Raw genomic sequence first — 288358 nt, forward strand, 5'->3', positions numbered from 1 at the left:
AAGACTGTCATTTGAAAGTGGACTTATATTAGTTAAAAAAGTATATTGCAAATTCTAATGCAACAACAAAAAATTTTTGGAAGTATAATCAATGTCAAGAGAAGATATGGGGTGCCTGGGTGGCTCAGTCGGTTAGGCGTACTACTTTGGCTCAGGTCGTGATCTCATGGTTTGTGAGTTCGAGCCCCATGTCAGGCTCTGTGCTGACAGCTCACAGCCTGGAGCCTACCTCTGATTCTGTGTCTCTCTCTGTCTCTGCCCCTCTCCTGCTCATGCTCTGTCTCTCTCTGTCTCTCAATAATAAATAAATAAATGTCAAAAAAAAAAAGAGAAGGGGCGCCTGGGTGGCGCAGTCGGTTGAGCGTCCGACTTCAGCCAGGTCACGATCTCGCGGTCCGTGAGTTCGAGCCCCGCGTCAGGCTCTGGGCTGATGGCTTGGAGCCTGTTTCCGATTCTATGTCTCCCTCTCTCTCTGCCCCTCCCCCATTCATGCTCTGTCTCTCTCTGTCCCCCAAAAAATAAATAAACATTGAAAATTTAAAAAAAAAAAAAAAAAAAAAAGAGAAGATAGAAAATGGAAAAATATAAAATAGTTAAAACCAGGGAAGGAAGAGGATGAGGAGAAGATTTTTAAAAAAAGAAGGAAGAGGGGCACCTGGGTGGCTTGGTCAGTTAAATGTCCAACTTTGGCTCAGGTCATGATCTTGTGGTTTGTGAGTTTGTGAGTTCAAGCCCCACATTGGGCTCTGTGCTGACAGTTAAGAGCCTGGAGCCTGCTTCGGATTCTGTGTCTCCATTTCTTTCTCTGTCCCTCCCCCATTCATACTCTGTCTCTTTCTCCCTCTCTCTCTCAAAAATAAATAAACATTTAAAAAAATAAAAAAAGAAAGAAAGAAAACTTGTAATGAATTGGAAATGCTTACAAACGTGGTACATATTAATCCAACTATATTAATAATAACAATAAATGTGAGTGGCCTAAATGTGCAATTTAAAGACAGAGACTTCAGAGGAAAAAGAAACAAGACCCAACTACCTGTTATTCCCCAAAAGCTGCTTTAATATAAAGTCACAGACAGATTAAAAGTTAAGGAATGTAGAAAGATAAAGACGCTCCATGCTAACACTAATCAAAAGAAAATGGGCGTAGCTGTATTAATTTCACCCAAAGCCAACTTCAGAACAAGGAAAATCAATCAGGGACAATAAGAAGAATTATACAATGATGAAAGGGTCAATTCTGCAAGAAGATGTGACAATATTTAAACTGTATGTATCTAAAAGTAGAATGTCAAAATACACAATACAAAAAATGATAGAACTGCAAGGAGACATAGACAAATCCACCCTTATAGTTGGAGATTTCAACACTCCCTTATCAGTAATTCCAACAGTGAAAAAAATCAATAAATATATATTGTTGAATTGAACAGCACCATTAATCAACTCAGTCTGTAAATTGACATTTATAGAATAATACATCCAATGATGGCAGAATACACATTCTTTTCGAGCTCACATGGAATACTCAACAAGATAGACCACATTCTAGGCCACAAAACACAGCTTCACAAATTTAATACAATAGTAATCGTTCAAATTGTATTCTTAGATCACAGTGAAATTAAACTAGAAATTGATAACAGAAAAACAAATATATAGTGGAGATCAAATAGTACTGTCCTAAATAACATGGGGATCAAAGAAGTCTCAAGAGAAATTTTTAAATATTTTGAGTTAAATTACAATGAAGATACAACTTAAATCTGTGGGATGCAGCAAAAGTGATGCTTACAGGGAAATCTATAGTATTGAATGCACATATTAGAGAAGAAAAATACCTAAAATAGAAAATCTGAACTTCTACCTTAGGAAAATACAGAAAGGAAAACAGTAAAGCTATGGCAAGCAAATTAAGTCAAAAGTGAGCAGAAGAAAAGAAAAATCAAGGCACAAATCAATGAAATCAAAAGCAAGGAAATCAATAGACAGAATCAATGAAACCAAAAAGCTGGTTCTTTGAAAAGATCAATTAAATGTGTAAACCTCTAGCCAGACTAACCAAGAAAAAAATATTTAGCAAAGGGAAAATGATTCTAAACAGCTACTTGGAAATGGACGACAATGAAGAGCAATAAAATGGTAAGTAGGTGGGTGGGTACTTGTAAAAGTATACTTACCATACAAAATAATAATAGTAACGTGTTGTGGAATTCAAAATGCATGCAGAATTAACCTGTGTGACAATATTCGGACCAATGGTGAGAGATCGGTAAATAGAATTCAAGTGTCCCAGAATCCAGCATTATCAGGGAAATGATAAAGTTAGTCATTTTTTTGGATGCATTAAGTTGCCTATCTACTCTCTAAGATATCTCTAAAAGAATAGTAAAAGAATGCATAGCCAGTTAAGGATGGAAAAATAAAATGATTTAAAATGTTTTATTAATTTAAAGAAAGACCAGAAAGGATAGAGAAGGGAACATAAGGAGATCAGTCACATGTAAAGCAGATTGCAGGGTGGTAGGTATTGCTCCATATATACGAATTATTAAATTTAAATGAAGCAAAGATTTCGTTTAAGGACGGTATCAGACTCCACTTTTAAAAATAACATAGTAATTAGAAGAGATACATCATAAATGCTGTGACACAGAACATTTGAGAATAAAGGAATGAGAAGCATTAGCAGTTACTTGGAGACCTTTGATAATGATAAAAAGACAATCCAGCAGATAGACATAAAAATCCTAAGTTTATGTGTGCACAATTATGTAGCAAAACAAAACCTGACAAAACTAAATGGTGACCCAAACATATTTCAATGAACTTTCTTTAATAGCTACTAGAACAATGTAATGCAGATTTTAATGCACCTTCTTTAACAGTTAATAGAACAACATAAGGAGTCATCCCTCATAATGACTTCTATCCAAAAGACAAAATTTGAAACTCTAATAAGAAAATTTTTCACAAATGAAGAGTAATTATTTGTGGTTTTCTGGTGTCTGGACCCTCTGTAATCACAGACCATATCCTCCTCCTCCCTTGGAACGTACAGGGTTTTATAACCTGAGGTCTGACCTTTCATACTCATTATCACACAGGAAAACTGATACCTCCCAGAGGAAATGTCCTCACAAAGTGAAACAAGATATTTGAAGAGAACAACTTTTGCAATGCAAAAGAATGCACTGCATGAAAGTCTTTCAGAAACAAAAGCATTGCAATGAACAAAGCAAAAATTTTAAACAAATCTAATAAACTAAGGTGTATTAAAAGATAAGGTATTTTAAATGTGAAATATAATAAGCATACATTTAAAAAGCAAACAGGAAAAACTGTCTGAAAACAAGATGGTTGATATAAAGGGCAAAATGACTATACAGGTTGAAGTTATATAAGTGAGAGAGAAATTAGTAATCAGAAAGCTCACTTGAATATCCAGAAGGAAGAAGTAAAAGATAAAGAAAAAGAAAATATTTATACACGCTTATGGATATGGAAAATAGAATAAAAGGATTTTAAAATATATGGAAAATGAAACCCAAGAAAGAGAGCATAATAGAAACTGAAAGGAGGCATTTTTTTTTATAATGGAGACAGATTCCTGGAATTGAAAAATAAATGAAACAATTCATACTGCAAGCATTCACAGATAATTTAAAGAAGAAAATAGGGGCGCCTGGGTGGCTCAGTCGGTTAAGTGTCTGACTTTGGTTCAGGTCATGATCTCATGGTTTGTGAGTTTAAGCCCCGTGACGGGCTCTGTGCTGACAGCTCAGAGCCTGAAGCCTGCTTTGGATTCTGTGTCTCCTTCTCTCTCTGCCCCTCCCCTGTTCATGTTCTCTCTCTCAAAAATAAATAAACATTTACAAATTAAAATAAAATAAATAAAGGAAGAAAATAATGGCGGGGGGGGGGGGTGGGGTGGGAAACCCTGGGAATTAAAGAATATATCAAAGACAAGAAACTTCTGAAAGTTTTAAAAAGAGGGAGCATACCCAGGGAAAAGATCAGATCAACAACACATTTTTCAATGTCAGTGGAAGCAAGAAGAAGATGGAAGAGTATTTTGAAGGTATCAAAAGAAAGAAATTTGAACACAGGTTCTTAGACTCAACCAAATGAATTCAAATATGAAGACCTGGTAAAAAATATTCACATGAATTCAAAACTTTGGCTTTTCCCAAAGAAGACTTGCATTTAAAATAGCTTTGGTGTGTAGCAGCATTATCAACAATAGCAAAATTATAGAAAAAGCCCAAGTGTTTATAGACTAAATGGATAAAGAAAGATTATATATATATATACATATATATATATATAAAATCTTCATATATATATGAATATATATGAATATATATGATATATATTTATCATATTTGTATATGATAAATCTTCAATTTATATATATATATATAAATATAATCTTCATACACTCAATGGAACATTATTCAGCCATCAAAAATGAAATCTTGCCATTTGCAATGATGTAGATGAAGCTAGAGTATACTAAGCAAAATAAGTCACAGAAGGACAAATGCCATATGAATTCACTCATATGTGGGATTTGAATGAAACAGATGGACACAGGGGAGAAAAATAAAGAGAGATGCAAACCATAAAACAGACTCAATAGAGAACTGAGGATTGATGAAGAGGACTGGGTGGGGGATGGGCTAATGGGTGATGGGCATTAAGGAAGGTACTTGTGATGAGTATGAGCTGTTATATGAAAGTGTTGAATCATCAAATTCTACTCCTGAAACCAATATTACTCTCTATGGTAACTAACTGAAATTTGAATTAAAATTGAAGAAAAATAAAACAGGAATGGGATAAAAACATAAATAAAAGGGTTTTGGATAATATTTTTGGTAGCATTTTAAATCATATTCTTATCCTTCAATAAATCTATGAGATATTACAAGAAATATGAAAAGAAATTAAATATGTCAGTCAGTAAAATTTGTTTTCTTTAAAAACACAAGTGAGCATCAGAGAAAAGAAAATGTATACATATTAACCCAAAATTAGATGACATCAAACTCAAAAGGAAGGAGGGAAGGCATGGCAGAGGGATGAGAAAGTATGGTAAATAGACCATCTTGTCAGAAATGAGAGACACAGATAACAGTTGAAGACAATACATAAAATAAATTTAAAGTAGACATAGAAAGCATAGAATAAGGTAATAAACCAAAATATTAGAGTTAGATAAAGTATCTTAAGAAATAAACTAATTGTCTGTTAAAGACATTTTCAAATTGGAGTAAGAAGATAACAAAATCAAGGTATGTGGTGTGTATAAGAGAAATATCTAAAGAATAAAGACATCCAAAAGTAAAAACTTTTTAAAAAGGGAAAACATTCCATTGAGTAGCAATCAAAAGAAATCTGATTTAGGTAAACCTACTATTAGAAAATTGTACTTAAAACCTAGTAAGATATACACACAGGGTATATACTACTTTGTTAGGTACCACTATCTCTCCAGCTTTTTGCCTAAAGGCATTTCTGCTATGTGATACTGGGAAGGGGAGCTAAACCCATGGCAGGCAGTATTACTGAGTGGAGGAGAGAGAGATCAAACTCCTAGGAGAAATTGGAACAAAGTCATTGGAACAAAGAGGAGGGAACCATGCAGGCAAAGGGCTCCAGAGGTCAAGTCTGTCCAAAGAATAACCAAGAAGGTGTAAGCTGGGGGGTGCCTGGGTGACTCAGTCAGTTAAGCATCTGACTCTTGATTTCTGCTCAGGTCATGATCTCATGGTGAGATTGGGATTCTCTCTCTCTCTCTCTCTCTCTCCCTCTCTCTCTGCCCCTTCCCCACTTTGTGTCTCTGTGTCTCTGTCTCTCTGTCTCTTAAAATAAATTCGCCTAAAAAAAAAAAAAAAAGTAAGCTGGATATTTCACAGAGCTCACCCAGAGCTAGACACATGTATATTCTAGTCAGTCAGAAAACAGAATCTGTGAACACCCAAGGCATTCGGTAGAGACCCTGAAGGGGTGTGTGTTAGTAGATGGCTAAATCTTAGAGAGAAGGCACTATCAATGTGCCATAAAAATCTTTAAAACACGTTTCCAATGAAAAAATAGAAAATCTAAATAGCCCCATGTCTCTTTAAAAAACTGAATTTATAGGGCACCTGGGTGGCTCAGCCGGTTGAGCGTCTGACTTCGGCTCACGTCATGATCTGGAAGTTTGTGAGTTCGAGCCCTGCATCGGGCTCTGTGCTGACAGCTCAGAGCCTGGAGCCTGCTTCCAATTCTGTGTCTCCCTCTCTCTCTGCCCCTCCCCGCTCGTACTCTGTCTCTCTCTCTCTCAAAAGTGAATAAACATTAAAAAAAAAAACCTGAATTTATAAGTAAAAAGCTTTTCACAAGAAGACTGCCTCAAATGGCTTCAATAGTAAATTCTGTGAAACAGTTCATAAGGGATAATACCATTCCTATACAAAATCTTTCAGACCATAGAGGAAAGGGGAATATGTGCCTTAATGAGAAAGCATTGCCCTGATATCGAGACCAGAAAACTGTATTACAAAAAAAGAAAAAGAAAAAAGAACATTATAGGCAAACGTCCCTGTTGAAATTAAAAGGACACTTTGTCAAAACAATATTTTATGTTGTCCTTTTGTTAAACATTCAGATTTGATCTTCTCAGGACAAGGCACCAAAGTTAAGTTTCTGAGTGGGTGAAGAGCACATGAGAAAGAAGAATCAATATGGTTTTAGGAAATGGTCTTTATGCAAGTTCATGATTAGGAAACTGATACTATTAAAATTCTTGTTACCCCTATGTACTAATTTTGTCATCAAACTGAATTGTTAGTAATATTGTACGAGTATCTGCCCTGTTGCCTGAACACGGCTTAAAGATTCTTCAGAAAAAAGATCTAGTCTCCTAGGACTCTGTTCTGCTCTGCCTGTTACTTGGTTTACACTTGTGTTTTATTTACCTTTCATTTCAACTAGAATTTTACTCCCCAACATAATAAGCACAGAGATAATTTCATTAAAAAATCTCCAATATAATGTTATCTTGAAATATTTATAATAGCTGTTATTGTTAGTTCATTTAGGCATGAGGATCCTGTACCCACCCAACTGGCTAGATGATGATCTTATCGTGTTGTTAGAATATTGGAGCATCTGCCTCCAATAAAAGTTTCATGCAAAGTACTTATCACAATTCCTTAAGGAGAGCGAGGTAGGACTTTACCAAGTCAAAAAGAATAGTTGCTTAGTATTTTTATACTTGCCCACTAATAAATATTTAATTGTGGCAGAATTTGTCTGAGAATTGCTTTTATTGCAGCATACAACATAGTAGAAGATTTGTGGGGAAGGTCTCTAAAGCTCTCACCTACCTGGGATTATTGAAGAAGGTCATGATTCTAGATGGACACCCTGGCTTGGGTCAGATCAGAGGACAACATCGCTTTTAAATCGGTAATAAAAAATCTGATTTCTTCTTATTCCCTTGCTTTCTTCCCCCTTCTATTCCTTCACTTCTCTTCCCATAAGACAGATTTCCAATGTATGTGTCTAGATATTCCAATGTATTTCATCTCCATTAAATAGGTTCTTAATGCTTTTTCCAGTTCTAAACAACCTCCTAAAAATTACAGCAGTGTGATCATTCGTAGCTGGAGCACCTCTTACGGCAATGCTACAGTGGCCTAAAAAATGTACTGATATTTTAAAATAACATAATTTAAATTTTAAAATATTTAAGCACTAGCAAAATCAATTTTTAAATGTTGATGAATTGCATTGACTTTTCCGCACCTGCTGCACAGCGATTCTGCTTCTTCAAGTAGAAATCAAGAACATTTTTCTACGTAAAAACACATACTACATCTACTTCATCTTTGAAACTGCAACCATAGCTGCCAGCAGAAGTTCCTTGAGGGTTTTAAAAACATCAATCCGTTTCATAGCTAGGGAGAAAGCACTTTTTCTTCGAGAACAATCTTAGCTAAAAGAAGAATAGGCTTTGTCATTTTCAAAGGCATACAGTGGGTTAACTTCAAGAAATTGCGAGAAACAACTTTTTTGCTCACAACGTACTTTGTGTGAGAGAGAAAAAAAGTAGAGTAGGCAAATTGACTAAATACTTTATATCCGAGTTACATCTTAAGACTGCAGACAGTGAGTGAGCTGCGATGAGGAACACAGGGCAGGCTGGGCCTGGAGACACTGTCATTTCAATCCTGCCGAAAAGGCTTGATATAACAGCACTGAAGACAAAGTGCTTCTTTGTATGTGTAGGTCTGATTCTGCTTTTTGTTTGTTTGTGTATTTGTTGGTTTTGGTTTTTAGATTCTACAGTTATAGAATGAATAAATCATGAGAATAAAAGGTACAGTATAGGGATTATGGTCAATGGTATTGTAATAGAGTTGTATGGCGACAGATGGTGCTACATTTGTGGAGAGCCCAGCACAAACGTTGTTGAATCACTATGTTGAACCCCTGAAACTAAGGTAACGATCTGTGTCTACTGTACTCAGGAAAAAAAAAAAAAAAAGAAACAAAGGAAAAAAAAAAACCAGCCAGATCACTTTATGATTCCTACTTCTCTCTGAGATGGTAGGGTTTCAGCCTCAGATTTGAATCCTGAAAGAAAAGGAAATCTAAAATTTCAGGTGAAAGCATTGCCCTTTACTTAGTTTACAACTTGTGTTTTATTTACCTTTCACTTGAATTAGAGTGTTTTTACTCACAGATAAAATAAGTACACAAAGATAATTTCATACAAATCTCCAATATAATTTTATCTTCTCATATTTAATGCAGTATTATTAGTTCATTTAGGCAGGATGTGGTAGTGAATTCACTGTATCTTCTTGGCATTTTAAAAGAAAACAGGGTTTTTTTAAAAGGATAATTATTTGACATATCCATTAAAGCTTGGTGCAGAGTAACTATGTTTTTACCAGTATTTTAAACAGGATAATTTCCTTCTCTACGTCATTGTCACAATATTTTGATCAATATACAGAAGAATCAAGGGTATACTTTTAGTCAATGAAGATAAACGTAGAAAGGTACTATTGAATAAAACTTGTTCATTTTTCATTGGTTCATACATATGAAAGACAAATACCCTGTTGTATAACAATTGAGCCATTGCTCATGGAAAAGTTTATAAATCTGTGTCAAAAATGTATTCATCGATGTGGCTAAAATGTGAACTAATAATTTGGTATTTAACATTTAATTTCACCTGAAGAATTGTTTTAAATAAATCACAGAGATTTCCCTCAGAAAAATCTATCAAACTTAGAAGCAAAGAAGAATGTTTTATTTCTTTTGTAATTTAATTAGCTTTTATGTCTGAAAATGGAAAAAAAAATAGCATCAATTGTGAAGATGGATTAATGTTAATGAAATCATTTGAAACCCTCATTTTTACATTTATTATGTAAATATAAGTTTATGACTGATAAGAACTGAGGGTTCTTTGAAAGAACAACTTGAGACTTTCAGTTCTTTATTACAGATGTTTGCTCATATTATTTGTCTTCTGTTATTGGTTCTGACTGGCTCTAGTCTTTGAAATTACACATTTTATTTGGAATTTATTTGTCAGAATTCTCTTTAAAATTCAAATGTGCTATTATTGCTATCATTTATTTAAATAGCTTACTTTTACCATCAACAAAGAAAATATGAACTGAGTTGGAAATAAAATAGCCTGATGATGAGTGGGGAGCCAGTGGGGAAGGGCAGGAGGGACACGGAGCCTTGTAAAGAAGGAAAACACTAGTTGGCATTTATATGGAATGATTCTGGGCACTTCATTTTTAGCCCTCACAGATATGTTGGCAGGTAATTACTGTTTTCCAGCTTTTACAAATAAAGGAGCTGGGGATCAAGAAGATGAGGTAACTTGCCCCAGATCAATTAATAAAAGCAGAGCTATGGCATGCAAAGCCAGGATTGGCTGACTCCAAAGCCTGCAAGATGACTAAATACAGTGTTTTGATCCTTTTGAGAACTCCTTCAGAGTTCTGTAAAGGTGAGCAAGGACCATCTCCAAGAGAAACTGAAGTGGACAAAATTTCGGTTTCATGTTTCAAGGCTCTTTAATGCTTCATTTCCTATAACATGCCCCAAAAGCAAACAAAGACACTCTCGCGTTCACTCCAAGAGCCATTGGTAATGCCTTTCCAGTCCCTCCTGTTTCTCCCTGCCCTGTCTTTCACTATTCACTTATTTAATTGTTTGTTCATTTATGCATGCATTCATTCATTAAATATTGTTTACTATGTGTGAGGCACTGTTTTGGCACGGAGGCTACGAACATGAATAAAAGGGACCCCATCCTCGCCTTTGCAGAATTACCGTCTAATGGGATCTGAGAACAACCTTAGGGAAATATTCTAATTACACAAATAGCAAATATTTAAATTACAATCATTTCAACCTACCTGTCTCCATCATCAGCCCCAGTCAGTGTTGTTCCTCAGAAACCAATCTGAAAACTCAAGTAAAATGTAAATCTGTGCATTTTATCCTGTCACGTTCTCATAAGAGTCCAACTACCAACCGAAAGGTGCCAAGGGAAGGACTGGGGGGGCACATATGAAGGGGAGCCTCTAGAGTAGGACAAGAAAGGCAGTACTAATCAAAAAAGTAAAAGGAGATGGAAAATGCATAGATGATGGGTCAGGGCTAAAAAAAAAAAAAAAAAAAAAAAAGGCAGAAATAGAGATAGTCCAGAGAAAGTGATTAAGGAGAGTCCTGATTGGTAGAATGAGCTGTGTACCATCTCTGCAAGGTTCTGAGCACCTTGAGGGAAGGGCTGGGTCTTACTTACTATTTACTTGTGTATCATCATCATGTCACCTAGCATTCTGTCTGTCTTGTACACAGTATACATACTCTAATGAATGAAAGAAGAAAGGAGGGGAGAAACCCAACATATTAGCTTAATATTACTTATTAATATTAAATGTGAGTGATAATTGATAGGCAAGTTGTTAAGTACATAAAACCCCATGCCTTCTGACTCCCACAGTAATGGTGACTTGAGGAATCTGCTTTTGCCTTTTAGCTCTTTGGCCTATTTTCTGTGATAATCACAAAATCCATGAATTAGCCAGTGCTAAAGATTTTTTAGCTGTGGGTTTAGCAGAGGAACATGAATGCCTATAATGTGCAAATTTCCTAACCACCATGACTGACAAAGTAGTCTCTTAGCTCTTTACTCTGATCCCTCAAACTTTCCAAATGACTAGCTGGATATTGTACATTTAAATCAGGCTCACCCAGGGGACCTGGGTGGCTCAGTTAATCAACTGACTTCAGCTCAGGTCACGACCTTGCTGTTCCTAAGTTCGAGCCCTGCATTGGGCTCTGTGCTGATAGCTTGGAGCCTGGAGCCTGCTTCAGATTCTGTGTCTCCTCTCTCTCTCTCTAACCCTCCCCTGCTCATGCTCTGTCTCTCTCTCAAAAAAAAAAAAAAAAATTAAGAAAAATTAAGAAAAAATAATAAAATAACTAAATCAGGCTGACCCTCTCAGAGGCACACTAGCCCTGTTGGGAGTGATGCCTTCGGTATGCTCATCTTTCCAACAGTCTACTTCTCTGTGCCAACCTGGCTTCTGACCTTTTGATTTGGTCTCTTGAATCTAGCCTCATGCTCAGGAGAGAATTCATTTCTCATCCTTGCACCTCAATACTCTCCAAGTCATAGCTTGAGCTCACCTTTCAGCTCATCCTACACTTGGATACTTTAGGTAACCATAACATGTAATGCTAATGGAATTGCATTTCAACCAGTGTTACCTGACATCTTGGTCAGACCTACTCCTCAGGAAGAAGAATTAAACCGTGACATGCCTAAGCCTCTCTGAATTTCCTGCCTATATGGGTGAACAACTTGAATCTTGAATTTAGCTTGATACCATTGTTGGATCCTCTCACTAGGAGCAGGCTCATCCTTGCCTGTGTATTCATATGCTCACTTTATTTTTTTTTCATCTTGCCTCCTTTATCTCCTCAGGTGTGGCTGAACTGTAAGATCAGCAGAGGAACAGGTGTCCAGTGTTTTTTAGCCAGAATTTTTTTTTTTTTTATCACCATGGAGTCCTTCTGCTTCTTAAACTCTATGCCTTAATATCCTGTGAAAATATCTGGAAAAACAATTGACCCTCAAATTGGGTAGACTGTAGTTGGCCATTAGGATTTCCTATACCAAAGAATTTCAGACTTCCCTCATCTTTCTAGAATTATTCAGGAAAACTTTATATCATCCAGAACAACACCATCATTAGAATATTTCTTAGATCTTGACAATTCAACCTGATCCTCCCAAGAAAAATCTAGCAAAAGAGACAGAGTAGGTTCTACCATTTTAAAAGGATATGAATATAAGGCTTTAGCCCTAGAAAAGTACCTTACTACTAGAGGGAATAATAGAAGCCCTATGCTGTCTCTTCTCTCAGCTGGTATCCTATAATTCTCAGATTTAAAAAAAGATATAGAAGAAATACCAAAAAAAAAATCTCTTTCATGCCTCTCAGTATTAGTGAGTCGAATGTTGGCCTGAATATCTCTATGCATCTTTGTTATCGCTTTTCTCTTTCCAGAGGTACAGGAAATAGGAAAGAATTGATCCAGTTCAACTGTTACTTATTTCATTGAGGCCAATACAGATTTATCAAGGTGCAAAAATGTTTTCTGGTTACAATTGGCACCCAAATTAAAATATCTGAATACTTACCAAGAGGACTTTATCAATTAAGACATTTGCTTAAAAGAAAAAAAACAATTATCTAAGTCTACCCATAGGAATATTCTATTTCAAATTCCAGAATATCATTGTACCAAGAGCACAAATTACCATTTTTTCGATATATTTACAAATATATATGTTTCTTTATTGCCTAAGGGAAATGTTATGTCTCCTTTTCTATTGAATAAATGCATATTTAGTTGTGTTTGTAGAAGAATAGAAGAACATTTGGGCAGAAAAAAAGGAAGGCACTCAAGGGCAAGTGTGACTTTCTGACCTGAGATTTATGGTCTCTCCTTGATGTGGAGACAGTTCTGCACGTAAATCTTTGTGCACTAAGAAGTGAATCTATTCCCTAAGCTCTGTGTTAGGTGGGGGAAAAGAGAGCTCAGGAAGAACAGATGTGGCCATTCGCTCAGTTACCCAATGAAAACGAGTAATTGCCATGGCAACTGGAGAATATCATGTGAGACACAAACGGACCTCTAAGACTCGAAGTGCTTTATGGTATAGAGATTGCATATGCATACTTGATTGTCATGTAGATTTCCTTCCTATGTGAGCCTACTACAGTGTTAAGATAATTCTTTTTTTTTCTTTCTCCTTCTAATACCCTCTAGTTTTATTTTGATCGAAAATGAACAAATTGGAAAGGATGTATAGTCCTTGATGTAAGAACAATAAAATATAGCATTAAAAGATGTAAATAAATGGTGAACCGGCATAAAAAGATGAAAGGACTCTTTCTTACAAACTGCTCAGGAGATAAAAACCTCAGATTATGTTTGAGAGTATTTCAACTACTCTTCAAAACAGCTGCACACTGACCCAAAGCTGTATTCTTAGTCTTATTTGTTTAATTCCTATACTAACCACAGGTTCTTTCGACTGGAAAAGTAACAACAAAACTGAATGGATAAATTGAGTCCTGAATGGATGTGTATCTGTCATGTGGATACTCTAAAGGAAAAAGTAAGTAGTTAAAACAGGACAATTACATTGCAATTACTCCGTGGTTAACATTCTCCATGTTATGAACAACATCCAAAACTTAACTTTTGCATGTGGAAAACTGAATTAATTCAGTTTTTGCAAGAGAATTTCTCTAAATGTGAAAACAGTTTTCTAGGGGCTGAATTAGGGAAAACTTCTTCAAGTTAGAGTCATTTCTGTTCCTTGCCCCCTGCTGAGTGGAGTCACCAGGAAGAGCAGTGTGTGTGGAGGAATGTGCGTACTTGTCCTTCCTTTTAACTCACTTTTTAAAGGGCCTAATATTAATCATGTTCTTTTCTTCCCTCATTACAAAGAAGGTTGGTGTTATCTAAAATCAGAGTCCTAACTGTCCAGTGTTACTCATTACCAGAAAGAAAGGAAGCCCACTAGTTAGAAATACCATACACTTGGATTCTAAAAAGTGAAATACATCCATTGGCTTTTGGAGCTGCTTTGGTTGTGATTTAATGGAAACTGACCTGAACTGGGAATAAACAGACATTGATTTTGCCCATATACCTCCATGGATACTGGCTCTATGGCTACAACGTTCTCTGGACTTTAGTTCTATCATGTGCAAAGGGAGTAAGATGATCTCTAAAGGGTCCTTTCAGTGCTAAAATGTCGCAAGTTTGTGAATATAATTTTTAAAGTTCTGTATCTTTTAACAATTCAAAGCTCACTGATGTCATTATTCACAGAAGCATAATAACTATATTCCCAATAAGGTCATTCTTTCAAATACATTTTCCCTAAAAGTTAAAGTACTTCTTTTCAACCTGAATATTAAGCTGGAATTTTAAGTCAAGAACTGAAGCAGGAATCATTGATAATTATACTTTCATGATCAATCAGAAGAGACATTATAGTCTATATTTTTAATAATTAAAAATAAGTCATGTATATTACTCAGCCCATAAAAAAGAAAGAAATCTTGCCATTTGCAATGATGTGGTTGGATCTATAGAGTATAATGCAAAGTGAGATAAGTCATTCAGAGAAAAACAAATGCCATATGATTTATGTAGAATTTATGAAATGAAACAAATGAACAAAGAAAAAAGAAGGCAAGCTGAAAAAAAACAGACTCTTAATTATAGAGAACAAATTGATGGTTACCAGGGGGTAGTTGGGTGGAGGCATGGGTGGCATAGATAATGGGTAAGAGTATACTCACCATGATGAGCACTGAGTAATGTATAGAGTTGCTGAATCACTATATTGTACACCAGAAACTAATATAACACTGTATATTAACTATACTGGAGTTAAATTTTTTTTAAAAGTCATGTATGTAAAATCCTATAATCAAATTTGAAAGATAAGCAGCACACTAGCAAAGATATTATACCTAGGATATATAGAGACTTCCTATAGATAGATTTTAAAAAGATTAAAAATGCAATGAAACAAAGTATTTGAGTAGGGAATGCAGAAAGCAAAAAGTCTGAGTATCAGAAAAAGTGCAAATAATATCATAATGAAATCTCTCACTCGGTTTTGACCCATGGTAAATGTCTGACACCATTATGTGTTGGCAAATAAGTAAGGAAACTGTAACTATTCATGTAGAAATGTACATTGGCACGTCATTCAACACACCTTGTTCAGCTTGGTATTGTGTCTCTATTACCATGTAGGAAGTATTTTTCCATTAGGGTAGGTATCTTGAAAATTGTTGGGTCATAGGGTAATACATATACAGGATTGTTCACTGTAAAATTGTTTATAAGAGCAAAACCTGGCTGCCAATGAGTAAATAAGTAAAAAAAAAAATAGGAGAAGATTAGCAAAATGGAATAGTATATAGCAGTAAATTAAATAAGGTAGTTTGGGGCACCTGGATGGTATGTCGGTTAAGCAACTATCTGACTCTTGATTTTGGCTCAGGCCATGATCTCACGGTTCACGAGTTCCAGCCCTGTGCTGGTTTATGATGTCTGTGCTGACAGCACCAAGCCTGCTTGGGATTTCCTCTCTGCTCCTCCCCTGTTCACTCTCTCTCCCAAAAATAAATAAATAGACTTAATTTAAATAAGGTAGTTCTATACATTGGCAAGAATAAAGTTTTTATTTTGTTTTATTTAAAAATTTTTTTGAGACAGAGAGAGAAAGACAGAGTACGAGCAGGGGAAAGGCAGAAAGAGAGGGAGATACAGAATTCAAAGCCGTCTCCAGGCTCTGAGCTGTTGGCACAGAGTCCAACGCTGGCCTCGAATCCACGAACAGCGAGATCGTGACCTGAGCCACAGTTGGATGCTTAACTGACTGAGCCACCCAGGCGCCCCAAGAATAAAGTTTTTAGAAGCCAGTTGCAGAAGGACTGAATAATATGCTATCTATATAAAACGTTAAAATACCTACAAGTTATATTTTATTTATGGATGCACATAAATATGTGAAAATATAAAATAAGAACTGATAGAACTTAGGTCAAATTCATAACAATGAAGAAAGGAAGGAATGGAAGTGGTGAACAATGGAAACGTTTTTGTTCTTATTTTTTTATCTTGTTTTGTTTTTTGACAATGGAAATTTTAACTGTACCTATAATTTCTGTTTTGTTCAGGTTTGTGAAGCAGATAACATGGGATGCTAATGCTTATTAATTTTAGTATGTGCACAGTTGCTTTTCTCCTTTTTAATTTTTTCAATAATAATTTTAGATTTATTTGATTTATAATTATACTTAAGTACTTATATTCTTCAAAGTATACATGTGCAGAAACCTAAAAATCTATTTAATTGGGTCGGTCATAGATCTATAACTAAATCCTTATATATTTGAAACTATTATCTTCTCATCCCCACAGGTGAGAGTCAAAACCAAAATGAACACATTGCCTCTTTACTTAATGTAGAATAGAATGACTTTATTCAACAAAATTGATGAGAAGGAAGCATAATCTGGAGACACAAAATCTACAGGGTGCCAAGAAAGTGTCTTGGAATTCTCAACTCCACCGACAGGAGAGGGGAGCTGTAGGATAATCCTCCACATATTTGCATATTAGAAGAGCACCTGAAAACTGAAGGACCAAAGAACTGGTGGTCTGATAAATGAATATTTCATATTAAACAGTATTTCAACCTTAAAGCACTGTTAGATTAGGACACTGACATGCTTCACCTAACTAGAAGACTCAAATTAAGGACCTTTAAAATAAGCATTCCATATGTTGCATGCAAATGAGATGGCAGGTTTTACTGATAGAGGGTGATATACATCAGCCCAGTACTTCATCATAGTAACTCAGCGGAAGGGAAAGTAGACCTAGGTTCTAGGAACTTCAGGCAGAACGCAAAACAATCTCCAGGGATATGTGCCATTTATGTGGCCGAAGAAAATGTAGAGCAAAATATTGTGATTTTATGTAGGATATTCAGATATTAAAATAACAAATTAAAAATGTCATAATTCAGATACTAAAACACTGCAAATTACAGTGTTTCCTGGATTCCAGGCCCTTCAAATAATCTGAATAACGTCTTTTAAGGAAGCAAGGAAAACATTATCTGTGCTTTGTAAAGAATGGTAAACGAAATGATGAGAAGTGAGTAGAAATCCATTAGAGGATAGTATTAAACCTTTCTGTTTTTGAGAACTTACCCTCAAAAAGTTACAATCCATCGAGCAAGCAAGGGGAAAAAACTCCAGGAGGCTAGTTCCCAACAGGGCAAAGTTTTTTCCTTTCCCGTTTGTCTGAAACCAGAACCAATCATCTCATCATTTTTAAAGTCAGTATTTCTCTGAATGGGATTAGTCTAGTTATGAAAAGTGGACTTCTCTGTCAAAGAGCTTGTTTTCAAATATGGATCTCAAAGAGTAAATATAAGGTTTCCATGACTGGAGCCAGCCAGTGCATGACAAAGAGACCAGGATAAAACCTGGAGAGCCCAAAGTAGAGTCAGAAAAAGAGAGAAGGAGTAAATAAAAATTAAGTTGGGATTGAAAAAAAGAGAGAGGTAGTTTGGGAAAGAATCCAAGCAGAGAAGAAAGAAGCAAATATATCTGAAAAAAGAGGAGAAAAATGCCTCCTAAGCCAGGATTTTGTTGACTTTTTAAGTAGTTAAAAAAAACTGGCTTCTCTTAAATGGGTGCAGCTAACAATGTCAGGAAGGAGCCAGATCTTCAGGTAAACACACATGTGGTAAAGCACTTTCTTCTAAAATAATTTCCAAATACCTGGGAGCCAGCAAGTTAAACCACATTCTGAAGATTAGGAAAGAGAGGATTTCACATACATTTTAGTACTTAAATTTAGTCTAACGAGCCCCCTCACATAAAAGTGTTAGACTAGAAATTCAGGCAGAAATTTCTGGAAGGATTCCCCTCACCCTTTATTAGCTACAAAATAAAACCCTCTCTAAAACTCCCTTGCTGCGTTTTATTCGAATCTACTTGTGCTGTGTTTAAAGTGGGATGAAATCTACTTAAACTGGTTCAGAAGTCTTAGAGGATTCAGGTAACTTTCTCTCAATAAAATGAGTTTATCCTGAAGTACTCATAGAAGTTAAAAGCTAACAGGTAGATAGCATTTGAAGATTTTCTTTAATATAGGAGAAAAAAGAATCAGGGGGAAAAATCTGTCCAGATACGGAAAGAACATCAAGAAAATTTTTGTCTATAGTGTTTTCTCAAATTTGACTCAATAAACCAATGGTGGAAGAAAACCCATGGGATGGGGGGTGGAGACCTTCCACATTAAAGATCATTATTCTAAGACAGTGACATTCAAGCTTAAGCCTGCATCAGCATCACCTGGACAGTTTATTGAAACATAGATTTCTGGTTGTACCTCTAAAATTTCTAATTCAGCAAATATCAGATGGGGCTGAGACTCTGTTCCCATGTGCTGATGTTTCTGCTCTGAGGTTTCCACTTTGAAAATCATTGATATATGGGAAGCACATAGTTAAACAATGACAATTTTATAATGGAAATTCTGAGTTTCACCTAGCTATTTTAACAGAATTCATCTTGTCTGCTTTCAGCCTTCACTTTTTGATGATAGAAAATCAGGAGGTCACCCAGACAGAGAAGGATAATTTCTCCTCACTGAAGGACATTTCCCAATATTTAGACATAAAGCACTCAGAGGTCAAGGGGATATTCTCAGGATGATATGTTCATCAGATCCTCCAGGAAGATCTTCAGAAAACCATTTGGAATTGCCATGGATTATCATCACATAGGACCATCCAGGTATAGCAAGGTCAGTTTTGGGGAGAATGTGTGAGTTTAAGGAGGATAGTTCTGGTTAATACAGTTAGACTTATCATTTAGAAGCAACGTGCCAGCTTCCTCCAATGTTGGTGTTAGTAGAACATGTTGAACATATCAAACCAGAGAAAAATCTAAATTAATCACTATTCTAACCACCACAAATAATTTATTGATCTGTATGAAGAGAAAGGACAAGAAACAGGAGATCTCAAAAATGGATGTCCAGTGGGTAAGCACTTAGACATTTATTACATCAAAGCTATACTTCAAATGCCTCCTCTTAAGACATGTATTATTGCTACTTGTGTTTGAGTCCTTCTCCCAGCTAGATTGTAGATCCCGGGAGGACAGAGCATGCCCAACTTGTCTACTATTTTGCCATGACCATAACTAAGCTATGAGTTTTTGAGAGGAAAGTCCTATTTGTGCAGTACAAGGAAGATCTCTTGTACTCAAACTCTGTTACACTGGAGCTCTGTGGGCTGTCATATTTTCTGTGGCACAGGCAAACTAAATTCCTCTTTTTTTTTAATGCTTATTTATTTTGGAGAGAGAGAGAGCACAAGCAGGGGAGGGACAGAGAGAAAGGGGGACAGAGGATCTGAAGCAGGCTCTGTACTGACAGCAGAGAGCCCTATGTGGGGCTCGAACTAATGAACCATGAGATCATGACCTAACCTGAAGTAGGACATTTAACTGACTGAGCCACCCAGGTGCCTCCAGGAGGACTAAATTCTTAGCTTCCTGATTACTTCAGAGCTCTACTTCTGAAAGTCTTCTGGTGAAATGGGAGTAGGAAGTAATCATCTTTGTATTTTTATATTTGTCTGGTCTTACATTGGTTGTGGATCAGGTGGAAATATCAAGTGACCCAAGCAAGATACAAAAGCTAATCTAAATCCAAAAGGATATGCTCCACTACTTCTCCAAATATTACCTTCAGACTCTTTGAAATTGATGGCAATTTCCAACCAGTGATGTGCTGGGGCTGGATCGCACTAACCCACAAGAGCCAATAGTTCACATCTTTTTCCAACTCTGCCTTCAGTGACAACCATGCCAGAAATTAGAAATCAGACATGGTGGGAAGATTTACAGAACAGAGCTGTCAAACCCCACAAATCAGGACTTCTGATTTTCTGGAGAGCCAATGGTTAAACACACTGCTTCCAATACAGCACAATAGTACAGCATGTGTGTGTGACAAGTCGACAAGTTTTGGGACTGAGTGTATCACTGTGTCTTTCTTATTTTAAAAATAGATTGTAGTATTTGGTGAAAGTATATATGCACTTCAATTAAAGTACTGCTGAAGCTTACTCAGGCAGACTACTTGAAGAAATATCAGGAAATCTTTCCTGTGAAGCATTTGTCGATTCCACAAAGGGATAGTGGACGGTCTATATTAAATAGGCAATGTCAGCTGTTTGTTTTATGCCTGTAGCAATAATTTATCCCCAGACCATTTAATGAATAAACTTTATTTGACATAAAAGCACTCTATTTTATAGGAAAAGTTCATCAATACCAGCAATATAATCTCATGCCCTCTAATCTCTTAGATCCTTTGTTTTCTTATTTAAAACAGAAAAGAAAATTACTTCTTCGTCTCAACTTTGTTGTAAGAATCAGAAAAGGTAATGTACATGAAAGTGCTATGTAAACTTTAAATTAATATGCAAATATAGTGTGTGAAAGGCATTTCTTAGAAGTAGGACAGATAGCCAAGCAATTTCTCTTATCTCTAACTCACATTTTGAAAATAACACATGTATTCCTATTGGTAAAATAAATTAAAAATGCAACCTTTTCTACTTCAGGATATTATTTGGATACATCTATTAAGGTTACATGGCGACATCATATACTATTAATATATGATTTAAAGGAATTACTAAAATCATCCTAGATCAAAATAGCAATAGACAAATTTGTCAACTTAATATTCAGGGAGATAAGACAAAGAAGTGATTAATGTCAGCAGTATACATTTTCACTTGAAGGATTTCAAAATACTTTGTAGACAATAAAAGCACTCACACCTTACAGTATTTATTGTGTTTATTCTCTTCCAATTTGCCTCATTTAATGAAAAAAGTCACTTAACTTCCTAGTGCACTTCATTAAATTAACTCCAAAATGTCTTGTTAGAGGTAATTTAGCTAAGAAAGGGCTCAATATTGTTTTCATTAACATCCATTTAGTCAAAGAGACTGTGGTGGATTTACCCAGAGACTAGTCCAGAATGTGTAGAAGAACTTCAAAGACAGAGCAGTGAATTGATTAGGGGATGAGGCAAAGGAGTTTACTTTTAAAACCCGAATCACCTGGCCAATTAACATCAAATCAGGCTGCGCTTATGACTTTTGCAATCAAATGATTCTCAGTTCAATTTTCCAAAAGACAGTTTTGCCTAAGATACAGTCCTTAGCATAGCTACACCCAACTGTAAGTCCAATCATGGAAGTGCATGTTTTCTTTAAAACTACCACATGGATGATTCCATATAAAAGACGCAATTAATGCAAGGAAGTTTCAGAAACGAATGAATAATTACTCCAACACTTCTAGTTTAATACAGTCACCATGAAGCCAATCACAGTTCTTCATGTAGGGATACTAGCCTTTTGGCTGTGCTGTAAATTGTAAATTTTTCTCCAGTCTATCACTTGTCTTTAGACTTGCCTTACTGTTTTTTGTCATGCCAAGGTTTTCTTTAATATGGTGAAGTTTACTAATTTTTCAATATGTCATCTGTTTTTTGAGTCCTATTTAGGATGCCCTTTCTATACCCACGTTATTGGGGAACTTAAGCATATTTCCTTCACTACTCATACGTACGTATGTTTTGTATTTAGGTTCCGGATCCATTTGGAGGTTTTTTCTGATATATGGTCTGTGACATGTATCTTCATCTTTTTCAAAATGGCTAGCCAGTTATCTCAGCACCATTTATTAAAAATCCTATCTTTGCCCAGTGATTTGTGATCCCATCTTTATTATGTACTTATTTTCATATGTACTCCGGTCTGTTTCTGAAATTTCTATTATCCACTAGTCTATTTATGGGCCAATACTCTACTGCTTTCATTATAGAAGCTATCTCATATGTTGTAATGTCTTGCGAGGCAAGTTCCTTAGAGTTGATCTCTTTCATTGTTTTTCTAGCTATTCTTCCATGATTGTTTTTCCACATGAAATTTAGTATCAAGTTTTCTAGCTGTATAAAACTAGTTTATTGGTACTTTATTGAACTGTATAAAATTTACAAATTACTTTTGGGAGAACTGACATCTTTATGATGTTGACTGGCTCTGTTTTGATTCCCTTGTACAAACCTATATTTGTGATGTTAGAAATATTTCAAGCCCCTCTTCATATGGGTTTCACTCATTTCCTATTAAATTTATTTTTAAGTATTTAATTTTCTTCAATGACTGAAAATGGGGTTTCCACTAACATTTTATCTTCTGGCTGGTTATTTATATATATGGAGATTATTGACTTTTGTATACTATGTGTGCATCCTGCTACCTTACTCTTTTTTTTTATTGTTTGACAATATGATTATTGATTCAGGTTTTCTAGGTAGACTGTCGTGTCTTTTGCTACTAGAGAATTTTTTACTTCTTTCCTAGCTCATAGTTCTCTGTTTGATTTCTTCTAACTGCCTTGAGCAACACCTCCCGTACAGAGATGAGCAATAGAGAGGAGAGTGGGAATATTTCCCTTTTCCTGATTATGAATATGGATACCATGAGAGGGGGATAGCCAACTTTGCATTCTTGAAATAAATGCCGCTTTATTGTCATTACATAATGGATTTATCTTCATTAATTTTTTATTCATTGGTTTGTAACTTTCTTTTTTGTGCTATTTTTATTTGGTTCAATTATCAATTTTAAACTAGCTTCAAAAAATTCGAGGGCATTTTTTGTTTATTTGTTTACTCCACTTAATACATTATATGCAGCATTTCAAATATCTGTTCTTTAGATATTTGGCAGATTTCTCCTGGGGAGCTAACTGGACCTGGTGCTTTATTGTAGAGTAGTTCCTTATTAACTTTTTAAAAATTTCTACAGAAATTAATGTTTTTAAAGATTCTGTCTCTAGTGGGACCAATTTTGATGTTATTTTCCTATATTTATTAATTTAAACTAGGTTTTCAAATTCATTTGCATAGAGGTTTTCCAAGTAGCCTCTTCCATTATTTTTTAAAATAGTTCTTCTGTTTCAGTGTCTTTATCTTTATGTCACTTCTTATTTTGTAAGTCAATGTTTTCTTCACCTATTAAGTTAGCTTCAAGTTTGAATATTGTGTCGTTTTTCAAAGAACAAAGTTTATTTACCTACTAGAGCTTTCACTTTTCCTGCTTTCCCTCATTAATCTCTTCTTCTAAAACCACTTTACTGAATTATGATTGACATGCAAAAGGCTGTACATATTTAAAGCATACAACTTTATGAGTTTGGAGGTTCATATACTCCATGAAACCATCACAAACAATGCCATAAACATATCTATCACCTAAAAAAGTTTCTTCCTGGGGCGCCTGGGTGGCGCAGTCGGTTAAGCGTCCGAGTTCAGCCAGGTCACGATCTCGCGGTCCGGGAGTTCGAGCCCCGCGTCAGGCTCTGGGCTGATGGCTCGGAGCCTGGGGCCTGTTTCCGATTCTGTGTCTCCCTCTCTCTCTGCCCCTCCCCTGTTCATGCTCTGTCTCTCTCTGTCCCAAAAATAAATAAACGTTGAAAAAAAAAAAGTTTCTTCCTGCCATCTTTATTATTATTGTTATCATTATTTTTGTTGTAAGAACACTTAACATAAGATTTGTCTTCTTGGAAAATTTTTAGGTATTCAATATAATATCATTAACTCTGGGTACTATCCTGTACAGTAGATCTCTAGGACTTTTCATCTTGCATAACTGACACTTTATACCCTTTGACTAATATTTCCCTACTTCCCATCCACCTAGCCCCTTGCAAACGCCATGCATGGTTGTATTGCATGACAGTATTGTTTATGACACTTCTCTGTGAAAATCGATGATACCTTTTTTGCAAACTATGATTAATTTTTGCAAAATTTATGTTTAATATGTTTTAAGACAGAAAAACTGAGGAGCGGTCATCGACTGGAAAAGAGTAATGAGATGCAGCTACTAAATGCAATGTGGGATCCTTACTTGGATACTGGAACAGAAATTATATGATTTATTTTCGAAGTTAAGGATTTTATAATGCATGCCATTCTGTGTCTTTGATATAGAAAATACATACTTTAGCTTTAGCCTTTATTTGCAATGCTGCAATTGTATCATATATATATTTCTTATTTTTTAATGTGTTATTTACTTTTGAGAGAGACAGAGAGATAGAGTGTGAGTGGCGGAGGGGCAGAGAGAGAGGGAGACACAGAATCAGTGGCAGGCTCCAGGCTCTGAGGTGTCAGCACAGAGCCTGACACGGGGCTTGAACTCACAAGCCGAAGTCAGATGCTTAACCGACTGAGCCACCTAGGATCCCCTCATATTTTACATCAACTCTATATCTAGCTGTTCAAACTCATCCTATTTTATATTCATCATTTTTCTAATGTTTTTTTCAAGTCTTTATAGTGTGATACTAGACACAATAAGTTCTTTCAGGTTGAAGATAGATAAATAAATAGTCTTGAATATTAAAAAAGAAGACATGGAAACACAGTGTAAACATCATTACTTCATATCATGATAATTACTTTTATTTTCTTTTGTTTATCAGACATCCTCTCAGATCTGATCTAAAACAAGTTTTAATCTCTATTATCATGGTGTCAAATTTGATGTTTAGGTCTTCTGCACACTGACTTATATTTTGTTCTTGTATTAAAAGTGGTATATTAAAAATCTTTTATTATTAGCATTTATGTCTATTTCTCTTTCCATCTTTTGCTTTTTAAAGGTGAATACTGTGTTATTTGGAGCATAAATATTCATAAAAGCTATATTGATGTTGTAAAATGTGGGTTTTAGACTTAAAATGTGTCTTTTATTCTCATGGCTTAATGCTTTTTTATTTGAATTCTACTTTATTTTATATCAGAACTGCAAGCTCTGTTTTTATTTTGTTTTATTATTTTACTCCTGTCCCCACCTTTGTTTTAGTTTTAGATCTACAACTATCTACATGAAATGCTCGCCATTCTTAGAAAATTTCATATAAGGTGTGAGCTTCGAGGCTGATTTTCCTGCCTATGAATATTCAATTGGTCCAGCACCATTTGCTGAAAACACTATTCTTCTTCCATTGAGTTACATTTAAAGCTTTGTCAAAAACGACTTAGCTGTATTTATTTGGGTTATTTCCTAACCCTCTATTCTGTTCCATCTATGGATCTATCCCTCTGTCAATAGCACCCAGACTTATTAGTTTAGCTGTAAAATTTATGAAATAGAGTAAACTAATTCTTCATACTTTATTCCTTTTTTTAAAAACAAAATTTAGTATGTTAGTTAGTTAGACATAAATGCTAGTAATAAAAGATTTTTAACATACCACTTTTAATAAAAGAACAAAATATATGTAATTCCTTTGCCTTTCCATACAAATTTTAGAATAATCTTATATATGTCTACAAAAAGACATGTTTTTCCTGCCCTTCTGGGGATATTGGAACATTTTTTAGAGTTCCATTTTTATTTATGCATAGTGTTTTTAGTGTCTTTGTATAGCCTTTTTTTAGTGGTTACTCTGGGTATCACATTACTGTATTTATCCATATTTTTGCCTACTGTGTTTTTTCTTCCTTCCTAATATTCAAAGATTCCATCTTTTATCATTTCCTTTCTGTTTAGAGAACATCCTTTAGCCATTCATTTTTGTTAGGTCTGTTGGCAACAAATTCTCTTAGTTTTTGTTTATCTGAGAATGTCTTATGTATTTTTGCCAGGTAGAGGATTCTGGAGGATTCTTTTCTTTCAGCACGTTAAAAATGTGTTATTTCCCTCCAGGCTTCATGGTTCTTGATGAGAAATTTGTTGTTCATTCAAAGCAGTGTTCCCTTGTAAGTAATGCATTAGTGCTCTGGCTGCTTTCAAGATTTTATTCTTTTTGTCTTTAATTTTCAGAAGTTAGGCTATGATGTGCATAATTAGCATGGATTACTTTGGGTTTGGGGTTCACACAGCTTGAATCTGTAGATTTTTTTCTTTTGCCAAGTATGGGAAGTTTTCAGCCATTATTTCCTTGAGTTTTGTTTTGTTTTGTTTTCAGCTCTACCCTACTTCTTCTCTCCTAGAATACCAAATACTAAATGTTAGATCTTTTGTTAAAGTCCCACATATCCTTAGTCTCTGTTCATCTCATTTTAGTCTATTTATTCTCTGTTATTTAGATTGTGTAATTTCTAATGTTTTATTCTCAAGTTCACTGTTTCTTCTGTCCTCCCCATTCTGCTGTTTACCTCGTCCCTTTATTTTTTTAATTACAGTTACATATTTTTGGTCTAACATTTCCATTTTGTTCTTATTTATATTTCCTATTTCTTGCTGAGACTATTTTTTTCATATGTTCAAAGTGTGCTTATAATTGTTCATTGAAGCATTTTTATGATGACTGATTTAAATTCCTTGCTAAATAATCCTGACATCTGTTTCATCTCTGCATTGGTATCTATTAATTACATTTACTTATTCAAGTTGAGATGTCTTCAGTCTTGGTATGAGTGATTTTTTTTAATGTTTATTTATTTTTGACAGAGAGAGAAAGACAGAGCATGAGCGGGGGAGGGGCAGAGAGAGAGGGAGACACAGAATCCGAAGCAGGCGCCAGGCTCTGAGCTGTCAGCACAGAGCCCGAAGCAGGGCTTGAGCTCACAGACCGCGAGATCATGACCGGAGCCGAAGTCAGACGCTCAACCGACTGAGCCACCCAGGTGCCCCAGTATGAGTGATTTTTGATGGATACCTGAACATTTTGGGTATTGTAAGACACAAAACTTATTTGAATGTAATTTTTTTATTAATTTTTTAATGTTTATTTTTATTTTTTTAGAGAGAGACTGACAGACCGTGAACGGGGTAAGAGCAGAGAGAGAGGAAGACACAGAATCTCAAGCAGACTCCAGACTCAGCTGTCAGCACAGAGCCGGAGGCGGGGTTCCAACCCACGAACCGTTAAGATCATGACCGGAGCAGAAGTTGGATGCTTAACCAACTGAGCCACCCAGGCACCCCAAAAAGTATTTGAATCTTGTGTTTTATCAGGTCTCCTCTGACACTGCTCCCATTGGGGAAAGAAAGACTCAGCCTCTTTACTGCCACATGATCCTGGAAGGTCTAGATTCTTCACTCAGCCTGCTGGTGGAGGGGAGGAGTTCCTTGTTACTGTTGGACAGGGTAAGAGTACAGGCTCTCCATATAGCCTCTGCAATGAGGGTGTGGCTATTAACTCTGAGCCCTGGTGAAAGTCCTGACTGTCTCCCTTAGGCCTCTTCTGACACCACCCAAACAGGGAAGGAAAAGAGTAACTTGTTATGGCCAGTTAGGGGAGAAGGTCTGGGCTCCCTCTATGGTTTTTACTAATATTGCAGAAGTAGGGAAACTCTTTAATACTTGGAATGGATGAAAGTCCCGGATTCCCACTCAGCTTTCTGACACAACCTTGTCTTGAGACAGGGGAGATAAGAGACAAGGGGGTTTGTGGCACTTCATTATAATTAGGTGAGAGTAAGTATAGACTCCCTATGTGGCCTTTGCTAGCATGGATAGTGATGCAGCCAATAGCTTTTTTCTTGGGGTATGTGAATGGAATAGCACAATAATTCTCTTAAAGTAGTCTGTCTTACCAGACTGTCCCTTTTCTGGCCTAGCTTGACCTTCTCTTGACCTTGATGGTTTTGTTGTTTGTTTGTTTTGTTGTTGTTTGTTTGTTTGTTTCCCTGTTGCCTTTGGTGTTTCTGGGTAGTTTACTTCTCCAATACTCTGTTTGGAATAGATGAGGCAAAAACAAAACTGAAGGAATTCATTGCTTTGGGATTTGGGTGCCAAAGTTTCTTACCAATCTTTCTCCTTCTCTCTACCTTTTAGAGTCTTCTTATGTTGGTTTTTATGTAATGCCCACGGTTTTTAGCTGTAGTTTGCAAGAGGAATGGGGAAAAATATACCTTATCTATTGTATCTTGCCTGAATCTGCAGTCCCCATAACTACCCTCTTTATTTTATAGATCAGTTCAGTGTAAGCCTACATAGTTTTAAAAATATGAACATTTGAAATTAGATATACTCACTCTTTTATTTATTGAATATTGAGATCTTAAAAGTAACACTAAGGATAGCTACCAGCTATTAAGCACTTATTATCTGCCAAACACTGTGTTAAGAATTTTAAAATATTTTATTTAATCTTCAGAAGAAACCTGTGAGGTAGGGATTAAAGAAATGGAAACTCACAATGGCTATACAAATTCCTTTGTTCACACAGTTGTATATGGTGGGATTTTCTTCCAAACCTAGGTCAGAATCTGAAGTTCTTTTTATTCAGTAGTCCCTGCAGGAAATCATAATGCAATAGATAAAGATAAGCACATAAAGTAACTTGACAATTACACTGAATGTGAAGTTTAGCTGAGTTTCACCATACTACTTTTCAAAGGCTTCACAAATATTTTAAATAAATAAATAGATAAAGATAAGCACATAAAGTAACTTGACAATTACACTGAATGTGAAGTTTAGCTGAGTTTCACCATACTACTTTTCAAAGGCTTCACAAATATCTTATGGGATATTATAGCATTTTTCTTCTACATTGTTATCCGTCTCTTTCTTGGCTCTTTCTAGGAAGTGCTACAGGTGCAATCTCCTTAAAATTTGGAGCCAATCCTGACTGAGGGAAAAAGTACATAGCATAGCATTTATTATAACACCCAATGTGTTATAATTGGAATAGTCAAACTCATATGTGGGATCTAATAGCCCACCATGGCTACTATGTTCTGTCAGTCCTTCCCACTCCTTTCCCATCCAACTTCTCCACTGTGAGCTAAAGATCTATCAGGTATGCCGGGGCAAGCCCTTCAGGCATACTTGGCTTCTGTTTTCTGCATGCTCTATCTGATTGCTATCATCTTGATTTTTAATCTGTGAGCTGCATGGTACAATACTCTGTTACAGCATAAATGACAGTTTGTTTGAAGTATTATCATGCTCTTTCTTGCCAACCTTCTTTCCAAAGGGCTAGATCTGGTGGGTTACTCCTGGCAGATCTCCTTGAAAGATGCCTTCTTGAACCCTGATCCAAGGTAAGACTTCATGAAATAGATGTTCTTCAAGACTTATTGTACTTCCTGATACTAAAGATTGCCTGAATCACATCCAAGTTTGAAATATCCTTTATAGCTGTGGTCTTTACAAAAGGATGTGCATGTCCCAGGGAACCTGTAAGATCATGGTATGGAGGAGCTGGAAACAATTAGGTTGTCCTTATTTATAACTTTTTTTCTGATCAAAGAAAGACAATGGAAAAAATATACACGTACCTATTTTTAATGCATAGGGTGATGCTGGTGTATGTATGAAAAGAATGAAGGAAAAGAAGAAAAATAGTGATATGACATGAAGGGCCTGATAGGGGCCCTCTAAATCATTTATTTAGTTTTAAGTTATTTAGTGTACTGTGAAGTAATGGACTGAAAGCATACACGATCTTAAATAGTAAAATCTTTATAACACCTTATAAAGTTATCAGGGCTGACCATGATACCATACAGGAAGATTATCCAAGAGATAATCCATAGAGAAGTACTTAAAAGAATCACTGAGCTTAAAGATGAGCTATGTATTTCCTTTTTTAATAAAAATATGTTTCAATACCATACTGTCTTGATGATTACAGCTTTGTAGTAGAGGCTACACTCTGGGATTGTGATGCCTCCCGCTTTGGTTTTCTTCTTCAATATTGCTTTGGCTATTTGGGGTCTTTCGTGGTTCCATACAAATTTTAGGATTGTTTGTTCTAGCTTTGAGAAGAATACTGGTGCAATTTTGATTGGGATTGCATCGAATGTGCAGATTGTTTTGGGTAATATTGACATTTTAACAATATTTATGGTATTGGCACAAAAACAGACACATAGCCTAATGGAATAGAATAGAGAACCCAGAATTGGACCCACAAATGTATGGCCAACTAATCTTTGACAAAGCAGGAAAGAGTATCCAATGGAAAAAAGACAGTCTCTTTAACAAATGGTGCTGGGAGAACTGGACAGCAACATGCAAAAGAATGAAACTAGACCACTTTCTTACACCATACACAAAAATAACTTTGAAATGGATGAAAGACCTAAATGTGAGACAGGAAACCATCAAAATCCTAGAGGAGAAAGCAGGCAACAACCTCTTTGACCTCAGCCGCAGCAATTTCTTGCTCGACACATCTCCAAAGGCAAGGGAATTAAAAGAAAAAAGAACTATTGGGACCTCATCAAGATAAAAACCTTCTCCACTGCAAAGGAAACAATCAACAAAACTAAAAGGCAACTGATGAAATGGGAAAAGATATTCGCAAATGACATAGTTGATAAAGGGCTAGTATCCAAAATCTATAAAGATCTTACGAAACTCAACACCCAAAAAACAAATAATCCAGTGAAGAAATGGGCAGAAGACATGAACAGACCCTTTTCCAAAGAAGACATCCAGATGGCCAACAGACACATGAAATGATGCTCAACGTCACTTGTCATCAGGGAAATACAAATCAAAGCCACGCTGAGATACCACCTCACACCGGTCAGAGTGGCTAAAACAAACAAATCAGGAGACTAGATGCTGGCGAGGATGTGGAGAAACAGGAACCCTCTTGCACTGTTGGTGGGAATGCAAACTGGTGCAGCCACTCTGGAAAATAGTGTGTTGGTTCCTCAAAAAATTAAAAATAGAACTACCATATGACCCAACAATAGCACTGCTAGGAATTTATCCACGGGTTACGGGAGTGCTGATGCATAGGGGCACATATACCGCAATGTTTATAGCAGTGCTTTCAACAATAGCCAAATTATGGAAAGAGCCTAAATGTCCATCAATGATGAATGGATAAAGAAGATGTGGTTTATATATACAATGGAATACTACTTGGCAAAGAGAAAGAATGAAATCCTGCCATTTGCAGCAATGTGGATGGAACTGGAGGGTATTATGCTAAGTGAAATAAGTCAGTCAGAGAAAGACAGATACCATTTGTTTTCACTCATATGTGGGTCTTGAGAAACTTAACAGAAGACCATGGGGGAAGGGAAGGGGGAAAAAGTTACAAACAGAGAGGGAGGGAGGCAAACCATAAGGGACTCTTAAATACAGAGAACAAACTGAGGGTTGATGGGGAGTGGGGGAGAGAGAAAAGTGGGTGATGGGCATTGAGGAGGGCACTTGTTGGGATGAGCACTGGGTGTTGTATGGAAGCCAAATTGACAGTAAATTATATTTTGTAAAAAAAGCAAAGGCTCTGAGAGTATAAACAAGTCGTTGATGGTCAAGGTGACTTTATTATGGACTCTTCTTGGCTTGAAGCAGCCATCGACAAAGAAAACAGGGAGGTGTTTAAGATCACTCAACTGCCCTTAGTGTCTCTCCTCCCCGCAGTTCTAAGGAGGGAGTGCATCAGGCACAACATACATTTAGGACCTTGGCTTGTAGTAAATTTTCTAACTCCTTGTGAAAAAAAAATATGTTCCAATTTTGTAGATTTTTTATATGATAATACCCGGCTGTCAAAAGTATGCTATCTACAGGGGAGCCAGGGTGGCTCAGTTGGTTGGGTGTCCGGCTTCAGCTCAGGTCATGATCTCATAGTTAGTGAGTTCAAGCCCCACCACGTTGGTCTCTGTGCTGACAGCTCAGAGTCTGGAGGCTGCTTCAGATTCTGTGTCTCCCTCTCTCTCTCTCTCTCTCTCTGCCTCTCCCCTACATGTGTGCGCTCTCTCTCAAAAATAAATAAGTAAACTTAAAATAAAATTTTTAAAGTATACTATCTACAGAGATTAAAACATAAAAAATATACGTACTTAGTTATATTGCTCTAAGGTACTATCTTAACAATAATTGATAAAATAGCTACTTTTCAAAAGAATCTCATAGAATAAAAGAGAATGTTGAAAATAGATGTTTGAAAATATTATCATTAAGTGAATTTTTTGCTGGAATAATATTAAATACTTCAATTCTAAAGAAAAGATGTTCTTATCTGGTCAAATTAAAAACAAAGCAAAGCTTGGAAACAGAATTTTCTAACCTGTTAATCTTCCAAGTGAAAAATTGTAGGAATTTATTTTTAACCACTTTGCTAAAATGATTAAAATCCAACACCTTCCAATTAGTTTGCTAAGGCAACTAATTGGCATTGAAGAAAATGGAAATATGTTAGGTGAACTTCAGCAAAAACCTTTTCATTATTGGTAAATGTAGTTGAAAGATGTGTATCATAATTTAGTAAATGCAGCCAATGAAATCTTTCTTCCATTAGTTTTATGCATTTTTGTGAAGTACTTTTTTCAGTTCTATAGCCATTGAAAATAGGGCTTGAAGTAAACCTAATTTAGAACTAATCTAGCCTTATTTCTAATTCAATTAGTTAATTAAGAAGTTAGCTTAGATTTAAACTGTTTTGTTAAAAATAATATAATATTCTTAATTATTGTGCTCTCACTGCAAACTAATATTGATTATTTGATATTCGATGACAGCAAAAATATTTGGTATCATTAAATTGAAAATAAAATAATAAGTTGCTGTTTTGTTCAGGTATTTGTGGTTTAAATTTTTTACTTAATCCTTATTTTTTATTTATTTAATCTTTAGAAATTTCTTTTAATTTTGTAATTTATGTATGTTTAGTAATACATAGATTTGCTATTATATAAATATTGCATATAGTGGTATAGTGGCACATATAGTGGATTTCGATTTTTTTTTAACTCTTTGGGTCGTATGCTTAGCAAAATGTATTGCAAAACTCCTGCATTTGACCCTGTAAGTGCCCACTGGGTCTTGCCTAAAGCTAATTGTACCCGAAGACTCCACACCAATGTGTACAGGAGACAAGTTTCCTCATCACAAACTCACAAATTCATGCTAAAGCTATTTACACATAAAGAGACAAACACATACACATAGAGCAGGTGCAAAAATAACAATATGTTAATTTTAATTATTGAATCTAAGTGGATTATGTACGTGTATTCATTCAGCTTTTAGCTTTGTTTAAACACTTTTAAGGTAAAAAAGGTGAAGATTAAAGCTCTTTATGCATACATCTAGCATGAAAAAATTAATTTTTAATAGTAATTTATTTCCTAAATATCACTTATATTCCATTAGTAATTACTGGACCCCTGCTATATGAAAACGTGTATTTGAAAGGAAATTTCTCTACTATTTACCTAAATTTCCCACTTTAATCTATATTTCTCTGTATATATAGACAATCCTGTTTCAACTACATCTAGAGTGGATTCTACACTAAGAAATGTCATAAAAAGTATTTTTTCCCCTATAAAACAGTTCTAATACATTAGCAATTCTAACAGAGGATGTATTCTTGGCAGAATACATTCTACAGCTGCTATTTATATTCATTCCATTTTAATATTTTCTTTATCAATTTGTAAACAGGAGGCCAGATAAAAAAGATGAAAAACTCAAGAGGCTTGAAGTTGCCTGAAAAAGGTGCTGAATACCTTTTGCCATGGGAACCATGCAGAAGACAAAAATGTACACACATTTCCAGAACAGCCTTCCAAACCTTCAGTTGCATTAAAGTTGAATTTTATAGGTTTTCTCACTTCTGCATATGTATAAACTGAGAATAGAAACTATTCCCTATAAGGAGGCTTCTATACATATATCAAAGGATTGTGATGACATTATAATAACCAATAGCGTGGAGCTGGGGCAGATTGTGATGATTCTGGAATCTCAAGACATTTACTTTCTGTTATAAAATATTAATGAAACAGCTGACAAGCCAACAAAATTCTAAAGGAGCACATCTCACAGGAGAGAAATTTGTTGACATTGACTTGGGCTCCGAAGTGGGTTTTATGAACTCACCGTTATGGATGTACCTATTGCCTTTGTGTTAATTGTGTATTCAAGGAAGAGACGCTGCACTTTCAGAGATAGACATCATCATAACCTCTTTTATTATTCAATTGTATTTCAAAGCTATGGGGCAGGACAGAGCTTGGGCTGATGCTATTTTTATTTGCTTTTAAATAGAAGTGACTTATCTTGCAAAAATGAATGTGAATAGGGTTTTTGTTGTTTTGTTTAGGCATTTGTGGTTTAATTTTTTTTTTTTTTTATTGCTGCAAGAATTCCAAGGTATGGTGTTTCTTTTATTAGGAGGAAAAAAGATACCTGATGATGATCAGAAACATTTTCATCCGTTGGTGGGGTGTGGTAGTGTAAGTTACTATAGCCATAAAGTTTAGGGCAAGAGGCTGACTCCTCACTGCTGGGAGCTGAGAAGCACTGGGATAATAATGCACCCCAGCAGCAGAATATATGTATTTTTTCCTTCAGTTTTTCATGGCACCCTTCCCCCTAGCTCCAGGAGCCAGGATGATGTGCTGCAGTATGAAAAGCAGCCTGCGATTCTGCTGCTTACTGGGAAAGAACAACTGACTTCCAGAGTATTCAACATTTATTTGGCTGCTAATTCAGCACATACTTACCTATCCCCTGGGTATCTTTGTTTTGTTTTGATTTATACCCAGCAAGGCAATAAAAACCCACCATCTTCACAATATATATTTGGTGGTACTGGGTTTACCTGAGTAAACTACTTACAATATTTTCTCTTTATAAGCAAGAATGTACATCTGCGCATCAGCAGGCAGAGTTAGAAGACTAGAAAACTCCCAGAATACAGAGGCACATATATTCAAAACACTGTTTGTATGAATCCAAATTGCTTTATCTAAGACTTCAATATTGACCTCATGGCACCATCTTTTAAACAACCAAGTTAACTACAAACAAATAATTGTGTCTCAAATGATCTTTGATAAAGTTGCAAAGATATGTCAATGGAAAAGGAATAGTCTTTTTCAGCAAATTATACTGGAACAATTGGACATCCACATGCAAGAAAAGAAAAAAAAAAGCACCTAGACATAGACCTTACACCTTTCATGATAATTAACTCGAACTGGGTCATGCATCTAAATGTAAAATGTAATACTGTAAAACTTCAGCAAAAAAAAAAAAAAAAAAAAAAGAGAAAATGTATGTGACCTTAGGTTTGGTGGTGAATTTTTAGCTGCAACACATGCAAAAAAAAAAACAATCTATGAAAGAAAAAAATTGGTAGATTAGACTTAATTAAAAATTTAAAACTTCTGCCCCAAGAAAGACTCTATTAAGAGAATGAAGAAACAAGCTACAGACTGGGAGAACCTAGCTGCGAAATAATATCCGATCAAGAACTTCTATTTAAAATATACAAAGAACTCTTGGGGCACCTGGGTGGCTCAGTTGGTTAAGTGTCCGACTTCAACTCAGGTCATGATCTCACAGTTCGTGTGTTCGAGCTCCACGTCGGACTCTGTGCTGACAGCTCAGAGTCTGGACCCTGCTTCGGATTCTGTGTCTCCCTCTCTCTCTGCCCCTCCCCTACTCATGCTCTGTCTCTCTCTCTCTCTCTCTCTCTCTCTCAAAAATAAATAAACATTAAAAAAATTAAAATAAAAAAATATATACAAAGAACTCTTAAAACTCAGCAGTAAAAAAAATGGACAAAAATTGGCCAAAAGATATGTATGAACAATTCACCAAATGAGGCATACAAATGGCAAATAAGCATATGAAAAGATGCTCAATATTGTGTGTCCTTAGAGGAATGCAAATTTAATCAACAATGAGATATGACTACACCCCTATTAGAATGCCTAAAACCCGGAAAAACAACTGGTGAGGATTTAGAGCAACAAGGAACTTTCATTCCTTGAAGGAGGGAATGTAAAATCTTACAGCCATTCTGGCACACAGTTTTTGGCAGTTTCTTACAAAGTGAAATAATAGTTTCACTGTATGATCTATCGATTGCACTCCTGGTATTTACCCAAATGTGTTGATAACTTATGTCCACACAAAACCCAAGTGTTTACAGTAGCATTATTCATAATTACCCCAAACTAGAAGCAGCCAAGATGCCCTTTGAATGATGATTGGATAAACTGTCCTACATCTATATAATGGAATATTATTCAGAATATACAAAAAGGAATGAGTCATCAAGCCAATTAAAGATATGGATGAAGTATAAATGCATATTGTTATGTGAAAGAAGTCAGTATAAATAGGCTATATACTGTACAATTCCCATTACATGACATTTTAAAAAGGCAAAACTATGGAGACAGTAAACTGATCAGTGTTTGCCAGGGATTCAGGGGATGAGCCAGTGGTTTGAATACATGAAGCACAGAGAATTCTTTTAAGAATATAACAGTATGATCCCATAATGGTGGATACATGACATTATAGAATAACAAAGTAGAATGCAGAATACGACAAAGGAATCTAGCTTTATTACAAATGTATGAAACAATGTCATTAAAGGGATAGAGGGCAACATTATTATGTTTTTGTTGAAGGTTTTTTCTCCCCATGGCAGTGCTTGGTAATAGTTCTAATATAGTTTTGCATGTATACTGGAATTGAACAATTAAATAAATAAATGGCAGATGGTGGGAGCAAGGTTTCTCACTGTCGTAGTGGAAGGTTATAAATAGCCAAAGAGAGGAGGCTAGAATGATCCATGCGGTAATTAATTTCTTGAAGACTAATTACATGAATTCATGTTTAGCTTAACATACATACAGATGGTTACATTCAGATATAGAGATACATGTATGTACCCAGGTTAGTATTCACACATATATTTCCTTACTCTGTCAGTTGAGAAGGGCTAGAAAAAACACCTCAGGTGTTTTTCACACCTGGCACTCAAATCTTGGTTTCTAATACCATTCTCTCATACAAGAATGAGGATTTCTTAGAGAAGTGGCTGATTCTATGACCGGGACAGGAAAGATAAAAGATGAGACTAAAACATCCTATAGTGCTAGAAAGTAGAGATGTGATTTAAAAAAAAATACAATAATGGGGTATATCAAAAAGATATAGAGGTCATTTGAAAGATCTCCCAATGGCCAATTTGGAACATTTTGAATACAAAAATAAATAAATTTCCTTTGGTTTATAAACTTTAATGATATCCATAATGATCAAATAAATAAAATGTGGAGGATATACAATTTGTTATGCAGAAATATCCAATAATGTACCTATCTCTCCTTAAGTGTGGGTTGCACATACTAACAACCTTTCAAAAAGTATAGTATGGAAAAGAGGGGAAAAAGAACCTTCACAGTGCAAAAATCCGACAAATTCCATCTCAGATGATCAAGGCCAACAACAGTGATAAATCACGTTGATAGCATGTACTCTTGTAACAATGTGAGGAAAATGTTGGTTAACCTCTGTGATCTTCCTCACAAAAATCCCATAACTCCAATCTAAGCATGAGAAAGATATTGGACAAATTCCAGGAGAGGAGCATCCTACAAAATACCTGAAAATATATCTGTCCAGAAGTCCTCAAAAGTCTGAAGCTTATCAAAAACAAGGAAAGTCTGAGAAACTGTCACAGCCCAAAGGAGCCAAGGAAAACTTGATGGCTATATGTAAGGTCAAATCTTTGATGAGTTCTTAGAACAGAAGAAGGATGTGAGGAGAAAACTATGGAAATATCAAAGAAGTATGGACTTTCATTAATAACAATATATCAATATTAATTCATCACTTGTGACAAATGAAAATGGGTGTGGGGCATGGGGAGACTGTTTATCATTGGTTTTTCTATAAATCTAAAACTATTCTAAAATGCTAAGTTTATTAAAAAGTCATTGTCTCAAAGATCCTAAGAAAGTTAAGTACGTGTTGGGTATTTTTTTTTAATTTTATGTAGTTTTATTTAATTTTTTTCCTTGAATATATTTTTATTGTGGACGATTATTAGTCACAATAATTATTAAATAACTAAGGAAAGTATTGTGCTTCCCAGTTTTCAAAGCTCTTTCCCATATTACCTTATCTGGTCCTTTATCATAAGTAACAAATTATTAGTCTCATTTTATAGCCAATGAATTTGAGGCTCAGAAACAGGAAGAGAGTTGCCTATGGTCACACAGCTAGGAGGGGCAGAGCTGACAATTTTCCACGCCGATGCAGCAAAGTCCATGCATATTAAAGGACTTTTACATGTGCGCACATTTATATAATGCAACCTTATTAAGAATTATACTTTCTTCAGCAATTAACCTAATTTTACTTATTAGTATCTATTTATATCTTGTTGCTATGCTGGAAAATAAAACTACTGTATTTTCCTTACATTATGGAATACACTTTCATTAAGTTGCACATATGTTATTTTAAATAAACATACCTACTCACACAAAATGAAGAAAACAGGGAAGCACATGCTTCTTTTACTAATGTATATGGATAAGTTATCTAAATAATTTAACTGACTCAGTATCTTTTTTTGTGGCATATATACTGCAGCAGAATCCTAGATATCCTAAAAATATGTAGCCTTATTTTCACTATTAAACAGAAGAGGAAAATATTTTATAGTAGAAAAAATGCACACTGACATGTTGAGGTGCACTTAACTGGAGAAAATTTTGACTCATTGCATAAAGTTTTCATCTCAGCTCTGTCACTCGCAAGTTGTATGAACTCTTGCAAGATTTACTTAATCTCTCCGCAATCTCACTCTCTCATTTTAAAAGGGTATAATAATGTTGTATAACTCATAACATTCTTGCAAATTACAAGACAAGACCTTATAATAGCCCCTATGGCATAAGTGCTCAATAAATGGTGACTATTGTTACAATTGGAACAACCCTAAGAACCATCCATTTCCACATATGTATAGTCTTTAACATGGACAAATATTTGACTATATTTATCCATAAAAATAAATCAATAAAAGTCCTCTTAATGTAGCTTTGTAGATGTGATGGTCCGAAAATTCCTTATTGGTCATTAAGGCATCGAAAAGGAAAGACCAAGTCTATCTCCTTTCTTCTCTTCCCTTTTCACAACTTTCTCTCTCACTTTTCCCTTTTCTTTTTCTTGTTCTTTTCAAATGTGAGAATGACAGCATTTACAAAAAAAAAAAAAAAAAAAAAAAAAAAAAGGCAAGGGAAAATGGTGAGGTCTTATTAAAGTGTCCTGGCTTGATGGTTGGATTTAATTTTGCAACCCTAGATCCACCTGATGGTATATGATCCCACTAATGTGATGTTCGGAGACACACTACTTAATCAAAACAAGTGAGTAGAACAAATGCTGTCTTTGTTGTGCTTAGCAGTTCGTGTATTAGTTCATTGAGATATTGCTTAACAGCTGATATGTACTGAACCCTGGGCTAATCATAATGCTACGATGCTGGCAATAAAGACATCACCCCTTTCTTTAGAAAACGTGCAGTTAGTGGGGAGGGTGGTGAGGGTTAAATACTCAGTAGAAAAACCATTTGAAGATACAATGGCTGACACATTCCTAAATTTGGTGAAAACTGTGAATTCAGATGCAAGAAGCTCAATGAACCTCACACAAGAAACACAAAGCAAACTACCCAAAAACTTTATACTAAAGTTGCTCAAGATCAAAGATGAGGGCTACTGCAGATTTCTCATCAAAAGTGACACAAGGGAGAAAACAGAGGAGAGCTTTGATAGGGGCTGCATACCAGCAGCTTCCTTCCACCTCTTTTTTTGTCAGAAACTGACAAACTGATTCTCACATTTAGGTGAAATTTGAGGAATTTTGAATAGGTTAAACAACTTCAAAAGGGGAATAAAACTGAAGATTTTATACAACCTGATTTCAAAATTTATAATGCTATCATAATCAAAATGTGATATTGGTATAAAAATATATATATTAAATACGATATGTATATAGAGAGAATATCTAGATCTAGATCTCTCTCAACAGAGAGATAAAGAATACATATATATGTAACATAATAGCCCAGAAGAATATCTACATAATTATGGTCAATTGATTTTCAACCAATGTGCCAATACACTTCAATGGAGGAAAGGATATTCTTTTCAACAAACTGAAAACAAACCAATGAACTGATAACTTTACCTCATACCATACACAAAATCTACACTAAAACTCATAATCATATACAAACATTTACATGCTGAAATTAGAAAACTAGAAGAAAACATAAGAACAATATTTGTGATCTTAGGTTAGGCAAAGATTTCTCCCCCCCCAAATGTTTATTTATTTAGAGACAGAGAGAGGGAGAGCATAATGGGGGGAGGCAGAGTGAGGGTGAAAGAGAGCATCCCAAGCAGGTTCTGTGCTGTCAACATAGAGCCTGATGCGAGGCTCGATCTTATGAACTGTAAGATTATAACTTGAGCCGAAATCAAAGGTCAGATGCTTAACTGATGAGCCACCCAGGTGCCCAAGTTAGGCAAAGATTTCTTAGATATGATACCATATAGCTACTACATAAAAGAAAAAAAAAATGATTAATTGGATTTTATCAAAGTCAAAATATTTTGCTCTTCAAAAGATACCATTAAGAAATTAAGAAAAGTCATAGACTGGGAGAAAATACCATAAATCACATAATTGATAAATGACTCATATAAAGAATATATAAGAACTCTTTTAAAAAAATTTTAATGTTTATTTATTTTTGAGAGAGAGAGAGAGAGCACGCAAATGGAAGAGGGACAGAGAGAGAGAGGGAGACACAGACTCTGAAGCAGGCTCCAGGCTCTGAGCTGTCAGCACGGAGCCCAACACGGGGCTTAAACTCACAAACAGTGAGATCATGACCTGAGCCAAAGTTGGATGCTTAATTGACTGAGCCACCCAGGCACCCCGAATATACGAAGAACTCTTAAAACTCATAATAACATAAGTGACACAATAAAAATGGGAAAAATATTTGGATATTCATTTCCTCAAAGAATGAATGCCATTTTGGACACTGGTTTGACAGTTTCTTAAAAATGTAAACATATATTTAAACTAAGATATAGCAGTTTAAAAGTTTATATACTTATGAGAAGATACAGTAGCTCTACTTGTAGGTATTTATAAAGAAAAAATGAAAATATAGGTCCACATAAAGATTTCCATACAAAATATTCATAGGAGTAGTATTTACAATAGTCAAAACTGGAAACATTCCAGAAGTCCTTTAACTGGTGAAGGGACAAACAAAAATGTATGTCCATGCAGTGGAATACCAGGTGGAAATAAAAAGAAACAAAGTACTGACACATGCAACAAAATGGACACATGTAAAATAGATTATGCTAAGTGAGAGAAGCCAGACCATTAAAGACTACACATTGTGTGATTACATGCCCTGGAGGTAAGAGCAGGGTTTGACTTCATCTGGGCATGAGGGTACTTTGAGGGGGTGATCAAAAGTTTCTAAAAATAGATTAAGTTTATGGTTGCACAGCCATATAAATTTACAAAGTAAAAGCACCCGTCTTTATAATTACATTGGGTAACTTTGTGGTGTGTAAATTAGACCTCAATAAAATTGATAAAACTTTAATAAAATGGATTCAGAGAAACAGTAGGGTGAATTAATAGCTTTGCATGTACTACAGAAAGCAAGAAAAAATAAAATGCATTAAATCAGAAAAGCAGTAGAACTTCTGTTATTTGTAAACAACATAATTATGGACATAGAAATTTTCCTTGAATCTATGATAACGCCAATAAGTGAATTTAGCAAGATGACACTATGAGATCAACATTCAAAAACCAGTTTTATTTCTATATATCATCAGTAAATAGCTCCCAAATAGAATTCAAATACAATTTCTGAAAGTATAAGAAAATATCAAAACTTGGGTATAAAAATGGAAGAATATCTTCTTGAAGCTGGGGTCAGCAAAGATTTCTTGGACAATATTCAGAAGCCCTAATCATAAAAGAAACAAATCAGGAATTGGACCTCATTAAATGCCAGACACCATTACAAAAATGAATAGACAAGCTACAGGCAGGGGGAAATATTAACAGGCTATTAACAGGCCAAACTCATCTATGGTGATTGAAGTCTGAAAGTGGTTATTTCTCTGAGGTGTGAGGAATGACTGAAAATAGCGTAAGGAAACATTCTGGAAGTGATGGAAATGTTCTGCATTTGCTGTGAATGATAGTTACTGAGGTGTATACAATTATCAGAAGTCATTAAAACACTAGAGAGCTGTGCATTTTATTATATGTTAATTATACCTCAAGTAAAAAAAAAAAGAACAGAAATAAAAAGACTTTAAAAATTTTTTTTTACAAGAGCAAAACACTCCTTACCTGTTTAAAGAATGCAGTAATAAGCCCACAAATAGAAAGGGAGAAGGAATTAGTTTTATGAGATGGAAATTAAATGTTTATGGGTTAGGCAGAGGAGTTGTGATCTAGACATTTCGGATCTTTACTACAGAGTTAATCACCTCTTGGTCTAAAAAGGAGGAAAGTCTCCAGAGAAAAGAATTTTCTGCTAAAAAATGCGCATTGATCAAAGTTCTTACCAGCAACTCAATCCAGATATTGTTCAAATGCATGATTCATTATTTTGACATCTAAATGTCATAACTATCTTTGATCCTTTTCCTTGGGGATACCTTGCCTAAATGTGATAGAGAAAGTCAGGGGGAGTGGGTGAACAAGAATCTCTTTTTCTGGATCTCTCTATTCTCACATAAAAGGCAAATACGTTTAGCTCCACCCCCCACCCCAAGCGTCACTGGGGCAATGAAAATCCTGGACAGATTTCAGACACTGCAGGGTCATTGTTCCCTCTTCTGAAATACCATTCCGCTGCCTTTCCTCACTGCTAGGTGAGACTCTGAGTGGAGGTGGCAATTTCTGTGCAACTCCCACCCCCACCCCCCAACTTCTTTTCTCTCATCACATAAACCAGTAGACAATTGGATGGCATTTTCTTGGCTACAATGGGCTCCTAAGAGATCTTCCAGTTATTCCCGCTATTTGGCCAATCAATCATGTCACCCCATGGTTACTGGAAGTGTGTTGGCTAAGATGATCAGCCATGTCCCCTGCAATAAAACTCAACGGGAAAGCAATAAGAATTCTTCAGTTACAAAAGGAACTCTATTTCCCCACTTCACTCCATCCTTGTAAAAGTTGCAGAATGGCCTTGTATCTTCCTTTGAGTTTTCAGTGCTAGGCACAAATGAAGAGGAAGTTTGGCTGCTAGATTAATACCTATGGTGTATACTTTATATACCTTACGGTACAACCTACCATAGCAGGTAGGTGAAAAATTACTGGAAGAAATTACTTGTTAGTGATTCCTCCAAAATTCTGTTTCGGGTGTCTCAACCACAAAAGTCACCCTTTGGTAAGTCACCCATTGTTCAAATGCATGATTCATTATTTTGTTATCTAAATGTCATAACTATCTTTGATCCTTTTCCCTGGGGATACCTTGCCTAAATGTGAATTTGAATCATTTGAATCAGCTGGTAAGAACTTTGATCAATGCGCATTATTTAGCAGAAAATTCTTTTCTCTGGAGACTCTCCTCCTTTTTAGACCAAGAGGTGATTAACTCTGTAGTAAAGATCCAAAATGTCTAGATCACAAGTGGAAACTGAGGCAAGCAGAATATCAGTAATATGGCCATTTTTTCCTGTGAATTAGAGTCTGAGACAACAGTTGTAATCAGAATTCTAGTCTTCTCCTTTGTGAACTAAAAACATTCTTTGCACACAAAGATGAATTTAGCAGCATGTAATTTTCCTTCTTATCCACTGAATGTGGGATTGAATTAGAGTTTACCTAGAGAAATCTAATTTGTAGTTTTGAAAATAAGCAAAAAGCTGTTAGACCGTAATGTTGATATTCTGATCACGTTACATATGCATAAGAAGATAGTATCGAGCAAAGCTTTATTTACATTTCCTAAGTGTTTTTTCATTTTGTATAAACTAATGAGTGGTGCTGTTGGGGAATATGTGTATCCCTCTTTGTGTAATGGATTAAGCGTGAGTCCTGTTAAACAGTAGGCCATAAATCAGACTGTGTTCTCTATGCCTAATTAAGGGTTTAAAGGGGGAAAAGGTAAATTCTTGAATGAAGGGTTCTACTCAGAAGCAGTGTGTGATTTCACAAAGGAAGTAGATAAAGCAGAAAAAAAAGAGCAATTTAAGTGAAAAAGAAGAAAACTATGAAAATATGTGAGCCACTTTATTCTACTTCTCCTCAGATTTAAGAATGCCTAAATCTCCACATAAAACATGAAAATGTTTATTTTTTAATCACTGCGATGAAATGTAACAATAATACAGATTGACCAGAGAATTTAAAATGAGTGTCAAAATAGTGCTAATCAACTAAAAAAAAAAATTACATGCGTTGAGAATGCAAACAAAATCAGCTACAGAAAAGTTTTGAAGAAAATTCACAAGTGGTTTTTTTCTTTTTCGCTACATGTATATAATTATAGTGCACTAAAATCTCAGCATATTGAACTATTGTAGATTTCGAGTAAAGAAACAAAATAATCACAGTTAATCCACTTATTTCCTAGTGGCAGAATTGCCATGAGTTTTGATAAAATTAGTCTCAGATAATAGTGTTAAAACACTTCTGTATGTTCCTGGAGTGCAGCTAATGTTTATATTCATAGTATAAACTGACTTTGAATATATTGAGAGCCTTGAAAAGTGCATTACATCGCATATGCAGGATTAGAAAAGGAGAAACAAGGTCATAATTCATTAGCCTTTAGGAGCTCCACTCAGTAATATCTGACTATACATAATTAATAATGCTGATATTTGGCTTTATTTCACCTCGCTTTGTATTACTCCTGATCTGCTCAGTGAAATATAGGAGAGGGACAGAAAAAGAAAACATTTTGCTATGATGAGGAAAAGAAATAGATTTTGATTGACTGGACTTGTATTTACAATAAAAGGGATCAATTTACTAAATTCCCAATCACTTATTTTTTTTTATTCAGTAAATATTTATTGTGGACCAGATGATGACAAGTAATTTGTTTCGTGCTAGAAATTCAATGAATTGGGTAGCAGACAAAGTAGACAAGGTGTCCACCTTCATGGAATTTCCAGACAAGTGAGATCCTAATTGATCATTAACAATAGATGTTTAGGAAAAATACGTTTATTAAATGTTCTTATTTGAAGAATTCAGAGATTCTCAGCTTATACATAATAAATATATTTCAGAAACAAAACTCAGGTTACATGGTTATCAAGAGCACTGAAGAACCCTTCCATCCCCCTGGCAACCCTTGCCTCTGTTCTCTCCTCTCAACTTTTGTTATTACTTTCCCACCCCACCTTCTGTTCCATATTGTGCTGCTGGCTGGCATGTGGGGAGGGGAAGGGTGGAAGAGACTTCCATTAATTCTAGACTTCCACATGCAATGGGTGTGTGGGTTGGCAATGAAAGCAAACCCTGCCTCTTATTCCTGACTGCAACACGCCTCAACTCCCTCATATTTGGTCAACACTTTGATGAAGATTCATGGTAAAACCTTGTATTTCCTGAGACCAGTCCTGATACTTCCATCCCCAAATTCTTAGGTCTCTCTTCTCTTAGTATTGGAGTCTCATATGACCGTTAACCCTTATCCAGCACAGCATCACCTGTATTTTGTCTTATATAAATTGATATTTATTACTGTTTGGGTTTGGTTGGTATTGAGTCTTTATCAATTGTTACACATCTCGTAATATAAAAATAACGTTCCTGGAGATGAAAAGGTCTGGGATTGGTGAAGGTAGACATGCACAACGGGAGTGTGAATTGTTGAATTTTGAACCTAAAAGCAGGAATGGGAATAAAGAAAGCTGGGTAATGCAGAGAAGGAGCTGTTACATGCCAAATGAACTTTGGAGCTATCCTTATTCTGTCTAATTGGATGGAGAGCTCCGAAAAGGAAGAATCTATAGGGCAGTTCTCACTGGAACCTCTGTTCTTTGTGTCATTCTCCTCATTTTAAGGAAGGGTTCTTAAAATACAAGTGATCTTATATGAAATTGAAATGAATGCCAGCACCACTTGGTATATTTCATCTACCCATTTGAGCATTTTTCTAGTTCTAAATTGTTCTGACTTTTACTGCACTTTATTTGGAAAAGCTTCTCCCCTGGCCTACAAATGTGAATGTTCAAATACTTCCCATCTTTCAAATCCCATTCTAAAGGACATCTCTTTCTGAAAGCCTTCTTTAATGTCCACAGCGGAGAGTTATTTTTCTTAATTTTCACATAATTTTACTTGTACGTTTGTGACATTCACTATTTTCTACCTTCTAAAAAGATACTCATATAATTTACTAAACTGTAAAAGAACTGTAATGGATTCATATGCTCCTTCCTTCCACTACATTTATTGAGAGATTGTCATAAGGAAAAGTATGGCCTGATGTGCAAATGTAAATGCAGAAGAAAGGAATATAACAACAGCAACAACTTCTAGACAATGGTGGCCCACCTCTGTTCTGGTGCTCTGTGAAATAAATTATTTTGGCATAGAACACAAGTCTTTAAGTGGACATACCTACCACAGACTATTTATACTCAAATATCCAAAAGTAGAGATAGAATCTAAGAGTCTTCAGAATATTGATTATTTATATTTAGCTCATGTCAAAGAACAGGTACACGAATAACAGCATTTAGTTTTAGTTTTTTTTTTTTTTAACGTATAATCAATTTACATCGCTTAAGGGGGATGATATATGTTCTCTTCTGTGATAACCAGAATTGTTTATTAAAGAATAATAAGTTACCGCAAAGCAAGTGAAGAAGTATTTTCCTTCAGCTGGCTGCAAAACTTTTTATTAACCACTATTTCACTGAAAATAACAAATTATATGCTATGGTCTGATTGCTTAAAATAGGTATTTCTGAATAGAAGAAAAAACATTAGCATGAGAGTACTTTGAAATGTATCAATTACTTTAGTTATAAAGAGAATTGTTGAAAATAAAAGCAGATGTGAACGTGATTCAAATTTAATATATTTGAAATGTAAACTAAAAATATAATACACCTGGATAGGGTTATGCAAATTGCATGGGTAAATTTTTCCCCTAGGGATAACTTCAGTGTGTTCTCTAAATCCTTTTAAAAAAAGAAAGTAGGAAACTGGAGGTAATTTTGAGATGTTTCCTTCAAAGGATGCATAGCTTTTTCCTATTATAATGAATTAATAAAGTAAATATTTTAAAAGAATTAAAATAATCAGCTCTTTATGGTTGTGAACGGCCTCTGCTTAATTTTTAGTAATTGAACATTTCTATTACTTCAGTCATTTGACACTATTCTCAAAGGAATCACCTTACTAGTATCGTTCTCATTCTTGGGCATATGTTTTTTCAGTAGAGGTAGATGTTCATTTCTAGTTAGGGGTATTTATTTTTAAGTATTGCAGTTTAGAGTAATAGAAACAGCATGGGAGTAGGGTCAAAAGATTTGGGTTCGGGTCTTAAAACTGATTTAGCAAGAGATCTCACGTGCAACGTAATGTTTTTGAGTTTCACTTCCTCCGTGCAGTAGACATAAAGATCTATGTTTGAGCGCCTTGTTTTGAAAGGGTCAAATGAGATAATGTATATGAAAAAACTTCAAGTACTATTTACATACCATTATTATCACATTTAGGAAATAACCTTACATAAATAATCCAGTATGAGTGCCCTCTTTGTTTTTTAGATACTTAAGATAAATACACGCAAAATTAATGTGTAGGTCATAGGACCCCTTCTTTTCTTTGCTTAACAGTAATTTTCTTGACCTAAACAATTTACCAGTGGTCTAAGAAGTTGGAAAGGTTATAATAAACTTTCAAGTCTTAACATAACATTTTGTAGTTCGCTAACAAGGTTAACAACCCAACTCTTCATGCATCCCAAACCCGGCAATTATAAATAATTTAAAAAACACGCAAGCGTTAGCTGTGCCGTTGTTTACATATGCCTCACGTTTTACGCTATGGGCTGATGACCGTACGATATTTAAACATAATTAGCGCTTAGGCAGAGCAAGGCACCGCTCCACGGCCACATCTCTCTGGTCTTGCATTGTTTAAGACCATGTAGATGGTTAATGTTGAGTCAAGTTGCACATTCGATATGAGTTCTGTTAAGAGGCTGGTTTTGTACCCTTGCAGCAAGGCTCTGGGAATCCACCCAGCCAAGCAGAAAAGGGTTAAAAGAGTCCAGCAGAGGGAAGTAGTGCGGAGTGAGTATGTGAGAATGTGTGTGTGTGTGTGTGTGTGTGTGTGTGCGCGTGTGAGTGAGTGTGAGCGCACAGGACAGAAGCCTCGAGTTGCGGAACGGACTTGTACACAAGTTCCAAAGGCTACCGTGTCTCCGGTTCTCCGCCCTCGCGGGCCCCGGGGCCACGGCCTGCACCCAACGGGCAGCGCCCCGTGGACTTGGGGGGCTGGGCTGGAGGGAGAGGGGTCTCGCGAGGGTTTCAGGGCGTGGCTGGAGTGGGGGGCGCGCGGCGAGTGTGCGCGGGTGTGCGCGCGCGAGAGGGCGAGTGTGAGCGCGGCGAGTGTGAGCGCGGCGAGTGTGCGGCCGCGTCGCCATTCCCCGTGACGTCAGAGTGTATTGTTGTGAGCGGGGCCGAGCCGAGCATCCCCGGAGCTGTCACCGCGGCGGCCGCGGCGGCGGCGCAGCGCGAGCCCCGCACGAGCGAGCCCGGCCGGCGCCGCCCCCGCCCCTGTCCCCGGCCCCGCCGCCGCCGCCCCAGCCCCCGCCCCCGGCCCGCCCGCCCGCCGCGCGCCGCCGCCGCCGCCGCCGCCGCCCGCGCGCCCCCACCCACCCCACCCCACCCCCTCGCTCCATCCCTCCCACCCGCCGCCGCCGCCGCCGCCGCCGCCCGCGCGCCTCCCCCCGCGGAGCGAGTGCGGGTCACCGGGTCACTGGGTCATTGTCTCCGCGCCCGAACCCCGAGCACCCCGTGGAATCCCCCACGTCATCATCAGAACCATCAATGAGATGCAAACATGAAAGACAAGAGGAAGAAGAAGGACCGCACCTGGGCCGAGGCTGCCCGCCTGGTACGTACCGCCCCCCGCCCGCCGCCCGCGCGTCCCGCCGGCCCCGCCGCTCGCCCCGCGCCGGCCCGCGGCGGCGGAGACGGCCACTTCCAGCCCGAGCCGCCGCCCGCTCGCCGGGCTCCTGCTCTTTGTTATTCTGCGGGAGTGGGCTCGCCCAGGGGCCCCTGTGTGTGTGTGTGTGTGTGTGTGTGTGTGTGTGTGTGCGTGCGCGCGCGGAGGGGCGCAGCGATTATCTCGGGGAGCCCCGCGCCAGCGGCGCCCGGGACCGCCCGGGACACTTCTCCCGGTACTTCGCTCTCGGGGCTCGGCTGTGCCTTCGCCGCGGGTGAATTTCCGAGCGCTCGGCCCGCTCGACTTCCCTCTCTGCCGCTCCGGAGACCTTTGTGTGGCAATTACCACTCCCTCCCGGCCCCTCCACCTCCCGGAATTTCATCAATAACTCTCTGTGCACGGTCTGTGTGTGTGTTCGGCGTTTGTGAGTTCATACATTTTACACGTGCATGCACGGTGTGTGTCCGACACGGACTTGTGGGGCGTGTGCATGTGGGCTAGGTCGTGCGTGTCCGTGTGCCGCGTCGTGTGCATTATGTATGCACACTGATACGTGCATGTTTTGTGTGGATCAAGTTCGTTTGTGTTTTGTAGGTATTGTGTTCTGCTCGATGTTTGTGTGTACATTCTGTGCACGTGTGTGCAATTTGTGAGTGTGTGTGTCGGGGCGAGTGTGTGTGTGTTTGGTGAAGTTGGGTCAGTGTCATTTGTAGTGGGAGGTTATTAAGAGTGTGCAGCTAGGTGTGTTTTAATGCTGGCTTCCTGGGCGGTGTTACTTGGCTGCTTTTCTTTAACCTTTCGGAGCTTACGTTTTAATCATCGAAAGAATGTCTCTATAGAAATGCTGGTTGGCAGAGGGGCGTCGGCGTCTTTGGTTTGATGCATGTGTATGTGTGGGTTTCTTTCTTTCTTTTTTCTTTCTCTCTCTTCTTTTTCTTCTTTTAAAGGACAGCTGTAAACGGATTTTTAAAAAGGATATTTCTGTACTGTGTGCCTCACGGGAATGCAAAGCATTACATTTGAAGCTCAGCCTTTCAGGGTTTCGGCTGCATAAATTAAATATTTACTTAGCAACTTACTATCTTTTATAAATTGGCTGAAAGAAGGCAGACTGCATGCAATATGGGGGGGGGGGCGGTAGGGGGGGGCGAGACCAAAGAACATGTTATTGGGTTGACTTTGTAAAGATTGTTTTACTATGACTGTGGGTTGTTTTTTGTTTTGTTTTGTTTTGTTTTGTTTTTAAAGCTTTTGAGTAACTACATCATGCTCAAGGAGAACATTTGTCAAAAGTAATTATCTGAGTTTTGTTGAAGGGCCTTACTGGTTTGTCTCTGGATTGGAGCAAGGGGTTTTAAATAATTGACCCTATTACCCTAGGAAGAAGTGACAAAAGTCCTTTTTAATTGCAGTCTAGTTATTGGAAGCTGGAGTGGCTAGGCCCCTTTACCTCATCTCTTAATTTGTAGTAGTGTATGTTATGATTTCTCCCCTTATCTGTGATTGTGTTAATTACTGAATCACTCACTGTCTGTGGATGAATGGGCAGGTGATAGTCATTGTCTAATGAACTGCATCTGGGAAAGGAAACTTATCTGTGAGGAATATGTGAAAAGTAAGCAGTACGTGTTAAGTAGATGCCAGATTGATGTTATCACTGAATTTTTGCTAGAGCATAGTACATTACTTATTGTTTGCTCAGCCATTAATTCAGAATTGTGTGGGGGTGTGCAGGGCTTCTGAAAATGCATTATTCAGTTTCCTTGGAGTGGCAATCAAGTATTATTATAGAGCTTCAGTGTATGTGTTTTAAACAAGCGAAAGAGTTGACTTATAAATATTTTAAAATAATGATTCATGAATTACCTATATCTGCTTGCAGAGAATTATTTAATAAATAACATTATTCTGATGGAATTTAAAGCTAACCATTTGTATTCAACAGTATTTGTTACTGTTCCTGAAAGGACTGTGCTTTATTTGATCTAATCATAATAGATCTGTATTGATAAATCTTGAGATGGATTTTTGAGTCGCATCTTTTTGTTAAAAGTTGCCTTTTCCTCTTGCAAAGTTCATTGATGGGAAAAGACACACTAGGAGTCATCAACACAAAAGAATTAATGATAGACCAGATGTCTCTATTTTAACCAGACATATTGAACTAGTAGTTATGGTAATTTTTCAATTTGGTTCAAGTTATTTTTCCCCTGGTAGTTGCACAAATGTGTATGTATTCAAAATGTGACAGTTGAAATAAAATACTGAATGAAATAGCAAGTAATTGTACTGGAAATATCTTTCTCAGGAATTTGTGATTTGTAAGTGTGGCTTTATGATCATTCTTAGCTTACTTCGTGAGTAAAAGAGAAAAGGATCCATTTGGGCAATTGTGACTTTTCAGTATTTTCTTTATGATTACATGAATACATACAGACTTAAACTCTTACCAACTTGCATGAAAACCATTTTTACTCTTATAATTTTAATTTACACTCATTTAAAAAGTAATGCCTTTTGGGAGGGCATTTCTGTGATATAAAAATACTATCGTTACATATTTTACACTGCCTCTGCTGCTTTTGCTGTGGTTGTTGTTATTAAGGACTTTTAGCCTTTTCTCGAGACATCAAGTATTAAACCAGGTGTCTGATTTTAAAAGTAGAGACTAAGGATGAACAGAAAATATGCATGTGGTTCTTGCAATATAGGAACTGAAAGGAGAGAGTATCCAAATTAATATTAAGAATAACCTTCCAATCATACAGTATATAATATATATCTCCTACTGGAGAGTGTGCGTGAGAGAGAGATTATCTTGAAAGAGAGGGTTTCGGGAGAGGAAATGCAAAATACATTTTTTGAACTGTGACCAAAAGCTTATGTTTAAATGTAGTTTTGCATTCATTTTTAAGAAAAAAAAATATGGAAGAAGAATGGTTCTCTGTAGAGTAAGAACTTCGAGTCGACAACAGAAATTTTGTTTTCTTTCTTTGTGAGAAAAGTGTATGGTTCGTAAATCTGCAAACTCTGAGTGGCAACTCCAGGGATTTTGCTTTAGATAGAGATGCAGCTATCAAGCCCTACCAGTTTTCTTGCAGAAGTATGTAGTGTGTGTATGTGGTGAGCTTGCTTAGCTCAGGAAAGAAGGAATGGTAGTATAATTTTTCTGTATTTTCAGGAATGTCGTGATTATTAACAGGGTGCCATTTTAAAGCAGTAATACCACATCTTTTTTTTTTCTTTCTCTTTTTCTTTTCTTTCTTCTTTTCATTTTTTTTTCCTGCCCTGCATCAATTGCAGAAATTTCAGCCTTCAGCCTCCCCACTCCCCCTCAGCCTTCTGCAGTTGTGGTGGTTACTTTGCGCATTGCCATTTAATATGGAGGCTGCTCCCAAACCAGATGCATTTTCATTCGTTTTATCTGCTCTTCTAAGGTTATAGAGTCTCAGAGGATCCCACAATCACATGGAAGTATCTTCTGTCTTAATATTTGTAGACCACAATAAGAATAAAAATCAAAACCATAACTCATGTCGAGCTGGGGCTTTGACTTTAATCCTTTTGACTTTTATCTCAAGTCTTCACTCTGTTACTATAAATACAGTTTAAACCATTGTGAAAGGATCTTCATGCTTCTTTGTAAAAAATGGGGATTGACAAGACTTTGTTTTACTGCACTAAGGGGTTTCTTTGTTACTGGCTTAACACAGAACATACTGTTATTTATATATTTATTCTAGGTTAATTCTTTTTTTTTTTTTTTTGACATGCGAAAATGTTGCTTTGAGAAGTGCTTTTTGATAGTTTCATCACTTTGTTCTATAGGGAATGCTGCTGGTAAGATAATGATTCAATGTATTAATTTGTTCCCTGGGTTTCTTCTGTTTGTTTCATTCCTTACAATCTTTGTTTAGTCTCACTGGCACCTGAAAATAAATCTTAACAATCTTCAATAGCTTTGTGCTTGGTAACATGGCTGATTTATTTGCTTGTAGTTTAGGTACATTCCCAAAGATAATGACTATTAGTAGGGCTTTTTTTTTTTTTTTTTTTTTTTTTTTTTTTGTAGTTCAAGGTGACCTTTGGGGAAAAAAATTTAATGGCAAATTTGCCTCATTCTTAGGAGAAAACAGATACATATCTCTTTATGCCATAGCAGAGTTACTGAAGGTTTTAAGTAAATTGAAATTTTGTAAATCATATTCTATTAAAAATTAAGTGGGGGTTATTAATTAAAGGAAATCTGTGTGAATCTTTAGCACAGACATTCTTTTGCATAATGCATTATATGCTAAATAAACTCTTAGGGTTTCTGTGAAATAAAGCCAAATGGCATTGGTAGCTGTTAAAATAGAAAACAATTCATAATTGTTAACTTAACTGGTTGCCTTGTCTTTTGTCTTTGTGTTTTAGAAATAAATATAATTATTCAGGAATGATGAACATGGGATGGAGGAGAGAGCATTGGTACTGGTTTTGGCATTTTCTCACTGTGCTGCTGGTGCTTAGATTTCAGGTTTTGATCAGGCCTTCACAGTTGAGAACGTTTTGACTTGTGATCTGAGGTAAGCCCCAAAGGTGCATATGAGCATAATCGTGACGGTGATTATTGGCTTATGAGCCTGGCTAACGTGTTTGGCAAATGGAGTTTTATTTTCATTCGCTTACATTTCCATTGGTTTGATTCAGCTGTTTTCTATCATCCGTACATGTAACATCATCTCTTTATGTTTGCATCTCATCATCTCTTCTTTCAGATGTGGAACCTAAATTTTCGTTTTGCAATTTGAAAGATGGAAAAGAGTTTAGCAGTCTCTCTGCCTGTTTTGAGTTTCCAGTTGGGAAAAACGTGTTTGAAATAAATGAGAAATGTGAACTTAGGCCTAGTGTTTAGGTTGTTGGTTTTTTATTTCATGCTGACATGAAAGGGAATTTTAAGAATTGATTGTTTCTTAAGTTTTTCTCTTCTTCAAGAAATTCTTTGGTAGCAGATGATTCCTCGGATGTCAGAAATGGACTCTTGGCATGCTCTCACTTTTAGACTTGTAGAGTCATACCTGTAAAGGAATTTCACCACCGAAAAGCAAACTTACAAAGTAATGAAGTTTAATGTTTAATTATGTAATAGTGTCAACTTTCACTGAAATGCACTGGGAATGTGCGGTATGGTCCCTAACCTTTTTGAGGGTTTCTCCATAGACAGCTCGAATGCTAGGGAGGATACGAAGATACACATCTTCAAGGAGTGTTGAGTTCAGTAGAGGAGACGAGGAACACTGGAGGAAGACTGAGCAGACACCATCTGTAGGTGTCACATGAATGATCAAGCAGGTGCTAGTTTACAGATTCACAGAAGGGAGAAGCCGTGTGGTATGAGGGGACTGCAGAAGGCTTAGCGGATTAGGTGAAATTGGGCTTGTCCTTGAAATATGAGTAAGATTGAACAGGTCATGAGAGGAGCACATTCTAAGAAGAGAGCCCCACAGGCCAGAGGACGGGTTCAGGAGGCAACGCGCAGACAAGTCTAGAAATATCTGAAGACTTGAGAGGGTAGGCACTCAATAAAGTTGAAAATTACATTGTGGCCAGATTGGGGGGAGGGGATTTGCAAGTGATTTTAGGACAGTTGGACCGTGTAAGTTGTTGCATGGGGCTGGTGAGATAGGTGCTAGTAGAAGTAGGATTTTTTTTTTCAAAAACACAAAATAGAATGACTCTCTTATACAGAGAGGGGACACCAGTGGTCTGGGGATGTCTCTGAATGCTTCCGTTACTTGATAATAGAGTCTGAAAACAAAATTGATGTTAGAAATATTTTATTTCAAATAACACAACTTTATTCTGTCCATTGCCTTTGCCAAATGATGCAAAGTAAACATCAGTGAGTAATATGCATTCCGTTTGTAGAAAACATACAGAGGGCACTGTCTCTTGAGATCAGTAGGTAGCTAGGGTTATTTCAGTAACTCAGTCTCCAAATGTGTGGTTTAATGATATGCCCAATATCATCACCCTGTCTATAAGGAGCAAGGCTGGCACAGGATTAAAAAAAAAAAATACTGTGTCGTGTCTCTCTGATTTGTAGAAACTAACACAGGCACTTTAAATGATGTGAATTTAACTGATTTGTTGCATGGAGACATAGGGAGGATCCAAGCCTACATCAGACTTATTATTTCCTGCTTTTCAGATTGCCTGCTTTTCATTTCTCTCTCTCTCTCTTTCCTTTTCATTAAGTACCTGCACGAAATTATTATTATCATTAATTTATAGTTTAAAATCCTCCCGGCACCCCTCCTGCAAAGGTTGTCCATAGCAGATCCTGGCTCCTTTCTGATAGGGCAAGGAGGAGGGGCATCTGTATAGAACCACTTTCAGCTATTTGCCAGCACTGAGTGCCTTGATTGTTCTGCTTTTGTCCCTGCACAGTTGGTAGCTGTGGAAATCTAGCCCGGATTGAAACTTTCCCTGAAGAGCCCTTGGGGAACAAATAGAAACATTATATGATTAGCCACATTGTTTTCATTATTAAACAAATCTACATAAAAGGGTAGCAATTAACAGCTTTATCAGCCTGAACTTAGACACCTACCTCTCTTCTCCCCTCAGTATTCCCACTTGAAGGGGTAACAATTAACTGTTGCTGGTTTTAATGTCAGCAACTGACAACATTAAATTGGGAATAGGCACTTCTCCTGGTTGATTGACATATAGCCCTCTGACACATTCTTATGTGGTTTAAGGCAAATGCATGCCCTGGGGTTAGAGCCAAAGGGCTTGTCAGAACATTGGCTTTAATAGCTAAAATGTATAACTTAAATGACATCCAAGACCTTAGTCTTTGGTGGAACTTTTAGAACCTCAGGAATCTTGCAAGGCAGTGCAATCTATACTTAGTGGACACAGAACTTGCAAAAAATTTTTCTAGGTATATAGATGTATAATTTATTTTATAATAGTTATTTATCATGGGTTTATTTTGCATGTCTTTAGCATAAGTTAGTCCATGAAAAACTATGTAATGCTGTTTAAAAGAATTCCAAAATTGCTATTTGACAAGGGTTCTATTCTTCAGTTATGTGGTTGTTGATTTCTGAATATATTATTTATGACCTAAGGGAGGGAAAATAGGATGGACCCTCTTCACCTTATTCAGAAGACATGACATTTCAAAGATTTTGTTAACTATAAGGCATTAGAACCTATTTTACAGTTTCAAAGAGTTAGAAATTGAGGTAGGATCTTTGGGCTTATTTTCCAGATCAGTCATAGAGAATGCATGATATAGTGAAGCCATTGGTTATTCTTAATTTCTTTTTAATGTCAAAGGTAAATGACTGCATATATAATTTGTACACATATGAAGACCTTTTTTAAAAAACAAAATTAATGCTTATTTATTTTAGAGAGAGAGAGCATGAGCATGAGTGGGGGACGGGCAGAGAGAGAGGGAGACACAGAATCTGAAGTAGGCTCCAGGCTTAGAGCTGTCAGCACAGAGCCCCACATGGATCTCAAACTCACAAACCATGAGATCATGACCTGAGCCAAAGTTGGATGCTTAACTGACTGAGTTAACCAGGCACTCCTGTCAAGACCTTGTTGACAAGGCTGAATAACTGAGTTGTTGTCTGGACCATCAGGACTCTGTATGATGCCCTTTCAGTGCTCTGAAACTCAGTTTCAGTGAGGGAAGGGATCCTCACACATTCAACAAGCAATTCTCAGACACTATCAGGGTATCCGAGTATTCAACTCAGTTCTAGCATTATCTATCCAGAGACACCATCAGATTCAACAGGTTAAGGGTTCAGTCCTGTAAGTGTTGTCCCCTACCCCCTTCAGAAGTCAAGAGCAAGTCCTGGTGGCTGTTACTTGTGCTTCTGACTGACCTACCGACTATAGACTGGAAGTTCCAATGACTCCATGGACGTCAGAGGCCAGTTGCAAGTCTAGGTTGCTACCTGTACTTATAACCAGCTGTAAATCAGAGCTTCCCATGACCTGTTTCTCAGGTTAGATTAATTTGCTAGAACAGTTCACAGAACTCAGAGAAACATTTTAATTACTAGATCACTGGTTTATTATAAAGGATATAAGTCAGGAACAGCCAGATGAAAGAAATGCATAGGCTAAGATATGGGGAAAGAGCTTGGGGCTTCCATGCCTCTCCAGGTGAGGCACTCTCCATCTCCACGTGCTCACCAACCCAGAAGCTCTCCGAACTCTGCCCCTTTGGGTTTTCCTGGAGGTTTCAGTACATAGTCACGATTGGTTAAGTCATTGGTCATTGGCACTTGATTCGACTTCCAGCCCCTGTTCCCTTCCCCAAGGTCAGGGGGTGGGACTGAAAGTTCCAACCTTCTAATCATACGGTTGGCTCTATTGCCAACCAGACCCCATCCTTAGGTGCTTTCCAGGAGTCACCTCATTAGCGTCATGAAAGATTCTTTTATCATTCTCAACACAAGAAATTCCAAGGTTTTGGGAGCTCCCTGCCAAAACAGGACAAAGACCAAATCACCCCTTCCAGCCTAAACTTCCCTCCACCAGGCGCACACAATAGATGATCTTATTTTAAAAAGTATTTATAAGGGAATCTCTTTACTTGAAAATATGTTATGTCTTCAAATTCTTGCAACCAGAAGCAGTCTTTTCCTAAATCCTTTCTGTTTAATTTCTTATCTCTTTTAAAACAATCCAAGAAATTAAATTAAGTCATTTTGCAACAAACCTCTCTGATATTCTCCTTGTTCTCTTTCCATCACCATTCTTAGGCTTGCTTGCTTCTCCTTCTATCAGTTTCCGCTTTAGTGTTGGTGTATCTCAGAATGTTGCCTTCCCTCTCCTTTGTATTTTCATTTTCCTCCTCTCCTTTGGCCATCTAACCCTTCCTTGGTGGCAATTCTCTCATGATGAGAGCTCCATCTTTGAGCTTTCCCTATATTTTGGACTTATATTAACAAATCCTTTGTGTGTCTCCACATATTCTGGAGATTTTAGATGAAATGTATCTAGTACAAACATTTATTAGATACTTCCCACAAAAGTGTACGTTGGGCACACAAAGAGAAATGTGACCACGTTCTTGTCTGGGATGGGGGAAACTTATCTATGTGTACCTAAACATATGGTGTCTGCGGGGAGTTGTAAATTCTGTCTTAATTATAGCTCACATTTAGCTCTTCCTCTTTTCATTCACTAAATTTTACATAGTTCTGACCTTCCAACAAATTTTGTCTCTACTTTTAAAAATCTTACAGAGGCTGTATTTCTCTTTCTAGTAGATCTGATCTTACTGAATCATTCCTCTGCTTAAAAACTCTTGTGATTATCTTCATGTTAAAGAACAACAGGTCATAGGAAGCCCTTTTCAATATTGGAAACAATTGTGATTGCTTTTCCTCATGACATGAAGAATTTCACATGTCCATTATACATCACAACAAATGTTCTAACTTCTACTGCCTTATGTAGATTTATTTTGTATTCTTTTAAAACACAACAGAGGTAGTTAATTAAATTTATCAAGAGGAAGTGAATTTTCAACATTTTATCTGCCTCTGTGCTCAACTCTATTTCTTGAATCATGCTTTCTCTCTCTCTCTTTTTTTTTTTTTTTTTGGTAAATTGCCTCCTGTAACAGCCTTTTTTTAAATTAAAAAAAAATTAATGTTTATTTACTTTTGAGAGAGAGAGTGAGACAGAGTACGAGTGGGGGAGATGCAGAGAGAGAAGGAGACACAGAATCTGAAGCAGGCTCCAGGCTCTGAGTTGTCAGCACAGAGCCCTATGTGGGGCTGGAACTCACAAGCTGTGAGATCATGACCTGAGCTGAAGTTGGACGCTCAACCGACTGAGCCACCCAGGCACCCCCCCCCCTTTTTTTAATGAGGGGCTCTGGGTTTGTTAACAGTCTTTGTATATCTGAAATGTTTTTGTTTTGCCCACCCCTTAAGAAATATTTTTTTATTATACTTTAACATTTTGAAGAAATTATAGACTCCCATGAAGTTATAAGAATTTAAAAAGAGAACCATGAGCAAATTGCTACATTCTCTCCCTGTAATTCATACTCTCTCCCTAAATCTTTCCTATCCTCATAAATTTAATCTGAACACAGTCCAGATTTGGTGTATAAAAGTGGCCAAGAGCAGCCTTTAGGAAGATTATCCCCCAAATATGTAGATTACAGTTCAAAAAGTGATCTCTAACACAGCTCAGCACATCTTTTTTCTTTTAAACTTAAGTATTTATTTTGAGAGAGAGAGAGAGTAGGGAAGGTGCAGAGAGAGAGGGAAAAAGAAAGGGGGAAGGGTAAAGAGAGAGGGAGACACAGAGATTCCCCAATGCGGGGGCTTGATCCCATGGACCTGAGATCATGACCTGAGCAGAAATCAAGAGTCAGACACTTAACCGACTCAGCTACCCAGGTGCCCCTCAGCACATCTTTTATTAAAATAAAAGTAAAGAACCTGATAGGAAAAAACTAAAAGGTACAATGTTGTCACCTTTGAGTGATAATTTAGCTAGTTACAAAAGTCTTAACTGACAATTTTTACCCTTAATATTTTGGAAATGTTTCTTCATTATGTTCTTGTGTCAGTGGTTGTGATACTATGGCTGAGGAGAGTTTGTTAGTTTTTAAGAGGTGATATGCTTTTGTGTCTGGGAGTTCTTGCAAGTTCTCTTTATCCTTGAAGTTCTGTAGTTTTAATACTCTATCTTAAGTGTTTTTGGATAGATTTATTTATTTTCCATGATACTGTGTGTGTATTTGTGTGTGTGTGTATTTTAGAGTATACTTGTGCTTTTTTATGTTTTAAAATTTTAATCATGTTGTAGTACAGAAACTTAATTTTTGCATTGCATCCCCACCAGATCATGAATTCTTTGAAATCTTTGAGAGTTGACTCAACATCTAATAGTTTAGTATATTCAGCTTATGGTTTGGAAATGCTTTAAGAACAAAGCAAAAAGGACCTCCATAATACTGAACAAGATACAGCAATGAATGTGTTAGCTTTATCAGTCAGAATTACAGGTTGAAAGCAACAGAAACAGAAAACAAGTCTTGGTAACTTAAGTAGAACAGAGTCTTTTGGAAACCATAAAGTAGTTCATATAATTATTCAGAAAGATCCAAACACCAGGCTGGAAAAATAGTCAAGGATCAATAGAGGCTGGGTAGCAGACACACACACAGTCATGCTACAAGAATAGCCTAGTTGGGATATTGCTATGGGCATCATTAATGGTCACCACTGTGACTTAGCATTATCATAGGACACTGCCATTGCTGACAGTGCATCCAGGTTCAAGATTCAAATCACAGGCAGATGCATTTAATTGTCAGACTCTGGCTCCTGTATCTACACCTCAGTTATTAGGCACTGATGAAAAGGTGTATATGGCCTCTTCAGTACCATAGTGGAAACCTCTCCATCTGTGTCTTCATAGCAGTGATAAAGTCAACAAGATTAAAACCAAATGCTTCATTTCTTCACCACCTCCTACTCCCAGCAAGTCTGCTCTTCCTCTCATCTCTCAGGGAAAGCCATCCTCACAGTTGTTCAAGACAGAAACATTCTTGTCATCATTAATTCCTTTTTGTATTTTTTCCCTTTTATCCAGTAATCACTGAGTTCCACAGTTCTACCTCCTTTTCTTCAAATCTTCAAATCCTTGTTCTTACATCCTACACTTATATCCGTTTCCACTGTAATTTACTTTGATACAGGCATATATAGGTTAGGAAAAGAATATAGAGTAATGACAGGCCTGAAAGTCAGGCAGATAATGTTTCAGTCTCAATTCTGCCACTTACTATGTATTTGACTTAGGGCAAATTATTTAACATTTCTCAATTTTTCCATTGTGTATTAAAAGGGAATAACATAAAAGAGTGGTTGGAATATTTAAATACGGTAATGTGTATAACGTACTTAGTATAGTTTTGACATTAGAAGATGCCAGTTAATGTTCATGCCTGGTAGTTTTCCTTTTCTCATAAGTGGCTGTAACAACCTTGTAACTGATTTCACTGACTACGGGCTTGCCTCCACTCAGAATTATTCTTCTTATTGCATCCATAACCACTTCTTTAAAGGTGAAACTGGTTTATGGTACCCCTTGAGGCTGACTTAATTTCTGTAGGAAACAGATGACATTATCTTAAAGGGGTGATTAAGCAAAGTTAGGGCACAGTTAAAGAAAAGAACAAATCAGGGTGAGGCAAATCAGGGATATCACCAGCAAGAGGCTGTCACTCCCCTTAGACTTGAGGGACCAAAAAGAGTAGGGAGTGGGTACTGCAGTGATGTGGGTTGTGATTATAGGAGAATGGTGCCTGACACAAACTGTGACCAGAGGTAGTGGGATATCAGCACTGCCAGCCCTCACCCCTGCTGGGGGCACTCATCACATCAGTACGCCGACTTCTCTCCCTTCTATTTGCTGATCTCCACTTGACCTCCTGTTGGCTGAACCCATCCAGAAGTCCGAGGACAAGGATCTCTGTTGAGAAAATGTATAGATGTCAGTCTGCTGGGTCACAGAGCTGGGTGGAGGAAGGCAGAGAGTGAATCTGGAGTGGCCACATGGGCATATGCAATATATACAAAGTACGACTTTTTCAAAAACCTTTATTAGCTTTCCTTTATTTAGGAGTATAGCCCACTTGTGTCAACATCTTATAGGCTTGTTTCATTCATACTTCTCCAGTTTCATTGCTTGATTTTCTTCTCTAGTCATATAAAAGTACTGCGAATTTATCGTACATTCCCTTAACTTTGTTCACGTTGTTTCTTCTCTGTGTAACATCCTCCACCCACCCCTTCTTCTTTTTATCTGGTAAATTCCTGTGCTTTCTTCAGATTTCAGTCTCCCTTGAGAAGCTTTTATGTGTTCTGAAAGCACTTTGTAGTTGTGACAATGTTTATAATTAGTTGTTTACTTGTTTATAATTGTTTCCTGAGTGCCTAATGCACTACCTTATTTTAAGATGTTGCTGATTATAGTTGAATAAAGTGAAGAAGTCAAAGAGGGTTGTTCAGGGGAGCTGTTAGAGCTAAGTCTAAAAGTTTGCAACAGATTTGTAGAACTATAAAACTTATGTCTCTTTGATTTATTTCTGTGCCATGCTAAATTGGCACTGTACAATCTAGAGAAGGGATCAAATTTCCCAAGAATCAACTGGACAGCTGATGGATTTTGAAAGCCTGTGTCTACTTTCAGCTCACTAGCACCTTTTACTACTTTGGGATAATAATTTGATAGTCATCATGCTTAATGGCACTGGAAAATATTCAGTTCCTGCCATTAATATGTTAGGTGCCTTGGGAATGTAATAAGATATGGACCTTGACCTTTGGGAAATTAACTTTAAAAAAAAAAAACCCTCTTAGGGCCCAAGAGATACTTTGCTATAAATTTAAAGTTATGTAGTGTAGTAGGAATTCAATAGCCTAAAAGTAACCTTCTTCTGTATTTGATTTTAATAAGGTACAATGATGTTTTATAAAGGCTTGCTATGACTTCCAAACCAACAGAAGAATTTTCTAGTACATTGATTAACAGTGAAGATTGGAAATGTTTGCAGAGTAAATAACCTCCTTTTACATATAAGTAAAATATTTATAAGCTTGGTGTCATAGCTTCCTTTTAAGAGTATAAGAATCTTGTATAACAAAGGAATGAGCCTTAGTATGTCAATTGTCATAAAATATTGCTGTTACTAAAGTGACACTAATTAATAATAATGGCTAGTAAGAAATAATGCTTATTGGGTACTGATAGGCCTGACACTGCCCTAACTTGTTATATGTGTTATATTGTTTAATCTTGAGAGCAAACCTACAAAGACACATTATAATATTAACCACATTTTTTTAAGTGAAGAAATTTAGACTTAGAATGTTTCTTAGTTGAATTTCTCTCAGTTGAAAGTGAAATAAATTTAACTCAAGCTAGTTTAAGTAAAAAGGCTCACATAACTGAGAAATCCAAGGGTAGACTTCAGTTCTAAGTGGATGGAGACATTTAGAGAATGCCATCAAAGTATTTGCTTTCTCTACACTTTTGTTTTTCTTTTTGCTTGTCTTCATACACAGGCAGAGTTTAAGACAAGTTTTGGGCAAGAGAAGGTGGTACCTGGCACCCCAGACCTGCCTCCTCTAAGCTTAGCACACCAGTATAAAAGGAATCAATCTTTCTCTCATTATTAATTGTATTATTATTATTATTATTATTATTATTATTATTATTATTTCAATGCTAATCCCAGGGCAGTCTTCACCATGCCCTACTTGGCTGATGTACTCATCCCTCCCAGCAGTGGCCAGGATCAGATAACATGATTGATTGCCACACAAGGATCACATGGAGCAGAGGAAAATTACACAAAAGCACCAATAAAAAGCAGATGGAAAGTATACTGGGAAAACAAATTATAAATGCTCTTGTCTTTACTACAGAGAGGGTGAGTTAACTTGCTGAGCTAGTAAGTAGTGGAGCAGTGATTCAAATCCACATCTGCCCAGTTTTTGGGCTCTGGTCCTTAAGTGTGTTAATGTAAATACTTCCTCATTCATTTGTCCTGGTATTATTTTTATGACATTCATTTAATATTTAAAAAATAGTAAAGCCAAGGCAGCTTTTGCAAAGGTTCTAAAGATTTCTTTCATCTGTTTCCTCAGAAATTTATTTTCTTGACTTAGAGGCTAAAAACTACCATAGATGGTTTCTGTTCTATTTTCCCCCACAGACCAGTTTTAGCATTCGATATGAATAATCTATATACAACATTTATAACATAGTTTAATGCAATTTAGGATCTGAATTCACAAAGTATGTAATTCTGGATGAAGCTTCCAGGTACTTTCTGGATGTAAGTAAATATTTTTATTCACCAACTAAATTCCAACTTTTCTTTATGGTGTTGACCATGACCCTTGGAGGATCTGAGCTTAGCAAAAGAGAGCGAACTTCTCTGTAGTGTAAATCCTCATTTATTTCTCTGAATATTGAGATGAGATCAGCAGAATGAGCCTTATTTCATGTAGAATTATATGGGCATCACAATCTTACTGCTGTCACTTCTTGTTTATTCATCTAATGCTATTTCTCTTCTTCTAGAGCTTAAGTGAAACAAAGATACTACTTCAGGAAATTTCTTCTTTTCCTTTGCCCCCATGTCCTCCTTTCCCCCCTCAGTCTTGTGGAAGTTTGGCCATACTTTCTCATTTTGGATGAAGGTGATGGTCCCGAGTGTTCATGTTTGTGTGGTCTGCTCTAGGCAGAGATGGTACTATGTATAAAGAGAAGAACACCTTTAATCCACCAGGATGTTTGATTAGGGAATGAGAAGAACGAAAGACACTACTAAACAAATGCAAAAGTGTTCTCCAGTTCTTATCCTTTCTCCAATTTTTACACGTGTATCTTGTCACTTTTTGGCTAATGCTATCTTTACAAGCCAACTTCCAGTAACTGAATAAGAAAAACTGCTAGCGGGAGGTGGGGGGAATGAACACATACAGATACTGCATTTTTAAAAATCTTCCAGTGACTCTGCCTTTTTTTCCCCCAGACTTCACTGTTTACTGAGTTCAGTTTCATAGTAGGAAATGCAAGATGCATGAAAGTTAAACATTTTTTTCCCATTGTTAAAAGCTGCAGTGAAGACTGAGGTTTTTTCTTAATTTGTCCCATCTTCCCGCTCTGTCTTCTCATGACATTTTATCTCATTCTCTTTGGTACTAGGTGATAATGATAGGCAGTTTGAGGGAAAAGAGCAACCCCAAGCCATGAAAGGTGTCATCCAGAAAAATGGATGATGGAGAAACAAACAATAGGACTTTAATAAACTTTAGTGTTTTGTTACAGTTTTTTTCTGTGTGTTGGTTCATATTATCTTTAATTGTGTTGGATAGAGTCTACAGGGAAGAAAAAAGATGGTCTTCTAAGTTATTTGAAACAATCTTTCTCTGTCTTTAATGAATGGTTGACTGGCTATTTTGTTAGTCTGTAGACTGCTACACAGTTCTTTCATTTTTCCTCCTTGGGGACAAATGGTAGGGTTGCACTTGCCCCCTTGAAGTTAGGCATTAACCATGTGAGTTGTTTTGTCCCCTCTAGCTAGTGTTTTATTCCCCTTATTTTTTGCTCGGTTGTGTTGATCACAGAAGCTGGTGACAAGATGGAATTTCAGTCATCCCGGTTCTTGGTTGGACATAGAAATGTTGAGTGAGAAATAAGCATTTGTTTTAATCCACTGAGATTTCAGGGTTCTTTTTTTTTTTCTTTTCTTTTGTTTTTTCTTCCTGTTTTGTATCCTTGCCTATCCTGACAGATACAGCCTGTATAGCAAAAAGGGTGTTTTTGTTGCAGGGCACCTTTTACCTTTGTTTATGAGACACTAAATGCATAATTACATGCTTAAGAGGCAAGTGAGGCAAAGAAGGTTAAATCCCTTTTTTCTTCTCCATTACATGAAATTGCTTTGTAAAATCATCCTCTCTAGTATGTACTCTTTGATATTTTTAACCCAGTAAACAATAGGGAATTTTCATTACAGGGAAAACTCTTTTACATTCTATCTTAAGATAATTCTGCTCATATTTTTGCTTTATAAAATAATTGCTTTTCATTTTATCAGTCTGCTGAGGAGGAAGAGTTTCTAACCAGAAGGAGTAGAACAATTATTGTTAATAGAGAATTGAATTCCAAGATAGTTGAAAAGATAGAAAAAGGGCACCTGGACATTTTAAATTAGTTCAAGTTTCCAATTGCAGACAAATTGTGCTTCATTGAAAAGGTATGACTGGATTTCCAAACCATTGAGAAGAGGAAAGCAGACACTGTAATAACACCTCTTTCTTTCTCTTTCTGTCTCTCTCTCTCTTTCTCTCTCTCTTTTGGCCTAGGGCAATGCTGGTAGAGGGAGCACCCCCACTAAGGGATTATATTTCCCAGTCTGTCTCAGAGATTCCTGTCTACATTTCCCTTCCATTGAGGGCTCATTCACCCTCGGGCTGTTCCCACCGGTTTCCACTCTCCTCTAGATATAGCATACAGAAACTCCTGACAGCTGACAGACTCCCCATTGAGCCCTACTCCTTCATGTAGGAAAAGGGGGGAAAATGAAGAAAACTTGTCTTGAAAGCCTGCGGCCATTCACACCACAAGGAATGTGTTGACCATATGCATCTTAAAACCAGATGAACAATGTTTGTCCAGCCCTTCCGGCTCACCAGTGCACAACCGTATCTGTTCCATGCTCTAAAGCAAAAACTCAAAACCAGATTTCCTACCAATTTTCTACCAATCATATGCTCAAATAGGGATGGAGTTATTAGTGCATAGTCCCATACATATTAAATTATATTGTTCATTAAGAAACAATTTATCTGCAGGAGACATTGATTTTCACAGTGTATTCCTTATCTTTAAATTTTTTTGGCCTTTTATATGGGGGCATGTTAATTATAATTATCATAGACAAGGCCACCTCTGAATTGCTGTGGTCACAAAACAGACTTTCATTTTCCTGTTTTAATTGCAGTGATATGGAGATAATGTGTTTTATGTTTATTTCCCCTTTGCACTAGGATACCTACAGAGTATCCCAATGTTTGTTCTCTTGTATGTTCTTTGTACCTGATGGCAGACTTAGTTATCTCGTAAAACCTGAATGTCAGAGTAGTTAATAGAACTCTCAACACTTTTCCTACAGATAGCTTCTGCAGGGAGGATTTGGTTCTTTGTGGGGCTAATGCCTCCTGTTGTAGTTGAGTGAATCTAAGAGAAAAACATCTGGCCTAATTTATCTTCAGGCATAATTTAATAATGCTGAATGGCAACCTCTGGGAAAAATCTAAGTACGACTTTATGTAACCACTAATTTAGAGTTGGTTAATAGGTAATTCTTATTTGTGTTTCTTTCGAAGGAATAGATATTTTGATCACATCAGAGCTAATCATTTTTCTTCATTCTGACATCTAAATGTGGTATTATAGTATAATGAGCTCCCAGCCTACTAGTTTGCAGAACCCAACTGGTAAAATCAGGACTGAGGAAGTCTCAAAAGCAATACGGACTATCTGATTTCATAAAGAGTCTTTTGTTGGCAAAGGTAAGTTTTAATGCTCCATTACCTCCTTAAAGAGACTCAGCCCATATTTCATATCAACAAATATCGGCTGATTGAAACCAGTTCTGTTTCCTTTGTGCCCTGATAAATATGGCCTTTATTCCTCCAGCACATAGTTTAAGAAACAGGACAGAAAGGGAGGTAGGATGGAGAGGGTTGGAAAACTTGGCTAATACTGAGGTGGGTAGTACATCAAGTGGAATATAAAAGTAATTGCCGCACGAATGTATTTACATAAATCTTTGTGCAGATACTCAAATTATGTCTTCATAATTCTAAGTAAATTGAGTGCAGTGAATCTGGTGGGAGATCTTTGACTCGGTTTCTGTATAAACAGTTATGCTGGATTTTTCTGCATGATTCCAGTTAGAAACAGGGATGCACATATCACATAAGCCTTTTGGCCTTCAGAAGGCCTCTAGGTCGTATCGCTAAAATATTAGGATACCTGCTTCATATTTTTAAAATATTGGCCTTTTTGCTGAAGCCTGGGATTGAGGAATGTTTTTTAGCTATTGCTTAACAAAGTTGCGTTCTAGATAAAAATCTCTTACTGCTAGAATTATATCTAGCTTTGCCTGGTGAGTTCCCACTTTTATACAGTTGTTTTAAATTTTTAACTGTGTCTCTGGATGGTTCAAAGTGCGTATTTCACAAAGTGCTAAACATTCTGCATTTCCAAGTTTCATTTCACTAAGAATTTGGGTTTCCAATGAAGAAGAAGTAAGTTTTAGCAGTAGGTACTGTTTTATTTATCTTCTAAGTGAATAAAAAATTAATGTCAGGCTTACAGACATATATTTTGTACTTTGAAAAAATATCCTGTGAAAGGAACCAACTAAGGGCTCAGTAATTAGTATAACACACAGATTGGTCATGAACATTTGGTCATGAACAGTGACTAAAATCCAACTCTAACCAATTTAGTGAGAAGAATTTATTGGATGACGTGTATAAACCTACACCGGTATAGGAGAACAAAGGTCCTTAGCAACATCTGAAAAGAAGGCGTGAACATGTCCAGGGCTCCCTCATCTCTGTTTCTGTACAGAAGCCTGCTTTTCTGAGCCTGGTTTCTTTCACATAGATAGAAACTTGGCTTCTACCAAATCTGAGGCGCTCATCACATAGTGTTAATATCAGAAAGGAACTGAGATTTGTTTTCTCGAATTTTTAGGTAATGTATCCTGGGGAAGATCAATGATTGGCCCTCCTTGTGTGCCTGACCCCTGCCATCCCACCACCCCATCATTAAGTATCTACAGGAATATGCATTTAAATCAAAGTAGGAAATGTTATTTTTCAGAAGAAGAGAATAAGGAGTTGTGTCCACAAGACAATAAATTCAGTACATCAATTCTTCCTTGTCATTTGTTCATCTTGTTTTCATTCATTAGGCAAGTTTTTTGAGTGCCTACTGTGTGCCAGGTACTAGAAATAAAACAGTGACCAAAAAGAAAAAAAAATACCATGATGATTATCACTACTTGCATATAATACCACCACTGGAAATGGGGTAGGCAAGGGTCCTTTCTATATAGACTAAGTTAGCATTTTGAAGGAATATGAAAGAAGGCATATGGCCTGGTCTCCTTCCTTTTATTTTAAATCCATTTCTAAGTAAATTAGCTGTTTGCCACCCTCCCCTCCCTAACTATAGTAAACCAGAAGATGGGTGTCTCTAGAGGTGGTGGTGACACGTTTTATTGTGTTTCATTTTGGTGTATGTGTGTGCTTGGTAAATATTTGTTAAATCAATGAATTATTGAAGAGGTGATGTTGTTTTGTAACTATAGTCAGGAGAAAAAGGTTACTATTAACTGGGACAAAGAAAGCATCCTTGTCTTTGTCATTCTTCAACATTTAAGTGGTCAGAATCAAATCATTCTGTATAACAAAGTCATTTTCTACAATTATCTCAAGATCTATTTTGCAACTAATTCCTTCTGGCAGCTACATCTGGATGCTGTGTCATTTCAAACGAGTCTGTGAGTATAACACTGAAGAATTTTCCTGACTCCTATTGAATGATGAGTAATATTTGCTTTAGAAAAAATTCAATATACCTAGATTTTATTTTCTCCACTGTGCTTTTCAGTATAAGGTGCATAATGATTTTCGTTGCTGTTTGAGTATTCATTTTTATTATGTTTGGAACTGATTTTTAAATTATTTATTAGGTATATATTATTTTATATGGTATATAGATTATATAAGTTATATAACATATTATGTAATACTGGCATAAATTAGCTAAATGACACACTGTATTAATATACAATTTAAAGATGATGAAAGGCATTTATGCTTCTACATACACAAATATAAATAAAAGTATGCCATTTCCTCCTTGAACTCTTCTACCACTCTCCAGAGTAATATTTGTTAACTGCTAGAATATTTTAATGTGTGGATGTGTGTGTGGGCGTGTGTATGTGTGTAAGGACACCACATAATTTGAATACATGCTTTGTCTATACATCCTGTTCTTCGGCTTGTTTATTTTTACTCCTCGCTTTCTCGTGGACATCTTTCTATGTCAGTGCGTATTTTCTTTGCAATGGTAGTATATTATTTTATGGTATGTATGTGCCTTCATTTATTTACTTATCTCCCTCTTAGATTATGTCTTGTGCTTTAAAAAATTCAAACAATACTTCATTGAACCTGCAGAATGGGCTGTGGATTTCTGTAAGAAAAATTCCTAAAAGTGAACAAATGGGACCACCTACCTTTTACATTTTAGCAGTCTTGCTGAATTACCCTCCAAGTAAGTTGGCACCATTTGCTGTAAGATAGTATATTTTAATGGTGAAACACTTGGAGTCTGAGGGCATGGGTTGGAACCCCAGGCTGACTTCTTACTTGGGAATAGCCTGGTGTAAATGAACTCATACATCTGTGTCTCAGTTCTCTTCTCTGTAACACCAGTACCTACCTTGAGAGGTGGTTGTAAGAATGAAATATGTTAACATAATTCAAGTTCTTGCAAAAGTACCTAGCATGTTTCTATTACAGAATGCTTTCTAGCATTACATTGTTACTACCCTCTGTTACTAACACAAGCACCCTGTAAGAATTCCGAAAATAAGGAAATTTGGGGTCTCAGCCGATTGCTGCTTTAGAATGTTATCTTGAGGAGAATGCTGGCTTTGTCCATAGGTTTCCATGTAGACAATATTTAGCTTCCCATGTGTGGACAAAAATACACATTAAGATCCTTAATTTTCATAATGTTGTATTCTCCTCTCTGCAAACCAGGTTTTTAGAGTTATTATGTCTATAGTAATAAAAAAAATAAACTCCCAACTCATTAGAGTATATAATATTAATCATATTGAACCTTGGGAAGACTACTTGGATTATTTTACCTAATTATGCTCAATTATATTATTATGTTTAGATTTTTATGAGAGGTTCTACAACAAAACCTATGTATGTTCTATGCTTGCTTTTGTGAAACTCATTGAAGATCTTCTTCACTACCAACTGATGCGACTATATGAATTTCCATAGAAGACAATTCTCTTAGTTTAGAAATAGTAAAACCTTAACACCTCTGACAAGTGAATATTTCCTTCGTTCAACTAACAGGAGTTAACTGACTGCCTGTGCGTTTTAACTGCCATGAAATTAGTCTGATGTTCATGGTCAGAGTGGTAGCACCTTTACTACTGGGCATGATTTCTCAGCTTTGAAATATGTCATTATGTTTTTCCCCTTTAAAATAGTGCAGAAAAAAATAATAAAGTGGTGCAAATTTCTTTTAAAGAAGATGTGATAAAGTCACATAGAAATTATATCCATCAAATCTAGATGGGATATGAAATAATGACATATGAGCTTAGGGACGAGACACCTAAAGCATCTGCAGATATGCTCAGGACTGCTGATGATGATCATGGTGAAAATCACCGAGAACGGGGGAGGAATTGTCCAAGAACTGAACCACCGCCCTTCAAATCTTGGCCTTACTACTTTGTAGCTGTGTGACTTTGGGAGATCTAAATAACCTCCATTGCACCTTAGTTACCTCATCTGTCATAAAATGAGGGTGATAACAGTCCCTCCACAGTAAGACGGTTGGTATGAGGATTAAGTGAGTTTATATACATGTTGGAATAATGCCTAATGCAGAGTCACCGCTGTGTAAGTATTTGCTGTTGTGATGATTATAAAAAGAGATATAAGAAAGTGTTTGAAGTCACAGATTATTGAGCTTTATCTCAAATCTCAGGAAAATTCTAGACTGTATTATTAAATAGATGACTGTAAGCATTTGCAAATGGAAGTAGTGATCCCTGGAAGGCATTATAGATTCTCCAAGTTAATTCATGTCAAACTAAATTAATTTATTTTTGATAGGATTATTAGACTTACATATCAAGAGGATGCTCCTGTTGGAGCTGAGTTTCAGCTGGTCATTTGGGGTATAATTAAATGAATTTCTAGAAGATTGAACATCTATAGCCAAGTATGTTGATTGGCTAATTGGGATGAGTCTGAAAGGAGATTCCAACAGCAGCTGCATGGTTGTGGCTTTGTTTTCCATTGCTTGGTTCAGCTCTATCATGAGTGACTTGAAGGAATACATCAGAGTGATGCTTGTCAAATGTGTGGGATATCACAAAATAGATGGGGGAATCGGACAGTTGAACAAGAGAATGATGATTCCCAAAGAACTTTATAAGGTTGAACAAACAACCTTCATCTAAAGAGATGAAATTTGAGGTAAATACTTTTAAAATTTGTGGATACCATAAAGTTTAACAGGAGCCTGGAATAATCAGAAATCTGGGAATAGTAAGATTTCAGAGCCTGTAAAAATTAATTGAAACAAACACTAGTGCATAAAGCAAACATTTATGTCCAGCATGTTTGGAAATACATGGCATAGAATTATACGTGTGATTGCAGAAACAAATGTTGAAAGATCTGGAAGTTTTAGTTGGTTGACAGCATGAGGCCTGCTAAAAAAGAGTGAGTATCCTATTAGGTTGTATTAATGTAATTAAACGAGTTAGGGAAAGGGAAGTCATAGTTTCAGTATATTATGTTTCACTCAAACTACATTTAGAACATTTATTAATGGTATTTAGCTGATTTATTTCAATTAGTATAATTCTTCAGGCACGTAAATTAGAAGTGACATCGGCAGACTCAATGTTCAAAGAAGAGTGATGTGCGAGACAGTGTCTGCAAACTATTTTATGTGAGGATTGGTGGAAGAAACTGAGGATCCATTAGCCTAGAGATAAAAGAAGACGGGGCTCTTAGCAGTGTATTCAAACAGGTGGCAGTGTATCATGAGTAAATGATTGGGTCCCGTTTTGCACATCACATAACACAGTCACCTGACTTTAAGCTTTCATGTTACGAAAGCGTTTGTAGTTTAACATTAAATAATTGTGACATTCAAAGGCAAAGGCCAGGACTATTGTAGAAGTCATAGGAAAGCAGAAGTTTTACTTGATTCACAGAAAAAGCATTTTAATAATTGGTGGGTTTGAATAGAGTACCCTGCCTGGAGATTTCTGTGGGAGAAGTATTTTGTTTTCATTAAAGAGATGTTTTACTTTTAAAACAGGTTTCATGCACATCATTTAAGTAGTTTTTAATATTTTTCTTTTACATTTTTGAGAACATTGTAGAAATTCTGGGTATCTCTCACTTTGTTTTCTCTCTGTGTTAAAAGTAATGGTAACTGTTTCAAAAGATTAGAGACTTAATGAGGCAGAACAAAGTTACCAAGATCCCACAGAAAATTAGAAGTCACCTTTCCGTTGCATAGAATTTTATCTGTAAATTCAGGCAGTGATCACGCTTTGAACTCTTTTAGGCCTTAGAAAGCCATCTTTCTACTCTCAGTTGTGTCAGTTTTATGAGGCTGGTCAAGTCAAATCATTTGACAGATTTTTTTTTTCCTCATGGATATTGTATGATACTACTTATAGTTACTTGAAAGTTTGTCTTTAAGTGCGTATGGTTGGAAGTAAGTTGTTACTGTTGGTATTCAGTATTTTTACTTGATTTGTAATACAAACATAACAGGATAATTTGTCCCTGTAGTGTGCTTTTCTTTCCAGGTAACAGAGCGGTGTCTAAAAGAGTACCATATTGTATAACCCCTCTTGTTAAACACAGAAAGACTGTTGGATGATGAAACTGGGCACAGCGTGTGCAGGTTTACCTGTGAATCTGTTGTGGGACAAGTTTGGCCGTGGTCACACGATGAGGAATGGTGCTGTGTAGCTAGCCTTATTTGCAGAAGCTCAAGTGCAGTTGATGCAGGAAATCTCAAAGAGAGACAATATCTAACGTCCATCATTTTTTTTAATAGCTCTCCTCATGTTAGGATGTTCTCAGAGCTCTCCCTGCCAAACCAATAGTATTAACTAATGTTTATTAGCACATATTGCCACAGGCAGTCATTTGGCGTATTGGAATCATAAGCGCTTTATATTCATTATCTCATTTTGTCCTCAGAGCATTTTTATAAATGAGCAAGTGAAGAAACTGGGATTCAGGGAGGTTAGATATCTAAGATCAGATAGCTAGTGAGTAGGGGTTCTTGGTTATTCTTCTTTATTCTTCTTCTTTATTCTTCTTTATTATTCTATAATCATTCCTAATATAGGTCGACTGAAAACATCTCCCCAAATTTCCTTGGTCTCTGTGTAAGCTTACTTAGTAGTGCTGCGATCAGCCGGGGCCAGGGGGCGGAGGGTGGACCTGAATGAGAACCAATGCTTGCAGTATAGCAGGAAGAATATCATTAAACAGGTAATTCTAATTAATGACTGCGTGACAAGTGCTCCAAGGGAAGGTACAATTTAAACCATTATCTGAGAGTTTAAAGAAATACTCAATGTTTCTTAAGTGATAGATTGCAGAAGTGGGTATTATGAGGTAGATACTGTGTGTAATATCTTGACTGTAGGTCCTCAGTTTCTGTAAAACCCCTGTGCTCATGAAGAGAAACAGTTTAACTTAGTAGAAGAAGCAGACTTCAGTGTCAGATGGGCCAGACCCATCACTTACTGGCTGCTGAACCTGGGGGCACTTGATCTTCTTGGCGGCTGCTTTCTTCTGAGTGAAGTGATCCCGATTCTCAAGGGTATTAACACCAAATTTCTGTATCTTTTAAGTCACACATTCATAAATGCTATTGAAGCATGTACTTTCCCCCTTAAAATGCATGCAAGTAGAATAGAAAAATTGGATCATCTTTAAACCCTTAACTGGTAACCACATACGTTACGGTTAGAGAACAAGCTGACTGAGCTGCAGATACTGGGCAGTTGGGAAAGGTGCTGTCACTTTTTATGTGAGTGATTTCCTCATCTGAATCCTACCAGTGATCCAGATTCATGTTTCATCAGAATGACACGGACCTTTGAGGCTTCTCAAGAAGAGTGGAAGTAGGGAATGTTAAATATATGAATCCCAGAGTCTATTGCAATATATGTAAAGCTCCTACAGACTTAGCACAGAATTATCTAATAAGTGTTAACTGTTCTTATTCCATTTAAACATTGTCATCATCAGGATTACAATGTGTACAAGTCCTGTCCTTCCACTTACTTCCACTCCCTTCCACTTTGTGCATCTCCGAGAAAGTTAATTCTGCCTCCTCTGTGTATCTCACCGAGTTGATGTAAGGGTCAAATAAAATAATATACGTTGAATGACATCAAGTAAAATACGTTATGTGAAAGCACTCTTTAATCATATAGAGAACTATATAATGGTTATTGTTATCACCCCTAAACCATTTACCTAAGACATGAGACCATAGGCAGCTAAACATTTAAATGAACTGCCTGCATGGATTAAGGGAGGATGCAATAATGTTAGAAAAAAGGAGAGAGCTTGGTGCTGGATACTCACTTAGGATTCTACAAATCTCACCATGTATCAATGACGTGATTTTAAATTGTAGAAATCTTTTTATTTTGCAATTAAATAAGTAAGCTCAGAGGACATCTCAGTGGCTTTGCTGGTTGAGTGTCTGACTTTGGCTCAGGTCATGATCTCGTGGCCCATGGGTTCAAGCCCCGTGTCAGTCTCTGTGTTGATAGCTCAGAGCCTGGAGCCTGCTTTTTGGATTCTGTGTCTCTCTTTCTCTTTCTCTTGGTCCCTCCCCTCTCTGTCTCTGTCTCTGTCTCTCGCTCTCAAAAACAAATAAAAACATTTAAAAAATTAAAAATAAGTAAATTCAGAAATTTTTATTTAGGGTCTGAAGGATCGAGATTTTAACCATCAGATGAACATTGGTCTAATGTGTTTATCTAAGGGATACTTGAGATGACTTTTGTGTTTTAAGAGACACCCAGGAAATCTTGAGTAATCCTTAAAATGTTCAAAACATTTTATTTATTAGATGAAAATATTTGAACCTAAAACATAGAAAAATCCATTCCTAGGTTGGTCTGTGCCCTTAATGATAATGGCAAGCCATCTCTCTCTTCTTAACTGTATCACCACCCTTTCTTTGCAGTTTTTTTTCCCTCCTCCTGGGACATGTAGATGTCTGGAGGAGGAGGTTTCTGGGATGTCTGTCTTGTCTGACAGTAGCATGCATCTAGATATTCTTGAGATAGGCTCTGAGATAGTCACATAAGTAGAGAGGATGAAATCCAGTAGTGTAGTCCTACACATATGTTCAGGTCCTCTGAAAAATACAAGAGGATCCCCTGCTCTGAAGGTAGCTGATTGTATACAGACTTGTGTCCCAAGCCATGGAAATCCCCCTTTCTGGAGAGTAGTGCTGAATCTGAAACCTACTGCAGACCAGCCCTGTGGAAGAAAGGAGGTTATGGAGATTGAAAGGAGTTTAGTGTTTAGGGCAGGGGCATGAGAGTTGCAAGACCCAGCTCTTAGACCGTGAGCCTGAAGTGGACTCACAAACACAGCTCTAACACTGGAAGACAGTTTGTTTTACAAAGAAAGAAAGGGCATTTTATGTAAAGATTGAACACTGTGGCAGACTGATTTGTATAGGAGAGACCTTGATATCTGGCCAGAGGTTTCTGATAGATCCAGCTAAGGGTATTCTTTGGGAAACTCGGCGGTTTTGGGGGCCTGCTTTTGAGGAGATAAATTCCAAAGCAGCTCAGTTTTCAGCAGATTTTTTTTTTAATGGGACTAGAAAGGATCAGTTTTTATCCAAAGTAAATAATATAGGAAAGAGAAAACATAGAAGTATTAGAAAGGAGACCCAATTCACATTATTTGTAGAAAATATGATTCTGTATTTCTGTACTGTGAGAACTAGTAAGAATTCAATTAGCTCTTTATATAGATAATAATTATCACAATTCAGTGGCTTTTGTTTGTCTTAGCAATAAAATGCAAGAATATTATATGAAAAAGTGTATTCATAGTCGCAACTAAAAATATAAACAATAAAATGCTTATTACAGTTTATAAAACAAAACTTAAACACATGGAACACTGTGTAAATTGCTTGAAAATTTAATTAGATGTCTCATTTAATTCCAATCTAAATTTCATCTGGAAATATAAAGAAGTGAACAATTAAAAATTTAAGAAGGAATAATGAGAGCAGTGGCCGATCCAGATAGTAAAGTGTATTATAATATCAGAGCAATTTGAAACAGTGTGGTGTTGGCACAGCAGTTGATTGAAAGATCAGGGGATCTGACAGGCCCCCAGACAGGCCCCAGGGACAGTGGTTTATAGTTTGGCCATTAGAGGGAATACGTATGGGGGCTCTGAGCATTCTCATCTCTACCTTACCAAGAATAGCTCTGCTTTTGTGGATATTATATATGGGATGCCAACATTTATTTGGTTTCACATCCAAAAGAGTTTTCATTGTCCTGATATTAATATACAGTAGAGGGTGACTCAATAACCAAGATTGACTTATGAAACAAATTATGGTGGAGAATCTTATTTATAGGTGGTGGGGCGTAAGTTAGTGTTTCACCATGCTACAAAATGGTAAAATCCAGGTAAATTAACAAGTAAAACCAGGGGCTCCTGGGTGGCTCAATCGGTTAAGTGTCTAACTCTTGATTTCGGCTCAGATCGTTGATCTCACAGTTTGTGGGATCGAGCCCCGTGTTGAACTCTGCACTGACAGCACAGAGCCTGCTTGGGATTCTCTCTCTCCCTGTCTCTCTGCCCCTCCCCTGCTCACATGAGCACATGCGTGCATGCTCTCTCTCCCCCCCCAAAATAAATAGACATACATTAAAAAAAAGTGAAACCATAAAAATATGAAAACCATATTTGTAGATATTTGCATGCTTTCTGGATAAAAGGAATTTCTAAACATAAGACACGAGTCACAATGGAAATAACTGATGTAATTGTTCATGTGAAAATAGAAAACTTTACATATGTCCCTAAAATATCCCCAAAAGCAACAAAAATAATAGCTATTGTTAATATTGTTATATTGAATATTGTTAATATTCAAAACAACAAATATTACTTAACTATATAAAGAACTTTTTATACATTAATAAGGAAAAATAAATATCTGGTGTCTATCCCATATGATACTCATTTGGGGAAAAAAAACCCTTTGTCCTCATTAGCATTTACAGAAGTATAATTAGAATAACAATAAGCCATTACTTTTCTGACCTACTAAGTTGTCAAACACTACTCACAGATAACGCTGAATACTGGCAAAGTTATGAGAGGCAGATTTAGTTCTGCTTGGTGAGAGTATAAATTGTTAAAATCTTTCTGGAAGCAATTGGCAGTGTATCAAGAGACATGACAGAGCTCACATCCTTTGACTCAATAATACTCTAAGAATGTTACATTCAATATATTCTTTATTTATTGAATTTTGAAAACAGCATAAATGCCTGTCCTTGGTGAAGTGTTAATTATGATGGCCATTTTGAAGAATTCATATTATATGGAGATAAGATAGGTAATGATATATGCACATATTTTTTATAATTATATTAAATTGCTATGTGTGGATAGAAAAAAATAGAAGGAAAACAAATATTAGGAATGGTTAGTATTCTTGTTTGTAGGCTTATGGGTGCATTTTGTTTTCTAGAATATAGGTATGAGTTTGCATTTTTCTAATTTTTACTATCTGAAAATAAGGTCATTTTAATGTCTATTTATTTTTGAGAGAGAGAGCACAAGCGTGAGCAGGAGAGGGTCAGGGAGAGAGGAAGACACAGAATCTGAAATAGGCTTCAGGCTGTCAGCACAGAGCCCAATGTGGGGCTCGAACTCATGAACTGTGAGATCATGACCTGAGCCAAAGTCGGATGCTTAATCCACTGAGCCACCCAAGTGCCCCAAATAAGGTCATTTTAAATGATTATTATCCATAGAAAACTTCAGAATTATATTTTCTGTTTTGTCACAATTAACATCATTATTGCCCTAGCCAGTTTCAACCTGTCATGATAATCTGAAATATTTATTGGCCCTATATAATCTTATTATGATTGTCTTAAAAATTGTGAGTAATCTTACTCTCTTCCCTGCTCTAATGCATCCTTGACCCCAGTTTCTAAAGAGGTAGGCACAAGATGGGAAACAAATTGGAGGAACGTGGTAAAATCAAAACGAGTGTTACGTAACCATGAAGACATATTCAGATATTAGTTGTGCTTGAAAATGTCAGGAAGGATAATTCAGAAAGTTGAATTTTGCAGGGTGTAGGGAACATAACACCTCATAGCCAAGAGAGTGTTGGGGCAACGGGCAGTTACTCAGTCTGCTGATAGCCTAGGGTGCTGGTTCACTGTGACTGTGGCTTCTTCCCACTGTAGTGTTTGAGTATGGCTGCCTGTGAGTCTGATTCGTGTCTCCACCATGTGTCACATTATTTTGATGGTATCAATGTTTTGTTCTGTGAAGGTAATTTCTCTCTCTCCTTTGTTAATGTTCACGCAGCTAGTTCAGTGAAGCTTGTTCACAACCAGGAACTCTCCTTCTCTGTCTCCTTTCTCTGTCTTGCAGGAACGGAGGGTGGCTTCTGGTGTTTTGTGGCTTCATCATTTCCTTCCTGCCTCTCATCCACTTCATGATGTAATTCTTGGCACTTTTACTTCCTTTGTAGAGTAGGATGTGATGTCATAGAGAAGGGGACAGGGCTATCCAAATTCTCTCAATTGCTGGGAGGAGCTGCCCAGGTGTGCTGAGGGGCCTGTACTCAGGAAGAGAAACAGGGAATCCTCCACAGTGAGTAACCCCACTTTTGAGTGCACCCAAATTTCCGTTAAAACGTTGCCCAGTACGCTAGAGTTTCCTCTTCGGCCCTTTCTAGATTTAATCAGTTTGCCTTTTGAACATTCCCAGTTCAGCTCAATTTTCCCCCTTTCTCTCCTTTGTCCCCTCTCCCCCTCTTTCTGCCATCCTGTGCCTCTCCCCGTCAGTTTCCCTCTTCCTTGCTTGCTTACTTGTGTATGTCTGTGTCTATTGACCTTCTGCCCGTATCTTTTATGAGAGCCCATGAGTGTCCCCAGCATCGCCTATCATTTGGGTTGATGCCCACCCTATATATAGTCCATGTGACCACAGCATCGCCTTTCAGTAATTCATAAGTATGCACTGTTCTACTTATAGTTCTCATTTTACAAATTCTGTCAGCTGTTTTGTTTTCACGTCTATTTCTTTCCCGCCTTTCTTTGTGATCTAATCTTCCCCCTTTTCAGCTCTATGATGCAGTTTCCTTCTTGCCTTTTTTTAACGAACATTTTTACACGTTAGTCCTCTTCCCTATACAGCTATGCCTATGTTTCTTTATCCCCCTTCCCAGTTTTCAGTTCAGCTCTCCAGTGGCCTCCTCTGTGAGGACAGGTTTCCTTCTTTCCTACTGACATACTTGTCGCTGTCCCCTCTTTCTAGTGTAGCTCACATTTCTGTATTCTTTCAAGGACATACCACAACGGCTAAGGGACTGATCTGGACTGGGAAAGATGGGGACATTTCCTGGGAACGAGAGAGGGGAGAACAGGAAAGGGGCCCTAATAGTGAAGTGGGGCAGGCTGTATGTCAATCACCAGAGAACCTTGGTGAATAGAACCTTTGCTAGTGACCTGGTTGAAATTGGCCATGGTAGTAGGAGAGATCACAGAGCTGTTTTGAACAGATTCAGAAGCCTTTTTAGTTGTTAAGGTGGCTCTGTTATTTCTTAATAATTAGGATCATTCCAGCAAATAATCATAAATTAGAACTCTACAATGTGCAGAAGCTTCTGTACAGCATCTTTAAGTAGGTATTGTCTACCCTTGGAGGAAGTCATTGTGAAGATGTGTGTAGACCTGTTTCTTATACCCAGAGGTGGCCCCTGTAGTCTGTGCTGGTGACAGCGTGGGCACTGTTGTTTACTGCTTTCCCAGCATGTAGTTAAACCCCTGGGTAAATAAAGGAACTTGATTTCCGGGTCTGATGGTCTAATGACCATGGAAATAATTAGCCATGTCCCATGTATCCCTCACACTTTGTTTAAAACAAGTCCCTTTCACTCAAAAGTAAGGAGGCCAGAAGGGGAGAGGAAGAAAAATGGGACTCAGTTCATAAAACTGAGATGGGCTGAATGGGAAGAGGAAGGGGTTTACTTGAAATTAATTGGAAAAGGCAGAAGAAAGGAAACTGAGCTGAACTGGAAAACACACACTGTAATGACTTACTTGGGTTTCTGTATGCTTTTTTCCATTTTGGCCATGAAGGAATTTTTTCCCTCTTTTTTTTTTTCCCTAATACAAAAGAGGTTGATCGAAATGTGAATCCAGTGAGGTTATTTCTAACCAGCACTTTGTTCTCTGCTGTTAGTATTGTCCAGGCTCCGTGTTTCCAAGGTCCTGGAAATTTAGGACACATTTTAATGACCTGAAAATCTGTCTTTAAGTATAAATATTAGCAACTTTTAATAAAGGAAATTATATACATTTATTAACTTGCTTTTTTTCTTTTTTCACATTTCTTTTTTTGGTGTGTATGCCTTTGTGACAATTTTTTGAGGAATGACCCCCCATGTTGCAGAAATTGCCATAAATGTCCAGAAAAGAATTACATTCTCTCTTTGGACACCTGAACTGTAAAATTGGAACTTATTTTGATACAACAGCCCCTTCCCCTTTAAAATTTTAAAGAAACATTGCATGATTCACATACGTTTTCGTTTTGTACATTTCCATATGATAATCTAGGAATTTTATGTTTATTTTTATTTTTCAGGCACTAGAAAAACACCCCAACTCACCAATGACAGCGAAGCAGATATTAGAAGTCATTCAGAAAGAAGGGTTAAAAGAAACAAGGTCAGTATTCATATTTACCTTTTCTATTTTCATTGATTAGTAATTGCTATTAATTGCAAAGCAATAGATGTGTCTAGATTTTGATACTGTAGTTGACTGTGAATTAAGTAATTACCTGCAGATTCTTTTGTGATTGCCAAATATTTAGATGACCCAAGATTTCCTTGGAACTGCCCGTTGGCTTAATAAATTACATTCGGCAGGTTAATACAGAATGTACTTTGTTCACAAAGAGGCCTGCTGCATGAATTAGCCCTTCACTGGAGTTACTCCTTGTTCTCTGTCTCTTGTAAGAGGAGATTTTGTTTCTGAAAATGAGTAAGAGGACCGCTTTTACAGGCTTAAGAGATAGATTCCAGGATCACTCTGATAAAACCTGAAGTGCCAATAAATGTGGTTACAAATTTAGCCCTCTTATATGTAGAATTCTCCTACTTTGAGTGTCATTGATCAGCTATTTCGAGTCTTTAAAAAAATAACAGTTTTATTGAGATATAACTCATATACCATAAAATTCACCCTTTTAAAATGTACAATTCAGTGGTTTTTTAGTGTATTCACAAAGTTTTGCAGTCAGCACCACTATCTAATTTTAGGACATTTTCATCACCTTAAATGAAACCTCATCTGCATCAAGTAATCATTGCCCATTCCCTACTCCCTCCGGCCCCTGGTAACCACGATTTGACTTTCTGTGTCTGGTTTTGACTATTCTGGACATTTCATAGAAATGGAATTATACAGTATGTGTGTAGCCTTCTGTGTCTGGCTTCTTTCATTTAGCAAAATGTCCTCAAGGTCCATCCATGTGGTAGCATGAATCAGTACTTCATTCCTTTTTGTTCCAAATAATACTCCATTGTATGGACGCATACTGCATTTTGTTTATCTGTGATTGTTCTCTATTTAGGACAGTCTTTGATTGTCCAAATTTGACAATTTGGGCTTTAGCCATCAGTTTAGGGCCATGTTGACGATACCACTCAAGGAGAAAAAAGAAGTTGGTTACAAAGTAAAATAAACATTGAGCTGTCATCTGAGTGTGTAATCATCCATGTTACATAGAGTGAATGTTTTTTTGTATGAACTTGTCTACCTACAAGCCATTGGCAGACAGTATTTGCAGCTTGGTGAAAATAAAGCTGCTGAGCTACCTTTCGGATGTTTTTACTGAGCCTGAGATAGAACTGAGAGAAATGAGTATCCTCCTGAGGCCAAGGTTTCCTAAAAACAAATCGGTATTACCTGTAACTCTTACTGCTGGAAAGGGTGAGTAACAACAGCTTTTAGGTGTTTAAAATGGATCCTTTGCAAGTTTGATCCATGAACATCACAATTTAGAGGGGTGTAGGACATCTAGGCTCAAACTTTCATCTCTGTGTTGGAGGCCTTTCCCGCCCATTCTGAAGACAGAACCTGAGATAATGTAATGACACCATTTGCGATCATTGTTCCCCCAACAAACTGGAGGCAACGGTGGAGAGAGAAGTTGCTGACCGAGCCTAATAGCTCTGGTAAGGGTAATCCTGTTCTTCAGAGCCGGACGTCAGTGTGAGGAGTTAGGGAACAAAATGGGAACGCCTGGAAATTAATTTTCCCCTTGTTGCTGTCAAAAACCCTGAAAATATTTATGCCATTTAGAAGGCACTGAAAGTGTTTGTGCAGCAGCCAAAAGAAAAGAGGAGGTAAAAATCTAAGGATATCAACTCCTCTTGAATGTGGGCTCTATGCCAGTGGAATCTGCCAACGTAGACATAAAAAGCATCTCCTAGAAGTAGGCTTTTGAAATTTGTTCATTATGGTATCCTTTTCAACAGGAGTGACTACTCTGTGATCAGTTGTTATGCACCTTGAGATATAAAATTCCTGTACCATGCCTCTGAACAGCATTTTAATTACACTGACTACTGTAACAGAATTATTTCCTATTTTTCAAAATGCTGGTCTTCCCAGAATGGTATATTAAAGGGCTGTAAGCATATGTAGTTAACAAAACGCAAAGCAGCGTCTTTAAAGAGTGAAGAACACTGAAATGGAAGACGTAACCTGCTATTTCTCAGAATACATAGCCCTCCCTCTGCCCCCTCCACCCGGTTATTGTGTCCTTCCGTAAAGAAAAAAAAATATTTGTTGTTACAAATACTGATAAACCAGTATGGTAGTCGTGAAAGTACCTGCAACGAATTCACAAGTTAAATAGGCAAGGGCACAGGCAAAGAAAGAGACCAGAGTTCTATTTAAGTTCTGTTCTGTAAAATCAGTTCTGCATTGAAGGGCCTCCAGCCATACATTTTATGTTCTCATTTCTTTCTACTTTCTTTGACTCTCCTCTCTCCTGCCAATTGTGACCGGTTACTTACGGCCAGTGTGTCTGTGACCACTCTTACCTCGTTTTCTAGTTTGCTTATTGGAATCATCTCAAAAATAAAAGTACATGATTTCAGTGAGTTTTGGGCTTTCCTGCCTGTTATGTGTGTTGTTTTAGGGAGCAGATTCTGACATTTATTTTCCCTACTTAATGTACTGTTTTGCTACCTCCCGAGTTCTTAAATGTTTTCCAAATATTTATGGTAGCTGAGTAAACAAAGTATAACTGTGTTTATTTTTCTTAAGTTACATTTAGAAATTCCCTCATCATAAGGTCATACATAGCGGCTTAATTTCTAGGTATTTATTAATGTGTTTTCCAAGAAATGCAGATTTGTGATATACCTGATAAAATGGAGGGGAGTCATTGTGAACAGTACCGAGGTGGCCATGACCTTCTGGTGGTCTCTGTGGGTGGGAGGTGATGGTAGTGGTCCTCCCCCAGACAGTTCACCCTTGTACCTAGCATTTCCAGAAAAGAGAGATTGGGTCTTTGTGCATCATCGTTGTGAACCTGGATTTAAAGTAATGCCATTTGTTTCAAGTACCACGGGGGGTGGGGCTTCATTCTGTGGGCCAGACAGCTCTCCTGTAGGGATGACCTCACCGTCCTGTAATTTTGTCCTTGTTTGTCTACTTGCGCCCACCTGTGGGCTCTCCAGGGGCAGGGTATATAACACTCCCAACACTCAGAAGATAGTCAATAAATATTTGTTGAGTAAACAATCTTTCTCAAGATGTTAATTTTCTGGGGGCACCTGGGTGGCTCATTCGGTTAAACGCCGACTTCGGCTCAGGTCATGATCTCATGGTTCACGAGTTCAAGTCCCGCATCGGGCTCTGGACTGACAGCTCGCAGCCTGGAGCCTGCTTTGGATCCCGTGCCTCCCTCTCTCTCTCTCTCTACCCCCACCCCCTGCTCGTGCTCTGTCTGTCTGTCTCTCTCTCAAAACTAAAATAGGCATTAAAACAATGAAAAAATGTTAGTTTTCTGGTGCTTGGTGATGACTTGGCTTCCGTTTAGAGTCAGAAGCTTCTTTTTAGCATTATGTGTTGTATTTTTTCATCTTATTTAATAGTTTGTGTGTTTTAATCAAAACAAACCTAACAGTTTTGTGGGAACCCCATTAAATATATGCATGCTAATAGTCTTTGGCAGATTATATGTGAGCAAGTAAGGTTATTGTACGGTTGCCTGTTTTCAAACGCTGTTAAGTGCCTCTGGTTTAAACTTGTAATTTACAAAAAATACACCAATAATTTTGGCAAAGCTGATATGAGTATTTGAATGTGTTCAGTATATGTGATATTGTTAATTTATTTGACTGTGATGAAATTCTTGACGTTTTATGCTATCTTTTCCTCTTTTCAAGTGACACTTTAAATTGCATACTTTTCAAGTAGACATGATAAAAAGACGACAGCTTTTCTATATCATGCTCTGTGTATCTTTTTCATGTTATTGATGAACTGTGTAGTGTGTGATTAAATTCTATTTGGAAAAGCCAGACTGAAATAAGTTCTTTCCATGTGGCTAAAAAAGGTCAGAAGGACATAATGGTTTTTGTTGAAAGAAATAACATCATGGCATGGTTGCCTAGAATTTTTAATGAAAATGTATTTGGTAGGTTTTAATTCCCTTCTGTATAATAACATAGAAGATTTTTATCAATACAGTTTTCCTCTGGTCCATCTATGTTTGCTTTGCTGATTCTGGGTATTTCCAGGCTTTTATCACTTTGTGTTTATGAGTTGTGAACAATTGATAAGGCATAGCTGTTTGGCATGCTGTTTAGATGATCAGAATCTCAGAGTCAATCAAATAGCCATGTTGCTTGTATAGAGGGGATTAAAACGTGCATATTCCAATATGCTTTTGTGGATGGATATTTGATATGCCTGTTTGGACTGCTTGGCTAAACATTCCCACCTCCTCACGGAGTTAGGGTGCTTCTGTAGAATATGGTCTTGTCTGCAGTGATTTTAGTATGTACTGCCAAAGCGAGCACCTGTCTCCAGTAATTAGAAATATGTTTGTAGAAATAGAGGAGTAACTTTAGTTACCATGTTGGTTTGGATGACATTTGGGGTTGTCCTAATTCTGCTTTTCTGTTTATGGTTTGCTTTTTCAGAAGTTATAATTCCTTTACAAAGAGGACTGAGGGATTTTTAATGCCCGAGGATATGTTTTTCTCTGCACATGTAATTTTTAAAGTGATGTTTCCCAAGAAGTATGTGCTTTCAAGTAGTGACATATCCAGGGGCCGCAAAGTCAGGGAGTAAGGCTTGCAGCCCTTACGTCATGACAGCAGAACAGTCACTCATCAGTGAGGGATAATTTCTTAGGTGCTGGGTGTTATCATTACAAGATAGCTGTTATTAATATAACATGAACTTTGATTTGGTTTTCATATTATTTGCTAATAGGCAAATAGTTTTCTAATGGAGGTGGAGGTATGGCAGTCATAAACACACACACACACACAATACAAAAAAAACCCTCTGTTGGGTGGGGGCAGGGTGATATTTATGAGGTACATTTTACAAGATTATAGATGTCTTACTTAAATCTGTTAGATTTCATCAGCCATTTGCAGAGCAACAGTCTATAATCACATACCACAGCAGGGACATTTGAAAAGCTTTACAAACAGTCTCCGTTGTGTTTAGTGTTACTCAGAATATGGACATAGTTTTGATTTTGCAATGTGGAACATGCAATTGACAACCCAAGATTTTGTAATTTTTCTGGTATCAATGAGAACTTTTTATTCCTACTGATAATTCTTAGAATAAATTTGTTTTGAGCTACTAGCCTTAAGGTTTTGCATGTTTTCTGTTTTGCAATCTCTGTTATGATATGCTGAAATTAGAATCTCCACTTCATACTGTTGTTTATTAAAGATGTTGCATTTTTCTAGGGGGATAAATGTCAGAAAATTCTATTACCATGTATAGTGACAAACAATAAAATTTCTTGGCATTTCTCTTGGTGAGATTTACGTTTCTAATTAGTACTATAGGAGATGATTCTTTGTTGCTGCTGAAATGTTTTGTCTAGAGATAAGAAAGAAACACAAATAATTTCTACTGCAAAATCAATTCTTATCTCCAGACTCCATGTTGGCATCCCTCCTTTCACACTGAAATGGTGGTCTAGTTTGTGCCGAGGCATTTTAGAATTATAGTGTGAACTCACAGTGTTACCCCTGCCATTTGCTAACATCTAATCCTCTCATTGTGTAAATGGTGTGCACAGTCAGCTACTTAGCGGGGGCAAATGAGACAATGGTGTTATTAAACAGAAACATAGGGCAATCTGCATTTATTTATGTATGTGTATAGGTGTGTGAATGTGAGTGTGTAAGCAAGCCTTGAGAATAATTTACCTCTTAGCTGACATAAAATTTTACTCTTCATCATTACTCAGATTAGAAGTCTCAATCAGTCAGTCCCAACTCCCTTCGTCATGCCCCCATTGCCAGTTGGTTCTTAGGTAGTGTTAGTTTTGCTGCCTAACTACATCTTTCCTTCTTTGTATCCCTACTCTTTGCCATTCATTCTGCAGTTATAGTGTCTTAACTTCTTTTAAGAAATTTGCACTTATAATTTCTTCACTAGTTTTAGTGTAGTATCTTCTTATCTGGTCTCTTCAAATCCAGTCTCCCCCTTTTTAAATACTTTTTTCCCCTGAAACAAACACTGCCATTTATGGTAGATTTCTTAACTGACAATCCATAATACTCCAGAGAATATATTGCACCTAGTAAACTGTCAATCAAAAGATATTGTCAGTTGTATGTTTGGTGATAATTAGATGAAATTGGGTATGGTACTTTTTTCTAGTTACATGTTATCTGAATAAATGCATGATATTCCAATAACGTAGGCTTTATGATGCAAATGATGAAAACATACATTACATTTTATAGTTGGGATTTTGAATTTCCAATCCAGGCATTTATATGTACGTTTGGTTTTTCCCAAAATATGTCACTTAAAATGTCAGTCATTGGCATTGTGCATAATTAACTTGTTTCAAATTAAATGGTATAAAACTGAATAAAAAAAGAATTTAACATTTATACGTGGATATCACTAATTGTTTAAAAATAGCTTTGCAATCTGTCATAAATTAAACTTTCTTTAACTTTTTTTTTTTTAGTCTCAGGTGCACAACATAGTGATATGATAGTTCTCTACACTACTCAGTGTTCATCATAAGTGCAGTCACCACCTGTCACCATACGTTATGACAGTATTATTGACTATATTCCCTATGCTGTACTTGTAACCTCCATGACGTAATTTTTTTAAGACAGGAAATTTATAACTCTTGATCCTATTCTTCTATTCCGTCCTGCTTTTTTTTTTCTTATTGTGAAAACATGATTCAGGCGAGTAAGATTATATATTACTTTGGAAGCATTTCCCAAGTTAAAAAAATATTACCCTACAAGGTTCCGGCTCCTGGCACTACCTAATCAAACTGGGCTTCGGCAGCTTTAAAGCCTTAACAGCCAAGCATCTGATGTTGCAGCCACAGGTGACTACGTGCCTTTGGCTCTCACATTTCCCCCGTTAGCTTCTCGTGATTTTGGAAGTTAGAAGCAGAGCCCCATGAGGCGTTCATGAGCTGTGTCATGGGTGTGTGCATGCACATTTGTGTGCATTTCTACTGGTTGTCACATTGTTTCGTAAGAGGCTGTAAGATCAGGTCGCTGAATGGAGAGGTTGCACTTTTCAGATCGAATGCCTCACGCTAATGTAATAAATTCGGAACAGGCCTCTTCCTAGTTCCCTGACTGAAGTCATATTAATAGTGATTGGCTTAATCTGCTCAGGCTGTCGTCACAAAATATCTTAGACTGGGTGGCTTAAACAGTAGAAATTTATTTTTCGAAGTTCTGTAGGCTCAAGGTCCCAGGTCAGGGTCCAGTGGTGTAGGTTTCTGGTGTTGGCTTTTTTCCTGGCTTGCAGATGGTCCCCTTTTCAAGGTCCTCACATGTCCTCTCCCGGGTGTGTGTGTGTGTGTGTGTGTGTGTGCAGAGAGAGAGGGTGAGCTCTTTGCTGTCTCTTCTTGTAAGGACACTACTCCTATCAGATCAAGGTTCCATCCTTCTTAGACCTCATTCAACATTAATCACTTCCTTAGAGGCTCCATCTCCAAATACAACCACACTGGGGGCTAGGGCTTCACCATATGAATTTGGGGGACACAGAATTTCAGTTCATAATAGTGATTCAGAATTTGGAACTTTAGATTGCCAGAATGTGTGGCATAACATAAGAATTATGTTCTAGAACTTTGAGTATCTGATTAATCTTGGAGGGTATTCATAACAATATGCTTAACACTGTACTGTGCTTCTGTTTTTATATACTCCTAATAATGTGTTTTCATATATTAGTCTTAATGTATAAACCAATAGAATACCTGGCTTAAATTTTGTGTTCAAATATAATGTGTATATTCATATAACATAAATTGATTTGGATTTTATTTGCAACCTTTGGTAAAAATAGCTCTGGTGACTGCATATAACCCTCAAGGCATCAATATTCACTAAGGAATGCAATTATAGCTTTGAAATAGCCATTTCTTAATACATCTTTTTATTCTGTCAAGCTTTCTTTCTCCATTCTTCCAAATAATTGAACAAAAAAAGGTAATTTAGATGATTTCAGCCTTATCAAGATCAGGTATAATTTACTCCAGAAATACTGAGCTCTCTATAAATATTTCAGTACAGAAATAGAAGCAGAAATGGATGTAAAATTACATTGTATGTGAGTCTAAGTATCCTATGCAGATGAAAACCTTTGGAAAGGAATAGACATTAAACTGGGGTGATTTTATTTGATTTTTTTCTAAGTGGTATTTTTCTCTTTATCTCTTAATTTCATTGCTTGTGCTCTTAATTGCCACATGCCTAAATGATTTTAGTTTTGCTTTGTTGTTTTGAAGTTAACAACATAATTCAAATGCAAAACAGTTGATATGCTGACATGGGGACTTCTTTTTATAGTTCATTTGTTTTCAGAAGAATAAAAATTATGACATTTTGTTAAGCCAGGTTTTCTAAAAGCTACAGTGTGTAATTCCTAAGAACAAGCCTTAGTTCTTTCAGGACAATTAGAGACTGTTTATCCTACAACTCCTGAGATGCCTGTGCAGAATCAAATTGACAATTGTGGACTGGGATTCTGCCAGCAATTCGGGTGATTTCTATCAATGTGTTGGTGTGTGTGTGTGTGTGTGTGTGTGTGTGTGTTTAAAGAAGTTAAGATCTGTTGTAGGTGCTGCGCGAGGCTTGTACGCACTCTTCAGTCTGACCAGGTTCACAGTACTCAGGTGTGTAGGTGAGAGCTTTGTCTGGAAATCGGTGGTCAAATTAGGACATCAGAGAAATAAAAATAAAGTTGTAGAGATGTAGATATCATAACATGATGTTAATCAACTCAGCACCTACTAAGTGCCTACTCAGCAGACAGTGTTAGGTCCTGAGGTTTTGTGGAAGCTTTAAGGCATGTATTCATGCTATCAACATTAATTAAGCTCATGCAATGTTCTTGGGACTGTAGAAGTTGCTGGATTAATCGATGAATAAAATGTAGTCCCTGCTTTTGAGGATTTAACAACCTGGTTCCAGACCATTTTTCTGTGTCATTTTTCAGTTAGGTCTTTTAATCTCTTCTCTGTGACGCATGTCTTCATCCTAGTGCATGATGATTAAATGTGTATATATATATATATATATATATATATATATATGTATACATGCACACATGTATATATACACACACACACACATACTTATATATGTATATGTATAGATGCACACACATATATTTTTTAAATTCAAGGATTTCTAATTCTCTCTTGGATTCTTCATAAAACATATGATATTCCAACATATCAAGAAGTGTTGTCTTTCCATCACAAATATAAGGCCATTATGGTAAGGCATACACATCTATGTGTTCATGAATTTGTTTGGCATAGAGTTGAGACACCATGCTTTATGGAGTATGCCAGGCAAATTAATGAGTAGGGGCTTGATGATTAAAAAAATTCCTAATGAAAAAAATCATTTGTTTATATTAAGCCCAATGCTAAGGACTTTACATGAATTATCTTTTTAAAAACTTTGCGGTGCACTGTATTTCCCATTTCACTGATAGGAAAATTGAGGCAGGTGAAGTTAAGTAACTTGAGACAATTCATCTAGCTAGCAAGTGGCAGATCTGGGATTTGATGTCTGATTCAGAACCACTTGCATTTAACCTTTTACAATACTTATAGCCTGAGCCTAAAACAATTTTGATGCAGGAAAGGACTGGTTGTGTGATTCTATTAAGTAAATACCCTCCCCCCTCATGACATACATATCCCCATTAGAAGCTTTTTGGGCTAATTATTGAGTGTCTTATATATTACTTGCTGAGGTTAAAGTCTAGCCTATAGATAGGTGTATTGAGACTCTTCTAGCTTATAACCTAATTATAAATAGGATTGAAGGGTGAAAAAGACATTTCCATAACCCATTTACATTTGGAGAATGCAAAGCGGCAGATGAATTTTACCTCTTATGCTTGTCCAGTGTGAGGAGGATGACTATGAGTGAAGATTTGGGCTCACAGACAGGAGCAGGGCATATTTGGATGCGCCCTCTTCCTGTTTGTTTTCCAAGGTAATGCTGTGAGGATGGGAAACCTGCCTCAGGGAAGGGGTGGATCAAAGGCTTCATAGGATTCTCACTCTGTTGTTGATATTGGACTTACAGATTGAAACTTGTTTCTGGGGAGCTTCCTAACTGTGACCAGTCAAAGCATAATTGCTAACAAAATGTACATAACCCGAAAGGCAATCTTAGAGGGTGCCGCCTATTCCATTTGTAAAACAACTGAATGGAAATAGATGGGATTGAGTAAACTATGCTTCCATGGGGGTAGGCTAAGTTAGGAACATCATCATTCTCCTTCTAAGAGATGGATCTAGGGGAAGGAAAGGAGGCTCAAATGGATGAGTATGGTTTCAGAAGCAGCGGGAAATTATCTTAAGCAAAGAATGATCAGATATCCTTTACTGTCATAGGTAATCTGTATCATAACCATTTATCCGTCCTTCTTCATCTCATCCATCCGTTGTATTTCCACTGGGAGGGGTAAAAATGCTACTCGTTCCTTTTTGTTTTTATTTTTCATTTTTCAAAAGACAGATGTAAGATTTCCAAGCAGAGCACGTTCTCCATGAGGCCACTACAGCTAACCTGAATTCATTACTTAGTTCTTTTCTAGCACATCTGCATGAAATACAACAATTTGTACAATGATTATTATTCAATTTGTTGCTTAATTAGTGTTTATTGAAGGTGACCTGCTGGTTCTAGATACAGAAAAAAAATAACATTCACGAAGATGTATTGGAACAGGTTGTTGCTAGTGGGAAAATCTAAATGGCTCACATCTTAAATTCTGAAGCATTAGGATTAGCAAAGATTGCTTTGGAATCCCCCTACACCTCCACCCTAAGAAGGAAAGTGCTGAATCAGGAATGCAGAAAGTACTATTTGGAATTACTTAGAACAGATTTTACTGCTCACTTATTTTATCCAGCCTTAATGTTAGAAATGGTAACTTTTTTAAAATTAGAATTTATTTAGTTTGCTATTTTCAGATACCACCATTTTGAGTCAGCCACCTATAACTTAATTTTCAAAGTTTTATAAATTAGTATTTATGTTGGATACAATGGTATATTCTTCTTTTCTCATAAAAGTGTGATGAAAAATTGTGAAATAGTGTCTATAGAAGTTTGAGTAGGAGCAGATAATTAACTAAATTTTAAATCTAGTCTTTCCCTTAGCCCAGTTTTGAACCACCTGGTCACTCTAGCAATTTTCTAGTCTTACCTAGAAGAGTTTCTTGTGATAGAAGAATAGGGGGCTGAATAATTCCTAACAGTTGAAGAATTACAGCCTTTGGTAACATCAGGGCTATTGTACACAAGGGGTCATTTGCTGTTGTCTTTACTATCCCAACTTTAAGCATTTCTTTTGAGAATTTATTTGGAAGCAAGCTTCCTTAAAAATAGTGCATTCAGAGCAGTCTCTACTGCATTAAGATGCAATGTAAGATGAGATGAAGCTTAACTCAGTACTATAACATTTTCTTTCTGGTAAGGACTTTGCAGATCGTATAGTCTTAAACTTTTATTTCGCAGATCAATAAACTAAGGCTTAGAGAAAATGAGTGGTCCATTATAATAAAACTAATAGATATTTGACTCATCTTAAAACTTAGAAGAGACCAATCAGTTTTGAATTTGAGAAGAAGGGGCAAAAGCCTAGTAGTAAGTGAAGGTAAGTCTGTGTAAAGAAAAGATAAATCTTCCATTCTAAGGTTCTATTAGAAGGGACATGTCTTTCAATTGATTTTCCTGAAGCAATGGGTTTTCATTGATCCAGTCACCCTCTATTACCTGATTTTATTTGCCTCCTATAGTACATATTTGTAACACTGTTGGCAGGAGTTAGGGGTGCAAGAGAGATTGTACTGTCATTTATACTTCTGCTAGCGATCTAAGATTCTTGAATCTGGCCTCAGTGGCTCCTTGTTGCCATCAAGACCTTGCCCAAAGGACTATGGGAAGAACAGGGGAAGAGGTTGCAATCACCTTACGTTCCTTCCTCTGTGGGCTGATGTAGGCAGCCAATGAGCTCAGCAAATGCCTTAGATCATTTTATTGAATATTCTTATTCTAGTTCTTCTTTGGAATGGCTGTCAGAGGTGGTAATATGTGAAACAAGGGTGAATGGATTTGCATGTGGACAAGTTGATGCGAACAGGTCATCCAGCACCCATTGTTCTCTGTTCCTATTTTCCCTCTGGGCTCTTACAGCTTGCTCTGCTTTTTCATTCACACTGTGATAATATATTTTTGTTTACGTATTAAATTTTCCTCTGTTCTCTATTTAAAAAAATGGACAGCAATTAAATATTTAGGTGTAATCACAATAAAATTGAGTGGACCTGAGAAGTCCAATGGGTAAATTGTAAACTAATGTGAACTTAAAGTAAAAATCTGGTTTTCACTTATTGATTCTTTTTTCTGGCATTGATAGATCATTTGACATTCTTTATAAATGGATTTTTAGTATATCAGTGCAGTATGGAATATATGTAATGATTATTTTATGGATTAAGTGAGGTTAAACTCAATACAATTTGGAGCTATCAAATTCTTTTTGTAATGAATTCATGATATTCTTCACTTACAATATGATAATATTGATTTCTGACTTTTACTCTGCCTAGGGTTGTTATATAGATTAAAATGTAAAAATAGATTTGGAAGCCTATTAAAATTGTATGTTGCTAATTATATTAAACCCTTTGCAATTAATTTAAATATGTTCAGATTATTTTTCTTAGGTTTTGAGAATTGAGATCCAAGAAAGTACTTTTAATTTGGGTTTACAGCATAGCCTGTTTATATAAGCTAGTGTATAAGTTTGCCTGGGTATCATGGAATGTCGAAATAAGGGATTAAGAAAAATAAAAGTTAATTTCTCACAGGACATTCTAAAGGTAGGTAGTCCAGGAATGCTGAGTTCAGGTACATCAGGATATCCAAGAAGTCAGGTCCTTCTGTCTTATTGCTCCCTTATCATTAGGATTTTGTCCTCATCCTGATGGTCTTAACATGGCTTGCCACCAAATCTATGTTCCAAGAAGCAGCTGGGAGAAGGGACACATGCAGTCCCTTTACTGATATCTTTGGAAAGTTGAGTGCATCGGTTTTCCTCTTGTCCCTTGGCCAGATACAGAGTTGCACTTAGCTGAATGGGAAGCTGGAGAATAGTCTGTTGCAAGGAGGCGTGTTCCCAGCTAAAATGTAAGAGCCTTAACTATAGGGAAAGGTAGTTTTTGAGGAAAATCGACCAACTTCTGTTATATCTATTTTTAAATTAAATGTCATTCTTGGGCTTGATTTAGGTTAAATATGTAGTATCATTTTTGACATTTGAAAAAGTAATTACCTACACTTGACTTTATGCAAACATTCCATATATTTTCAAGTCTCTGCTCAGCCTACAATGACCTCCAATTGCTTGTCCTCCATCCCCCACCTCCAAAGCCCAATTCCAGTTTCCTATACCACTTCCTCAGTAAAGGATTGTTTAATTCTGGCTCTAATTCATTATTTTATCCACCCTATTCCATCATAACATAATGTGTGTGTTCCTTTGTCGTAGCATCTAATAAACTCGCTCAGATTTTCTCTTGTTATAATAGGACTGCAATTTCCTTAATGGTAGGGTTCATGTCTCATTGATTTGTCTCTTCCCCATGGTGCCCTTCATATAATAGGCTCATGATATTTTCTGATTGAGTGAATGGAAATTTTAATTCTCCATTTCTGCTTCTAACATAATGCGTTCTCCTGGATAAGTCATTCAGTCATTTTTTAATCTTTCCAGTAAATGGGGGGAAAATTGTAACTCTTTATCTGCATCTTAAGATTGTTATGAAAATAATATAATTTGGAAAATGTGCTGTCAATTGTAAGATATTTGATTAATGAGATTTTACTGTTTGCTGCCTTATTAAGAATTTGGAGAAATTAATCAAGATTAGATGGGTTTCAAGTCAAATTTGTATTCTGAGATACTTCACAGTAATGTTTTGGCACACTGGTGCCAAAGTGTTGTTTTCAATAAGAAGTATGTAATATTATTTAATACCCAAGTTTTTATCTAAAATTTCATGAGAAGTTAGAAATGGGATTTTAGTTTATGTTATTAACTCAGACTCAGTGATAAGATTGAAAGCCATTGTTAACTTGATTAAGCAGATCCTGAGTCGTTTTTAACATATCTGCCAGTGACCAATGTTGGAACTTTAGGCAAGGGTTTTCCTATTTTACAATATACTGGCAAGTAAATAATTTTTAGTCAAATGAGGTGCTTTGGGGAGGTCCTGTTTGTAACTGAGAAACTGTATTTCTTTAGTTAGCTTTCATACTCGGGCCACTTTAACCCTTTGAGCAAGTGATATCAATGTGATATTTCTTCTGCTTTCCCACGTTCTAAGCTTCCCTGTTTTAACATGTGGTGTCCTGACAGTACCTCCTCCTGAGTATCTAATTGGTATGTTTGGAGGGGAAAGGTGTCTCAGAGTCCTGTGTTTTTGCACTGTCATCCAAATTTGGTTTGAAATGTGACTGTGAAGCCTCAAATACACCAAATGAAATTTTGGAGAATAGACTTTACTGAAAAATCCACTTTGCTATCTCTGAGGAGGTCTCCATTTGAACATGTAGGAAATGATTAATTTTATGAAAAAATCTGTGTGATTATTTGTGTGCTTCTGTCATTAAGGTTCTCACAGTTTCGTTTAATATTTATTGAATGTTCATAGTATACTAGGAGTTTTCCATTACACTGAAATAGTTTGACTGTCTGTTACACTAAATATAGGACAGAATATATTTTACTTTTGAGTAGTGATCTGATTTCCAGGATTCTACTAAATTACATGTATGCTGATGCCTTAGCTTCTGTTGATTATTAACCATTACTGCTGCCCTGCTACCTGCTTATCATTTAAGATGCAAATTGTCATCTCCCCTGGGAAACTTTCCCCATGATTCCCAGGGAGAAATATGGTTCCTTCTTTTGTATTTAAAGGGGGGGGGGGGTTAAATGTATCTTTACCACAGTTGTTTTTGTTTATATGTCTTTCTCCCATCTAAACTATGAATTGCAAGATAGCTAGTGACCTGTCTCACTCATGTTTGTATATCCTGTGTAGTTCCTACATCATAGTGCATACCTCAGCACATGTTTATTCTATAGAACATATTTAATTATACACATCTTCAGCTGACATCTGTATAAGGGATGGTTTGAGAAGACTATTCTACTTACTGCATTTGGTCAGCCTCTCAAGTTATACAACAGAGGGTTGATGTGTCAAACAAGAGGACTTAAAATTTTAGGAGGAGAAGCATAGTATATTGCTGAGCACCGAGTGGACTGTAAGTTTGAGCTATCAACCAGCTGGTCTCCTTTTCGGTATGGTATTTTGTAAGTCCTTTGCCTAGGTGATCCATTTAGGTTTTGCATTTTCCTTCTGAGAGCTATGTCACTTTTTATGAGATGCAGTGAAATTAGTGGGAGAGTGTCCAGGAAAAAGCATAGTGAGTATTATGTTTGATAGGAACCTCAGATCCAAACCTATCTAACAGGTTTCTGGATATTTGATGTCAATGGAATAGTTGGCTTTGGAACCAAAGTAAATACTGAGTGGGTAGAGGAGGCAGTACACTGGATGGACATTACCAAGATTTTTCATTTTAGTGTCTACTGTATGTAGCTGACAAGGATGGGATTAGTCGGGCCCGTAGAGCAAGTGAAATGGAGATTAGAAGACAGAATTCTATTAATTTTAAATGGAATTATATATGGCAAACAGATAGCCATTTGCTTAATGCAAATCATAATTGAGGGTAAGTACATAGAAAATAATGCTGCAGTGATTTAACCCATTTAATTGTATTCCAGACACATTCTGGAAATAGAGAAACTTAGTAAGATTTTGTGCTGCAATTGAAAGTTTTAGTTTTCAGCATTAGTTTGAGAGAGGGGTACCAAAAGGAAATATATAGTCTTTAATATTGTAATAAAGGTCTCAAGAAGATAAAAATAGTGAATTCTCTGGTTTAATTTTGAAAACTCTATATAATATCTATCTCTTTGTTTCTTAAGAGCCTATTCATTGAGAAGTGAGAGGGGAAATTGATATTTTAAATAAGTTGGTTTTTTCTTGCTCTTTAACATGTAATAGCTCTTGGGGCTCCACTGATGATATTATTATTATTATTATTATTATTATTATTATTATTATTATTCCTACCATTTGAAGTTGATATTCATTGAAAGTTTTCTGGTTCTGTCTGCACGATGAGCAAGTAGAGGGTTCCTTGATCAGTAGAGATTCTGATAATGCAGTCAAAGCAGTGGTAGCCAGGATTATGAAAGTGGTGTCCACTTTGGGATTCAGGAGAAAGAAGGCACATGTTTGGTAATATGAAACAGTGTCAAGAGTTAATCTGGCATTACTCTCTCATCTCTCGAAAAAGCCAAGGTTTTTTGTTTTGTTTTGTTGTTTTTTTAAGCATCAGAATAGTGTGATCCTGTACACCAAGCCTAGAAGATTAGCCTCAGAAACCAATACTGTGTTTTCTCTCTCCCCTTCAGGACAGAGTATATTCCATTTGGGACCACCTCAACTACCTTGCCAGGCATCACCAGCTCTTCATATGCTTTCAGTTTACCTTCTACTATGAAAAGGATCTTTCCTTGAATGTTCATATTTCACCTTGAGAAGGCAATATGTGTGTGTATGTATGTATATATATACACATATATACATATACATACATATATTTATATATATAGGATGGATTAAGCAGCTATAAATAAATATGACATAGTAGAAGAGTGGTTTGTGGGAGTTTTACTATATATACACATATATAATATTTTCCAGTCTGGTTTCAGACCCCGGCATGGCTTGGAGACAGCGTTGGTGTGTATGAAGGATCTTCCTCGAATGAAGGATTTGGGACAACTTTCCATGATGATTATATTAGAGCCTCAGCTGCTTTCGTGTTGGTCATGAGGTGATGCTGAACCGAATGCTTGAACTAGCAGGAGTGGCTGGGATTGCATTGGAGTGGTTCCGTTCATTCCTTCCGGGTAGGTACCAGCTAGTGACGGGTGAAAATGGACATTGAGGGTCTTCCTGTATGGAACCGCGTAGTTGTCACTCATTCCCCTGTTCATGTTGAGTGGGTTTGAGAAGACAACTGGACGCCTGAAGGCCAGGCAGTGTGATTCGAATGACTGTGTAGAAGGTTATGAGGGTGATTCCCAGATGGATGTCGCTCACATACGTTTTTTTCTGTTTTGTCAGTGTGCTAGTGCAGACTAGAATTGAAACTGAGAAGTGTGACTTGTTGGAAAGGGAAAATTCGGGAGGCCCCGGTGTGCTTTCTAATTCCTCTGTCTGAGTTACAGTTTGTGTAAACTGTGGCCATATTTTGACTACCAATTTATCTGTACATGCAAATCCTACCGCAACGTTAGATAGAAATGTTTTATTTTGCTTTTCGTTATATATCTGACCCTTCTTCCCTGTGAACGTTGACTGCATCTCCGTGATCTTTCTTGCTGAAGTTGTAGTCTGCTTGTTCACCCTTGTCCTTGGGGTTCTTCTAAGCGAAGTCGCCTGACTACATTAATAAATATTCTGGAGGGTGATGGCTGGGTTTTCCCAGTAAATGTTTTGCTTTATCTTCACTGAGAGCACTTCGTTATCCTAACCCTGTTTTCCTAAGAATCAAATTGGGTTGTACTTTTAAGGAGTTTTGCAGCACAAATACTGCCTCTGTTTCTCTTTAAATTGCCTAGGCATTTAAAGTTTTTACAGAGAATATGCTAGAGTTTCTTCAATTTTTGAGCATGTGCTTTAGAAACTTGGTGCCTTTTCTTGGCTATTGCTTATTTATGAAATATTACTTCAGTTATTTTCCTTCAGGGCAATGAAAAGCTTGCTGAGTGTTGAACATGGAGGAAGTTTATTAAGCCTAATAGTAGACTACAGGTAAAAAACTGAAAAGAAGAAACACAGATGTATGTGTCTGTAAATATCATTAGAACTGTCTGTTGAATGTCATTTGGGCAAAAGGGCAGGAAACTAACATTTATGCAGTAACTGATCAGTGTCAGGCACTAAGCCAAGCAGTTTCTATTTTTTAGTTCACTTAATCCACACAGTAACATTGAGAAGTAGGTGATGTTTGTTCATTTTACAGATGAGGAAACTGATGCTAGAGAAGTTAGGTATTTTTGCCTAACTTCACACAGTTATAGGTGGAAGATCTGGTATTTCAGTCTGGGTCTTGCTGATTCCAAAGCTCATTCTTTCCATCCCAGTGAAATGTTAAGCCACAGGCAAATGTTAGACTTGAAGTGGGGGTCCCAAAGGGGGAAAAAAAGAAGAGAAAGAACGCCTATCACACGGCCTGAGCAAACCAAGGAGGAAATGAAAGACAGGAATGTACTAGCATCAGGATTGTTTTGAAAATTTCTAGAGTTTTCTTGAAACTCAGTTTAACAAGCTAGGCGACAAATGAACAATTTTAGAATTACCAAACGTTTGCCACTTAAGGGATAAATAGGTTTAGAACATTAGATTTTTATCTGTTTGGACATTTGTTCATTCTCTCTTTTGTTTTGAAAATGAAGTTGGGATACCCCACATTGGATCCCAGAATATTATAAAGTTCAGTGCAAGGAGGCCAGTCAGGTAGTTAGTAATTATCTGAAAAGAGACAGCATTTGAAGACCAATTCCAGGTGTTTACTGTTTACAAAAGTTGTTTTTTTTTTTTTTTTAATGTGTCTACAAAACTTTTCTATGTGGAACCCCAGCTTACCATTGCCTTTCATGTGTAATGTGCTTATGACTAAACATGTGAATATTTGTTTTCTGCTTAAATAGTAATATATCTGGGTTTCGGTAAATACTTGTTTTCATCTTTGAATGAAGTTTGAATCAGTACTATCAGTTTTCCTTTTCATATTGACAGGCAGCTTCTTCCCACATCACAATAGATTTATTTCAGGCATAGCCAGAGAGAATGTTGTCTCTGTGCTTATTATCTGGCATTTGGCAATAGGAAAGTACTGTATCGTATATTAAAGTTGTTATTGTTATCCTAACGTGATATACTGTTATTAATTATGTTAATGGTACCTAATAAAACACCCCCCCAAAGGAGGTAAAGCTCTTTAACTGTAATGATTTTCAATTTCAATGATATGTTTTATCTACTAGTGGCTCATGAAGTAACAGTCATAATTGAATTCAGCACCTTAAGATTTCCTGACTTAGCTTTAGTGAAATATTGATTTCATGGAATTAGGTGGCAGGTGCATCGAGGAACTATTTCCTGAAAGCTTTAAATGGCTATATAAAACCTCAAGAATATTAATTCAGGTTAAATGAGTGGGTTGGAGTTGTGCTTACTTAAGATGTTTGCCAAATGGCCAGAAGCCATGATATCTCAAGTTTTGTTTTTTGAAACATTGAAAAATGAAGGAAGGCAGATGACTATTTCCTTTATTGTTGCATAAACATAGATAGTTCTCTATAATCCTAACAACTGCTTAATCAGTTACCATTTAGTTAGTTGATTAAATAGGGCTCCAGGTTGAAAATAATTTTTCTTGAATTACTGTGGCTCGCCAATTCTCTTCCTTTCTACTCCTATTACATTTACATATTTTTCTCCCTTTTTGTCACTGGAATTGTTGTCTGGAGGGTCTCTGTGTGTCTGGCTAGAACATTGATATTGCGGTAAAATAATGTACAGGAAATCTTCTTTTGTCTAAAGATACATTTCTCCCCATGGGTCATCAAAATGCGCATTTTTTCCTAAGGAAGATGTTTATTTCTGTAAAACAGAGGTAACGCATATATAACGTATTAGTACCATTACTTTTGGAATTTATTAATATGTATGTGTGTATAATTTTATAGTTCTCCAAAACCATTAGCCTGAAACAGCATTGTTTATTCTCTTTTTACATTTGCATTGATCTTAGGTATTCTTAACTTTATCTTACAGGTTTTTTTTTCCTATATGGATGAGTATCAATATGGCCTGTAGGAAACATAAGCCTTTCTGCCATCCCTGCTCCCAACTTCTGCCTCTCATGAATTATATTTTCCTGAGGGTGAAATTAAAGAACTAGGTGTATTAAATTTCTTTTAGGCTTACTGCCAGATTCTTAGATGTATTTTTAAGTGTCAAAACTAAGTCTGGGGAAGGGAAGGATGCTTAACTTCACTGGTCTTTGTATTTACTCTTCCTTTCTCAAAGCATATTGTTTCCATAAGAGATCTTGCCTAGAAGTTAGGCCCTTTGTAAAGTTTGTTTTTACTTTATAATTCGATATGAATTCTATGGATGTGTTTCGTGCCCTTCCAAGTAACTATGATAGCTGAATTTCACAAATCTTCTATTGTATAGCAGAAAGCTGTGCTTATTTAATATCTTTCTATGGTAATAGTTCTAATTAAAGCAGATAACTACCACTGAACAAATTGTCTTGAGAATATAAGTGGACAAAGAAAGAGGAAAAGGAGGAAGGAGGAGAGAACACAACTAAGCTAAGTTGACATTTGTTCTGTGGTGTGAATGGCAATCTTAACAGTAGTAGTGGGTGTAGTTAATTTTAGACATTTCCTTTATCAAACATTTAAAGGCAAAAATTTCCTCAGAGCCAGCAAAACTCTGAGCTGAATTCTTTTGACCTTCTGCCGACCAAGGAATTTCCCATGACTAGTACCAGATTCTTCCGCAGAGAAGGAATAGGAACATGAATCAGATATGGGCAGGAAAACTCTGCTCTTCTTTCTGAGCCATAGAAAGCCATGAAAAGTGAGAAATGTTTATTGAACATGTAATGGCGGTAGTTGTATTTTATGTTGAGGAAGATACATACGTGGTTGAAAACCTACCAACGAAAAGTCATACAATTGGGAGAAGGTTAGAAAAATTCAAATCTCATGTGTGAATCCACCTTTGATAGAGAAGTGACTTTCACAGTTAAAAGCTATAGAACAAAGTGCAAAGGAAAAGAAGGTGGGCATAAGTGACTACAGAAATTTTTACATGCTCTTATCAAAAATATTAAGTGACAGTGGGGAAAACATTTTCAGTTAATATGCTGAAGGTATGATACAGAGAGACTATTAAAACAGTTAAGAAAAAAAAATGACCTCAGAGCATCATGGTAAAAGGACATGAACAAAAGAGCTCCAATGTAGAAAACTAAGGAATAAACAAGTATGTGGATAAGCATTTGATCTTACCAATAATCATAGAAATGCAAGGTAAAGTAACCACTGGAGATTGTTTTTTCGTTTGCCTGATGAATTAATCAGTCCACACACTTCACCTTGACTCCGAATGATGTTTCCCGCTCTATGTTACTGGTGAGAGCGTAAACCAAAATAACTCATTTGAAAAGCCAGCTGGCTTTGCAAAAGGTCATTACATAACTTAAACATCCCGAATTAATAATGCCACTTCTGCAAGCCTATCTTAAAATATTTTTGAAAATAAGAAAAAAACATGTGCTAAGAGATTCATATTAATGCTATCTCAGTTACAAAGGACATAATTTAAATGCCTACCAGTGATATCAGTGGTTCTCAAACTCGGCCGTAAATTAGAATCATTTGGAAAGATATAAGAAATAGCTGATACCTGGGCGCCACCCAGAAATTTTTACTTAATAATTGGTTTGGAGTTGCCTAAAGATTTTCATTAAAAGAATTGCCCTAAAAATGCTAAGACATAGCCAGATTGAAAACCATGGTTTGAAACAAGTTGATAGAATATGTTTAACCATTTGATATATTTACAATGGTTTTATAGTATGGAGAGGGTATCATGTAAAATGAAATATTGTAATTCAATACTTAGTCAAATTATAACTTGAAAATAGAAGCACACCAGTAAAATAGGCTAGAAGAAAATTTATAAAATGCTCAGAGTTGTTTTAAGGAGATTTTGAGTGATTGTTTTTCATCTTTTTATCCATTGATAGATAATTTTGTAATGTTCTTATATTACCTTTTAAAGAAAAACGGTATTTAAAAGAAAAATTCCTGCTGGCGAGATCTTCTAGGTAATTTCCTATTTATAAGTTATTTCTACCTATGAATACAGAGATTTATTCTGACTTCTAAAATCATCATGTCCTGAGGTTAGAGTTACACTTCATTATTATAATGAAATCCTTCATAAGATTCTTTTTTTTCCTTTTTGTCATCTCAGAAATATTTTCTCATGTAGTTTTCTGACTGTTGGAATATAATAATCTCAAGTCAGTCATTTTTCTCTTTTTTTATTACTCTACATCTGTGCCTATCAGTTTTCACCTTTCTAAATATCACTTATATGCTGATGGTTCCCCAGTGTTTATCTCTAACCCCAGCATTAACTCTGTGATGCATGTATGTATCTGAATTTGGATGCATACCTTTAAATTAGCAAGTCCAGCACCAAATTCACCATAAGTTTCTTTCCCAAACCAATCTCTTCTCTATTAACTGTCTTAACTAATTGTACCATTGTCTCCCCCCCTCCCCCCCGCCGCAGCTGCTAAAGCAATCCCAAGTTCCTTCTCCTGCCTTATCTCACACATCTAGTTAGTGTTTATGTCTCACTGATCCCTCCTCACACTGTGTTTCTTCTCATGCATTTCTTCACTCTTTATCCCCATCTCTGCCCTACCATCCTTGCTCTGGTGACGTTCTTGTCATCCTCCCTGCAGTCTAGTATTGAGGCTCCTACTTGATCTGTCTCTAGGCATGTCTCATTCTAGATCTATCCTCATGGTAACAAAGGGACAAGGGCATTTCCCTCCTTAGAGTCCTCTGAGGCTCTTTATCATGTCTCACATGAAGTCTAAGCTCTTGACCATGGGATTTAAAGTGTGGTATAAATGTCATGTGCATGGCATGGTGCGTACATCTTCCCTCTGGAAGCTGATCCCAACCCTACTCTCCCTTCCACTCACTCTCTGGAAATATCAAAGAACTAATCATGTTTCTGTGCACCACATTCAGTTTTGTCCACCTGTGCCTTCTTCATGCTGCTCCTTCTACCTGGAATCACCTCTTCACCTCTATTTTGGATAGATTAACAAAAATTTAAGGATTAATACTGTCCACCATTTACCAGGGTGAGGAAAATAGTTATTCTCAGTGGAAGGTGGTTTAGAAGTAACTATCAAAATTTTAAAATCATCCTTTTAATCTAAAAATTCTTTTGGGAATCTATTCTAGGACATAGCTATACATATTTTCTCAGTCTGTTTGGGCTGCTTTAACAGAATACCATAGACTGGGTGGCTTATAAACAACAGAAATTCGATTCTCTCAGTTCTGGAGGCTGCAGCAGAGTCTAAGATCAAGGTGCCTGCAGATTTGGAGTCTTGGGAGGGCCTGCTTTCTGGCCCACTGGGCATCCTACTTCACATTGAGTCCTTATGTGGGAAAGGGGCAGAAAACTGTCTAGAGTCTCTTCTATAAGGACACAAGTCCCATTCACGAGGGCTCTATTCTCATGACCAATGACCTCCTAAAGGCCTCCACCTCCCCATGCCATTACTTTGGATACTAGGTTTCAACATACACATTTTGGAGGTTGGGGACACAAACATTCAATCTATACCTCATATATATAGAGAAGTATATACCAGATTATTTAGTGAAGAACTATTTTAATGGGTAAAATTAGATACAAACCAAATATTAAATAAGGGAATACTTTAAAAATTTATGATATGCCCACTCTATGGGGTATTAAAAGTACTATATGAATATTAAGAATATTCAGTAATCTGTACAATGTTAAGAGGAGAAGATATTCTGTGAGAAAATCTCCTGGTTGCGTTAATAAGTAAAAAGCATGTACCTATCAGTATGCACTGACTGTTCTCATTTGTATTGAAAATAAAAATACCAAAAATAAATTTAAAATATATTAATACAGGCGTATATGAATGCAAATAGGAAAAGCTCTGGAAGAAAACATGATAGATCCTTAATAGTCATTATTTTAAGTAGGAGGTACAGTTGGAGGAAGCTGGGAAGGACTAATTACTTTTAAAGATTTTGTGTTTTTAAAGTAATCTCTACACCCAACATGGGGTGCGAACCTAGACCCTGAGATCCAAGGTTGCATGCTCTAGTGACAGGAGCCCTAAGAGGAACTCGTTACTTTGAATTCTGTGTGATAATGTACCTTTACACTTCCCATATAATTTCCATGTGTTTATTTGCTTGCATAAAAATCTGTGAACAATAACATAAGTGGACACAAGGGAAGAATCTGATAGATTTAGAGAGAAGCCAAATTTCAGATAGAAGAACAAAATCATCAGTGATTTTCTGTTTTGAAAAATGTTGAAAATGCAATAAAATGCCACAGACCAACAACCAGTGGCTGGAGTTCACAGTTGTGGACATGTTGTCGTAGTTGCTTTGGATTTCTTTTAAATTAAGTCTAGCAGAAAGAACTGGAGCTTCTTTGATTTCCTTCTTTTTCTCAGAGGCAATCTGTGTCAGAGATTTTCTGTATACTATTGTAGCTCAGAAATTTATAGCTTTACTATGAATATATAGGTAAAAGTATATCTACGTCTATAGCTATAATCCATCGCTGAATATTCAGTTTATTGACATTTTTTTTCCTCTTAAATCATGTCTCTTTGCAAACGTGCATGAGTTTTTCTAGGACCTATACCAAAAAGTGGAATTGCTGGTCTGTAGAGCATGCATACTTATGTTTTGTTTTGTTTTTCACTAGATATTGCCAGATGTCTTTCCAAATTGGTTGTGTCAATTTATATTCTCACCAGGGTATTTCATAGTTTCTATTTCTGGACATTTTCAAGCAGTACTTGGTATTGCCAAGGTTTAAATTTTGTTCTACTCTGTGAATTGTGAAATGTTACTTTGTCAGCAGCCTCTGAACGTTTCGTGAGTGTCCCAGCCTGGTAGGGCCCTGTGAGGGGAACACAGAAAACCCTAAGGAAGTTGGTTGCCATTGAAAGGAGCTGGTTGCCATCAAGCAAGGTGATCAGTTAGATGCGCAGAGCTAAATGCTGCGATTGTGGGACCGGCTATGAAGCCTTTGGAAATTCAGAGATGATCTTGGACTGGAGAAGTGGCTAGAGGTTTTTAGGAGATGAAGGCCAGGGGACCTTGACAAATGGATAGGAAGAGAGGAGAATGGAAGGCATTGAAGGTGAAGAGAGCAGGAAGTAGCGTGGCTGGAATGAATAGTAAGCAGTCACACCATTATGTGTTGTCCTTAGAACCTTAGCCAGAAAGGAATTAGCAGAGTTTTAAAGCATACCTATTTTCAACTCATCATTTTACAGGTGAGAAAATTGAGGCCTAGAAAAATGTGATCAGCTTGTAGAAATCATTTAGCCTATTAGACAAGTGTCCAAAAAAAAAAAAAAAAAAGCAGGGGATTTATTGGCTTATTTAACTTGGACATCTGATGGGTTGATCTTCAACATGACTAGATAATGCAGGAGTCGAAGTGGTACCACCTTTCCTCACTCTTTTCTTTGCATGTTTTGCTCTGCTTTTCTTTGCTTAGCTTTATTCTCGGCAGGCTCGACTTGTGGAGGCAGAGGTAGACACCAGCTAATCTTTTTTTTGTACCTTTACAGCTTGTGTTTCTATGGAAAATAACGTATGCTCTTTCCTCTTTCTTTCTCTATCAGTTCCCCAAACTCCCACCATTTGACCATTTAGTTCAGTCTGGCTAGCCTTTCCTAGTGGGGAAATTAGGACCATTTCACTAATAACAAACCTGGAATCACATTACTGAGGCGGGGAGAGTCACTAAGAGAAAGGAATGCATGGTATGCATGTATAAGATGGCCAGTGTGGCTGAGTGGAGTGTAGGGTATTTGACACCCATGATTATAGTCATAAATTAAAATAGACTGTGGATGATATTCATTGCCGGTCCACAAATACATGATTGTAGCAACCTTTATAGCAGTGATCATCTCAACAAACATGTTCTGAGTGCATTGGTATTGCTTGTCAGATAGTACAAAGATAAATATATGCCTATCCCCTATGGAGTTCCCAAACTTGTAAGTAGTAGGGACAGGAAAGTTAGAAGTTTAAAAGTGTTGATGCACAAGAAACTATGAGATATTCAAAGTGTTGAGATTGTAATACACAGATGTCCTGGGATCACAAATGGTGTCACCATACAGGTGGTAGTTAAAGGTTTTATTTTTATTTATTTTTAATATTATTTTTTTTTTATTTCAGAGAGAGGGGGGGGAGAAAACGTGAGCTGGAAAGAGGGGCAAAGGGAGAGAGAGAGAAAGTGAGTGAGAGAGGGAGGCAGGGAGAAAGAGAGAGAGAGAGAGAGAGAGAGAGAGAGAGAGAGAATGAATGAATCCCAAGCAGGTTCCATGGTCAGTGCAGAGCCCAACGCAGGGCTGTATCCATGTCCCTGGGATCATGACCTGAGCCGAAATCAAGAGTTAGACGCTCAACTGACTGAGCCACCCAGGCACCCCTAAACATTTTATTTTGAGTGATAAATGGAACACGGAGTGGGATGCAGACAGAGGGTTTCATATGAAGCAAACGAGAGATGGGAGACTGTGGAGGCACATGATTTACCGGGTTGGATCCGATTATAGGAGAGTGGTCTGAGAGTAATCCGGGAGGTGGAGAAGATGAGGTTGGTGCCAAGCACACTGTAGTAGGACTGTGATTTCAGCCTGGGAGTTTGTGCTTCTGAAACCACCTTTTTTAAAATTAAATAAATAAAATCCAGTGTGTGGCCTTGCCTGAGGAGTCTAAGCAGTGTTTTTGTTTGTTAATTGAATAGAAGCCTTGCTTTGGCACCAGTGGGTAGGCTGCGTGGGAGCAGGGAGATGTTGAAGGCAGAGCTAGGGGAGCTGTAGCACTGTCCACCGGTGACGCAAACACTGCATGAATTAAGATGCGAGGAAGTGAAAAGGGAAATTGAGAGATGAACTTTGTTGAGGCACAATAATTTGAGGGGTCTGAGAAATGCTTCAGTCTTGTGTGATGAGGAGGATAGTGAGAGAAATAGAGAGGATCAGGAGGAAGATCTCCAGTGGGAGGATGAGTAAGATGATATTTATGTTGGGTAATACTGCAAATATATAGTACTTTCCGTTATATTATTCAATGCTATTTCAAGTCCCTGGATATGTTTTTCAGTTTTACAAATATACACAGTGAAAAATACTCATCACAGTGCATTGTTTTTTCCACAGAGTAACACATGTTTTGTATACCTTTAAAATAAGATTTTAAGCATTCAGCTAATAAAATTAAACATTCCTGGGAGTTACAACTGCTAGGTAGATTTTTCTAATGATCCTAGTCATAAATATAGTATAGCATTTTCCCAAGTATATTTCTTGGCATACTATAATAGGGTATGTTGCTAAATACTATGGTGGGAAAGATTTTTTTTTATTGCTTATGCTTAGGAAACACTGAGTTAAGAAGGTTTCTTGAGTTAAGGAGGATTTTTTTTCACAGACTTTATTATATAATAATGTATTTGGTGAGTTTGCAAAGCATACAGTATGCTGCTTTTCGAAAAATTCATATGACAGTCTTTGGGCGCGGCACTTGGGACTAATATCCTATAGAACACATTCAGAAATGCTGTAGTATTAGCCATTGCTAACGAGTTGGGAGAGGAGGAAGAGTACACATAGAATATAGAAATTTAAATCATTATTTAAACTAATTTATCATACCAAATAGAAGTAATGTCTGTTTTTAATGTATGAAGTTCACCATTTTGTTTTGAAAGATATATTTTTTGGCCTAATTGAAAATATTCTCTTTGAGATTGTGGTAACGGAGAAATAGTATAAAGTCTTGAAGAGCCACCAGTGCCCATGGGTTGGTTGCCCCTGCATTAGAGTTGGTGACATAAGAAATTGGCACATGAACCCATCTCAGTCATCTTCTTGGAATAAACTAAGGATAACATTTAAATTTGAAATGATTTTCCTCCTGTCGTGCCACATGCCTCAAGGCTCCTTTCTCCTAAATCCCTTGTCATTTTGTATGTATTCAGAGAATTCAGCTGAGCTCAGTCTGCATTTCTTTTATGTGCAAAGCGCTGTCAGAGTGCAAATTTATTTCAAGATTAACTTGACATATATAACGTGCTCAATAAATGTTTATTCAATTAACGGATTGTGTTATTCTTTAATGATCCAATTCTACAGAGCCCTCTCAGTCATGGACCTGAATTCTCTACCATATTCTCTCAAAGTTCTTTCTTCTTTAATTTGCAGAGGTAGTATTACCTAAGGAAGATGAACGGCGATGTCATCTTCTGCAGCCTAGTTCTTAGAATAATGGAATCTACCCAGAGGGCGTCATTGCTATAGGTGGCATTGAGTGAGGATGGAACCAACCACGTTTATCATTTGCCAGCATCTGGCTTTTCTTTGTGTGTTTCCTTCAAGTGCTAAATTTTCTTTTTTAGTATCCAGGGTTAATTAAGTGGAGGAGGCAACTGTGGGGAGAAGAATGTGGGAGAGTGGAAAAAGCATGGGCTTTGGAATCAGAATAGAATTTGGATTTCAGCTGTATCACTTAGTTGTTATTTGACTGCAGTAAGATTTTTCACATCTCAGCCTCAGTTATATCTGCGAAACTGGAAATCATGGTGGCTACCCGGAATATAAATAATAGTTGTGAAAGCCCAGTCACATTCGAAATGCTCGGTAAATGGTAACTGTAATAACAGATATTTATTTTTGTTGTTCTTTCCCTACTACGTTTATTGAATATCTTATTTTCACTGTTATTCACATGTGAAAGGCGATGGGGTTGGAGTTTATGCATTCCACGTCTTCACTTATTTTTGCTAATGAAATGAAAGTGAAATTAGACCAAATCTTAACCTGAACCAGTTCTTCAGACAAGTTACAAAATATTTAAATTCTTTCCATTTGCCATCTTGTGTACCTCTCGATGTTGGTCTCTTTGAGGAGGAGGAGTATTCATAAAAATGATAGTTCACAATCTTTTGAACACTTACAGTATGCCAGACACATTTCTAAGTGTTTTACATGTTTTAAGTCATTGCTCCTTCAGAATAATCCCCTATGAAATAGTGACTCCTGTTACCACATTCTGTAGTTGAGGAACCTGAGACCCAGAGTGGTCAATTCTAAAGTCACACAGCTAGTAAATGGTCTAGCCTCCATTGAATTCAAGCTGACAGGCTCCAGAAGCCCCAGCCTTACTCCTTGTGCTCTGTTGTCTCTCCTGGTATAGCAGTGGTAACATGGCATGGGGAGAGACAGTTGTCAACGTCCAGCTATAGTGTGCTGTGTTGTTATTCAGTGTCTGGATTTATAGATGCCTCACCTCAGATTTTAGTTGGGGGCCTTTAAAAATTATAATTTGGATTATAGGCTTTAATTGACACTGTAGAGGCCTATTTTTCTCTCCTCATAGGTACTATTTTAAAATAATACTGGGCATACTTTTGTCCCTGTATTAATGTTTTGGGAACCCTGCCTCCTAAAACAAAAGGTCACTTTAATGAATGTGGTTGTATGAACCACTGTAGTCTACCTGGTAGTAGCTGGGTAAGGTCTCCAAAGTAATAAAAGATCTAAGTTCAAATTCCTGTTTATCCTAAGAAGAATATCTTTTTGTATTGTTCAGGCCAATCAGAGACATGCTTAGGTTTGGAAATTGTTTCTCTAGATTTGAGAATTGCATGACATATGTCACTTGGTAATTATTTCATTCCTCAATATATCTACCTCCTGAGAGTACCAGTGCTGCATTTCTAATTTTACCATAGAGACATGTTGAATTTTGAAAATCATGTGGATATTCTTCACATGGAAATATGCAAAATATCTTCCTTTTATGACACATCTCTCAAGTTAATTGGTTATTCCTATTTATTTTTATATTTTTAAGACTTATATCTCATGTCTGTGCTGATTAAAACTGTTCATTAGTGATTTTCTTAGAGGCACTGTAAGAGTTTTGGAACACTGTTTTTGTCTTCAAAATCAAATTTCAAGGTTGCGTTAGGTCATTCTTTGGCTAAATTTTGTGTGCTGGGATTATTTAGGTAATGTATATAGCTTTTAAGTTTTAATTTTCAGTCATTTTCAAGAGTTCCAGGCTGGTGGTAATTTTTCTCAAGAGTAAGAAGTTAGTTTGGCCTTGACTTTCTAGAATTTTTTTAATCATGTAGGTTACTGATTTATCAGATGTACAGTGTGCCTGTATGTGTTAAGGAGTCATCAACACTCACTGTTTATTCTTCTCCACTAGTAATGACTTGCCCATTGAATATGTAAATGAATAGACAAATCCAAAAATGAACTGTTCATTTTTATGATTTTAAAAACATTTTGGTGAAGTATAACTATAGTTAGATGCACAAATCCTAAGTAAACAATTTAATTTTCACATAGTGAACACAAAGATCCTGTATCAAGAGCTAAAATATTACTTGCACCCCAGAGGCCCACATAATTTCCTCTTAAAAATATAGCCTTTACAGTTAAGATATTTTCTTTAAGCCATCAATACTGGAAGTACTTGAAAGGAGCTATTAAGAATTTTTTTGAAAGGAGAGTGAACGTATAATTGTTTCTATTAATTTATATTAATAGCACTTAGCACATAACTGTTAATAACACAATAAATGCTGTTAACAGCTACTTCTTGAAATTGTTGAGTTTTTAGACTTATGTTGTTCAGGGTTAATTTTTTGATGTTCCCATATTTGAAAAATTAGATTAAAAATGTTTTTTGGGAATAGCTTTTATCTGACATTTTTAAGAGATACTTAGTAAAATAGTCTAAAAGTTGTGTTACTTAAATATTGTATAGCATTATTATTTTATACATAAAGGAATGGAGTACCACAATTATGATATTTTCTTTGTCATGTCTATAAATATTCTTCCAATTGTGTTCCCTGGGTATATGTTTCTTCCAGTTGTATTCCCTGGGTGTGTGTGTGTGTGTGTGTGTGTGTGTGTGTGTGTGTGTGTGTGGTTTTTAAAATTATTAAAATAGATAGGCTATCCATTCCCTTCACTAAGTGTGCACTATTAGTAAAATTTTATGTGTTCTGTCAGCAATTTGATGTGATAAAGCAATGGGTTTTCTGTAGTTCACACAGCACCAGGGCTCTGCAAAGCATCTCTGGGGGTTCTTTGATGTCTAGACAGTTTAAATTATGCCTGCTCCCCTGCCTCCAAATTCCACCCCTGTTCTGCTTCAGGGGTTGTGGGAAATGAAAACAAACCAGAAGGGTTCCACAACCCTACAGTCTAGGGAGAAAAACAAACAAGTAGAATAAGCTGTATATCTACCCTGGCAGGTGTATAGGAAAGGGCCCAATTAAAGGGAATGGCAGAAAGAAAAGAACGGGGGACAAATACTGTCCTTCTTATTTATTTCTAATTATATTTATGATACAGAAATACATGTGCATTGTGGACAGAATGAAAACGTTGTGGAGGCATTAGGGAAGGAAGTATGAGTCACCTTCTACCCCAGCTCCCCAGGTTTTCCTCCCCCTTGGCAGCCAAAACTACAAGTTCAGTGTGTGTCTTGTATATTGCCCTGTTTTATTGAAATGGTAAGATGCAGAATTGTATTTAAAGTTGGAAAACTAACTTTCTTTTCTTCCTTTTTTCTTGGTTTTCCTTTTATAATTCGGGATATCACGATTCTTCCAACTCATCTTTTTAGAAAGTAAGTAACTTTTGAAAGTTCAGAGTTTTTTTTGTTGTTAAAATGTCTTTTTGTTATTTCAGATCATATACACACATGCATATTTTATTATAGAGTTTTTAACTTTTAAAGTTCCAACTGAGGTAATTAACGCTTGCCTTAACTGTGAACGAAATGTGTTTTTTTTGTTAATTACAAATATGAAATGCTATGTAGAAGTTGTTCATGCTATCTAAGAATACATTTTTAACATATATTTGCCTTATCTTCTTTCATGCCCACAGTAAGTCATTGTAATATATATTAATACATAAACATATATAAATATATTTAAATATGTATGGATATAAATATATTTTCTTCAAAGCAGGCCAAGGCATGCCTGCTAGATTTATTTTTTTAATATGAAATTAATAAAAACATATAAATAAGACTTTTATTTACTACTGTTCAGTAATAGTTCGTTAAGACATTCATTTCTTCAGGAAAAGCAATCCAAATTTCTAGACTGTATGGGGTTGTTGAGGCTAATAGCAATAAATAAATAGTATGAAGGATTTTTTAAAAATGCATTTTCCTATGTCTCTTCTGCATTGGATGAAACAGTTGATGCTAATGTTTTATTGTTTTTTTTAAAAAATAGGCCTAATATAGGGTTTTTTTTTTTCTGTAAAGAAATGCAGGTTGTAAGCTTAAAACTAAGTGACTAATCAGCCAGTGATTTGAGTTGTAAAATTTGCATTTCATTGCAAAATATTTTCTAATTCTTCTAAAATGCAAATGTTGTTTAGTTTTGAAATAAAACAGATTTCATATGTTTATTTTGGGAATGATTTGGGAGAATGACGGTAGTCATTGAGACTTGGGGATACACTGTCATGTGATTGTGAAGTACATATTTTTAAATATTCCCATAGTAAATCTTTACTTTATGGAATTAATAAACAGTATAATTTAATAATATATTCATGCTCCACAGAGCTTATTATTTATATGAAACTGGGTGCTTATCACTTACATTTGCAGCAAGCATAGCATTAAACTGCTACTTAGTAGTCAATTTATCTTCTACAATTATCTTCATTTACTGCACCTTAGAAAGAAAATGTAAATTATAGTGATGTTAAATTGCATTTGTTTAGCACTTTTTGTCTTTAAATTTGTAGTATTCTTTCATATTCTAAATCTGTGTTAGGACTTTAGGAAAAAGCAAGAAGAATGTGTGTGAGGTTTGCTGTTAGGTGGGCAATTTTATTGTTACATTTTTAAAAGTCTGCATTTTTTTTTCATTTCTATGTATTGGATTCTATTTTACTTATAGTGTTAACATTTTCTTGCCAAGTCCCTACAGAAAGTCTGTGTTTCTGACAGTTTCACTAAATTAAAACTCCACAAATCTGGCATAATAATTTCCCAGCTTCAATTTGTCTATGCTTTTATCTAAAGAGAAAATGACAAAAATAGGTATTTTGGAGTGTTCAGTATAACATGTACAGCATTATTTATCTGCAATTTGTTCATGAACAGAGATATTTCTGGGAGAGATGAATATATTTTACTGTATAAGGTATGCCTGGCCCACTTGAAATATGAGCAAAAAATCTTTTGTGACGAAAAATAATGAAATGAGGTCTGTAAACTTGGAGAAGCTTCCCAAGGAAAGATATTACATAAATGCACACAGTAGAATTACCACGTATACTTTAGTGTTATCACGGCATTGTTCTATGACCAAATTTATGTTAGGGTTCTTGCTTCCTGTCAGATCCAATGGGATCATACTGACATGTTGGCAAAGAGAAGCCTCTTCCTAAAATGAGGGTGTTCTTCTTATTGTAATTCTCATAAACCTTTATGACTATGATGTATATATATGCAATATATACAATATATGCAATACACACACACACACACACATGCTGTTGCAACTTGGCAAATTTAGCCTTTTAATTTTATTGTGAGTTTTCATAGTAGTTAAGAGATTTAATAGTCTTCGTTTTTAGAAACTTTTAGTAACGTAAAACTATATTTCTGTCATAGAAATTCAAATTTCAAAACCTTAATATCCTAGAGGTTCTCTTCTCTGAGAATATTTTGGATTAAATACCCAGAACCCATATGACACAAATGGGGTGGAGTAGGGCTTCTAATCAATATTGGTTCAATCAAATATCAATCTTTTAGCATATTAGGAAGTAAAATGTAAATGGAAACATTAGCAAATGAAAGTAATAATACTAGCTCTAACTTCTGGTTTGCAAAAATACTAGTTTGCAAACAAAAAAAAAGTTCTAAAGTGTACTCCAGAAAATACATACATATACATTTCATAAACATCTTTCTAAGTACAATGAATACATTTCAGAGTGTGTACATATGTGCATTGATATTTTTAATTATTAGTTTAATTCTGTTTGATTTCTTTAAAAAATCTGTTTTCATAATTCAGTTACTTGCAGTTTTACTACAGAACATAATTATTAACTGGGTAGAATTCCCAAACACATACTTTTTTATTGACGAATCTGAGCAACTGATGTCATAGTAGAGGCTGTATCAGAGGTATAAACACAGATAGACATTTTTATTTGGCCGTGTGAGAAATGCAGTCCTGTGAGTAACTTAAATACTTGTAATTTCAAATCAGTTCTTCCCTGGTTTCTTATTATTCTTTTGTTGCTTTTCAACCTATAGGATGGAGCTGTCCTTGAACTTGGTTTATTTGATCATTCAAGTGCAACCATCAAGTTGCCCGTAATATTTAAAAACTGAGGCTTCGTGGTATTATTTGTAAAATAACAGCACATTAACGTTTGGGCTTTGGTTTCTTGGAAATAGAGTGTTGGTTGCTTTATGAATAAAAGCATAATTTCAATTCAGGAGACTTTTTGCCTGAAGCCTATAAGACAGATGCATCTGATTAACTTTGGCAAAACTGGACTGGCCTGTTATTGTAATGTAGATGTTTTCAGGGTTGGAAGGATATTTTAAAAAGGCATGTGAGAAGGTCTTTTTTTGAGAGAGAGACTGAGAACAGTTTTGCCACAGAAACTGCATCTCAGACTCTTCATTTTTGCACACTTTTATTTTCTAGTGGAACTTCTCCATTAGCCTGTCTGAATGCAATGCTTCACACTAACACTCGAATAGGGGATGGAACATTCTTCAAAATCCCTGGAAAGTCAGGCCTCTATGCTCTCAAAGTAAGTTGGATTGTTCTGCGTATTATGTCTGTTATTACTGTGTATCATGCGTTTTCTCAGACATGTGAAGGTAAACAAAATTAGATTTGGGTGAAGGGTAGAAAAGTGACCCCTATGCCTTTTAAATGTTTTCAGATGTCTTAAAAGTGACTTCATATTAAGAATAAACAATGACATTTTTCTTCAAGGAAAGCATATCTGTGGTTTCAGTCTAACATATGGTAACGGAAAATAGTTGTGGCTTCCTTAAAATTCTTGATTCTTAAAAATTTACATGGAGGAGTGCCATGAGGCATCAGCCAAGAGCTTAAGATGATCACAGTTGCCGTAAACTATTTGACTTAATGACCATCAGTTGATATACAGACTTCACACCTGTGTGCCTTTCTGTCTTTTATAAAAATAAGTTTATCCATCCTTCTTGAAAAGTTGCTGATTTAAATTAATCGTTCAGTTTTAAAACAACAGTGATATCAAGGGAATTTTAAATAATGCATTCTTGTTGGGTGAGAAGAATAGAGAAATGACATAAAAAGACTCAGATAATTGAGTCTTAATTATTTTAGTGTAATCCCCTTCCCAACTAGAATGAGAAGTGTTATCTAAGATGCAAAGTTCCAGAGGATAAAAGCCGATGGTCTCCAAATGGTTGTGTAACTTGGAACAATAATAAGTCAACGTATTTTTCTTATATTTTAAAAATAAGTCACTGTTTTTAATAAATGATGGATTACCTTTAAAGGTCATTAATTTCCTTTGAGAAGGCTGTTTTTAATGCTAAACGTTATACCTGGCAAAGAAGCAAAGGTTCTTTCTCAGCCATTAAGCATTAGGCCCTCATCACTGTGTGCGTTTCACAAAATAACCCAGGTTAATCAAAAAGACTTGTATTATTTCAGTTGCTTTTTGTAGGTACCTGGGTATTTAATGTACTGGTAAAATTCTGAGTTGTTAAACCATTTCCTAATATAAGGAGGAATGTAGAACTGAAAAAAAAATGGAAGCAGCATATGTCACTTTTGTATAGATTTTAAACGGTTATCTACAAAAAATCATCTGTAGCAGTGTGCTTTTCCTAGTTTTTTTTTTTTTTTTTTTTTGAAGGACTGATTTTACATTAAGTAAATCTGTTGAAATTCCAAGTTATAAGTAACAGTAGTAATACTTTAGGACTCTGAAAGTATTTTAAATGTTTTCAGTTGCCAGTACATCTCCATAAATCATCATTTTTTAAAAATAATATAGAAAGAGGAGTCGTCATGCCCAGCTGATGGAACATTGGATTTAGGCTGTGAGTCTGAACTGGATGGCGCAGAAATGGCAGAGGCCAATGCCAGTGGAGAAGGAAATGGAGGTAAGTGTGATGAACTTTAAGGTATAAACCTTACTCTTAGAAATTACATAGAAGTCCAGTAATTCACAGATTGAATTCCTGACCGTTATAGATATAATTTCTCCTCTACGTTTTTACCACCTGCTTAGATTCAGCATCAAGTAATTTTTATTCAAAAGATTATCACCTAAGAAAAATATGCATTTATTTGCTTTTTGTTTTAGTTATTTTTTAAAGTATGGACTTTTCTGGGTAATATTCTCAAGTGCTCTCAGTATATTTCTCCTGTAAGATGAGGGTGTTACTGGGGGTATCCAGTGGTTTTATTCTTATGTGAGACAGAGAATGCTGTTTTGTCTCTGATTGTGTTTCTTTTTTCCTGTGATCACAAGTAGTTTGATGATCTTAGTATTCCTAACAATGAAACAAGGGCCAAATAAGTTATGTTCTTGTGAAACCCTTTTGAAAAGTGAGCAACCCTTCCAGAATTCTAAGGGGGCATTTTCTGCCTCTGAATTCTGCCCATGTTAATTCATTTTTATCTTTCTCAAGACATGTGCATTATGATTGCATTAGTGTATATAATTCCTGTACTGCAGTTTTAGCGAATCTTTGTTCCACAAATGCTGCTGTACTTTTTCCTACCCTACCCACTAGTCCCACAAAGTGGACCCAGATCATGATTCAGGAGGAAGACTGTGTCATTAAAGCCTCTGTTGGTGGACTCATAGAAATCAGTAAATTATCTTTACACAAACAAATCTTAAAGGATCCTTGCAGAAATATCGTATTTCAGTAATAGCCCAAAGCCATTCATTTTATTAACGGCCACACATAGTCCCTTTGTATTCTGACTGGACACTCCTGCCCTGTAAGTTGGTATGATTTCTGATAGTCCCCAGGAGACTGATTTTGCTTCAGTGCCTATCTGATCTGCAATAGAGGTTGTGAATTAAAGTAGGAAACACAGATTCTTAATAAAAGGGCTGAAGTTAGCTTTGTGGACTTTTTTTTTTTTTTTTGAGAACCAACTCTCACTGAATTTGAGGTCCCTATTCTTACACCTTTTGAAAACTCACCTCACCCCCATGCTATCGTTGTGGTAGTACTGTGAATTTTGACAGGGCCTTGTGGTTACAGAGAGAACAAGGCAGAGATGCACAGCAACTTCTGGCCTTCTGGAAGGGCTGCTAAATGGAGCAAACTGTTCTCCTTCAGAAAGATGAAGGGGAATCTTACTGGATTATCCCTCTTGTTGCACTACTGGCTTCAATGGGCACTTGTGTTTCTCTCTCTCTCTCTCTCTCTCTCTCTCTCTCTCTCTCTCTCTCTCTCAAACTATTGAGCTTCTATGTGTCCTGTACTATTTAAAACACTGCAGTTACAGCAGTAAAAACAAGAACAAAAAGAGACCTCCCCCGGGTCTTAGATGGGTAGAGATACAGACATTAAGCAAAATAAATATGTAAAATGTATAGCTTCTTCAGTTCCAAAAAAGTGATACGGGGCAAAATAAATGAGATAAGAGTCAAAGAAAGGGGTACATTTGAGAAAGATCTGAGGGGAATAAGGAAGGCAGCAGGTATCTAAGGATGAAGAGTTCTAGGTGAAGAAGCAGCGATTATAGAGGCCTTGAAGCAGGAGAGTTCCTGGAATATTCCAAAAACATCAAGAGCCTAGTGTGGTTGGAGGCCAGGGTGAGCAAAGGAGAGGATGGTAAGATACAAAGTTAGAGAAGTTATGGGGCCAGATATTATGGTGCCTTGATCTTGCCTTTTGCTTTGAATTAGATGTTCAACTCTTGTAGGGTTTTGAGCTAGAGAGGCAATGAGCTCACATAGATTTTAGCAGAAGCTAAAGTATAGCAGGAGCACTAATTACAAAAATATATATATATATATAGGGGAACAAGGACAAAAACCAGAGACCAGTTAGAAAGCTTTTGCCATAATCAGATAAGAGTTGAATAAAAAGAGTAGCAGTGGATATGCTGGAAAGTGATTGGATTCTGGATATATACGAAGCTAGATCTAACAGGAGCTGCTAAAATTAGTATGGCTATGAAATAAAGAAAGGAGCTGGAGATAACCCCCAAATTTGAGTGTGAGCAGGTAGAAGAATTAGCATTATCTTTAACTTAGATGGAAAATCTGCAAGAGAATTAGTTAAGGAGACAGAATTGTTGATAGGGAGCTCAGTTTGGGACATACTAAGTATGACCTTCATTTTCAACACCCAGGTGGATGTGTTAAATAATTGGATTTATCAGTCGTGAATTCATGGGGAAGATCTTGCTGGAGATACACATGTAAAAGTGGTCAGTTTATAGATGATATTTAAAGATAAGAAACAGATGAGATCACCAAAGAACTGAAGGCAGATAGAAAAGAGAAGAAGCCCAAAGACTGAGCTCACGGGCACTTGGATTTTAAGAACTTGGAGAAATTATAGGAAATAATTACAACAAGTGCGACTAAAGATAAATGGATAGAAGAACATGTCTGTCCTGGAAACCAAGTGAAGAAAGTGTTTCTGGGGAGGAAGCACCTTAAATGTGCCAAATGCTTTTGATGGATCAGCTTATAGTGAAGACTGAGAATAACCATTGGATTTAGCTTTGTGAGGTTGGTGATGAACTTGGCAATGACAATTTCTGTCCACTGCTGAGACTGCAAGCCTGAGTGGAGTGGGTTCAAGAGAATAGGAGGACAGAAATTGGAGTCCCCAAAAGATGATTCTTTCAAGGATTTTTGAGATAAAGGGAAGGTGTGAAATGGGAAAATGGCTAGAAGGGAAAGTGGAATCAAAAGAAAGTTGTTTTGGGGCACCTGGGTGACTCAGTCAGTTGAGTGTCCAGCTCTTGGTTTTGGCTCGTGTCATGATCCCACCGTTTGTGAGTTTGAGCACCGCAGTGCAGAGCCTGCTGGGATTTTCTCTCCCTTTCTCTCTGCCCTTTCCCCCTTCTCTCAAAATAAATAAATACACTTTTAAAAAAAAAAGTTTTTTTTTTAATATGAGAGATAAATATTAGAATAATTCTAATTATTCTAGATAATGAGGATATTGCGTTGATATCCTCAACTGGATGAGGATGAGGAGAATCCAGTTGAGGAGGAGAATTTGATAATGAGGAAGGTGACCTGTGGCTGTGTGCTTGATTAGATGAGAGGAAATGGGATCTATTAAATGGATGAAGAGATTGGCCTTATAAGATTGTTTGATTTGGTGTTCTAGAGAAAATGAGTTAGAAGGATAGGTGATGTGAGTGGAATGCACGAAATTGAGATTAGGACGATATTATGGAATTTATGTCTGAGATGAGAGGAAAGAAAGAAGGGGGCTAGGTTTAAGGCTGTCATGAATGGTTAGGCAGTGTGTGCCCACTTCAGAGTGGCCTGACTGAAGGGACCATTATCAGTGGCTGAAATTCAGCAGCCCTCTGTTTGCTCAGCCTAGTGCTATGGGATGGAGCTGGGTCTCCTTGGAGGAAATGTTGCTTTTTCTTATTTGCACAAAGACGTAGAGGCTGGTGGTAGCCCAGGTGTAAAGTATTAGAGAATCATCTGTGTGGATATTGAAACAGGCGATTATGTTAGAACTAGCATTGAAAGGGTGTGACATTTAGGAGTTAAAATCTTCAAAACATAAAGAGGGGTAACCCAGGAGTTGGTAGATGAGTGCAGGAAGGAGCGGTAGTTGTTACCATGGCCTGATGGAGTGAGATAGCATGCTGGAGGCGTCTAATAAGCAGCAAGGGGAAACAGAGACCACCTATCCCATTTCCAGTCCCAGTAGTGCAAGATGTATGGAAAAGAGAGGGACTTCTGCCTGAGAGGCTTCCAGGGAAAGTGGCAGTGTTCATCGGAGAGAGTCAGGTTTTTTTGTAGATCCAAGATGTGAGTGGAATATTCTGAGAAGAGATGGAGGTTAATGGGAGATTTTGCTAAATGACTAATTCGGAATTTCAGAAGAAACAGTGGGAGGGTTTGAGCGGCTGGAAAGGGGTGGAGACAGGGTGAGAGCACTCAGCCAATAACCAAAACAAAGCAGGATGAGTAAATTCCCCTAATTTGAAATGTGGATAGGTACTTCACACAATAACACATACCCACACATCTCCAGCTAATGTGACCGAGACTAGATTTTCTGGTTTCTCCTTTGAAGTTGCATTAGAGAAATTGCTTTGGGGAATCACTGAACGGACAGTAAACAGCTTATTTCCTTGAATATTCCTTGACTTTTACACTTTTGCATCTTATGGCAAACCACAAATGCTTCTTTTAGGATAACTATATTTCCTATCCACGTAAATACCATATTCTTCTGTTTATAGCCCACGAACCTTATCAGACTTAGATATTGAAAATATGAATGCCTCTAAGACCCAGCCTCTGTAAGTTGTTTACATGTATGTGGTTTAATCCTCACAACATTCTTATGAGATAATTAATCTTTCTAGGCTCTGTTACTTTTATTTTTCTCTTCCTTCCTTCCTTGTTTAGAAGGAAAGGACATTCTTTCTTCCTTCCTTCCTTCCTTCCTTCCTTCCTTCCTTCCTTCCTTTCTTTCTTTCTTTCTTTCTTTCTTTCTTTCTTTCTTTCTTTCTTTCTTTCTTTCTTTCACCTGTGAGAAGACAAACTTAGGTATGGTAAATATCTCATCTCCAAGTGGTAAGCCAGGTAGATGTATGTGACACCAAAAGCCAGGCTCTAACCACTGTGAACTCTCTTGGAATCACAAGGAACACTAATGGCCAGGAGTCATTGCTACAGTTTGCTTTTCCAACATTTGTTTAAATCTATTCTGATTATAGACTTGAGAATTTGACAAAGAGGAACCCCTGGCTTATCCAAATTAAGGAGTAGAGTATCACATGATTTCTTACAAATTGATAGTAAAGTCCTGAGCCAGTTCAGGTGGTTTCCTTGCTGAATCTGTTTCTAATACATATTTGAACCAGAAGTTAGAATGGATGCAAGTTCTGCACTTCTTACAGCTGTACAAATATACTTTGAAAATATAATCAGAGAGTGAAGGTGGGGATGTGTGGACCTGGGAGCCGGGGCAGAGGGGAGAGGGGGAGGGAAAGGGGAGGGTCCCACCATCTGGTTTTTTTCTTCTCCTCTCTCATTCCTCCTTTGGGATGAAAGAGCCGGAAGTGCTGATGTGAATAATAACTATCAATTGGTAACATCGCCTTGTGGCAATCCAGAGAATAAGCTATTATAGAGTTATTTCAAATTAATAAAGATCAACTGACATCCGCTGCACCATTAAAGAGGGTAAGCAGAGAAATATTTTTTAAGTATTTTTAATATATTTTAAATTTGTATTTGTTTTAAAAAGCCCTTACAAAAAGTGGTAATAAGAAATCTTAGCAGCTTGATTCCAGTCAGTAATATTTGAATCTTTAGATTTGAGATAATAACAGTAATGCTTTAGTCCTCCTCTTGCAGTCAGTTGGCCAGAGAAACATTCTTATTAAATGGGTGATCTTTTGCCAAGGTATTTTGTTTTAAAGTTCTGTTGAAAATTTTACAGAGTGGCGAAAGTGGTATATTATTGATTATAGAATTTACAAGACACAGAACTATAGTTACGTTTCTTTGACTCCTACTAAACAGTTTGTCAAGTTAATAAGAATTAGACATGCAGACTCAAGAAGGTAAACTCTTCAGATTTTACAGGCTTTAGCTATAGAGATTGAAGAGTGATTTAGGTGAATCACTTGATATATCTTTGTTGACAACCCATGACCATTTATGCCAATATAAGTATAGATCTATGTCACCCAAAGAAAATATTTTGAATTTTATGGGCTATTTTAGTCAGAGATTTATGGGTATATTTGTGTCTGAGTTGTTTTCTGAGGATAATACATTGGTATATCATGAGTTTGCTCACACATATTAAGTTGACTTACAGTGCATTGCTGGCTGCAGAACCCATACATATTTTATATGAAATGATCGTATCACTACAGAGCCTTCACTCTCTTCACCTTCTATTTATAACTTGTTATTAACAAGCAAAAAATGAATTTCTCTTTTCGTGGCCCTAATTTATATTGCATGTTTAAAATCAAAAGCAACCATCCTATTTAAAAGGAAAAAACTGGAGAATGTACAATTTTCATCCACAGAGATCAAAAAAGGTTCTGCTTGTTATTAACCCTAATGGCTTTCAGGGAGGAAGCAGCACTCTAGCAGGGGAATTAGTATTTTAAAAGTCTCTATTTAGGGGAAAAATTATAGAGAACATATATCCTATGTTTTAGCCCTTAGATCCCAGGGTAAATAATGATTCCAACATTTGAAGAATTTTATATGGTCTTTTTTCATTATTCTTTATGGCCAGCTTTATAAGTGGGTTTCTGATTGTATGATTCTTGGCAGAGTTGTGTTAACTTAATGAAACATTATTCAGCTCACTCTTTGTTTTCGTTGGCTCAGAGGCCACAGTTTAAGGGGTCTTTTTTCAGAAGTGAAAAGTGCTTTAAGATGGCCTGAAGTGTGTGGATAGGATCTCTGTTGAGACATCAATTACATACAGATGAGGAGCTTCCTGGAGGAAGTGAGAAGTGTACTAATGAAGCTGTAGGTGCCCTCAGGGAGCAGTCACACTGACAGTTTATCAGTGGCAATTTTATATAAGGGGTTGGGGAGAAGAAAATGAGGGGACGGTGGAGCTGTGAAGACAGTGTCTTGAGCAACTTTGGAATATTTTGCTAATGTAGGTGGTGTCTTTTTCCTTGTGGTGGTATTGGTCTGGTCTTGCTGGAGATTTTTCAGTAGCTAGTCTGTGATTGCTCCTGTGTGGTTTTACATAGGATAGCCTCTGTGTTCGTGATTAATTTCTACCTGACAGCCATTCCTAGAATGAATCTGGCAGATGAGGGAATCTTGCAGATGACGCTTTCAATGACTGGACCAGGTCTCCTGCTTTTCTTAGGTTAAGCTAATTGGTCTTCTCTTTCACACTTCTTTTTCCTCAACAGCTTTGTTAGCTCTTGGAGACACCTGTTCTACATTGGTGGCCTAGAGAAACTTAAGTATGTGAAAATTATATTGTTTTAGTTACGTATGGAAGGAAATACGGGGGAAAGAGAATACTCTTCACAGTCAGAAATGACCATTGGCAGGATATCAAGCCTCCTCTGCCTCCTCTGCCTCCTCTTTCTTATTCTTCCTTCTTTCATCCCAGCCCACAGCATTCATGACTTCGAGTTTATGCAGCCTGGCTCTCAAGCCAGCATTTGACTTAAACCAGTCAATTCAATTAGACATTATTCTAATAGTAAGTGTCCAGAGGGATAGGAATCTCACAGTCTCCTTTATATTTGTCTCTGTGTTGATAAGCTTTAGAGTCAAGAATTTTTTCCTTATGCTGATTTTTTTTTTTTTTTTTTTGCTTTTAATTAAACTCATTCTCTGTTGTTTTTTTAACTGTCTGATGATGGAGAACAGCTGAACATCATCTAGACCCCACCCCCTTCATCTCCTCCAAATAACTTATCCCAGCTCTTTTAAACATTACTTATGGATACTATTTTTCATTTCTTTTACCCATTAGGGACTTCTTTTTGTTACATACTTCCCCTTGAACTGTGGACTTTGTTCCTGTATAAATGGATTCTGGTCACTTTTAATAGCCTAGAGTCATGGAAGAAAAGGAAGTTTTCTAAGTGCAGATAAAATGACCCATTTAAGTGTACTTTTCCCTTCTTTTCTCATGCTATGAGAAAAGTATTTCATAATATAAAGATTGGAAAGAGAGTGTGATCTCATAATAAAAGCAAACTCCCTCTCAAATAAAACCAGAATTAAAGGTATTCCCTCAGTTACTCATATTAACTAGCGAAGCTTCTATCTGATTTATTAGTTTATAATTAGTATATAGGAACAAAGCACCTATTCTTTAAAGAGTAAAGTACTTTTTTTCGTTGATGCCAGATTATCCATTCTCTCCTTTTAAAGCAACAGTGTATAACCATTTCTCAGCAAGCCACCTCGGTGCCTTATCTAGCTCCCTTTTTATTGTGTACTGGAGTTATCTTTTATGTGTCAAAGTATAAAGTACTTAGTCGTGATGCCCACGAGTGAAGGGAACATTTACCCTTGACCTGTACCAACATTTTAATGATATTCTCCCTGCCTGCTTCTTGATATTTCTCATTTCCTAAGTGGATTTTGCTGTATTTCTGTGTAGATGTTTCAAGAACCTTATACAGTGTAGAAGATCACAGGTGTTGTGTAGTGTAAAAGAAATAGCTTCTACTGTTTCCCCCCCATTCAGGCAGCTCATTGTGTTATTATTCTCGCTAATTCTGAGAAAGGAATTTATATTGGTTCTGTGGTAGGAATGGGTTAGGTGGTGAAAGGCTAGTACCTATAGGAAGTGCTTTTCCTATTAAATCCTTACTTCTAGTTTGAGTTTCTCTTTTGACTATAAAGGGATATTTTTTTTATGGATATCCAGAGATATTAGTGTAACTGAAAGGCTCTGGGTGATAAATTGAGTGCCCATAGAAGGGATTCCCATAGTTGTAGCTTCAGTGCGCAAATGTTCCTCCTAGTTACCTGTGGAGCTTCAGTGTCGTGTCCAGGGCAAACCGAAATATCTGTGAACCATTTACAGACATTGCAATGAAACTGCAGTCTGTCCAGTTCCATAATATCAGAGGAGCATCACTTGCAGCCTATGATATCAGCCTGATTACATCTTGTTGGAGCGTGTTGTCACTGATAGACATTGCTAGCATAATTATCATATGATTCACCATTCCCTTTGTTTTATTTTGCTCCCTTTTCTGCAAACCTCTTCTGACTAAAGAGAGGGCATTTTTGAGCTAATGATACAGTAAAAATTTCAGTTATATTAGCTATATCTTACTCATAGATGATAGTGCAAATATTATCAAATATCAATACCTACAGTGTTTAGTAGACAATTTCTCCCTTGAAATTTTCTTAGGGAAAATTTGCTGTTTCCTTTATTTTATTGCTAGTGTTTCTCTATTTAATTGCTGGCCTTTCTTGGCAACTCATACACTTTGAGTTTTGTCTTTTATTGCAATGAGGGAAGTTGTTTAAATCCAGATATCTATACCCATCTTGCAATAAGGAATGCTTTTAGAGAGGGGAGTTCTCCTTAGTCTGGATCCAAAAATAATTACGGAATTACCTTTTCTCTGAAAGAAATGGAGTCAAAAGGATGTGATTTGGGGGTCAAATGGATTTGCCTGGTCCTCATTAAGTCATTTAAAAGTTTTTGGCATGTATTTTGTTGCCATGTATATCTGGAACGTCTGAGATGAACAATTTCAAATGCAAGTATGATACATAAAACATACACAATCCAAACATAAGCTTTTTTTATTATTTGTCATGTGGGGATACTTTTGAATTATTTACTTACCGATCTTTCAGAACAAATTTTAGTTATCACTGGTAGGTTTTCGTACACTTGGTTTTCCTCACATAGAATTAATATCTTTATATCCTTGTTCTTAGAAAAAATACATTTTTAAAAAGCTTTATCATCTCAAAGTCAGGTGTTGGGTTTTATTCACTGCTTTCCCCCTGCATTTTAAACAGCGCTTGGCATGAAGGCGTTCAGTAAAAGTTTTGCGACCAAATGAATGATTCATAAATAAGCTTCCTCTAAGACTTCGTTCTCTTTTGAAATGTGATTGAATTCTAACCATGTGTCACTGTGTTATCCCTAACATACTCTGTGCTCTTCAATTTAAATTGTTTATTTATAAAACCTGTATTAAGCTTATAGTGTATAGCAGGATTATTTCTACAGAAAACTATTCTGATTTGAGAGCATCTAGTTTGATCAGAAAATTGAAAGGGAGTAATTGGAGGGAGAACTGATAGAAATGGAATGGATCAAAGGCTGCTGTTCTTCCTGCCTGAGTTAGACCTTCAAACACCAGTTACCTCTGATAGCCTATTACTTACTGTGTGGTTTAGTGGGATACAGCAATTAATATCTTTGTTGCAGTGACTATATCGTGCACAGATCCTGGTCTGTGTTGTAGTTCTGCCCTCCTATAGCTCCTGCCATTTTAAGTAAGCATTGTGATTTCTAATTTTGACTTTTAAATTATCTTTATTTTTATTCCACTCTGCAAAACCTCCAAACTGTGACTTTCCTTTTAAAATAAGGCAACAAATAAGGATGGCAGAAGGGAGTTTATCTGCATTGAATGGCAGGTCATGTGACTTTCCACTGACCTTCATAGGATGTTTTGTGGTTTGGTTTTCATATTTTCCCTAATTGACTTTAGGATAATTACAAACAATTTCCTAAGATAAAAAAAAAAAAAAATTCACTTCTTGTATATGCTTTTCCATAACAATAAACTGTGCTTTGCTGACATCCCCATTCACGAATTCTTATTAAAAGCCATAATTGAGGGTGCCTTGGGTGGCTCAGTCGGTTGAGCGTCCGACTTCGGCTCAGGTCATGATCTCACGGTCTGTGAGTTCGAGCCCCGCGTCGGGCTCTGTGCTGACAGCTCGGAGCCTGGAGCCTGCTTCACATTCTGTGTCTCCCTCTCTCTCTGCCCCTCCCCCGCTCATGCTCTGTCTGTCTCTCTGTCAAAAATAAACAAACATTAAAAATTTAAAAAGCCGTAATTGAAAGTTAACATTAAAAATAGATACTTTAGGTAAATATAATGAAAATCAAATTTCACAGTTTAGTTTAATAAACTTTTATAGATCAGCTGCTCTGTGCCTATCTTTGCACAGAAGTAAGTCCTGAGTTGCTGAAGCTGTGGGTGGTGAGGCAGGCAGAAGCACCAGTTGCCGTGAATGCCATGAATTCATACACTAAGTTCCAAGGAAACATGGAGGAAGGAGGAGTAAGCCTACCTCGGAGACTGGCACAGTCAGGAAGGCTTTGGGGGAAGCTGTTTGAGTTTGGTCTGCCAAGGTGAATTTGCTAGGCAAAGAGATGGAGAAGGGGATTCGAATGAGGAATGATTAGAGCAAGCACAATAAATACAGCAAGTCACTGTGTTCAGGAAATACCACAGGGTCTCAGTTGGCTGGATCCGAGACGATGGGAGTTGGGGAGGCAGACAAGATGTGAAACTAGAAAGAGAGACAAAGTCAAGGTTGCATTCGGTTTTCGCCCTTCTTTAGGTCTCGGTTTAAAGGTCAAAGCCCTCCTGTACCCTTTTCAGTGGATTAGTAATTACATTGTGGGGAGAATGTCCTATACCTTCTCTCTGTCATGCAGCTTTAAAAATAGGAGCTCTAACCCGTATTTTCTATTCAATTTCATTTTCAAGTTGAATGGTGAATGACAAAGGGGAGAGAGGAGGACAGCATGGAGACTCTAGAGTCAGAAATCCAGTCTTGCTGGCCAGTCACCAGTTTCTCCAGCCTTCAGGACTGTTTCGTGATGACCTGTAATCCTTCCTTTCTCTTTGCTCCTGAGCCTTCTAAGTAGAATATTTTGAATGAGGGCTTTGGGAATGTGAGTGCTAGTGAGATTGGAAGTGGTTGACAAACAAATACTGATAATCTCATTACCTGTTTGAATTTAAAGCTAGCAGATGAGCATTTAAGTATGTCTTTGGCTTTGCCTAGTTTTGGCAGCCAAGCAAATCGTAGACAGAAATAATACTTCTGTACCTTTTAAAAAAATGTCTTCTTGTCTTTGGTTTTTCCACCTATGGGAAGGGCAGGCAGTCTTGGAGGGTTTTGAGGTATAAATCCTGACATTCATTTTGTGATCATGCCAGTGAAGTTAGGGGGAAAAAAATCTGCATTCGTTTTTGAATACCAAGAACATATCACTTTCTAAGCTGCATGTCAGTGTTTTATATTTATTGGATAAAACATCTGCCCTAATTCTTCAGTTTCCTGGTTTCTGTTATAATTTCACATACAAGGGATTTCCCCTGGTCCTTCCTTTAACATTAGTTTTTCTTTGGCTTGTATTTCATAGGCCAGACTCAGTCCCTTATATAAATATTCAGGCAACTGTTTAAAATGAGCCCTGTATTATTTATTTATCACATCTGTTATTAAGAAAGCTGCAAGAATTAAATAAAAGTGAAAACCGTGTGTTTTGTCAGAATATGAATCTGCGTGAACCTCCACAATCCAGCTACTTAGTGAGTGTTGTTCAATTCAGCCACCCTCACCAGATACATGGCAGAAGAATGAATAAAATCCTCATATGCGCGTGCTAAGGGTCTATTTTTGTCAGTGCACACATATACACACACAGCACACACAGGCATGTACACACCACACATGCAGGTGCATTGTTTGGAGCTTATGGATGCACTGCATTGGGCATTTTAGTCTTTCCTGTCTTTGTTCATTTTATTCTTGATGTTTTTCCTTAAAAATAAGGTATTTGGGTTTTTTTTAACCCAAAGGAACACTCACTTAGAGATTTTATTTTCTATTTTATTTACTTAAAAAAAATTTTTTTTTAATGTTTATTCATTTTTTCAGAGACAGAGACAGCATGAGCAGGGGAGGGTCAGAAAGAGAGAGGGAGACACAGAATCTGGCGCAGGCTCCAGGCTCTGAGCTGTCAGCATAGAGCCCAAAGTGGGGCTCAAACTCACGGACCGTGAGATCATGACCTGAGCTGATGCTTAACCGACTGAGCCACCCAGGTGCCCCCACTATTGTATTTACTTTTTTAAAGATTCTATAATTATGTTACTAGAAATAAATAATTGGGGGAAAAAATGGTTTTGTCCCAGGAGATAGGAGCAAGTACCAGAAGAGGGGATCAGGGAGGAAATAAACTATATAGGAAGGAGTCCTCATGATGCTTCTCTCGAGTGTAGGATGGACTGGAAGATAGAGCAAAATAGAATTTAGTGGAAGGAAAATGAGTCATTTTGAGAAAAAAACTTCAAAGGATTCCTTGATGCTGTTTCGTTTTATCGCCCTGCCCTCCATCTGAAATTCTGGGCTCTAAGTTGAGCAGAATCTTCCTTTTGGAAGCACAAAATACACGTGAATCACTATTGACGTAGCGCAGTAGTGAATTTAAATCCAACAATGCAATATATTTTCTGATACTGAAATAGGTATCATGATATTCAGTGACTTCCTAGGTCAGAGAGAAATAGAGTGAGTTGTAAGGTACCTGTCATCCTCAGGAAGGAGAGCTGTGTACTGCTTATTGCTGCAGTCAGAAGAGTATGAGGGGAATAGCAGGCTTCAATTACATACGTACTAATTCGGTATTTGTCATTTAAAAAAAATTAAAAATTTTTATTGGGAGGGACAGAGAGAGAGGGAGAGAGAGAATTCCAAGCAGGCTGCATGCTCAGTGTAGAGCTGCATGTGGGGCTCGATCCTATGACCGAGAGATCATGACCTGAGCTGAAATCAAGAGTTGGACACTTAATCAACTGAGCCACCCAGGTGCCCCAGCATTTGTCATTTTTTGATCCTGCTTCACTGGAGTTTACCTTTGAAAGACTTAGGAGTAAAAGTACTTCCTAATAAGCAAATTGGTAAATTTGTGTAGATGTTCAATATGCAGAAGCATTCTGCATAATTTTCCATAATTCCCTAATTTTCCATAATTCCCTAAAATCCATGGACTGCGTTTTGTTCTCCTTTTTAACTAATCAGTAAGTTTCCATTTGTCTAGGTGGAAATACTACTCTAAGAACGTGAAGTAATGAGACGCATTTGTTAATGCCCACTTTGCTTGTGGCTCGGCTTTGAGGCCCGTGCAGTTGGCATCATTTGGCCTGTTGGCCACATTCCTCTCAGTTCCCGGTTTGTTACACTTCATAGAGACCTCAGAACATCGAAAAGACCATGTGTATAATCACTATAAAAGTCCATTTATCTTTGGAATGTAAACCGATGATTGATCTCTAATCTTTCTTGAGTAAGATTTGGCAGTGTGTTAAGATTTAAGTGATCGTTTCAGGGAGAAAAACCTAGGAGCCATAGTTCATGCAAGCAGTGTTATAAAATGTTTCTTAACTACAACGTTTAGAGTGTTTTAAGGAAAAATGTCGTATGGTATCACCTGATCTTTAATTCAGGGGCTTCTCTGACTCCATCCATGGGCAAATCCTTTTGCGTCTTCAACCCTAGTACTCTCTGGGCCGTTCGCTCTCATATTTTTTCATGTCGGTGACTAAATGACTTGATCTCCCTGCCCTTATTAACTTCCTGTTACAGCACTTTCAACAGGATGCAACTAAATTAAACTTCTTTAGACACTAAGTTTTTGCATCAGTTGTGGGGCTTTGAGGCCGAATATTTTAAGTGGGAAACTATGGGTCTGGCCCAGGCTCCCATCTCTGCTATTTTGTTGGCTGTGATACTATTGACAAGTAGTTGAGCCTCTCTAAGCTCTAGTTTTCTCTCTCAAAAACAGAGACAATGCCTTTCCATCTTTCAAGGAAGCAACAAGGAAGTGGAAAGGGTGAAATGAGATCACATATGTAAAGTGCTTGGCATTAATAACTAACAATTATTTCATGGTCCAAAACTTGTTCATTTTGTTTAGTAATCAGTACCTTGATTAATTTCTGTATTAAAAAAAAAAAAAACTTGACTAATTCTTTTTTTTCCTAACATTCTCTTTCATGAACCACATTTTTAATTTCTAGGCAGCATGTGCTTGAGTCTATCTAAAGCAGCTTTAGTGTTCTCAACACTATGCACGTGCATATGCTTCCATTTTTGACTAGAACAATTTTTACTCCTCCACCTGCCTCTAGAGCTCAGGTCAGAATCCTCTCAAGTTACTGTTCCTTGGAAATTTTCTTGGATTATTGTTAACCCTGGTGCCCTTAAAAAGTCATATTTTGAGCTTTTCCAATATGTTCTCAAGTTATTTTTTTCCATCTAACTTCCTCTTGCCTCCTGCCTTTGACATATGCCTCCATTCTGCCACTAATTACAGTGCTTCCTTACTTTGATTTTCCAAATAACTCTTTCCCCTCTGTTGTGCATAGAAAAGGGCCAGCGTCCTTGCTGCTGCCGAAGTTACTCAGTGGTTGACCTTCTCTCTCGGGTGGAAGGTTTGAGGACTGAAGAAGAGATCTAGCTATAATCCAGGCATCATAGAGAAGAAAGTGAATGTGGGCTTTTGTCACCCATGACAGCAAGACATTGGCTCTTCTGCAGCCTTTTTGAAGAAAATGTCCTCTGTAGAATAGGTGACAGGAAAGCTTGACTCTGGTACAAGTGGGCAGATTACGTGGTAATCTAAAGAGGGCACGGTTTCCTTGAACACAGTTGTCTTAAATTGACATCCAGAATCTCGAATTTTATTTTTCCTTCTCCATGGTAGATGTCTTGGCCCATAGGAGAAGGTAAACGTGTCACAGTAGGCCGTAGAGTCTGTAGAAGGAGGACTGGTAAATTGAAGAACAACATGGAGGTTGGTAGATTTGAAACAGTTTCGTTAATTTACATTGTTTCTTCAAAAATACTATGCATTGCCCAAGTCTTGAGGCACATGTTATGTTTTTCTTTTGTATGTCCACACAACAGCCCCATGACATAGAAATTATCATCAATTAGTGGGTAAGGAAACGGAGGTGTAGAGAGGTTACATGAAACTGTGGCCACACAGTTATTAACCGATCTCTTCTCTCAAATCTAGATGCTCTTCTTTTTACTGTGCTATTTGGCTTTATTTTAGGTATCCATTCTCAATTGGAGAGAAGCTCCAAGTGAGTTAATTACAGTGGGTATAAAAAAAGGAATTCAAATTAGTAATATCATTATCTCTCTGTGTCTCTAGTTTGTGCAAAGCAGGTAACTGATGAAGCATCTTCCACTCGAGATTCAAGCCTTGCTAACACAGCAGTGCAGAGCAAGTTAGTGTCTTCCTTTCAACAACACACAAAAAAGGCTCTTAAACAGGTAAGAGAGCTTGCATTTGTTCTTTGTTCTACCTTCTTAAGGTGTTATGTGGAGAAAGCAAAGTAGATAAGAACACAGCAATCAGAAAGCAACAGACGTGTCCTACGTTCAACCACTTCCATAATATTCTAACGCTAATTTTACTCTGTGCTGAAAAATAGGAGAGGCTTGGCTGAGAACTTTGATATAAAAAAGAAGAGGGAAAATGTCCTTGGAATCATAAAAACTTATATTAAGATTTTCTTGAGTAAGGTTTATAGTAAACATACTGGGTTCATAAATGCATTGCATATGTTGAGAATAATGTCTCTGTGGTCTCATGTCTAACTGATAGCTGATGTAAAAAAAATAAATAGATGATTTCTTTCTTGTTACTGAGGTGCATTAAGTTACAAATAAGAAAAACAGTAATTGTGGCTTACTTTGAGCAAGAATGTCCATCAGTGAGTGTTTGGTTAATTTTGCAGTATCATCTTGATATTACATAAGCAGTCTTGAATTCTGCATCCTTGCCCTGAGATGGTGATGGGAGGGAATGGTTGTAAGATTGGCCTCCAGGCTTTGAGATACCCTGGCTTGAATGCTTGCAACTCTCGGCTAGACACTTTTCTTCCCTGAATCTCGACTTTCTTCTCTAGAAAATGTGGAAAATAATAGTACCTTTCACATGGGAATGACCTGAGGATTAAGTGAGGTGAGAAGCTGAAAGCACATGGTACAATGAGTGACCCGTTATAGTCACTCAGTAAATGTTAGCTATTGATGCCACACTGGCAGATTCTGAATTGTGTGTGCAAGAGGAGAGGAGATGCTGTGGTTAGATGGGGACATTGCAGGATGGTAATACTGTCAATAAGTGGAAAGCTTATGTATGTGGCTGTTCATGTGAAAATTCATGGCTTTCCCTTGTTTAACTGCTTTCCTCTTACATATTTTATTTTGATCCTTTTTTTTTTTTTTTTTTTTTGTGAGGTAGAGAGAGCCTGAGCAGGGCAGAGGGAGGGAGGGAGGGAGGGAGGGAGGGAGGGAGGGAGAGAGAGAGAGAGAGAGAGAGAGAGGGAGAGGGAGAGGGAGAGAGGGGAGAGAGAGAATCTTAAGCAGACTCCATGTTCATTGTGGATCCCTACACGAGGTTCGATCCCATGACCCTTGGATCATGACCTTAGCTGAAATCAAGAGTTGGACGCTTAACTGACTGAGTCACCCAGGCACTCCTGTTTTGATCCTTCTGTGACAGCCCCCTCAATCTCACCTCCTTCAGGCCCTTACCAAGTCTAGGAAGAGAAGTATCATTCTAGTGGTAAATTTATAACAAGGAAAGAGAAATCATGTTTGTTTTTTTTAATTTTTTTTTTAATGTTTATTTATTTTTGAGACAGAGAGAGACAGAGCATGAATGGGGGAGGGTCAAAGAGAGAGGGAGACACAGAAGCCAAAGCAGGCTCCAGGCTCTGAGCTGTCAGCACAGATCCCAACGCGGGGCTAAAACTCACGGACCTTGAGATCATGACCTGAGCTGAAGTCGGATGCCCATCTGACTGAGCCACCCAGGCGGCCCGAGAAATCATGTTTTTTTAAATAAAGTTAATTTTTTTTAAGTCTCACTAACCAGTGAAGTTCTTAATAGTCATATGCAATCTCCTAGACTTAGAATGTCTCCATGCACCTTCTCCTCTACTTCAAACAAGGACACTTAGGGAAGAAACTCAACATTTTTGTACTGAATTAAAATTACTTTTCTATTCTCTACTAACTATCGAAATTGCAGTATTTCCTTTCATTGGTATTGTATTTAAGGTAATTAGTGTTGCATCAAATAATCTTTGGTGAGCTTGCCATTTCTGTCTTGTGAAATGTTTTAAATCAAAGAACAAAAGTGAATTCAGTGTTGAGATCCCTTTTTAATTGATGAAATAAAGGATGGATGACAGGGAAGTCTGGGAAAAGGCTCATTCAGGCGGCAAATAGGATGCAGATAATAAAATACTAATCGAGATAGAACAAAGGATGCAAAGCTGGATACTGGTACTTGTAGCACTTAAGAAACATAGATACAATCATAAATGAAAGTCATACTTTTGAAGGGCAGTGATTTAAAAACTATGTACACTATGAAACATCCCTGTATATGAATGTAAAGATAGAGATCCAAATCCATGTATTGTTATGTCCCATTATTTTTTACTTTCTTCATTTAGGCTTCATATTACTGGAACATGTTTCATATTACTGGAACATGTTTTGCCATTACTAAAACATTTTTTAACTTTGAGTTAGTGTTTTTGTTTTGCTGTAGAGCATGTGCTCGTGGGAACTGCCACTTGCTTGCTTAGGATTTAAGCCTTGTTTTAAGAAACCTGTCCTGTAAGCTTCTTCATGTCCTAGAAGAGTATTAATTTCTTAAGATTTCATATTATATAACCAAATAGCAAATTAGCTACAGTGAGAATATGGCACAATATGTAAAAGATATGCTAATGTTAGATTAATAATCAAATTCATATTGGAAATACATTTAGAAAAAAGCTGTTCTTGCAGAATTTTGCCCAGATTCCCTGTAATTGCTGAATTTCTTAAGACAGCATTTCAAAAATTGACTGAACATGAAGCATTTTAAATTGTAGCAGCCTCAGCAAATTTGCAGCTTTCTTTTCTTTTGGATAGTTGGATGGCTATGACCAAATAGAATTCACTCTAAGTGTATGTATGTGTGTATATATATATACATATATATATATATATACTATATATATGTATATATATATATGTGTGTGTGTGTTTTCTCTACTTGTGAATATGTTCTTGTGTGTATAAATGCATGTATAAGTCATAATCTCATGAATGCAGGGCCAGCTGAATGACCCTAATAATAATTACATTAGCTGATATTTACTTCTCTGAATTCTAGACATTATGCTCTGCATTTTATATATACTATGTCATTGAATCTTTATAGAAATCCTTTAATGTGTGTACTAGTATTCCCATTTTTCAAATGAGGAAAATAAGGCCCAGAGACTTTAGCTAACTTGCCCACAATTGTCCAGCTAGTGAGTTTGGGAGATGATATTTGAACCTAGAATCATAGTTTTAGATTCTTCCCTCTTAACGAATACTGCCTTTTAGCCTATGGTATGTAGTATGTAGTATGATATCCAAGGACATTTACATTGTTCAGTATTTGTATAATGTAAGGAAAGCAAGACAGCAAAGTCATTAATATTATTTTCGAACACAGACTGCTTATGCTCAACGTCAACACTTATAATGGTAGACACTCAACTATATCAAATATATAGCTCTTTTTTTACTAGAAGTATATTCTGAGTCAGTAGGACTCTAGTAATATAAGTGTATATTGGCCCATGTAGAATCTTGGAAAGAAGTAGGTGGAAAAAAAGGAAATAAACAAAACCCAGTAGCTTTGTAAGACTAAATGTAGCAAAAAAATAATAATAATAATTTAAAGTAAGCCTTCATGCAAACTAAGCCAGACATGATTTCTCAGATCTGAGGCCCTGTCTCCGCCCCCACCACCACCCCCACCTGAAGCATGTTGCCATAGAGAGAGGCTCTGGTACTTCGCAGCACTCCGGATTGCAGTGTAATTATAGGCTGGACGATAGGGAGGCTAGAATGTCCCTTGCCTGTTGATACAGAATATTGTCATTGCTCCTAAATATTTGGATCCCTTTTACTTTCTAATCATCAAAATGTTAGTTAGCATCATATGTTAGATACAATTACCTGAATAATATATTGTCATCTCAGTAGATTATTTTTTTCTGAATAAGCATATTATAAATAAAACATAGAAGCCTCTGGAGGGTAGCAGATTGCTGATTATTACCTTGTTCCCTGTCTTCTTTCCACCTTGTTTTTTTTTTAGTTGTAATGATCTTAAAAAGTATGAAATGATTAGATTTTGAAATTTAAAGAAGGATAATTAAGAGAGATTAAATTTTGGAAGTTTTTAAACAGCAGAATCAAATGTAACATTAAGGAAGGATGAGTCTGTTATGGGATGTAACATGGTGGAGAGTAGAACCTTTCTATGTTGTTGCTGTTGTTTTATTTGAGTTCCTTCATTATTTATTTAGGGTGGTAGAATTTTTTCATAAAGTGGCAGTTTTAGGCAGTTTTTCCCTCTTCATATCACAAAGCAGATATGGTCTTGGTATTTTGCTTTAGCTTTATATGTTTGATCACTACTGTGAAATTCCAAAGGTTATGTTGCGTGATGGCAGTTTCTGAACATGGGCGTTGACATTTATCATACTAGCAACAATGCAAGTTGGTGGTGCCTGACACAGCCAGCTGTTTTGTATGTGTGTATTTCTAATTATTTTAGCATTCACAGCATGTGGTATTTTCACATTTTTCAGTAAAGGACTTATTGCATTCAGTGCATTCTTAAGTTACATTGTTAGTGTTGTTTCTCTATTAAAATAAAGCAGGCATTACTGGTTTATGCAAATTCCAAGTGAGCGCAGAGCCTGTGATTTTAGGTTTTATTTTATTTTTCATTAGAGTAAAAACGAGAACCACTCAATTTTTTTTAGAGTTATCTGACAAGCCTTTCTGTTTACAAAATGAAATGTTTATTTAAAGGCTTTTTTTGGGTCTCTTTTTACAAGAGAATATCACAATACGTCTCTAGAGAAAAGGATGCTCAGTCAGCATCTTTTGATTTCTTTCCTTTTGCTTAAAGCCAGAATTGTAATTGATGTATGATAGGATCTTTACTTTTCCCTGACTGGTTTAGCTCTGTTATGTTTGTTTCCTGTTATGTTTTCCTTTAGAACTTACTTTAGAAAGTGAGTTCATTTCCAAGTTGAAGCCTGTTTTTTGTTTTTTGTTTTTTTCCATACTTAATAGTACCTGGAAGTATTAAACTTGGTTGGTGCCATGTACTCTGTGTAGCTTGGGTGTGTTGGACATTATATACGTGGACAGCTGAGAGGTATATTCCTTCATAGTAGACTCATTTACACTTGCCATCTTCTTACGTTTTGATAACGTGTGTTCCTGGCTTTGAAATTACAGGGTTTAAACTTGTTCAATGAGATATTCCATTAACATTTCAAAGTATAGCTAAGACTTGATTAGTTGGAAGTACCTCAATGATATCATCCCCCTAAAATGAATCAAGACTAATACGTTAAGACATTACATAATGTCAGTGTCAAAATAATGCAATGTTATAGATTGATCAACAGGGCTGCCTCTAGCTAATTGAGACCTTTGGTGTGAAGTAGAAAAAGCCACCTTTTGTAATTTATCACAACAAAATAAAATCTCCCTTTTAGGGTACCCTTGTGAAGAACAAACCTCCCACCACCATCTAAAGTGACTCTCCTAGTCTCATTTTCTTAATCTATTATGTGGCTTTCTATTGTCCAGGCTTTGGGATATCCAAATTTAGATAATGATAAACTAAGTTACATTTAACTTCTGTTATATTTGTAGCAGAGTATAAAACAGGAATTTTCTTGTTCTTCTGGAATTTTAGCTAAAGCTCAAAACTGAGGACAATGGGATACACGTATACCTGTTGTAAAGAGAGGTGCCAGACACAACCTCAAAGGACTTAGTGAAAGAAGCCTAGACGGCCCTTGATCATGGATCAATAGTTGATATAAAAAAATAGCTCAAGATTTATTTGGAGGAGTATTAACCAAGGAGATTTTATTAAAGTGTATGGAGCTCTGCTACATCCTCTCTCTTGGTGAAAGGAGGCACAGTCTAAGTGAGAGAAAGACTCGGACAGAAACATTCATGAAGGATGGGATTTTATATGTATGTATGTATATATGTATGTATATGTATGTATGTATGTGTATATACATATATATGTATATATGTATACATATATATATTTCTCATTTATATTTTATATGTTTATTTTTATTTGTATTCACACACCTACATATATACATATGTACATACACACTTTTATATGTGTGTGTATATATATGTGCGTGTGTGTGTGTGTGTGTGTGTGTATACATATATAGTTATAACTAGATGATGATAAGTACACAGGTAACGTTATCTATATAACTAGATAATGTATGCCATCCAAATCTAGCAGTTGGCCTCCTGCCTCCCCAAAGATTGTAATTCTGTGACTGTGGTAATACTGGATGAGACAACTTTGACCTATTATTCACCTCCTTTTCAACTCCCAATCCTGGGGAGCCCAGAAATAGAGGAAGAAAATGGAGGAAGAGTAAAATAAGGAATCTGTTAACTAATGTAGTTTTTGACCCGAAGCATTGGTGTGATCTGGGAGAGCAGAAAGAAGGCTTTATAGTCAAACTCATGTTTTTAAGCCTGAAAAATGAGACTGTGTAAATACTTGAAGATGATCCGAAAAGCCGTATGTTGTATGTAAAGTATTGTCCAGAAATGGAAAAGGGAGATTGGTCAGAACACATGTGAAGGCAACATTAGGAGAATAAAGTTATTTCTTGATTGTTCCATGCCAATCTCTGCCTTTTGAATAAACCAGTAATATAATTTACAGAGAAATAGATGAGAGCTTTTCTATTTTTATTAAAATTGTTTTTATGAGTTTTTTATTTATACTTAGTAAATATTTACTGAGCACGTAGTATAGCCCATGTCATCTTCTAGTCACTGGGAATATGTTAGTGAACAAAAAAAAAGATGAAAATCCTTGTCTTTCGTAGAGTCTAGGTTGGGGAAGAGAAGAGAAAATGACATTACACAGTATAATATACTTTCCATGGGAGGAGAATAAGGCATAGTGGATGTTGGGGATGGAGAATATGGTGGGAAATGCAGTGTAAGAGTTTGTGACCTGAATGTTTGTGTCCCCCACATTTCATAAATTGAAATCTTCGATTTGATGGTATTTGAAGATGAGGTCTTTGGAAGTGTTTAGGCCAATAGGGCCGTGCCCTCCTAAACGCGGTTAGTGTTCTTACAAAAGAGACCCTACCACAGTTCCCTAGCCCCTGTCTGCCTCAAGAGGATACAAAGAGAAGCCCATAGTCTAAAGGAGGGGCCCTCACAGGTTCACACTGGCACTGTGATCTCAGGCCTCTAGCCTCCAGACTGTGTAGAATGAATTTCTGTTGTTTACAGGTTACCCAGTCTGTGTTATCTTGTTCTAGCAGCCCAGATGGGCAAAGGCAATGAGTAGACTCAAGTATATGAGGAAATGAACCATTCAGATGCCTGAGGGAAGAGCGTACATGCACAGAAAAGAATTCATGCAGAGGCTCTGAGGCAGAAGTGTTACTGGAGTGTTAAAGGGCCCTTCCCTAAAGGGCTCAAAATGCTCAGAACTGCTGGGAAGCTTGTCCAAGGTGTGGGGTGCAATGTACCGCATGCAGTGGAGCCTTATAGTTGTATGCCGAAGAAGTGTGTAAAGGCAGAGTGCACGTATTTCTTGGAAGACACCCAGTGCTTTCTCTCTGCGAGGCCTCTTTCACATCTCCAGTGCACAAGTACCAGTGTGGTCACTGTAGGCTGTGGGAAGAGACTGGGGTTGTACAGCTGCCTTTGCTTTGGCCTAATAAACCCTTGGCAATCATTTCGGGGAATTCTTTTCCATTTCTGTAATCTTCCTAGTCTTTTTTTCCAGCTACCCTGGCTATTTATTCCTTGAAGCGCCAAAGAATGTTCCTGATAGGGGTCTCAATACTGGTTTTTAAACTGATTGGAGATTCTGCCATCTTCACGTGGCTGGTTCTTCTTGTCATTTAGATTTCCTCTCAACTGTCACCCCCCAAGAGGTCTTCCTTCCTGCCCCAGTTATTCTCCCTCATCATCCTGGCATAATTTTCTTAGTACGTGTGTGTGTGTGTAAAACTATGACGTTTACTTTCTGTGATTCCTTGTCAGTCTTTTGCTAAAATGTGAAATAATGAAGACAAAAATGTTTTTGTCTTATTCATTGCTATGGATCAGCAGTGCGTATACTGGACTACAACGGTAAGTCCTCAAAAAATGCATTCATTACAGAATGAGTAAATTAGATACATATAATTAACATTTATTGAATATTTACTGTGTGCTACAAGTAGTGTTAAATATTGTTCTGTGATTTCGTATTTAAAACATCTTACCAACACTATTGTCTCTGTTTTATAGGGACATTTTGCCCAAGTAATTTACCCAGCCTTACTCAGCTGGTTAGTTAATTCTTTCTCTGCCTCTGCAACCTTGCCCTTACCCAGTGCACCACACAGTCAGTAAGATGGCTCCGCGCCAGTCCCTGTTCCTCTACAGATCCTCACATTATAAGCCCTCTGCTGGGCAGTGGTTAGACTCATTTATCTGGTGAGGTGAGGAACATTGGGATCGGTGCATAGTAGGTCTCGAAGGTTGGTGCCCTCAGCCCGAGTTTAGCTCAGTCATCTTTGTTTTGTCTGGTACATTGTTTAAAAACAGGAAGACTCACCTAAAAATCTAGTTGTGTCGCATCTGTTGAGTACTTACTGCCTCTTCCAATGGGATATGTGCTTTCCCACTCACTTCTGCGTCCCACTGTCATTGTCTCACCCCAGCCGATGTGCTCCCAAAAAGTACTGCACATTTTTCAAGGGATTGTGAGGAGACACGCAGCATATGTGTGAGTGGTGGATGTGCCCACCTTTGCGGAAATAGAGTTATGTAACCAAACAACCCATGAACGACTAGCTTCGTTACTTGCAGGACGAACACCCTACAACAAGAAAACAGGGATCACTATTAATACAGGAACCATTGTACTACAGCCAGCCTCATGGACATGACCAGTGCCAGAGTTTTCTTGTTTGGAGCCCACACGATCCCAAATCCCTCACTTAGCACGGTTTGCCTCTACCTCCATCCACATTTTGATCTGCTTGGAAGGTGTCCTTAGTGTCCAGAGTCAAATAAATCCTGCTTTCTGGGAAGTGACTTGGAATCTGCAAGTTAGCCTAAAGTGACCATGAATCTAGTAAATGTGATCAAGATGCTCCTTCTAATAACTGAACTGTGGTACTCCTTGAGTTTGCCTCATAGCCTGCTGCTTCACTGCTGTGACTGGCCTCGCAGTAAACAAAGACTTCCCAATTTTTGTTTATCTGCCCGTAGAAATGTTACTTGGGGTCAAATATAATGCATGTTTTTCAGAAGTAAAACAGGAAAGTGTGCATATTTTAAATACACTTAAAATAATTTTTTTAATTGGGGGACATTTAGTTTTGGTCACCGAGAGACGTTGTTTCATTTCAGTATTTAAAAATACTGTGTTAAATATTCATTCAAATTTCTGTGTACGTATTTATTTAAAAAAATCATTGAAATGGTCTCAATACTGATTAGTATTCCTTTATCCCTACCATGGCTGCACCTTGACGCTCTGGGTGGTGCTGGCGTGGCCGGTGGTGGTGGTTCTCTTCCTCCTGCCTCCCCCTCCCCCTCTCCCTCCTCCTCCATCTCTGTCATGTGTGCTATCTGTCCAGCTGCTAATTTTTCTATAGTAGAGTCCTCTCAGGACAAAATGTTTATTACTTTAGTTATTATCTACCAAAAATGCTATGAAAAGACATGGCATCTTTAACTTTATGATTCCAGTTTCTAGGTAGCACCTGTTTAATTTTTTTTTCTTAAGGAGTATTTTCAAATATATACCTATCCACCCTAACATAAAATGAATATTTTTTAAAATACTCACTTGGATTGCGAAGGGAAATAGTCGAAATCTATGATGTATAGACTCCTAAAAATTAATCATTCTTTGTACACAGATATTGTTTTGTGAAGTCTTACGTAGTAGGCAAAAATGGTCTTAATTGTAATTTGAGGCACTGTGTTGCCTCATTCTGTTTTGTTATTGGATTGATAGGTTCATGTCTATAAATGGCTTTGAGCTTTTACACCAGGCTATAGACATTTATGCGGTTATGTACACCTTGATGAAAAAAAGAGTAGTAAATGTCCTAAATATTTTATGGCACACATGTTCTCATTAAATATATTATTGACAGCAAGCAAAAGGTGAGGAGGAGGGCATTTTATTCGGGTTTGATCTCTTGTCCCCACATGGTGCCTGGTATTTGACAAAAGCTCAGGAGACGTAGGAATTGAAGGGAAGTTGCTTGTGTTACTAATAGCCAACAGTATCGTTTGTAATAGACTCCCCCAGCCACTCGCTTTGCCATCTGGTTCTAAATCTCATCTGAATCTGCTTTCTCTCATTTAAGTGGTGTTTAATTTTTCACTTCTGTAATTATTTGATTGCTAAATCTTATGGTCTACAAGTTGGACATTCAACTAATACCCTTTGCAAATACAGTGACATTGTTTCTGACAGCAGGGGATATATAGTCAGTGCAGTATTTTAGGAGGTTGTGACAACTTCTGGTCGAAGAACATTAATCAAGTAACTGAGTTGTTATAAAATTGGTAGAAATGACACAGAAGCCAGGAATAAAAATGTTTGAGACTGTCTGTGGTCAGCCTTTTAACCTTTTGAGGAATTTTAGCCTCCCTGTAACTGGGAATTTAATGTCTCTTCAGTTTCGTGTGCTGAATACCCTTTTTATTACAGGTAATTTTCTGTGTAAAGCGATCCACTGGATAAGCTGTATTTCAGAACTTTTAAATGTCTTTTATTACATTATCATCGCTGTGGTTGATTCATTTATGAAACACAAAGCACTCCCATTTGGAGAGATTTATTCTCGTATCAATTTTTTTTTTCCTGGATTTGCCAGAACGCCGTCATGTTCGTGTTCTGAAGGTTAATGCCCAAAGTCAAGCAGACAGAAGCCGAGTGCTGCAAGGTTTCCAAGATTAGGACTGATTCCCTTCACAGAAATAAATGATTCCTGCCATGTTCAGTGATTTTGTGCAGCGCTCCCCACGGCTGAGTGAGTGCATCAATACTGTAGTCCTTACCTGCTGTACATACTGATGACACTCGGTGTTAACTTGATTGACTGAGCAGTGCACTGGAGAGGACGCACCTGCAAGAGAAGTGCAGACACATATATTTTTATCCTGGTCTTGAAACATTTATTTTACATTTATTTTACTTGGGAGCCATGGCTTCAAGTTCCATGGGCTCCCAAGCCACGCTGCCGAGGTAGAACAAACCTTTAAGTGCTGCTTTGTTTTCAGAATTATGCCCCCAAACGCTCTCAGGTTGATACCCTTTGCCAAAGCCTGATTTTATGCTTTTGAGGGAAAATGACATGAAAATGACCTTAAGGATCAGGATAAATTAGTGACTCTGTGGAATTTAAGTCTCTTAAGAGGTGGTACCTAATGGTGGGCAAATGGACCGTTTAATTCAATCATGAGAAATCATTTTGGCTATATTTTTATGTTATATTTTATTATCATGTTTTGTAGGCTTTGAGGCAGCAGCAGAAAAGAAGAAATGGAGTCTCAATGATGGTAAACAAGACTGTTCCTCGTGTTGTTTTGACACCATTAAAGGTGTCTGATGAGCAGTCGGATTCGCCTTCAGGTAAAGAGCTCAAATATTGTATGCTTGGCCAGTTTCTGCCCGAAGGAGACTTCCTCACTGCGAGAGATGTCACAGATTTGCTCTGCAACTGAATAATATTTCTACTTGAGGTTTCATTTTAATTTTTTTATACTTTTGACTCTTTCAGTGATTCAAAACTAACAGGGCATTTTGTTCTTAAGAAAATAAAAGGCACCAGCTCATTCATCATCAAAGGACTTCATTTGCTGATGTCAATAGGTGTAAGAAAATGTGTGGGACTGCTAGGTGGATTTTTTTGTTGTGGCTTTGGCTTTTGTTTGAATGTTGAACTTTAATGGTGGACCCCATGCTGGTGTGTAATGCCATCAAAAGCAGTTCTTCCGTGAGTGTGAATTTGTTTTTCAGTCTTCTGCAAAATCGGGCATCCTTTATTAGTTTCTGTGTTCTGGGAACATTCTTCTCACCTCAGCGCAGCCCTGACCTTTTCTTCTAATTTACCTTCTGTCACTTTATCAGCTATGTACCATTCTATTTATTATAGATTGATGTGTGTATTTTCTGTTCCTGTTTCAGCATAAAGTTATTTCTAGAGGTTTGCTCTCTCCTTCTCTCCAAGCCTCTCTTCTGCCTTCATGTTTCTGTCTCTGTCTTGCATGGTCTCTAAATGGTATAGTATTGTTGAAGCTTATTCGTGTGTTTTTACAAAAGATCTGAGTGTTTCTTTTAAAAGCTATCAGATCAGAGAACGTGTTTTTGACTCCACTATTAGGCCATCTGTTCCTGCTTTTTGTTCTGTTTGATTGATTTATTGGGCTTTTCTCTTTATATCCAGTAGAGGAATCAGATTGTGGCCAAAGGTAGTGAATTAACTTATAGAAAAGGAGATTATATCTATGGTTTTTGAAACAATTTTAGATTTTTCTTTTCAAGGACAGCAAGAGGAAGATAATGACATAATAACTATTTCCTTTTTTAGGCTCCGAATCTAAAAATGGTGAAGCAGACAGTTCAGATAAAGAAATGAAACATGGGCAAAAATCTCCCACTGGAAAACAAACAAGTCAGCACTTAAAACGATTAAAAAAGTCTGGTTTGGGTGAGTGTTCAATAGCCTATGACATTTCACGTTTTAGAGATTTGTATCTTTTTCAGTGAAATTACAGAAAATTCTTAGGACATTTTTTTAATGGATAAACAAGGAAACTTAAAATTCTTTCTAGTTTATTTAAACCAAAAAAGATACTAAATAAGAAAATACAGTTCCAACAGACTGGTCTTAAGTGTATTGCTGAATCTGTACACGATATTATTGGGTGAAGCAGAGGCTAAAGGTTGGAGATTTAAAACGATCTGTGTATTCAAGAAATTATCTGCCAAGTCATGATTTTATCTCCTATGCCATGTTTTGTTCCTGCAGCCGGGTTTCCGTTTATTGGAATATACTGTATTGGGGGAAAAAGACAACTTTTTGTAGAGTTCATTGAACCATAGAGGACATTGTCAGTGGGGTCCTGCTGCAGTAAAACTGCTCTGCCTCGCTTGTCATCTGTGCTGCTTGAAATATTCAGCAGTGCCTGTCGGAAAAACAGTGTAAAACTGCCGACAAGTGTGGGAGACACAGTCCCTGGGTCCTGAGACTCAGCACCAGGTTTTCCTCTGCAGATTTCCTTCCTGATAACTTTCACCAGGAATTCAACAGCAGCATTCAGGGAAAACGTAATATGAGAATGAAAAAGATGAAAAAAAAAAAAAAAAAACACATCTGGGGCTGAACATTGTAATTCTCTACCGAATCTGCCTTGTTGGATGTCTGGACCTAATGGCTTCTTTCTTTCAGTTATTTCACCTCTGAGCAAGGGTAACGATAATGACCTGGATCATTGTAATGTTTTGTAAAATGGTTGGTAGAAACTACAAAGTTACTGACCTGAACTTTTTTATTGGTTCTGCCACTTACTTTCTTGGCAACTTAGGGTAATTCTTATTTGCAGTTCATGTGTTTATAGAATTCAAGTAAGTGTTTAACTTTATAACTTGATTCTATATTTACATATAGAATAAAGTTCAGGTTAGTAACTTTGTAGGAAAGGTTTATTGATCTGGGTTTATTGATTGCCTATCAATCATATATACCAGGAATTTTGCTAAATCCTGGGAGCTTGCTTGCTTGCTTTCTTTCTTTCTTTCTTTCTTTCTTTCTTTTTAACTTTTTAAAGTAATCTGTCCGCCCAACATGGGGCTCAAACTCATGACCCCAAGATCAAGAGTCTCATGCTCTACCAACTGAGCCAGCCTGGCACCCTGTTGCTTTCAATAAAAAGTCTTTGAATAGGATTTATCTATCTTCAGATAAGATCTCTTTGGGGAAGCAGAATTTATTTTTGTTTTACATTCTTGGCATGTAGTATAATTACCTCTTTTGCATTATTTCCAAGGCTAAATAATTTTATAATTTTTGTGTAGCCCCAATGCATGAATATGTGTTTGTGTATAACCTCAGTTACATATATACTGATGGGTTTTTTTTTGTTTGTTTTTTTTCAAGTCTTTTGGTTATTGTAAAGTTTGTAATTTAATAGAAGTAGTTTCTAAAATAGAAAACTATACTGGGAGAGTGACATGTAAAGAATGTACTAAAAAAAAAAAAGTCATGTTATTGTATCGTAAGTAATTTAAAAGTCAGTGACCTTCAGTTAAAAATGGCCTGCTACCAACCTCAGTAAAGCCAATGCCATATCATGAGTTTAAGAAAATTCAAGGCACAGGGGCCACCCTATTTAATTACTTAGCTAACTTCAGTACTGGAAGTCAAGTGGAGTGTGTATTAGGTGATCAGGATCCTGTCAGGTGTTCAGGTCTTTAGTCAGGATCTCTTGTATTCTGGCTATTGTTACCTAGAAGCCCTACATGGCAGTAAACATCTTACATGTTAAAAATTGTGTTGTCAGAATATTTCAGCTGGCTTGTTAGCAAATTAAAAAGGTGATAAAGAAGACCACCGAGTTCTTTTTAACCTTTTTTTTTTAAGACTGCAAAGTAGTAGAATAATGAAGCTACATCATTGAAAGAATGTAGAAGTGAAATAATATTCACTGCCCATATTTAATGCCATGGTCTAGGTATTTTGACAGAAGTTATCTCATTCAATACTGCCTTCAGTTATGTACAGTGGAATTATGTTCATTTTTCAGCTGAAGAAGCTGAGGCCCCAAGGGTTAAGGAGGCTTCCCATAAATGACATGGCTAAGATAAAAGCCAAGACATAGCTAACTCCAGAGTCTAAACCGTTATGTTGCGTATCTGAATGTCAAATCATCTAGCCCATGCCCTGGACTTGACCATTATGTTGGGTATCTGAATGTCAAATCATCTAGCCCATGCCCTGGACTTGACCATTATGTTGGGTATCTGAATATCAAATCATCTAGCCTGTACTCTGGACTTGACCATTATGTTGGCTATCTATGTAAAATCATCTAGCCCATGCCCTGGACCTGTAGGCCCCACTGAGGAGCAGCAGGACACTCTGTGACAGGATGAGTCTGCTGTCAGTGTTCAAATGCAGCTACACTAGTTACACATGAAGTGAAAGCTAGCCACTCTTAAGACGTCCTGGCTGATCCTGTAAAATCAAGCAGATGGAGGAAGAAGACAGCACTTAAAATTAAGTCAATTAAGGTAAAAAACTGTCAAAAATAAGCTGATTACAGGGAAAGAAAGGTGACTGATGACTAACCAGCAAACAGGGTGAAATAGCTTATCCCGTGCAAGTGAAGTCAGCAGTGCTATGAAGCCTCCTGTAAAATAAACAGTGAAAAAATGTAAATGAAATAAAAGAAAGAGCCTTAATGTAACCATTTTTAGACAATGACCCACGTCTTTTTAAGAAAGTAATGTTTTGGGGGCGCCTAGGTGGCTCAGTCAGTTGTCGATTAAGTGTCTGGCTTTGGCTCAGGTCATGATCTCACAGTTCATGAGTTCAAGCCCGGCATCGGGCTCTGCCCTGACGCCATGGAGCCTGCTTGGGACTCTTCCTCTCCCTCTCTCTCTGCCCCTTCCCAGCTCTCATGCATGCTGGCTCTCCCTCAAAATAAATAAAAACTTTACAAAATATTTTTGATGTTCTTTGACTTTAGGAATCTTACAGAGTAAAAGATTCTCCATGCTGTGAAGCATTTTAGAATCAGGATGGTATTGAATAGTTCTTCAGGCATATTTATTTGTATTTTGCTCTTCCCTCTTTGCCACTAAGTTGTTAATTCCTTGGGAATAGGGACCTTCATGTCTGTCTTTGAGGTCCTCACACACCCATTATATGCCTCTGGTTTAGCAGGTGCTGGATAAGGTTTGAGTGGATTATTTATAAGTAGCTGAATGCGTTTGTAAGTTTGGATGAATGAGGCATTCTACAGGCTTCAGCATACTTACATATCCTTCAATAAAAATGGTCCTGTGCTCCTGGGGTTCTGGTCATTCTTGTAGAGTTGCAGAACCAGTGCAAGGAAAGATGAACCCAGCCAACACCCAGGAGCCAGCCAGACAGGAAGAGCGTTTTCCCCATCAGAGCTAGACCTCTAATTCAGACAGTTTTAGACATTTAGTTTTAACTATCTTTGCCTTCTCTAGGTGGCAGTAAATGTATAAAACTCCTGTTGCTATCATTCTGAATTAAAATAAATGGTGTAAGTCTGTTCTAACTTAAAGTAAATCCAGTCCAAATCCAGTCTCAATTGTCATCCTTATCGTGAGATTTCCTTAGCAGGATACACAGTTCTTCTGATTGTCCCCTAGGTGCTTCCTTTTGCTGTCTAGCAATTACTTAACTAGTCAAACTACAAGATAGTCACCCTATTCAGGTATAGATGTCTCCTGGGTCTTGGAAGCTCATGCATGTAGCCCGGGGCACAAGGGATTCTGGTGTGCTTCCCTGAGGACACGGCAGTAAGAAAGCACCATAGACCTCTGTCAGGTCCCTTCATATGCCAGTTTCCCTGGAGAGGATTAGGAGCCTACAATAAAAAATAATTGAGCTTTAGTATCCCTCAGTCATTCTAGTTCTTCTGATGGTGAGGTTGAAGCTTTTTTGTTTTAAATGTTTTTTTTTTTTTAGTGTTTGTTTTTGAGGGAGAGCATGCGTAAGCAAGCAGGGAAAGGGCAGAGAGGGAGGGAGACAGAGAATCCAAAGCAGGCTCCAGGCTGTCAGCACAGCACCCAGTGGCAGGGTGTGAACTCATGAACGGTGACATCATGACCTGAACTGAAGTCAGATGCTCAAACCAACTGATCCACCCAGGCACCCCAGTGTTGAAACTTTTATGAGAAATTTATCATGGGGCACCCAGTGGCTCAGTCAGTTAAATGTCTGACTCTTGATTTGGGCTCAGGTCATGACCTCACAGTTGTGAGATCAATCCCCACTTCAAGCTCTGTGCTGACAGCACAGAGCCTGCTTGGGATTCATTCTCTCTCTCTCTCTCTCTCTCTCTCTCTCTCTCTTTCCCTCCCCCCCCCCGCCTCTTTCTGTTTCTCTCATGTACTCTCAGAATAAATAAGTAAACTTAAAAGAAATGCATCACTCAGAATGGGAGGCCATTACTTGCGACTTAGGGGTTTTTTTTGTCTTCTCTTGGTTATATTTTGTTCTTGACTGTGGTTATGTATGAAAATTTTGAGAATATTTACCTGAGTATCTCTCTGATGGAGTAGATACGATAACATGGTGAGTTGGCACAGGTGGAAAAAATATTGGCACTTTGTCTAGGCCTTTGTCTTCTTCGCTGTTGGGAGAGCCTGTGTTTCCTGCCCCCGGGAGTAATGGCTTCATTAAGAAGAGGTCATATACTTCTCAGGGCCTGGTGCTTTAGGAGATGTTTCTGGTGTATGCTATGTTCTGTGGTTGGGCTGCTCTTTCTCTGAGGTCAGTCCTTTGGAGAATGTCTCCTTGCCTGCAGTGGGCAGTGTTTGGACCTTATCCAGAATGTGCCAGATCTTAACTAGGTGTGTTCTGGTCTGCTTGTTAAGAGGCCTAATCTGTTGCCACTAGAGCTGAAGCTTTACAGCAGTCTGTGGTGAGCAGGCTTGGTAGGAGTTTGTGCTGGTCTTCTGGGGGAGGAACCTGCTGCTCTGTGTCTCACACTCATTTGCCCTAGTAAAGAAGCACCTGCAGAGTGCAGGGGGACAGGGCTTGGTTTAAGTGGCTCTGGCCTCCACTGTGGGTGCTGGGCTGGTTGCTATCGTTCGGTCATGCCGATGGGCAGGGGAGAAGAATGGCACCAGCCCTCTCCATTGTTCCTGGTGAGTTCACACCCGCCACTGTCTGAAAAGTCCTCACAGGAGAGCAGACGGTCTCCCCTCGTGAGTCCCAGCGACCTGAGACATTTGTGTCAGGGCCGTCTGCTCGCTTAGCAGCACAGTAAACCCATGTTTTATCAGACCTGCTGGTGAGTTTCAAAACTCCGAACTTTAGGGATCCAGCGTGGCTCAGACCGTGCTGGTCCTCTGGGGGAAGGTCATGCCACTGCGGAGCTGATGCTGGTTTATCCTAGAAGGGCAGTCACACCAACACGCAGGAGCTGGGAGTTCAGAGGAAAGCACAGCAAAAAGCCCGAGTCCAGCTTAGCCACCCTCAGCAGGTATCACTATGCCTGTGCCAATGAATGGGGCAGCACGATGGTGCCTGCCAGTTCTTTTGTCCCCTGTGTGGCAATGCCACCTCTCCCAGATGCACTCCAAGAAGGGGAAACATCTCGCCCAGTGTGTCCCAGGGGATCCTCAGACCACATCATCTACTCCTGGGCTTCCACCTGCCTTCTCCACAGAAGCACTGCAGTGCCTGCTGGCTCCATACCATCCATGGTGCAGAACTCTGAAGCTCCAGTCTTGGAGCTCTGCTGGTTGTAAACACTGAAGATAATCAGCCCCTCTCATTTTCCAGTCAGTGGCATTGGAGAAGAGTTTTCCTTGTGTGAGCCCCTGTGCGATGCTCCCTCTGTCTTTTTCTCTGTCTCCTCTCTCCGTGATCAGGGCTCCCTCCTCTCCGCAGTACCCATGATCCCTTTCTCCCCCAAATCACATCTCCTCACCACCTACCCTCCACCATGTGACCTCTTCTCTCCTCCTGGTCATGCAGCTTGTTCTGTAGGTCCTTAGACAGATTTCCTGGGTGTTCAGAATGATCCAGTTATTTATCTAAAAGTGTTCAAGTTACGAGGCAAGCATAGAGTCCTCCTACTACTCTGGCATCTTAACTCGAGTTCTAGAGGCTGAAAGTCTGAGATCAGGGTGCCAGCAGAGTTGGGTGAAGGACCTCTTCTAACTCAGATTTCTCTTATCCTCACCTGGTGGAAGAAGGTGATTTTACATTGCTTAATGTGTATCTACAGCCAGAGATCATCTTAGAAAAACTGTATTAACCATTTTAATTAAAAGTGCTAAATTTAATTAATTTTAGCTGAATAATAAAAAGAACAGAAATAAAACCAAAAAAAACAAAATTGCTAAACATTGCCACAAGATACGTTCATTGCTACAAGTTGTCTCCAAAGATATTAAACTATGAAGAACTGATTTTTTTGATTACTCGTTATAATTTCGGGCAATATAGTATAAAGGACAGGGGAATAATTATAGTCCCTCCTACTCCATATTTTTGTTAGTTTTATTATTTTTAAACATCAACATTGTTAACATTTATATTCTGTTTTTTAACAATAATCCCCATAGTTTTTTTAATGTCAGTACTATATTTTAATAGATTCAGTGCTACTCGATAGACTTTTTTATACAATTGCCTCATTTGTGAAGTTTACATTGAATCACATTGTAGATGATTAGCTTTTGTCCTCTGATAATTTCTCTCCATCCCCTCTACCTTACACTGACTCTTTGAACGGCTGTTTTTATTCTCTGTGCTCTTTTAGAATCATTCCTCTTTTATTTCTTTGCGACAAAAAAGAACTCTTTCATTTTGAACTTTTTGTATTTCTTTGGGCAGTGCCTCTTCTAACGAAAGACCCTGGTCTGCTTCTTGCATGTGCCTCTTCCCTCTGGGTTAGTGTCATGTCTGTGTCTCTGTGCATTTTATGCATAAGCTCTCTGTGGGTTCCCTTCTTCGAAATAGGAGTCTTTAAGCCAACAGACTACCCATTGATCAACTGCTCCAGTCAGCAGCCTTTACTCGGATTGGTGGTCTTTGAACTCCCCTTGGGCAAAATAATAGGGAATTTCCCTGACCCGATTGGATGTATTTCCCCATGATTTTTATCATGCGGCCAGCCTAGTGTCTTTGTGTATGTCATAGACTCTCACTTTGGCAGTTTGGCGACTGATGCTTCTCATCCCTCCTTCTCCAGACTGCAGCTACTTTATAGTCTCTAGTGTCCAGGAATTAGACACTAAAATGACATCTTTTTCTTCCTCTGAATGCTGTGGGGAGATGAGGTACCAGCTTTAATGAGATAAGACAATCAGATATAATTGGATTGTTCTTAAGCCAATTAAGAGTAAGTGTGTGAGGATAATTAAAATGGAATTAAACATCCTGTATGGCTACAAATTTAGCAAGAAGTTTCTCTGCTCTGTCTTTGTTCCAAAATTATAGAACATATTCTTGCTTAGTTGGACATCTTTGAAATAGATCTTTTGGGTTTGTCATAAAAGATTATATACCTCTCTGAATCTTCTTTCATCAATGATATTCTTAAAGATTTTGAACCATACTAAATAGTAACCAACCACAAAGGTCCTGCTTCTCATATTGCTTATAACATGGTTCAAAGTCTTATAATTCTGTCATTTCCCCAACCTTCCTCCCAGTCAGAATCACTCTTGGTAAATGACATCAACTCCTTCATATGAGAATATGTAGGCCATAAATGAGAATTAAGTAGACTCGTTCCTATATTTGTCACCCTTTTCGTCTCTAGGTTTTGCTTTTGCCTCTGTTGCTGAGAACAGAAACTTCTCCCTAATTCTTTTCTCCTTGTGGACTTTTTTTTGTTTTAATTGTGAAAGACCAAACATACAGAAAAATACAGATACAGTACGAATAAAGCAGACACCTGTATACCTATCTCCTTGACTAAATAAATGTCAGATTTGCTTTAGGTTTTTTTAAAACCTTTTTGTGTCTTTGTAAGTGGGGTTGGCTGAATATTTGTTCTCTTATACTGGCCTTGTTCTTTTTTTTTTTTTTTTTCTAATGTTTGTTTATTTTTGAGAGAGACAGAGACAGAATTCGAGTGGGTTAGAGGCAGAGAGAGAGGGAGACACAGAATCTGAGGCAGGCTCCAGGCTCTGAGCTGTCAGCACAGAGCCCGATGCGGGGCTCGAACTCATGACCTGTGAGATCATGACTTGAGCCAAAGTCGGACACTCAACCGACTGAGCCACCCCTGCGCCCAGTTATTTTTTTGTTTATTATTTTGAGAGAGAGAGCGCGAGAGCGAGAGAGCGAGCAAGCAGGGGAGGGGCACAGAGAGGGAGAGAGAGAATCCCAAGCAGATTCCACACTGTCAGCGTGGAGTCTGACACAGGGCTCAGACTCACGAACCATGAGATCATGACCTGAGCTGACCAAGAGTCAGATGCTTAACTGACTGAGCCATCTAGGCGCCCCTGTCCTTATTTTGGAATAAAGGTTATATTAACTTCATGAAGTGAATTGGAAATCTTTGTTTCTTTACCTATTCCCTGGAATATGTACAAAATGAAGTGCCAAGAGAGCTCCTTAATGTTTTGGTAAAAGTCATCTTTAGAGCTGTTTATATGTTTTGTGTGTATGTGGGGTAGGGGAGCTTGCCCAGTTATCCATTTTTTTAAAGGGTTTTGCAAATTTATTCAGGATTTCTATTTTGAATTTGAGTATTTATAAACTTAAAAATAGTCTTCAAAGATAATGGATAAAGTCATAGTATTATACCACTTAACACCTCTTTTTCATTATATCTGCCTTGTATGCTATATCTAGATTTATGGCCCTACCTTTCATTCCTCTTTATTTATGTGATCTCTCACCAGAAGTATATCTATTTTATTAGCCTAATACAAAAAAAAAAAAAACAACAAAACGAGACATAAAACCCCTTTTTTGGTTGTTTATGGTCTTCATTGTCCTTCTGTTTCATGAATGTATACTCTTATTTTTATAATCCTTTTTTTTCAAGTTTTTGCATAGTTCATTTGTACACTTAACTTTGAATTTTCAATTCTTTTTCTATTCTAAAATTGGTAAAATTTACCTTTAAATCGAGGCGTGTTTCACAAATTTTGGCATTGTCATTTAGAATCCAAATTTTTTCTAATTTCCATTGAATTGTTTTTCTTTTACTTATGAAATACTTAAAAGTATGCTTTTGAATGTTCAAATAATGGGTATGGGAGGATTGGAGAGTTGCTGTGTTTGTGTTATTGCTACCTAATTAGATGAAGTTTTATATTGTTCATCGGTATTTGTGGAGACTCATAGGTCAGGTTTGTTTGTTTTACTGTTCCTTGAGTGCTGACAAAACATTGCTTTCTCTAACAGCTCAGTGCAGTGACCTATGTTAAATTCATTAGTTCAACATTGATTATTGAGTTGTTAAAGTTCTCTGTATTAAGACAAGTTTTTTTGTCTGATGTCTCAGTTTCTGGTAGGAGATGTTAAGACTTCTCACTAGCATTGTGTAATGGCACTTTCTCTTTCTAATTCTCTCAGTTTTAATTTTTGAATGATGTGCTGCTTAAATGGATGCAGATTTAAGGTCATCATATCTTCTCAGTGAATTATTCCTTTTATACTTAAGGAGTGATCTTTCTCATCCCCAATAAGGTTTTCTACCTTTGTGTATCTTGTCTGATGTTAATATTGTTGTATTATTTTGTTGTTTTGAGTCTCTGGCTAGTATGTCTTTATTTCATTTTCATCTATTCCTCATGATCATGAAGTATATTTCTTGTAAGCATCACATAGGTGGATTGCATTACTTTGTAAATCAAGTATGAAAATCCATTTATATTATTTTGATTTTGTTGGACTTAATTTTTATTGTTTTTCTACTTTTATGCCTTCCATTTGATTCATTGAGATTTCCTTCCATGCATTTATTTGGAAGTTATAATTCTTTTTAATTGCCTCTAGTGGTTACCTATAGAGGTTTTCTTTTTCCTTTTCTTTTCTTTTCTTTTTTTTTTTTTTTTTTTTTTTACGGTTTATTTATTTTTGAAAGAGAGGGACAGAGCGTGAGAGGGGGAAGGAGACCCAGAATCTGAAACTAGCTCCAGGTTCTGACCTGTCAGCACAGAGCCCGATGCGGGGCTCATACTTGTGAACTGTGAGATCTATACAATTTTAACCAACTAAAGAACTAGGCTATTGTCCTCTTCCTTCTCAAATAATGCCAGGGTTTGATAGCGCTCTTGTTTCAATCATATCTTCACATCTTGCATGCAGTTATTTTCCAATTTATTTCCTCTTTAACTTATTTATTTTCTTTATTTAACTCCTACTAATTATTAGTATTATTTTTCACCATTAATATTTACTTGGAGTTGCTCTGATCTATTAGTCTTTTAGTTTACCATTGTTTCTGCAACCCATTCATTCCTTCTTCGATTTAATTTTTCATTTGTTGAGAATATCCACTACTGATTATTTAGTGAGATTCTCTAAAGGATAGTTTCCATTTTGGATACAAAAATGTTCTTTTCTCATTGCCTTCATTGCCATTTTTGAGAGACTTTCTTATTAATGAAATTCTAGATTGTAGCTCACATTCTCTTGGCCCTTTGAAGATATTCCACTGCCATCTGTTATTTAGTCATAAGATTTCTGTGTTCTTATTGTCATCTCTTTGGACATAATTTATTTTTGTTAAAATTGTTTTATAATATCCTTTTTATTGTCGATGTTTTATGATGTCAACACATCAGACGAAAGTGGGTATTTGTCCTTCTTGAGATTTGATGTATCGCTTTACCTGAGAACTCTTGCCATTTTTTCAGTTCTAAAAATGTTGGTCATTAGCTCTTCAAATATTGCCGGTCTTCTGTCCACTGTTCTGAAATTCCTATAGATGTTCATTCTGACTGTTTATGCTATCCCCGTATTTCTTCACTATCCTGTTTTTTGACTCATCATTTTTTTATGCTCCATTCTAGCTATTTTCATTAACTCTGTATTTTAATTATTTAGTAATTCTTTATGGTGTCCATTACATTTTTTAACTGAAGAACTAAATTTTCATTTCTAGACGTTCTGTCTGATTCTGTTTCAAAGCTGCCTATTCTTTTATCATGGTTTCCTGTTTATTAATAATGGCTTTATTCTGTCTTTTGTCTCTAATTATTTGAAACCAGATTTGACAGTTTTTTTTCTGTTAAGGGCTAGAGAGTAAATACAGGTCATGCTATTTCTGGCACAGCTCTTCAATTCTGCATTGTAGTGCAAAGGCAGACCTCGACAGTAGCTAAACAATTGGGCATTTACCGTGTTCCAGTAAAACTTTATTTACCAAAACAAAAATTGGACTGGATATAGCTCATGGACCATAATTTGCTGACCCTTGATTTAAAACATACCCTGATAAAACAACTCACATTCAAAGTGTTCTTTTAACTCACGTAACTGAAAGTGGCAATTCTTCTGTTTGATGCATCAACTGACTATTCCTTACAGTGGATTATTTTCTTGTATGTTATAGTTTTGAGTTGTGAACTCTACACACAGCCTTCTGTTGGAGGTCAGTGTACCTTGAGTTGTAAAATTATCCTTCAAAATGCATTGGTGTTTTAGACCTCGAAGCTAGTATTTTTTATAAAGAATCACTTTTTAAATTGTTACCCTCCAACTACCCTGAATAGGAATCTTTTGAAACAACCCAGTGCTTAGCGTTCCACCTGATACATGAGGAATCACACAGCTATCAGCTAGCTATCAGTATCTCTGTTAAAATTAATAGATCCGTTCTTAATCCTAGGTCTTATAGAATTTATAAAAATTGTAGTTGTTACCATTTATGCTCCCACAGTATTTTACACTTCTGGTTAATTGGAAGACCATAATTAAAATACTTCCTTATCTAGACCTGGTGCTCCTTTGAGTAGCATCTATAAAAACTATATGGACGGTATGGAGTGAAGTATACATTGTGAAAATAAAAGACAACTAAGACAAGACAGGAACCCAAAGAAGCTTTGGAGAGTTTTTCTGAAATGCCACTTTTAAAAGTGACAGAATTAAACATACTATCGAATATGGTTGATATGTACATATATGTGTACGTACATGTGCATGTCTTTCCCAATCTACAGGGAATTAATGCTCTTGCTTGTTTATCACAGGACACTTGAAATGGACCAAAGCTGAGGACATTGACATAGAAACCCCAGGATCTATTCTTGTCAACACTAACTTGAGGGCATTAATAAATAAACATACGTTTGCTTCCTTACCTCAGCATTTTCAACAATACCTCCTGCTTTTGCTCCCAGAAGTGGATAGGCAGGTAAGTAGGAGTTTTAGACATTTGATATTAGTCACTAGATATATTATTGTGAAATGGCAGTTCTGTTATCAAAGATGACTGATACATGGATGGACCATTTTATAAAAATATAGTGTATTTATAATATATATATATATATTCATTGCTAGCATTGGTGTGTTTGTTTAATTTACCAAAACAGAGCCATTTTTATTATCAGTAGAGAGCCAGTTCAAATTTTAAAATACAGCACATTGCTGTAGAGAGAAAACAACAGACCTTTCCACATTGGAAGGGGGAAACAAAGAAATCAAACATTCCATTATCAAATAAATCTTTGAAGTAGCTGCTCCTTTGCCTGGAGGGAATATTGAAGTGCAGCAATAAAAAGCCAGGGTTTCTAAGAAATTATGTAAATGTTTTTATTCTCAACTCTTTCCAAAAAGCATTTAAAATTTATGTTTGCAGTTGCCTTCTGAGAGTCTATCATCATGAATATGATTGCCTATAAATAATCACCTTTTATCTTTTTCTTTTTAGTATAACTGGAAATGCTTTAAGTTTATTTTTGTATTTTGAAAAGCCTCTAAAATAAGGAAATACAAATATAGACCCATAATAGCAGGCATCAATCATCTAAAGCTGTTTCCTTAGAGAAGAAAAGGAAAAAATATTTCATCACATAAACTTTTATTAAATTTCACAAAAGTTATTAAATGGCAACTAGGAAAAATTTCTTTGTGATTCTTATTTCAATAAATTTTGACACCATGTATAGTTTCCAGTTGATGGACATAGAGTGTGTGTGTGTGTGTGTGTGTGTGTGTGTGTGTTTATGTATTTGCATCGCAAAATGAGAGATACATCCGTATACTGAAATGGGTGAGATTGATTCAATATTTCCATATTACTTTGAATAAATTTTCTTAGCTTTTTATTTGATTCTATTTTCTTCTAACTTAGCTGTCTCCTTTCATATATATTTAAAATGTGATGAGCTATGGTTTTCTACCACTCGAATGTATCTTTTTCGTGGAGATTATTGTTCATATTTAGGAAAAGATTATTTTGATTTGAGGTACATTTCTGTTTGAGAGTTTGCTTTCGTTCCATGGAAATTTGTTTAATATTTACTATCAATATGGTATGTTTTAGGTGCTTTGGAGTAATGGAAAGTGAGTAAGTGCCGGTGAAGTATTTATTAATGATTAAATATGCTTTGGTTGGATACATAGGCTGTATTTGTGAATAATCAAAATATGAGGTAGAAGCAGGTGTGCTTAGAGGGGAAAGCACAAAGTATATTGAGCTTTCCTATGTGGAAGGGAAAAATCAGAGACAAATTTAAGGTCCTTGAATTGGGCCTTGAGATGTAGGCAGAATTTGAATAAGGTGGATGGAAATGTACCAAGTGAAAGGTTCAAAGATATAAAATCAAAAGCTAATTTTGTGGGAGTCTAGATTGTTGGAAGAACAGTGCAAAAGAATCTGGACAGACAAATTGGAAGTTAATTTTGGAAGATTCCTTGAGTATGAGGCTAAAGAGTCTGAACAGTGTTCTCCCTGTGTTTGCAAAGCCATTGAGGGCTTTTGAGCACAGCTATAATATAGTAAGATTGTTGCTTTTTAAGAAAATTGTTCTGGTAGTATTGAAAGGAAATTTAGAGATGGGAAGCATAAAAGTGGAAAGAGTTGTTAGGAAGCAATTTTAGTTGTTCCAAAAAGGCAAAATGAGGGCTTGGATTTGGAGAATAGCACTGAAATTAAAGAGGAAGATCATGTGATCATCACCATCACCACCATCATCCAGTGGTAGCAGTTTTACATTTTGTCAAATGACACTTGATAAAATAGGGAGGAGGCACTAATGACTCACAGGTTTCAAATTTGTGTGGCTGAGAACTGAGCTCAGGAGGTAAGGAAAACTTTATTTTGGGGAGGTGGGAGAGCCTGATCTCTAAGCTGCAGAACTGTTCCCTCTGCCTCAATGTGCATGTGGTTTCTCGTGCTTACCATTCTATCCCCAGCTCCTGGAATAAGATTGAGTGTGTAAAAGATACTCAGTAAATCTTTTTGAATGAAGAAATGACAAATTGTCCTCGACTTAGCTGAATATTTTGGTAACCCGGAAGGCCATTCTAAGCCCAGTGTTTTATTCAGCTTGTAACAGCAGTTGCTGTTCCTCATTTTTTTCTAGTCACTATAAGAAGTGTCAATGAATAAGGCACAATACCTGTCCTCATACCACATTTAGTCCACTGGTAAATTATTCAAGCAGTCCTGACCGAGCATGTATTATGTACTATATACACTTTGCTAAATACAGAGGATATTAGAATAAATCTTGTGGGGAAATAACAGCTAACTTCATGCTGAAATACAGTTGACTTAGCTCATTACTAGGTAAGAAGTCTAGTAACTGGGTAAACCTGGCCCAGATGATGTAGCAGAACAACTTAAACATCAAGATAGTAGTATAAAGAAAGTCTTCTGAAGGCACAGAGGATGATGACATTTAATCTGAAACTAGTATTGGAGAAGAGTTTATGGTGGATAGGATACTTAAGTTGAGCCTTGAAAAACTAGTAGGTGTTTTGTAAGTATAGCCAAAGGAAAGTGAATTTTGTAGAGGAAGAGCCTATCATTTATAAAGATTTGCTGCTTTTGTGTTCGAGAAGATTTAGTAGTTCAGTGTGACTGGACCGCCCTGTGGGGGCAGAGGGGTGAGATATTCCTCTAAAGGGGAGTATGGTTTACAACGTCTCATGATGTGGTTGCATATTAAGTTCTTTGAACTTTTCTTGAAAACTGGGTACTGTCAGAGATTTTTTTCAAATGAGAAATGGGATGCATAGAATAATTTAAGCAAATATTTCTGTGCCTGGACATAGGGGAGAAAAAAGGGGTAAATAAAATGCATTCCATATTTTCTCTTAGGAGCTAGTAGCCCTGTAAATGATGGATAGGACAGGCAGAAAGATAAGACAAGAGAGACTGGGTAAGAAACAATTGCAGTAGTTGAGATGTGAGATAAGGGTCTGGCCTTGGGCATTGGCCTTGGAAATGAAAAGGAAGGACTGAATTCCAGACATAGTTTCAACCTACAAAAGTAGGAATATATGACAGATTGCCTGAGGGATAAGGTTGTAAAAGGTCCAGAAGGCAACTGGAGATTTTATCTAGGGCGACTTGGGAGGACAGAAAGGCTCTGTGGGCCTATCAACATTTGATACTGAGAAATTTAGAGTTCTGTGTCTGTGTGCCTTGTTGGAGGTGAGCTGAGCCCTCTCTCCTACCAGAAAGGGGCAGGCGACCTGATGCAGCAAGCTCCCAAAAGTGCTGTTTCACGACAGCTTAGAAATATCCGAATGGGGATGAATCCCACCATTTTCTGGGCCAGAATGAGTAGAAAAGGAATGTGAATAGAATCTGATTACATAGATTTATTTGAACTCAGTAGAAAGTACTATAATTACGCGAAATACCTCACAATTTTGCTTGTACGAAAGCTTGTCTTTACATATTTTTACAGAATTTGAAAGCCCCAGGTTTCTCGTTTCCTTCCTTCGCCAGATTTCTGCCAGATTTCTCCCCTGAAGCAGCCCCTACCAGCCTCTGACTCTGGACTGTAGAGAGCTGGGGATCATTCAGTTATTATGTCTCCAAAATATGGAAGCTAGGTTTCCCATTTATCTTGCTTGCCAGTGCCTACTGTCATTATGCCAATGTGTCTGGTATTTTGTTTTTCCATATTTCTAGTTTTTTTTTTTTTTCTTTTACAGAGGCCTGCTTATCCTAGAACACACACACACACACACACACACACACACACACACGTATATATACATATATATATACACACATTATATCATATCTAAATTACACATGTATATTTTTTAACTTCTAGTTGTTGTATACCATTTTCACATCTAGTTTTATATATAATTTTACTCTCCTTCACACATTAGACTGCAAGTAACAAAATCAAACTCAAACTGACTTAAATATAAAGGGATTTATTGACTGAGGTAATTGGAAGATAGAAGTTAGAGTGGGTTTCTGGTTGTTGGTCCTGGGATCCACTTATTGTCCAGAACCCATTTCATTATTAATGAATTAATTTTAAAAATAGTCTTTTTTTGTTGTTGGTACTATTCTAATCCCTTTGTGATAGGATGGTTACCTGAATCAAAAAATGGGTACTTGCCTCTTGGTTCATATTCATGGGGAAAATACTTCTGTCCCAGTGTTTAAAGGAAAAGATCTAAGATTCACTCTAATGGTACTACTTAGATGACATGAACACTTCTTAACACTTCTAGCTAAGGAAATGTAACATGCAAATTGGTTTAAAGCAGCTAGATCTATTCTTGAACCTCGTGTGCTCACTGTCTCCTCAAGTAAAATGGTGTACTGTGAGAGAGGTTAAGGACACTTTAGAAATCTAGTTTTTAGGAAGTTGTGTTAGAGGATATGCAGTTGGGGGTGAGGGAGAATCTTGGTAGTCCATTAACAATGCCCACTGTAGTGGGATAGGTATTGAGTTTGGTTTTAACATGTTGGGTTGAGATGCTTCTACATAAGAAATGTCGAGAAGCAATTACATATTCAAGTTTTAAAACTGAAGAACTTGGAGTTAGATTATAGCTACATAGAACATCTACGTAGATTATGGTGTCAACTATGGGAGTTGATAAGACTGCGAGATATAGTCTTATATAAAAGACATATTCATGAAAGGATGTGGGTAAGAAAGAGTGTGGGAAAGAACCAGGGAACGGACAGAAAATAGCAAATTCTTAAGAGATCATCACATGCAGGTTGTATACAGGCAACAGTGTCAAATGGACATTAGGAGGTCACTGGGGAGTAACTGGGGTATCTTTCCTTTGTCCACCTAGATCCACCTTTCAGCCTTCTTCACCTGCTTTGTTCCAGGAAGCTAAACCATGGATGAACTACTGCATCAGGAGGACCTGTGCCTCCCATATTGGTTTTTAGTTTTAAACAATCGTAAACTTTTTAGAAAATTGGAAGATACATTAGAGAATTAGTTTGCATCTGATGATCCATCCAGGATCCCCTTCCTTGAATATTTTATAATGGTAAGGTTCTATTTTCTACAAACAGGGACATTTCTCTTACATAAGCAAAATCCACACAATCAAGATCAGATTAACAGTGATCATTTTTACCATGTGATTGATTCTTAGGCTGTATTCAGATTTAGCCAGTTGTCCCAATAATGTCGTTTTTAGCAGCAAGATCCAGTACAGAATCTGTCAGTGCATTTAGTTGTCATGTTTCTTTAGTCTCATTTCTAGAATAGTTATTCAGTCTTCCTTTGACTTTCATGATTTTGACACTTTTGGAGATTATAAGCCAATTTGAGTTTGTGTGCTATTTCTTTGTGATTACATTCAGAATACCTCTGGAATAGGATAAATGATGATGTATTCTTCTCCTTGAACTTCTTAGTTGGCACATATTTTTGATTTGTCCCAATATTGATGATGCTCATTTGATCATTTGATTAAAATTTATCTGCAATCTTCTCCAGTCCAAAATTGCTTCTTCTTTCTTTGTAATTAAATAATATTTTGTGAAGAGGCTCTTTTAAATTATGTAACTATCCTTTCTCCTCAGACTCTCAATTTATTCATTTATTTGTATATGTATGAGTTCAGCCTTTTCTATTCTTTCAGTAGATGACTACGCTTGAATTGTCCCACACTTGGTCACTGGGAGCCTGTTCAGGCTGAGTCCTGTGTCTTCTGACATGTCTCCATTCCCTCTGATCACTCCATTACTTTGAAGCACATCACATTGTTCCAGTCTTATACTTTTCTTGCCCAGACACTGGAATAACCCTTTCTTCAAGGAGCCATGTTTCTCTTTAGTGGACGATGGTATTTAGGAATCAGGATCTCACAGCACGTGTACAGTTTGTGCATGTGTGTGTGTGTGTACGTGTGTGTGTGTGAATACCTCCTTACTCCTGTGTCTTGGAGACAAGGATCATCATACAGAAGAAAGAGGATGAGTCTTTTGGAATATATAAACATAGCATAATTTGCATCAACACTTATTTCTATATGTATGTGTACATCTTGTAAACCATGAGTTTACACTAATACTTCCAGTCCTAATCTAATACCCATGGTTTATTCTAGTGTTCTCCCTTTCCGTAGCTGACACAGTGAGAAACCCAGTTCTTATTACCCTTAATATATCTAAATATTTGACTAATCCCTTTATAGGTAGCAGCCATGCTTCTATACAGCTCCATGTGGTTGGTCTCCTTCACTATACTCAGGCTCAGACTCCATGACAGGCCACCTATCCACTCATCCAGCTTGGGCACCTTCCCCTTCCTGCTTGACCTCTGACATTGCATATTGGGCCCCTCCTCCATGCAGGTGTTCCTCACTGTGCAATGCCTCTGCACCTCGTCTCCAGGCTTCCCTCCGTGGATACCTCCCTCACCAAATAGGCCCTGTGATCCCACTTTGGAGCATCATGGGTCCCTCTGCTTTTCTGGCACAGAGGCCTATATTGTTTTAAGTTTCAGGCCTGAATGACTTGTAAGGGGGGAGGAGAAGGTCCCATGGATTCTAATTGGGTTCAGCTCTTAGGGAGCCTCAACAGGAGTTCGGGTGAAGGAAGAAGAGTGAGATCGAGCCCTGTACCTGCTCTGTGTGGTCAGCACAGTCTGCGAACATCAACCAGCTCCTATCAGAAGGTCTTCTCCATACAACCCTCTGTCTGTCCAAGTTCTGATAAACTCTTTCTCCTGTTACCCTTCAGGTCAAACACAGCTCCCTATTATTAGGTTTCGTTTACTGCACTATCCTTGGTGGTTTGCACCTTGACCGTATCTTTCTTTGTAAGTAGTCTCTTTAATCTACTGTCTTCAAGTGATGCTAACTTGAATTAGCCATCTGTGCCTGCTGGGACTCCTCACTGACAGATTTATTGAAGAAGTAGAATATTATGTATATAGGCAAATCCTAGTGGTTTGGGGAAGGAATGGAATATATAGTTTATGCATTCATTCATCCAACCAATGTTTACTTAACACCTATCATGTGCCAGGTAAGCACTGATAATACAAACGTACAATAAGTCACAGTTCCAACCCTGAGAGAAGTGATGGTTATAGAAGTGAGAGAGAGAGCTTTTGCCTGTGTTGTTACAGAACTGTGCCATGGTGGTAATATATGCATTGTGTTATGGGAACAATGAAGAGATAATTTTATGGGCATTGCAGAATGCTTCAAAGAGAATGTGCCCTCTAAACTGCATCTGGAAAGATGGAGGAAGTTTACCAGGAAAAGAAGTGTGGTGGGCCTTCCAAATAGAGGAAACAGTATGTGCCAGTAGTAATATTGATTACTTATAGTGCTAAGCCTCCTACATAAATTATCAGTAATCCTTACTATAGCTCTCCAAATAACTCATATTTTTAACCCCACTTTATCTATGTGAAAATAAGGATCAGGGAGGGGGGGGGGGAAATATTTACCCAACTTCTTCCAAGTAAAATCATGAGAGCCAAATTCTGAACACAGATTTGTCTGACTGTCCCAAGTTCATGCTCTTTCTTCTACCTGCCTGGTGTTCCTTGCCCCCCACCCAGACACAGGCAGAAAAGTATATGCTATCTGTCAACATGTATTTTGAGATGGTGGGTACGGGGTGGGTAAGTTGAGGTTAGAAGAGAAGGTTGGAACAAATCTTTAAAAAAGGCCTCCTGTGTTAGTAAGCAATGTAGGACATACCAAGGTTTATGTTTGGAGCATGACAGTATTAGATGTATACTGTAAAAGAGGACTCCATTGAAGGATTAAAGCATGAAGTAGAGGAGAGAGATCTGGCACTCCCCACCCAACTGTGCTTTAGCCATTCTGTCTTCCTTCCTGACCCTCACACCTAAACCTCCTGTTCCTAACCCCTGTACTTCCTAAGAGCTCTGCTAGGAATGCTTTACAGCATCTTTCGGCAAGGCCAGCTAATTCTTATCCACCCCGTTGGTGTCCTCTCTTCTTAGAGGCTTTTTTCGTCCTCCCTCCCATCCAAAGTGTCCTCTTCAGTTGTTCTCTGACTTATTTTCCTGATTATTTCCCTCCCAGAACTTAACCATAGTCAATAATTACTTGCTTATGTAGTTGTTCATTGTCTTCCCTCATGAGAATAAAGGCCCCAGGACAGTGGCTTTCTTCTATTCACTGTGCCTGGCATATAGTAAGTGTTCAGTAAATGTTTTTTGAATGAATGAATGAAAATAGGCTGGGAATCCACTTACAAGCTGGTGTAACATGGCTGATAACAATGGCTTTAGCCAAAGCCATTAAAGAATGAAAAAGAAAGGCCTAATTCCTGAGACACTGTATTAGTTTGCTATTGTTACCATAACAAAATACCACAGACTGGGTGGCTGAAAAAACGAAATTTGTTTTCTCACAGTTCTGGAGGCTGTAAGTCCAAGATCAAGGTGCTGACATGGTTGGTTTTCCCTGAGACCTTAGCTTGCAGAGAGGCTCCTTTTTGCTGTGTCCTCACATGGCCTTTTCTCTATGTGCCCACATCCCTAGCGTCCCTTCCTCTTTTTATAAAGACATTAGCCACATTGGATTAGGGCCTTGCCCTATGACCTCATTTATCTTTAAAGGCCTTGTCTCCAAGTACAGACACATTGGAGGTTAGGGCTTCGACACAGGAATTGGGGGGTGGGGTGGGGTGCACAAGTCAATCCAACACAGACATTTTAGAAATAAAATCATCATGACTTGGTAATCGGATTTGGATGAGAAGGCGGAATTGAATATATATATATTTTTTAGGCAGTAAGTATTGTGCATTGGAGAATAGCAAAAGATTATGTCTTAAAAGCCAGGGTAGGTTTAAACATGTTTTTGTCCTAAAAATTGAGGCAGTTGATAGGAGAAATTGAAGATAGAATAAAGTGGATTTGATTTATTGACCAAGTTTTAGAATAGATGGGATGGGATGGACTATATTGGGGAAGAGGCCGGTTTAAGGGGGAAAAAGTACTGATTTCTGAGATCAGAGAGAAGAGAAGCAGGAAGAAAGGAGAGGAGAAATAGCTAACTGTGAAGGGTACAGTGGGAAGTGAGGGGTTTTCAGCCGGTGGTGGTATGTTTGCCTGCTCAGACACTAGAGGGTTAGGGGTCTCAGGAGAGCTTTTGGCAAGCAGCCTGAAGGGTTGTACTGTGGATCCGTCCTGGGGCAAAAGTGTTTGCTGAACAGCATTGAGACCCCATTTTAGGTTAGATGGCAGTGGAAATCCAAGTGGTCTACTCAGGATGTTCATTCCAGCAATGCTAAATATTTATGCATTTAGTTTGGTAATAGATGTGCCAGGAGTTGGGTTTTGCCGAGATTAGAGATTTTCAAAGGCTCACATGGAAAGAGCTGAGAGATTTTAGAAGACATATGATATGCTTGTTGGAGTGGTGATAATGGGGTCCAGGCTGTATGGAGAGAAGCTAAGGTCAGAGGAGCTGGAGCCAGTCGCGAGGTCTCAGGGAGAGGAAAATAAGGCTTTAAAGGAAGAAAGATATATTGTTGAATGAAGTGGTGTAGGATCTCAAAATAACACATTTCCCATATGATCAGGTTTTGGCAAACACATAGGTCGAAAGCTATTTTTTGGCCATAGCATTTTGGTCAGAGATCAACTGCAGAGAAACCAAGAGGCGAGGGCAGCATTAGTTAGTGCTAGTAAACAGGTAGAATTGTAGCTAGTTCTTTATTCAGTTCCCATGTAGGAATATTACCTGAATAAGTTCAGTGATTGTGTTTGCAGCCAGACATGGCTTTGTGCATAGTTCTCTGCAAAATATGGTTGGGGAATTTTTAGAACCTCCTCGACCACACATAGCAGATCCCTCCTTTCTTTAAGAATTTGTACTTCCTAAACTATACCTACATAGAACCATTCTGTGACCTTTTAAAAATATATAGCAGCTGACGGAATAAATGTCAACTAAAGTGGAGTCATATTTAGGTTTTTATTACACTTTCAAATTGAACATCACTGATGAATAGGTTGTTGTCATTTCTGTCATCTGTATCATTTGTAAGTGGTGTTCATCTCTGCCTCCATTTGGTGGTTTTGGGGCTATTAGGGCTGTCTCTCCAAATACTTACAAGACCATTCCCCAACTGCTTCTAAATAAATTATGCCTATTATTTTTCTCCAAATGGTAATTGCAGCATTTCAATCCATCCTTACTAATCTCCCAATTTTGTTCTGCATTCATATCTGTGTCTCTATGGTCTGTTAAATGACTAGCCACTGAAGGATATGTACTGTGTAGGCTCTTTAAAATCCTATCTAGCTTTGTGCTCTTCAGGTTTTTGCACTCACTGGCAATAATGCACGTAATTTTAACTGTGGAGAATGTCATTAAACTAAAATGGAACATTTACACAGTTCCTTTTGCAGAGAATTTTGGACTAGGAAAATGAATGTGTGTGTCAGACATTTTACAGCACATGAGAATGTGATTTATTGATTTCTGATGGCTCTGTTGGCATCAGTGTATATATTTAAAGAAGTCACGCAGCCTTTATAAATGCAAATGGGAAAGGGCTTTCCATCTTTTTCCTCCATGGAAATAGCTCATACATTTGCAATAACTCAGACTCCTCTTAGAGATTGCTCTATGTACTGTATATATTGATTTAAAAATTATACAGTTATTTTATTCTACAAATAGCGTTTATAATGAAATGTCAATTTACCTAACAGATTATAAAAATTCAGAAGTATTAAAGATATGAAAAAATACTAGTATCTTTAGCCTTTAGGTTAAAGTAAGTGTGTACTTGAGATGTAATTATTTTAATGGAACTGACACTGGCTTTTTCCCTGCTTCTGAAAGCATATCTTAAAGTACTTAGGAAATCCAATATTCCTTCTAGTCCAAGTCACTTACTGGTGATAGTACATCATACATGGCCAAAGATATCCTTGCAGGCCACTCCTGATATTTCCATGCTCGCCATTTGAGCTTTATGCTTATGGAGGGAAGTAATTCCACCTGGATATTATCCATTTCTTAGCTAACTGGAGAGTTAACATCAAATCCTGTTTATCAGTGTCGGCTTCAAAGTATGTCAAATAATTTGCAAACTGGATTGAAGTACATATGTACAAGCAATTGCATGCAATAGGAAATTTGACAAATGGAGTTTCTTTCAATCCTGTGCATAAGGAAGTTGAGGAACACACTCATTTAACCAGGAGAACATCCTACTCTATGCATTAAACCACTTTCTTCCTCCTTTGTATAAGATACTGAGTGGCACCCTCATGGCCTGAGAGGGTATCTTTGGCCACGTGTGATCAATTACCGCTGGCATACTGGATGATCAAGTATTAGATCTGTAATCTAATGTTACAAAATTACTTTTTTGTTATGTAAAATTTAAAGTAATATGTGTACGTGTAACACTTAATTCAGTTTATATGAGAACAAAGAGTAAAAAAGTTTACCTTTGTTTTATCATACAAGGGAACAGAGTTTGAGAGAGGGAGTCATGCAGATGGCGGATTACACATTAGTGCCTGTCTTTGTAATAAGGGACATCCTAATACCTGGATCACCACACACTGTGATAAATGGTTGTCCTACAGTGACTCACCCCTAAATTAGGCTCAAGGGTAGAAAGGAGAAAACGGATTTCACTCATTAAATCACCTTCAGAACTCCTGGTAGTTATCAAACCCTATTCAAAAAATGTAGTTGCCTGAGATATTGGTGCCCTCCGGAAAACTTATCAAAGATCGTTGTAACGAAGTAAAGAATCAATTATAAGCAGGAAGTGAACAGTGTAGTAATGTTTGAGGCTCTAGATTAAGGTGGCAACATTAAATAATTCCCTCAGCTGCTTCTAAATTCTCACTAAAACGACACTGGCTTTTCCCAGTATATTTCTTTATCAGTCCAAAACCTAGAGGAAGAATGCCATCCAGATGCCAAAACCCGGGAGTAAATTCTGCAGGAGGTAAGGAAGGTGAGACAAGATTGTGCTAAGAGATTACTAAAATGAAAGTGGTTGCCTGGGGAAGAACACTCTGTGGGGTCTCACTGAAAGGGGCTGTAGATTTCTCTCAGACACAACCAGCAATGAGTGGTCAGGCAAGAGGAAAGGGTGGGTGGAGCCTTCCAGAGGCAAAGGTCTCTATACTCACGCCTGCTCTCTGAGTATGTTTGCTAGCATTTAGTCTCTGAACAGCAACCTACCACTGCAGATGATGTTTCCGGTCTGTACTTGCTGGGGGGTTGCCTTGTGTTCTCTGTCCAAAAGCTAGACGTTTTGCTAGCTAAAGGGAGGCCTAGCTTCATTGATGTATCCTTAAATATATGGTTAAGACGTTCTTTATTAAAGAATCAATCCCTACTCCTCACATCTGCCAAACCCCTACTTGAGCAAGCATCAATCGGGTAAACATGTCCTTTTCCCTGATCCCTTATCTGAGCCTGAAGGATTTGTACCAAGTCCAACAAAGTTTCTTCTAGAAACCATCTCAGCAGCTAATACTGATCCGACACCTGCTGACCGAGAGGTCAGGATGGAAAGATGGGGATCAGTAATGCGGCACAGGAAAGATTCGGCCGTTCAAAAAAGAGCCCCAGTGTGACAATTCAGAGAACAAGAATAAGTGTTACTAAAAGAGGGTAAAAATGATTTTGACAACATCTGTTATTAAACTCAAGGAGATTTATGAGAATCCAGTAATTTTTACAAGTATTAATTGAAGATTTACAGTGGGCCATGCAATGTGATGGCCATTTGGGCTATCATATTACATGAGACTGCTGTGTATCTGCCTTCATCAAGCTCAGCGTCTAGCATTGGAAGTAGTGCACGTTCACGGAGCCCCTGGGAATATAATTTTGTAGACAAAGCTTCTGAGGAGGCATCTGAGGGAGCCTCATCTGTTGGGTTACATGGAAACAGTTTGATGCCTTAAAACCTTAAGATACCTTCGGTAGAACCAGAACAGCGTTCAATCTTTCGGAATCTCATAGCTGAGGTATGTGTTTTTCCAGACTGACAGGTGGGAACAGACACTGTGAGCACTGGGCCCTGTCACCTCTATTCATTTCAAGTAGTTCTTGCCTAGCCTCTGGTAGTTTCCTCACATTTTCACACCGATAAACACTCCGAGGAAGAACGCCAGAATTTTCTCTCTGTTGTGCTCTGGTTCACTTCCTGTGAACAATAACTGCCTTGGTTTCTTATCTCAGCTTCAGTGTCTTGTTAGCCCATCAGTTGGATGGTGAGTTTTACTGAAGTAGGTAAGGCTGGAGGAGCATGTTTTCAGTTGTGGAGCATGTTGTATCAGGTGCATTCGAAAGATCTATGTGGAAATTTCGAATAAGAAGTTGGTTGTATAAGGGTGAAGGTTAAAATAGAGTTCAAAGTTGGAGTTAAAAAAAAATTGAGAGCCACCAACATCTAGACGTTAATTAAAACCATGGAGATAAGTGATACGTACTATAGAATAGAATGAGAAGAGAGCCCAAGATTAAGGCTTGTGATTTCCACATCTTAATGGCTGAATAAAAGAGATTAAGGTAGCAAAGGAGACTGAAAAGTAATAGCCAGTGAAGTAAGGGACCTGAATACCAAGTGTGTATCACTGAAGTCAAGGGAGTGAGTATTTAAGAAGGAGGATGGGATTTATTAATACTTAAGTATTGAATACGATGAGGATTGAAAGTTAACTAACTTATTTCATCAATGAAGTTCACTGATAATCTTGACAGGAGCAATTTTGGAGGCATGGTAGGGACGATATACCAGTTTGGAGGGGCTTCCAAAGAGAATGGAAGGAGAGAATTTGGATAGAACACCCATCTTCCCCTTATACGTAAAGTGAATAGAGAAGTGGAGCAGTAGATCTTAGAATTGCTTGTTGAGTACATTGAGGCCAATGTGTTTCTAAAAGATTGCTATTGAAAACAAGGTCTTTTCTTCCATAATACAGTTGTTTAGTTTGGTATATAAGAAAGCTGTGTTTTTCTTAGCCATCTTATTACTCAGTATTTGATAACTTTCAATTGTTTTTTGTTTTATGCTCATGAGTTTCCCAGCTAATCATATCACTTACTAAGAATGGTGATTATATCTCCATTCTAATTAGTGTACCTTTTAGAACCAGTTTCATTTATTTGATAGTAAGAAGGCCAGTTCAGTGTTCAATGCGGATTGAGTTAAAGAAGCAAAGGAGAAAATATAGACACGTGCCTTTTAAAAAATTTGGTTATGAAGTAGAATAATCATGAGGATAATGGAAACAGCATAATTTAAAGATAAAGGTGGAGTTTTGTTTATTTGATTTATTTGTTCAGTTGGGAGAGGAGTTAGCATGTTTAGTTATCAAAGGAATAAAGGTCCTGTTGAGAGGGAGCTGTTAAATAATCAAGATGAAAATGGAAGTTGGTTACTTATTATAGTGATCCCTTAAAAGGCAGGGGAAGAGAAGGTAGTGATTAAAGTACCAGTGGAGAGATTTTCCTTAGAAAGGAGGCAGTGCACCATTTCCCGGAAAACTGGAAGAGACAAAGAAAGTGGGTGAAGAAGATGGGTGTTTCCTATATGATCAGTATGGGTTCTTTTTTTCCTCTACAAAAGTAGAAATCAAAAGCATGGACAGGTAGTGATGGGTAGGATGAGGACAGGGAGGAAGGTAAAAAGCTTGAGGAGAATGGAGTTTGGAAAAGTCACTGAAGAGTGAGAAAGTGAGTTCACTGAAAAAGCACTGTAGGCTAGCTGGAGAGTGATAAGTGACCGAGAGTTGAAGACCTAAGTTTCAAACCTGTTTTCTTAGAAGAGTGAATTTTTACCACAAGTAGATGTAGAATGGTAAGGTCTGCCAAGAACTGGACCTTTGTCATATGTGTATCCAAATGATAAGAGTAAGAATCTTAACACAAGAGATCAGAAAATCTCAACTGGAAAAGGAAGGGAATGATGCAAGAAGAGGAAAAATAGACTGAGTGGAAGCAAAGGGATGAGTGGATAGCAGGTCATAAGGAGTCAAGAATGGTCCGAGTAGGGCTGTATGAACAAGCAAGCCAGAAGGAGGGAGGTGGGTCTGCATAGTATTCATATAATTAAATGCTATAGTGACAGAGCAGTTTGAAAGATTTTCCTATTTTCCCACAAACGTCTGTAGTCTTTTTAATTTTTTTGTAGTTATTAGTATCTCTGCAAAACATTTACATTTTCATTTGTAATTATGGAGTTTGGTGTCTAGCTTAAGAATATATTCTTTTTTTTTTTTTTTAAGAGGTTTTCTCTTTAAATTTTTTTTTAACGTTTTTTATTTATTTTTGAGACAGAGAGACAGAGCATGAATGGGGGAGGGGCAGAGAGAGAGGGAGACACAGAATTGGAAGCAGGCTCCAGGCTCTGAGCCATCAGCCCAGAGCCCGACGCGGGGCTCGAACCCACAGACTGCGAGATCGTGACCTGAGCTGAAGTCGGACGCTTAACCGACTGAGCCACCCAGGCGCCCCAAGAATATATTCTTTACATCAATATGAAAAGAAAAAATATTCTCCAAAGTATTTTAATCTTTTTTTTTTTTTTTGAAAGTTTTCCCTTTGTATTTTTAGAATTGTGACTCCTGCAACTGTGTTTTTCTTTCTCAATATTGTTTTCTCTATTCTGGGACCCTGAATTTCCATATGAATTTTAGGATGAGCTTGTCATTTTCTGTAAAGAAACTAGAATTTTGATAGGAGTTGTCTTAAATCTGTAGTTCACTTTGGAGAGTATTGGAATCCTAATATGAAGTCTTCTGATCTATCAACATAGGATGTCTTTCCATTTACTTAGATCTTTAATTTCTTTAACTCTTTGTTTTGTTTTATTTAAAGAGTAAGTTTTACATTTCTTTTGTTCATTTTATCCCTTCCTATTTTATTCTTTTTAATGTAATTGCGAATGTTGTTGTGTTTGTTTGTTTTTTTCCTTCATTTTTGGATTGATGAGAAGTCCGCTGATAATGTCATTGTAGTCCTTTTGGACATAAATCATTTTTCTGCTGCTTTCAAAATTTTCTCTGACTTTCAGCATTATTACTATGAAGTGTCTGGCTGTGACTCTGTACTTATCCTACTGTATTTATCCATTTCTTTGAGGCTCTGGTTTGTTTTTGTGTTTTGGTTTTTTTCCACTCTGTTCTTTAGAATACATAATCTCTATTGCTGTGTCTTCAAGTTTGCTGATTCTTCTGCCTGTTCAGATTTCCTGTTGAGCCCCTCTAGTGAAATCTTCGTTGTAGTTTTTTCACTTTTCAATCCAGAATTTTTCACTGGTTCTGTTTCATAATTATTATCTCACAGATGTTTTTTTTTTGTTTGTTTGTTTTAATTTTTTAAATGTTTATTCATTTTTTGAGAGACAGAGAGACAGAGCATGAGCAAGATAGGTGCAGAGAGAGAGGGAGAAACAGAATCCGAAGCAGGCTCCAGGCTCCAAGCTGTCAGCACAGAGCCTGACTTGGGCTCAATGTCAGGAACTGTGAGATCATGACCCCAGCTGAGGTCAGATGCTTAACCACTTAACCGACTGAGCCACCCAGGGGCCCCCAGATGTTTTTCTATTTGATGAGACATTTTCATCATACCTTCCTCAATTTACTTAAAGTTTCATTTAGTTATTTAAAGATATCTATCTTTAATATTTGAAGCTTTTGAAGCCTTTTTTTGTTGAATCCAAAGTCAGGGTCTCTCACCACAATGTTTCTTCTTGGTTGTTTTCCATTCCGGGGGTCATTTCTGTTTCTTTGCACTTCTCTCCCTCCCCCTCCTACCTTTCTTTCCCTCTCCCTGCCCTGCCCTTCTCTCTCTCTGAACATTTTTTTTTTTTCAACGTTTATTTATTTTTGGGGGGACAGAGAGAGACAGAGCATGAACGGGGGAGGGGCAGAGAGAGAGGGAGACACAGAATGGGAAACAGGCTCCAGGCTCTGAGCCATCAGCCCAGAGCCCGACGCGGGGCTCGAACTCACGGACCGCGAGATCGTGACCTGGCTGAAGTCGGACGCTTAACCGACTGCGCCACCCAGGAGCCCCTCTCTGAACATTTTAAGCTATATCTTGTACAATCTGTATAGTGATCCCTCACTCCCATCTCTGGGAATGTTTTTGTTGTTGTTTTATTACTTACTTGTTTAGAGTCTTGGCTGGATGATTTGATTTAAATTGATTTTCCCTGCAGTGTGAAGCCTCTGACATTGCTTCTCAAAGAGCACAGCCTTGGCGGAGATCTCAGTTATGCTGGAGTTCTCTTTGTCTTGTTCCCTGTTCCCTGATCTCTCTGTTAAACCATTATAAATACCTATGTTAAGGTATGTTTTTCCTTAAGGAAGGAGGGTATTTCTTTTGTTTATACCTTTATTGTACCATTATTTATCATAATTTTGAGGGGTTTGTTTGTATTTGCTTTGGGGAATGAGATAATTATATTAAGTTTTCAGTGGTCACAATGAAATTACGTTTGCCATTCATAAACATTGTGAGCCTGTTCTAAGAGTTCTGTTTCCTTGGAAAGCAAGGGGGATAAAATTAATGGGTAAATACAGACTGTGCTCAAAACTTTTACAGTCTCTTTTGGTATCACACCCAACCCTTGGGTTCCATTAATTGCTGCCTAATTGCTTTATTGTTTTCAACAATGCCCTGGGGCATAAATTTCTCCAGAGTCTGATCCAATTAAATTAGAGCCTTTTTGCAGGGATAATTTTTAGACCAGTGTTTGAGGTTTGTTTGGCCCCCCAGGAGGGCTCTTCTTAGCTACTTCTGTCCCTGGTTCTCTCCGGTAAATTAGTTGGCCTTGGTTTAGCTTGTTGCTCTCAGAGAGCTATCAGTCTCCTTTAATTGCTCACCAGCAAAACCTCCATTGGTTTCAGGAGCACCCTTTGTCTTGAACTTCCCTATGGTCTCTTTTTATCCCCGCTACATTCCGTTTTAAATAAAATCAGTTCCTTTTGGGACAACTTGGAGACTCTGTTCTTATGAACTCCCTCTCTACCTCGTCATAGAGCCACTGGTCCAGAGCTGGGAACAGGTGTGGACTTTCTGCTTTCATAGCAGAGCATTGGGTAGGTGTGGCAGCCTGTGGTCACGTTGCCTCTGCTGGGATAGAACCTTCAGCCTCTAGGTGAGCCCAAGTGAGGGCATTTGGCGCCCCACTATAATTGGCCTGTTATGCCAGTGGTAGAGCCACCACCCTAGAAAAGGTGGTGAAAATGACCCCATGAGTCCTTGGCTATACTTCTCAAGAATTTAGCCTCTGCAACTCAGGGCTAGAGGGCATGAGAAATGAAATTGGCTTGCCCCTTCCTCTGAGAGACTACATTCCTTGACTGGAAGCTGAGATTTCTCTTTTTGGCTACAACTACCTGCAAAGGAATTTCCTCACAGAAACCTATTGAGTAGAGGGAGTGTGCTGGGGCTTAAGTGGCATAGACTTTTGCTGTGTTTACAAAGATTTGGTAGAGGTTTTGAGTAACTGTTTCTTCATCTGCTATATGTTCTTAGGACAAATTTCAAAAACTTTAAATATTAAAAACAATTTTTTTAACATTTTATTTTTTGAGAGAGAGAGCGCAAGCAGGGGAGGGCCAGAGAGGGGGGGAGACACAGAATCCCAACCAGGCTCCAGGCTCTGAGCTGTCAGCACAGAGCCCATTGTAGGGCTCAAACCCATGGATGAGAGATCATGACCTGAGCCGAAGTCAGATGCTCACCCAAATGGGTCAGTGTGGAGCCCCTAAGTAGTTTCTTAAAAAATAGTTTTCACTATTATGGTTGTTTCACTAGGGAAACATGTTCATACAGCTACTCACAACACCATTCTGGAAGTGGAAATTTACTAACTAGATTTTTAATGTAATATTTATATACGGTAATAAATACTGGGTTCAAATTGCTTTTTTCTGCTGGATTACCAAGTATACCAAAGTTGTTCATTAAATAAACCACCCTTTTTTTTTCCCAAAAGTGACATATTAATAATGGATGGGTATTTTGATATATGCTATTATGTAGTAGGTAATAAATATTTTCAATGAAATTCATATTAACATCTTATTTCTAAGAGTAAAGATGCCTCAAAAAAACCCTGTTTTATATTTTTCCTATCATCTTAGATTATATTTCACATTTATATTTCAGTGAGAAGTTGCAGTTTTGCTAAGCTTTTTTTTTTTTTATATTACAGAAGCTTATAAAGAGAGAGTTGTATTAAAACATAGATTATCTGCAAAAGTGCAGAGAGCTTGGCAGTTACCATTATTAATACCTATATTAATTACCTGTAGTATTTGTTTAAAGTACTTTTTCCTCAAAGAAGGGGGATATTTCTTTTGATTGTACCTTTAATCTATCATCATTTTTCATGATTTTGGGGAGTTTATATTTGCTTTGGAGAATGATGTAATTAGTTTATATTAGGTTTTCAGTGGTCACAATAAAATTGCATTTTGCAGCCCATAAAGCCCATTTCTAAGTATCCTGTTTCTTTGGTAGACAGGATAAAATTATTGAATAGATGCTTGTACTCAAGGATTTACAATCTTTGAAAATAGTATGATAAGTTCTAAAACAGAAGTATGCCATTGAAATGTGGGAGTTCAGACATGACAGTGACACTTAGAATATATGTTTCATTTATTTTTCTTCCTAGAGTAATCAAGCCTTTATAGATATGTTATTATTAATTGGTGTTTTAGTGCCAAAACTTTGGTTATTTCAATCTGGTGTTTTGTACACAAAGATCATTAAATAAATGGTGAGTGAAAGGAAGAAAGAAAGAATGCATTAATGGACAGTTGAGAAAATGCTTCAAGTGGTTCAATTTCCCCATTTTCTTTAATCTTCTCTTGGGATAGTTTCCAGAATGTTACTTTTGTACTCTGTGTTCTCATTTAAATTATTCATCTAATGTTTTATCTATTCAGAGATTCCATTGAAAGGAAAGGAAGGATGCTAGGAAAAAAAAAAAAAACACTCTATGAAACAGAATTGAATAAACTCTTACTAATGTTCAGATATCGTTTGATATGTTTAATAGCTAAGATATATTAATATATTTCAATACATTATATGCATTTGTTTCTTAAGAAATGAGGAATATGTTTTCTCTCTGGATATCTTACAATATATATGCCTACATTTTATTTTACTAAAGATTACTTTGCAACAATATGAAGCGACCATTTATTTTTTATTTTAAGTTTATTTATTTGTTTTGAGAGAGAGAGAGAGGACAGAGGGAGAGGGAGAAAGAGAATCCCAAGCAGGCTCCATGCCGTCAGCTCAGAGTCTATGAACGATGAGATCATGACCTGACCCAAAATCCAGAGTCAAATGCTTAAGCGACTGAGCCACTAGGTACCCCCGTTGTGGTTAAAAAAAAAAAATTAAGTGTATTTATTTATTTTGAGAGAGACAGAGACAGTGTGAGCAGGGGAGGGGTTGAGATAGAAGAAGAGAGAGGGAATCCCAAACAGGCTCTACACCATCAGCCCAGAGCCCCACGTGGGGCTTGAACCCAAGAAACTATGATTATGACCTGAGCTGCAACTGAGAGCCCAAGGCATAACTGACTGAACCACCTAGGTGCCCCCCACTTTGTGTTTTTTAACATCCATTAAGAGTGTGTTTCATTGGGAAATAAAAAAGTATTGGGATACTATCCCACCGCTGAGATCCACTTCCAAAACGTGAAGATAACACTGCAATTTTTTTATATATATAACTGAAACTATATGCTTCTTATGCCACATGTGATTGGCAACTTGATTTAGATTTAAAAATGTGGTCAGTTAACTACTCTAAGCTTTTACTTTTATATAAAAGGATCCTCTTCAGCACCAAAACTGTTTGAACTCTAGATTTTTTTGAACATAGGCCAAACTACAGATAATTATAGAAAATGTTAAGCCTACGTTACACTAAACAAGCCCCCAATGTACTTTTGGTCATTTCTCATTTTATCAGTAGCAGGTCTTCCTTGGTTACCCTCTTTATGGAATCCTGGCTGTTCTGTATGTCAGCTATTTCTGAAATTGAGGGAGTAATGGAAGGAAAACATATTCTTTTATATTTATGTAAACATTTTGCTGAAGTGTAGCATGCACACAAATGTGTGTATGTTAATTGTGTCATTTTGTGAATTTTAAAAAAAATGAGCACACCGTTGAATTGGCAAACAGACTTTTAAAAAAAAGAGTGAACCTATTCTGGTACTTCAGAACTCTTTTTTGTTGTTGTTGTTTTGTTTTATTTTGTTTTTTGCCCCCTTCCATTAATACTCCGAGAAACCCACTATCTTGACTTTTGTCACCATCAGTTTTGTCTATTTTTTTTTTAATTTTTTCAAAATGTTTATTCATTTTTGAGAGAGAGACAGAGACAGAGCATGGTTGGGGGGGGGGGGGGGGCGGAGGGCTGCACAGAACCCGAAGCAGGTTCCAAGCTCTGAGCTGTCAGCATAGAGCCTGACAAGGAGCTCGAACTCAAAAACCGTGAGATCCTGACCTGAGCCAAAATCAGATGCCCAACCGACTGAGCCACCCAGGCGCCCCTAATTTTGAACTGTGTCTGTATGAAGTCATTCAGTATGTCGTCTGTTTTATTCAGCTCAATAGTATGTTAGCAAGGTTCATACCTTTTGTAATGTATAGCAGTAATTAATTTACTCTTATTGCTGTATAGTATGTCACTGGGTAATTATAATTTCCTTATTGATTCTCTTGGTGGACATTTGGATGTTTTTAGTTTGAGGCTTTGAGTAGTACTGCTCTGCACACTTTTTTATCTATGTTTTTGGTTTACCGAAGTACAAAAGTCTTTGGGGTAGATGCCTGTGGGTCTAACTACTGGATTACAGAGTTTAAATGTATTCAACTTTTTAAAATAGTAATCAACAACTTCCCAAAGTGCTTACCTTAATTCCATCAGGAGTAGGTAAGCATTCAGGCTCTTTCACATCTTTACCATGATGGGATATTGTCAGTCTTTATAATTTTGTTTGTGGTTTTAATTTCCATTTCTCTGATTACTAATGGTTTTGGGTATTTGGATATTCCTTTTCATGAACTACCAGTTCAAGTCTTTAGTCCACCTTTTTTGTTGGGTCACCTTTTTCTTACTGATTTCTGGCTGTTCTTGGCGGTATCTCACATTTTGGTTTGTCTTTTGATTCTCCAGATGATGTCCTTTAATGAAGAGAAGTTCTTAATTTTAATGTACCCTAATTTTTTGATTTTTGTTAATAAGCCTTTTTGTGTCATGATGAAAAATGTCCTTATGATACCTTTAGATTTAGATCTACAGATCGCCTGCAGTTGAATATAACTGTGAAGATGAGGTACAGATTGTTTGGTTTATTTTCTATGATATTCAATTTGCCAAACATGTTTTATCATGAAAAAAAAAATCCTTTCTGCCTCTGCAATGGAATGTCACCTGTATTTAAAAGAAATAAGTGACCAGGGGCACCTGGGTGGCCCAGTCAGTTAAGCATCAGACTTCAGCTCAGGTCATGACCTCAGGGTTTGGGAGTTCAAGCCCTGTGTCAGGCTCTGTGCTGACAGCCCAGAGCCTGGAGCCTGCTTGGGATTCTGTGTCTCCCTCTCTCTCTGCCCCTCCCCCATTCATGCTCTGTTTCTCTCCATCTCTCAAAAATGAATAAACGTTAAAAAAAAAAAAAAAGTAAATGACCGGATACCTATGCATCTATTATGGACACTTCCTTTACATTGTTCTTTTGTCCTTTCTTGCACCAAATCATCTTATTTTGATTATTGGTAGGTTAATATCGGGTAGAGGCAGTTGACCAACTTTTTTTTTTCCACTGGCTCTCAGTGGCCCTTTGTATTTTCACAGAAGTTTTGGAATGATAGTGTAAGTTTCCATAAAAGTGCATGGATTTTGATCAGGGAATGCAAAGAACGATTTAGGGAAGAATTGAAACTTTTACCACATGCTGTCCTCTCACCCATGTATGTACTTTGTCCTAATTATTTAGGTTTTCTCTAATTTCTCTCAATCATCATTGATAGTTTCCTTAGGAAAGGTCCTGTACACCTTTCAATAGATTTGTTCCTACATGCCTGCTGATTTTTTGCTACTGTTCTAAATTGATTCTACTTCTTGTCGATAATATGGGCCTAAACTTTTGTATATTGATTTTTCCCAATGAATGTGCTAAGTCATTAACTGTAAAGTGTAGTTTCTTTTGGATTCTGAGTATACAATTGTCTATAATAATTATGATTTGTTTATTCTTTTAAAATACTTGTCCTTATTACATCGTTGCACTGAATAATATCTTAAGTATGGGTGTTGAGGAGAAGTGGTGCTGGCTACTGTCTGTTTCTTGTTTTCAGCTTCAGGGACAAAGATTTTACTGTTTCAGCTTTATGCAGGAAGCCTAATGCTTTTAAATGCTTAATGGTTTTTAAAAGAAGCTTTTTATCATACTAAGGAGGTTTCATTCTTTTCCTAGTTTTCTGAGTTTTAATCACAAAGGATATATTTTTGCATTGAGATGATGATTGTTTTCTCCTTTATCATGTTAATGTAGTAAATGACCGATTTCTTTTCAGATATCAAACAAACTTTTTATTCCTAGATAAACAATACACGTGTATAAACGCAATTGGCTGATATTTTGTAGAGGATATTTACATTTATGATCAAGGGAGCATTTGGTCTTCCATAGTCCTTTCTGCTAATGTCCTTGTCAGGTTTTGCTGGTAAAAATAATGCCGACCTCTTAAAATCACTTAATAAGTATTCTGTTTGATTCACAGTTTGTATAAGGTTATTGTTACTTTTTTTAAATGTTTGGAATAATTAATTTGTAAGCTAGGTAGGTCTGGATATCTCTTTGTGGAAAACTTGAAATTACAGATTAAATTTCTTTAGCAGATATACAGCTTCTCTTAAATTCAGTCAGTTTTTGTAAATTATGACTTGGTGAGAATTAAAAATTTAAGTTCCTTGAAGTATAATTAACATAACATAACCTGCACGCATGGAAAGTGTCCAAGGCGATAAATTTGGCAAACGTATATATCCATGAAACAATTACTACAGTTATGATAATGAACATATTCACTACCTCCCAAGAATTTCCTCATACCCTTCTGACATTTGAGTAATAGTTAAGTCTTCCAGTCTGTAAGCATTGTATACTTTCTTGCCCCCACTTACTTAGATTGTTAATTTTTGAAAATTTTTTGTAGTTTTCAGTATACAGCAGGGTTTTAAAACCTCAGCACCAAGGATACTTTGCGCTGGATCATCTTTTGTTGGGAGGGGGTGAGGGCGAGGCTTGGGGAGGACTGGCTTCTGCATTGTAAGATGTTTGTCAGCATACCTGGCCTTTACCAGAGGTCAGTCAGGTCCCCCACTTCCTGTGCTAATAATCAAAAGTTTTCTCTAGATATTGCCAATGTCTTGTTAGGGGCAAGTTTCCCAAGGCTGAGAGGTTGAGAACCACTGGCAGAGAGGTCTCATACATCTTTCATTTAGATTTATTTATCCCAAAGTGTTTTTCATGCTATTGTGTATACTAGTATCTTGATAAATTTCTGTTTTGTCTTTGGGGCTGCCATTCATTGGTGACATTGAATTTGGTGGATTGTGATCCAAAAATTTCATTACATTTTCTCATTAGTCCTAATAATTTTTATCACTTTAGGCAAAAAACATGAGTTGGCACTTCAGAAAGTATGTTATGAGAAAGGCCCATAAGCATTTAAAAAGGGGGCTCAGCTTCATTAGTCATCAAGCGAACACAAATGAGCCATGACACAGTACAAAGACACACCCAGGAAGATGGCTAATATTACAGACAAAGCACCCTTCATGGGTCATGACAAGTATCGATGAAGAAGTGAAGCACACAGCACTGTCACTTGGGTGGGAGTACACAACCACTTTGAAAAATGATTTAACAGTATTTATTAAAGTTGGTTGAACATTTAAATTCCCACATTTATAGCCAATGGAATTGTGTGTGTGTATGTGTGTGTGTGTATGTATATATATATATATATATATATATATATATATATATATATATATGTATATATATTGTGTGTGTATATGTATATATAGGTATACATACACACACACACACACACACACAATTTCCCAAAAGACATGAGCAAAAATGTTTATTGCAGCCATACTGTTCACAAGAGTCAAAACCTGGAAACGACTGAAATACCCACGATCAGCAGAATGGGTACATTTCTGTAGAGTATTTCAGTGTTTGAATTTACCACAGTGAGAATGAACAGTCTAATGCTACACGTAGGAGTATGAAGGAATCGCAGAAACACGTAGAACAAGAGTCCTTGACATAGAAAAGTGCATGTGCTGTTTAATTCCATCACTACACAGGTCAAAGGCAAGCAGAGCACATCTATGGTGTTATATTATCCTTGGGGATGAGGACCGGGGAGGTGGTACTTCTGAGTGGTGTTCTGGGTGTTCTCAGTCTGGGTGCTGGTGACATGACAGTGTTGAGTTTGTGAAAATGAATCAATCTATGTAGTTGTGATTTGGTCACTTTCTGTTTATGTTACACTTCAATAAAAAGTTGCAAAAATTAAAACAAAACCACTGTTCTTCCCGTAATTTGGCTGTGCAGTAAGCCTATCTGTTCTGTCACACATGCAACTAGAGTCACCTTGCTTGTCCTTCCCTCCATTACTTCCCAGTCACCTCCACACCCACCACTACCCCTCACCTGCCATGTCCTGAGATTGGTCTGTCTGACTTAAAAGCTGAGTCATGGCTTTTGTTCTGGTTGAAATGTGTTATTTTTCTCCTTGCTGTACCTTGTTTCATGGGTACTTCATTAAGGCCAGCCAGGAAAGTGTAATTAGCAATAGCTTCAGTTTAAAAAATTGTGTCCGCCATTGGAATGTCTTGACCAAAAAATGTTTCTCAAAATTACCATTTTTTTTTTAATGAGTCTTTTCTCTTTCATCTGATCATAGTTCACTTTGAAAAGGGATGCCTATGAGCTTTGGAATATATGTTCAAAGACACAAAAAGTAGATTCTCCCTCTTAGTCCTTTTAAAGGTATATATCTCTACAGTTGGCTTTTTAAATAGTATTGATTCCAACCAATGTAAAATTTCCTTGAATTTTTGTCCTTGATTTATCTAATTTAAAATTCCCTGCTCATTTAAATATGGGTCTCTTGGTGAAGATTAACAAAGTTCATTTTATCCTTTTTTTTTCTTTCAGCCATAAGCGGTTTGTACCTCAAGTTATTGCCTTTAACTATATAATGAAATAAATGAAATTTCACTTTGTTCTGACCACATTGAACTTTTGATTCTATTTCTTTTACTGAATACTTGGGAAATTTTGTTTGATTTTTTTTTGAAAAAAAATATTTTACCAACCCTTTCTTTTATAAAAATTTTTAAAATGTTATGGTAAAATAAATTTATATATAAAACACAGTTAAATTTCATGTGTATCATTGTGTTGTTTTCCACAATGTTGTTTTAAAATGTTATGTGTTTCATTTTTTTCAGATTTATTATTTCATTTAGATTTTCAATTTAGTTTCCTGTATTTTAGCCCAACAGAGCAATTTTGTCATTTGAGATGAATGTGTTGATATCATGGTTTTCTTGAATTGATTTCTAAATTAACTAAATTACATCTTATTTTGTAAACAGATGTTAGCATTTATTTTATTGCCATAATTTCTGTATTCCTTTTGGCGAAATACATCATTTTTTAATTTCTAATCTCAGCATTCGCATTTGCTTTTTTTGTCTTTATAATTGGGTGAGTATTCTTCCCATCTAATTTTTAATTTGATATTGTGCCATATGCCTTAAACAGGCTTTCAAAATATACATGATTTTCTTCTAAACTTTAGTTTGGCTCCCTTTCCTGAATTGTATGCAGTATTTTCATAACTCCATTGTATTCCTGTTTATGAAGTAGAAGCCATACCATGGACTCTCTGAATTCCCAAATGACTAATTGCTACCTTGTCAGTGTACAGTTATTATTTAATTAGATGGAAACACTTTTCAGTTATTAGGATAATGAATTGTGTCACTGGTAACTGATTTTTAAACAGCTTGGAATTTTAAAAGCAATTTCTCCCCTTTATCGTTTGAATAAAATTTGGTGGTTGACTTGATTGTTTGCACATAGGTCATATGTGTCCTGTGGGTGAGAGCATATGGTATGATTGGATCACTCTGTGTTGGGGGCAGGGGGGTAGGAATCTCTTGCAGAGATAGTGCTGCATTTTTACAGTGTTGCTTCCCTAAGAATTCTTTTCAGGGCTCTCACGTTCTCACGTTTGTGGTCTAGTCACTTGAGTATCATTCAGCAATGCAAAACTTCTGTCAAAAAGATTAAAATTCTATCCGTTCCTGCAGTTGCTGGAAAAACTGGTGATACAGTCATAGAATATGCAATCCATTTTCATACTATATGAAATTAATTCATTAGTTCCACATACTGTTGCAATTTCTAGTTTATGGACAATAGATTATTTTGTAGGTATTATGACTTGCTATGATGAGATAATAGAAGAAAGATATAGAAAGAGAAAACATAATATTGTTTTGGCAAAAATTTGAGAACCAATGTTGATCTTACAGTTGCTATTATTTTGATAAAATTCTTGTCGTATTCTTTTTAAAGCCCGTTTGTAGTGGTTAATCATAAAGTTTGTCTTTGGCTCTTTGTTTTCTAGTTCATATGTCTGTTGTAAGATGTTTGCTTTTGAAACTCACCCTTTATAAATGACTGAAAAAGAATATGGATGATGGCATTCGAGTAATTTCCTTCATTTAAAGAAGAATTATATTACAGTTTTAGAGTCGAGATGATTATTACTTGGTATTTGCATTAACACAGCTAAATGCACTGTGGCATTCATTAAGATTTCTTGCTTGCAGGCCTGAAAATAGAGATAAGAGATTTGAAAGAATTTAGGTTATTGGGGAAGGAGCCAATCATTGAATCATACTTTTATATTTCAGAGTGCTCTCATGTTTCACCTATAGATTGTGATACTGGCTGACGAAATGAGTTTCTCTATGTCTGCTCCAAAACAAAAACTCCTCTGATATTTTTTAAGCTAGTTTTCCTAAGAGACTCTTTAGCTGTGCCCAACCACTGCCATGTTTTTAGCTCAGAGCATCAAGAAAGGCTTTAAGTTCTATGAAATTCTGAAGTTTTGTGTCACATTTTACCCTGTGAGTATGTGTGTGTGTGTGTGTGTGTGTGTGTGTGTGTGTGCGCGCGCATGTGCATGCACATGCATGTGAATTTGTCTTTCTGTTGTTTATTTTCGGGATGCATCAGTCAAGGTAGAAGCTATGTTGCTGTAACAAAGAGTCCCAAAAAAGGGCAGCTTAAACAGGGTAACAGTTCTCTCCTTACATAACAGTGTACGAGTAGACAGTTCGTTAGCCTCTGGTGATTAAACAGTTCTGCCCTCACAGTGGCTCATTCCGTAGTTGAAGCTCACACATGTGTGTTCCAGCTCAAGGATTGTGGAAGGTGAGCTTACAGAAGTGACCCACAAGATGCACACATCACGTTTGCTTCCATCTTTACATGAGAACTCTATCCTGTGGTCACAGTGAACTGTAGAAGAATCTCAAAATATTATGGCTAATGCTGCTCAAACTTGTGGGAGGTGTTTGTTACAAACGAGAATGAAACACAGAACGGATACTTAGGAGACAGTAGCGTGTCACACACAAACTACCATTTTCATCTGTAGTTTTTACCAAATACAGAAAAGCCACTGTAGACCCAAAACATGTAAAACCCATGATTAAAGAATGAAAGCTCTGGGGGTGCCTGCGTGGCTCAGTTGGTTAAGTGACCTGACTTCAGCCTAGATCACAATCTCACCATTCCTGAGCTTGAGCCCCACGTTGGGCTCTGTGCTGACAGCTCAGAGCCTGGAGCCTGCTTCAGGTTCTGTGTCTCCCTCTCACTCTGCCCCTCCCCTGCTCACACTCTGTCTCTGTCTCTCTCTCAAAAATAAACAAACATTTAAAAAAATTTTAGAATGAAAGCTCTGAAGGTAGTGACCCTATTCTAAAATACATATTTTGTAAAGTCCATTGACAGCCTTTAAAGTCACAGAATATGTAATTTTCCTACACACGCATTTTAAACATGTAAATAACATACAGTAACATATAGATGAGAGAAATAAAAAAAAAAAAAAGACATTATGATTACTAAACCTTCTATGTTCCAGTACATCAGGGGTCAGACACAAGGGTCCGTGCAGCCATGGTGGGGAGTAGGATTACTACACACACATGTGGGATGGCTGTGGTGGCTGTAGCTGTGGGTGGAGACTGATAGGTCGTCTAGAAAATCAGAGTTAACTCTAGCAGCGCATTTTTCCATGAACAACTTCTATAAAAGCTTTGAACACAACGATTTCTGTATTTCCTCAACATACATGTTAGGTACATTCCTAGAAAGAAAATACAGTATATATTAAAATCCATGCAGCAAGATGCAATGATAGTCTAATCTTGGATCATCCTAGCAGTTGTATAGGAAGTTTTCCACACTTACATGCTCTCTTAAGTCATTTGTAAGGCCTGTGGAGCACAGGGAAATTCCCCATTGTGTGTGTGACTGTGCGCGCACAACGCCGCCTCTGTATCTTTCCTCTCTGACCGCTAAAGACCAGCAACGCCCCCCATAATTGTTAAAAATACTCCTCCCCCCACAACACATACGCTTCAAGTGGCATGTCTTGTTTTTATAAGGTTTCTCCCTCAGAAACTCATCCTGCCTTTTGCTCTTTCAGTCCTTGACACACATGCGCACCCTAATCTTTTGCATCTCAGCAGGGTCGGTTCACATGTTTTAGTACAGCCACCTTCAAGGGTTCAGATTACCTTCGGTACATGTGGCCACCAGCTCATAGCATCACAACACTCATTGCACTTGTAGGCACCTACTTTCTTCCAACTCCATTTTACCCTGTTTTAACTGTTGCTTCTTTGGGCTTGATCTTTGGGATTACTGTCATTTTTTTTCCCCCTTTGCTTTACCTGTGCCGTAGAGCATAGGGTCTGGAAAAAACATTAGCGATCTTTTATTTTAATCACTTCATTTTACAGACCTTTTATATGAGTTCCAAATGGTTACAGCAACTTGCCCAAGGACATATGGTTAGTTCTGACTCTAAAGTGGGCCAAGGGTATTTCTTATTGCTTACATATTTCCCTTGAGAAGCAGGCACCCTTTTTATTCTTTCCAGGTTTTACCCAACTTGGCTTTAGACCACAACTTGTTTCCTGAGTTAGTAGGTAGATACCAGAAGGACCTGTGTTAGCTCTACTGTATTTTGGTTTGCTTTAATTTTCTCATTAGTGTTGAATCCATTTCTTGGTAGGGACCTTTTCAAGATCCTTGTCCATTTTGATGACTGGTCTACTTAAGATTTATAATTGGCAAAGTTACTTAACCGGGAAGAAGTTGAGTACAACACTTTTTTACTTATTCCTGCTTCCCAGTGAAGCTCTTCATGGTGTCCATATGCTGGTGCTAAGTACCATGTTACAGACCTGCGTGAGTTCATGGAGCTAACTAGCTTGTGCACATGTGTACATTTAAAAAATTAAATTTGCATGAACTTACCAAGACTTCTTAAGCTGTCTCTTCTGTCCAGATTTTTGTCCTGTTTCCTGCTTTTGAACCAGAAAATTCTCTAAAAACCCTGCAAATTCATTCCTGACATTGTGAGACCAATCTGGCACATACGGGTCTGCTTTGTGCATTAATGTATTAAAAAACCTCACAGGAGGCCTGTGCATCAGCTGGAATATTATCTCTCTGCTTGTCACATCAGCCTTTTACATACATATCATGTAGACATTTGATCGCATTCAGCTCTGCTTTCTATTATCTCTCAAGCCGTAGTAATTAGAGGAAAGATGATTTTTCTGCAGGGAGTAGACCCACTGTGGACTTAACAGTTATCAAAAATACATGTGATTAATTCCTGAAACATTATCTTTGTGTGAGTAATATTGTTGTCATTAGCAATGATGTTTCTGTTTTTATGTGTAGTTTTAGGAAGGTTAATATATTTCTTGGTATTTATGAAATGTTTACAGGAAAATAAAGAATGTTAAAACTGGTTTCACTTTTTATGATCTCTTTACACTTAAAAAGTATCAGGATACATAGGATTAAAAAGTGAAATGTTTGAGATACAGGTAAAGAGATGCATGGCAGCTAATAAAGAGAGGGGGTACGGTAGGGTCGTTATTGAGCATAAAGGGAATACAGTGTGGTCATTACTGAGCACGTCTTGAGTGAAGTCCGTGAGTTTGAGCACACAGCTTATTTTAAAGATTTCTGAGATCAAAGGCAAAAGACACGCACAGAAAGTCATATAGACAGACCTCTTCTTTTGAAAAAGGAGTCATTGGTTTACATGGAGCAAGTGCCAAACAGCATTTGAATAATGTTTCAATGGCAATTTTGTAAAAATGGCGAGGATGTAGTTCACAAAGGTCATTTTGTATTCTGGCCTTTGACAACAGATTGAGAGTTCATTAAATTGGAATTTATAGGGGCGCCTGGGTGGCGCAGTCGGTTAAGCGTCCGACTTCAGCCAGGTCATGATCTCGCGGTCTGGGAGTTCGAGCCCCGCGTCAGGCTCTGGGCTGATGGCTCAGAGCCTGGAGCCTGTTTCCGATTCTGTGTCTCCCTCTCTCTCTGCCCCTCCCCCGTTCATGCTCTGTCTCTCTCTGTCGCAAAAAAAAATAAACGTTGAAAAAAAAATTAAAAAAAAAAAAATTGGAATTTATAAAGATGTGTCAGTTCAGGAATAGAGTAATAAAGTAGAGTCTAGCTTTGTGATTCTCCAGTGCTCTAACTTGCTGTAGTTGCCACAGTAGTTGCCTTGTTACTGTAAGGCAACATTTCCTGTAGTGAACACAATCAGTAGAACTTCAGTTCCACAGAATTATCCAGTAGAGAGCTGTAGCTCTGGCTTTACAGGAGTCTGAGAAATGCTTTACTCATTAGCATAGTAAAGGCTCCAAAGCTCGGTAGTGGATAAAATTGTTGAACTTGGTGTCAAACAATGCTTCTCAAACTTAATTGGTGATAAAATCTCTTATTTCCCTAGGAACATCTCATGGATTACTATCATAGAATGTCCTTTGGGAAGTGAAGAAATAAAGGAATGAAGATTTAGCATGTATGTCACTAATCCGTGACATAAGTATGTCAAATTTTAGGTGACGGGCAGACATTCTCTATTACTAACAACAGGAGAGTTGTGTGTCTTAGGATTTTCATCTAGGTGGTTGGTGTCCATGTGATTTAGGTAGCATGTTTGGTTGTTAGGAAAATTTAAAAGTTGATTTAGAGCCTTATCTGTATGAAACTGTGCTCTTACAGTGTGCTTTAAGTTGAGCTGCTGGCTCATTATTAATTTGCACTGCAGTCCAACTTTTTTCATGGTCTTTGGCTGTTTTTGCAAATGGAATTTCCTTCTCCAATGAACTGCACACTCTCTTCAAAGTGGAAAATGTTTAATAGATTACTCAGTGTAATACTTTCTAGTTATGTTAGTTTGGCCTTTCTCAGGTTGCAAGAAATAGAGATCCATGGGGGGCAAGGGGAACTTTAATTGCAGGGGAGGAAGAGGGAGTTAAACCTCTCATCTCTTTTGCTCTATCATTTTGCGGTATCTTTATTCTTCTTAAGGATATCTTCTGGTATTTCCGACCTTATCTCTTTCCCTTAAACAAGGAGAAGGTGATTATCTGAAGTCATACTGTGTTCCTCTGTGACAACTTTGTCTGGCCGTGTACTGGTCTCATGGCCAATCAGCTATGGCGTGGGTAGTAGAACTGATTTTGCTCCCGGCTAAGTTGCTGAGTTTTCAGGGAGGTAGTAGAAGTCATGTGACCCACTAGCAGTAAGGCAGCAAAGCCTATGCCTCTCCAGCTGTGATGCCTAGTTTCAGAGTAGATAGTCCCCTCCAAATGTTGTTTCTTAGATATCACGGTATCTGTGTTCAGGTGATGTAAACCTAAGAGGATATACTTGAGAATTCCACGATTTGAAAGATCACAAACTAAGCACCGTATAAACAGTGGTTGGCATTATTATAAATTACAAAATCTTTTAAATGCTCATGTTTCATATGTAGTGTCTTACACTTTCACTACTCACTAGGTACTATATTGGGTTCTTTAAAATTATTACTTGGAATTCATATAACAGCTTTGCAAGTGTGTTTGATTTTCCCATTTGAATAATGAGACAAACAGAGACTCAAAGCTATTACAAAACTGGAGCATCTTCAGGTGGCTATAAAAAAGCAGAGCTGGGATTAGCAGCTCAATTTTCTAACTTCAAACCCAGCCTGCCCTCTTTCCACTGTGGCATGCTGGGTTACTTACCTAAGGAGAATACCAACAAAAAGGTCTCCATATATCAGATTTTTTTTTTTTTAATTTCTAGGGCAATGTGAGAGGAGCCAGGTTATACACACAGTTTAAAGCCTACTTGGCTTCCATTTTCTGGTTTGCATACAACAGATTGATTTAATTTGAAGAGAAAAATTGTTCACACTTTGGAATGTTACGTTACATTAACATAATGGTAGTGTTGATGATCCCTAGGCAAAAACTGAAATCCTTTGTCCGCCTTTTTTTCTCCTTGTTACTTTATATTAAAGAGTAACAAAGTATCTTCTGCTACCTGTATGTTCCTTACAAAATCAGTTGTCTATACATCCTAACAGAAGTGTCTTGTGGGCACTGCCTCATCCAAAGACTGGATAGGGTTTCACATAGATGCATCAAGTAATAAATAGAATTAAACTGCAACAAAGTAGTTCATTCAATAATATTTACTAGGCACGTACTCTGTCATGGCATGCAAATCACTGCCCTCATGGAGATCAGTCTGCTCTTATATTCCATTATCTTTGATAATCCTTTTATTCCTGTGTTCTCTCCTCCTATCCCCAAGACACAGACACACACACACACACACACACACACACACACACACACACGCACACACACACCAATAGATAATTTTCTCTCAACTGATAAAGAAGAAGCAATCAAAAAAATTTTCCTCACCTCCCCTGTATTAGTTCTCTGTGCTGTGTAACAGAATACCACAAATTCAGCAGCTTGAAATAGCGCATATTTATTACCCAACAGTTTCCATGGGTCAGGAGTCTGTGCACAGCTTAGCTGATTTCCCTGTTCAGCCTGAAACCAGGGTCTTGGCTAGCTGCATTCCCATTTGCAGCTTGAAATCCTCTTCCCTGCTCATTTAGGTTGCTGGCGGAATTCACTTCCTTACAGCTGTAGGGTTGAAGCCCCCAGCTCTTGAGGTCACCTCTCTCCATAGGCAATTCACAACATGGTTGTTTGCTTCTTCGAGGCCAGCAGGAGAGTGTTTCTTCCTCTGTTGGTTAAGATGGAGTTGTATGTAACATAATCAAGAGGGTGACAACCCATCATCTTTTCTGTTTTCAATTGGCGAGAAGCAAATTGCAGGTTCTTACCACACTCAAGGGAAGGGGATTATACAAAGGTGTGACTCACTAGGGTACCCTAGGGTGTGTCTGCCATACCTTCTACTAAATAATAATGATTAGTATTACAGCTCCACTTCTTGACCTCTTTCCCTAAACCAGCACTGTTCAAAGCATTATGCATATATTTATTGAGCTAATAATCACAAAAGCTCTTTGAAGTAAAGAGTTGGTAATTCTTAGTTTACATGTGATGAAACTAAACTGTAGAGAGGTGGACCTTGTCAGCTAAGACTATCCATCAAAAAAAGGGGGAGGGGGGTAAACGGGCAAAAACAATAGCAACAAATCTTGGTGTCACATACTCCTTCAGCTACCACCATTCACTCCATTTTCCTTTATAACATGGTTCTTTACCTCCCTTTTCAGAGTTTGGTGGCTTCTCTCTCTCTCTCTGTCTCTCTCTCTCTCACTCTCTCTCTCTCTCTCGACATAAAATTGGTACTTTATATAACTTTCAGGCATACAGCATTATAACTTGATATTTTCATGTGTACTACAAAGTGATGGTCACAAGTCCAGTTACCATCCATCATCACACAGTTGACCCCCTTCATGCATTTCACCCACCTCCACCTCATTTGCCTATGGTAACTACCAATTTGTTCTCTGTGTCTATGAGTTTGTTTTTGTTTTGTTTGTTCATTTGTTTTGTTAGATTCCACATGAGTGAAATCATTTGGTATTTCTTTTACCATCTGACTTCTTTCTCTTTGCATAATACCTTTAAGGTCCATCGTATTGTTGCAAATGACAAGATTTAACCTTTTTTTAATGGCTGAGTAATATTTTAATGTCTCTGTGTGTGTATACACACACACACACACACACACACACACACACACACACACCATATCTTTATCATGCATTGATGAACACTTCTGTTGTTTCCATGTCTTGGCTATTGTAAACAATGCTTCAGTAAACAATAGGGGTCTATATCTCTTTTCAAATAGTGTTTTTGTATTCCTCTGATAGACATTCAGAAGTGGAACATCTGGATCATAGTGTAGTTCTATTCTTAAGTTTTTGAGGAACCTTCATATTGTTTTCCGTAGTGGCTGTAACAACTTACATTCCCACCAACAGTGCATGCGGGTTTTCTTTTCTCTACATCCTTGTGGACATTTGTTATTTCTTCTCTTTTTAATAATAGCCATTGTAACAGGTGTGAGATGATATCTCATTGTGGTTTTGATTTGTATTTCCCTTATGATGAGTGATGTTGGGTACCTATTCGTGTGCCTGTTGGCCGTTTGTATGTCTTTCTTAGAAAAATGTCTATTCAGGTCCTCTGTCGATTTTTTCATCAGGTTGTTGTTATTTTGTTATTGTTGACTTGTATGAATTCGTCATATATTTTGGATATTAAAGCCCTGTGAGAGATATCACTTGCAAAATCTCCCATTTAGTAGGTTGCCTTTTTGTTGTGATGATGTTTTTTTTCACCATGCGGAAACTTTTGTTTGATGTAAACACAAACCATTGTTTGTAAGGGTTTTATTTGTTTTTGTCATATTTTGTTTTGTTTTTTTACTTTTCTTTTCCTTGCCATTGGAGTCAGATCCACAAAACTATTGATAAGCCTGGTGTCAAGCAGCTTACCTCCTATGTTTTTTTCTAGGAATTTTATGTTTTGGGATCTTACATTCATACCTTTAATTCATTTTAAGTTAATTTTTTGTGTATGGTATAATATAGTGGTCTAGTTTTATTCTTTTACACATGGCTGTCTAGTTTTCCCAACACCATTTATTGAATAGATTGTCCTTTTGCCATTGTATGTTCTTGGTTCCTTTATTGTAAATTAATTGTCCATATATGTGTTGGTTTAATTTTGGGCTCTCAATTGTATTCCATTGATCTGTATGTCTGTTTATACTAATACCATACTGTTTTGATTACTGTAGCTCTGTAGTGTGTTTGGAAATCTGGGAGCATGAGTACATCCTGCTTAATTCTTCTTTCTCCGGATTGCTTTGGTTATTTGGGATCTTTTTTGGTTTCATACAAATGTTAAAATTATTTGTCCCAGTCCTATTAAAAATGCCACTGCAATGTTGATAGGGACTACATTAAATCTATATTGCTTTGGGTAGTACGGACATTTAAATAGTATTAATTCTTCCAATCTATGAGCATGGAATATCTCTCCATTTATTTGTGTCTCCTTCAGTTTCCTTTATCAGTGTTACAGTTTACAGTGTACAGGTCTTTTGCCTCCTGGGTTAAATTTATTCCCAGGTATTTTATTCTTTTCGATTCAGGTGTAAATGAGATTGTTTCCTTAATTTTTCTTTCTGATAATTCATTATTAGTGTATTAAAATGTCACAGATTTCTGTATATAGATTTTGTATGCTGCTACTTTATTTAATTCATTTAGTACCTCTTCTCATCTTTTTTAGTGAAGTTTTTGGTTTTCTATCTGTGGAATCATGTCATCTACAAATAAGGACAGTTTTACTTTCTTTCTTTCCAATGTGGATGACTTTTCTTACCTTTTTTTTTTTTTTTTAATTTTGCCTAATTGTTGTGACTAGGATTTCCAGTACTGTGTTAAATAAAAATGATGAGTGTGGGCATTCTTGTCTTGATCTTAGAGGAAAGGCTTTTACCTTTTCACCATTGAGTATGTTAACTGTGGGTTTGTCATATATGGTATTTATTAGGTTGAAGTACTTTCCCTTTACACCCACTTTGTTGAGAGTTTTCGTCATAAATGGATGTTGAATTTTGTCATATGATTTTTATGTGTTTATTAAAATGATCAGGGACACCTGGATGGCTCAGTTGGTTAAGCACCTGACTCTTGGTTTCAGCTCAGGTCATGATCTCATAGTTTCGTGAGTTCGAGCCCCACTTTGGGCACTGCGCTGACAGCGAGGAACTGCTTGGGATTTTCTCTCTCTCCCTCTTTCTCTGCCCTTTCCCCATTCACACTATCTCTGTGTCTCTCAAAAATGAATGAATAAACTTAAAAAAAAATAAAATGATCCTATAGTTTTCATTCTTTGTTTGTTAATGTGGTCTCTCACATTGATTGCTTTGCAGATATTGAACCATCATTGCATCCCAGGAATAAAACCCGCTTGATTGCGGTTTATGATTCTTTTAGTGTATTTTTAAATTCAGTTTGCTAATATTTTGTTGGACTTATACTTTACTCACCTCAGAGCTCTTGCCTCTCCATCCTTCATTTAAACATCTCTGCTTAGATATCAATACTTCAGAGAATCCTACGTGCATACAATTGCACCTAGAACATTCTTTTAGAGTATTTATTATTTTTCCTTCAGGAATCTTAACACAGTTTGTTGTTATAACTTTATAGGACAGGGGCCATATATTTTTTATTGGTGTATTTCTAGCACCTAGCATATGAAGATTTTGAGTGGAAGAATGAATGCCTGCATGTTAATTAAAGGAAGCCATATGATATAAAGAGGTATCATTTTGGGGGGTTAAGTCCTGCTTCACCACTTACCTACCCTCAGGATTTGTTGTAGGTATGAAATTAGTGACAGTTATTGTAATTATTGATTTTAGTTATTATTATTGACCAAAAGTGGATTGAGAGCCATTGTTAAACTATACAGAGGTGGAAAGAGGTACCTTCAGGCATGAATATTAACAGATTACAAAGGGGGAATTAAAAACATCCCAGATACCCAGGCCTAGGGGTTCTCATAGCGTTTTTTTCTTCTCTGGGTCCTATACTATTGAAAGGGACTTTACCCTTTCTTGTCTCACTCTAGGAGCTAGGCTTTTGTGGCAGCAGAAGCTGTCCACTTCATGGTTCCTGGCACGTAGTAGATGCTTATGAAATGTTTGTTAAAGAAATGAGTGACTAATAGATAGTCACTTAAACACAGCTGTTCAGTGTATTACAAGTAGAAACAGTGAGTCATTGCTTCCCACTACATTATGACATAAGCTTATTTTATCTATACAAGAACATGAGCTTGATTTTCACTAAATAAAGCATTAGTATTCTGTTTCATGGTTGGATACCTTGGAAGTTTTCTTTATTTCCTGCCCACAGAAGGAATGTTGATGAAAATACAGTTATAAGAGAGATCCTCCTTTAAGACATATACACATTCTCACGTATGCTAAAACTTGTTCCAATTTTATTTATCTGCATTTGTATAAAGAAATAATTTCTCATCAAGCCCTGTCAAATTGTCCCAATTATCCACAAAATTAAATAAAAGAGATGAACCATATAAACATGAAAACATACTTCTCTAGTTTTGAGAAGTTGAACAAAGCTTAATCTGTCAGTGACTTTATTTTTGCCATCAGACATCTTTATTTCATTTATTCTCACCTGTTTCATCACAGGCTCTATTTCTTCTGAGCAAACTGCTAAAACATTAAAGACAGTAGAGGTTCCTCCCTTTAAAATCTGAAAATGGGATGATTCTTAGAAAAGGTGGCAGTATGTAAAAACGTAGAATAAAGTAATTAGAAAATGATTATTGTTGTTAATAATATTGTATGGAAGATTAAGACATTTCCCATGTAAGTATAGTAATTAAAACTCAATGATGGAAAACTTTTAAGAATCAATATAAAGATTCTTTCTTTTTTCATATATTTCCCCTCAAAAAAATGTGGTTTTCCTGGTTGTATATGCAGTAATTATGAGAAAATTTTTATTTTTCTCTTATTGCTAAGGAATTCCTTTTTCCCATTGCTTGGGTCTCAAGAAACTGCTTGCAAACATGTCGTACTCTAGGGGATGGCCTTACAACCTCTGATTGAACATTTCCTCCGTGGACTTAGAGGCTTGGGAGGTCATCTGCTAGGAGAGACAACCTTTCTCTTAGAATTTAAAAGAGGACCATTATCTTAGCCAAGTGGTTGGAATGCTTACAAATTGTGTTTCCAGAGGAAGGAGAAAATTTTGTGTTTGTTGGGTGTGTATGGTATACACCCAACAAACACACACTTATATGCATATATGTATATGCATGGATACACATATATACCCGTAGAGATACAGATACACAGATTCAGATGCATATATGTTTCTGTGCATTTGTTAATGAGAAGGCAGTAAGCAGTTCCCACAGGATTAGTTACCATTACGCCATCCTATAATCTTCTTTAGTTTCAAAGCCCTTTGCAATTTATGTACACAAAAATCTCATTGAATAATTAACTGGTGCTATGTACTCCCTTTGTATTCCTCTGCTTGAAGAACTTCATTCTAGTTAAGCCTTACTCCTGGCCTCGTTCAGAGTAGGGGGGAGCTTCCATCCCCCAAGCCCTTCCATGCTGAACTTGTTCCCTTGTCCTTTTTGTCCTGGTGCTCAGCAGTGATCCCCTGAGTAGCAAGTAATAGAAAAGGCATCAGTTTAGTTTAGAAGAGAGGCTTTTATGATAAAATCACCTTTAAAGCCCTGTCATAACAGTGATGACACAAAAGCCTCCTACTTTTCTGTCTAAATGTTGATTTTTTTGAGGTAATCTATTCTCTCTAGATTTCCTTTTTGTTTAAGCTTAATTCTATGTGGAAATTGAATTAGGTGGAAAGAGGATGGACCTGGTATGATATTCTTTCTTCTTTAACCTCCATGTAATTCCAAATCGTCTTGGTTACAACTTTAAAATCACAATCTCTATTTTTTAAAAGAAAAGTTGTTGTATTTACTTAAATTCTGATGTGTTTTTTATAACGAAATGCCAAATGGTTGTTTTCCTGAAGTGGGCTTTGAACTTGAAGTTGTTTAGGCCTATAGTCTAAAGCTTATTACATCATCCATTACATTCTTTGTAAGTGTTCACTACTTTAAAAAACATTGCTTAGCTGCTCCTCTGTTTTATGATTGAAGTACAGTTGACATACAGGGCTATATTTGTGTCAGGTCTACGACATAGTGATTCAACAATTCAATACATTACTCAGTGTCACCACGATGTGTATAGTCACCCTCTGTTACCATACAGCATTGTTACAATATTAACTATGTTCCCTATGCTTTGCATTTCATCGAGGTGATTTATTTCTTTTACAACTGCAAGTTTGTACCTCTTACTCCCCTTTACCTATTTCACCCATCCCCCGCCCACCTCTCTTCTGGCAACCACCAGTTTGGATTTAAGAGTGTGGGTTTTTTTTTTGTTGTTGTTGTTGTTATTCTTTTGTTTTGTTTTTAATTCCACATGTAAGTGAAATCAGATATTTGTCTTTGCCTGACTTATTTCACTTAGCATAATATTCTCCAGTTTTATCTTCACTATTTTATTTATTTACTTTGGACATTTGGTTTCTGCAATGTAACAAAAATTATCCTGTGTCCAGATCTGAGAGAAATTTTTGTTCGTTTATTCAACAGGGATTTAGTATCTCTTCTGTGTAAATTCATTGTGCTTAGGTTTATTTCATTTGATTGCTTCTGACTGACTTACAACTCTTAATGCATCATTTCCCAAATTATGTTCTGGAGAATACTTGTTCCATGAGATATTGATCATTGTTCTGTCAGAGGATTACAGGGTTAAAAAACTGGGGAAAGACTGCATGATAGATGTATTCTTGGGTGTTTAAAATAAATTATATTATATTAGAAAACACTTTTGGTAAAGAAAACTATTTAATCACATTTAGTAAATACAAGCCATATTTGTTGGATGGCAGAATCCATTCCCTTTTAGATGGATTACCCATTAGAATTAAAATTACCTATTAAAATTCCTATTTTGCAAAATACAGTTTGGGGAATATTATCTTAATGCAGTTTTGGAAATAGCATTCCAAAGTTACTGGCCAAATTATCCTTAGTCTGTCGTTGGTCCTCTTCCCCTTACTGACACTCTCTCTCGGCAACCTTCTTTCATTTTTATGTCTAACTTCATGCATAAGAATTACATCTTCCCTTATGGATAAACCTTGAGCATTTGGAGTCTCCTGAGCCACCTGAATCCTATTAGATGATAAGGTAAAAAATGAAAAATTACCCTTTAGAGACCATGAATACACTGACTTTAATTCTTACTGGATACATAGTACAAGAGCCCTGGGTGCTTGATCAGGTATAAGAGGATCAGTGATGACAACTTACATACTTTGTCTGCTCATCACTCTTTGGCTGTTGCGTTGGTCTTCTGTTTGGTCTCCCTCTACCTAGCTTGTCTTTGCTCTAAAGACTCTGTGGAATTTTTTATTGGACACAGCAACTTCTATAGTCTGCTGCACATACTCTTGACCTAAATAATTCTACACGGCTTGGTAAATACTAGCACACGCACAGTACGGATCACTTCCTTCCCTTGCCTATCTGCCCCTTGTTCTGATTTTCCTCCTCCCCCGACAGCTTTTGCTCAGCTTTTGTAGCAAGATCTATGTTTTCTGCCCATTCCTTCTAGATTAGTGTTCCTAGGTCTCTGCTTTAAAGTCATCTTTTTTTTTCTTTTTTTTTTTTCTTTTGGTAAATTCTTCTTGCATGGTCTCATCCATATCCATGTTTTCAAATACACGTTCTTTGCTAAGAATTCTTAGTTTTCTTTGTTTGATTCATCCCTTGCCATTGAGCTTCTTTCTCTAAGTCTTCGTTATTGATTAGATACCTTTACTCGGATGCCTTCAAGATATCCTTATATCAGCCTATCCAGAGCAAAAACCGTCATTTCTTTGTCCAGAATACTGCTTTTCCATGTGCCTTTTCCTGTCCTGATTTCTGCTACCACCATCCATGAGATTATCCAGGCCTTATGCCTAGAACTCCTCATTTACACCTTTGTCTCATTTACCACCCACTGCATATGCACTCAGCTCCATTAGTCTGGTCCCTATACCTTTTTGTTGAACAGGTCCCTTCTCTTTACTTCCATTCCCTGACAGTCTTTTTTTTTTTTAATTTTTTTTAAATGTTTTATTTTATTTTTGAGACAGAGAGATACAGAACATGGGTGGGGGAGGGTCAGAGAGAGAGGGAGACACAGAGTCTGAAGCAGGCTCCAGGCTCTGAGCTGTCAGCACAGAGCCCGACGCGGGGCTTGAACTCACAGACCGTGAGGTCATGACCTGAGCTGAAGTCGGAAGCTCAACCGACTGAGCCACCCAGGCACCCCCATTCCCTGACAGTCTTAAGAGCTCATCATTTATACCTTGGCGTTCTCTTGATGATTCTTGACAGAGGAGTCCCTGTCCCTAAACTTGCCTGTGTTCAGGGCATCCCCTACACTGTATGCAGAATGATAGATCTGAGGTATCTGCTTGGAATCGTAATCAGCATCTCAGCCTTAATTGGTTTAAAACCAAACCTCCTCCCATTTTCTTCTCTCTCTCTCTTTTTTTAATGTTTATTTTTGAGAAAGAGACAGAATGTGAGTGAGGGAGGGACACACAGAATCCGGAGCAGGCTCCATGCTCTGAGGTGTCAGCATGGAGCCCAACGCGGGGCTTGAACTCACAGACCGTGAGGTCGTGACCTGAGCCGAAGTCGGAAGCTCAACCGACTGAGCAACCCAGGCTCCCCTGTCTTCTTCCTTTCAGTAAATAGAAAATTTCATAATCGTAATTGACAAAGTCAAAGAAAAAGTCTTTATTGGCATCCTTGCCTGTTCTCTTTCCCTCCTACCACACATCCAATCCATCATCAACTTCTGTGGGTTCAACCTGAGTTGAAACTGAGTTGATCCTGAGTCAGGATATAATCATACTCAAGCATTTCTCATCATTTCTCCTGTTGCCACCCTAGTGCAAGCTACTGTCATCTTTTTCTGGATTATCACAGTAACTACATACGTGTGTCTTGAGAAGTCTCTATCGTCTAAAACTGTGTTGTCCCATACAGTAGCTGCCAGCAGCCACCAGTGGCTGATGAGCAACAGAAATATGGCCGATCTGGACTGAGGTGTTTTATTTTATTATTTTTTTAATTTTTTTTTTAACGTTTATTTATTTTTGAGACAGAGAGAGACAGAGCATGAATGGGGGAGGGTCAGAGAGAGGGAGACACAGAATCTGAAACAGGCTCCAGGCTCTGAGCTGTCAGCACAGAGCCCGACGCGGGGCTCAAACTCACAGACCGCGAGATCGTGACCTGAGCCAAAGTCGGCTGCTTAACCGACTGAGCCACCCAGGTGCCCCTGGACTGAGGTGTTTTAAAATATACACTTGATATTGAAGAATTATTATACAAAAACAATGAAAAATATCAGAATTCATACTGATTATAAATTGAAACAGTAACATTTTGGATAGTTTGGGTTGAATAAAAGGTGGTATGAGAATTAATTTCATGTTTCTTTTTATTGTTTCAGTGTGGTTACTAGAAAATTGAAATCACACATGTGGCTGACATTTTTATTGCTGTTGGATGGCACTACTCTAAAGTCTTTTTTAAACACAGCAGTAGAGCTATCCTTTTGAAATGCCAGAACTTCCCATTCCTCAGACCAAAATCCCTCCAAGGCTTTCCAGCTCACGTTGGGGAAACGCCAGTCAGTACGCTGGGTCTGATGCCCAGCGTGTTTCTGTCCACGCAGCTCCTGTCCCTCTACTCCCCAGCATGTCTCCAGGTCTTTGGGCCCGTTCACTTAGCGCACTCTTCCCCACCTGGCTGCATGACTGCTTCCTTGCTGCTTCCAGGTGTCTCTGTGAACATCCCGTACCAATTGTGAGCATTTGAGAGGCCCATCCTGAACACCCCATCTCAATCAGCAGCCTGCTTACCTGGGTGCAGTCAGCATGATGTGGCTTCACTTTGAATGGCCACCCATTGTCTGTAGAATGAAATCCACATTGCTTAGTATATCTCGGTGTCCCATTATTGTCTGGCTATTTTCTAACTCTCCCGACACATCTCTCACTGTTCCACTTTGCAGCCCACATATCATGCATTCTGAATCACTTACAAGAAACCTAAAATAAGAAAAAAGTGATAAAGAATGTATTAGACATTTAAAGGATTATCATTAAACATAGATGTATCCATGTACAGAATTAAAATTTGTCAAACTTCAAAAACTGGATAGTGTGCAAGTAGCATTGGCATTTTAACCCTTTGAATTCCACTGACATCCACCCCACAGAATGGGTGTTGTTAAAATCAATATCAAAGGCGAATGATACACTCACCAATAAGAAGTTTAAACCTTTGTGAAACGATCTCTGCATGAATGCATTTCCCTTTACTAATATTTATTTTCCTCTGTAACAACTAAAATGTTCAAAGTTTTTTTTCCCCTCCTAATTAAAAAGGAAGCATAATTTATCAACAGCTTAGTTAGACACTTCATTATGAGAGGGTTGAGGGAGATTTTAGAATGAGCATTTCTAGTGTGGGTATTCCGAAAAACAAGAATTTATAGCTCAGCAATAAATAAATAAGTAAACCTTTCAGAAATGTTTATTGTTCCAGCTCATTAAAATGTTATGTCTTTTGGACAGTATTTCTTAAAGGCCATAAAATTAATAGTGTATTTTAAAAGTTTTATTGGCTTGTATTTCCTGGGTCCAATTTAGCCCTAGTGTTTAATTGCGCTGTCTCATACAGGCTGGAAGTCTGGCAGTTAATATTATTTTTCTGTTTTAAAAGAAAAACATTTTCCTTCAGGGCTGGCTTCCATATTTTTGAATGTGTTTATTTCACACTGCCTCACATCCTCATGCTCTGAAATCTTGAGACTCTGTCAGAGCTAATCTGGATCTGGTATTTCTTTGTGTCTTAAAATTATGCCGAAATTTCAATTAATAACTAATCATGCTCTTGGCCTGGGAAATACACACAACTAAAATCCTGCATATCAGCTACCAGAGTTAAATTTTAAATCTTTCATTACACAAAGCAAGGGGAGCAATAAACATTTATTTGAGTACCTTCCATCTAGGCAACCTAGGCATTGCATGGACTATAGAAGGTGATGAGGCACCATGCATGTCTTCAAATATAGAAAAATTCGAACCTATTCATTGTACCTTCTATAAATGCACTTCATAGCAAGTAAATTTCTTTACCTCTTCAGGGGACTTGCCTTCCACCTACTAGTCCTATTTAAAATCTGCACAATAAGAAAACCTCTTCCCTTTTAGTCTTCCTAAGTGAAGTTTTTTCTCAAGGCTCCCAAACCATGCACAGACATTCAGAGTCAATATTCACAGAACATTTCAGGATTCTTAGAGGTATCATTCTGATGGACTTTCTCTTCATCCTTTGGGCTTTGCCAGACCTCTTTCATAGCGCTGCCTGAAGACTTGTTCTGAAGCTTAGCTGCCGTTTCATCCACCCCATTTCCAGGAAGCATACTGACCCCGTTTGGCATCTGCTGCCTTTACCTGCTCAGTCCTGAAGCCCTACACCCAGTCCTGAATATCTCACATTTGCCTTTCTTTTATTATCTTTTATGCAAGGATTCCATTACCTTCTAGCAATGCCTTTGCATCTCTACATTCCTCTCCATTTCATCCTTTTTAAAGGTAACAGAATTATCATTTTAAGCACAAATCTTTAGGGGCTTTTCCTAGGCTTAGACCTTTTTAATGGTAGTTCTCGTTACCTAGAACAGTGCTTTAGACCTTTCTCCCGTTGTGGCACACACCAAAAAGGCAATTAATATACAGGGGTATGTCAAGGGGCTAACTTGGATCTGGAGGCCACTAGCCTGAGGCACCGTGCTGATTCAACCCCTGCCTCAAGGCTCAGGTTTACCTTATATGGTACATTCACTGGACCATTTCCACATAGAGGATAAAGCCCAAACCCCTCGGATTCAGTCTTACTTAGGATCATCCCCTGCCCCTTCCCTCCAAAAGTGGAGCCTGGAATAAGAACTTAAGTATAGTCAGTTTGGAAGCAGAAGCCAGGGATTAGATGATGCGAAGACAAGGAGAGGAAAAACCCTCCAGATGACCAGGTCTCAGTTCTATGGAGGACTTTCTAGGAAAATGTGTAGAACAAGTCCCAAAACTGTCCCAGCACTGCAGGAAAGCAGGACCTTTCACCATGACAAACCCTTGTCTCTCATAGATTGGGAATTGCCCCAAGGACCAAGATTTGCATTTCCAGGTTGTATCTGCATCCGAGAAAGTCCTAGAGTTTTGTAGGCATGAGCCGGGCAAGTGCACTTTGTTGCCCCAGATATTCTGTATTCCTGTAGGCTAGATGTAGAATCACAAATGTCCTGTCTGGTCTACCTCTGCACCACTCAGACCTTGTTGTGGTTCATGTTAAGTTCACTCTGTCACTTTAATTAGTGGCTGCTCATACTTTGGTGTGGGGGCGGGGAGCGGGGGCAGACCGACTTTTGACCAGGGGGTTAGCGGACCGGCTGCAGGCTCCACTGGTCTCAAGCTGGTCTTAAGGCTGTAATTGAAGCTTATCATTTCCCTTCTCTGACACCCATTTCTGAATTTCCTTACACTCGGCCAGTAATTCTGCTAGTTTGCCTGGCTCAGTGGCCCCAACTGCCATCCTCGAGGAGTCTGAGCCCTTGGCTGCCTTTCCTATTCTGACTGTCCTTGCTATATTCCACGTCACACTGTTACCACCAGACACAGAAGCGCCAACATATGTCCCAGGGAATCTCCAGCATTCCCCCCCACATCCTTCTCTCTGCCCCCACACTATGGCAGCAGTCCCCCTCCCTCGTGATGGTTAGGGCTGATTATCCCACCTGTCCAGTAAGTCCTCCCCTTGCCCGCTGATACCTGAGAGACACAAAGTAACCAGGCAGAGTTTTGGCTCAAGTGGAGCCCGTGTCCAATAGTGCGATGATTCTTACCTGGGGATGAGTTTGCCTCTGAGGGACGTTTGGTAATGTTGGAAGACACTTAAACTTGTCACAATTGCTACTGGTATCTGGTGGGTAGAGGCCAGGGATGCTGTTCACCAGCCTATAACACGCAGGGCAGCTACCACAATAAAGGAGTCTCCAGACCTAAGTGATGGTAGTGCCTAAGGCTGAGAAACCCTGACATAGTAGAAATGATTCTCCCCCGGGAGCACGGACTTTTAATTTTACAGGGTTTGGCACAGTCTTGTGCCTGGTTCCCAGGCCCATGTAGTCCAGCTGTTGAGAGCACAAGACCAAACGGTATCCATCGGTTCAGTGCCTATATACGGCATTCCAGAAGCCAGAGTCCTAGAATTGTCCAGTCAGAAGATGGGAAGGCTGGGTAACTTACCCATTTGGATCTTGGGCTGTGGGAGGACACTGCGGTGGGATGCTGGCTTGGTCATATAACTGTATTACAGCCACGCTGAACTCAGGCAGGTGGAAGAGATACACGGGGACCCGAAGTATCTGCTATATGTAAAACATATTCGACACACGGGCGGGGGCTTTTTCTCTGCTGCCACTGTATACAAGAGCCAGGTACATGGGTTCATGTGAGTGGCTTAATAAGCGTCTGTTGACAAAGGCTGAAGGAGCTGTGAGTGAGTAAACAATAGTTCAATGAATGAATGGAGTCTTCCCTGAGATTTGTGAAGTGTATTGAATATTTTAGCATGGTTATCAGTATCTTCTTAGATGAAGAAACTCAGAATATCAGCTCCGCGGTTCCCTGTGGATGTCGTGATGGCAGCATTCAACATCCCTCATGTTTATTCACAGTGTCTCTCTTCTGAATTCGATCTACTGTTATCCAATTTAGAGTAGTTATATAATATTTACTTTGAGATTCAGTGTTCTGCTTTGCTCCTGAACGATGCTTCAGCTGACACGTTCATGAAGGTGTCATTTGAGTGAAATTTTTAAAAAGGGGTGGTATTTCAGGGGTGAACATGGAGTGTGGAAAAGGCCACGAACAAACAAACATGGGGACGAGAAATCTCTGGGCACGCTTTCAGGTGGCAGTGACAATTGGGTCTTAGTACACGTGGAATGTGTCTATGGCCGTAAGAGGAAATCTTTGAAAATCGAATTGGAGCTACAGTTTGCCAGGCCTTTGACCAGCAGGCTGAAGCACCTCGCACCTTCTTACGTGGTCCCGTTACGGTTGTCTGTGATGTCCTGCCTCTGCAGTAGAGCTAGCTCTTGGTCACGGTGACAGTACATGACGTGCTTAATTTCTGAAACCATTCTGTTCAGATCCTATCTTGCAAGACTCTGCACTGGTTTTGCCTCTGGCATCACATTCTTCCTAACCATTCTTGTCCACCTAGATGTCATCCCTCAGCTTTTATTGTTTGCCCTTCTTAATTCCCACCCACCTAATGGTTAACACTGTTTCATCTTTACTCCTCAACCACTTGGGCGGCCAGCCAAGGGCAATGGCCAATTCTTTCATTCTCTGTGTCAGCAAGCAGACTACATGCACACAGAAGGTGCAGTAAATAATTGGAAAGGTAAAAGCATCCAGTTTGATGATGCTTATCTGAATCCCTTCTACATGTGAATTTTAAAAGAAGGAGTATGTTTGAGGAAAAATGTTAGTAGCATAAAGTTGCCCCTCTTTTACACTTTACTATTTACCTGCTTTTTTTTGTGTGCTTCCCAGTTGGAGAGAAGAGAGGGGCGGGGTATATCTGACAGTGTGGGTGTATTTGTTTTAATGTTTTAGAACTTTTTGTTGTCTAAACCTCAGCCGGCAAAAGAGTCCAAGTGACCAGATTGGATTTCTTTAGCCTCCACAGATTTTAGAAAATTTATAAACACAACTAAAGGTGTTAAACATGTTGATTTTTAATGTGATACCATTTAAGGCATATTGAAATGATAAAAGGTATAAAACTGTTTTTGATGAAATCCCACACATCGGGATCGGTGGTTATACTCACCACCTGTGATGGAAATGCCTTATAAAGAGTTCCTTTAACTTCATGTATTTTTGTCAATATAATAGTCGATGTAGAGTGCACTTTTCCTACCAGGAGATTCACCTTCTGCAAGGTTCCTGTCCTCCCTTCTACCCCGCGCTATTTCTCTCATGCCCCACCCTCAGTTTTCTCTTCTTTCCTGTGTACTTTTGTTTTGAGTTATTCTTGATGGCGTCTTGTTTTCTTCGGCTTATTTCCTAGATGGGAAGTGATGGAATTTTACGCCTCAGTTCTTCAGCTCTGAATAATGAATTCTTTGCATATGCAGCACAAGGATGGAAACAGCGACTGGCAGAAGGTAAATTTCTCTTTTCCATTATTATTTGACATGTTTGAGTACACACACTGTACCGAGCTTCACGCCTTTCTCTGATTTCCGAGCCTTTTTCTCCCCCTGAAGTAAACTTGAATTTAGTAAAAACTCCTGATCTGTTCCAAATGGCTTCACTAATTCTTTGTTATACTTGGCATTTTTTGATGTCTGATGTTTTTGAAGGAAACGTGAGGTTATCTGGAACAGAACAATTTTTGATGTAGCTCGACTCTCTTTGGAATGGGAATTTTAATCACTTGTTTGAGGCATTATGTATTCTCTTAATGTCCTAGAACCTAAAGAATCTTCGTTTAATACTCTCTTCCCCTAAAACCACCGCTTCACCTTATTCTTCTGTTAGTCATTAAGCTTCTTGAAAGACTCGATATAACCAGTGCTTCCACATTTCTACTCCCTAAACTGCTCACATTGTTCTAGGTGGGTGTGGCAACCAAAATAATCCCTCCTGGAGAATATTAAGGGCTTTATAATGGCAAAGGCGGTGTCCTCTTCTTAGTCTTGACATTTCACGTTCCTTCTGCAATCTCTCTCTCTCTTTTTTTTAACTTCATCCCAGTTGAAACCATGTACCTGAGATGTTCATAATATATTTTAAATTGTTTCCTGCAGCCACAGGGCCGAAAGCCATCCCTCAGCCTCCTATGGGAGCTGTGCTCTTCCGTCTGATGGTGCATGTTGATGTCTCTGCCATTTTCTTCTCTGGTGTTTTCTCTTGGGGCTGTGCACATCTGCTAACCAGCCTCCTTCCCCACCATGGTGTATGGCCCATATATGCCAAAAACCTTCTGGCTTTGGCTCCTCTTTCCTAATCCTGCGTTCTATTCCACATGCCTGCTGGATCACCCTAGCCCATAGCATGCACCTTAAAACCATAATGCCAATATTAACCTCACCATCCTCCCTTTACCATCTGCTGTCCCTTTTGTTCCCCATCTCTACTAATGTCACCACTGTCCTCAGAGCTCCTCACTTTGAAACTTGATGATCTCTTTGGTCCTCTTCTTCTCCCCAGGCTGACTTGGTCATGAACTGTTAATTGTGCTGTGAATCTGAATCCCCTTGAGCATTCCCACAGCCGCTGGCCTGACTGTCCTCTCTGCCTCTCCTCTGTGCTGTTCGACAGCCTCCTGGCTGGAGTTCTCTTGTGTCTTCATCTTGTCTCTAAGCCACTTATTTGGCCATATTTCTCCCCGAGTGAATGCCATCAGGGCCTCCCTCTGTCACTTGTAGGGAAAATGTAGAACTCGATTTATTTATTTTCAACTTTTTTAATGTTTAGAGAGACACAGAGTATGAGCAGGGGAAGGGCAGAGAGAGAGGGAGACACAGAATCTGAAGCAGGCTCCAGGCTCTGAGCTGTCAGCACAGAGCCTAATGCGGGGCTCAAACTCACAAGCTGTGAGATCATGACCTGAGCCAAGTCAGATGCTCGACTGTCTGAGCCACCCAGGCACCCCTAGAACTCTCTTTAAACCATGTATTTGGGGCGTCTGGGTGACGCAGTCGGTTAAGCGTCCGACTTCAGCTAGGTCACGATCTCGCGGTCCGGGAGTTCGAGCCCCGCGTCAGGCTCTGGGCTGATGGCTCAGAGACTGGAGCCTGTTTCCGATTCTGTGTCTCCCTCTCTCTCTGCCCCTCCCCCGTTCATGCTCTGTCTCTCTGTCCCAAAAATAAATAAACGTTGAAAAAAAAAAAAAAAAAAACCATGTATTTGCTAATTGGCCTCAGCCTACCTTTCCCATTTCATTTCCTCCTACTCCTACATTCTGCTTACAATTGGCCACTCAAAAGAACGTAAATACACATGTTCATATCTCTGTGCCTTGTGAGTTAATTACTTTATAAAAGCTTGGTCATCCTTCAGAAGCTAACTCAAGAGCCATTTCCTGTATGTGGTCTTCCCTAATCGATTCAGGCAGAATTAAGTGCCTTTATTCTTATGGCCCATACAGGGCTTTCGACATTATATTATAGTCAATTTGTGTGCCTTTTCTCCCACCAGACTGATTTCATTAAGGGCACTGAATATACGCTATTTCATCCACAGCCCCTACCATACAGTATATTTGCTGAGGGTTTTAAAGTTCATCTAGGGCTAAATGACTATTTGAGCGATGTTCATAAAAAGAGAAGCTGTAGAAATATTATCAGTACTCAGCCTTTTACTTTTCAACATCCATAAAAGTTTACTCAAATTAATTATGTGTTTTCTTTATTAATTGGCAGAAGCTATGGCCACTCTTACTCCATACATAAACATTTTCTTTCTAGGAGAGTTTACTCCAGAAATGCAGTTGCGGATAAGGCAAGAAATTGAGAAGGAAAAGAAAACAGAACCTTGGAAAGAAAAATTCTTTGAAAGGTTTTATGGAGAAAAGTAAGTACGAGAGCATTTTTTTCTCATTTCTCTCTGAAGGAAATGAAAGTGTAATTCTCTGCTTCACGTGGCACACGAAAAGCTGTAAAGCTTAATAAGGCTGCCATAAAAGGCAATAGTCCCTCAGTGTAAGAAATCGCAGGTAAAATTATAGCAGCATATCAGCACTTAAAGTTTTAAAAAATGCATTTTCAAGGGTTTATAACCTGTCCATGAAAATTCATTTCGGACTGAAAATTGCACATGAAATCTGATAGAAGTCCGTTATGGCTTTCTTAACTAGATTTTAGTAAAAATCTCCTGTTTTTAATCCAAGCATATTCATTAACAGATACTTCAGAGATAGTTTTAGACACATTCAATTCTCACATTTTTTCCTAAAATGTTGACTGTGCATATACACGTGTTTAGTCCTTGTTCTGGGGGACAGCCTGAGGTATTACTCTTCACTCTGTCCATCTTCCTTTTTCAGTGTAATCAGCTTTTAGTTTATTATTTTTCTGTGTGTGCATTTCTTTTTAAAATAAGCCACATGGAAGTGTGGTAGTGACTGAATTAAATTGAAAGTAGTTTCGCCTCTGCCTCACATTTAGAAGGGACATATCTTACTGGAGCAGAATTAGAGCCTCCGAGACCATAGGGTCCCTAAGGGAGGAGGAAGGATTTAGGAGCTGACAGTGGACAGTGACCTTAAATCCTCCTTAGAAAGGAATTTGTGCTTGAACTCCCATATGCACAATTAATGCTTAAGAGTTGTCGTTTTGTGTAAATGATACTGAGGTGGTGGCAAGTAACAAAATCCGTACCATTTGATCTAATTTCATAAACTTCCCCCTGTAAACAGGGAGAACAATGTCAAGAGGCTCGTCTGAGTGCTCTTCTTGAAAAGGAATCCCATGGGGCGCCTGGGTGGCTCAGTCGGTTAAGCTTCCGACTTCAGCTCAGGTCGCGATCTCGCGATCTCGCCGTCAGTGAGTTCGAGCCCCGCGTCAGGCTCTGGGCTGATGGCTCAGAGCCTGGAGCCTGCTTCCGATTCTGTGTCTCCCTCTCTCTCTGCTCCTCCCCCATTCATGCTCTGTCTCTCTCTCTGTCTCAAAAATAAATAAACGTTAAAAAAAAACATTTAAAAAAAAAGAAAAGGAATCCCATGATTAACAGCCTGCTTACTCAGAGGAGGCTAGCATTGGTGGAGTGTCCTAACTAGCAGTACCCTCAAGGAGGAAGGCTTGTGTTCACTTGCTCTCCTAGAACCATGGACGTGTATACATATTTAAACAGAACTAACAGGAGATAATTCATGTGTTTTCTCAAAAATTAAAAATGCAGCAGACTACTTCTATGCCTTCGTATTTTGTCACCAGCATATTGCTCAAGCTTGGCTGCATCAAAGTCCTCATTGGAGATGTTACGTTGTGTTGTGTTGTGTTGTCCTATGCTGTGCCGTGTTGTGTCATGTTATGTTTATTTTGAGAGGGGGACAGAGAGAGCACATAGGAGGGGCGAGGAGAAGGGGAGAATCTCAAACAGGCTCCCTGCTGTCAGCGTGGAGTGGGTTTGGATCTCACACCGTGAGATCGTGACCTGAGCCAGAATCAAGAGTTGGACGCGTAACTGACTGAACCACCCAGGCACCCTCTTGTTGGGGCTTTTAAAAATAGATACAGTTTTCCAGGACCCATGCCAGACATAATGATTGGGAGTCTCCAGGAGTTGAGCCCAGGAATATGCATCTTTAGGTGCTCTCCAGGTCATGCTGGTGCCGAGCGGGATTAAGCACCCTGGAGGATGACCCTGAAGACCACTCAGGAGGCTTCCTCACCTTTTGTCAACAAAGGAAATGTTGAAAGCACCCTTTCCAGTGCTGGCAAAAGATAACCGAGCCAGTTACCTCCAAAGCACTGGTCCTTAGTTGTTGTTGAGTGTCGGGCCCTCTTTTTTTTTTTTCTTTTTTTGAATGCAGCAAAAATTGTTCCAACATCTCATCTGTGCCAGACACTGAGGTGCAGACGTTTGTAGGGCTGCCTAGGCTCTGTCCTCAGGCAGCCTGTACCCGAGGCACCATGTGTTACAGAGAGCTCTCCTTCATCCGGGTCGTCATTGAGCATGCTGGGCTCTGATATGTTTCTAACAGCTTTTCAGGGAATATGTCGCTTAACCCGCCCAACAGTCCTATAAGGTGGATACCATTATTATTCTTACGTTAAAAATGGGTTTAGGAAATTGAGATGCAATGAAACTAATTTTCCCAGGTTTACACAGTGTGGTTCAGTAATTTGCTCAGTGTCTTAATGCTGCAATTCCTTCTCAGAAAAATTCACACACATATATATTTTTTACATAAAATTTGGGGGGCTTTCAGACTGTCATGCGTATGCCCTGGGGAGTGACAGCTACAATACTGTAAGTAAGCGTGGGTCCCTGTCATCATCCCGGAGTTCTGAATACAAACAGTTCTTTTATTTGACCCTTTTCTTGCTGTAGTTCATTCATAGAGTTTCTGTCCGCTTATGTCACTGAACTTCTTCCTTGTCTTTTTCTATCTTTGACTACACATTGGATTAACAGGTGTATTTTGGACATTTCATTGACTGCCCTTGTAATTTGGTCACTTCTAGATTACCTACACTTCCCCAGTATGTGAGGGATTATTTCTCCTAGTGTCAGATAATTTTCGGTTGACCTGTGCCTTTTCCCTGCTTTAAGTGTTCCCAGGAACGTTGCCGTCCAAACTCCCCTCTGGTTAAGATTTGTCTACTTTGGTTTTCAGCTCTCTGAGCTGTTTATTTTGTTTCTTACTGACTTACTCTCCTTATAACAGAGTACTGTTCTGTATTTTCTTTAGTTAGAGATCAGCCATATATATGCTAAGTCAGAATTATGGGCATCGGTCTGTTGATTTGCAGTCTATATTTCTGGACTTCAGTGTTTTCCTTTGTGGTGTTATGTGCTGTACTGTGAAGATCAACCTGCTATGCCTTGTACCATCTTAAATCCATTTTTTTCGAGAAAATAATAAAATGTTGACATAGGCATATTTTGTACGGTGCTGTTTTCCATATATACATATGCATATATTATATACATATATTTACTAATATTAACTATATTTAATACAAGTTAATACATGTATTATATCCTTATCAACCAACTAGCAGAAATTTGGCTGCCAGTGGATGGATACTGTATATTCTATACCTAACCTACTATCGATGCTTGGCCTAGCCCCAAGGGACCTTATTTCTAGTTGATTATTCTGCTTTAAATTTATCTGTAGTTGTTCTGTTCCTCTCAGTGTAGGATAGTCATAAATTATAGCTTACTTTGAACCCATCTCAGGGAAAGTTGAAAGAAAAGAGACTAACTTTGAGGGTACTATCTTCTGTCTTCTTTTAAGACCTTCTGAATTTTAGTAAAGAAGGCAGTGACACCCCAAAAAATGTATTCAACTTTATTTCCCTTTCATTTTGAGGATTTTGGTAAGCAGTTGAAGAAGATTTCACTGAGGTTTATTCCTGTCTCGATACCATGATAGCTGTATTTCTTCGCTCAAATATGTTTTCCCCAGAAGAGAGAAGTGTTCTGTCCTCTGCTTATCTTTGTAATTTTCTGTACTCTAATTTAACTTCATTTAGAACAGCATATTTCTCTACCATGTGAGGCTGACATCGTAACTTAGTGCATTAACTTAGTATAACTGAGTATGGTATACTTAGTATGACTTAGTATGACAGGAAATAGTGATTTACAATATCTTTGTAACTCTGATGAACTTTCCTTATGACATGAATATCAGATTGGATTTTTTCTTGATACTCTTTGCTATCTTCTCTGGAATATCTTTACAGAAAGTGATCACATGAAAGAATTTTGCCTCATACAAAATTGCCTCATACAAATGTAACCTAGTAGAATCAACTTTGTCGACCCCAGATATGTTTGTTATATTTTAGTGAAATTTCCATACTTTTTTTTTAATGTTTGTTTATTTTTGACAGAGAGAGAGAGACAGGGCACGAGCGGGGGAGGGGCAGAGAGAGAGGGAGACACAGAATCCAAATCAGGCTCCAGGCTCTGAGCTGTTAGCACAGAGCCTGACGTGGGGCTCGAACTCACAGACTGTGAGATCATGACCTGAGCTGAAGTCGGACACTCAACCGACTGAGCCACCCAGGCGCCCCCCCCCCATATTATTTTTAAGTTAGACACTTAGAGGCTAAAATAAGGTAACACCTCTTACATTGGTTTAAGAGAAGTTAATCTTTGGAAATCATTTCAATTTCAAGATTTTACACCATACCCATCTTCCATTGATCTTATTTGCTTATGTTGCATCCTTTCAAGACTGTGCTGCTTTCGATTAGAATTGCTACTTTCTGATAAGAAAAAAATTAGATCTGGAGTGCCTGGGTGGCTCATTGGTCAAGTGTCCAACTTCGGCTCAGGTCACGATCTCGCCGTTTGTGAGTTTGAGCCCTTCATCAGGCTCTGTGCAGACAGCTCAGAGCCTGGAGCCTGCTTTGGATTCTTTCTCCCCTTCTCTCTGACCCTCCCATGCTCATGTTCTGTCTCTCTCTGTTTCTCAATAATAAATAAATGTTAAATTTTTTTTTAATTTTAGATCTTATACATTTTTTTGCTTTTCTGTCCAATATTTTGTAATCTTTTGTAGTACATTATTTTTTTTATTCCTTTTACCAACACTTGGCAAAGTTCATATCTCCTTACTTACAGAACAAAAATCTATACCAAAAATAAATAAGTTGGTAGATAAATAGGTAAATAAATATAAAAATGCATAATACATTTCTTAACCAGAAGGAGAGTTTATTTTAGTTACGATTATAAAAGCAGTAGAAAAACTAAGTCATCATAAACCAGTTTACATAAATGAAGCGTATTATTTAGTGATTATAAAATCAATTTGATTCGTTTACTTCCGTTGAATACTCTATACGTATCTCCAAGTTGTCCCTTTCGTGTTTTGTGGTTGGGCAGTAATTTAATATTTCTAATTTCTGTTCAGGTTGGGCATGTCAAGAGAGGACTCAATAAAGCTTACTTCTGGACCAAACAATGATGGCGCTGAAAGCAGTTCTTCATGTGGACCCACTGGCCTCCCAGGTCTTTCTGCACAGACTCCCTTGGAAGAGCAACAGCCAAAAAGCATGAAAAGTCCAACTTCACCAGAGCCGGAATTCTGTGCTATGGTAGATGTAGGTAAAGACCTAATGGCAGAATCGGAATCAGAAGATATCTTGATCCCTGAAGAATCTGTGATTCAGGAGGAAATTGCTGAAGAGGTAGAGACTAGTATCTGCGAATGTCAGGATGAAAATCATAAGACGATACCTGAATTTTCTGAGGGGTCTGAAAGTCCAGCCAACTCTCACGAAGAGCCCCAGGTAGCACCTCCTGAAGATAACTTGGAATCCTGTGTTATGATGAATGATGTTTTAGAAACTTTGCCTCATATTGAAGTTAAAGTGGAAGAGAAATCAGAATCTCCCCAGGAAGAAATGTCGGTTGTTATTGATCAACTAGAGGTCTGTGATTCTCTCCTTCCTTCCACTTCATCTGTGACTCATGCCAGTGACACAGAACATAAGGAGCCAGAAGCTGCAGTAGAGACCAATACTCCAAAAATAAAGACAGGGTCGTCTTCTTTAGAAGGCCAATTTCCCAGTGAAGGAATTGCCATAGATATGGAGTTACAGAGTGAGCCTGATGAACAGCTTTCTGAAAATGCTTGCATCTCTGAAGCTTCCTTCTCTTCCGAGAGCCCAGAAGGAGCCTGTACCAGCCTGACATCCCCAGGAGGGGAAACCCAGTCCACTTCAGAAGAATCATGTACTCCAGCCTCCCTTGAGACAACGTTTTGTTCTGAGGTGTCCAGCACTGAAAATGCAGACAAATATAACCAGAGAAACCCCCCTGATGAAAACCTTCATGCATCTTTGATGTCAGAAATATCTCCAGTATCCACTTCACCTGAGATATCAGAGGCATCTCTCATGTCCAATTTACCTTTAACATCCGAAGCATCCCCGGTATCAAATTTACCTTTAACATCAGAAACGTCACCCATGTCGGATTTACCTTTGACCTCAGAAACGTCTTCAGTGTCTTCCATGCTTCTCACATCTGAGACCACTTTTATATCCAGTTTGCCTCTTCCTTCAGAAACATCTCCAATTTCTAATTCTTCCATGAATGACAGAATGGTGCATCAGCAAAGAAAGTCCCCTTCCATCTCTGAAGAACCACTGTCCCCACAAAAAGATGAAGGCTCTGCCCCTGCCAAGCCCCTGGGCGAGAGCCTTCTCTCTCAACAGAGGACTCTATCAAATACTCCTGAACCCGTCAATATGGGTTCTTCCGTTTCTCCTGAAGCATTTCCATCTGAAGAATTGCACAGTAAGACTCTGAGTCAGCAGCCTTGTAAATCACACGTTGAAACTGAGAAGCCCTATCCTGCTTCGATTCCAGAACTTCCTTCTATAGAAATGATAAAAGTTAAAAATCATAATGTCCTGCAAAGAACAGAGAAGAAAGGGGCATCTTCACCATTGGAGTTACCGGTCTTTTCTGAAGAGACAGAGAGTAAGGGAAACGAGCTTCCATCAGCTAAATTACAGGACAAACAGTATGTCTCATCAGTGGATAAGGCTTCCTTTTCAGAAGGCTCTAGAAATAAAACCCATAAGCAAGGAAGCTCACTGAACCGATTGGAGACCTTGCATTCTTCCAAGTTGTCCGAGCCTTCCAAGTCACCCGACGGGATAAGAAATGAAAGTAGAGAATCCGAGATATCAAAGAGGAAAACAGCAGAGCAGCACAGTTTTGGAATCTGTAAGGAAAAGAGGGCTAGGATAGAAGATGATCAGTCAGTGCGGAACATATCGTCCAGCAGCCCCCCTGAGAAAGAGCAGCCCCCCAGAGAGGAGCCCAGGGTTCCACCTCTCAAGGTATGGAATAATAATAATAATAATAACAATGAAGACAATTCCATAGATAGGCTTTTCCTATTTAGATGCTTAGTTTTCTAATTTTAAATAAGGTTTTCTTCCCTCCAGGTTTTCTGTAGCAGTTTACAGTCTAATACTCCAACACCAGTCTAATATTAAATGATCTTTTTTAAGGCTGTGCGCTGAGCTCATATGATAATTTTAGATACACACATATATGTACTTAGACCTCAGCATTTAAGGAAAAAGAAATGAGGAGGGAGAACAGGGCCTGGAGGAACCTATAGGCCATGATACAGGGTCTTTCGGAGACTCCAAGGCATAGGACAGAGACCTACATACAGTTGGGGCAAGTTGAAAGATACTTCAGTGTCCTAGAAAAGTCCAGTAGGACTAGGGAAAGTAGTCAAAAGTCAGAGGCGTGCACTAAGGAGGTGAAGGTATAGGTAATCGGTTTATTTTCCAGCAAACATTGACCACCACCATTGCCTAGCAGAAAGGACCTGACATATGGAAGAAACTCATTAAATATTTCTTCAATAACTCAGTGAAATTGCTTAACACACCCTGAGGGAAAATGCTGTAGATGTAGAGGTATACAGATTCTATTCTATTCTATTCTATTCTATTCTATTCTATTCTATTTATTTATTTATTTATTTATATTTGCAAGAGAGTAAAGAAGTATTTAACTTTACAAATAATAAAGCCTGTAGTCAGGCATTCCTATTTATATATTTTCTTTTGATCCCAGGGAGGAATTAAAGGTGAGAAAACAAGCCTTTTATATAAATTGACTCTGCCTAAGTAAACTGAAAATTGAGGTTAATTCAAAAGAAACACTCTGTTTAATAATAATAATAAAAAATCTTACCCAATATAATCTATATTTATTTGGTGCTTTCATCTCAGCCCATTTATATTGTCTTACAATAAAATGGGTTATTGCACCATAGGTTTGGTCTAGAATTATAAACCTATTCTAGCTTTGTTTCTCTTAATCTCTTTCTCTTTATTTTGCTCTAACCTGACATCTATTTTTTGTATGTGACTCATGATATCCATAAGGCTGACTTCGAAGAGTGTAGCTGTAGTTACTCTATTTAATAAAGTAACACCTATTAAGGTTCTAGAGATGTGAAAGATGAACATTAAGCTGCAATTAAAACTCTACTGTGCATTTTAATTTCTGAAGCAGTGGGAAAAAATATAAGCAAACTTTTCATAGGAAATATTTTTAAACATAGCAGGCTAATTTTTCTTGTGAAAAGCTTGTTTTCAATGTAATATACACTTTATGTAAAGATAGATACCATAAGTATATTTGATGTTTGTTCAACCTTGAGCTCTTCAGTATATCCAGGCTTAATTGTTTCTTAATGTTTTTAGGTTTGTTTTGTTTTGTTTTGTTTAAATTTTTTTTTTTCAACGTTTATTTATTTTTGGGACAGAGAGAGACAGAGCATGAACGGGGGAGGGGCAGAGAGAGAGGGAGACACAGAATCGGAAACAGGCTCCAGGCTCTGAGCCATCAGCCCAGAGCCCGACGCAGGGCTCGAACTCCCGGACCGCGAGATCGTGACCTGGCTGAAGTCGGACGCTTAACCGACTGCGCCACCCAGGCGCCCCTTGTTTTGTTTTGTTTAAATGAAGGAAATATTTAAAAGTAAAAAACAAAATCTCCTCTCTAAATTCATTCCCCCCCCCCCCACCCCGGAGCCTTTGGATTGGAAGAGAGACCTCGCGAGCTGGAAAATGAGAAATAAGTAGCTCAGTGAGATAATTTCGATAATTTCTTCTACCAAAGTTCCATAGCATAATTGGAGATCCTCTAGTAAGTGTCAGGGGTTTATAGTGTAAATACACATGTGTTAAGAAGAGAGATAAGTGTTCTAGGAAAAGCTTTGTCCAGAGAGACAAAACCAAGGGAAGCACAGTACTGTCAACAGCCCTGAATGGGGAGCCCAAAGACTCTCGCTGTCACTCACGGGCAGCCTCCACGGGCTCAGCTTTTTCAACTGTACAATGAGGTGCCTTAACCAGAACCCTTCTAGCTCTACAAATCTGTGACTCTAAGGATGTTTTTAGTGACTGGGGCATCCCAGCCATTGCTATGGGATGTTGGGTGTTGGGCCTTGTGCCTCGTGAATTTGGTGATGACTGAGTCTCTTTCATTAGCATGAGGAGGTGGTCACTGTGGGTTGGGATATTTATGGAATTCAGCAAATTGAGGATTACCAGTATCAGAAGAAACTGCCCAACCCATAGTTGCTTTTAGAGGCAGAAAACCAGAGTCACCCTTGCTTTCATGAAAAGATAATGCTTTCAAATCCCTCTGGAAAGCAGAGCACTCACACAGATACAGTCTCACTCCATCTTTCTAAGAGCCCTGTGAAGGAAATAGACCAGAAATAACTAGTCTCATTTTACAAGTGAGTTTGCAAACTCTTATTGTGTGCTTATTACACATGTATGAGGCGGCATGCTAGGTGGAGTGGGAGTACCTAAAAACCACAGGGTCTCTGGTTCAGGGAGGTCCTTGGAGAAACTGAGGTACACGGTGAGTTGCCTAAGATCACGGATTTCCTCTGAGTGGAGCCAGGATGAAAATTCTAGTCTCCTGACCTCTTGGCTAAGGGCTTTTTTCTCTGTGTCACATTAAGAGGACAACCCATGTAGAGTTAAGGTCCCAGTTTGCTATGCCAGCAAGGAAGATAATTTAAAAGCTAAATATCTCTAAGTCTTTTTTAGCTAACCTCATTTTAAGAAGCATGGATTTTGTTTCCATTTATATGAGGCATTAAGAAGATGTTTCATTTCCATACCAAATGAAGTCACCGGTTGATGTTTCTGTAGATGAAAAACAGAGATTAGAAATTTTAATTTCACGTTCATGCTACATTTACTGTTGCTTTATACCCTGAAGGCCCATTCGGGGATTTAGGTGTAGTTGGTGCCACATTAAGAGAGAATGCAGCTCCTCTTTCCTCTTGCGTTATCACATTCCTCATGCCTCCTCTGTGATCCTGTACCAAGCGCTTTATCTTTCCATTCTCCCCTTCCCGTAGATCCAGCTTTCCAAAATTGGGCCACCTTTTATTATCAAGAGCCAGCCAGTCTCCAAACCAGAGTCTCGCGCATCCCCTAGCACGTCGGTCGGCGGTGGGAGGAACACAGGAGCCAGGACCCTTGCAGATATCAAGGCCCGGGCCCAGCAGGCAAGGGCCCAGCGAGAGGCCGCGGCAGCCGCTGCTGTGGCCGCCGCGGCCAGCATTGTCTCCGGAGCCATGGGGAGCCCAGGAGAGGGTGGAAAGGCGAGAACCCTGGCACACATCAAAGAGCAGACAAAGGCGAAGCTCTTTGCAAAGCATCAAGCCCGAGCCCACCTCTTCCAGAACACTAAAGAGTCCCGGTTGCCTGTGCTCGGCTCAAAGGATGGGCCTCCCAGCTTAGAAGTCTCTTCTGCCCCTGAAACAAAAATCGAAGGGTCTACTGGCGTGATTATTGTCAATCCAAACTGCAGATCTCCTAGCAACAAGTCCGCGCACCTCCGGGAGACCAGCACTGTATTGCAGCAGTCTCTTAACCCAGCTAAACTTCCAGAAACTGCCACTGACTTATCTGTGCATAGCTCTGACGAAAATGTACCTGTGTCGCATTTATCTGAGAAAATTGTTTCATCTACCTCTTCTGAAAATAGCAGCGTGCCCATGCTTTTTAATAAAAATTCTGTCCCCGTGTCCGTTTGCAGCACTGCTATGTCGGGAGCAGTTAAAGAACATCCCTTTGTGAGTTCTGTTGATAAATCCTCCGTTCTGATGTCTGTGGACAGTGCAAACACTACGATTTCTGCTTGTAATAGAAGCATGTTAAAAACCATCCAGGGAACTGACACTCCGTGCATAGCCATCATACCAAAATGCATCGAAAGCACTCCTATCCCCCTCACGACAGAGGGCTGCCGTGGATCGAGCCCCATGGATGACAAGCCGGCACCACTGTCCAGCAGCAGTGCTAGTAACTTAGTCTCCAGTCAGTACACCTCTGTGCCAACTCCCTCCATCGGGAATAACTTGCCCAGCCATCTCTCCACTAGCTCTGTCTTGATTCCCCCAGCGGGAGTTAATAGCAGATACCCTTCTGAGAAGATAGCCATGCCTGGGAGTGAAGAACAGGCCCCCGGACCCTTGGGTACCACTGTGAGAGCCGCCCTCGGCTGCAGGGAGTCGGTAGCAGTCACAGACGCTCTGGCTGCACGGCCACATGTCGCAATGTTTACTGGAAGCATGCTAACAATAAACTCTTACGAGAGTCCTCCCAAGTTGAGCGCCGAAAGCTTGGACAAGAATTCAGGGCTTCGAAACAGGGCAGACAGTTCTGGGAAACCTCAGCAGCCTCCGGGGGGCTTTGCACCAGCAGCCATAAACAGATCGATTCCATGTAAAGTCATCGTTGACCACAGCACCACGCTGACCTCCACGTTGTCTCTGACCGTCTCCGTGGACAGCGCGGAAGCCAGCTTGGACCTCCAGGGCAGGTCAGTGAGGACAGAAGCCTCCGTCCAGCCCGTGGCGTGTCCTCAGGTATCTGTCATCAGCAGGCCTGAGCCAGTTGCAAACGACGGCGTAGATCACACTTCCAGTTTCCTTGCTGCTCCCGCGGCAAAGCAAGACTGTAAACCGATGCAGGCGGCCTGTTCAGGTCTCCGAGAAGGACCCCTGGTTGTTCCAGATAAGTTAAATGAGGCGACTGCTCCTAGTAATAGCTTTGCTGAGCAGGCACGGGGCCCAGCCACTTTCCAGAGTGAAACAGACACCACCTGTAGCAATCAGTACAACCCAGGCAACCGGATTTGCTGGACTGAGGAGGGGATGAGGGGCCCAGGGCAGCCTCTGGTTAGTCACTCTGGTTCAAGTAAACAGAAAGACTACCTGGAGCAGAGCTGTCCAAAGCCTATCAAAAGCGAACACGCTGGCTACTCACACATGTCAGAACTTCATCCCAGGAATCTCATGACAAATGTCCCTCTCCCGGTGAAGTCTGAACCTCATGACGTGGACAAGGGCTTTAGAATGGACACCGAAGACTTCCCCGGCCCCGAGCTGCCTCCTCCGGCCGCAGAGGTCGCCCCTGGTGTGCCGCAGGCACAAAACGTGAAGGCCTCCACCTCCGGCCCCATGGAAGAGGCCATCTCCTTGGCTGTGGACCCCCTGAAGAGAGTCCCCAGCGCAGGGAGCTCCGGCTGCCGTCTCTCATCCGTGGAGGCTAACAATCCACTGGTGACACAGTTGCTCCAGGGCAACCTGCCTTTGGAAAAAGTGTTGCCTCAGCCCCGATTGGGAGCCAAGCTCGAAATCAACAGACTTCCTCTGCCTCTTCAAACTACCTCAGCAGGTAAAACGGCACCAGAGAGGAACATTGTAGAAATGCCGTCCAGCTCTCCAAATCCAGACGGGAAGGGCTACCTGGCAGGGACCCTTGCACCGCTGCAAATGAGAAAGCGAGAAAACCACCCCAAAAAGAGAGTCGCCAGGACTGTGGGGGAACATACGCAAGTTAAATGTGAGCCAGGGAAGTTGTTGGTGGAGCCAGATGTTAAAGGGGTGCCTTGTGTCATCAATTCGGGCATGAACCAGCTAGGACACGGCCAGCCTTTTAAGCAAGAGTGGCTGACCAAGCACTCCATGCAGAACAGAATTGTTCACAGCCCTGAGGTCAAACAGCAAAAGCGGCTGCTCCCCTCGTGTAGCTTCCAGCAGAACCTATTTCACGTCGATAAGAATGGCAGCTTCCACCCCGAGGCTGGCATCGCACACCGGCAGCAGTTCTACCAAATGCCCATGGCTGCCCGGGGCCCCGTCCCCAGCGCCGCGCTATTACAGGCCTCTGCCAAGACCCCAGTGGGCTGTAACGCGTTCGCCTTCAATAGGCATCTCGAACAAAAGGGGTTGGGAGAGGTTGGCCTTTCTTCAGCACCTCACCAGCTGAGGTTAGCCAACATGATATCCCCCAACGTGCCCATTAAAGAAGGCGATGACGTGGGAGGGGCCGCGCACTCCATGCCGAACAAAGCACTGGTGCATCCCCCGCCCCCGCCCCCGCCGCCCCCCCCACCCTTGGCTTTGCCCCCGCCTCCCCCACCGCCACCTCCGCTACCTCCACCTCTTCCGAATGCAGAAGTCCCCTCCGATCCGAAGCAACCGCCGGTTGCCATGGAAACCACTAAGCGACTTAGTTGGCCACAGTCCACGGGCATATGTAGCAATATAAAATCGGAACCTCTTTCTTTTGAGGAAGGTTTAAGCAGCAGCTGTGAACTGGGCATGAAACAAGTTTCCTATGACCAGAATGAAATGAAAGAACAGTTAAAAGCATTTGCGCTAAAAAATGCAGATTTCTCTTCCTATTTGCTTTCTGAGCCACAAAAGCCTTTTACCCAATTAGCTGCTCAGAAAATGCAGGTGCAGCAACAACAGCAGCTCTGTGGAAATTATCCAACAATACACTTTGGTAGCACGAGCTTCAAAAGGGCGGCATCTGCAATTGAAAAGTCCATTGGGATTTTGGGAAGCGGCTCCAGTCCTGCCACGGGCCTGCCTGGTCAGAACGCTCAGATGCCCGTGCAGAACTTTGCCGACAGCAGCAACGCGGATGAGTTGGAACTGAAATGCTCTTGCCGGCTGAAAGCCATGATCGTGTGCAAAGGCTGTGGGGCCTTCTGCCACGACGACTGCATAGGTCCCTCCAAACTCTGTGTGGCTTGCCTGGTTGTGCGGTAAGAGCTGGTGAAAGATGCAGTATCCCTTTTCAACACGGAAAAGCCAAACGGCGTCAGCAGCAACAAATTGAGTAACTCAGTGGTTTATATCGTGATAATTTATTTTACTTTGGAACAGATTATCTTTTCTCTCTGGGATTATTTACTTGCATTTCCCAGAAAGGGGAGGTCACGTCCCAGCAGAGTGGCTCATCAGCATGTCTTTTACAGATTAAGTTGCCATTCCCAGCTTTGGAAAATTTCTGTCCACGTGTATACAGGTCACTACCCCATTCGTTATTATTATTATTATTATTATTATTATTATTATTATTTTTAATCCAGGTGTAGATAGGAAAAGGACATTTTTAATTACTTACTGCTAACCAGAAATGCAGATGTAGAAAGAGAACGGGAAAAGTGATTTAAGGTGGTTGGTGATTCATTCTCTTGTAGATTAACCATTGCAACAAAGGCTTTCACAGTTGACTCTTCTGGACCTACCTTTACCACAGTGATGCAATCGTATTTGGAAAGGGGAATCTTATTTAAATGTACGATTCCTTGTATTTGCTCCTATCTCAAAAGATACATTAAAGGAGGTATGCCATTCATGAACTCCACTGTCCTTATTCTCTTCCCTCCCTTGTCACTCTTTTCAGAGCCTGGCAGAATGTCTGGCTCTGCCTTGGACCTTGTGCACACATTGTAGTGAAATGTGTCTTCTACCTGAAGTTGCAGTGTGGGCCTCGTGCCGGGTAATCTGGTTCGAGCCCTTTGACACCTGATACCGTCAGATGAGTTGACCAGCAGAGGGCCATAGGCCCGTAGGATTTCAGAGCGTCATGTGTAGCTTTAAAGAGCAAGTATGAAAAAAAAAAAATGCCCTAAAATTAAAAGTAAGCAAATAAAACGCTGTGTATGCAAACACATACAAATGGGTTGTAATGTTAATACTGGTCCATTCTGTTCACTCTAAAGACAATTACTAAACACTAAAAGGGAGGGGGGCAGAAATAATTGTAGCCCTTTATGGATGACACCAGTACATTCTGGCTTCCGACTCTGCAGAGGTTGGCCACCTCTCTTTTAAAGTGTCATTGATGACAAAAAGGAACTACCGAAGGGTGAAGTGTTGATAGATTTCTGAAAAATGTTTTTCTCATGATTCACAATCTATATATTTGACTTGAAAATAGCCCTTATTTTAAAAACCCGTTCTAGGTATCGCATGTTTTGGGGTTTTTAACCCCCTCAGGTGAATTCAGTACATTCTTCATATTTGGGGGAGTGGAACTGCTTTTGAAAACGGGATACTGCATCTTACAATTATGGTCCGTGTTTATCCAGTGAAGTCTGAATGTTGAGGATGGGAGCTACATTCCACATGCTTTGGCCACCCTCATGCCAGAGAACAGCTGTAGGTCAGCAGGCTCTGTTCCTTAAAGCAAGTTCAAAAGCACATGCACATTGTGGAAAGATGAAAGGCAGCAAAAACCACGCCCGTTTAACTTCAGATTACAGAGCACAAAAGGCGGAGTGCCATTAACCCACTGATTGACTGTGGCCCTAGAATTAAAAAAAAGAAACAAAACATGGGGGTGGGAGGGATCATCTGTATCCAGGGTAAGAATGACAGACATTTTCGCATCAATGTAAACTTCTGACATTCCCTTAAAAACGTGTCTTAAAAATTACCTGGAATGAGCAGAGATTACATTCCTGGGGGGGTGGGGGAGGCGGGGGAAGAAAGAACACTTGTGACTTTTTTTAATAGTATTCCACTATGGTACGTGTATTTTTTTCCTCCATATTTATTATTGTGATGTTGCCAAATTTTGTTAGGTGATGCAGATGTCACATTTATTAAGAAATTGCTAATAGTGAAAGATACTTAAAAAGAAAGAAAAGCAAAGAAGGGTCTGCCTCCGTGGCTGAGATTTGGTGCTTCAGTACTTGTGCTTCTGTTTTTCCACACTGAAAGGAACAAAGTTTCATGACTGAGAAATTAGCAGGTGCACTTAACCGGCCGGTCCAGGGAAGGCAGGGTAAGTTCCAGTGGATCCTTACTTAGTCCACTCTGCACCAGGTTGTGTTTGGGTGGCGTCCTCTCTGTGGGCTGCGTGGCCTGCAGTAGTATCTTGGTTCAGAAAAGCATGCTCTAGTCTCACAGAAGGGCACCCCTAAAACGGAGACACTTGTATGCCAACTCCTTCCAGATCCAGTTGCCGCTCTTTTGGTCAGGTACTGTCCACACCAGCAGATTCAAAATCACTACATCAGTAACTGGCACGGTGTTGAAAGACACTCATTCTATAAAGCTTTGCACTCTGTATATGACATACAGTTGAGCCTGAAGTGATGCTGAGCTCATTATCAGTTCCATCTTTGTGGAATACTGCCTGCAAGTTACTGGGAATAAAGTGTCCTTCTGTATGTTTTGGTTTTTCACACAGTAGGTGATTTTTCACATAGTTTGGGAGAATTGATTGTTGATCGGGCATGGATTCAGTCACCCAGGTCCAAAGAGGGTATTTTTTCTGTGCCCTTTCTCTTTTTTACCCCAGTTTATCTTCGCAGTGTTCACATATGGTTTATATAACTGAAAAGTTGATATCTTTGGGCTAAAATAATGATGGAAAGAAAAATTCAGAAGTAAAATGTGGGTCAGATATTTTACAAGTGTCCACTTAATATATATATATATATATATATATATATATATATATATATATATATATACACACACACACACACACACACACACACGCAAGCCAGTATATTTGGATTAGGTAAATAGGTTACTAGTTTCCTGATTTCCACAGGTGTCTGCCTATGTGCAAAGGTAGTATGTTATTTACTACATGGTTATTGTGGTGTAATGTGCAAATGTTAGTGTGTGCATTATCCTGACTATTGGACACTATGATATCCCTATCAGGAATAGAACTTGCACATGTAACATGTAATTTTTTTTTTTTTTTATCACAAAGGATGTATTTCCCTAAGTAGCACTTTTGGAGCAGGGGAAGGAAGAAAATGGCTATTCCCTAATCCCCCTCTTCTATGATATGCATATGCCTGAAGTGTATAAAAACATTTAGGTAGATAATGGGCATGTTAATAAGAACGTTCTGATGCAAATTCATTTTCAAAATGAAAATATTTTTCCTTTTCCAAAGTGAGAATAGCAGAAATGTTGGTGAACCCAGAGCACCACAGTTATATATAATATTTCTCTGCTAAGGTCTAGTTTGAAGGAGAAAAACTTGAAAACAAACCTCTGAGGTTGAGCCTGGTTGCTACAAAGACTTTATGGTGGTATGTGTTTCTGGGATGAGCTATTATAGCAGGTTTAGATGACTTCTAGACCTCAGATGTTCTCAGTCGCTCAAAATAAGCATTCAAAGCCCAAGAAGCTCGTGCATATGGTGCTCGTAACGCAGTCAAGAGTCCGAATACGTGACGCCGCAGCCCCATTTTTAAACCCTCACCCAATGTCAAAAGAGGAAGTTACTGTGGCCTTGGTTTCCCAGTTCCTTCTCGGTCTGTTGAGGTGCCAGGGTAGAGAAGCCGAAGCCAGGCTTAGGGTTGCGTCGTCTCTCCAGTGTGGACGCCAACGCCCGCTGAGCGTGCAGAGCCCAGAGTCACTGTCTTTCTGTGTTTCTAGAGAACAATGTGAAGAGTCCTAGAAAAGGAACTCATCAGACTGTCAGGGGCCTATGTAGCCAAAATGTCACTGAATATAAAAATCTTCAGTCCTCATGCTTTGTCACTGTAAAGCGAACAAAAAGCATTTTTACTATAATTTAAAGGAGCTGCTTTTTTATAGCACATACTATTTCGCTTTGTACTATATTTGATAGTTGCAGAATAATTTAGACTGTAGAAAAACTTTGTTGTATTTGTACTGTTCATGAATGTTTCAAAGAAAAGTGCTTTACTTGGTTGCCATAATTTTCTTGTACTGCTGTATTTTCCCCCCTGCTTCCTGGAAACCTAATCTGATTCATATTTTCAGTACAGTACAATTTTTTGGTTTTTTTTAAATGTGTGTTTGTGTGTGTGGGTTTTTTTTTTTTTTTTTTTTGGTCAGTATTCTGAATGTTTACATCTGTTTGACATTAGCCATTTAATGCCTTTTTAAAAAATAAAAATAAAAAAAAGGCGGTATTACTCCTACAGTGTAACAGCAAAATGTGAAATCAACCCAAACATAACATGCATGACAAACACAGATTGGGGGCGAAGGCCCTGAACATACAGACATTTTCTATCAGCATACAGAAAAGAGAAACCCTCCTTCAGTCCTCTACCAAAGAATATATTGTTCCCACAGGAAAAACTCAGAAAAGGTGTGTAAAACCCTCAGAAGGGAGAGCAGTTGGTTCAGTAAGACTGCTACAATTTAATACTGTTATGCTTGCTTTGATACCTGACTAAATGTGACTGAGTGCAACGAGCATTTAAACAATTTTTAGACAGTGTTTTGTTTAGAATTCAGGGATCATGCATTCTTTAATGGTGCTGTTTGTTTTTTTATTTCTTTTCTACAAAGAAAAAAGTGTTGCCTACAAAAGTGACTGCTCACAATACCATAAGTTAAATGAAATGTTTGTCTCTTCCATGTTTCTCTGTTTATCCCTTTCTCAAAGTAACAATTTGGGTTTCAATATTAAAATATTCTGGAGAAAATAAAGAAATTCAACAGTAAATCATTGTCATTTTTAATTTTTTAATGAAATGTAGTTACATAAAATGTGTTAAATACATTGGAAATTTCACTTAGGATTATAGGGAGGAAGAAAAACACATACTGTTAAGTTATCTACCCTTTCTGGTTTGGTGAATTGTCAACATACAGTTCCAACTACTGTTAAAACTGTCAAAAACTGAAACCTATTTGAAATTCACAGTATCTGTTGTGCTTATCATTTAAAAATATATCTGGACCTTGTTTTCATTAAAGATCTTGCTAATTCTTTATACTGAAAGACATTCAGGTCAAATTGTTAACTACCGTATTTAATTTTAACTCTCCAAATGAATTAACTTTCCAAATTGTTTTTTAAAACAATTGGGTTAATTTTTTTCATCTTGCATTGAATATTAACAGCTACAGTTATTTGCAGAAAATGCTGTGAATCGTTCAAACAAAATTGCGTCAGTTATACTGGTTAAAAAAAATACGCATATCTTTACAGTAAGATGAATCAGAAAGCTTTAAACATGATTGGCTAAATTTGAGTTCAGCTGTTTTCATCTACATGGAAAATGCTGTCTTTGGCCACCAGATGGCGAAAGAGTATGTTTACTTTTGGAGGGGGGAAGAAAAGAACAAAATATGCTGCTTCCTCCATTTATAAAAATGAAAGTCCAACTTATCCAAGTAAGTCAATGGAAAATGGATAATTCTAACTGATATTTTCACTACAAAGATGGCAGTCCTTTTTTTGTCCTATTTTTCCCCTTAAAATATTTACAAAGTGCTTTCTTAATTTTATTTAACGTGGAAGTTTTTTATTTTCATTGCATTACTCCGCAGGCATCCTTTATTTCAAAATTCATTAGAGAAAGTTGAACAGTCCAGAATTCTTTAAGCCAATGTTTATTGAAACTGATCTGAATGCTTATATAGTTTTGACTCATTTATTCTCATAAAATTGATACGGTTATACAGTTTTTATATAAATATTCTATTATTCCTAATATATTAGTGTGGCCTGGTTTGAGTAAAAATTGCTCTTAGCATCTGAAGTACTTACTTGTATCCATCATAGGCCTTATCTAAGAACAAGTAATTTGCCCAGTGATTCATCAAGTTTCACATAGACGCTTCATTGTCATCAAAGATAAGTGTTTTATTTTGAAAGAACTTAGCCAGAAGAGAAGTTGATACAACAATTTGGGCTTTTTTTTTTTTTCTCCTGCAGAAGGCAATTGAACAGACATCCTAGAAAATGTATTCGAAGACTTTAATTATAGGTTGCCTAGACTTAATGTTTCAATAAATCATTCCCAAGTCTTTAGCCTTCATTGTCTGAATATGAAAGAGATATCACAAATGATCTTCATATAAATAAACTTTTAGAGTTTTAACAGTATACTAAGCAAATACAGCAATTTCCCAGAGTTGTTCCCGAAAGGCAGATTGTACTTAAAAACATAGTAGATAATACTTGTGAAATGCTAGTACGGAGTGCTGCAAAGCACATTATCACCTTTATCCTTAGAAAAATTCTTTAAGGTAGGCACTGTTATTATAACCATATAATAAATAAACCCGAGTCTTAAAGAGTTTAAAGAAAAGAATACACAGCAAAAATCTGAAGTATAACAGCATTGCTCAGAGACCAAAGCCTATCCTCTTATTTGCTACAAGATGCAATGGCCACTGTGCAGACTTCTATATACTGGGGATTCTGAGAAAAATAAGAGGGTCCCAAACTTGAAAAAAGTACTGACTGGTGGGAAGGATGATAAAATAATTTTAATATGACAAGAGTATAATCAAGTCATGTACAAGGTGCAGTGGGGAAGAGAGAGCCAAGTGGGTGAAACCAATCAGGGCTGCCGTTGGATGAGAATAAAACCTCCAGAGGAACATCCCTTGCCCACACCTGACATAGTATGGGGGCGTGGGGCATGCTCCTCCCTGTCAGCCTCCCCATCATTTCTGCTGAATGGGGCTCATCACTAAAGACACAGTCCTGCCTGATAATGATTTCTGCAACGTGTATAGTCTTTTACACATTTTAGAGCTCTGTCCCCAGGCCCTTCTTACATGGATCTAGGATTTTGTTTAGATGTTGGTAATGTTGATTTGTAAAAGTTAACGACATATGGAAACAAGTTTGTGGCACCAGATGTCCTTGGTGGTCATTGACATTTTAATACTTTTATTAGATCAATGTGACACACATTTCTACATTAAAGAGTCAAATTGTATTACAGGGACTACAGCAAAAAATTGCCGTGTCCTGATATGAGATGCAATGTGGGCTATTCTTTTTTTAAGGGAGAAGACATTGCTTTTGACTACTTACGTTATTCAGTGGAGTTCAGATAAGAAAACAAAGAGCGGGTCTTGCACATGTAAGTTGCGGGTTTGGATTGAAGTCAGGAAATTCACAGTGCCTCATCTACTACTTGTAAGAAATCAAAGCTTCCCACATTGCTGGTGATCACAAGAGGGAAATGTTTTGGTCATGGGGGAAAATGAAAGAGCATAGATGAGACGGCCGACAGATAACACCAGGATATATGGTGCCGCAGATCAACTTCACCTATATCAATATTTTTCCAAGCAAACATTGACTGGATAAGTGAATCCTACCGCTTCATTCTTTCTAGCCTGTAACTGGGAACATAGTGGTAGCTGTTACCATACAGAGAAGCCTGTTCAGTAGTTCCCAGTGGCCTCTGCCCTCTGCATGTTTTCACGCCACTAGGGTAGGAGCACGACTTTGGGCTGTTCACATTCCTATTCAGTGTCTGACTCACCATCTTCCCCAGAGGACAAAATCATCTTTGATCAACTCTTATACTATTTTTCTGAAAGCCACCTGGCAAGTGAATATTTTAAGTATGTTAATAAGTGATTATTTGATGAAATATCAAAGTAATACATTAATAAGTGTATATTGTATGAGAAATTTGTTATTTCCCCAAAGAGATGCTTTAACTTTCTTTTCTACCTACGGAGAGTATGTCGGTTCACTGAATACAAGCAGAGTGTACTCCTTGACCCTCAGTACTTGTAAGGGGATTCTAGCAACTGGGTCATTTTTGGTGCCAAGATTTACCCAACCTACAATGAGCAAACTTGTTTTGTTTGATCACCCCATCTAGGTGCTGCATTATAGGGGACAAAAGATTTTACTGGTGACTTGATTCTTCAAGAAAAATAGTTACCAAGCATTACTTGAGTGCTTCAGAGTTGTATCAAAAAACACTGTCACAAAGTAAAAGGAATTTTCTCAGAAAATGCCATTAAAAAAAACATAACTTTAATTCCAGTACAAAATGCCATTTAAATATATTGTTTCCAGGAAACATCCTATTTTCCAGAACAGCTTGGGTGTGGAATGGAGAATAATTGAGCAAATGGAAGTTTTGGAGAGAAAAATCTCCTCTGAAGTCATAATTTAACTTAACTACTTTAGGTTCAGAGTCAAGATATTTAGGCAATACAGGAAGCAAAGTACTCTTCTGCATCTTTTACTGGGGGAATTATGCTTTCTTACAAAATAGAAAACTAAAAAGAGGGAAATCTCCTTTGTATGGAGAATGGTCTGTCACCAAATTTGGCTCATCTGGAGAAAACAACACAGATGGTATGGTTTGCTTCAGGATTGTGGTTTCGTGCCCTGCTTGATTCACCAGACAAGGTAAGTCAGCATCTCCTCATTTCATTTTGGATTCCACTGTCGCAGAAATAGGTTGCAATGTACATTAACAGTGTTTTGTCACTAGACCTTAGCAGGAAAATGAACGTTATCTTCTAGTTAAACTTGAGGTTATTTTTCCTATAATTTTACATCCAAATTAATGAGGGGATGCTTAAAAAAACCTTTGCAAGCTTAATAAAATTTTGGATGACTTAGAAAGCTCTCTGGCCAAGACCTAGTAAATCATGTCTTTTTTTTTTTTAAGTGAATATCAAACTAATTTATCAGAAAGGAAAACCTGGGCTTTACAATTGGCTATTCTTACACATGGTCATTTATTAAACTATTGTCATGGGATATTTCTTTGTCTAATTTGCCTGTGAGGATGGATATTCAAAACATACTTCAGCACATAGATTGGACCTATTCTTAAGGTTTGCAGTTGGCTCATATAAATATGACCAAGAAAGAATGATAACTTTAATAATGGGAAATGTGATTTCCTGACCCATGGTTCAGCAAATAGATTTATGCAAATCTGAAGAGGCTCGCTCCTGCATGAGAAACAAATATCTCCCTTGACTGTGCACAATACAAATTTCTGCATTCTTTTGCAATCATTGCCTGAGTTACAGTTTATAGAGAGCTACCATTCACTCATAGTGAGCCTTGTCTATGTAACACAACTGAGACCTACTGAACAGCAGGTGTAGTATCTCATCTATTTTGGTCTCTCTATCTGGTTCCATCATGCATAACGGAGGATAGTCCCTTCATGTGCACAGCAGTATTTATATTGTTGACTTCCTCTGTACCAGGCTGTAGCATGGGTGCTATAATCCTGAAATGAACAGTCAAAATTCCTAAGTTTTTATTCTTGTGTCGGGAGACAGGTAGCAATGAGATAAATATATGACATATATAGTAGGTTTGAAAATGGCATGTGTTACAAAGGACAGCATATCATGGTAAGGGCATGGAGTATTGTGGTGTGGAAGTTGTAAATGTATACGGGGTTCCCAGGGAAGATTTCCTCACTGAGAAAATGGTATGGACTGTGTCTCCCCTCAAAATTCGTATGTTGAAGGCCTGACCCCGTATGTGACTGTCATAGAGATAGGAATTATAAAGAGGTAATTACAATTAAATGAGGTCATAAAGGTGGGGCCTGATACCATAGGTTTAGTGTTCGTATAAGAAAAGGTATCAGTGTTTTTTTTCTCTCCATCCCACTCCCCACCATGTAAAGACATAGCAGGAAGTGACATGTACGATCCAGGAAAAGAAATCTCACCAGTGACCAAATCAGCCAGAACCTTCATCTTGAACTTCTAAGCCTCCAAAACCATAAGAAAATTAACTTCTGTGTTTAGGCCACCCAGTCCATGATCTTTTGTTGTGGCCGTGCAAGGTGACTAATATAGAAGGTTATTTTTAAGTATAGAATTGAAGAAGGTATGAGGGTAGAGGAACATGCCAAGTGGATATCTGATAGAGAGGCCTTTGGGTTATCGGTAAGAGCAAATGTAAGGCACTAGGTCTCACTGTGCTCTGGTAGATAATTCACACTAACGTCTCTCATTCTCAAAATGGCCCTCTAAGTAGGAGAGGTTCTTACTAAAGGCAAATAGTCAACTTCCTACGCCTTACGCTTACCAAGATTTTTGCATGACTGATGGGATCAGCTGTTTCCAAAGGCCCGCCGTGAGAAGAAAGTGTAAGTTTCCTAGTAAATGATTAAAATAAGTTATTTTTCCTTTTGCCCATGTCATTAGGCTTCTCATAAAACGTTGGATTACTTGTCCACCAAGCAAGATATTAAAAGGGCCTCATGTGTTGTATCATCTGGTGCCTTGCCAGGACGAAAGCCACCTCTGAGAGCTAAGAAAGTAGTATGATGCCCATTTTCAGAGAAGGAAAGTAAAGTCAGACAAATTAAGTCACCTGGAAAGGGTTCTCTGTCTCCCAAGCCCACTGTCTTCTTACACCACACAGTTCTAGCTCCACGTCAGTTTGGGTGAACTACATCAGAATGCGCTTCTCTGCCACAGCCCCCTTCTAGTTGTGAGTAGCTATACATTTTAAAGAAACTGTCAGCAGGGATGTTTTTGTCTGGTGGAGCATTTTATTACATTTTCTTCCAAAACCTCTAAACAACACATATACCACTTTAGGACCTGTAGTTAAGAATTGCACCATATTAAAGCAACCTGGCCATATTGCTATGAGGGATAGCAATACGTGTAAACTGCTTAGCATAATGTTTGTTGCTTGTAACAGTCACAATAAATGATCTCTAGTATTTAAAGAAGCGTTTTCTTGCCCATAGTGTCTCCAAAGCCTGCATTTTAAAATTGAAAATGGGCTCAGTAAACACCAGTATTCCCTTGACATCACTCTAACCTTAGGACATGTCATTGTTTCCCCTTAATAAGGGAAGAAATGGAGACGAGTGAAATTTAAATGTTTCTCCCAAGTTTGTGCACTTCCTTATTAATGTTATTCTTAAGATCCTCTGACTATATAGTTTGATTCAGAGTGCCAGTGGTTCTAAACTTTAGTATGCTTTTAAATAGCTCACATAAATATCCCAGAAGTCTGGGCTTCAAACTTGACATTCTGACGTAGGATCAGTCCAAGTAATGCTGATCAGAAGGTTCTGATTCGCTCTCAGTTCAGGATCTCTCCCTATATACAATATTAATTTACCACTTAACATCGGAAACCTGAAAAACATCAGCTATCTGGACTTTTCAATTAGCGACAGTTGTCTGTAAGAGTAAATGTTAGAAAAATTGGTAAATAATTGGTAAATGCTTCACCAGAAGAAATTGCTTATAAACTAGTCTAACCATATGAGGGAATATTATTCATTTGCTACATACAACATTGTAAAAGATATTTAATGACATGGGGATTTAATGACATATACGATATATATGTATATACTATACATATGTATGTGTGTGTATATATGTATATATGATATATATGTATATACTATATATAACATATATACATATGTTATATATCATATATATATGTATATATGATATATATGTATATGTTATATATATATATATATATATATATATATATATATATATAGTGACTGTCAATGATTAATTTAGATTTGGGAGTTTTTAGTAATTTTTTTCTTTGTCTTTTGTAAATTCTTCAAGTTTTCTTCTTTGAGTATGTAAGAGTTCTGTTAGCAGTTTTATAAAGCTCTTAGAAGTAATGCCAATTTTTAGTTATTTGGAAAATAACATGTCCATCTAAAGTCATCCTGAGTAATATTAAAAATGTATATTATAGTCATAGAATATTGGGTCATAAGGTTTAATGTTTTATATTTTTTTCTCTTAGTTGAATATGCTAGTTTACATTAGAGAAATAAGTGAGTGAATTTTATGTATCACAAGACATTTTGTGGAAGCTAATGTTGTCTTTTAGTATGCACAACAGTAAGAGATAGAATAAAACAATAAGAAAATACATTCATGCTGTGTATTTTTCAAATTTCTGCTGCCACCCAGTGGCTACCCAATCTGTTTTACATATATCATTCACCTAGCTAATTGAGCAGCAAAGTTGCTCTTGAGGAACACATTCGTGGGCAAAAATCAGCCTATCTTGAAGAAAGAGTGATTATTTAGCTCTAAAAATGACCAGCTAAACTATATCAAATAATAGAAAAACGTTTCAATAGATCATCACTAAGATATTTTGGGTCCACATGAGTAATTTCCCCATATACCCGGTTTGTTCCACAAATTCTGGAACCTCTTTCTTGCTATATAAGAGTGCCTCTTAAAGCTAATGTTTCAGGAGTCCTATGCAAGAGACAGTTGCCACACAGTGGCAATCGTTAACACCTGTACACTGAGTTGGATCTAGTCACTTTTAACCCTCAGAGAAAAGAAAAGCTAAGGATGAGGCCAAATTACATTTGGACATCCCCAGAAGGCAGACAGCTGCAGTTCAATAGGGCATAGCTAGACAAAAAGGTACTGGCAGGTCAGCTAATAGCTGAAGCAAAGAGTATGATTTAAAAGAAGATGTGCAGGGGCGCCTGGGTGGCGCAGTCGGTTAAGCGTCCGACTTCAGCCAGGTCACGATCTCGCGGTCCGTGAGTCCTAGCCCCGCCTCAGGCTCTGGGCTGATGGCTCAGAGCCTGGAGCCTGTTTCCGATTCTGTGTCTCCCTCTCTCTCTGCCCCTCCCCCGTTCATGCTCTGTCTCTCTCTGTCCCAAAAATAAATAAACGTTGAAAAAAAAATTTTTTTTAAAAGAAAACGTGCAAAAGCATGAAACAAAAAAAAAAAAAAAAGAAAAAACAATATCGGAACAGTCCCAATTCCGGTGCAAATAAATTTTAGAAATCAAGCCACATCTAGAGAACCAAATAAGAGTAAAGGTCAAGTATATAAATCAGTATTTGCAGAGGTTTGCCAAAACCTTGAGGTAAGAATGGAGAGATACACATCAAAATATTATCACTGGATACATGATGTGGCTGGAATAAGAGAGGAAAATTATCTTTCTTCCCCTCTCTGTTTTTTTAATTGTTAGAGTGAATAGACATAACAATAATTTTTTTTGGAAAAGCTTATAAAATATTTATTGTAAAATGAAGGAAAATACAGTAAGAACTGGTCTGGTGGCTCCTTCTTGTATTTGGGTAGAAGGGTAAAGCAAACTTGAATTGTCTTCAGGGCTGTAACAGGGTTGTTTTTCCCAAAGAAGACATGAATGCAGGAAAGGATAGAGGTTGAGATGCCTCAACACAAAGCAAGGCAATTTGGAGCCCCAGTAGAACCAGGTCAAACAAATATAAAATGGAAATATCTTTTGATTGAAAAGTAACTCACACAGTTGAAGCCAATATTAAATCAAGTTTTTGAAAGGGCAATGTCAAGAAGTAATTTAGGAACTAAAGGGAAATGAATAAAAAAAAGTACTCATAGGGAAAAATGGCATATTTCAAATTCTGATTGAGCCACGGTGACCTACAACGGTTGCTCCGAACAGGAAAAAATGGAAAACCCTTCAGGAATTGTGAAAATCCTACAGATAACTGGTGCCTACGGGCTATTCATTCTGAAGCAGGGAAGTGGACTTTGGAGGATTTGGAGAGTAGGGCAAGGATTGGTCAGTTGTAGAGATTTGGGTCTCGGAATCTTTTATTCCTGTAAAGATATTTTCTGAACAAAGCTGTCATTTAAGTTTAGAGGGATATGCATGATTTTCACTTAATTTGTATGTGTATATCCTAGGACTCTTGTCTTTATGACACCCTTTTTGTTTGGCTTGTTGCTGTCAGATATTGATTTTGAAAGACTGTAACTGCAAAGATATATTGAGATCTGTTTTTTCCTTCTTTCTTCTTGGAGAATTAACTCCTTTCATACTGAAAAGAGGTAAACTTTTGATTGACTTCTATTGACCACTTTAGAAACATAGGCGATTTATGTTTTTAAATTAAGAACATGTAAAATAACTTAGCATATATTTGTTTAAATTACATTTCTGAGCTGTTTGAAAAGCAATTAATCAAAATTTATTAGTGTAAGACTTTATTTAGTGTAAAAATTTATTAGTGTAACGGTTGATATACATTTATTTATATCACTGATGAAACTACTGAGTAAAAATCACAGGAAATGTGTTAAGACCAATTAAAATTTTTGTTTCTATGTGTTTATAAGGTTAAATGCTTGCTGACCACCTGTATAAAATAGGCTTCCCCACTCACCTCCTTCTCTTCTCCTCACCATGCTTTATTTTCCTCTGAATAACCATCATTACCAAAGACAAAGCTTAAAGAATGGTTTGGGATAACAATAAAAACAAAGCAATCAGTTATATACCATAAATATGATATCAGATTTTTCTGATCTCAAAATCAGTTCAAATATGAGACTGTTTTGCTTTTTCTTAAGAATGAAAAAAAGAAGGAAAGAAGCATATTTTTAAATGCAAACTGTCTTCAACCAGTCTGAAAATATTTGGGATTTGATCCCTATCACTATTACTTAATTTGTATTGTGCTGTTCTTAGACATATTCTCACTTAACTTTGTGAACAAATACACATGTTAGTTGATTAAACCTTTATATTTTATTTGTTATCACTTTTAGTTCCTATTCACTAGTTTTATGTCCTTTTAAAAAAGTTTTTATTTAAATTCCAGTTAGTTAACATATAGTGTAACATTAGTTTCAGGTGTATAATACAGTGATTCAACTATCTTACATTATAATCAATTACATTAGCATGAAGCAAAGGTCTTAAGTATTAGTGTGCCAAGAATCAACTTGGATGCTCATTGATAAGGTAGATTCTGGGTCTCTGCCATCATAATTGGTATATCAGGAATGGAACTCAAGAATCCATATATGCAATGGGCAACCCAGAATCAACGTATGATTCTGATATACGTAGTCTAGAAATTTGAAGTATGTGATTGTCATCTGCTTTTACTATATTCTGGCTGGTAGTGTAACTCTAATAATCTCTTTTTAGAAGTTAATAATTCCTGGAAAAAAATGGACAGTGAAAGCCATAATATGGATACCTCTGACAGGTAAGCTTACATTGAGGAGGATAATTTGTTGAACTTGTGGGAGAAGCATATGGGCTGGGAATTTCCAAATATATGAAATGAGTTCATTTCACAGTGGCACACATTGACAAATGATATTTTTCCTTTTCCTTGCTTTTTTTAATTTAGTTTCAGATCCTGGGTTTCTGTGTTTTCATTTTGCCTTTATAATTTTTCTGACTGTTCACCTCATAGGCTATTTGAGTCAAGGGATAAAGGTAAGTTTTTGACAAATTAAATCCACTGAATGAGTTTTCATGTACTTAATATTATTTTCTATTAGCCTTTTAACTGAAGAGCATCTTACTTGAAAAGCAAATGTGTTCTGCTGGTTAAAAGTGAAGTTTATTAGCTTTCATTTATTTTCTAGCTTATAATCAGCTCTTATGCTAAATCAACTAGAGTTAAGTAATTATTTTTGTAAAAACTAAAAGTGTATATTTAGTGAAAGGAAATTGCCATCATTTAATAAATATGTATTATTCTAAATATCTTGTACCATTTTTGTTTACATATATGTGAAATCATATACTATACATTTAATATGGAGTTAATTTTATTGCACTTCATTCATAGGGTTAATATTATTGTAGTCATAATATCCTCCAACTAACTTTTGAATTTGCACAGCTAATCATTAAACATGATTTTGGCTAATTGTATAACATTTGCCTTTGTAACTACTAATAGGCAATTTAAACAATTTTAAGTTTTGTCTTCTCTACTTTTACTATTCATGCTTTGAAATAAGTACTGATGGTTAGAATTTGAAAGCAAGAGGATATTTCAGATATTGGATACTTACTGCAATGTTAAAAATTTACTGTGGTAAAGTGAACTAATTACACTTTTCTTAGCCTTTAGATTATAAAACAGTAACAAACCATAACAATTTAAATTACAGGTGAGACCTTTAAGCTTTTGATCCACAATGACCAGAAGACACTGGGCAAAGCTCATAAAAGACACAGCAATAAAGATTCTCTTGATGTGAATAATTGAGTTCACTTTGTTCTCATTTCATTCCTGAGTATGGTTCTTTGAACCATTACAGAAATGAAATTGACTCATTGTCTTCACTATATATCTTGCATGTTCTGTGTCCACACTGTTTCTCTCTGTACTGTCCTCCTGAAATATACAGCCTGCCTTTCTCAGATTATCTGAAATTTACTACTTCACATATTCAACAGGATTTTCTATTAAGCATAATGTAGCTTGCTTGAAAGTAGAGTGTGTTATTTTTGGTTAAAATGTATTGTCTTTATGTTGTAGCTGAGGGAAGTTCAGAAATTAAATTTAGCCAAACATGGTATCTTAGTCTGCTCTAATTATTTGAAGGTTTTTTTTTTTTTTTTGAATGGATTTTATTTTTTAAAAATAATTGTTTATTTATTTATTTTTAAGTGATCACTATACCCAGTATAGGGCTCAAACTCATGACCCTGAGATCAAGAGTTGCACACTCTACTGACTGAGCCAGCCAGGCATCCCAGTAATTGATTTTATTTTTTAGAACAGTTTTAGATTTATATAAACATTAAGTAGACAATAGAATTTGCATATACCTTGTGTTCAGTTTTACCCTATTATTAACATCTTATTTTATATGGTATATTCATTATAATGAAACTATATGCATTAGTATTAACTAAAGTCCCTAGTATTTCTTTAATTTTACCTAATGCCTTTTTCTGTTCCAGGATCCCATCTAGGATATCACATTACATTTAGTCATCATGTCTTCTTAGGCTCCTGTTGGCTGTGACAGTTCCCTGGAACTTTCCTAATTTTTGATGACTGTAAGAGTATTGAAGAGAATTGGTAAGGTATTCTATAGAAATCCCCACTGCAATGATTTGTCTTATGTCTTTTTCATGATTAGACTGGTGATATGGGCTTTGAGGAGAAATAACAGGGGTAAAATGCCATTCTCATGACACAATATTAAGAGTTAACACTATCAACATGATTTATCACTGTTGATGCTGACCTTGATCATGTGGCTGAGGTAGTGTTTGCTGGGTTTCTTTACTACAAAGTTAGTCATTATTTTTTTCCTTTCTATACTATACTCTTTGAAAAGTGGTCACTTTGCAAATACAACACTAAAGGAGCCTCCATCTGTGTTAGTTTCCAATGCTAGTTTCTTTCCATAACAAATTATGACAAGGTTGGTGGCTTAAAACAATAGAAATTTATTTTCTCACAGTGTTAGAGGCCAGAAGTCTGATATCAAGGTGTTAGCAGGGTCCCTCAGAAAGTTCTAGGGGAGAATCCTTTTCTGCATCTTCAAGCTCCAGGCATTCTTTGGCTTGTAATAGCATAATGCCAATCTCTGCTGTGATCCTCACAGAGGCCTCTCCTCTGTCTTCTGTCTTCTCCTCTTCTTATAAAGATATTTATTATTGGATTTAGGGCCCACCTGGATAATCTAGGATGATTTCATCTTAAGATCCTTAACATAATTACATCTGCAAAGACCTTTTTTCAAAATAAGATCACACTAACAAATTCCAGGCAGATATATCTTTTGTCAAGCCAGCATTCAATTCACTACATCCTTCTTCTTTTTTCCTTCTTTTTTTAAATGTAATGTATTGTCAAGTTGGTTAACATATAGTGTATATACAGTGTGCTCTTGGTCTTGGGGGTAGATTCCTGTGATTCGTCGCTTACATACAACACCCAGTGCTCATCCCAGCAAGTGCCCTCTTCAATGCCCATCGCCCATTTTTCCCTGTCCCCCCACCCCCATCACCCCTCAGTTTTTTCTCTGTATTTAAGAATCTCTTATGGTTTGCCTCCCTGTCTGAAACTGTTTTTCCCCTTCTCTTCCCCCATGGTCTTCTGTTAAGTTTCTCAAGCCCCACATATGAGTGAAAGCATATGATACCTGTCTTTCTCTGACTGACGTATTTCACTTAACGTAATACCCTCCAGTTTCATCCACGTTGCTGCAAATGGCAGGGTTTCATTCTTTCTCATTGCCAAGTAGTATTCCATTGTATATATAAACCACATCTTCTTTATCCATTCATCAGTTGATGGACATTTGGGCTCTTTCCATGATTTGGCTATTGTTGAAAGCACTGCTATAAACATTGGGGTACATGTGCCCCTATGAATCGGCACTCCTGTATCCTTTGGATAAGTTCCTAGTAGTGCTATTGCTGGGTCATAGTGTAGTTCTATTTTTTAAATTTTTTGAGGAAACTCCACTCTCTTTTCCAGAGAGGCTGCACCAGTTTGCATTCCCACCAACAGTGCAAGAGGGTTCCTGTTTCTCCACATCCTCACTAGCATATGTTGTTTCCTGAGTTGTTAATTTTAGCCACTCTGACTGGTGTGAGGTGGTATCTCAATGTGATTTTGATTTGTATCTCTTGATGATGAGTGATGTTGAGCATCTTTTCATGAGTCTGTTGGCTATCTGGATGTCTTCTTTGGAAACGTGTCTATTCATGTCTTCTTCCCATTTCTTCATTGGATTATTTGTTTTTTAGGCATTAAGTTTGTTAAGTTCTTTATAGGTTTTTGGATACTAATCCTATTATCTGATATGTCATTTGCAAATATCTTCTCCCATTCTGTCAGTTGCCTTTTAGTTTTTTTTATTGTTTCCTTTGCAATGCATAAGTTTTTTTTTTTTTTTTTTTTTTTATCTCGATGAGGTCCCAATAGTTCATTTTAGCTTTTATTTCCCTTGACTTCAGAGACGTGTCAAGCAAGAAATTGCTGTGGCTGAGGTCAAAGAGGTTGTTGCCTGTTTTCTAGAGTTTTGATGGTTTCCTGTCTCACATTTAGGTCTTTCATCCATTTTGAGGTTATTTTTGTGTATGGTATAAGAAAGTGTCCAGTTTCATTCTTCTGCATGTTGCTGTCCAGTTCTCCCAGCACCATTTGCTGAAGAGACTCTTCTTTCCATTGGATACTCTTTCCTGCTTTGTCGGAGATTAGTTGGCCATACATTTGTGGGTCCAATTCTGGGATTTCTATTCTATTCCATTGGTCTATGTGTCTGTTTTTGTGCCAGTACCATACTGTCTTGATGATTACAGCTTTGTAGTAGAGGCTACAGTCTGGGATTGTGATGCCTCCTGCTTTGGTTTTCTTTTTCAACATTACTTTGGCTATTTGGGATCTTTTGTGGTCCCATACAAATTTTAGGATTCTTTATCCTAGCTTTGAGAAGAATGTCGGTGCAATTTTGATTGGGATTGCATTGACTGTTTAGATTGTTTTGGGTAGTATTGGCATTTTAACAATATTTGTTCTTCCAATCAGTGAGCATGGAAAGTTTTTCCATTTCTTTATGTTTTCTTCAATTTCTTTCATAAGTTTTCTATAGTTTTCAGCATACAGATCTTTTCCATCTTTGGTTAAGTTTATTGCTAGGTATTTTACGGTTCTTGGTGCAATTGTAAATGGGACTGATTTCTTGATTTCTCTTTCTGTTGCTTCATTATTGGTGTATAGGAATGCAACATTGATTTAGTATCCTGTGACTTTGCTGAATTCATGTATCAGTTTTAGCAGCTTTTTGGTGGAGTCTTTTGAGTTTTCCATGTAAAGTGTCATGTCATCTGTGAAGTCAATTCACTATATCCTTCTTGAAGTTGGAGTATCTATATAAATTATTTCAAGAGAGATTTGTCTCTTCTCTCCATTTATGTATTTATTCAATCATTTATTTATATCAGTATGGACTCATTGATACTTATTTTTATATTTTAAATTATAATCCAGTACTACTGTATGTATTTTATTACACAAATTGTTTCAGCTTTGGCCTTGCAGAGCTCCTTTAACTGTCTCTTGTATTCCTTTGGAATATTTACATTAATGTAGAATTTTGTTTTTGTTTTTTTTTGGCAGGGAGGATGGGGGGCATTTGCTTACTTTTTGGTACTAAAAGCTGCTGAAGGCTCATCTTGTATATTTTTTGCTCCAGTCCTAGAATCAGCCATTTCTCCAAGGAACCTTTATTCCTTTTATTGGAGAATAGTATTGGAAACCAAGATCTAGTCAGTAGGTGTGCTCATTGCTGTTGGGTTGTCATTGCTTCTAGAGCATGTAAAAAAGGGGGTATTCTAACTTATGTGCACCTATATAAAATATTTTTTACGGGTAAGTATCCATTTCTATATTAAGTTAAATGTAACTTCGTTGTAATATCTCCAATTCGAATCCATTATTCCATGGATCATCCTAGTCTCTTCTCCTTGCTTACCTCTAAATTCTCACTCCACAGTGAGAAAGCTGGCTCCCTCCATCTGCCATCCATTTATTTAATAGCCAGCTCCAGTATACACGTATAGCAGTATCAGAAGTGCATTCCTGTACCAAAATAGGAAGCAATTTTATCAACTAGAGTACAAGGCAAGTTCATCTTACCTTTAGTCTAACAAACCATTCATTTCCAAAGTCACTTAGGTCAGCACCTTTTCCCACAACCCTTATTAGTGAAGTTGTTTTACACATTTGTAATATCCTGCATATATTACATACATACATTTATAAATATATATATATATATATCCTATTTCATACATTACACTATCCTGAAATCCCCTGGCCTCATAAATTATTATTTTGTAATTTGCTTACATTAGTGTCACTCTTTGTTCTATGCATTTTGATAAATGCATGTTATATATCCATCATTATGGTATAATACAGAATAATTATACTCCTCTAAATATACCCTGTACTTCACCTATTCACCTTTTTCCTCCTCTCTCAAACCCCTAGCAACCACTGATGTTTGTACTGCCTCTATAGTTATATATTTTCTAGGATGTCATATAATTGAAAGGAATCTTGGCTTGATAGCTCATCTCTTTTTATCACCAAATAATATTGCATTGAATGGATGTACCATAGTTTATCCATTCATCTATTAAATAACATCTTCATTGCTTCCAGTTTGCATGATTATGAATAAAGCTGCTCTAAACATTTGCATGCAGGTTTTTGTGTGAACCTAAATTTTAAATATCAGTTGGGTAAATAAGAGCATAATTGGTGGATTACATAGTCAAGCTACATTTAACTTTATGAGAATTTGCCAAACTATCTTCCAAAATCTAGTACCATTTTGCATTCCCACCAGTAATGAATGAGAATTGCTGTTGCCCTGCATTCTCACCAGTGTTTAGTGTCATCAGGTTTGAAGTTTAACCATTCTAATACATGTATAATGGCATTTTGTGGTTTTAATTCACAATGCCCTAATGGCATTTGATGTTTGTATTTTCATATGGTTATTTGCCATCTCCATATGGTCTTTGGTAATTCCTCTGTTCAGATTTTTTTGTCCATTTTTTGACTGAGTTATTTGTTTATTGTTGAGGTTTAAGAGTTGTTTATATAGTGCCAATACATGTACATTGTCAAATTGTGTTCAGAAATATTTTCTCCAAAACCATGGCTTGTGTTTTAATTATCCTATAATGTCTTTTGCGGAGTAGGAATTTTTCATAAATCCAACTTTTTCTTCTTCTATGAATCATACTTCAATATTGTGCATGAAAACCCATCTGCAAACCAAAGAATTCCTTTCTTCTTCCCCTGCTCTTTTCTAAGATAGCTTCTGGGCATCTGGGAGAAGGGGTATATGTGATTCTATAGTAGAGAGATATAATGGAGTCCTTATATATGTTTTTTTTGTTGTGCTCTGTTTCTTATGTTTTCCCAGAGGTGTCACTTGCATACCTGGTTAAAAAATGTCGGCAGCTGAGGTCTGTGGCTGGTGAGTCCATGACCTTTGGTAGTCCTCTCTGCTGACCCAGCCCCACGTTAACCTTGATGAAACTTCAGACCTGCACAGCCTCTTTAGGGATGCATCTGACCATCCTTCCCGTAACTCCAATCAGGGCAGAGGCTCATCTGGGAGACAAGTCTTTCTCAGAATCTTAGTCAATTGGCCCAAACCCCTCTGTCCCTGACTTTCCCCCCAACATTTCTAATTTTGTTTGTGGACTTTTATCTCAAAAGGAGGGAGGCCATGAGAATCTTGTCTCTTCATCAGCTGTAACACTGTATATCCTTCTTCATCCCAGGAATTGCCCAGGTCCAAAAAGTCTGGACTCTTCTCTTGTTCAGTCATTTTGCTGTGGCTTTACCCTACAGGATGGCCTCTTTCTTTCCAGTGGGTCATTCATCCCTTTTCTTTTTTAGAAATTATAGTGGCAGAACACCACGTAGAAATATGACTCGATGGAGGGAATAAAATACATTGGCTTAATATTCTCAATGGCCTCTCAGCTTTACAGCTATAAAATAGGTATATCAATATCTATTAAAGCGTTCCCTTAAAGATGGGATAATGTCTCTGCAAACCATTTGCAAAATTCTAATCATCACAAAAATGAGGTTTTATTATTTGAGACTCTAAAAATAATCACTAATCACTGTCACATAAAATAATACTAATCCTATAATTCAAGAATATATATTATGTGTGTTTGGGGCACTGAATGGAAAACTTTCAGCCGAGAAGTAGCTAACATCTAGATTTCTAGATATTCTTAAACTGGATATTTTAATTATGAAGTAAAAGGATAGTAGCAAATATTAGAGAGCTATCTCAATAATGTTTTAGCCTATTACTCATTGTAAAGTTCTTTGTTTTCCCTCAAAGCATTAATAATGGATAAAGTTCTGTGGTGGTTGTTGTTTTCTCCCTTGGAGAACTATGCCTTAGGTATCTTTGGGGACATCTCAAAATAATCCTGAGAAGAAATAATAGAGATTCCAAAAAGGAAACTCATAGCAAACCAGCCACAATGTTTTTGATTATTCTAAAAGTAATCAAAGAAACAGTATGCTGGTTTGGGAGTGTTGTGAATCTTCCATCTGGTTCAGTTAGACCACAGAACTTGACTCATTTTTTAATAACTAAAACATAGAAGAACACATTCCTCAGGAGCAGAGCTGCCATGGACATTTCAGCAAAGCTTTAATGGATATTTCAGCATAAAGTTCCTATTATAGGCAAGCACTTGGGGTAGGCTACAAAAATAAGCAACTAATTACAAATGGTCAGTGTACTCAAGATGTTTTAGTTTAGATGGGGAGATGGCATTGAAACAGAAATTTCAAAATAATGTGATACATACTATGATAGAGGGGTAGCTATTGGAGCACAGAAAATTATCACTTAGGTTAGATTTGGGGGTGAAAATCACTTTTGGAGAAGCAATGCTGAATCTGAAACTTGAATATTGAGTAGAGCTTATCCAGGCAAAGAAAATGGAGATAAATATTCCAAGCAAAGGAAGAGTATAAAGATAGATGAGAGTATGGCACAGACAGGAAATTTTAAGCAATTTATTGTTGCTGGAGCATAAAGTACAAGTAAGGTTGGTGATGGGGTGGAGGCTGGAGAGGGATACGGGAGGCGGGGACCGGAGGGCTTCCTGTGCCTCACTTAGGAGTTTGGGCTTTATCCCAGAGGTGGGTGTAAGCTGGTGAGGGATTTTCAGCAATGCTGAGACATGGTTGGTTTTATGTTTTGGATAAACTACTCTCTTGTCACTGCAAAGAACAAGGAGAGTAAGGACGGAGGTGCTCATAGAGAACCTTGTGGTAGTTCAGGAAAGATATGGTAGCAGAATTAATAAGAGATAGATTGGGGAGATTTGAGAGCTAGACTAAATAGGATTTGGGAACCCCTTTAGAGGATGAGTGTTATGGAAAAGGGGTGGATAAAGGACAGGGAAGGATGAGACCACAGGAACCCTTGGCTTTCAGTGTTGACCGTAGAATAGCATCAAGAGCTGGGTTATCAAACAAAGGGGGAGAACCCATGTAGGGAGATGGTGTAAAATTCAACTTGATACATACTGTCTTTGATGTGCTTGTGAGACATGAAAACTGTAATTGTAGTATGCAAATGAACAAATGATTCTGAAGCTTTGTAAAACCTAAATATTAGAGTGTCATCAACTTATAATTATTCATAACATTAGAATCAATGAGAATGTTCTTGGATAGCGTGTAGAGAGAAGAAACTGATGGTCTGAGGACTGAACTCGGGGAACCCCTACACAAATGGGACAGGATGCATAAGCACTCCAAAATATGACTAAGAAGTGATGGTTTGAGTAAAAAAGGAGCACAAAGACATGTCATAGAAGGCAAGTTATCAGCAGTATCATACGCAGCTAAAAGCACCAGTAGAAGTCAGGATCTAAAGATGTCCAGAACATTTGGAATCATGGAGTTGAGATTTTCCAAAGCATTTTGTGATACATTTTATACACACACACACACACACACACACACACACACTCACACACACACACACACACACACACACACACACACACACAGAGTTCTACAATAATTCAGAGGTGTTTTTTGTTTGTTTGTTGTTTGTTTGGGTTTTTTTTTTTGAATGGCCAGAGGCAACAACACCAGTGGTGAGGAGTGAGTTAAATGTGAGAAATTGAACACAGCATATATGGACAAAACTTCCCAGAACTGAGAAAAAAAAAAAGGAAGACAACAATAGAAAAGGGCTCATGGAAAGTTAAGAGGGTTTTTGGTTCTGTTTCTGTTTTGCTTTCTTTTTTATTTTTAAATGGAAGAGACTTTCACATGTTTATTGAACTGAATTTCCTCCAGGGAGGGGGAGGGGGGTGGGGGGGTTGTTGGTGGGAGGCAGATGTTGAAGATAGAGGGAAGTGAGGAGATACTAGAGGAACAAAGAACTGGGAAAAGTGGAGTAGAAGTCTGGATTGATTTCGATTAGAAGAAAAGAAGCTAGGAGAGCACAAATACAGAAGTCTGGGGGGCAGGGGAGAGCACAGTCCCCTCGCTCTTGGAAAAGACAGAACCTGCGGAGAGTGAGGGGGTGGGGCATTGACAGCATATGTAAATTTTTCATGACTGTTACTAGGTAAGGACTGCCTATTAAACCATTTAATTAGAAGCACTTAGTGAATCAATGCTTCAGAGCTCCAAGGCTTTGTGTTCTCAACGATGCTCAGAATTAAAGACTTTTATCTGGAAGGTCAGGCAGAAATATAAAAACACGCAGGCCTAATACTGACTTTCCTTCTGATTAACCTGCATGTACCGTTTTCGAGGGCAGAAGACACAGTGCATTGTGTTGCCAAGCTGTCCATCTCCCCCTGGGCTGTCCTATGCCTGCCTTCGTGTCTCCCTTTAGAGGCAGTGTGGCACAGTGGGAAGAGCGTGAGTCACAAGGACTGGGTTGCATCTCACCCTTTCTATTTAGTAGCCAAACGTCCCCAAGTAAATGGCTTCACGTCTCGGAGCCTTGGTGTCCTCATTTATAAAATACAGTTCAGAAACCTCCTGCATGTTTGCTGCAAGACACAATCCCTGAATATTGTCCAGGGCTTGAAACTCACTAGGGGTGTCAGTCTCAGTTCCTTTCCCAGGCTGTGAACCATGAAGGGCAGGGAGTGTCCTAGTCCTAGTTCTCAGCTCTTAGCATAATCCAGGGTACACACACACACACACACACACACACACACACACTTAGTGAATGGTGGTTGATTGGTTGAATGAACAAATAAATGAATTAAGGATGTTCTACAACTATTAGTATTTTATAATTAAAAAGAAAATCTTAATGAGAACAATACACAGATTTGTTTTGAACAAAAGTAGAGGCTTTTCAGGTTCCTGACCTTTCCTCCCTGCCTAGCACAATGGTATGCAGTAACTTTGTTTCAAGGTGGTATCTTTGTGCTAACCACACCTTCGACACCTAATGAAATATAACTCTATCCATTTCTTTTTAATTTTGGTATATTCTCTGGTAGGACAGCTAATGGATAGTGTAAGGTGAAGAAGAAAAGCACAGCACATACACTGTGTAAGTATATCCCTGAATAACAAATAACAGTGGACTGTATGTGGATCTGTTTTCCGTGCAATTTTTCTCATTATGGGGTTTCTTCTCTAGCCTACTGGTGAGACCTAAAAACAATACTTACTGAGATAATATGATGCTCCCTGCTTTGTGTTAAAACTTTCCCAAACAGGGGTGCCTGAGTGGCTCAGTCAAATAAGTGTCCAACTTCAGCTCAGGTCATGATCTCACGATTCATGAGTTCGAGCCCCAGGTCGGGTTCTATGCTGACAGTTCAGAGCCTCGAGCTTGCTTCAGATTCTGTGTCTCCCTCTCTCTGCCCCTCCCCTGCTCGTGTGCATGCTCTCTCTCTCTCAAAAATAAACATTAAAAAAAAAGAAGAAGAACTTTCCCAAACACTGTAAGACAGGGCTCCCAAGGAAATCTGAATAAAATCTAGCTTGGTTAAAAGCTCCTGTTCCTGAGTTATCAAAAACTGAGTGAGGGGAGAGTTTGCAATACAGAGAATGTGCATGCTAACCCTTGCAGAGAAAATACTTTTTTTTTTAAGTATCAGGCCATATTTCCATGGTTACAGCTAATTTATTATTTATTCTTCATGTACAGAGAAATTCAGTAACAGCACGGCCACTGAGTGGTGGTTGCTGTGTTTTCCATGCACAGAATGAGGTTGAGTGGGAGGGAGCACAACATTTGCTTGCAGAGGCCTTGTCTGCACTGCCGGCTCATTAGTGGATCCTTGCAACACTCGCCATTCTCTACTTCACTGTATCTGGACTTGCAAGGGGAAATTTGGTGAAAGTAGCTAGATTCTGATACCCTTCTCCTGTTCCCACTAAAGGGATCTGGGTGGAGTTGCTACACATGTTTCTTCCCCATAGTTCAGTTTGTTCCCTCCATTTGCAATCAATTACTCTGTTGGTGAAATGGAAATCATAGCTGACATTCTGAATGCGTCAGAGAGGACAGTGGACAGGGACTGTCAGTCCTTGCTTAGAAGGCCTCTCTCTCGGGCTTGGCAGGAGCAGTTGAGCAAAGGCTCCGATGGGCAGAAGCAGAGAATTGAATATCTCAGGTGTTTTTGTTACTTAAGAGGGGATGGCCGGTAGGTCAGGCTCCTTCCCATCTCACCATGCCATATGGTGTCCCAGGGGAGTGTTCCCCTCGTGGCCTCATTTTAGGAGGATCCATTTCTCTAGCCATTGTGACTCCACTCTCTACAGGAAGACGGGTGTAGTACAGTCACTGAGCCCTGGTAATTTTGGCAGAAAATGTCTATAAATTGGACTTAAATTTGGATTGATTCCATGTCATAAAAAGGGAAAAGAATGCAATTTGTTTGTTTGGTTTGGCTTTCTGTAGTTGAGCAGTACAGTATGAAACGAGGGTTGTTTGTTTGCATATTTGGATATTTAGTAAACAAATCTACCCCGTATATAAGGACATCATTTGTTTTTAAATTGTCTACTATTTTCCCAGCCATCAGTTTTTTCTCTCTCTGAGATCAAAAGCTTTACTCTGCTGTTTTGAAAGTATATTTTTCCTAAAACTTCTTTTCTGTATCCAAGTCCTTTCAAGATGGTTTTACCTTTCAAGAAAGGAATTGATTACCCATTATTTCAATCCAATTTCCTTGGAATTGATTTTAACCACTTCAGAAATGTAAAAGCAAAATTGGCATTTCATTACCCTGATTTATCCTTCTTATGTATTATTGCACTGATTTTTATCTCTAGCCATATGTTAGTTGTTAATAATTAATTTTTTCAATTTAATTTTTTCTGGGCCTTACCCTCTTTCCATTGGGATCAACAGTTCCAGAAAGATAGTGATGGTTGCTACAAATTACTGAGTATATACCTATGCAGTGTCTAAGTGCCTTGCAAATATACTCCTTTATTCCTCACAACAACTGTGAAACACAGAGTTGTCACTATGTTCACTTTACACACAGCAGGTGCATCACCCACTGGGGATTCATGGCTACGTACGCCTCATAAAGCCCCTGTTCTTTCTACTGAACTTGACTGTAATATTTCAAGCATTTATGATTATGTATTAAATATTTTAGAAACCAAAAAAATTGGCCCAAAAGAAAGCTTAACCACAGGCTATTGTAAACAATGATTAAGGCATTTATATGAATAACCACTAGGTAGAAGACATGAAAGCTAAAACATTAAGGGGTGCCTCGGTGGCTCAGTCAGTTGGGCATCAGACTTCCGCTCAGGTCATGATCTCAGTCCATGAGTTTGAGTCCCACGTCGGGCTCTGTGCTGACAGCTCAGAGCCTGGAGCCTGCTTTAGATTCTGTGTCTCCCTCTCTCTCTCTGCCCCTCCCCCACTCATGCTCTGTCTCTGTCTCTGTCTCTCTCAAAAATAAACATTAAAAAAATTTTAAGAAAATTAAAAAAAAAATAGCTCGAACATTAAATCAGATGCAATAGCTTCACCTTATTCCTTGAACTTACAAAACTGCCCTTTTATCTATTAAAACCTACATTTTATGTCTTAGAAATCCTTCTTTTAGGAATGTTTAAATATATAATTATAAGAATATTAAAGGAAGTGAAAAGTGGAGGCAACATAAAAGGTTCTCAGTAGAGGACTGTTATAAATTATGGCTTACCAGTGCAATGGCTCTCTCCATAGCAATTAAGAAAAAAAATCTATATGTTTTGATTTGGACGGTAATAGCAAGCAAAGCAAGTTAAAAAGCAATATGTGTTGTATTATTCTATTTTTTAATAAATATATAGATATGATTATATGAACATATGGCTATATCCACATAAGAAGTAGCAAAAAATTCCAGGGGAGAAATATTTTAACTTATGTTCACCAAAATGTTAATAATGATTACCTTTGGGGTCTGAAATCAGTGATAATTTTACTTCTCAGCATAAATACTTAAAAAGGAAGTAGGGGGATTTATAGCTTTTTGTTTTTAAAAATTAACTTTTATTAGTTTCAGTATCTGACCTTTACCTTAATAAAGGTATTTTTCTGTGCTTAGGCATGGACACTCTATATCTATAGTTTTTTTTGATAATCCTTACTCTCACTGAAACAATAAGAAATCGCTAGGCAACAACAGCAACAAATTTTTTTTTCAATGTTTATTTATTTTTTGAGAGAAAGAGAGAGACAGAGCGTGAGCGAGGGAGGGGCAGAGAGAGAGGGAGACACAGAATCCAAAGCAGGCTCCAGGCCCTGAGCCGGCAGCACAAAGCCCAATGCAGGGCTCGAACCCACAAACCGTGAGATCATGAGCTGAGCCGAAGTCGGACACTTAACCAACTGAGCCACCCCAGCGCTCCCTTTCCCCCACCAACCCCCCTTTTTTTAAGATCATATATTTCTTTAAAGCTTGTAAAGATCTTTGGATACCAATAAACCCAAAAGAACTAAACTCCAGGGAAGCAAGCCCTTTCTACGTGAGAAAGAGACAGCTCATGTGTTTGTAGTTAGGACAGTTGCTGAGGGAGGCAGTAGGACTGGTAGACGATCAAGCCTGCACAGTGTTTGGAAAAAGAAGAAACCAGCTACCTTTTAACATGCCCATGTACTAGCATGCTGGATTGGAAACTGCCGGAGCTTCAAAAGCAGAGACAATTCTTTCTACCAAGTATTGCTATTACATAGGAATTCTGATGAGTCAGGGGAAGCTGGGAGTGGGGCTGAAAAGAGGAAAATCTCTGCCGCTTTACGATCCACATTCCTATAGTCTTGAAGCCTCCTGGTCTCATAATCTCATGGTTTCACAGATATGAAGTCTTTAGGTCTTCCAGTATTGTGAGTTTTGGATCCTACTGTAACTAACTCAGTGTCAAGCCAGTTGAAGCCAGAGATGAAGGGAGTCTAATCAAAGTCATAACCAACTACTACCCAAGTCAAATTATGATGAGATCAAATATATCAGTGCTGTTTGAAACGGGGCTGACAAGCAGAGAGAGATAGAGAGATCTATTAAATTCCTGGTGTTCTAATTCCAAAGCTCTGCTAAAGGAATTAAAGCCACCTCATTCCAAACCAACTCAGCCTTTGACCGAATCAAGTTGAACAGCTTTTTACCCTATATCACCCTGGGTATGTAACATTAACAGAAAAAAAAGTGGTCTTTTTTAATACAAAAAAAGGAACAAATAATATACACACACAGTCTTTAGGTGGACTGCCCAACATACAATAAAAAAGAATAAAAAAGACATGCAAAAAAGCAGGAAAACTCATAGTTAATGAGAAAAATTGGTCATAAAATACAAACATATAGATAATTAAGATATAGAAATGATCAAACAAAACTTTCAAATAGCTGTAATAAATGTTAAAAAAAATCCTTAGAAAAGCATAGATACAATGAATGAAGAGACAGAGAATTTCAGGAAATAATTTGAAGCCCTATAAAAAGACCAAATGGAGAACTGAGAACTGATGAATATATATTTGGAATAACAATATCTACTGGGGTGGGGTGGGCAGGGGGGCTAACACCAGACTAAACAGAAATAAGGACCAATGAAACTGAAAACAGGCCAACAGAAATCATCCAATGGAAGCAAAGAGAAAAAAAATTAAAACCGTGAGAACAGAACCCCAATAGGCTAATATCAAGCAGGTTAATATTCATATAATTGGAATAGGAGAAAAAAACAAGAGAAAGAATGAAAGGGAAAAGAATATTTGAACAAATATAGGATAAAAATGACCAGATTTGATTTAAAAAGAAAATAACAACTCCCGTATTCAGGGTAAACACAAAGAAAACCACATCCAGGCACATCCTAGTTAAACTGCTGAAAAGCCAGTGATATAGAGAAAAATCTTAAAAGTAGGCTAAAGAAAAAAGCCAACAAAATGCCTCCAATCCCTGCCTGCCCTTCCAGAATTGTTTCAGCTACTCTAGCTCCTTTGGCTTTGTGTTTAAATTTTAGAACTAGTTTATTGATAGATATGAAGAAAAAAAAAAAAACGCCTGCAGGAATGGTTCTAGTTATGCCTCAGTCTCAGTGTCTCAGTTAGGCAGACACTGTCCTTGGGTGGCATGAGGGTGGCCTTCCCAGGGCACCTGTCTTCCTTTAAGCTGTAATTCTGGGCCCAGCACTGCCCAACTGCCAAGAGGAAAGGTAACTTTCATTTCCTTCCCCAGATACGAAAGTTTCTGTCTAGTGTTCTAAGGCTGTCCACATTGACTTATCCCCATCCAGCCTCATTTAACACTTTGGTTCAGTAGGGGAGATGGGGAGAGAAGGACCTGGGTAGGATGTCATGCCTTTCTTGCAACAGCCCTTGCTCCCCATCCATAACTTCTTCCCCAGAATACTTGTCATTAATGTTCTAATTATATTCTTTCCAAGTTCCTGACCCTTCAGCCAAATCGTTAGCAGCTGCTCAGGAATCACATAGATTTGTACTTCTGGCCCTCTCACTCCAGACAGAGTGAACACCAGATGAACTGCTCAAGGTCCTGCCCATTGCAAAGATTTCTTTCACTAATGTCGTTCAGGGATTCTAGTGGGATGTCCTGTGGGATTCAAATGCTGTATTTATCCCCTTTAAATTAGAACTATCATGTTGTAAAGACCCATTTGGAAACCAGACTTGAGGTGTTTTTTTTTCCCCCTTCAGACAACCGGTCATAGGAAATATCCCAGGAGGCCACAGGTATGAATTTGAGAGGCAACGCAACATTACTTGATGTTGAAGGAGTCCATGCCACCGCCTCCTGCAACTTACCCACACCTTCTAGACCTGCCCAAGCATAGTCTCTTATACACAATTTTTATACCATCTCCATTTGATGATAGATTGTTGTGGCTGCTGGTTTCCCACCTTAGGGCTGTGTGGCTCAAACAACCTAGTTCATGAAGGTATACTCCACCCACACAGTCATCTGATGTCCCACTCTGAGGTGTTTAGTCTCTACCAAGGCTCAGTAGAAAATCAGAACAAGAATCTGTTGTTTTTTTTTTTTAATTTTTTCAACGTTTATTCATTTTTGGGACAGAGAGAGACAGAGCATGAATGGGGGAGGGGCAGAGAGAGAGGGAGACACAGAATCGGAAACAGGCTCCAGGCTCTGAGCCATCAGCCCAGAGCCCGATGCGGGGCCCGAACTCACGGACCGCGAGATCGTGACCTGGCTGAAGTCGGACGCTTAACCGACTGCGCCACCTAGGCGCCCCAAGAATCTGTTTTTGAAGAAAAGAGTAGTCTTCTCTATTAGATATAGCTATAAGTATATATAGATGTATAGAAGTATATAGATGAAGATATAGATATTCCAGTATCTTAGAGATACGCACTGTGGTTTTCCCCTGTGGTTCTTGCCAGGGTCTCCATGCAGCAGCCTTATTTGCTCCTGAGTACCATAAGACAGGCTTAATCATAAGGCCAAAGTGATAGAGGAGATTGGGCGGCACACTGAGCTTGTACCAGAGCCTTCTCTGACTCTCGTCTTTACTAAAAACTGGTGTCTCATGGATGAGTCTCTAAATGTATTGAGGTCTGCACTCAAATGTAATATAAGTTACCAACAAAATCTAAAAAGGCCTACTGAGTATCTTTTTCTCATGGCAGGTGATGTAAGGTACAGCAACTTATCTTTCACCTCGAACGAGGTATCTCTACATGCTCCAAACCACCGATCCCTCAGAAGTTTCACTGAGGTGGCCCCTAAATTTTTGTCCACATGGCCCCCTCTAGCTCGCATATATCTTACTAAGGCATCTAACATCCTTGCTACTTTCAGTTGGTTACGTCTAATACGCAAATACCATCAATATAGTAGACCGATGCAGTATTTTACTGAATGTCAAAAAGATCAAGATCTTTACAGATCATACTTCTTCCAAGAGCAGGAGACCTAAGAGAGGTCTCTGAAGGTATACTTCTGGCTTGACCACGAATAGCTACATATGGAGTGGTAAGACCCATGCTGTTCCAGTGAAGATATTATGTCTGGGATAGCAGCTTCCATTGAAATCACCACCTTAGTAAGCTTACAGAAATCTATATTCATTCTCCAAGGTCTGCCTGATTTCTCTCCAGGTTTAATTGTTGAGTAATATATGGATATTACAGATTTCACCACTTTTGCTTCATTCAAATATCTGATGATGACATTAATATCTGAAATTCCCCCAGTGATGCAGTGTTTCTTCTGGTATCCTACCTTTGCAGGGAGGGAGAAGTTCCAAGGGCTTTCTCTTGGCCCTTTATATAATAATGGTCCCAACTCTATGAACCAGAGAGCCAATATACGGATTCTGACCATGGCACGTCCCTCTTCTAATTTTACATTTAGGAGCTGGGTACATACTCACAAGATGGGTCTAGGGACTAACTTGGATCATTTTAAATTGGACTGGAGCTAATATTCCATCTATCACCTGACCACATTGGCATTTTGGGTCCCCAGGTATTACCTTCAATTCAGAGCCAAAGTCCAGTTATTCTCCAAAGGTTTGGGTATTTCCAGTTCATGAATGCACAATACCTCTAGTAAATGACCACAGGTCCCTGTGGGAAGCCTTCAGTAAAGATTTATAGTATGCAGCTGTAACAATGGTGCAGGATCCTTCTTCATGGGGACCAGAATTTTTCTTCAATTGAGGGGCTCTGGGTCTGTGAATTAACTCAGGTCTGGAAACTGGACCCAACAGGAGAGTAAACCAAGTCAGATTTCAAGCTACCTGGCCCAGAGTTTTTTTTTTTCCCTCATGCTAAATCTGTATTATTACCTTTAACAGAGAATGTAGTGAGGGGAGGGTCTAGGGAGAAATAAAAGAAACTTTTTACTTATTCCATTTACACCCAGGGCTAAGATAGAGAGCCCAAGGAAGAGACCCAGTCCTGGAACCCAGTATCCAAAACTTGTTACTCATGGCATGGTGTAGGTCATTGCAAGGCAGAGAAGTCACCAAGGTGCTGTACTGGTGGAAATTGCTGTTACTCTGCCCTCTGTCGTGATGGAGCAAGCTGCCCTCAGAGAACTGACTACTGAACCCATAGGACCTCCTGTGGATGCCAGGGGAACTGCTGGCTGCTGGGTGCTGGAGAAATCACACAGTGCAGGAGCCTAGAGGAAAGAAGATACATCGGAACCCAGGAAAGAGACCTTCCTCTTCCAGTATCTCTCCAATACATTCACCTGACAAAGCTTAACATGGTGTCAGTTCACAAAAGAAAAATATTTATAGGTCAGCTATATTATTAAAGAGCAGCAGAAGGTGGATGAATTTGGAGCCAAGTCAATACAGTGATATCTAGCATAGGAGGAAGTGGAAAGATTCTCATTCTGTGTATGAAATACTATACTCCATCACAGTGGATTGCCATAGTTTCCAACTCCAGTGCCTCAGAAAATTAGCCTTCTTTTATTTGAGAGCTCTTTGATAACCTTAACTAGAGTAAATGCCTTAGAAGTATAAACTCTGGTTCATCCATTAAAAAACAAACAAACAAACAAAACAAGCGAACAAATGAACCAAAGTCAGAGAAACAAGACAAAAAAAAAAAAAAAAAAACCCAGAGAGATAAAATGAAATCCTAATAGTCCTCAATTAAAACAAAGAAAGCAGGAAAACTTAAAATTAAAAATTGGAAATATTATGAATATTAAAATAACTTTATACCAATAAACTAGATAACCTAAATTAAAATGCAATCCACATATATCTGTATTTAAATATTTGTAGCATCCTACTCATAGTAGCCAAAAACTTGGGAGCAATCCAAATGTCTGTTAATAGATGAATAAATAAATATTTACAGCACATTGATACAATGGAACACTAGTCAGCAATAACAATAAGTAAGATACTGATACAGTCCCATAGATGAGTCTTTCGAACATGTTGGGCAAAGTATGATAAAAGAATATATACTGCATGCTTCCATTTATAAGAACATCTGTAACAACAAAAAAAGAACTCTATAACAGGTGAAATCAAATATAGTTGCAGAATTTTGATCATTGGTTGCCTGTTGAGGATGAGAGGGGAGCAGGGGATTGTTGGCATGAGAGAACTTTTTTGAGTAATAGAAATGCTCCATATTTTGATTAAGGTGGTAGTTCTATAAGTATACACAATTGTTAAAACTCATTCAATTGTATATTTTAAATGTGCAACTTACTGCAGGTAAATCAAACCTCATCACAACTTATAAAATTTGTAATTGAATAATGATTTAGGTTCTAGTGCATGTAAGACAAAATTTTGGCTACAAAGCCTTAACATACCATTTCCTGTTCCTCAGAAAAGGTGATTTTTCTTTGCTATATAGATATTAGCCTCTCCTAAAACTATGTTTAGTGTTCCCTCCTTCCTGCCATCTACCTTTCTCACCCACGTGCAGTATCACTTATCTCTGCCTTTGTTTTTATTTATTCTATTTTGAATATTTTATTTTTAAGTAATCTTTATACCCAACATGGGGCTCGATCCCACAACCCTGAGGTCAAGAGTCGCATGCTCTTTCAACTGAGCTGGCCAGGTGCCCCAAGTTTTTATTTTTACTTTTTTTTTAAGGCGTTTTGATATAAGGAACAATTGATTTTAAGAAGTTTTATTTGTTTTGTTAGTTTTGAAAAGATGTAGCCACATCTATGTTTAAAAAACTGGTACACTAGAGAGATGAACAGATAAGCGCCCAGCTTTCATTGTCATTCCAAGTTATTTCATACAATAGTTACTTGAATGTAAGTTTGTTTTTGTTGTTGTACAGATGAAAACACTAAAGCTCAGGCCAAATAACATTCTCAGATTCACAACCCACGACACAAAAACTCTAAGATTCAGGTGTCATGATGCCCTCCTTTCATATTTATGAAAACTGAGTTTTCATTGTATAATTTTATTTATATACTTCAAATACTTGTCAATACATTTCAGGAATAAGTAGTGCTACTCTTGTCCCACTATAATCCAAATCATGAAACTGGTCCCTCCTTTGTATCTTAAATATCTGTTTTCCTTTTGATGTTCCTGCATTAAAAGAAAAGATAGGGGTGCTTGGGGGGCTCAGTCGGTTAAGTGTCTGACTTGGGCCCAGGTCATGATTTCATGGTTCCTGAGTTCCAGCCCTGTGTCGGGCTCTGTGTTGACAACTCAGAGCCTGGAGCCTGCTTTGGATTCTGTCTCTCTCTCTCTTGCCAAACTAAATAACATTAAAAAACAAAACATTAAAAAAAGGAATAAGAGGAAAAAATTGGAGTGATTTTTTTTTTCATTATTTTCTTCACACTTCACTTTTATAATCTATAAATATTGGATAAAATAATCTAATGGTTCTTTGGAACTTCAGTAGATTGGGTTCAACAGGCCCCTTGAGCTTTCCCCATTCATTTCTGGGTTTGTTTCTCTCCATTTGTACACTACTAGTCTTCTAATGTGGTTAGTATGACCCAGCAGAGAGTCCAAACATGAAAATTTACATTCTTATCATTATGCTTCATTTATTATATATGAGGAACATAAATTGTATGTTATTTTAAGTATATGAATACATGTGTTTGATATAGCAACTGGACCAGCTACTTCACGAATGCTATTTAAAAAATGTTGTTTGGTTTAGTAACCACTTTGTGGAGTTATTACAAGATTCTTAGAAATGTTAAGGAAAAAGAAATATACTTTGATTTTGCAGAAATGTCCTGAATCAATAGTAATACATAATTAATTTATCTCATTGGAAATGTTCTTCAACTTAGACTAGCTCACAACTGCATTATTCTTTTTGATCAACATGCATAAACAAGCTATAGGCAAACACTTTGTTGGCTTTAGGCTCTGAAACGGACTTTTGATCACTTGCCTTCAGGCCCATCTGATCTTTGTTCTACGCGGTTGACTTTTCTGAGTGCTTGTGATGATTAAAATAGGAGAATCAAACACATCACATGTTCTCGTATATTTTCACCCATGCTTCACAATACTCCTTTTTTTCTTTCCTTCTCAAGGCTTTGCTTATTTTGTGTTTCACTTGTTGGAAATGTACTACCTCTCTGATCAACCAAAGCCTTTCCCTTTACTGTTTTCAGAAAATAGTCAAGTCAGAGACTTCTGAGGATTACATGGCATATAATAATATGCTGAGTTTGAGAGAATCAAATGATTTGGCATATGAAATAGCCTTATGTAGTTTATATTTTCCCACCTAGACGTGCATGTGTGTTTCAATCAAAACCAATGCCTCATCCATTAGAAGAGACTTCAACAGCATACGGAAGTTGTGAACAAGGGGTCAAATTCTCATAAATGCCTTGGGGCCATGTTTCTCCATTCCCTGTTTGTGTTCCAGTTTCTGGCCTGTATTCCCTAAAGCCTGACCTGTGTTGCCACTGAGCCTTGGAACAGGTCTGCTAAAAACCTCAGTGTAGCCTATGTGTGTATGTGGAGGGTAAGGGGGAGTATCCAGTAGGAGGGAGAATTAAATGTGACTTCACTCTTGTGTCGGCAGATAAAAACTGAGCTGGCCAGTCTCAGTTCATAGTAAAGGGATATCTATACAAGGTCACAAAACACTGAAAATTATCTCTTTTGAGGGTGCTTAAGTGGCTCAGTCAGTTAAGCATCTGACTTTGGCTTAGGTCATGATCTCACAGTTCATGGTTTAGACCCCCACTTTGTGCTGTCTGCTGTCAGCATGGAACCGGCTTCTGATCCTCTGTCTCCCTCTCTCTCTGTCCCTCCCCTGCTTGTTCTTTCTCTCTCTCCTTCTCCCTCTCAAAAATAAATAAAACATTAAAAACAGAGAAAACGATCTCTTTTTGCAAAAGGTGGCTGTCCTCTTTGTTTACAAATATATTTTGCCTCAGCCTCATGTTTCTGGTCATGGTCTGAAAGCTTTGAGCAGTCCCTGGTAGAATGTTCATCTGGCCGACTGGCATCTTCCATTCTGAATCTGTAAATAGGTATTGCTGATAACATAGAAAATGGAAAATTAGAAGTCATTTTTTTTCTCATTATCATCCTCAAAAGAAGGCAGAGGAAGGAAGGAAGAACTAAAAGGAACTGTCCACAAGCCAAATATAATTATTCTGATTTTCACATGAAGGGGCTGAATTAAATGACCTCTAGAGGCAACCAAGGGGCAAATATCACATGACCCAGGGTAAGAATCAGTGCAGATGGACTGCTCCTGATATCCTAGGCCACTTGCATCGTCACGACAGGCTGCCTGAGTTACCTGGTGTCACATGACTGACCATAGTAAGGTCAGGATTTTGCTCCAGCAGGTGCAAAACCTGTTGTTTACTTAACAATGTTGGCCGCAGCAGCTGCCGCTTGTGCTGTCTCAATGCAATTAAAGAGTGTGCTGTTTATTAGTTTGCCAGGTGCTGGCTTCCCTGCGCACTATGACAGGTGGGGCAAAATTTCATGGAAACACCTGTCAGCCTCTGAGACAGACCTGTGCTAACTGGCTCTTATGTACATAGCATTTAATCTTCTGTGGGTTTAGCTGACAGCAGGAAGCATAGCTACAATACCCTCCACCACGGCTTGAGAGATATGATATGTAAGCACTTTCTTGCTTGCCACTGTAGACAAGCATATTTTAGATATTAAGTAGATTTCGGGGCTTTCCATTTATCAGCTGTGTTTGGAGAGCATAGAAAACCCCCCAAATAGAAAAAAAAAAGGTTGTCTAGAGATACAACGTTAATTATTAATTATGGTTACCAAACTGACTTATGAAGCAATAAATACTATCAAGCACTGTTCTCCCAGTGCTGAAAAGCTCCTCACTGTCTTTCCCTTTAGTTACAGTTTTGTTCTTACACTAGTTGACATAGGAAAAGTACCTTAATACTCGTCCTAGAGATAAACGAGTGAAAAGAATCACTACAGCTTTTGGATTTTATTTATTTATTTATTTATTTATTTAAAACACGTAAGTGACTTGGGCTCTTTAGTTTTCCTTTTCACAAACAGCGGAAAGCTCCTTGGAAAAGAAATAGAAATCTGGAGGTTTTCCAAAGGTTAGATCACGACTATTTTCTCTTTGGTAAAATAAGCCCAGGTGACAGGAGACACACAGACTTCCTTTTAAAACATACTGGACAAGTGTTAGCCACCTACCCGGAAAGATTTCCTCCATCAAGTTTAGAACTGTGGAAACTCAATAAATTCTATAAAGAAGTCTAAATGATGCTATCTTAGAACAATATTCTTTATATTCCTAATATTCCATTGAGAAAGTGCTTGATACTCTGTCCACAAGGTAGCCACACAGAGCTAACAGTTTGGTATTTAAAGTGTGTTTTCAACCTACCCATAATGCACCCCTTTTACTTTCCTCTATTCAAAGTTGCCTTCCAGAAAGAAGTTGAAACAGGTATTCATACTAAAACATCAATGACTGATGTAGAATAGTCTGTAATCTGTTTCTAGAACATTTACATTTTAGGAGAAAATACTAATATTATGTCAAGAGTAAAAAAAAGCAACAACACAAAACTACCTTATTCTGCCATGTTAAGGATCAAGGAAGATAAAGAGTTGGTATTGGGGGACACAAAGACATTTCTGGTTTGCATGCACTTACTTAATGCTTGGTCCTTCTGTGTCAATCGTTAATGAGGCTCACTTGTGTTTTCTGAGGGCAGCTGAATGTTGGATAGAGCAGTGATTTGGTTTTTGTTTTTACTTTTTTTTGAGTATAGTTGACATACAACATTACATTGGATTCAGGTGTACAACATAGTGATCTGACATCTCTATACGTCATGCTGTGCTCATCACAAGTGCAGCTACCATCTGTCACCATACAACACTATTATAATACCATTGACTGTATTCCCTATGCTGTGCCTTTTATCTTTGTGACTTAATCATTCTGTAACTGGAAGCCTGTATCTTCCCCTCCCCTTCACCCATGTTGCCCATTCCCTCACCTTTCCCCCTCTGACAACCAAGTTTGTTTAGAGGTCTGATTCTGCTCTTTGTTTCTTCATTTGTTTGTTTTTTAGATTCCAGTGATTTGAATCCTCATTCCTCCATTTGCCAACCAAGTTTAGCATCTTAAGCCTCTGTTCTGTCATCTCCATAAACAGAAACAACAGTATCAGCACCTTCAATAGGTTACTGAGGGGATTTCAATTAAATGACAATGTATGAAACCACCCAAGACAGGATTGGACACAGGTAAAACACTAGAGAAATTGTGGTCTTCTTTCTTTGATTAAATTCAGATCTGGTCAAAGTTTCTTCAGTAGATAAAGTTCATTCTAAGAACACCCTTGCTGGTTCGTGTTCGTTGAGGTGGAAACTGGCCACATCTTGGCATTTGTAGTTATCGGGGACCACTCAGCATAGGATTTATTACTTTCTGTGGGAAAAGGCTGCTGTGTGAAATGTGAGTCTTTGATGATCTCCTCCCCATCTTTCAAGGAATTAGTTCGTAACCATCTGATTTAATGCTTGTGAAACTCAAAGTTAGTTTTATCAAGTATATCAAGCTTCCTGTGACCTTCAACTTCCCATTTCATCTGGCAAAAACCTTCATTAATGTTCACCATTGTGATTAAGGTAGCGTTTAAAAGCTGTCACTGAATAATCTAGAGGTTATTATACCTTACCATTTCCAAGTTTCTGCTAAGAACCTACATTGCCTCCATAAAAAAATTATTTTAAACCATGTTGAGAAACTGATTTTTTAAATCAGGAAAAGCACCAGGTGGCAAATATACATTTTATATAAACTAGCACTGGCCTTTTGCCATTGTTGGACATGGGGAAGAAGGATAAAAGGATGTGGCATAGAAGCAAGTAGAATTTACACAGGAAAATAAAATTCTTTCCATGACAGTTCAAAGGTATACTCCATCGTGGATGCTGTAAGAAGTTAACATTATCAGACAGAGATGTGGGACAGTTGATCTTAAAAGGAAAGCAGGGCAGCGTTTTTATAGGAAACAACATAAAAGAGTCAAAGTCAATTTCTAGGTAGGGAAGCAGGAGGAAAAAGAATAATGAACTACGTGGTGAACAAAAAGATTGTAAAGAAGATAGAGAAAAATATGAAAAAGTACATTTAGAAAGCTCCTAAGGTTCCATTTCTAAGTATTAGAAATAAAGGGGAACACAGTACTGTAGGTTTGGCATGTGTTTGTTTTCAATGTTCATACTGCAATTTTTATTTATTTATTTATTTATTTATTTATTTATTTATCTTGAGAGAGAGAGAGAGAGTGCATGAGCACGTGTGAATGGGGAATGGGTAGAGAGAAAGAGAGAGAGAGAGAGAGAGAGAGAGAGAGAGAGAGAGAGAATAACAAGCAGGCTCCATGCTGTGAGCACAGAACCCAGCACAGAGCTTGATCCCAGGAAACATGAGGTTATGGCCTGAGCCAAAATCAAGAGTCAGACACTTAACTGCCTGAGTCACCCAGGCTCCCCCATACTGCAATTTTAAGTGGATTTATTGTTTTACTGGCAGCAACTGCAACTGAATAAGGATCCTGGGTGCAGATTGGACACTACCATACACTTCTGAGTAGAACGTTGGGAGCAGTCATGGTAAGAACAAAGGACCAACCTGATCCAAACTAGCTTTGATTTCTCGCAAGTTCGGGGCTTTGGGTGAGTTATTTCCCCTCTTTTTCAGTTTTGTCTTTAGTAAGATGAGATGTAACTTTATACCTCATAAGTTTACTGAAAAGGTTAAATAGATAATGCAAGGAAAGCATTCTAAAATAAAGCCTGGCTCTCAGTAAATAAATACTAATTGCCAACTATTGTTATTAGTTATTAGGATTAGATTTTAGCTCATTTACTTGCTTCTAACAGGTAATTTTCTTAGAAGAAATCATTTCTACAGAAAGCACAACACACCGTCCTTTTCTTGCTGGCTTGCTTTTTGACATCCAGAAAGTAAGTTTTCTCTCCCTTTTAGGTGAAAATGTGGAAACCCCACATTGCAAATGTGAAGAGATCTCGAAATTGTTTTCTCCTAATGCAGTTATCAATGAAGATGAAATTGAATTTATATTAAGATGTTAATATCTTAATATTTTTGGACTCTCCATGTCAGATGGCCAGTAAGAAAAGAAAATGAGTGCTGAGAAAAAGTGATTTTTATAGTTAAAAGAATGATATTAATGCCTAAGGACTTGTGGACATGAGTGGAATGGAACAGCCAATTAGAAAAGGCGTATTACCTTGTCATACGGAAGTTACCATCCAAGTTAGCTTAAATGGTTTTGACTTACAGAAAAAACAAAGAAAATCAGGCCAACATATACAAAGAGGGTGATTTTGGGTATGATCGTCAAAGAACTTTGTGTTGAAGTAGGATTGTGTTCTGCTAGAGACTCTGTTATGTTTTGTTTGTAATCTGCAGGAGAAAACTAGACCCAGAGGTTTGAGTGCCTTTCAGACTAACAGAGTAGTTGATGTAATTTACCTGTTGAAACACAAGCCATTGGTCAGTTCATTTTCAATTTAAGTGAAAACACTCCACTTTTTGTCGCAAATACATTCTGTAGACAAAATTGTAAATACAACGTTTTGCGTGCCTCATGAAGGTCGAGTGTTCTGTTCCTGGAAGATGAAACAATAATGATTTAAAATCCCAGGAAAAACAAACACTAAACTAACTTACAATTCCCACTGAATATCTCCTGGAGATTTCTGCTCTTTTTTTAATATTATAGTGAGGACATAGCAAGAGATAGAGCCTTCATAAATGTAAATAGCCTTTTCTCCCTTCTGACTTGTCTCTTATCATGCACTTAGTTTACTCTAAGTCTATGGTCACTGAATATAAATATTCTAACTCTGTCATCATAACTTTGAAATGTCAAAGTATCAGTAAATAATAGTTTTTCCTCCTAAGTTTATCTATATTTTAGTTTTAACAACACTGGGTCAAAATTTTAAGGTTATAATTTCTATTTCCAAAATGTGAGTATTAAACTCTTGTAAAACTTTAAATGTTAAGCAAATCACTCAAGAGCATAACCAAGTATCCAGTGACGTGTTTGTCCTTTTCCTAGGCAGATCCAAAATATGGAGTCAGTGCCTCTTTGAGATTTATTAACCAACTACAAAGGAAGGAAACCTTTTTCAGACAGCAGATTCTCTCTTTGAATCTCTTTGAATGAGGTGTTCATTGGGTGATATCCATGATTTACTCTACAAATGTACACAGCAAAGAAAACCACTAGGCTTTTAATAGGGCACTATAATGGTATTCCTGGAATTTCTTTTCCAAAGAATTTAGGTCCCTGGGTTGTTGAACCATCATTGCACTCATCACTGTATTTACTGCTCACGGATTCTGGGGTATTCCGTACCTTGATTAGTCTACTATAATGAATTTTATTTATTTGTTTGTTTATTTTTGGGAGAGCACAAACAGGGGAGGAGCAGAGAAAGGGGGACAGGGGATCCAAAACAGGCTCTGCACTGACAGGCTGACAGCAATGAGCCCAATGCGGGGCTTGAACTCTTGAACAGGGAGATCATGACCTGAGCCAAAGTTGGAGGCTCGACCGACTGAGCCACCCAGGTTCCCCTACAGTAATGAATTTTAACACAGAGGGAATTCTTCATCTTAACTTTATTGTTTCAATTTGGAACTTTGAATCTTTGTTTTCCTGGTAATTCTCACCTTCTCACTTTCTCCCCATATCCTTGCTCTTCATGAGCTTCTCCCTCTCACTGATATGATTCAAATAAACAGAGGATCAAAGCTGATTTTAAGACAGAGGAACAATGCCATTTTGCTCTTTACGTAAGTAGTAAATACATTCTTTTGTATAAAAGAATCTAATAATACATAAATAGGCAAAGTCCAACATAATTTTTTTTTTTAATTTCTCTTCCTCCAAAGTGAAACTGTCCTCTTCAGAGGTAGCCACCATTAAAAGTTTGATATGTAAACTCTCATGTATATGGTATCTACATATACCCAGATATGCTCATTTTATTCATATGGTTATATGACTTGCTTTTGGGGGGGAATCTTTCCAAGTCTGTATACATCATTCTAATTAATCCATTTTAATAGCTGTATAGTATTACAAAGTAGGTATGTTCACTTTTGGCAATATTTAAAATAAAATATATAAATATTTCTGCCCATGAAACCCTGTCCAGTTTAAGAAGTTGCATGTTACCAACCTTATGGAAGTTCCCAGTGTAACCCTCCATGATTTTATCATACCCCCTTCCCTCCTCCAATAACTCCAAACTTGAATTTGGAGTTGACTATTCCTTTGCATTTCTTTGTACTTTCTTTATAATTTTTATTATATATTTATGTATGCCTAAACGTATTTTTCTGCATTTCTAAACTTTATATAAATAGTATCAAAATATATTTGATTATTTCCTTAGCAAAATGTTTATGATATTCATCAGTATTGAGATAGAAAGTTCTAGTTCATTAATTTTTAATTTTTTGATGTAAAGTAGTTTGTTATATAAATATAACACGATGTATTTATTCACTCCCCCAGTAATGAACATTTGTGTGTTTTTAATTATTCATAACTAAAAATACATGTTGAGAACTTCTGGTTTCTGGTCCAACATGTAAAGAGCTTGGAAATCATTGCTCACATCCTCATAAAAGCTGAACACACTGAAAATCAAAAACGCAGGATTCTTAGCTTCATAAGAGAATTGGGGTCACAAGACAAATTGCTAGCACCAAAACTAAATAAAGAGACAGGTGTACATAGAATAACACATCTTACAGGAGCAGAAGCTCAGGAGCAGAAATCTAAGAAATAAGTAGAAAAGCCTAAACTGCAATGGACACTCTGCTGGAGGCTCAGGATAGACAAATCTGAGTGTTAAAAACTCTAGGGGATCCAGGCCCAGAGAGACCAGAGATTACAGTGAGGCTTACCTTTAGAAGCCCCACCAGGTTTGCACAGTAAAGATCCAAAAAAATTCCCTTGTGCTTGTGGCATGGAGAAAGAGAAAATAACCATACTGAAGGATGTCCAAAGCGTTTGGTTCTTAATAAAGCCTGTCATCAGGGGAAACTACTTTACCAGTGTGTAATTAACTGGTGTTTTATCAGAGCCTAACTGACCTGAGGCAAGGCAAATATCCCACTCCAGCCCCTCCTAGCCTTCCTGATTCATATAAGGGGGGGAAATCTGAGAAACGGGTAAAGGTTATAGACCAGAGGCTTACTTAAAAGCCTGAGACCTAATTATAAGACTCTAGAATGCTCCTCCTCTCCCTATATACACTGCATCAGTAGCATTCCTGTGTAATAACAGGAAAATATAACAGAAATTATTACATGTCTAAGAGTTTATTTAAGAAGAGGTCAATAGGGAAATCCAAAGACAGCAACAAAAACAAAAATAAAACCAGAGGAAATTTTAGCCTTTGGCACCCAAAGCTATAGCAAACCGTAAACACAAACTGTTGGCCAGACAAATATAAAACCTCATGCTAAAAACTATTTAACCGAGTTCCTTTAACTAGGTACATCATATCTGGATTTCGACAAAAACTATAAGGCCTACCAAGGGCAAAAACATAGTATGAAGAGAGACAGCAAGCATTGGATCCAGTCCCGGATATGGCAAAGATGTTGGAATTAATAGAAATTTAAAACCACTATCATTAATATGATGAGGGCTATAGTGGAAAAGTGGGAAACATGCAAGAACAGATGAGCAGTGTAATCAGAGAAATAGAAACTCAAAGGATCAAAAGGAAATGCTAGAAAAAAAAAAACCCCACTGTAACAGAAATGAATTAATGGAGTTTAATGGACCCATTAGTAGACTTCAATGGCCAAGGGAAAATTTTCTGAGCTTGAAGAAATGTCAGTAGAAACTTTCAAAACTTAAATGCATAGAGAAAAAAAATAAAAAGGACAGAACATAACATCCAGAAACTGTAGGATAATTACAATAGATGTAATAATGGGACCACCAGGAGAAGAGAGAAAGGAAGAGAAATATTTGAAGCAATGATGTCTGAACATTTTCAAAAAGTGATGATAGATAACAAACCAGAGTTCCAGGAAGCTCAAGGAACAACAAGCAGAGTAAATGCCAAAACAACACACATAGATTGCAGAAGAGCAGATTCAGATTGCAAAACAGCAAAGACAAAGTCTTGAAACTAAGGAGAGGAGACACATAATGTATGTGTCTTACGTAGTATAAGAATTACATCACTCTTCTCTTAGTAAACCATACTAGCAAGAAGACTGGAGTGAAACATTTAAGGTGATGAAAGAAAACAAACAAACAAGCAAGCAAACAAACACCAGGCTGGAATTTTTCCTTCAAGGGGCACCTGGGTGGCTTGGTGGTTGAGCGCAGGACTCTTGGTTTTGGCTCAGGTCATGATCTCGTGGTTTGTGGGTTCAAGCTCTACAACAGGCTCCATGCTGACAATGCATAGCCTACTTGGGATTCTCTCTCTCTCCCTCTCTCTCAGTCCCTCCCCTTCTCGTGCTCTCTTTCTCTGTCTCTCTCTCAAATAAATAAACTTTTTTTAAAAAGGACCTTCTAAATAAACAAAACTTGAGGAAAGGTATTGCCAGTACCTTCCTGCCTTGAAAGAAACGTTTAAAGAAATTCTTTGGAGAGAAGAAAAATGATTCAGAAATTCAGATCTACATAAAGAAAAGAAAAGAAAAGTATTAGAAAAGAAATAAAAATAAAATCGGGGCACCTGCGTGACTCAGTCGGTTAAACATCCAACTTAGGCTAAGGTCATGATCTCACAGTTTGCGAGTTCGAGCCCCGCATGGGGCTCTGTGCTGACAGCTCGGAGACTGGAGCCTGCTTTGGATTCTACATCTCCCTCTCTGTCTGCCCCTTCCCTGCTTGTGCTTTCTTTCCCTCTCAAAAAATAAATAAATAAATAAATAAAACAATTTTTGAAAATTAAAAAAAATAAATAAAATTAGTTTTTCTTAATATCGATTGGTCTAACAGGGGCGCCTGGGTGGCGCAGTCGGTTAAGCGTCCGACTTCAGCCAGGTCACGATCTCGCGGTCCGTGAGTTCGGGCCCCGCGTCGGGCTCTGGGCTGATGGCTCAGAGCCTGGAGCCTGTTTCCGATTCTGTGTCTCCCTCTCTCTCTGCCCCTCCCCCGTTCATGCTCTGTCTCTCTCTGTCCCAAAAATAAATAAAAACGTTGAAAAAAAAATATTGATTGGTCTAACAGACAACTGTTTAAAATATTAATAACAATAATGTATGGCATATGGATAAGTGAAATTAATGACAGCAATACTCTAAGGGATGGGAGAGGGGTATCAGGAATATTTTGTCATTGTAAGGTACTCACACTACTTGTGAAATGGTATAGTGTTACTTGAAAGAGGATTTGGATTACTTGCAAACGTATTTACAAAATCAAGGACAAGAAAAGAAAACTATATGTTCTTTCATGGAAATAGATGCAAAATTTCTCAGCAAAACATTAGTGAATCAAATGAATGTCAAATTTGTCAAGAAAAAAAGTGACAAAATTCAACATCCATTCATGATGAAAATGCTGAGCAAGCTAGGACAGAACTTCCTCAACTTGTTAAAGACTATTTCTCCAAAACCCCAAACATTACCTGCTTCTGGATGATGGGGTCGATGGTGAAACAAGTAAAATTTGGGGTGATTATAGTGTCAAACTTCTTTAACCATAAAAATGTTCCAAGGTCAAAGATGATATTATACTCTTCATATATATATATATATATTATATATATATTATATATATAATATATATATAATATATGTATATCTTATTCTATTGCAACAATAATGTATGATGCATGCTGAATCTTGGATTCTGTCTCTAGTAAGGCGCTGGGACCAGGAGAAACATTTCAAAAAGAAGAAGGAGTGGGGCTGCCTGGGTATAAATTGCATGCCCTGCAAACCAAGGAAGAAAAACACGTCTTGATGGATTGTTCAGGTAAACCATCAACAAGCACGTGGCCAGCTTGAGCCGACAATAATAAATGTAAATAGATCCTTCGTGTAAAACGGCAGCTATCATGGACCAAATACGGTTATTGATTCTTGTTGCCTGTCTCAGAATAACCGAGTGCTAGAAGGCAAGTGATTATTGTAAATGGAAATGTATTCTATTCACAATCAAATGAATGAGGTGGGCCTAAAGCCAAAGAATTCTCTTGATTGGACTCTTATTTTATTGCCCTAAATTTAGCTAGCTAAATTTTGTTCAATTTTTGAAATGGAGGCTTTGGCATTTATCATAAAATCTCATTTTCATTGCAGAGATATCATAAGGCTCTATAATTACCCACACAGAGAGTGGTCTTTTTTCATTTTTGTTTTTTTGGTACAATATATATAGCACATAGAGAAGTTCCAAATTACATTATTGTTAACAGGTTGCCCTGGAGGAATCCAGACGTAAAGATTTGGAATCTTGATGACAGGAAGTGGGAAAAAACTGTCATTTACAAGTTTCCAGTGGTTCTTCTCTTCTCTAGAAATCGAGCCTTCAACTCACATTTGGAACAGACTTGTCTTTTTGCGTTAAGGAAACTCCAGGAATTAACCCTTTAGTTACACAAATATAAAACATTTAGTTACACAAATATAAAACATACATACATGTTGTGAGGCAGGATGCCATTTTCTTCATGACCTTAATACAGTTGTAAAATGTTTATTTTGGTCATATAATATTTATATATCTGTGATCATGAGCTGGGGATAAAATGTTTTTGGAGTTTATTAATTAGGACCATATTTTCCCCGAACTCTCCCATGTTTGCAAAGAATTTTTTCTAAATGTGTATTTTGGAAAAATTCTAGACTTGGAGAAAACTTGCAAAAATGCCACAGTTTCTGTATACTCTTTAACCAGTTTTCCCTAACATTAATATCTTGTATAACCACGGCACAATTATCAAAACTGTGACAGTGTCTTTCCTGATAACTTTGAAGAATATTAATCAGGTTTTTTTTTTGGTTTTGTTTTATAGAATGTAACTCAATTTGAGTTTGTCTGATGTTTTGTAATGATTAGTTTGAGGTTATGAATTTTTGGCAAGAATATCCAAAAAGTGATGTGACTTTATTGGTACTTCATCACATCCCAGGATATATAAGTTTGATATGTCTTATCAATGGTGATGTTAATCTTTGTCACTAGACCAAGGGTTTGTCAGGTCTCACACTTCCTTCTCAGTTTGCCACTATATAAATACCCATTATTTTTAAACTTTTACCCCCATTGGGGGATCTTGCCTATAATAATTATTACTGTGGCATTCTAAAGGTGATTTTCTCTTATTCCTTCAACGTTCATTAATCAGAATTCTGTAAGGAAGAATTCTCCCCCCTCCATAAATCCGTAATTTATTCACTAATTTACATATGTCAGTATAGACTTATGGGTATTATTTTATGCTGTCTTATAATTCAAAATTATAGCTATTTATTATGTGCTCAAATCACTCCAGCTCTGGCCACTGGGGGCTCTTTAAGGTTGACTCCCGTGCCTGTTCAACATGCTCCATTCTATTTGAGAAATACTTAACTTTCTGGCACTAAACTATGCCCCAGCCCTAGAATCAACCACTTCTCTAGGGAGCGCTCATTCCTTTTATTGGAGAATAATATTTACAAACCAAGATCTGGGCTCCTAGATGTGTTCCTTGCCACTTCAGGGTCATTACTTATAAACCTGTCATCAAACAGAGGTTGGAATATGTATATGTGCCCTAATCCACATATACAAACACATCTATATTTATTTCTGCATCTATCTCTAAATATTTTTTTTTAATGGCAGATACTCTTCATTCCAATCCAACACCACAATGTTCATTCCAAACTTTCCCTTTTCCTTATTTGTAACTTCTTTGTACCACAGTGAGAAGCCTGGCTCTCATTATCTATAATATATTTACATGTTTGTCTAACTCTACTATATACATAAAGTATCTTCAGAATTGGTAACCCATATTCTCGTGAAAAACACATTTGCTAACTAAAGTACAATAGTTGTATACAGATCTTTTTGTCTTCAGCCTTTGTGTATCTGCTCAAAATATTGTTTTCCTACATAAGTATGATAGTTCTTTTCTTCACCAACCCTTTGGTGCAGTCTTATTATTATTAACTATTAATTCAGTTTTTTTTTTTTAAGTAGGCTTCACCAACATGGAGCCCATTGTGAGGCTTGAATTCATGACCCCAAGACCAAGACCCATGCTGAGATCAAGAGTCAGATACTTAACTGACTGAGCCATCCAGGCACCTCAGTTCAATTTTTAAAATAGATATAGAGCTATTCAGCTTGTCCATTTCTTCTTGTGTAAGTTTTGGCAGCTTGTGTCTTTCAAGGAATTATTTAATTTTTATCTAGGTTATCAAATTTGTGGGTGTAGAGTTGTTCATAGTGTTCTTTCATTATTCTTTTGCTTTTTATGGGATAAGTAGTGGTAGCCCTCTTTTATTTCTAGTATTAGTAACTTGTGTCCTCTCTTTTCTCTTTGTTAGCCTCCCCAGAAGCTTATTAATTTTACTTATCTTTACAAATAACCATATTTAGGTATTGTTGAGTTTCCCTATTGACTTCTTGTTTTCAACTTTATTGATTTTGCACTAATTCTTATTATTTCTTTTCTTCTGAATCCTTTATTTTAGTTTTTTCTTCTCTTGTAATATATACATTCAGTGCTATAAATTTTCCTCTAAGCACTAATTTCACTGCATCTAACAAATTTTGATAAGTTGTGTTTTCATTAACTACACTTATCATGGTGAGCATCTCATAATGTATATAATTGTCAAATCACTATGTTGTACACCTTAAACTAATATAATATATGTTAATTATACTTCAATTAAAAAATAAAACTAGTGACTGAAAAATATATTTTTAAATATAAATTCAAGTTAGCTAACATACAGCATAGTATTGGTTTCAGGAGTAGAATACAGTGATTCATCACTTACATATAACACTCAGTGCTCATCCCAACAAGTGCCCCCCTTAATGCCCATTACCCAAATAGCCCATCCCCCAACCCAACACGCTCTAGCAACCCTCAGTTTGTTCTCTGTATTTAAGAGTCTTTAATAGTTTTCCTCCCTCTCTATTTTTATCTAATTTTCCCTTCCCTTCCCTATTTCGTTTTTTAAATTCCACATATGAATGAAATCATATGATATTTGTCTTTCTCTGACTTACATCACTTAGCATAATACATTCTAGTTCCATCCATGTTGTTGGAAATGGCAAGATTTCATCCTTTTTGATCACTGAAAAGTGTCAATCATCCTTTTTGATCCATATATATATATATATGGATATATATATATATCCATATATATAATGGATATATGTGTGTGTGTGTGTGTGTGTGTGTGTGTGTGTACCACATTTTCTTTATCCATTTGTCAGTAGATGGACATTTGGGCTCTCTCCACAATTTGGCTATTGTTGATAGCACTGCTATAAACATTGGGGTGCGTGTGCTCCTTTGAATCAACATTTTTGTATCCTTTGAATAAATATCTAGTAGTACAATTGCTGGGTCATAGGGTAGTTCTATTTTTAATTTTTTGCTTTTGAGATATCTTCTTCGACCCATGTGTTATTTAGAAGTAAGTTGATTAATCCTCACATATTTGGGGATTTTTTAGTTATCTTTCTGTTATTGATTTCTAATTTAATTCCACTGTGGTCTGAGAGCAGGTATTGTCTGATTTCTATCTTTTAAGTGTGCTAAGGTATGTTTTACAGGCCACATGGTCTATACTGGTGAATATTCCATGTGAGCTTGACAAAAATGCATATTCTGCTGCTGTTGCATGAAGTAGTTTATAGATGCCACTTATATCCAGTTGATTGACGCTGTTGCTGAAATCAACTGTGCCCTTACTGATTTTCTGCCTGCTAGATCCGTCTGTTTCTGAAAGAAGGTTGTTGAAATTTCCGATGATGAGAGTGAATTCCTCTATTTCTCCTTGCAATTCTATCACTTTTTGCCTCATGTAGTTCCATAGTCTGTTGTTTAGGGGCACACACATTAAGAATTTTTATGTCTTCTTGGAGAATTGATCTCTTATCATTAGGTAATGTGCTACTTTATTTATCTCTGATTACTTTCCTTACTTTGAAGTCCACTTTGTCTGAAATTAATATGCTACTATTGCTTTTTATTGTTATTGTATCTTTTTGTAGTTGCTATCATGATATATTATCTCCATCTACTTACCTTTAATCTTTGTGTATCTTATTTTTTTTTTTCAACGTTTATTTATTTTTGGGACAGAGAGAGACAGAGCATGAACGGGGGAGGGGCAGAGAGAGAGGGAGACACAGAATCTGAAACGGGCTCCAGGCTCTGAGCCATCAGCCGGGAGCCTGACGCAGGGCTTGAACTCATGGACCGCGAGATTGTGACCTGGCTGAAGTCAGACGCTTAACCAACTGCGCCACCCAGGCGCCCCAATCTTTGTGTATCTTAATATCTAAAGCAGGGTTCTTGTAAACAAGATAAAGTTGGGTTGTGTTTTTTGATCTGCTCTGATAACCTTTTAATTTGTATATTTAGACCATTGGCATTCAACATGATTAGTGATAGTCAGTTTAATGTCTACCATATTTCTTGCTATGTGCTATTTTTTGTTCTTGTTCTTTGTTCCTATTTTTGTCTTCTACTCTTTCCCAGCCATTTGTGGTTTTAACTGAGCCTTTTATTTTTCCATTTTTCTCTCCTTTCTTTGCATATCAGTCCCTCTTCCTTCCTTCCTTTCTTCCTTCCTTCCTTCCTCCCTCCCTCCCTCCCTCCCTCCTTGCCTCCCTCCTTCTTTCTTCCTTCCTTTTCTTTCTTTCTTTCTTTCTTTCTTTCTTTCTTTCTTTCTTTCTTTTTCTTTCTTTTTCTTTCTTTCTTTCTTCTTTCGTGGTTGCTCTAGAGTCCACTTTCAAATAACACTATACCTCTTGACAGGTAGTGTGAATATTTTATAATAATAAATATCCTAATTTCTTCCTCCTATCCCCTGTAGTATTGTTGTCATTTATTTCATTTATATAAGCATGTGTGTGTGTATATGTATATATGTATTATATATATGTATATCTTATATATATGCATTATATATAATATATACATGGGTATAATTGAATACATGGTTCCTATTATTTTGAATAAACTATTATGTGTTAGATGAATTAATAAGAGAAATATAAGTTTATATTTTGCCTTCTCTTATTTCTTCCTCAATATTCTTTCTTTTTTTATGCAGATCCAAGTTTCTGACCTATATTCCTTTCCTTCTCTCTAAAGAACTTCTTGCAAAGCAAGTCTATTGGCAACAAAGTCCCTCAATTTTTGTCTGAGAAAAATCTGTATTTCCCCTTCACCTTTTCACTTTTGAAGCATAATTTTGCAATGTAGGTTGGTGGAGTTTTAAAAATATTTCTGTCTACTCTTTTATTATTTGCATAGTTTCTGAGAAGTCAGATTTAATTATTCTCTTTGTTCCTGTATAGGTTGAGGTGTTCGCCCCACACCCACCCTGGCTTTTTTCAGGGTTTTTTTTTTTCTTTATCTTTGACTTTCTGTAATTTGAAAATGGTATGCCTAAGTGTTATTTTTTATTTTATTTAAAAAAATTAATGTTTATTTATTTTTGAGAAAGGGGGGGAGAGAGAGAGAGAACGAGAGAGAGAGAGAGAGAGAGAGAGAGAGAGAGAATCCAAAGCAGGCTCCAGGCTCTGAGCTGTTAGCACAGAGCCCAAACTGGGGCTCCAACCCACAAACCATGACATCATGATCTGAGCCAAAGTCTGACGCTTAACCGACTGAGCCACCCAGGCTCCCCTGTATTTTTTATTCTTATTTTTTGACATTTATCCTGTCTGGTATTCTCTGAGCTTCTTGGATCTGAAGCTTGGTGTCTGACATTAATTTGGGGGAAATTCTCAATCATTATTGTTTCAAATATTCCTTTTTTCTTCTTCTTTGTTATTCCTATTATGTGTACATTACACCTTTTGTAGTTTCCCCATAGTCCTTACATATCCTACCCTTTTTCTTCACTCATTGTTCTCTTTGCTTTTCTGTTTTTGAAAATTCTAGTGTATAGATTCTTTTTGTGTCTAGGTTGTGTCCAAGCCTATAAAATGCATTATTTCTGTTACAGCTTTTTTTTTATCTCTATCATTGCCTTTTGTTTTTTTTTTTCTAAGTTTTTCCGTCTTTCTGATGTCTACTTTATCCAGTAGAGCTCTTAGCCTATGAATCACAGTTTTAAAAATTCCCAGTCTGATAATTTCAACATCCCTGCAATCTCTGATTCTGATGCTGTTCTCTCTCTCCAAATTATGCTTCCCCCCCCCCCCCCTTAAGTTTCTTTATTTATTTTGAGGGAGAGCATGAGCAGAGAGGCAGAGACAGGGAGAGAGAGAATCCCAAGCAGGTTCCTCACTGTCAGCCCAGAGCCTGACGCAGGGCTTAAACCCACAAACTTTGAGATCATCACCTGAGACAAAACCAAGAGTTGGATACTTAACTGACAGCCACTCAGGTGCCTCTCCAAATTGTGCTTTGGCTTTTGGTATGCCTTATAATTTTTCTTGACAGACAAACATGACATTCAGTACTGGGTAAAGGGAACTGCTATAAATTGGCCTTTAGTAATATGGTGGTGAGATGTGGGGGAAGGGGCATATTCTTTAGTCCTATGATTAGGTCTCAGTCTTATACTGAGCCCGTGCCTCTGGTTTGTGAACTTCACAAGTGTTTCTCATCCCCTCCCTCCACCCCCCGCCCTCCAAAGGTTATAGGTTGGCTTGAGTGGGTTGGCCTTGGGTATTTCCCTTCCTTATACCAGTTAGGCTCTGACAAAACCCCAGCAGGTCAGGCTTTTAATTAGTTCCTCCTGATGGCAGGCCTATTTAAAGAGGATGGAGTAATCTGGCATATTTCAAAATGGTTCCTTTTACTCTCCCGCTGCCTGATGCCTAAGGGGATTCTTCTCTGATATTTACTGTGGGAATCTGGTTACACTCCTGGAGTAAATCTCACATACTGTGGAGGCCTCGTCATGACTGGGTCCCCCTGGATTTTGTAACTCTCAGAATTGTCCACACTGAGCCTCCAGCAAGAAGTCATTCAGAGCTCAGGTTTTCCTGACCCAGCCCTGGATCTTACAGCAGATGCCTTTCGCCAGTCCCTGCTCTGGTATGTTGTTATTCTATTTTTCTGTTGTTCTCTCCAATCCTGAGGCTAACAGTTTGCCCTGTGTACTCCCCTTTCTTAGGGACCCAAGAACAGTTGCTGTTATGTATGTATGTATTTATTTATTTATTCATTTATTTATTTATTGTCTGTTCAGCTTTTTATTAGGATGGAATGGAAACTGCTAAGCTCCTTACATGAGGAGCTGGAAACAGAGCCTGATTTCTTAAAAAAAAAAAAAAAAAAAAAAAAGTTTACACACAGTTAAATTCACTCTTTGTGGAGCACAGTTCTTTCGCCTTGACAAATATAGAATACAAAATAGTTCCATCAACCCCCAAAATTCTCTGTGCTGCTCTTTTACAATCAACACAACCCTCCATCCCTTGTAACTAATGACTGGCTCCCATCTTTAAAGTTCTGCCTTGTCACGTAAAGGGAATGAAAGCTTGAAAAGCCTTTCGTGTCTGGCTCCTTTTCCTTAGCAAAATGCACTTAGCGGTCATGTATGTTGCTGTGTGAACCGATAATTTGCTTCTTATAACTGCTGGGTAGTATGCCATTAACATGACAGAGCACAGTTTATCCATTCTTGGGTTAAGGAATTCTGCATTATTTCCATATTTTGACAATTATGAATAAAGCTGCAATAAACAGTAATATAAATATAGGTTAAACAGAACTTTTTTGGAGTTACTTAAGTTTTCGTTCTTTTTGGTAAAATACCCAGGAGCTGAGTTGTGAGTTACATAGTAAACGTCCATTTCACTTTATCTGAAACCACTCAACTGCTTTCCTGAGTAGTTGTGCCATCTACTGCTTCCCCATCAGCAGTTCATGACAGTTCCAGTGACTTTGCATCCTCATCAGCACTTGATATTTTAGCTTTTTCCCCTGTAATTTTAGCCATTTTGAAATTAGAATTGACACAGTGGTATCCCATGATGGTTTTGATTTGCATTACCTTAGTGGATCATGATGTTGAGTTCTTGTGTGAATCTTTTCTTAAATTGCTTTTTGAGCTGGTTGGTAAGCGGAGATAGGGTTTGAGAGGTCCCTGCCAGAACTGGGGCATGGCAGGAAGAAGCTGGGGGCATCTTTTGCATGTGGGATGGGGTGAGATAGTAGATGTAAGTAATGTTGGTTTTTAGCCCAGATAACTAAATACAGATTTTTTTGTCCCCAACCCTCACACAGAACCTGGTGTCATGTAATAGGTGGGAACACTGAAATCATAGGGAGGCTGGCCCTAGACCAAGAAAATAAGTCTTGTGAGGAGTCCATTATTAGAGGCTACCATACAGGTCTCCCATCAGTTGCTAGAACCTGGGGGAGTAATCCAGGGTGACTGTCACTATTTCTTGTGATGGACTGAAAGAGTCAAATTTGTTTTTAAGTGCCGAGAGAGACAAGCATTGCATTTTAAAAATATTCCTCTAAGGGCAGGAGTGCTTTGGGAAATACTGCATTAATTAGTATGGGAAGTGTGATCTTAACTGACCCTACCTTGCAGCTCCCCAGCCCCTCCAGGTAAGTATGCGCACATTGGTCTGATGACCGGTTATGCTCAGTGCCTGGAGACAGAAATGGGAAACTTGGGTGAGTCCAAGACCTCTGTGATGGGTCTCCCAACTCAGCCCATGGGGACTAAGCTTGAGCTCTAGACAGGGAGAGGCTATAAAAACCAACCACAACAAAGAAAAACTTAAGAGGCCGTTTTTACCAAGGACATTTTGGCATGAATTGTGCTGCTTCGGATCCTAGCAGACAACAGTGCAACAGGAGTTGCGGAGAGACCCAAATTCTCTGTAAGGAACGTAGTGCGGCTTTGGAACAACCAAGCGTCAAAGCAAAGCGACGCACACCACGGTCGTACAGCAACTTTGAACCGGCAGAACCTGGCACTGAGCATGCGCGTGCTACTGGCCCGGAGAATGAGGGCCTCTTCCGTCACGTGACTTGAGATGCACCATGGGGCCTGTCCACTCCCGGAGCGAGGGAGGATCTCCTGTGGCTCCCAGAGGCAAGTGAGGCGCCCACAGGTTGTGGGTGAGGTCCGGTGGTGAGGTAGTTACCAGCTCAGTGCTGTCCTAATACAGCCTCTCAAACCCACAGGGCAAGGAGACCTGGTGAAAGCTGGGTTATACCTGAAAAACTCAACTGGTAGAGACATTACCTCCTCATCAGGGAGTTTGATTAGAAAAAGGTATGTGTTTAAATGAATTTCAAAAGCCGGGCTCAGGAATTAACTGAAGAACAGTTTGAAAGTCTCTACCTTACATAAAAAATGAGAAATGAAAACCTCCACGACTTCTTCCTTTGTGGACCCCTTTTACATGATGCATATCGCCATGGCCTTCCACCTTGCATGGCGGATATGTTTCTGTACTTGGCAATTGTTATAAGCCAAGCTTTTTGCTCTGTCTATAACAGCATTGTCTTTCTCTCTAGGAGAAAGTTATGGATGTCCTGGGCCCTCACCCAGTTTCCACAGGCCAGAAGAAAATATGGTCTTTCTTGCAGAATGAGTCAGAAAGCAAAACTGGTATTAGTCATGTCTTGTGTAATTACAGGAAGCAGAAAAATGACTGGCAAACATAAATATCAGAGGCATGAATGTTTTGTTTTGACTTTACCAGTCTGAGCTCCTCCCAGCGAGAGAGCTAAAACAAAAGCCCCTGATCCAAATACTCATGCACCGGGAAGAAAACCGCTTCCCTGCCGGCTTTCCTAATAATGCGTGTCTGTAGCCAGTGACTGCAGCTCAGCCTGAGCCCTTTTCAGATGGTTATTTTCACAAGCTGGTCCTGGAGGTTGACAAGAAGCAGCTGTTGATCTTTTCTTATCCCATGCCATTCTCTCCCTATCAATATCCTGAGAAGAAAAGGGCATGTTCCTCATCTGGCTGAAGGAGCAGAAGGCTTTTGGGACTGAATGGAAGGGAGAAATCAGTTGCTTTACTTTAAAAAAGCTGGTTCGTCATAAGAGCACATCCCAAATTTGTTACACGTGTTCTCATTGGTGCCTGTGCCTCTGAGGAATAGAATTTCAACCTGACAGAATGAACCAGGGTAGTGATAATGGATTCCGTTCTGTGACTTCCTCTCTGTTATAAAGTAACAATGATGGTTCAAGGTGTCATACCTGGATTATTAGCAAAGCTCAGATTTCCACCATCTATAAGATTTAACATTGAATGTACTAGCTACAAGTTTCCAGAAATAATGGAAGAATGATAAAAAAAAATAGACAAATTAATAGCTAACCATCTACAAATAGAATGGTTACATTTTCTTGACTGTTTCATGAGTGCCAAGAATGTATTCAGTCTGTCATTTGCAGTTCTTAATATCTTAAACTCAACCCCCCTTTTCATCCTTATGTCTCTATAACAATGACCTTCTACTCCCCCTGCTATACATGCACTACCTCCAGGGCTCTGGCCATTCTGAACTACTCTCTCTCTTCACTACTTAGTAGTGTTTGGATTCCATACCTTGATTATGTCCCTTCTTTGCCCTTCTTCTTTTTTTGTTTTTAATCTGTTTGTTAAAATCTTTTTCATATGTCAAAAACTAGTTCTCATGATGGTGAAATGTTTTCCAAGTCAGTAAGAAGTATTTTCTCTCTCTCTTCTGTTCACTCATTACATTTTATTTATACTCCTAGTTTATTTATCATTTCCCCCTTTATATTAGAGTTTCTTACTGTGGCCGAGAATGTTTCCCACTATCCATTTTCACCTTCTTCCTCAATATTGGAACTCGTTATTCTTTCACGGATGGTTTTCCAAGCACCATTTCAGCCCAGAGCAGATTTGTGGCTAAAATTTGTCAAAAGGGAACAATTAGAATTGACATGTAAGAGGTCTAGAAGATGTCATGAAAGGAAAAACTCATGTCCTTTTTCTTTCTTTCTATCTTGTTGCCGTTCAGAATATAGATAAAATTGTTGGAACAGGAGTAGCCATGCTGGGCTAGGAGGGGAAAAGAATCTGTGATTCTTTTAAAATTAAAGGATGGTCAGTATTTAATATACTAGTTCCATTTCTACTAACAGTAATTCCACAATTACATACATTATGAAATGTTCACTATGAGAGTGGTTACCATGAGGTACCTCACAAAGTTTTTACAATATTGACCACATTCCATACATTGTTCTTTTCATCCCCATGACTTACTTATTTTATAACTGGAAATTTGTACCTCTTAATCACCTTCACCCATCTCCCCACCACTTCTCTGGAAACTACTAATTTTTTCTCTATGTGTATTAAACTACTTCTTAAATTGTTGTTTTGTTTCTTCGATTCCACAGAGAAGTAAAATCATACAGTATTTGCCTTTCTGTCTTATTTTAGCATAATACCCTATTGGTCCATCCATGTTGCCATGAATGGCAAGATTTCATTATTTTTTATGACTGAGTAATATTCCATTGTGTATACAGACCACATCTTAACCATTCATCTGTTGATGAACACTTAGGTTGCTTCCATAGCCTGGCTTTTATACATAATGCTGCAATAAACATAGGGGTGCATATGTGTTTTTGAAATAGTGTTTTTGGTTTCCTTGAGTAAATACTAACGTAGATTTACTGGATTATATGGTAGTTCTATTTTTAGTATTTTGAGAAAAATCTATCCTGGTTTTTATAGTGGCTTCACCAACTTACATTTCCACCAATGGTGCATGAGGGTTCCTTTTTCTCAGCATCCCTGCCAAAACTTGCTATTTCTTGTCTTTGTAGGAGTTCATGATCTTGATTATCCTAGGACTCTAATAGTTATATTGTACTACTTATGTTTAATGAGAAATTTACATTTTTATCTTATTTGAGCTTCTGTTATTTGGAGTTTTCTGTCATTTGCATTTGAAACTGAATTCTAACTGAATAAAAGGTATACTTTCATACCTTTATTAAAGTATATCTCTCATACTAGATTTTGTGGCTTGGGGTGTGGGCTTTATGTCTTATATTACATCATCTTGAGCCACTTCCCAGCAACTAGCACAGTGCGTGAACTATATAAATTGCCAAAATGATAGGGTAGAGAGTTTAATCACAGTAGACAATGAACTTCCTGATATTTTCTCATTATAAAGCAAGAAAATAGAAAACTAATGGACACTTAAAGCTACAGGAAAGCCGTGACTATTCAGAACAGAAGTCAAATGAAGAGTGCAAAAGAAGGGGAATCACAGTTCACATATTTCCTACTAGACATCGGATAAAGAGAGTTCAACAGTAGTACAGTTCTTGTCCTGGCAGAAACAGTACTTAAAGCTATTTTGAAAGAGATCTCAGTGTCTACTGAGGTGTATGTGTTAATTCTATCAAAATAAATTTTGGGGGTATGTACTATTGTCAGGGGCTACAACAGTTGGTAGAGATAGAAAGATAAACAGGAATGGAAGTGCCCTCATGTACAGTCTACTCAGATACTTATTAAAACTTCCAACAGAAATTCCCATATAAGTTGTAATTTGCATGAACATTAAATATAATTAATATATTACTCTGACTTTTAATTTATAACTATAACAAATGCAATGATAGTGAAGTATATGTGCATTTGAGGAGAGTATTGAAGATATCATCGGAAGACTCTGAAAGTCTTGGTAATGGACTGGATAATGGACTTGGTAATGGACAAGGAAGTAGGAAATGTCAGTGATAACTTCTGGTGGCTAGGATTGTGTAACAAGAATGGTGTTACCCGTCACTAATAAATACTGGAAAGAGGTAATATTTGGGCATATATTTTGAGTTTGGTTTTGCAAAAAAGTGGGGTTTTTTAAGATAATAGTTAAGACCTCAAATTTGAGATGGTGAGGGAAGTTTTATATAAGACTTTGGAGGGGCACCTGGGTGGCTCAGTCAGTTAGCGTCTGACTTCGGCTCAGGTCATGATCTCACGGTTTGTGGGTTCGAGCCCCGCGTCAGATTCTGTGCTGACAGCTCAGAGCCTGGAGCCTCCTTCGGATTCTGTGTCTTCCTCTCTCTCTGCCCCTCCCGTACTCATACTGTTTCTCTCTCCTTCAAAAATAAACATTAAAAAAATTTTTAAAAAAGGCTTTGGAGATGAAAAGTTTGATATGGAGCTTGAACCTAAAATTTTGAGTTCTCTGTCTATAGTGGTAACGGACACTGTAGGGATAAATGAAATTCTTTCAGAGGATAGTCTAGCATGAGACAATGAGAATGTTAGGATTTGGCATTGGAAGACTCCATTCAAGCCAGATAAAGGATAATTCTGCAAAGGAGGCCAAAAGCAAAAGAAAGAGCCAGAGGGATTAGAAGAACATGATGTCTGAGAGGCTGAAGAAATTAAGGGTCAAAAAAAGGAGTGAATATTCACAGATGTCTAATACTGGGCAGATGTCAAATAAGACAAAGACAGAAAAATAAAATTTATTGAAATTTGTATGCTAAAAGTCATTTGCATTTTAGCAACTGTCATTTTGGTGAAGATAAGAGTGGAGCCCAGATTAAAGTAGGTTTATAATTGAACAGGAAGTGAGAAAATGGAGCAGGAAGTGAGAAAATGGTGACAATTAATATAGATCATTTTTACAATGATTTTTAAAAATTTTTTAATGTTTTTTAAAATTTATTTCTGAGACAGAGAGAGAGCATGAGCAGGGGAGGGGCAGAGACAGAGGGAGACACAGAATCTGGAGCAGGCTCCAGGCTCTGAACTGTCAGCACAGAGCCCGACCCGGGGCTCGAACTCACAGACTGTGAGATCATGACCTGAGCCAAAGTTGGACGCTTAACCAACAGAGCCACCCAGGCGCCCCTACAATGATTTTTTAAATGTATTTATTCATACCTTTTTCAGTTTCTTTCATTAATATCTCTCCAACAGTTGTTGTTTCTTGTGTTCTTGATTCTAGCCATCTGACAGGTGGGAGGTGATATCTCATTGTGGTTTTGGTTTGCATTTCCCTGATGATGAGTGATATTGAGCATCTTTTCATGTGTCTGTTGGCCATCTCGATGCCTTCTTTGGAGAAATGTCTCTTCATGTCTTCTGCCCATTTTCAACTGGATATTTTGTTTTTAGTGTTGCCTTGTAGAAATTCTTCATATATTTTGGATATTAATGCTGTATCAGATATGTCCTTTCGGATATATTCTCCCATTCAGTAGGTTGCCCTTTAATTTTCTTGATTGTTTAATTTTCTTGATTGTTTGATTTTTCTGTGCAGAGACATTTTATTTTGATGTAGTCCTAATATTTTATTTTTACTTCTATTTCCCTTGGCTCAGGAGACATATCTGGAAAAATGTTGCTGTGGCTGATGACAGAGACATTACTCCCTGTACTCTCTTCAGGAATTTTTATGGTTTCAGGTCTCACATTGACGTCTTTAAACCACTTTGGGTTTATTTTTGTATGTGGTGAAAGAAAGTGTTCCAGTTTGATTCTTTTGCATGCAGCTATCCAGTTTTCCCAATACTATTTGTTGAAGAAACTGTCTTTTTTCCTGTTGTATATTCATTCCTCCTTTGTCAAAGATTGATTGACCATGTAATTGTAGGTTTATTTCTGGGTTTTCTATTCTGGTCCATTGATCCATGTGTCTATTTTATGCCATCCTGTGTTAATTACTACTGCTTTGCAAAATAACTTGAAATCTGGAATTGTGTTACCTCCAGTTTTTTGTTTTTTGTTTTGTTTCGTTTTGTTTTTCTTTTTCAAGACTGCTTTGGCTGTTAGAGGTCTTTTCTGGATCTGTGCAAATATTAGGATTATTCTAGTTCTGTGACAAATACTATTGGTATTTTCATAGGAATTCCATTAAATCTGTAGATTGCTTTGGGTAACATAGACATTTTAACAATATCTGTTCTTCTAAACCATGAACATGGAATATCTTTCCATTTATTTGCATTGTTTAGAATTTCTTTCATCAGTCTTTTATAATTTTCAGAGTATAGGCCTTTGACCTCCTCGGTTAAGTTTATTCCTAGTATTTTATTGTTTTTGGTGGAGTTGTAAATGGATTGTTTTCTTAATTCCTCTTTCTGCTGCTCCATGATTAGTGTATAGGAGTGTAACAGATTTCTGTATATTGATTTTGTATCATGCAACTTCAGTAAATTCACTTATTAGTTCTAGCAGTCTTTTTGGTGAATCTTTAGGATTGCCTGTATAGAATATCATGTCATCTGCAAATAGTTTTACTTCTTCCTTACCAGTATGGAGCCTTTTATTTCTTTATGTTCTTTTAGTTCTTTATGTTGCTGTGGCTAGGACTTCCCAGTACTACGTTGAATAAAATTGGTGAGAGTGGACATCATTGTCTTATTCCTGGCCTTGGGTGGAAAGCTCTCAGTTTTTGACCATTGAATAAGATGTTGGTAGTGGGTTTTTCATATAGGGCCTTTATTATGTTGAGGTATATTCCCTCTAAACCTACTTTGCAGAGGGTTTTTATCATGAGTGGATGTTGTACTTTGTAAAATGCTTTCTCTGCATCTCTGGAAGTGTTCGTATGATTTTAATCCTTTCTCTTGTTGATGTGATGTGTCACATTGATTTTTTTGTAAATATTAAACCACCCTTGAATCCCAGGAATAAATCTCTCTTGATTGTGGTAGATGAGTTTTTAAAATGTATTATTGGAATCAGTTTGCTAATATTTTGTTGAGAATTTCTG

General features: G+C 37.7%; 1 protein-coding gene across 6 annotated transcripts; it reads left to right on the forward strand.

The window, feature by feature from the left end:
* The first annotated feature begins 48966 nt into the window (after positions 1-48966).
* ASXL3 (ASXL transcriptional regulator 3) lies at positions 48967-229383 on the forward strand. 6 transcript variants are annotated; one of them, XM_045456921.1, is made up of 14 exons: positions 49148-49165; positions 81565-81647; positions 98574-98782; positions 108027-108029; positions 116526-116634; positions 117880-117988; positions 133739-133860; positions 145219-145336; positions 146295-146414; positions 158639-158802; positions 208437-208533; positions 210841-210946; positions 215970-217911; positions 220980-229383. In XM_045456921.1, the coding sequence occupies exons 5-14, from the start codon at positions 116557-116559 to the stop codon at positions 224688-224690; spliced, it is 6567 nt and encodes a 2188-aa protein (XP_045312877.1). In that variant the 5' UTR covers positions 49148-49165; positions 81565-81647; positions 98574-98782; positions 108027-108029; positions 116526-116556; the 3' UTR covers positions 224691-229383. The 6 variants fall into 6 exon arrangements, with proteins under 6 accessions (XP_045312873.1, XP_045312877.1, XP_045312875.1 ...); XM_045456920.1 differs by lacking the exon at positions 49148-49165 and adding an exon at positions 78654-79566; XM_045456917.1 differs by lacking the exons at positions 98574-98782; positions 108027-108029 and adding an exon at positions 92578-92580 and having other exon boundaries at positions 48967-49165.
* Positions 229384-288358: the final 58975 nt, after the last annotated feature.

The sequence above is a fragment of the Leopardus geoffroyi genome, chromosome D3 (assembly GCF_018350155.1).
Source record: "Leopardus geoffroyi isolate Oge1 chromosome D3, O.geoffroyi_Oge1_pat1.0, whole genome shotgun sequence".
NCBI lineage: Eukaryota > Metazoa > Chordata > Mammalia > Carnivora > Felidae > Leopardus > Leopardus geoffroyi.

Bases quoted from the DNA above. Each gene is read 5' to 3' on its own strand.
- ASXL3 (XM_045456917.1), top strand. From the start codon at position 49,112: ATGAAAGACAAGAGGAAGAAGAAGGACCGCACCTGGGCCGAGGCTGCC. The intron at 133,861-145,218 runs GTAAGAGAGCTT...CATGTTTTGTAG, and splicing joins CAAAAAAGGCTCTTAAACAG to GCTTTGAGGCAGCAGCAGAA. The intron at 145,337-146,294 runs GTAAAGAGCTCA...TTCCTTTTTTAG, and splicing joins GCAGTCGGATTCGCCTTCAG to GCTCCGAATCTAAAAATGGT.